Here is a 288358-nt window from a genome sequence, read left to right on the forward strand (position 1 = left end):
ATTTCCTTAGGTTCCTCTCTATTAATAACCTGCTCTAGGTATTCTGTTTTGGCTCAATGGAACTCTCTGTATTCTCCACTTCCAACCACAATTTTTCACTTGCCTTCAAAAATCACACACCATACTTTAAGGTTTGTAGCCCTGGTACTACTAGACTAGTGGTCTGTGATGTTTTCTTTACCATCCCCCTGCCAAAGAAGAAAACTGGACATTTCTCATCATTATGCACAGAACAACATTTCTTGGAGCACTTTCCATACATGATTATCAATGGCTATCCTATCTCAACCCCTAAGCATTCAGATGTCTATACCACCTTCACCCCATCTTGGCTGTTCCCCAGCATGAGACCAACTATGCCAGACATTTTCACAATATCATTAAGCACCATGCCATCATTGTATTAATAATTGCCTACTACTGCATAAGAAATGATCCACTTAGAAGTTTAAATGAAAAACATATCATAGTTACTGAAGTTCAGAAATCAAGGAGTAGCTAAGCTACGTGGATCTGAGTCAGGGTGTCTCTGGAAACTGCAGTTGTAGGCCAAGCGTGCAATTATCTAAGGGTGCCAGAGAAGCTCACATTCTTACCTGATGGAGAAGGCTTCAGTTTCTCACTGTAGGGGCCACTTCACAGGATGATTCACATGACATGGAAGCTGAATTTCCCTAGAGTGAATGTTCTGAGAGGAAGTTCCCAAGATGGAAGCCACAATCTTCTCATAATCTGATCTTGAAAGTGACATTCCATGACTTCCATTCATTAGAAGCAAGTCACTAAGATCAGCCCACATTCAGAAGGAAGAAAATTGGGCTCCCCCTCCTAAAGAGAAGAGTATAAAAGAATTTAGGCACATGTCATTAAAATTACCACAGCCACCAAATACTTCCAAATGGGAAGACAAGCCTTTCTTTACCCTGCATCATCTTATATCTGTCATGACCCCAAGGCACCTACATTCTCCTCAAAGCTTTAGTGGCCAGTTTTGGGGAAAATTCTTAACCAAATCGTAGGTTTTAATTGCCTACTTTACTTGCCATCAGCATCACTCCCTATAGGCTAGCTCTGATTCTGTCCCTCACTGCTTAGTCTGAGAGTCTGCTGGATTTACCTGATCTACAGCTGAGGTTTTGCTACATCAGCACTTCTGTAATAGGAACAGCAACACTCCCAGATCATAGTCTGTGCACCTGCCAGCACTGGCTGGGATTTGCCATGCCTCAGTTTAGACTTCATTTCTAATCACACAACTCCCCTCGGTGCCATTTCTGCTGCCCCTGCATTCCCCATAACCTTCTTGCCAAGATTCCTATTACATTATCTTCTTCATTTCCAGCTAATGATGACAATAATACTGAGCCAAATATTTTCTAAATGAAAGTCTGATATGCAGTTCCTGAATATAGAGCAAAGCAGCAAGCCTCCATGAGAAAATTTAAGAGAGAAGATCACCTTCCAGCCCACCAGAAAATTGCTTTAAAAGACACATTCCTAGGTCTCAAGTACAACAGTGACTATTAGGAAAATGACTCCTTATGCCTGAAAAATATGTTTTCCAAATTTATTACTTTAATACAATTTAAAATTCTCTATCCCAAAAGTTAAAATAACACTAAATTTAGCTACAGATATCAGTCTCGAATATATTCTCATTAGATTCATATGTATTCATATATGATCACAAAATTATGCCAATTTATTCTGACTTTTTCATTTAATATTACTTCAAATAAATTTTTCCTGCAACAGTATAGTCCCCAAGTTGTGGCTTTTAATAGTCATAGGACATTCTACCTCATTGATGTGCCAGTTTTGTTTTGTCACTGACCAGTCAGTCATTATTTAGTTGTTTCCAGCTTTTAGTTGTTAATGCTAGAACACCCATTAGCCTTCGTACACATTACTTTCCTTTGTTTTCAACTTATATATTAATTTATTCTCTTATGATTATTTGAATTTAAATGCTTTGGGCAACATTTCAGGTTTTTTAGCATAACTTACCCCTGCTTGTGTCTAAAGTGATTTAAGATTGTTTACAATAACCATACATATACAAAACAATATTAGACATGGCCAGGCGTGATGATGCATGCCTGTAATGCCAGAAGCTCGGGAGACTGAGGCAGGAGGATTGTGAGTTCAAAACCAGCCTCAGCAACTTAGCAAATTGGTGAGACCCTGAGCAACTTAAAGAGACCATGGGTCAAAATTAAAATAAAATGGTGTAGGAATGTGGCTCAGTGAATGAGTGTCCCTGGGTTCAATCCCTGGTACCAAAAAACAAACAAACTCTTCAAAGACTACTGTGCAGGTGTGCCCTGACCAGGTATTATAATTCACTTGTTAATTCAGGAGATAATTACTTCCTAGATCTGGAGCCATCTCCTTCCTGTGTGCCTCAAGGACAGTTAACTAAGAGAGAGTTATATTCAAAAGGTGAAGTGGACCACTGTTACATTTCCCCACTGCCAATTTCTACAACTTTACATGGGCTTCTTTATGCAGAAGCCATAAAGTCCCCAGACTAGTACATTCAAGTGGAAAAGCTTTCCTCCAATTTCCCCTCTGCATCATGAGGACTTCCATCTTTTTCTCCTGTCATTCAAAATAAATTTTATTTCTTCACTTTTGTCTTCTGCCACCATTTATGGATTTCATTCTTTGAACCCATGAGACAGGAACCCAGAAAGACATCAGTGAGGCCTATAGGCCACTGATTTCAAATCTATAGCCCAGATAGATTTCATTTGCCAGCAGAAGCAAGGAACTGAGTCTTGTTTTCAAACTCCAATTTTATCCCCATGGGCAGAGTGACCAGAAGGCAGAGTAGAGGCCTAGAGCTCAGGTCCTCTTTGCCCATTTCTTTACAGACCAGGTAGCTTTCCTGGGATTTTTTTTCCTTTCCTTTAGCCCAGGACTATTGTCCCTGACCCACAGCAGGATGATCTGAAGTTGCCTGGGACCAGGCTGAGAAGCAGTACTATGACTGTCAGCACTGGATTGAAAGAATTTTGAAAGTATTTTTAAACCCTTTCTTCTGGGATCCTGCCATCCTCCCACATTAGAGGTAGTGCCTTTTTGCACCCTCAACTCAGTTTTTGACTGTTCAGATTCCTTATTATTCAATTGCATACATGCCTGTACATACAAAATTTATTTCACTTACTTTATCTCTGACAAATCAACTCCAAGTGAAAGATTGTACAATAATTCAGAAAATCAATAAAGACCAGAATGTTACAGTAAATCATCTTTTTCTTATACATGTTTATATCTATATGTTTCATGTTTTTAGCATAACTATAGGATCAATAAACTATAGGATCAACACAGTATTACCCATGTCCTAAAGGGCCAACCAAAAAAACATGATGCAAACAAAAAAACATGGAGACAAACAGAGAAGATCCCCAAACCATGGTCAACAGACAAGAACCATTAAAATAGAACAAATGGGGGAAAATATCCCCCTCAAGTTCCCAACTCCCACTTATCCATGACTTCTATGCTAGAGGTGTCATAGATGTCCCCATGAAGAGGGATCAGATCTTCCCTCAAAGGGAAATCAGATATGTAGAAATCAAAGGTCTCAATGTGCACATCAGGAGAGCTTACCATGTGGCCAAGGGGGAAAGCACCCAGAAAACCATTCCAGCCACAGGAACTCACACAAGAGATTTTATTAAGCAGATGAGCAGAGTGTCTGCCCTTAAGGGCAAGAGACAGAAAGAGAGAGAGAGAGAGAGAGAGAGAGAGAGAGAGAGAGAGAGAGGATGACAGGGGAGCTATTCTTAAATAGTGGAAGTTTGTGGGCTAATAACAATCTGACCAGTGACTGATGAGGAAGTTCTGACCAGTGACTGATGAGAAAGTTCGTGGGCTAACAATCTAGGTTGTAAAATGATGGTGGCGGGGGGGTGGGATAATGGCAGGAGCAAAATGGCAGGGGAGAAATGGCTGCAGCCTTGTTAACCCATTGTCCCTTCATTCCCCCGTTTTTGTTTTTATAAGAAGATCCATCTTCAGTAACTTCTTCCTGCTGGGTGTGGGCATAGAACTGATTCAGGGGAGGGGGATGTCATTGCAGTAGGCAGGGGTTGGGGACTGGATAGTTCCCCTCAGGTGTGCACTTGTAGCCAGGCTCCAATTCTTCCTTTATGAAGTCCTGATAGTCCTGTAATACAAGCTGATTAGAAATTTTTTTAATCTGATTTTGTGCAAATTTCAATGTACAGGGGGCAAAGGCCAGTATGATGGCAATCATAAGGAGCGGGGAATATACATGGGAAGATAAGTTGCCATGATTGGCCCAAATTGACCAAAATGGGCCATGAGGAGCCTTGGGTAAGTTTGTTCCTTCTCCTCTCCTGAAGCTGTTTGATCTTGTCCTTAACAACACCTGATTGGTTGACATAGAAGCAGCACTCTTCCTGCAAGCACTTCCCTTTCTCTAGTGAACCACAGGGTGGCTTCCATTGGAAGATAATCACCAAAGGATTTGGCAGGAGAAGTGGGTCCCCCAAAATCCTGCAGCACTGAAAAGGTGGTTCCAGTATATATAAGGAAAGGAAACTGCCTGCCTGCCCCTGTAAGGGTCACCTGGGGCTCCTGAGAAGTGATGGTTGTTGGGTGTAGAAATCCTGAGTCCCTTCAGTCATCCATTTCCAATCCCAGTAAGTCACTGGGGGAAGGGCGTGAGGGTGGCACTTCTCTGAGCACCAGGGCAATCCACTGCCCAATGTCCTGGTTGGTGGCATTTTAGACAAGGACCTAAGGACTGCCAGGGGTTGAAATAGGCTCATGCCCAGTGGCCCTCTTTTCTGCACTTAAGGCATGGACCCTGGAGGTCTTCTGGGAGCTAGGGTACCCCTAGTAGTGCCTGGCTGGGCAGGTATAGCTGGCTAAAAGGTTTTGACTAGTATTTGGTATTTTAGTTTTTGCTTTTGCTTTTTTTCTTCCCTGCCATCATACACCCTGAATGCTACCGCTAGAACCTCTGGCTGTGGGGTAAGGGACCCCCTATCCAAACACTCAATTTAGCCTTTATGTCTGGGTAGCTTTGGGAAAAATTATAAGTCATGAGTAGTTGTGATCCCTCTGGAGTTTCAGGGTCCCAATTAGTATATTTGAGCATGGCCTCTGTGAGGTGACTCAGAAAGGTGGATGGGTTTTCAGTTTTGTCCTGTATTACTTCCTGAAGTTTATCATAATTAAGGGGTTAAATGGCAGCCTTTCAGAAGCCTGCAAAGATGCAGGTTTGGAACTTGTCTCACCATAGACACCCAGTCCCTGTCTTATAGTCCCATTGGGGCTCCCTATCTGGTACTGCTTCAGCCCCAATGGGGTGAATCAAGGTCGATTGGTGAACCTCATCTGCATAATTGTGCACCTGTTCCCAGACTCTCCTGTACTCCTCAGGAAAGATACTGAAATTCTTTAATGAAATTTGTAGAGTTGGAGGTGAAGGAGTCTAGCCGTTTCTCTATCTGGGAAAGATTGCACAGTGAGAAAGGAACATGGACTCTGGTTAATCCCTCCACCCAGCCACCTCGCATAGCGGGGCTAGAACATGTGCTCAGGACCATGTGGCGGGAGGACTAGGTGGGTTGGGGGAGGGCAGAAGCAGAAACAGAATGAAGCAAAGGAGATGGAGCCAGAGGGGCCAGAGGGGTCTCTGCCACAGAGGACCAGTATGGAGGTAGTTTGTTAGCTGGGTCAAAGTCAGAGGAGGAGGAAAGATTGGGAGGGGGAGAAGCAGCGGGGGGATACGAAGGTTCATTGCCAAAAGGAGGTGTTCAGGTTTGCAGGAAGAACAAAGATCAGGCTCAGTGTGCAAGAAAGAGAAAGCTTGAAGGTAAGGAATCTCTTTCTACTTGCCCACTCACTCACAGAAGTGAGTATAAGTCCCATAGAACACTGGGATTCAGGGTGCAATTAATTGGTCATTTGGATTGATTATGTATTTTGTGGCCAAATATCATTACACGAGCGAATAGGTTTTGGTGGCTTTAGGCTGGGGGTCAGGTGAAAGGGCTTAAGATGGTCTAGTAGACAATCCAGAGATTAATCTGCCAGAATGGGGGACCCAGATCCCATGGTAGAGACTGATAAAGAGCCGAGTCAGTGTCCAAGGCATCCTGAGGTCACAGACTAGTTGGCTGGAGAAAAGGAGGCAGCACAATGATGGGAGTCGTCACCCCCATCAGTGTGTGTTGGGCAAAAGCTGAGGGAGTTGAAGACCTGGCACCAGGAATTTTGAGAAGAAAAGTGATTCCCTCTCTGGGTTGAGGCTCCTCGAACCCAGAGAGGGAATCTCCACCAGAAAGTTCGGGGACCCACCTGTCAGATAAGACCAACTAAGGGGGCCAGCCATAACTATAGAAGTCTTGGCTGTGGGTCCCCCACTCCTCAACTGCCTCGAAGGCACCAGATGATCAACAGTGACATCTCAGGTCAGCAAAGGAGTGTTTAAGTCGACCTAGGGGAAAACTCACCAATCTGAAGGCCAGTGGTGGATGTGGAACTGAGCATTCAGGCAAATGGAAGGTGAGACCAGTCTCCAGGGGTCTGGGGCAACAGATGGGATTCCACTCGCCTAAGTGGTGGTAGAAGAGCCCATCCGAGTCACTTCACCAATGAAAGCACCCAGAAAATCGCTCTGGATGTGGGAACTCACTCAAGAGATTTTATTAAGCAGATGAGTAGTTTCTGTCCTTAAGCATGAGAGAGAGAGAGAGAGAGAGAGAGAGGGAGGGGGGGGGGAGAGAGAGAGAGAGAGAGAGAGGGGGGGGGAGGAGGGGGGAGAGGGGAAAAAGGGGGAAAGGAGAAGAGAGGAGAGGAGAGGAGAGGGAGAGAGAAAATGGGCGGGGAGCTATTCTTAAGTGGTGGAAATTCCCTGGCTAGTAACAATCTGACCAGTGAGTGATGAGGAAGTTCACAGGCTAACTATCTAGGTTTTAAAATGATGTGGGGGCGGGGCAGAATACTTGCGGCAGCAAAATGACAGGGGAGAAATGGCTGCAGCTTTGTTAACCCATTGTCCCTTCAAAGGGTGTCACAGCTTTACTGCATTCTATATCCTTTTTCTCAAAGTGGACCATGAGAGTAATCCATACAGCTTAAGGAAGGAAGAGAGTTCCCTGAAGCAAAAGGGGCTTCAGCAGCTGCTGAGATGGTCCCTTAGTCCCTCCCTTTAACTCACAGGAATACTACTCTGGTTCAACCAAATGCAAACTCACCTAACTCTCCTGCAAATTCACCTTACATACTTGGCATAAAAGTGGAGTCGCTTGGAGTGCCAGGCCTGCCCAAGGAAGTCAAAGTGGGGGCTGTTCTTGGGTCCTATCTGGGTCACCAAATTTGTTACCAAAAGCTCGGTCCTTGTCCCCAACGCCAATCCAATAAGGAGGACATAGTTTTGACAAAAAAAGAAAAGAAAATTGTATTGCTTTGTTAGCAAAGGAGAAGCACAGGAGACTCCAGTCCCAGAGGCTGTGCTTATGCCCATCAGGGAGATCTGGGGGCTTTTAAAGAGACTATTCAAAACCACAGCCCAGGTGTGCCCTAACCAGAGATTGTGATTCACTGGTTCATTCGAGAGATAGCCACTTCCCAGATCTGGCACCATCTCCTTCCTGTGGAGAGTGTTTGCTTAAGGACTGAAAACAAGGCCTAAAATGGAGAAGAAAAAATAATCCTATCTCGCTAATCCCATAAGGGAGGGGGCAAGGCAGAAGACAGAAAATAAAATGTCCCTTTTAAAATAAGCCTCCAAAGTACTTTGGATTAGACAGAGGGGAGTGAAGGGAGGGGAGGGGGCATGTGCGTAGGAATAATAGAATGAATTGGACATTATGACCCTATGTACATGTATGATTACATGGCCTGTGTAACTCTACATCATGTATAATCAGAAGAATGAGAAGTTATACTCCATTTATGTATGATGTGTCAAAATGCATTCTAGTGACAAGTATAACTAATTATAACAAATTTAAGAAATAAGCCTCTGAGCAGCAGTGGCTGTAATCAAAAGGTGAAGTGGACCACAGTTCACAAAAGAAATTCATATAAGAAAGACATGCTACGCTCTCCAGGAATCACAGAAGTGAAAATCAAAACAACAATAAAATATAGTTTTTCTTGTTAAAACTGACAAACATATTTAAACATCTCCTCAGAATATAGGAAACTTTCCTTGCTAGAGGGAGTAAACTTTGTAAGTGTAAAAGGACAGGAAGCAGACATCAAGGGATTCAGAGAAGCCTTTATTCCTTTGCGGACTTGGGCGCCATTGGGTTCCATTTTCCAGATGGAAAATGGCCTTCAGTTACAGAGGGGATTTTGGTTTTATAGGGTACAATGAGGATGATGTACTCATTGGAAGCCATGCACCTGCAGTTTTGACTAAAAGGAGACCCAGAGGGATGAGTACTCAAATCTTGCCCATTGTCATTCAGGACTAATTTGACATGGGGAAGGTCAAGGTTTAGGGCCTGGCATTCCCTATCTGCCCCTTTCCTCCAGGGGCCACTATTGTCAGAATACACCTGGAGAGGTAGGTTTAATGTTTCGCCAATTTCCCCTCCCTTTTCCTGAGCCACACATCCCTTCATTTTTCTTGGGGAGCTGTCTTATAGGAATATTATTTTCCATATTTCTTCAAACATCACCTTTAAAGGACTGGAAATAAAAGGAAAACAAAAGCATTTAAAACATATATAGCACTGACACAATAATTCTGAAGCAAGAATTAAAGGCAGGCAATCAGGGTAGATCCTTGAACCTTGATAATGGAGGCTGGTTTGGGTTTGGAAAGCTGACTGCTGGCTGCCTCTAGGGGATTGAAATGTTAATACCTTCAGAGCACTTCCTCCACCCTTACCAAGATAACGGGCTCCTGCTCCAACCTGTTGCTAAGGTAACCTGCCCCAGGAATTGTCCCTCCTTTCAGCAGGTTATAAAAGTTGTTAAGCAATGCCCCCTGGGCTGCTACCTGCCTAGAACACTCCATTTTGCCCTTCCCCCTGCCCATCTGCTTCTCACCTTTTGGCCATCCCACCAGCATCTCCTCATCTCCTGGGCCTAGTCAAGTATATACACAGTAAAGAGAGAGATGAGGGGGAAGAGGGCAGGAGAACAAAGAAACCTAAGATGTATAAAAGGGGCAGGGTGCTCTCACTTCTTGGGATACCAGGACACCAGCTATGGCCCCCTTCTTCCTCCTGGGAGAAGTCTATGTTAGCTATTTTTTAAATAAAACCTGCTTTCTATGCTTGCCTTGGCCACTTCTCTAATGCTAAAACTTCAACATTTGAGGAAGCAAAACAGGCAATATCGATTCCACTTTTAAGAAATTACCAAAAGGGTGAGCTAGGGTTTTGGCTCAGTGGTAGAGTGCAGCAGGTGTTAGGCACTGGGTTTGATCCTCAGCACCACATATAAATAAATTAAAGGTATTATGTCCATCTACAACTAAAAATATTTTTTAAATTACCAAAAGGAATAAGCAAAAATATGCACAAATATGTTCACTGCTAAGTGCATACAGTTTCAAAAGAGTGATAAATGGCAGCCATATGACACATCATAAAGATTATAAAACTTAAGAATGGAAATAAATACAAGATAAACTGCCAAATTTAAAATGGCAAGATTAAAAACCATATGTATGAAGACAGTCATTTTCAGACCTCTGCTTAAACCATTCAGTCCTTTTCTTTTGTTCTTAGAATAAAACCCTTAACAGGTCTGTCTGGTCCTTGTTCACATTCAGCCTCATCATCCCACACATTCCTCCTTTTTTGTCACCTTTCTTCTTTTAGTTCCCAGAACTGTGGTCAGCAAACTTTTTTTTTCTAAAGAGACAGCAAATATTTTAAGTTTTTCAACTGGGTCACATGATCTCTGTGATAACTATTCAATTTTGCAAATTTTCAACTCTGCAGATGTAGCACAAACACACACACACACACACACACACACACGAATAGATGTGGTTGTCTTCAGATAAAACTTTATTTACAAAACCTGGAAATGCTCTCACAGGTCATAGTTTGCCCACTCCTGTCCTAAAACATTCCATACTTCATCTAACCACATGCTATTGTTACCAAAAACTCAATCCTTTTCCCCATGCCTATGCAATATTTAGGATGGGATTTTGAGAAAAAGAAAAAAATGAAGGTTTACTGCCTTGCTCACAAAGGAGCCACACAGGGGACTCCTGTTCCAGAGGCCATGTTCCAGAGGTTCTGACCATAAGGTATGATTCTCCCCATCAGCTAAATAGGGGACTTTTAAAGCTCTTCAAAGGCTGAATTCCAGGTGTGCCTTACAGGGGTCCCAGGTGAACTCTGATAGGGTGTTGAAATTCACTTTTTAATTTGGGAAATAGTCACTTCCTCGATCTTCCTGTGACATCTTCTTGTGGAGGACATATAACTCAAGGTATCTTGTTCCCTGTCCCCAGGTTAGGGAGGGGGAGAGGGAGAAGAGGAAAAGAAAAACATGTCCCTTTTAAAATAAGCAGTGAGGGCTATATTCAAAAGGTAAAGCAGACCACTGTTACATGGTCACTTCTGCTTAAAAGGGCATTCCCTCCATGACCTGCTTTTCCCTTCTCTCACTTTCCTTCCTCACATCTCAAACTTCCTTAACCTTACTCCTTCATAATCATCTTTCAGATTTCAACTTGAATGCCATTTCTAAAGGAAAATCTTCCTTAACATCTGGACCAAGATCAGTCCCCTTCTCATATGCTCTCATGGTACAGTGTGCCTTTTCTTCACAGCATTTAAAACAAGTTGGCACTGCATGTTTAATTTTGCAAGGATGGAAAACTTCTCATTAGACTGAGCTCCAAGGAGACAAGGACAGTGACTGTTTAATTTACTATTATATCTCCAAAGCTTATAAAAGAGCCAATAAATCCTTGCTCAGTATATCCTTGATGAATGACATGTGCCAAACAGTTATCTTTGGGTAGTAGAATTATGGGTGATTTTTTGGTTTTCCTTTTTGTGCTTAAATGTGTTTTCTGTTTCCTGTTACACTCAGATTTGGGGGTGTGATTTTTTTTTAATTAGGAGGAAAAAGAAAAGACATAAACCCAAATTTTAAAAACAGCATAAAAGCAATGCATTGATAAATGTTAAATAATGACAGAGAAATAAGAAAACTTGGCGTAAATGCATGATCAGAATGGGAAGAGTCCTTCTGGAAAGTTTCCTTGGAAGTGGTTTTCAAGTCAGACCTTCAAACTGATGGTTATGTATAAACTGGTAAAGAGGGAAAGAAGGACACAGCAGGTGAGGTGACTAAGATGTGCAAAGATATGACAGTAGAAAATAACAAGTGCTCTTGGACTGTTATATGAAAATGTAAATGGAAAGTCACAAAACCAAAAATTCAGGAGAGACCAGAAACCAATGACACAGAGGAGAGTTAATAATGTGTTTCCATTGAACTTTTCCCCTCTCTTCCCTTCTTTATCTTGCTTTTGAAAGTGTGAAAAATGGAAAAGCCCCCTGAGTGTGCCTGATATACTTTCTAAAGAATCTGATAGTTCATATTTCAAATCGAAACTTGAATGCTCCAGCTTAGCTGGGGCTCTATGGAGACATGTGGTCCCACCTGGGTGACAGATCAAATGAAGTCCCTCACTAGAGAGCACCAGTGATAATTAAGCTACTTTTATAAAAATAATAGAATGGCTGAGATGCTTTTTCTTTGAGATTGTCTGTAAGTTCCTCTCAGTCCCTTGAATTTCAGTTCTTGCTCCTTATCTATCAAAAAGACTCACTCTCCAGCTAGGAATGTGCCAAACATTTTGACCAAGTACTTATCTGCACAACCACAAAACCAATATCATCCATTAGGAGAAAACAATTTCCCCTGGCAAGTAAAGACAGCCTAATTGCTTAATCTGACAGGTTATTAATGGTTCAAGCCAACCAAAAGCATAATGGATATTGATAACCACTGGCAGGTTGGACATTTGATGCATACAGTATTGCTGGAAATTACTTACATCAAGGGTTGCAACTGACCGTTAGACTAAATTGTCCAATCTCCATGGGTTTCATTAAACAGTTCTATCAACTTGATAAAGTGGCAAGACAGAAAGTTAGCCCATTAACTATAGCTCTGGAAAAAAAAAGACTAACAGGGTGGAAGATATTTACAGTATTTATGTTCCAAATCAACGTAAAAATAAATCTCTTCAGTAAAATTGCATTCTGGGTGTTGGGGACAGCCCCCATTCCCCCCGGCACCCCCCCCCCAACACACAATGTGAATGGTTTGAGGAACCAGGCCTGGACTAAGTCATTACCTGGAAATGGCAGTGATTTGAGGGAGTTGGCTTTGGCATTGAGTTTAGTGTTCTGGATGTTCAGGGCCTGATTCATAACTCACTGGGCCCTTCTAGATATAAAGCTGAGCCTCATCCAAGACAGGTGTCATTTCCTCATGCCTGTCTCCCCTTTGCAGAGCAGCTGGGATGAACTAACATGTGGACAGAAAAGGAAACCATGCCAGCCCCCAATGGGGGTGCCTGAATGCAGTCCTGAGCCTCTCATTTAGGTGGAGAGAACTACTAACAGGCATGGAGAATCCAAGAATCACCACTGAGTAACCAAAACCAAAATTATTTATGAATGTTGGGAGTTCCAACCTACACTCTTCTCTCCTAAATGTTAATCAAACTGTTTCCACATGATCAGGAAGAGCAGACAACCTAGTCTTAAATAATAAAGTGACCAGGCATGGTGACAGACACCTATAGTCCCAGTGATTCAGGAGGCTTAGGAAGGAGGATTGTAAATTCAAAGGCAGCCTCAACAACTTAAGTGAAACACTAAACAACTTAGCAAGACCCTATCTCGAAAAGTAAAAATAAAAAGGTCTGGGATTAAGTACCACTGGATTCGATCCCTGGTACCCCCCACCCCACCCCACCAAAAAAAAAAAAAAAAAGATTAAAGTGGACTCACGGTTTAAAGGAATGAGAAATGGCTCTATGGAGTCAATAGAATAACAGAGACTAAGACTCAAAACAGCGAGAACAGTACCAACAAAAGGAAGCCTTCTCTTGTCTTGGGGAAGGGAGGAGGTTGAGAGTAGTACTGGCAAAGTCCAAGAAGGTTGCTCCTACAATCCTGCAGGTGAGAGATGATGTAAGCCTGAACCAAAACTGTGGTGAAGACTGCAAATGGACAGGATGGATGGAAAAGGTATTTAGAAAGTAGAATTGAAAGGACATAGTCATCGATGGGGAAGGGGACACTGAGTGAGAAATCTAGGACCATGATGCCAACACACAATCTTTCTATTAAAATTAAATTAACTAATAATTGTAACTCAATTATAACAGTGCCTGCATAATTAAGAACAACATAAGTACCTGCTTTGGTCATTACTGTCTTCCCAAACTAGGAATATAAAATGCCAGGATGGGGCAGAAGAAATTCCACATTCAATTTCCCCAATGCATTGTTCCACTTTTTCTTCTAGGTAAGCAAGTATTCAAATTTCTAAAACTATTTCCTGGTATAATTATTTAGTATTCCACTCCTAAACCAAAACCCTAATATATTTTAGTGAGTTCTAATACTATCCATATTGAGATGAGGTGATGGCAGTTTGTTCTGCATCCTGTACTCACTAAGGGCAACAAACCTATCCTCACTCAGAACCCATAATGTATCCACAAATCGCTACACACATGTCCATAATTCAAAATATTCAAAACATTTTTAATTGAAAACAAAGACCTCATTTTTATGAAGTTTTGAAATATTAATTTTTATTTTTTAAGCATACAATGTACTTTTCTAAGTATCTATTTCAGGGTTTTTTATTTTTAGTTGTAGATGGACATAATACCCTTATTTAATTTATTTATTTTTATGTGATGCTAAAGATTGAACCAGTGCCTCACACCTGCTAGGCAAGTGCTCTACCACTGAGCCACAACCCCAGCCCAATTTTACTGTTTTAAATTCCAATAAAACAAGATTTTGTCGTATACTGTTTAAGATTGGAAGAAATAAATAATTTAAAAAAAAAGAAATTCCATGTTCAATAAGAGATTCTATAAAAGTCTGTCCTTCTAGACATGCAGGTACCTGGCTCCACAATGGGATGTTACTGGTATAATACTCATAAATAGTAGCCACATTATCACTGAACCTTGAACAATGTGCTATTGCATGTCATTTCATTAGAGCCTTACCAGAACCCCAAAAGAGAAGTAGAAAGAAGATGCTGACTCATTACATCACTGTGTTTAGTGATTTCTCCAACTCCATCCCAGACTCTGTGGGAGCTAGAACTGTCTTTTTGCCCTTGACATCACCCAAAGAACCTAGCACTTGGCAGGCAATCATAGGCGATGACTTTGGTAAAACAGCAAGGTTAAAACTACTGGCTCACTCGGGAACCAAGCAAACTGGACTTGAAGCTCAAGTCCACCACCTTATAACCCCGAGAAGTTAGCTCAGCTGTAAACTTCAAATATCCCTTCTGGGGTCTGGGATTGTGGCTCAGTAGTAGAACGCTTGCCTAGCACGGGTAAAGCACTGGGTTCCATCCTCAGCACATAAAAATAAATAAATAAGGGGCTGGGGGGATAGCTCAGTCGGTAGAGTGCTTGCCTTGCAAGCCGAAAGCCCTGGGTTCGATCCCCAGCACCGCAAAAAAATAAATAAATAAATAAAATTGTTTCCAACTCCGACTAAAATTTTAAAAAAATTCTCATCTATAAAATGGGAGCAATAACAGCACTTTTCTCAGAGGGTAGTCAGGAGAATAAAAAGAGATAGTGCACATGAAGCCCTTACCACAGTGTCTGGCCCCATGCCCAAGAAAGAAGAGCTACAATTAGTGTTATTGTTTGAATATACTAGTGTTGACTGTATGGAGTACAATTAACAGAAAGGAATTTTAAATAGTGAAGTCAAGAGTTAAGGAGTAAAATCATGCAGATTTTTTTCCCTTCAAAGAGATGGTTGGAACAGTGTATGCACAGAAAGAGACTTGCATAGCCATAGGCCCAGTTCCAGAAAAGGAGGAAAGAGCTCTGAGGGTGAAGAGGAAAAGGTAAGAGGGAAGAACATCCCAAAATAGATTCAGGAACCCAATGCTTGGCCTGGAAACCTGAAAACTCCGAAGTCAGTTCCTCTGAATATTATTTTCCAATTCAAAAATGTGAGCTCAATTACATTAGGATCAAAATACTCTGGCATGAGCTGCAAACAGCTGGGCTCTTGCTATAAATTCCCTGCTGTGACCGAAGCATAATGAAGTTGGGGCTTTTTCATGTGCACTTTTTTTTTTTAACCCGCACGAGAAAAATATAGCTCTAGAAAGTGAAGAAATGCAACTGCCCTGTTAGACTCTATTTAAATCTATTCAGATACACTGGCAACCCCTTGCCAGTCAAACCTAATGACTTCCGAGCATCCCAGCCATGTAGAGAAGGGGCACAAAGGCTCAGCAAAAAACCAGACCAAGACTGTGAAAGGCCAGAAATGCCTACTTGTGTCCTCCAAAACCTGGGCCACTTACCACCATTATTCTGCAGTATAGCCCCTCAAATACCCGGCTGGGGTGGCAGCTGGCTTGGCACACGAAGAGAGGCAGCAAGGCAAATGTACCTACCTCTTAGCTCTGAGGCATCTCTTAGTGACTGCCAAGATGGAGTCATTGAGAATTTGCTTGCTTTCACCTGGTGTCTTTCTGGGTCACAAAGGAACTAACAGGACTTAAGGGATTTGAATAGAGATGATCAGATACCCTCTACTTCCAACCATAAATGATACTAATGATGTGGTGGTGTTATTCTCATGTCCTGCCAAACAGCTTCCAGAAAACAAAAGTCCTTCGGTTCTGGGACTGGGGAAGAGAACAGTTGCAAAGTTGAAACTTAATGGCATAAAGTGCTGAGGCATGGCCTGGCATGGGGCTGAGAGGAAAAGGTGAGAAAAGCAATTTGAAATTGACTCAGTACAATACTGCCTTAGGCTTAGGGAAAGGTTTGAGCATAGGGACCATTTAAAACCAACAACCCAAAGTGAAGGGGGCTTTTTCAACTCTTAAAATACTTCACCTAAAGAATGAAATTATGAGACACGCACAGTGGTGCACACCTGTAATCCCAGTGGCTCAGGAAGCTGAAGCAGGAGGATCTTGAGTTCAAAGCCAGCCTCAGCAACAGTGAGGTGCTAAGCAACTCAGTGAGACCCTGTCTCTAAATAAAATATAAAATAGGCCCAGGGATATAGCTCAGTGGTTGAGTGCCCCTGAGTTCAATCCCCAGTACGAAAACAAAAAAGAAATAAAGAATGAAATTATTCTATTTGCTGGTAAATGGATGAAAATGGAGACTATCATGCTAAGTGAAATAAGCCAATACCAAAATATCAAAGGTTGAATGTTCTCTGATATTCAGATGCTAACTCACAATAAGGGGGCGAGGAATAGAAGGTCCTTGGATTAGAAAAAAAGGGGAATGAAGGGAAGGGGGGGATGAAAATGAGAAAGACAGTAGAAAATATTGGACATAACTCTCCTATGTTTGTATATGAATACACGACCAGTGAAACTCCAGATCACGTACAACCACAAGAATGGGAAATTATACTCCATATATGGATAATATGTCAAAATACACTCTACTATCATGCATATCTAAAATGAACAAAAAAAAAAAACCTAATAGTCAAACGTCATATAAATTGAAGCAGAAAGGTGAAATAGCTTGCCCCAAATCACACAGCCAGTAAATGTTAAAGTTTGGGTCTGAACCCAGGTCTGTTGGACTCTTAACCACTGCGGCATGGGTCTCCAAATGTTAACAATACAACTGTATAAGCAAGAAAACTGTCTTTGAACTTCTAGCTGTACTGTGCTTATGTGCACTGCAATGCTATTGCTACATCTTTTTTTTTTAGGTTTAGATGGACAAAATACCTTTATTTTATTTATTTATTTTTATGTACTAAGGATCGAATCCAGTGCCTCACACGTGCTAGGCAAGCACTCTATCACTGAGCTACAACCCCAGTCCTTACTGCTACATCTTGAAGTATAAAGCAATAAAATGAAAATTGGAAGTATGTGAACACGAGTGAAGACTCTCCACTTCTCTCTGCACCCAGTGGGTCGTCTGCCTACTCTGGGTGAATTTGCCCCAGCCTGGGGAGCACTCTGCTAGGCTGTAGTGCCAGAGATGGTCTCAGCCAGGATCACTCAACCCAGTCAAGTCTAAGAGAAAATAATAGCCACATCTATCATTGAAAACTTTCTAGTAGCCACATTTAAAAAACAGTAAAAATAAATCAGTAAAATTAATTTTAAAAGTACTTCACTGAACAAGATAGTGACCACATTTTCCCATCATACCACAGTGATTTGTGAAAACTGAAGGCTGTCTTCCCAGAATAGTTTATGATAACAATTAAAACTATTTTCTTAAATCAGTATTACTGAACTACTTTCATTCATTTAATTATAAATGATCTTGTACTAGTAGTTATCTTTTCGTGTATCATGTTCCATATCTCAATTGTGATAAGCCTGTGGAATTCTGAGGTAATGTTTCTTGCTTCCTAAAGATATCCCAGACCCATATGGCTTGATGAGTTAGAGATAATTTGGAGGATAGGTGAGTTCAAATCTCTTTTTTCTTCTACCAGGGGTTGAACCCAGGGGTGCCTAACCACTAAGTCATATCCCCAGCCCTTTTTTTTAATTTTAAGATGGAATCTCACTAAGTTGCTGAGGCTGGCTTTGAACTTGAAATCCTCTTGCCTCAGCCTCCCAAGCTGTTGAATGCCACTGCACCCGGCCCCTGAGTTCAAATCTTGTCTCTGTGTATAGTAGATTTATGATTTATGATGTTTAGATGTTAACTCAGTTTCAGGACACCCCTGGATTCCAGGTGGTTCATATGGTTAAGAAAGATGCTTTATGAGGACTGGAAACTGCTTCTAGAACTAAAGAAAATGAAGTTGGGGGTGCAAGAAGCCACAAGATGCATATGGAGTTCCCTGGAGCATCCATATTAGTCAAAGGGGGAGAAGGAAGGGGACAAAATTATTTGTATATCAAAACAAAGTGAGAAATATTATGTAGAACATAAAATTCTTATGATTCAACAAAAGGTCAAGTGTGAGACTTCAAAGTAAATTTGTGCTGATTTAAGGTAGCACAGTGTGAAAGCACCTAGTTCCACCAGTTACACAATAAATATTTATTAAATCACAAATTGATTCTCACATATCTTTTGGCTAAAGAAAAACAGAAAAGAATACTATTAATCAAGATCAGTCTCAGTCTTACAATTAAAACTTCCCAGGCAACAAATCTCACATAAACTGCCAGAAGGCAGGTACCACATCTGCCTAAATTTGCATACGACCTACATGCTTTTGATAAGAAAGATGAACATGAATGCCTTTTACAAGTGCCTAAATGATGTAGGCCCTGCTCACCTCTCCAGCTTCATCTCAGTGACTCTGTCAAACCCTAAGTTGCTAATGACAGAATTTTGTACATCCTTTTTTTTTTTTTCTCTTTTTTTGCGGTACTGGGGATCGAACTCAGGGCCTTGTGCTTGCGAGACGAGCACTCTACCTGCTGAGCTATCTCCCCAGCCTGGAATTTTGTATATCCTTTAGCTATCTGAGTTGCACTACAACTCCAGATGAGAAATTTCTATTGGGGGCCTCTGTTTTCTATTTGGTTATGAGATCATGTGCTGAGAACAATGAGAGAGGTAGGTATTTGAGGAAACCACTAAACTTTGAAAATAGTCTCTGTGGGGAAACAATAAGGAAGCCAAATTAAGACTAGCACCTTCAGCAGTCCACAAGAGAAAAACACTCTCAGCTTCCAACTTCAACAGGAAGTTAACAGTCTCTTAAGGAGTCACAGAAAAATTGAGAATCCATGTGCAAAGGAATATGCTAAGGAAGGATCATTTCTGTATGTAAACAGGGAAGGGACCTTGGAGTCACCTACTCTGGAGGACTTCAGAGAGACCCCCTCAACATAGCTTATAAAGCACTTCAGGGCCTGATCATCCCACACCCACTTCCCCAGGAAATATGTTCCAGTCATGGTCTCTATCACCCATTATCTGTTGCCTATTCTGCCTAGAAATATGCCTTACTTGTTCGCATCCTTCTTTGTGTTACCAACTCCATTTTTCCTTCACATCTCTGAGTTTTCATTCCTTCATTCATTCATCAACAAATATTTACTGAATCTGCCAAGTGTTGGATACTGAAGCTATAACACTGAACAACACAAAGAAAGTCCCTGACTGCACAGAGCTTATAGTGTAAGTTAAAAAGGCAATAAATAGGAAAAAATTTTAAAAAGGTACTTTCGGATAATTAATAAAGCAGGCTGATGTAGAAGGAAGTGAAATGACAAGACGTTGACTTAGACTGAAAGACAAATGTAGTAGATTTAATGGTACCATCCCCTCCCACAAAAGATAAGTTTACCTGGAAACTCAGAATGTGATTTCATTTGTAATAAGAGAAATTTCAGATATAATTTATGTAAAGATATCAAGATAAGATCATACTGGATCAGGGTGGGTTCTAAATTCTATGAAAGCATCTTTATAAGACACAGAAAAGTCAGGCACAGTGGTGCATGCCTGTAATCCCAGCAACTTGGGAGGTTGAGGCAGGAGGATCACAAGTTCAAAGCCAGCCTCAGCAATTTAGCAAGACCCTGTCTCTAATAAAATATAAACAAGGGCTGAGGATGTGGCTTAGTGGTTAAGCGCCCCTGAGTTTAATTCCCAGTACAAAAATAGAGAGGGGTGGCTGGGGTTGTGGCTCAGTGGTAGAGCACTAGCCTAGCATGTGCGAGGCACTGGGTTAGATTCTCAGGACCACATATAAATAAATGAAAAAAATAAAAGTCCATCGACGACTAAAAAAAATTTATTAAAAAAAGAGAGAGAGAGAGGCAGAAAAGAAGAAAACAAGAGACACAAAGAAAGGTCTAATCTCTGGAAGCAGAAATTAGATCACAGTCTCAGGGCACCTGGAGCTTCCAGAAGCAAGTGTAAGGCCCCCAAAAAGGAAACCCCAACTCTGTCCCATGGATGGACGGCAACCCCAATCAACCGCAGGAGGCGTCACTTGATGCAAACCGCAAGAGGTGTTTATTCCAGCGCGCTGGGACCCAACTCGAGGAGTCGAGTCCCTAGCAGAAAATCTTGTAGGTTTATAAAGGCAGAGACCACACATCGGGAGGGGTCGCATATGAAAGAGGGAAAAGGGGGGAAAAAAAAAGGAAAAATGGGGAACAAAGCTGCCGGAAAATTCCAAAGGGGGTCTGGGTTTGCTGATAACATACAAAATGTTTCACAATGTTTTACAACAGGGTGTAGATTCTGGTCAATAGTTTCTGGTAATCATTCTGTTTGAGCACTATCTGGCTATCTGGCTCAATTTACTCTTTTACTCTCTGTTTGGGGCTGTTTCCTGGAACAGCTTTAAGGGCTTTGTTCCCATTACTGGGAGGGAGACCTTAGGGAGTTGAGATAAAACAGACAGCTTAAAAAAATGTCCATTCTTTCACAAGGAATAATTCTCCCTCAAAGCCATCAGAGGACACATGGCTCTTTTGACACCCAGATTTTGGACTTTGGACCTCCAAAACTATAATAATAATTTTCTCTTATCTCAAGCCACCCATTTGTGGTGACTTATTAAGGCAGCCTTGGGAAATGAATGAAACCAGATAAGATCTGCCTCAAGAGATTATTTTGAAGCTCAACCTTGAATAATAATAAGTAGTCATCCAGAGGAAGATCCAGGAAAAGTGCACTGCAGACAAAGAATAGCATATACAAAGGTCCTGTGGCAGAAATAGCTTGATGTGTTCAAGGAGAATATATAAAACCTGTATGGCTGGACAAAGAGGGAGAGGGGAAAGAATTTGATGAGGAGAAAGATCATGTGGGCCTCAGTAAAGAATTTGGAGTTTGAGAGGGCTAAGTGTGTAGCTTATTGGTAGAGCACTTGTCTAGCATGTATAAAGTACTAGGTTCAATCCTCAGCATGAAATAAAAATAAATAAAATAAAGAATATGGAACTCATTCTACATGTGATAGGATGGTTTCAGGCTTTCTGTCACATGTAGAACAAAATCCAAATTCCTGACTATGAACTAAAAGACCCTCCAAAATCTTACCTGTGCTTTCTACTCTCATTTTCACTTACTTTGTTCCAAGCTCAGTTGCTATTTTCAATAAGCAAAGCTGTACCCACTTTGAGAGTATTTTTATCTTTTGCTTACTCTCTCCTGGAATGTTCTCCCCCCAGACCTTTGCTTGCCAGTCTCCTCCAGATCATTTAGGTATCATCACACACACCCACTTTTCAGAGAGATATATTCTGACTGTGTAGATAATTGTTCTTTTATTTAACCCTGCTTTATTTTTTCATGTCATTCATTGTATATGAATTATTTTGTTAATTCATTCAATTGTTTGATGTCTGTCTTCTTCACATGAGTATAAGATCCATGAGCACAGAAATATTTGTTAGGATTCAAACAAGTTTGCTTAATAGATGCATGAGAAATATGAGTATTCTAAGAACTGAAAAACTACTGAAGAATTTCTGGAAATACATAGTAAGAAGAGGTGAAGGATATGGGAAGTGGTAGAAGGTGAGGAACTTACTGTTTTCAGAATATCAGTTTGGATCATGCTAAGTGAAATGAGCCGATTCCAAAATATCAAAGGCCAAATGTTGTCTACAATATGCAGATACTGACCTAAAACACGGGGTGTAGACAATAGAAGATCATTGGATTAGACAAAGGGGAATGAAGGGAAGGGAGGGGGAATGTGAATAGGAAAGACAGCGGAATAAATCAGACATAACTTTCCTATGTTCATATATGAATACACGACCAGTGAATCTCACCATCCTGTACATCCCCAAGAATGGGAAGTTATACTCCATGTATATATAATATGTCAAAATACACCCTACTGTCATGTATATCTAAAAATAACAAATAAAAATTTTTAAAGGGGATGGGGGTGTGGCTCAGTGGTAGAGCGTTTGCCTTGCAGGTGTGAGGCACTGGGTTAGATCCGCAGCAATGGGTTCAATCCTCAGCACCACATAAAATAAATAAATAAAAAAATAAACACACAAAATGAGGTTATTCAAAAAGAATTTAAAAAGAATATCAATTTGGGGGCTGTGGTTGTGGCTCAGTGGTATAGTGCTTGCCTAGCATGTGTGAGGCACTGGGTTCTATTCTCAGCACCACATATAAATAAATGAATAAAATAAGGATATATCAACATCTAAAATAAAATTTTTAAAAAAGAATATCAATTTGGACCAAGTGTGGTGGCACACACCTATAATCCCAGCAGCTCAGGAGGTTGAGGCAGGAGGACAGAGAGTTCAAAGCCAGCCTCAGCAACTTAGTAAGGCCCTAAGCAACTCAGCAAGACCCTGTCTCTAAATAAAATATTTTTAAAAAGGGCTGGTGATGTGGCTCAGTGGTTAAGTGTCCCTCAGTTCCATTCCCAGTACAAAAAAAAATCAATTTCGATGTGAAATTGCAGTGAGCCAACTGTGTACTATAGGAGACTATTCATTCAATAATATGTATTAACCACCTGCCATGTGTCAGGCACTGCTGGGGATCTTTCAGTGAGCAAAACAGGCAAAAATTTTTGGAGTTTGCAGTCTAGTAGGGACTAGTCATCTAGCTATTGAGAGGATGATGGAAGTTTTTATGAGAGGAGACAGTGGAGACAGAGAAAAGAGATTAGATTTGAGATGTGCTTTTTTTCTAGGCATGTAGGATAGACAGAACTTGGTGATAGATAGGATACTTTAGACATCATTTCTTCCACAAAGCCTTCTCCCCTCTATTAGATCAGGTATCACAGCACCTCGTTTTTCCCTATTGCTGCATATCCTGTAATGCAAATATTCATTTATTGTCTGTTTTACCTGTAATTTTATTTTTATTTTTAATTAATTAATTAATCAATTAATTAATTAATTTTTTTTTTTTTGGTACTGGGGATCGAACCCAGGGGTGCTTAACCACTGAGCCACATCCCCAGCTCTTTTTTATATTTTATTAGAGACAGGGTCTCGCTGAGTTGCTTAGGGCCTCACTAAATTGCTGAGGCTGGCTTTGAATTTGTGATCCTCCTGGTTCAGCCTCCGGAGCCACTGGGATTACAGGCATACTCTGGGTTTTACCTGTATCTTTGTCATATCATACCAAAACCCGTGGCATAATGCCTGTAACAGAACAGGTACAAAACACTTATTAAGTGGGGCACAGTGGCTTACACCTATAATCCCAGAGGCTTGGGAGGCTGAGACAAGAGGATCACAAGTTTAAATCCAGCCTCAGTAACTTAGCGAGGTCCTAAGGAACTCAGCAAGACCCTATCTCTAAATAAAATATTTTAAAAAGTGCTGAGGATATGGCTCAGTAGTTAAGTGCCCCTGGGTTTAATTCCTGGTACAAATTTTTTTTTTAAAAAACCCACTTAATAAATAAATAAACTAATACATTCATCTCTCAGTATTTCAGAATCCGCTGCAGAAATACAAATCTGCTGATGTTCATGCCCCTTAAATAAAATGGCATTGTATTTGCATATAACCTATATACATTCTCCCATATTCTTTAAATCATCTCTAGATTACTTATAGTACCTAATACATTATAAATGCCATAGAAATAGCTTTTATACTGTATTCTCTTATTGTATTAGAAAATAATGGCAAGAAAAAATGTCTACATATGTTCAGTAGAGATAAAATTTTTTCCAAATTATAAATTCCAATTTCAAATTTGGTTGAATCTATGGATATAGAACATGCAGACATGGAGCATGAATGGTATTATTATTTAATATTAGTAATATTTATCATTGAGTAAATTTACTAAATATATAAGCCAGGTCCTTTATCAAGGTAATTTTCATTGCCCACCCAGCAAAGATCTCTTTTGTTAAATCTGTTGTGGTTTTAATTTGACCTTTCACTGATGCAAAAAAATTCCATTCTACATTAATATGAGCCTCTATTTAAGGTATGAAAATACTTGTGAAAGACTGGAAAATAACATTGCCTCATGTGACAGTTTCACCTGATAAAACACTACAGTGTCGGAAAATTAACTTTGAAGTTATATATGTCATGTCAGAGAGACATTTAAAGAAATCAAACATCCGATCTGGCTGTTATGACATTTAGAAAATCAGTGACCAGAAGCACTCTACATCTTTAGGTAATGATCAATGGAATTTTTTGTTTGTTTGTTTTTTTGGTACCAAGGATTGAACCCAGTGGTGCTTAACCAGTGAGCCACATCCACAGCCTCCTTTTTTGTGGGGGGAATACTGGGAATTGAACTCAGGGGCACTCGACCCCTGAGCCATATCCCCAGGCCTATTTTGTATTTTATTTAGAGACAGGGTCTCACTGAGTTGCTTAGGGTCTCATTAAGTTGCTGAGGCTGGCCTTCAACTTGTGATCCTCCTGCCTCAGCCTCATGAGCCACTGGGATTACAGGCATGTGCCACCACGCCCAGCATCTCTCCACATTTCTATCTAAAATTTCTAGTACTATAGAACTTCTTCACTTACTCAGTGGAAGATCAAAGGTCAGTTATCAGAGGCCAACATTAGGTGATTGGTTTCAAATCTACATTTCTATTATAAACTAATATGCATAAATGGCTTGAGTTCTTCAGTTCATGATCAAAAGAATTATATGCAAACCCAGTAATTCTGGTTTTAGTGGACACGAAGACCCTATAGGAGCAAATTCAGTTAGGTAACAGGATGAATCTGGCTCATGAACATTCAGGTCCTCTTTCCCTTTCTCTAGCCAAAGCTTTCTAAGCACTCCCCTCTCCTATGTGTGACAATGGGCAATCAGAAAAGGAATCACCCAGCTGTTCCCTGGTGCCACACAACAATTATACCCAGAAGCACTTTGTCTGATTCTCAAAGGATAATTAGCAAAAAAAAAAAAAAAAAGGGCTGGGTACTCTATAACCAAGATCACCACATAGCAAAATATCCCCCCAACACAAAATTCCAGTTTGTCTCAGCCCAGATTTCCTGAAATCCTACTGTTATGGAGTTGGGGCCTCCATAAAACTGAGGTACCATGAAGAACCCCCTCTTCCAACCCTGATTCTTGCAATCAAGTCAGAAAGATTCCAGACATATTGCTGAGAGTAATAGGAATGAGGTTATTGAAGGGATAGGAAAGGGGAAAGGGGACACTTAAGGGAGAGAGTGGGTCCTCTCAGAGAGGAGTGAGACAATGTGCCTCTCCTGCACTCCAGTTTTATTGGGGATCCCAGAGAAGTTTCCAGAGGGTCCCACCCAGGTCCACGCCTTGACTTGAAAAAAATATTTTTGTAGTTGTAGATGGACAGAATGCCTTTATTCTATTTGTTATGTGGTACTGAGGTTCAAACAGTGCTTCACGCATGCTAGACAAGCACTCTACCACTGAGCCACGCCCCAGTCCCCACCCCTTGACTTTTAACTGACAGCAGGGTGACTTCAGACCTTCAAGTCCCCACTGTCATGGCAACCCTACATCACCGTGGCCCATGTTGACTGGTTCTAATTGGATTTGTAACCATACATTCCTACAAGTTTTATGGTTAAGAGGAATATCCTTATATCCCAGAGTTTCAGGATCTGGTCACAAAAGTCTCTTTCAGGGTAACTTGGGTTCCTTTTATTAATATTATTTTGGGCTTGTATTTCTCCTGCAGTGAACAGATAGTTTGCTGAAGAATGTGATTTATCTTGTCCACTTAGGCCAGGCAGAGCTGCAAGTGAATTTCTTCTTGGAAAAGAAAGCATGTGGCAGGTCAGCACTGTGGGCCCATTTTATAGAATTATTCTCTTAACCTCAAGTACCCACCATTCACATCTGTCAGTCTCTTAACACTATCCACTTCATAAAGCATTCCTAGATTGGTGAAAGGAGAGTGAATGGTTTCCCTAGCTTCCTTTCTTTTGTCCCACCACACAACCGAAATAGCCATGAGTCCATAGAAAACGACCTAATTTGCATGTTATTTTTAACATTAATTATTCTGGCATCTGTGTGTCAAAAACCTGTGCTCAAAACAAAGAGATATCATGTGCATTGAGAGGAATATAACATCAGTTCCCTGATACTACCTCTCAAAATGCATAACATGAACCCAATCATGAAGAAACATAAGACATTAAAATTCTGGAACATTCTACAAAAAAAATGGCCTGTACCTTTTTAAAAATGTCAAGGTCATGAAAGACAAAGAAAGACTGAGGAACTTTTTCAGACTAAAGAAAGCTTATCGATCCCCAGCACCGCCAAAAAAAAAAAAAAGAAAGAAAGCTCAAAGAGAAACAATATCTAAATGCAATGAAATGAGTGATACTAGGTTGGATCTTGGAATAATTTGCAAATTTGAATAAAGTCTGCAAATTAAAATTCAGTATTGTACCAAAATTAATGCCCTGGTTTCGATAGCATCATTGTGATTTTATAAGCATATGTCCTTGTTTTTAGAAAATATACACTAAAGTATTTAAGGATAAAAGAGCATCACGTCTGTAACATTCCCAAATAGATCAGAAAAATGCACATGCAGTTATAATTAGAGAGAGTGATGAAGTAAATGTGGTAAAATGTTAAATTTGGGAGATTCTGGGTGAACAGTATAATGGGAATTCTTTGTACTATTTTTGCAACTTTTCTATAAATCTGAAATTATTCCCAAATTAAAAAGTTTAAAATATCTGTCATCATCCCTCCTGTACCTCTAGCTTTATAGATGGGAAATCCATACACAAATCATCCTTGATGCCTCTAGAGGTAGTTCCAATTACTTTAAAGCTCAAATGATACTTAAATTAAGGAAATTAGTTTACCATAATTTCAAAAATAGACCTATACCACACTGCATGGTGAGGACCAGAAGGAGATTCAGGAAATCCAAAATAAACCTGACAAGATTATTTTAGGGTCGCTTCCCCAATCAGCTTTAGAACTGATGCCCTAAAGGGAAAAGTGCCATCTCCACACAAATTGTCCTGCCAGGTGCCTAACAACTTGCCAAGTAGCGTTGTCTATTCCGAAATGTTTGTCCAGGATGCCAACTTCCATCAATAGGCATTGCTGCAGTATTCCTTCTGGCCACGTGAGGGCGTGCTAAAATTACTTTTTTTAAACTCCAGGGATTTTTCAGCAACTCAGGAAGGTGTGTGGGAGTTGTGCTGGAGGTATTTTCAAGTCCTATGGCAATTCCTGATGGGGTAGAAAAGAGAAGGAGTGGTAATTCTGACTTTAGCCAAACTAATGTCTTCAAAGTACACTGTCAATGTCTTCTGCATTCATCGCCAGACCCTTTTTGACTTATTGAAGTGCTTTCAACTCCTGGAAGAATGGGTGATGTCATGAGATTAAAGTCTATCAAAGGGAGTGTTCATCTCCTAGAATAATGTACTTTTAAAATGGTGAGTGTCCATCATCCATGTCAAGAGAATCAAGAGCCGGGAATATGGCTCAATGGTAGAGCACATGCAGGAAGTCCTGGGTAAGATCCTCAGTACCCCAAAAATCAAAGAAATTGTTGACTATTCATATGCGTACAAGATCACCAATTTTAAAAATTAGGCTTATCCATTTATTCACTGACTAAATGGAGTTTTGGCACCTTAGAAGAAGTTTAATTTAGGCTGGTCTATTTTACCTCAATTATTTCTTTGAATGAAGTTTAGGAATTGTCCATAAAATTCTGAGCCTCAGGCTGGTCTGTTTTTCCCAAAACTACTACCACCAACCCAGAATGAATTGTCACTTAAACACAATCTGTTGATATTGCCCTCTGGTGAGACAAACCAATGTCTCTGTTCACTAAAGATGGTGACGGTATACAGTGAAATGTTCTGGAAACACCAGGAAGGCAGGGGATGTGCCTCTTTTATTGAGTATATATCTGTTGTCATTTGATTCCCTGAGATTTGTGCTTGTCTGTTACCATGGATTCTGAATGAGTAAATACATAATTATGACTTCTTGGAGGAGGAGTTTAAAGAATTTCTAAAGTACCATAACATCTGATTAGCAAATGTCAATCACACACTCTGGCATTCAATTATTATTTAAATTCCAGTTAAAAATCACTGGGAGACAGGGAGACAAATAGCTAAAACACGTTTGTGTATGTACTTGTTCCTTTATTAAAATTTTCCACATTACACAATCTTATATCTTCCAGTTAACTTGAAACAAGTGTGTCCTTAAGATCCACAGCATACATGTACATATATCAATACACCATAGTGAGTCCCACCATTGTGTACATGCATAAGAATGGGATCCTAATTAGAATAAGATATACTCCATGCTTGTATAATTAAATCAAAATGGAGTCCAGGGTCATGTATAACTAAAAAGAACCAATAAAAAAATCAAAACCATAGGTATTTATTCATGCCAAAAAGCAGTGTGACATAACAAACAAAAACACCTGCATCTTGCTGAAAATCATCACAGAGATGTTTATTGCTATCTCTCCAGCTCTTCTTTCTATTTGCCAAGAAGACACTGTCCTGTCTTTCAGGACTCAGCTCAAGGGTCACCACCCCTGTGAAGCTTTCCCCTTTAGAGACATTCCCCTGCCACCCCAGTACATTCATACAGTATTTTCCTCTGCTCACCCACCTGCAGTGCCATTACAGACTTCAGTCAAGTCCCCAGGATCCTGGATCACTTTTATCTGTTCCCTCATCTGTCTCCTCTGTCAAATATCAGGGTGTATTTGTCTTTGTAGCTCCTCTTCCTAACTCAGCACTTAGTATCCCATAAGCCCTTGGTACATGAATGTATATTTGTATGTTTTTCTGATTATGCATTATATTCTCCCACCTAGCTGCTTCTTTCATTCTAGCCTGGCAACGGATTCCTCTCATTTGAAGCAAATGCACAATGCCAGTTAGAAGACCAAAGCTTGAAGTTTAACTGTCCAGCAGAGGGAGCCTGAGAGCTCCAATCAGTGCTGGGCTGCCAGGCAGAAAACCTCCACCTATTGCAGCCCTCCCTTCCACCTCTCCCAACACCCCCTCCCACTCCTCAGGAAAACCTATTATCAAGCCCAGCACAAGTCACTGTCTGGAAGTAGATAGGTGCTGGAAGTAGAGGGCCAGCTCCAGAATTCTTTCCAATTAAAGATACCTTCAGTTTGTAATCTACGAAACTGAAATGGCAGGTAGATAGTAGCATCTGCAACAAGCACTAAATGAAGTATTAAAATCGCAAGAAGAATAAAAATCCTTATTGCTGTTGTAGTTACAGAAAATTTGATATAAGTGCTATGTGCCAGGCACAATACCGTGCCCTTTACCTATGATTTCATCTTCAACAAAACAAGTCTATGTGGTAGAAGTCATTATTATCCCCACTTCACAGATAAGGAACCTGAGGCTCAAAGAAGTTGACAGAATTTGCCTGTTCATACAGGTAGTGAGTGGTAAGAATCAGGATTCAGAATGCAACTTGGTTGATGCAGAGCTCCATATGTGTCTGGTGTGCCGTATTTGCCTTCCAGAGGGAGACAAAAGAAGCCAATATCCAGGGAAGAAATTAAGATAAGGAAATGCGGTCACACACAAAACAAGACCATGGGTTGATTACTGGACAGTTTTTTTTTTTTTGGGGGGGGGGGTACTGGTGATTGAACCCAGGGGTACTTAAGCACTGAGCCACATCCCCAGCCCTTTTTATTTTTTATTTAGAGACAGGGTCTCACTAAGTTGCTTAGGGCCTCACTAAGTTACTGAGGCTGGTTTTGAACTTGTGATCCTCCTGCCTCAGCCTCCCAAGATGCTGGAATTATAGGCATGCACCATTATGCCTGGTTGGACAATTAATTTTTTAGAAAGCTTTTCAATGTATCATCCAAAATTATCTTTCTCACCACTTTTTGAAACCCTGAGGTCAAAATTTTTCAAAAATTATCTCAAGGGCTTGGTATGTAGTACACTGGCAGAGTATCCACTTAGTATCCATAAGGCCTTAGTTTCAATCCCCAGCACTAAAACAACAGCAGCAACAAATAAAAACAACATTATCCCCAGTAGGCAACTATTAAGGCCCTTAACTATGGTGATGCTATTCATTGATTTAATTTGTTTAAATGAATGAGAGGACAGGACACAGAACAGAAGTTAAAGACCAAGAGAAGCCTTTAAGATGCCACATGGAAAACATAACTTCATGTGAGAGAGACCCTGAATGAAATGAAAAGATTCATTACAAAATTATTGCACTGCTCAGAGCCTAGATTCAGGTTCCCATCTCCTTATACCTGATTCCACCTAGAAGTCCCCAAGTTCAGTTTGCCAGGAGGGAAAAATATTAAAGTCGTGACTTCCCAAGTGGAACTCTTAGGATGAATTCTGGTATTTCACGAATTCCTTAACATACCAGCCATCTGGTTGCTTTCTAAGGGTAGCTATACTGCTCTACGTCTCACCCCAAAGAAGTCTGAATCCCATTCACAATAAAGTCCTTATGGGGAAGAACCAACAAGTAGGACCCCATATGTGCCTAAGCAGAACCCCTGTGGAGGTGACTTGCAAGGCCTGCACACCCACTCTGGCAGACATGTGGCAACCCAGCGGAAGAGAAGTTGCCAACAGAAGCTTTTGCCAACCCAACTGTGGTCACAAATGTTTATGTGGATGGTATAACCTTTGTCTCAAGTGTGACTGGAGAGGTGTTACAGGGACACAAATCCCTGCTAAAAGTTCCTGAGTGGAACTGGAGACAGAGGATCTGCAGCAACAATTGCCTAGAACCACATATTTCAGGGGTCCCTGTGCTTATCACTATTGGTGAAAATGGAGGAAGCCTGACCTTTGAATCCTCAGTGAGATAGCAGGCTAAAGCCACTGCTGCTACTGCTCAGGAGATCATTCCAGAAAGCACAGTTTTAGTAAGAACCAGCACATATGGCAAGAGCAAAACTGGTACATTAAACATGTGATAGCATCGATATGATTAGTAAGTACAAAGGTGCAGATAAAAGGTGATGCTGGGCCTGGGGTTGTAGCTCAGTGGTGAAGTGGTAGCCTAGCACATGTGAGACACTGGGTCCAATCCTCAGCACCACATAAAAATAAATAAAACAAAGGTATTTAAAAGAAGGTGATTCTGGGCCTGGGGTCGTGGTTCAGTGGTAAAGTGCTTGCTCGGCATGTGTGAGGCACTGAGTTCGATCCTCATACCACATAAAAATAAATATGCAGTTCTTTAAAAAGGGTGATTCTATTTGAAATGAAAGGAAAACATTTACTCCATAATGGTATTTGAAATGGCAAAAATCTATGGAAGCCCTCATTCAACTCATATTGGTGAACTCCTCACTCAGTATGGAAATGGTGGAAATCCCAGTCACTTTGGCAGGGGAAGAGGTGCACCCTAGGGGTTGGGAGAGACCACCATTTCAACACCCTTCACTTCCCAGGAATCAATTTAGCCAGCATGTAATAAAGGACAACTGTGCATGCCTAGTTCAAAGACGGCAAAAGGGAAAGATGGCTCATGACAATAAGCCAAATTCCTCCCCCATTCTGTAGAAACCTGAATAGGGCTTCTGGGTTGGGTCTCCCACTCACCCAGAGAGGAAGATGGTGGGTTTCACTAAAGCATTAAAGGAAACATTACTTCTCTCCCCTTTTCCCCATTTTATCCATTCCATAAAATTCTCAGACCTTGTTGAACCAACCAGACAATTTATTTGAAATAATACTAGGTGATTGCTGTATTGCAGAGCACAAATTCTTAAATTTAATGAATTACAGAGTCAGCTTAAGCAAAGTTTTCTTGCCAGGTATGATGGCATGCATCTGTAATCCCAGCAACTTGGGAGGCTGAAGCAGAAGAACCACAAGTTCAAAGCCAGCCTCAACAACTTAGTGAGGCCCTAAGCAACTCAGCAAGACCCTATCTCTAAATAAAATATTTAAAAAAAGGGCTGGAGATGTGGCTCAGTGGTAAAGTACCCCTGGGTTCAATTCTCCAGCACCAAAAAAAAAAAAAAAAGATAAAAGATAAAAGATTTCTTAAATGACATACATAAGACATTGGGGACAGTAACCCATAAAACTACCTTATTTAACAGTCTTGGAGTAGTCAAAGGAGACAGGGAGTAGAGGAATTGCAGACCTGCAATGGAGGCTAACAGTCTCCCAACAGTGCACTTAATAAGATGAACATGCTATGACACAGGAAACCTCCATTTCATCATAGTGTGCCTTAATCTACAACAAGTCCCCTCGGTAACAACAGAAGTCCCCAGAGTCAACAGCACTCTAAAATGCTTCCGGATGAACAAGTGTGGACTTGGAATATACTACAGAACATATTTTTAAGTCCCAAATATGTAATTCACCTTACCTATAACAAATCGTCCATAAGCCTTGGCTCATGGCTCTGACTCCTCCTAAGCAGGACCCTGTATCCAATTCATTGGAATGGGAGAACAATTCCCAGATCATTCTCCTTTGAACACAGGTAAGATGAATTACAGTTATCCCTGGTCTGCCCCTCCCCCAAAAAACTGCCACTGCCAAAAGTATCAATACTGGTTGAGGCCTCTGGCATTTTTTTTTTAAGTACTGGGGACAGAACCAAAGGGGGCTTAACCACTAGGCCATATCCTCAGCCCTTATTTTTATTTTTTTATTTTGAGACAGGGTCTAAGTTGCTCAAGATCTCACTAAATCACTAAGGCTGGCTTTGAACTTGTGATTCTCCTGCCTCAGCCTCCTGAATTGCTGGGATTACACTCATGGGCCACCACACCCAGCTTAGTTCAGAAACTTTTAAATATTCTCAGCAGGAATGAAAACTAGCTCTGTCTACCTAGCACATATGATATAAATACCTTAGCAGTATATTTTAAAAAGAGGTGCACAGACATGGTGAGCTCGTTGTTTTATTCATTTTTCATGTCAATTTGCATTAGCAATCATATAAATACAGCCAAAGCCCCAAGAAACGAGGTTACAAATCATTTTTTAAAAATTCTGGACAATGTCAGATGTAAGATTTTTGAAATTATTTTATTTATTTGTCGTGGTGCTGAGGATCAAGGGTGTCACGAATGCTAGGCGAACACTCTACCACCAAGCCACATCCCCAGCCCACAAATCACTTTCCAATCAAACATACACCTATGCACTAAGTGATGGGGACAGTAAACTTTTGAAAATGACTGTGGTCCTGGGAGTTAAATTTCCACCTCTGAGTGCCAAGGTTATCCAGTTTTAATTCAAATGATACAAGGGGCAAGTGTGTGAGTACAGATATCAGTATCTAGAGCAGTAATTTCACCTGAACTTAGGACTCTATCTCCAACTGCCTATGAGAGATAATAGACATCTGGAAAGCCCATCGGCACCTCAAACTCACAAGATTCACAACTGAACTCATCCTCTTTCCCCAGAAATTGGTCCTTCCCATATTCCTTTCAGTATATGGTATCATCTTCTGGCTCATGATGGAAACCCAGGAATCATTTTTCACACCTTTCCTCAATCCCCACACTAATTACACCAGCAAGCCCAATTATTTCCATATCAAAAATAAACCCCAGCCAGGCACAGTGGCACATGTCTGTAATCCCACTGCTTGGGAGGCTGAGGCAGGAGGATCACAAGTTCCAGGGAAGCCTCAGCAACTTAGCAAGGCCCCAAGCAATTTAGCAAAAACTTGTCTCAAAATTTTAAAAATAAAAATAAAAAAAAAAAGCCTGGTGATGTAACTCACGGGAACAGTTCCTGGGCTCAATCCCTGTATCAAATTAGCAAACACTAAACCAGGAATGTAATCCCACCTATTCAGGAGTCCGAGGCAGGAGGTTCACAAATTCAAAGCTAACCTGGGCAACTTCATAAACCCTGACCAAAAATAAAATTGTTAAAAGGACTGGAGGTGTATTTCAGTTTTAGAGGGCTTGCCTAGTGTATGGGAGGTTCCTGGGTTCAAGCCACAGTACTGCAAAACAAGCAAAAAATCACAACAAAACCCAAAGCCAGTTTATTCTCTCCACCTGGTCCAAGCCATCATCTCTCACCTAACCACAAAAGCTTCCCAATTGATCTCCTTGCCTCCACAGGTTCCAACTTCCAGAATTCTTTCTCCAAACATCAGCCAGTATGATATTCAGAAAACACAAATCAGATTATATACCATCCTGCTTCAGATACTGCAATAAGAGACACACCACATTCACAAATGGGAAGACTCAGCATAGTAAAGATGTCAATTCATCCCAAACCGATGTAGAAGTTTAATGCAATTCTATCAAGATTCTCATTTCCTTATCATGACTGTTTGGAGCCTTTGAGTACCTCTCTTCTATTTCTCCATAAAATATATAATCAGTTGTTGAGAACTACAGTCACCACACTATGCCGTAGAACACTAGAATGTATTAATCCTGTGTGGTTTTTTTGTATGTATGTGTGTGTTTTATTTTGTTTTTGTTTTGTAGTGTTGGGGAATCAAACCTAGGACCTTGCACATGCTAAATAAAAGCTCTACCATTCAGCCACACTCACAACCTCCTCTGTTTTTTGTTTTGGTTTTGTTTATATTTTGCTTTGTTTTGTTTTGTTTTGATTTGATTTTTGTACCAGAGCTAGAACACATGGGTTCTTAACCACTGAGCCACATCACCAGCCCTTTTAATTGTTTGAGATAGGGTCTCACTAGGTTACTAAGAAACTTGATAAATTGCTGAGGCTGGCTTGAATTTTCAATTCTCTTGACTCAGCTTCCTGAGCCACTTGGATTACAGACCTGTGCCACTACACCTGGCCCTCCTTTGTTTTTTGATACCTGTTATCTAACCTCCATCTATCTCCCCACCCTTCCCAGCCTCGAGTAATCACCATTACACATTCCAATCAACTTTTGTGATATCCACATATGACAAGAAATCATGCAGGATTTGTCTTTCTGTGTCTGACTTACTTCACTTAACATAGTCCTCCACTTCCATTCATGTATTGAAATATCATGCTATACTCCATAAATATGCACAATAATTACATGTTAATCAAAGTTTTAAATATTTAATGAAACATAAACTCTCCTGATTTGATCATTACACAATGTATATGTATGTCAAAATATCACACTGTATCCCATAAATTTGTTCAATTATAATAATAACTAAAAAACGAAAATAATAATTAATTGGGGCTGAGGTTGTAGCTGAGTGGTGGAGTGCTTGCCTAGCACGTGTGAGGCGCTGGGTTCAATCCTCAGCACCACACAAAAGTAAATAAATATGCCAGATCTGGTGGTGTACACGTATACTCCCAGCAGCTCTAGAGGCTAAGGCAGGAGGATCTCGAGTTCAAAGCCAGCCTCTGCAACAGTGGTGCTAAGCAACTCAGTGAGACCCTGTCTCTAAATAAAATACAAAATAGGGCTGGGGATGTGGCTCAGTGGTCCAGTGCTCCTGAGTTCAATCCCTTGTACCAAATAAATAAACAAATAAAATAAATGTGTTGTGTCCATCAATAACTAAAATTTTTGATAATAATAATTAATTTAAAAATACCCACAAGATTTTGTTAACATAAATAAGATCATGTTCAAATTTATATGGCAAGGCAAAGGAACCAGAATATCTAAAACTATTTTGCAAAAGAAGAACAAAGTGGTGCTAGGGTTGTAGCTCAGTGGTAGAGCACTTGCCTACACGGTGAGGTCCTGGGTTCCATCCTCATCAGCACATAAAAATAAATAAATTAAATAAAGGTTTTGTGTCCATCTACAACTAAAAAGAAATTTGAAAAAGAAGAACAAAGTGGAAGAAATCAATCTACTTGATCCTAAGGCTTATTACATAACTATAGTAATCAAGAATATGTGGCATTAGTGAACGGACAGACATATAGATAAGACAAACAGAATAGAGAACACAGAATAGACCCATACGGATACAGCCATCCCTCAGTATTTGCACAGAATTAGTTCCACGACTTCCCACAAATACCAAAGTCTCTCATATAAAATAATGTAGAGGGGATATAGCTCAGTTGGTAGAGTGCTTGCCTTATAAGCACAAGGCCCTAAGTTCAATCCCCAGCCACACAAAAAAAAAATAAAAAATAAAAAAAATAAAATAATGTAGGAATTTGCATATAACCCATGCAGATCTTTCTGTATATTTTAACTCATTCCTAGATTATTTAGAACATCTAACACAATGTAAATGCTATGTAAATGCTATGTAAAGAATATACTTTATTCTTTTTATTGGTGCATACAGTGATGTGTTTCATCATACATGCATGTAACATAATTTCAACCTCATTACCTCCCCTTACCATCTCCCCTTCACTCTCACTTATTCCCTTCCTCTATATCAATCATCTTCCTTCCACTTTCATGACATCTCTTTTCTTTTTTCTTTTTCTCTCTAGCTTCCACACATGAAAGAAAATATATGACACTTGTCTTTCTGAACATCTGAACAAGATGTTCTCCAGATCCATCCATTTTCCTGCCAATGACTTAATTTTGTTCCTCTTTATGGCTGAATGAAATTCTATTGTGTACATATATCACGTTTTCTTTATCCATTTATCTGTCCATGGACATCTAGGCTGGTTCCATAGCTTGGCTATTGTGAATTGTGCTGTGGAGAACATGGGTATGCATATATCCCTAAAGTATGCTGACTTTAATTCTTTTGGATAAATATGGAGGAGCAGTATAGCTGGATCATATTGTGGCTGAATATTCAGTTTTTTGAAAAACCTCCATTTGGATACTACAGAGTTATGGTAACAAAAGCAGTGTTGACACTGGCATAAAAACAGACATGTAGGGGCTGGGGTTGTGGCTCAGTTGTAGAGTGCTTGCCTGGCATGTGTGAGGCACTGGGTTCGATTCTTAGCACTGCATATAAATAAATAAATAAAGGTCCATTGACAACTAAAAAATTAAAAAAAAAAGACATGTAGAGTAATAAAAGAAAATAGAAGATGCAGAGACAAGACCACAAAGCTACAGTCATCTCATTCTCCACAAAGGTGCCTGAAATATATGTTGGAGAAAAGACAGCCTCTTTAACAAATGGTGCTAGGGAAACTGGGTATCAATATGTAGAAAAATGAAACTCAATTCCTATCTCACACCTGTACAAAAGTCAAGTCAAAATAGATCAAGGTGGGCTCAGTGGAAGAGCACATTCCGGGAATGTGTGAGGCACTGGGTTCAATCCTCAGTACCACATAAAAATAAATAAATAGGGCTGTGGTTGTGGCTCAGTGGTGGAGCACCTACCTAGCATGTGTGAGGCACTGGGTTTGATCCTCAGCACCATGTATATATAAATAAATAAATAAATAAATAAATAAATAAATAAATAAATAAATAAATAAATAAATAAATAAAATAATTTTGTCTATCTACAACTAAAAATTTTTTTAAACATTAATTAATTAATTAATAGAGTTATTGTGTCCATCTAAAACTAAAAGAAAAAAAAATTGACCGAACACTTAAGACTTAGACCAGAAACTGTGCAACTCCTAGAAGAAAACATAGAGTCAACACTCCAGAATATAGGCACAGAGAATGACTTCCTAAATAGGACTCCTACAGCACAGGAAATAATACCAAGAATCAATAAGTAGGATGTGATCGAATTAAAAAGCTTTTGCATAACAAAGAGACAAGAGAGTGAAGAAACAGCCTAAAAATGGAAGAATATCTTTGCCAGCTACTCTTCTTACAGAGAATTGATTAATATACAGGATATGTGAGGAGATCAAAAAACTCAACACCAAAAAAACAATCATTCAACAAATGGGCAAATGAACCAAAGGGATACTTAAGAGAAATATAAATGGCCAACAATTATATTAAAAAATTGTTCAACATTTGTGGCCATAAAAGAAATGCAAATCAAAACTACATTGAAATTCTATCTCACTGCAGTCAGAATGGCAATCATCAAGAATACAAATAACAGACGGTGTGCCTGGCACATGCCTGTAATCCCAGCAGCTCAGGAGGTTGAGGCAAGAGAATCTTGAGTACAAAGCGCACCTCTGCAAAAACGAGGCGTCAAGCAACTCAGTGAGACCCTGTCTCTATATAAAATACAAAATAGGGTTGGGATGTGGCTCAGTGGTTGAGTGCCCCTGAGTTCAATCCCTGGTACCCACCCCAAAAAAGGAATACAAATAACAATAAACGCTGGTGAGGAAACAGCAGGGAAACAAATTCCTATAGGTTATTGGTGATAACATAAATTAGTACAGCCACTAGGCTTTATTCATTATGCAATAATAACCTAAAACATCTTTACATATTCAGTACAATTTTTGCAATATTTTTTGGTCCAAAAATGGTTTAATCCACAGATGTAGAGCAAATGACTAAGTAGGTCTAAATGTATGCTCAATTGATTTCTGACAAAGGTATAAAAGAATTCAAATAATGCTGGAGCTATTACACAAAATGGCAAAATAATGAACCCCAACTTAAACCTCACACCTTATACAAAAAAAATTTGAAATGAATTAGACTGAAATGTAAAATATAAAACTTTAAATAATACAAATTCTTTCAAAACTAGGGCTAGATACAGGTTTCATACACATGTGATGATACATAAAAGGAGAAATTAATGAACTGGGCCTCATCAAATTTTAAAACATTTTCCAAGTGCAGTGGCACATGCCTGTACTTTCAGCAATTTAGGAGGCTGAGACAGGAAGATAGTGAGTTCAGAGCTAGCCCAGCAATTTAACAAACCCCTGGGCAACTTAGTGAGACCTTGTTTCTAAATAAAATACAAAAAAGGGCTGAGGATGTGCCTCAGAGTTTGAGATCCCCTGGGTTCAATCCCTGGTACAAAAAAAATAATTAAAACTTTTGCTGTTCATGTGATCCTGCTAAAAGGATGGAAGAGACAAAGAGAAAATATTTGCAGACTGTCAAAGAATCTAGAATATATATGAAGAAATCTAAAAGCCAAATAAAAAAATCAAAACTACATCCAGAAAATCTTCAGAAGATATGAACAGAAATTCGAGGATCCGTAGATGACAACTAAATATATGAAAAGATGTTTGACACCATCAGTCATTAGGAGAATGTAAATTTTCTTAATAAGATATCCACAATAAGATATCATTATGCACATATCAGAATGACTTAAAATAAAAATAATGGCAACATCAAATATTGGCAAAGATGCAATGAAACTCTGGCAATGATGTTTAGAGGAATAAAAAATAGTACAGCCACCCAGGAAAACGGTTTGGCAGTTTATTAAAAACCTAAACATGCAATTATCATATAAGCCAGCAACTGCACATTCGTAAATGTATACAAAAGAAATTAAATTGATGTGCCCACAAAAACCTGTACAAATATTCATAGCAACTTTATTTATAATAACCAAAAATTAGAAACAACCCAAATGTCCATAACAGGTGAATGCTTACGCAGTACTACACAGTAATGAAAAGGAATGAATTACTGATACAAGGGAAAACTTGAAATCCATCTCAAGGGAATTATGCTAAGAGAGAAAAAAGCCAGTCAGTCTCAAAGTGACAAAATTAAAGAGCTGGATAATAGATCAGTGGTGCCAAGAGCTAGGGAACTACATGCCAAGCTTAGTGGCGCATGCCTGTAATCCCAGCTGCCTGGGAGGCTGAGACAGGAGGATCAGGAGTTCAAAGCCTGCCTCAGAAACAAGGTGCTAAGTGAGACCCTGTCTCTAAATAAAATACAAAATAGGACTGCAGATGTGGCTCAGTGGTAGAGTGCCCGAGTTCAATCCCCAGTACCAAAAATAAGTAAATAAATAAAAGTTAGGGAACTATGAAGGGGCAGTATCAGTTTCTTTGGGGTGATATAACAATTCTATATCCTGACTTTTTTGATGATAATGAAGATCCTTGCATGTGGTAAAAAGTCCTACAACTACACAAGCACAAACATACACACAATACACACACACACGCACCCACACATACAGAGTAAAATCCAACTAAGCTATGTACTTGAACTAATGCAGTGGTTCTCAACCATGAGCTATACCCTCTTCACCCCCCAGCCCACCAGGAAACATTTAATAAACTCTAGATACTTTTGATTGTTAGAACAGTGGGGGGGAGAGATGCTACTGACATCTAATGAATAAGGGATCCTGCTAAACATCTTACACTGAACAGGACAGCCCCCCCAACAAAGAATTATTTGGTCCCAAGTGACAATAGTGACAGGGTTGAGAAACCCTACTTAATGGTATTGTACCAATATCAGTTGGTTTTTTCATTATTATTTTGACAAAGTAGTGCAGTTATGTAAGTTATTATCATTGGGAAAAGCTGGGTGAAAGTACACAGAAACTCTCTGTACTGCTATTTTTGTAACATCTGGTGGGTATTACAACTATTTCCAAAATGAAGTTGCACTACACTGGATGTGGTGGCACATGTCTGAAGTCCCACTTAGTTGGGAGGCTAAGGTGGGAGCCACCAAGTTGGAAACCAACCTCGTCAACATAGCAAGATCTTGTCTCAAAAAATCAAAACTTAACCCACACACCTGTAATCCCAAGAGCTCAGGAGGCTGAGGCAGGAGGATTGCAAGTTCAAAACCAGCCTCAACAGCTTAGCAAGGTCCTAAGCAACTTAGTGAGACCCTTTCTTGAAAAATTTTTTTAAATTGTTTTTTAAAGGGCTTGGGATGTGGCTCAGTGCCTAAGCGCCCCCTGGGTTCAATCCTTGGTACCAAAAAAAAGTTATTCTAAATACTGTCAAAATACTGCTAATAACAACAAAATCTTCATTGCTCTAAAGACAAAATTCAAACTTCTAAACGTATTTGAAACCTAATTCCATCTCTACCACTTAGTAGTAGTACAACCTCAGGTAACTCACTCTGAGTCTCAGTTTTCTCATTTACAAAGTGTAAATGATAACATTGTAAGAATTATGGAAATTAATGTTAAGGTACTTTTTAAATTAGGAGCTACTATACATAGAAAGAACTATCATCACCTTCCAGCCTAGACTCCCCTGTTTCCCCTAGCTCATCTCATGCCAAACAAAACTATTCGCTGGCCCATAAATAGGTCCTTCTTGTTATTTGTCTAGACTCCCTCCCCCATCCCTGAACTCAAACCATTTAAATTCTTCCCATGAATCATTCATGCATAAGAAATCACTAGTTATAGAAACAGAGGGGGAAAAGAAAATCCTAAATGTTCAACATTGGAGAAAATGTTTAATAAAATTATGTTAAAGATCTAGCACAGTTCCTAGTGTTTATTCATTCATTCACAGATTCAAATAATATTTTTTTTTTAATTTGGCTTAGGGTGTAGCTTGGTGGTAGACTATTGCCTAGCATGATCGCCCCCTGAGTTCCACCCCCAGCACCAAAAAATACATGAGTTGAACATTCATAAGTGCTAGACACTTATGCTAGACACTGAAAAAACAATAATGGGTATGGCTGGCAATACAAATTGCTTTAATGAGTGAATGAGAAAATAGATGAATGAATAAGATTATACACAATAACTTATTCAAAGCTTAACAAACGTTTAAAGTGTGAGAAGTACTTGTGGTATAATGTAAGACAACAAAGATAGCAGCATATCAGATGGTTATAAGGAATACAGTACTTATAAGAATTTAGACAAATGAAATTTGTCACCGTAAGCCTCTAAATGATAAAAAAGGCTATGGGTGAGTTTATTTTATTTTATGCTATTTTTTTTACTTTAAAAATTTATCACAATGACCATTCATTACGTTTGTGATTAGGAAAAAACAAGTACTTTTTTTTTTGTAGTGCTGGGGATTGAACCAAGCCTTGTGCTTGCAAGGCAAGCACTCTACCAACTGAGCTATCTCCCCAGCCCATAAGTACTTAATTTTTAAAAAGTTAAAAAAAGAACTCTCAATCACAATTTAGGAATCATCTTAAATTTTGCCTCTTTCATATATGCTTCCAGATTTTTTTGAATATGACCTCCCCCCCTTTGATTAGATTGTTATGCTCCTCTCCTCTCTTATTAGATTGTTATGCTCCTCTTTTATAGCATTTGCCTTTTATATCTTATATTAATTAACTCTTTTGCCTTTTCTTTCTCCCTACATCATGCCCATCTCTGTGGCCCTGGTACACAGTATGTGGGAACTGAATTGGAATACACATACACACAAACGCACTGTAGGGAGGTAAAGGAGGATAACAGTGAAGAGGAACAAAGAGACAGGATAGAGGTACCTTCTCAATGCAGAGAATTCCACAGGCCTCCTCGGACAGCACTGCAGACAGAGATTGGAAAGTTAACCAATTTCTCAAATCACCAAGCAAATTCCAGATTTTCCTGGGAAGAATTTTGCCACTCCAGGGACTGCTAAAAGAACTGGAATGTCAATGAGAGGGCAAAAACAACACTAAAAAAGCTCAACTAATAAAATTCTGCAAACTTAGGCACAAGGGCACAAGCCAGTAATTCCAGTAACTCAGGAGGCTGAGGCAGGAGAATCCCAAGTTCAAAACCAGCCTCAGCAACTTAGCGAGACCCGAAGCAACTCAGTGAGACCCTGCCTCTAAATAAAATATAGAAAGGGCTGAGCATGTAACTCAGAGTTTAAGTAACCCAGGGTTCAATCCCCAGTACTCAAAAAAAAAAAAAAATTCCACAGGAGACTTGTCCTTGGCTAAGGCCAGCCACTCCTACACAAATTTCCCATGTTTGCCAACCAGTCAACAAATCCTTACTGAATGCCTACTATGTTATCAGCACTGATTTGAGAAATACTAAGAAATGTATGAAGTGTAAGGAATTTACATTCTAACCATGGAGTCAAAACACACATCCATATACATAAATACTAATACATCCATGCATTATTGTCTGCATACATTTAAAAGTAAATCACCCTTGAGGAGATATATAATAAGAAACAAATGAATAAATATCATACTACAAGTGTTGTAGTAGCTCACAAGATAGAAAGAGTACTGGGACTGAGGTAGGCTGGGAAGACTTCCTACAAGAGGTAAGAATTGAGTTATAGGGTTGGGGCTGTAGCTCAGTGGCAGAGTGCTTGCCTAGCATGTGTGAGGCACTGTGTTCAATCCTCAGTACCACATAAAAATAAAATAAAGGCATTCTGCCCATATACAACTATAAAAAAATTTTAAAAACAATTGAGTTTTAACTTGAAATATCTGAAAGCCAATGGTAATTAACACATTGCATTTTCTCTTCCACCATAGACTAAATGCAAATTACTTTCCCAGATTAAAATAATATTTAAACATCATGAAAGGTACCCCTCTGAAGGATTTGCACAGAGTATGCAGCAGGAGCGGGCAGGCCTTTTGAGGCTTGAGTCTAAGACACCCTCGGTAGAGTAAAGGATACTTTGCTGGGCATGGTGGTGCTCACCTATAATCCCAGCAGTTTTGGAGACTGACACAGGAGGATAATAAGTGCGATGCCAGTCTCATTAACTAAATGAGGGCTTAGTGAGTGTAAGTCTCACTAAGTGACTTAGTGAGACCCTGACTCTAAATAAAAAATAAAAAGGGCTGAGGGTGTGGCTTACTGGTAGAGAGCTTCCCTAGCATGTGCAAATGCCCTGGGTTCCAATCCCAGCACCACAGAAAAGTCACAGTTTTGACTTCAGATGAATGAATAATTTATTCATGATACTAAAAAAATGACCTCTTTTTCCCATCAGTTTCTTAAGTTAGGAAATAGGGATGGCCATAGGAGCCTTTTGGTCAAGGACTAAAACATTTTAAATCTCAGAGTCCCCTTGTAAGAATAAGAAGGAACTACAAAGCACACGGTGCTGTGAATGGACTGTCATTGGCCTTAATGAACAGAAAGCCCCTGCACCCCAAGGTGACCTTCACTTATGGCACAAACAAAATCTATGAACCTGAGTCTTCCATTATATTACAGATCTCTTAAAGCAAAAGTCTCTAAAAAAAATTTAGAAATTGCCTTAGTTTGCAATCCTCTGGTCTTTCATTAGTTCTTTTACAAAGAGATTATTGACTGGCAGGACTCTTCCTGGAGCCTGGCTGGTGGCCCACGCCTACAATTCCAGTCATTTGGGAGGATGAGGCAGAAGGATCATGAGTTTAAGGCCAGCCCTGGCTACTTAGTGAGACCCTGTCTCAAAATAAAAAATAAAAAGGGCTGGGGATGTAGCCCAATGATACAGTGCCCCTGGGTTGAATCCAAGGTGAAAAAAAAAAAAAAGAACTATTCACAGGCAGAGTGACTTAACATTAAATTTGATTTTCAAGAGTATCCCTTGGGTAAAGCATACTCAGTCTGCATCTACCAGCCCACCTTCCGCAGAGAGGGGAAAGCAGGAAAGAGTGCCATCTTTGTGTGGTAGTGTTAAAGCCACAACTAAGGCACCCTGAGCCTTTGTATAGGAAAGCAGCTTCATATTTTCCTCGTACTTGGCTCCTGGAGGCTTGTTACCTAACCTCGTCAAGTAAGAGGAATAAGGAATGAAGTATTGATTCTTACTACAACATGGACGAACTTAGTATTATGCTGAGTGAAAGCAGCCAGACACGAAAGGCCACACATTGGTATTCCATTTATATAAAAGGTCCAGAATAGACAAATCTATAGAGACAGAAAGTAGATTCGGGGTTGCTGGGGCTGGGGGAGGAGAGTGGAGGAGGGGAGAATGCTGCATGAGTGTTAACTTGGTCCAAGTTTCCTTTCAGATTGATGAAAATATTCTAGAACTTTAGTACACTGTGAGTGTACTAAATGCCACTAATTTTTATGTTTTAAAATGGTTAAAATAAACCAGGTGTGGTGGTACAGGCCTGTAATCCCAGAAGATATCCGGAGGGTAAGGTAGGAGGATTGTAGTTCAAAGCCAGTCTCAGCAATTTAGCAAGGCCCTAAGCAACTTAGCCCCTGAAAAAATAAAAAATAAATAAAAAGGACTGGGGATATGGTTCAGTGGTTAAACCATCGGTACCAAAAAAAAAAAAAAAAGTTAAGATAGTAAAGCTTACATTACTTACACATTTTTATTGTGTATTTTACTACAATGAAAAGAAAGAAAATGCACTAATCATCTGATTTCATTTCTAGAAATTCTATTCACTTTGTTGATTATTTAGTTGTTTCTTATGTTTTCACATCCTTCCATTCATTTAAACATACTTAACATTATTTAATAGTTTGCATCTGCTATATGTCTTTAATTGTTTGCATCTGCTAATAAGGTCTCCTTATTTGGTTTATTATTTCTGCTGATGGTTACTTTTTTTCTTAAAATTATGTGTATATTTGGGTTTTAACTATGGGAATCTTGTTAACCTTCTACTGTGGGTAGGCTCCCTTATTCAAGATTAGATTTGTTTTTGCTACATCTCTGGATTTGCTACCAAGAATGAACTGGACTATGCTGATAATGTAAATTTAAACTATGAGATAATAAAATAAACTACTTAATAATACAAAGCTATATGGGGAGATACTTGTGATTTCAAGCACCAAATGACACTATCAAGAAAGTCAAAAGAGCTGGGCACGTTGGCACATGCCTGTAATCTCAGTGACTTGGGAGGCTGAGGCATGAAAATCATGAGTTCAAAGCCAGCCTCAGCAACTTAGTGAGTCCCTCAGCAGCTTAGTGAGACCCTGCCTCTAAAAATAATACCAAAAAGGACAGGGGATGTCGCTCAGTGGTTAAGCACCCCTGGGTTCAATCCCCAGTAACAACAACAACAAAAAAGAAAACTTAAAGAATAGGAGAAAATATAAAGGAGTCTAATATTCAGAATATTAAAAAAAAAAAACCTCATACAACTCTAAACTGAACAACAAACCCAATAAATGGGCAAAGGACTTGAACAAACATTCCTCCAAAGAGGACTCATGAATGGCCAAAAAGCAAACTAAAAGGTGCCTAAGCAAAATCAAAACCATAATAAGAAACCAATTCATATCTACTAGTATTGCTTCAATTTTTTTAAAAAACGGAAATTAAAACATGCTGGCAAGAATATGAAGAATCCAGACCCTTCCTATATTGGTCAGAACATCTTCTTTTTGTTTACTTGCTTGTTTTTATTATTGTTTTTTGTTTCAGTCCTGGAGATTAAACCCAGGACTTCTGGCACAGGGGTGGCAAGCACTCTACCACTGGGCTATACCCCCAGCCTTACTGGTAAGAAGGTAAAATACTGTAGCAGCTGTGAAAAACTGTTGGCAGTTTCTCCAAAAGTTATACATGGAATTACCATATGACCTAGCACTTCCACTACTAGTTATAGACCCAAAATAATCGAAAACAAGTATTCAACCAATACTGTATGTGAATGCTCATAGCAGTGCTATTTACAATCATAAAATGAAAGCAATTCAAATGTCCTTCAATTGATGATTGGATAAGCAAAATATAGTATAAATATACAATGAAATGCTCATCATAAAAAGGAATGAATTACTGACACATGCTACAACACAGATGAACCTAAGAAAACATGATGCTCCAGATAATTTTTATGTATAATTGTAATTCATCAATTAAAAAAATAATAGCAGGGAGACCAATAGAGTAGAGGAAGGGGATCAAGGAGAGAGAAGAGGGGGGAAAGTGATAGTATCAGAGATTCAAATGAAGTAAATCAGCTGGATGAAGTGGCACATACCTATAATCCCAAGGCAGGGAGGCTGAGGCAGGAGGATAGCAAGTTCCAAGCCAGTCTCAGCAACTTAGCAAAATCCTGTCTCAAAATAAAAAGTAAAAAGGGCTAGGGATGTGTTTCAGTGGTTAAGAGCCTCCGGGTTCAATCACAAGTACAAAAAATAAAGAAAGAAAGGAAAGAAATGGAGCAAATCATGTTATTATACACACTTATGAATATGTCAAAATGAACCCCACAAGTGTGTGTAATGATAATACACTAAAAAAGGAATGTAAAATACAATGAAAAGACAATGAGTTAATTAAGTTGAATTTGGTCATTGAAGCTCTAGTTTTCTCTTGGCTGTATTTTCAAAATAGAACCAGGGTTTTCAACTTTCCTCTACCTCTCTAGATATATCCCAAGAGCAAGTCACCATCATAAATAAATAAGCAAATAAATAAATACATAAACACATAAATAAATAAAATTTAGAAGCACAATATGAAGTGAAAGATGCCAGATACAAGGGACAAAAGATTCTATTTACAGTAGTCCCCCCTTATTCACAGAAGATATATTCTAAGACTCCTAGTAGATTCCTAGAAACTTAGTATCAGACGTTATATATGGGCTATTTTCCATATTTATATATATCCCTATGGTAAGTTTAATTTATACATTAAGCCCAATTAGGAGAATATCAACAATAAAATAGGAAAATTATAAACAATTTACTTAATAAAAGTTATGTACTCTATCTCAAAATATCTTATTGTACTATACTTGCCAGTTAATCTACCCCTCCATATTTTATGCCCCCATGTCTCCTTTGCACTTTTATGAAGGCTCTTGTAGGCAAATTCTTCCAGCAAAGCCTGATTTCATCATAACTGAAGATGCTCTTTGAGCGTATTCTTTCTCCTTAATCAACATATTCAGTTCTTAGAAAAGTGGCATTAGCTTCTTCATCAGGAGGCAGTCTTTCCAGTAATTCTTACATTTTTTTCTGTCCAAATCTATTCCTGAATCTAGATTAACCAAGCATTACTTGTAGTAAATGACTTGATTTCACTCATTTCAAGGGATGCCATACTGAAGTGTTCTTATAGGCTCAATACTTTCTGGTACAACACATCCTCCACCCACAAACTTAATGCCTTTTCCATCTTAACTCAGTACTTTTAACACACTGTGGGCTGTAACTTTTTCAGTTCAAAGTGCAACAACAAAACTAGTACAAATTTCTTTTTCCTTTTGCACAATTTCATGGACAGAAGATTTATTCTTATTCTATATCTCAGCAATCTCAGCACACAATCTTTATCTTCCCTTATCAGTGGAGAATTTTTACCTTTTCACTTAAAGGAAGCATTTAAAGGAATTAGTTCCTTTTTGGCATATCCAAATTTCCAGCATCACTCCTCTTGTACTTTCAGGCCATTTTTAAGTAAAATAAGGGTTACTTGAAAATAAGCACCGTGATGCTAAGACAGACAGAAGATCTGATAACCAAGACAACTAGTAAATGACTAACAGGCAGAGGACTAGCATAGACATGCTCAACAAAAGGATGATTTACATCCTGGGTGTGAGACAGAGTGGGACAGTGAGATTTCTCCATACTTCTCAGAATGGCACACAATTTTAACACTTACGAACAATTTGTGGAATTTATTATCATTAATATTATTATTATTTGTGTGTGTGTGTGTGTGTGTGTGTGTGTGTGTGTGCATGTGTGGTACTGGAAAGGAACTGAACACAGGGGTATTATACCACTGAGTTACACTCCAAGTCATTTTTTAAAAACTTTTTAAATTTTGAAATTGGGTCTTGCTAACTTGCTGAGGGTCTTGCTAACTGACATCCTGGCCTTGAACTTGCAATCTTCCTGCCTTGGCCTCTGAAGTCACTGGGATTACAGGCATGCACCACTGCTCCCAGTTTTCCATTTTAGTTTCAAGCAACTATAACTGCAGAAAGTAAAACCATGGAGAAGTGGGGACCACTCCATAAGAAATATCCAGAATAGGAAAAGGCATAGAAATAGAAAAGTACATTAGTGGGTAGCAGGGGCTGCACAGAGGTGGGAATGGGGAAGGCTTGCTAATGGGTATGAGTTTTCTTTATAGTGTGATGAACTCTTCTAGAATTAAATAATGGTAATGGTTGCACAACCTTATAAATAAAGTAGTAATCACTGAATAGTGTACTTAATTTTTTAAATTTATTTACTTATTTATTTTTGGTACTGGGGATTGAACTCAGGGACCCTTAACCACAGAGCAACATCCCCAGCCCTTTTTATACTTTATTTAGAGACAGGTCTCTCTGAGTTGCTTAGAACCTCACTAAGTTTGCTGAGGTTGGCTTTGAACTCAAGATCCTCTTGCCTCAGACTCCCAAGCCACTGGAATTACAAGAGCGCACCACCGCGCCCAGAGTATTTATTTTTATGTGGCACTGAGGATCGAACCCAGTGCCTCACATGTGCTAGGTAAGTGCTTTACTACTGAGCTACAACCACAGTCAGTGTACTTGAATTTTTAAAAGTCAAAATAGCTACCATTACACAGCATGTTCTTTCTATAAAGCATCATTTTAAGAAATCAGGTTCAGGGGCTGGGGAGATAGCTCAGTCGGTAGAGTGCTTGCCTTGTAAGCACAAGACCCTGGGTTCAATCCCCAGCACCCAAAAAAACAAAAAAAATCAGGTTCAAATCCAAAGTCCAACTCTTACCAGCTGGATTCCTTTTGGCAAGTTAGTTAACCTCTCTGTGACTCAATAATATCATCTATAAAATTAGAATAATAGCCATTAGGCAGAGTAGTTACAGTGCCTATGGCCCTCCACACTTTTATGGGCCTATGAAAATGTCTTAATTTATTTTTAAATCAGAAGAAAAAAGTTAACATAATCAAGCCTGGATTATATTTGTTTTCATACCAATGCAACTATAAAATATAATTTTAATTATATTTTTCATGAAGGAAGGGGCTCAAGAAGACAAAACTGCCTAGGGCCCAGAAAATTCATAATGTGGCACTGCCACACAAACAGTCCTCATAATTTCTCCTGCCCAATGAGTCTTCCAGAAACCAGTTCAGCAATCATTCATACAGTGTCTGTCCTGTAAATTTCTCCTCTGCACTAAGCAAATATGAGGACGCAGGCTGGGAAACCCATCACTGCTAGACACCAAACCTCTGGTTTAGGAAGGCTCAGCTGAGGCCCTGGTGCAAGGGGAAGAGGAGGAGGATACCTCCACATCCAGGAAATGTAAAGACTCTGTCCAATGGCCTTCCTCCCCAAAATACCTTCCCCCTTCTCCACTTCTTCCTGGAATACCATTATTTATTCATTTGAATTAAGACAGCACTAACTCACTAGTACCACTGGCAAGTTGCCTAACCTCCCTGGGGCTCAGTCTTTTGTGTAAAATGGAAATGATACAAGTAGTAGTTGTGAAGGTAAAATTTGGATAAATCATATACAGTGCCAAGCATTGAACCCATTATTATAAATTATTCTTATAATATTAAGGATAGTAACACGTTCTGTAGCACCTGCAAACATTTTTTGAAGGGCGAATCAAACTACCTTCAATCATATCGTGGCCTCTTTAAATTAGATACATCAGTGGTGAGGAAGAACTCAGAAAGATAGATCTAGAAAAAAGGGGAGTAGAAAGAAAGTGTAGTAGGAAAGGCTGGAAACACCCTGCCCCCAACCCCACCCCAGTCTACTGCACAGTCCCAGAAAACCTTGCGCTCTGGGCAACCAAAGAGCGGGCTTTTGCAAAGTGGGTTGCAATAACAAGGGAAGCAGCCTAGCACGGTAAATGTTCCAAGTGCCATGAATCTAAGGAAGTGGCCCCTGTAGCATGAGCATTCTTGGATGCACCAAGCATTTGGCAGGTTTCTATACTTGCACTCTGACATGCACTCATTACTAAAAATCGGAAGTTCTTGGAGCTTTCTCAAGAGGCACGTGGAGTTTGTTGCAGAATTCATGTGAACTCCCAGAGTACTCTGCAAACTCGACCCCAAACTCCCGCTCTTGAAATGCACGGTGGGCTCTGACTTCAAAAACCCAGGGCAGGAAGCCTCCTAGCCAAACACTGCATCTTAGCACTAGTCCGACACACAGATTTTAGGCACAAACGGTACAGAATTACATAGTCCAAGGAGTCAGCAACTCCTGGGAGGGAAGAGTAGTGCTCAGAGACCAATACACAATAGCCTAACAACTTCACTTTAGCACACTTGGGCTTCTGAGGGTTCCACATTTTCCCCAGCACTCCCTATCCTTTCCCTCTCCTTCAGGTAAGTTAAGGACACTGTGCCAGGCGCAGGCTTCAGAACATCGAGGTTTGGGCGGAGGAACATGCTGCTAACACTTCTCCACCCGTTCATTCCTGGAGCGATGTGCGGTATTGCCCCTCGCCCCAAAATCGATTTAACAATCCAGTATAGCCACTTCCTCCAATCGGGTACTCCACCCGAGTTGAGGCTAGTTAGTTAAGCTGCAAACTGAAGCCATTTCTCAGCACGACATGCCCAGTGCCAGCCCCGCGCTTGCACACGCGCGTCCTATTTTACTTAGTCCTGGCCACAAGTGCGCCACCATCAGGACCCACCCATGCCAAATTGATGCACTGTGAATTCTAACAGAGGGCGTCTAACCGGCGTGAGCGCGTACTCTTTGAACCTGCGGGGCGCACCGCACCACTATATAAGAAGTGCGACTCCCAGAATATACCAGAAGAGCACCAGAGCGCTGCGAGTCCCAACTCTAGCCTCAACCACCAGAGTCGCAGAGCGAAGGACACACAGCCTCCTCGACAGCACTTCAGACATGGAACCTCAACCCAAGCGCACCCACTGGGACACTAGCTACCGCGGCCTCGGAGCCCATGAGAAGGATGAAGAACTAGACGGTCAGTGCCTGTAGGGGGGCAGGTGCTACAGCGAACTCCGAGAGACGAACTTTTTCTGGGAAAGGCGCGTGGACAGGACGCTGTGCGGCCGTCGCCGCTGCTCTTCTATAGCGGTCCCTTGCCTCTTCCTGCCCACGCGCCGTGGACTCCAACACCCTGTCTCTGTTTGTTTTTTGTTTGTTTGTTTTTGTTTTGTTTTGTTTGCTTTCCTCCTTTCCTAGATGGGCAGCTTACCGTGACTTCGGCGATTGTAGCGGGAGGAGATGAGCAAAATGCACGGTCTGAACCTGAGCCTGGAGCAGAAGCAGAAGAAGACGGCCTTGTAGCAGACGCACCCGGCTCCTTTGACGACGACGAAAACCCTGAGGGCGACGGCGACCAAGAGTTCGGGCAACAGCCCGAGGAGGCGGCCCCCCCAGCCGCGGAGGGGCCACAGCTCGCGGAAAGGAAGCAGCGCCGCTACCGCACCACGTTCACCCAGTTGCAGCTGCAGGAGCTGGAGGGATTTTTCCGTCGCATCCAATACCCCGACGTGTTTGCGCGGTAAGTGGCTTGCTCCAGAGGCGGCGCCCATTTCCTTAGGTGGTTCAGAACTCTCCCGGGACGCTTTCGCTCTGCTCGGGAGCCAGAAGCCACCTAGGGGACATAAGGATGGTGGGGGAGGGGGATGATTTTGGTGAAGCCAGGCGGCAGGGTCGGATCCCGCCTTTATTTAAATTTTGGTAATTTGTTAATCAGAGTGTCTTGCATTCCTTTAATAATTTTTGAGTATTGCATTAAAATGTTTATCCATATTACTGAGGTTTTAGAGACTTTTAGAGTTTGAGCCCGCAGGGAACGAGCGCCTCCCTTGCCTCACGCCAGTGCCGGTCCTGCCACAAGGGGCGCTCTTTTCCAACCAGGAGGCGCAGTTTTGAACTTTGCGAAGCGTGGAAGCCCTTGTGGCCCCGACCCGCGTGGATAATGGAGGCGCAGGCTATTCTGACTTGGCTGGAATGAGGGACTTGGACCGGTCGGTGTGGGAAGTGGGGGTGCCCTTTTTGACCCTGTTGTACTCAACTTTCATCTGCCAAACAGAAAATAATTTCCATAAGGCGCCCTTTAGCCAATGTGACTTGGGAGTTCGCTCTTCTAAGAGTTCACCTCTCTCGTTAACAACAAAAGGGAATATTGTGTTTCAGAGTAGAGCTTGAAAGGTGTTTTGGCTTTTGTTTTTCATTAAAAAAAGTTTCTTGTAACCTCTCAAGAAAAAAATATTTATGGTCATTTTCTGCTGTTCCACAAACAGAAAATTGTCATATTCTACTAATATTACCCAGAGTCTTTCACATAAATTCCTTTTTTCTATCTTATTTAATAGATAAGTTGTCCTTGGGAAAACTCTCCCTAAAGCAAGCCTCAAAGTGTATTTACAGAAAACCGGGCTGGGAGGTGGGGATAGAAATAATGTATATTCATGTATTTTAGGTTAACCACAACTACAAACACTGATCTTTTGCAATTTTATCCCCTCAGGGAAGAGCTTGCAGGACGCCTGAATTTGACTGAAGCCAGAGTGCAGGTCAGTAAATCTTGAAAATACAATTTGGCAGGACAGCCGTTCTTAAAACATGCTTTAGGTTAGGTTTTGTCGTGGACATTATCAAATTGGTGGTTTTTGTTGTCTTCTCTGTGTTTGACGAATAAATTTTGGTGGCTTTTTGGTTTTAGGTGCTTGGAAATCTAGGGCTAAGTGCATGCTAGGCACTCTATGCTCTACCACGGAGCCTCGCCTTCAGTCTTCCCCAGGATTCCTTTTGTATGTGTGCTCCTGAGTGATACTGATGTAAGCCAGGGCCTTGCCCTTGTACTAGGCGAGTGCTCTACCACTGAAACCCCACCCCCAACCTGGAAACTTTTGATAGACAATTTTTCCCTTTTGCCAGTATAGTAGACCTCAGTTATGAAACCAGAATTGGAAATACTGACCTAATGTGGACGTACACCAAAATTTGCTGTCTGTTGGCTTTGGTTATATTTAGGGAGATGTGACCACTGGTCAGTTTGGATCCCTCCACTGTTGCCCTGGCCTTCATCAAACAATGAAAGACCCCAAATCCTAGGCTAGGTTTGTAGCTCAGTGGTGGAGAGCTTGCCAAGTATGTGTGAGGCAGTGGGTTTGATCCTTGGCACCACATAAAATAATAAAATAAAGTTATTTTTTAAAAAAGATCCCAAATCTTAAGATGGGAGGGAGAAAAGGTGGCTTCAGGAAGGGAGAAGGGGCCCTTTGTCTCAAACTGCAATTTGGGAGCTTCCAAATGGATTAAATGCAATGTAAATGCTGTAAGGACAACAAAGTCCAATCACGGGCCTGAATCTTCATTCTTTTCTTATTAGTTGGTAAGTACTTGGGGAGCAGCCTTTTTTAAAAAATATTTTTTAGTTGTTGATGGACTTTTGTTTTTATTTCTTTATTTAGATGTAGTGCTGAGAATCCAACCCAGTGTCACACACATGCTAGGCAAGTGCTCTACCACTGAGCCACAACCCCAGCCCTGGGAGCAGCCTCTTTTAACCCCTCTTCATCCACATCATTGTTTAACACCTTCTTAAAATGGAGAGTTGGACCTCCCTGCCTTAGGAATGAGTGACAGGATTGGAGTCTCCTGGTTGAAGAGCAAGACTGGCAGAGCCCTGCCACATTGAGTAGCTAATGATCCAACATTTCTTTACCCTATTTATCAGGCTTGAGCAGTGCCAGCAGGGTCCTGGACCTGGTATAATTCATTACTTAGACCTATATTCAGGTCTAGAAGAAAACCATTAAAGAATCTTAAAAGTGAACTGAGAGAGATACAGCAATGTGCCAAGCTCTGAACAGGGTTAACTGAAGGGAAGAGGGGAGCTTTTACTCTCTTAAGATATTACAGCAATAAGGAAGTAGCTTCACCTGTTGCAGTTTAAAATCTCAATGGCTTATGCAGTTGTATGTTGTGGTTTTATTTTTCTATTATGACTGTGGAATATACTAAACCAATCCCCCTTTTCCCCCTCTGATTGAAGGTTTGGTTTCAGAACAGAAGGGCCAAGTGGAGACGACAGCAGAGGGCACAGATGGTCAGAAACATGGGTCCTGTCGTCCTGGGTCCCCCTATGGGCGTAATCATCAATGGGCCCTATAGCGCTATCCCTGTTCTGGAACCTGCTTGGAGATATTTTCCTGTGATGCCTCTGCCCTATGGGCCCCCTGTCCCACCCTTGGGACCCTGGCCACCTATGCCTCCCAGGCCTCCCATGCCACCTATGCCACCCAGGCCACCTGCGCCACCAAGGCCACCCATGTTGCCTATGCCTCTCAGGCCACCTATGGCTCCCATTGGTCTGGCCCCTGTAGGTGTGGCATGGGCCCCCATCATCGATGGTTATTTCGCAGGTCCCATTTACTAAAGTATGGCCTTCATGACAATTTTTCCAAAGTGTTTTTCTGCTAGATATCAATTGTGCATAGCATAGCACCAAGAGTAGTTCATCAAGATTAGTTTATCAGATACCTGTTAAATGAATTGCACATATGAGCAAAGTTTAGTGCGTTGTTGTTTCTGTAGACTGTGTGATTGTATGTTTAATAAAGATGTGGATTCACAGTATATTGGTTTTGAGTGCCAAATGGGGGTAGTGGGTATAGATGGGGAATTGCTAACAGAATGTGATCTGAACAGAAAGATGAAGAGGCCTCCTTCCATAAGGTAATAGCCCTAAGTCATCATCAGTAGACTGCACATTCATTATTCTCCAAGTGTCCACGGCAAGTTCATACTGACCCACACATTGTCCTTCCACACCTCCTCATCCTCATCCCTCCCATCCTCATCCCCACCTTGCCCCATTGGGAACACATGTGTCACATGTTAAGGATGTGAGTCTAGTGAGAGAACAGTGTTTCCAGGCAGGGTCCTGATCCATTTAATGCAAAGGAGCTCAGTCTAAACCCTGGGCTTTAAGGGAAACTGTACCGGGCTACTCACAGGGAGTGAAGGTGGCAGACAAACACCCACCCCATATTCTAATTCAGAGTTTATTGCCCTCTGTTTTGTGGAGGAGGTAGAGGAACAAGAGGCATTCAGAGCCAAATACAGTGGTGCACACCTGTATTCCCAGCAGCTCAGGAGGCTGAGGCTGGAAAATCATGAGTTCAAAGGCAGCCTCAGCAACTTATTGGCGTACTAAGCAACTCAGTGAGATCCCATATCTAAATAAAGTATTTTTAAAAGGGCTGGAGATGAGGTAGAGTGGTTAAGCGTCCCTGGGTTCAATCCCCAATACCAACAATTAAAAGAAGAGCCATTCAGGTTCCAAGTATCTGCAAATTCTAAGGAGATGAGAAGGAGCTCCATCAAGAGAAGAAAAGGAAAAGAGCTCTTCCTTTCCCTACCTGCAGGCCAGGAGAGCATATTGCTGTAGTTTCCTCAGCCAGAAAGCAGACAATTCCACCTTCAAGTATATTTGGTTGCCTTCAACATCCTGGAGAGAATCCTAGTTTATTCTGATTAAACGTTGAAAGGTAACTGGTTTAGTGCTGTTCAAAGCAAGACAGTCCCCTGAGTAATGTTGCAGAATAATCACTCATTGAAAAGAAGCATTCAGATATTTGCTTTGTTTGTGCTTTGTGCAAATCTGCAGAGTAGAAAACAAAACCAGGGGCTGGGGCTGTAGCTCAGTGGCAGAGCACTTGCCTAGCACATGTGAGGCACTGGGTTCAATCCTCAGCAACTACAAAAAAAATTTAAAAAGTAAAAACTAAAGTAGGGTTTGGGGAAGGAAGGCCAGAGCTGCTGTCTTTCTGTCTTTTTTGGGGTTTTTTTGTTTTGGTACCGGGGATAAAACTAAGGATGTTTTACCACTGAGCTGTTATCTCCAACCCGTTTAGTTTTTTTTTTTTTTTTTTCTTTTGAGACAGGGTCTTGCTAACTTGCTTAGGGCCTCACTAAGTTGCTGAAGCTAGCCTTAAACTAGTGATCCTCCTGTCTCGGCCTCCTGAGTCACTGGGATTACAGGTCCATGCCAGTGCACTCAGCCAGACTCACGTTTTTTAAAATATTTCTTTTTGGTAAAACCTTTGTTTTTGAGCAATTACTAGCAATATATGGTAATTTTATGAGTACAAGTCATACTATGAAATTACTGCAGTGAATTCCGATAATGGTATCATGGTCATGCCAAAATTTCTTCACTGGAGATAGTGGGGGTATCAAGACAAGTTACAATCTGAGTACAGTAGCACACCCCTAGTTCCAGCTACTTGGGAGGCTGAGGCAGCTCAGGAGTTGGAGGCCAGCCTAGGCAATGTATATAGCAAGACCCCTTCTCAACAAAGATTTTAGACAAGTTACATGCAGTTACATGCTCCCAGATTGAATGAAGGAGGCTGTTTTCTCAGCAAAGCATATAAGTTTTGCAGTGTTGTCCAATACCCTTCATTCCTTTCTCTCCCTGACCCTACCCCTCACACCTGTGGATGTCAACCACCAGCAAAGCAATTGTATTTAATGTGAGACTTCTACTGCAAAGAGATCATCACTACCCCAGAGCCCCAGCCCCTGTTGTGAGTGAGAAACATCAAGGAATACACCCATGCATGTCCACAGCCATCTTCATCGGGTGTATTGAAATCAACTATTCTTATTTCCTGTTGCTGACCCCTTTTCATCTTGTTAAACATCAGGTTTCTCAATGTCTTAAATCCTCTTAGAACTATAGGATTGGTATAAATACAAAGTTCCAGGACCCCATCATGGGCCTTGCCACCTCAGATTCAAAGCCAAACACATCCAGCACACAAATCCCACAGTTAACTCTCATGTCCAGTCTTACACACACAAACAGAATAATTTTTTTACTTTTTATTTTTTCATTTCAGGCTACCTGGAAGAAGTAAAAATCTGAATACTCTTTCCCATAAGTGGATGAGGTCTTCAAGAGACATTTATAGCATTTTAAAAATTATAACTACTTCTTCCAGGTTCCAGGTGATTTAAGGAATTGTGGTAGGATGAGGACAGGGGTAATATGCAAAACATTTCTTTTTGGGGAAGTAACAGGGATTGAACTCGGGCACTCGACCACTGAGCCACATCCCCAGTCCTGTTTTGTATTTTATTTAGAGACAGGGTCTCACCGAGTTGTGTAGTGTCTTGCTTTTGCTTAGGCTGGCTTTGAACTCACTGTCCTCCTGTCTCAGCGTCCCCAGCCTCTGGGATTACAGGCATGAGCCATCGCCCCCGGAAATATGTAAAACATTTCTGCAAATAAAATGTCCCCTCAATCTAGGTTTTAAAAGGAAGAGATCTTCTAATATAATCTCATGAGCCAAACATGGTGGTGCATACCTGGAATCCCAGCTAGGCTGGAGGTTGAGGCAGGAGGATTGCAAGTTTGAGGACAACCTAGGTAACTTAGTGAGACCCTGTCTCAAAATAAAAAATAAAAAGGGTAGGGGATATAGCTTGCCTAACATGCATAAAGCCATAGTCTCTATTTCCAATGCCACAAAAAAAAAATAATCCCTAAAGGAGCATTTCTCTTAAAGTACATTCCAAATATTCCTAAGGAATGGATCAGGAACTATTTTAATATATGAAAATTCTTTTGATTTATAGAATATCTTTAGAAACTAACTATCAGCAAATATGTTTACCTGTGATTGGTGGTCTTTGCATGTTAATTTTGGCTAAAAAGTTATAAACACAATCTCAGGAGAAGAATAGGAATGTGAGGAATTTGCAGTAATCTAATAATTTGGGATGTGCTCTTGCTTTCTCAAGTTATTTGAAATTGAACACATGCAGAGGAGCTTTCATAAGGGTAACTTTCATGGTGATATTAAGTAGGGAGAAGTGAACTATTATCAACTATTTTGGGAGGGGAAAAAGCTCTTTTAATTAAAACTAGATTTCTCTAACCTGAATTTTGTTTCACAGAGATGTTATCAGAACCTTGGAGATACAACTTGAAAGTATCTGAAAATCAAAATTCTAAGCCATAATTTGGATTTTAAGTATTTTGAAAAAAGGACAAGAAAGGAAGGGACTAGAAATAAATATTTAGCTGAGAATGCAAGGATCTGCCTTGAGATAAGTGTGAAATGTAATTATTGAACAAAAAGAGGAATCACTGTAAATATACTCAAAATTGTGGAATTGTTTGAGATAAAATTGTTTGATATAAGTCATTTTCAAAACAACAGGCATTTGCCTGAATTCTGACTATGGGGTGTTATACCTAAAATTGGTCATGTTCTGAGCATATATGGATATACTGTTTTCTACCCTATCATTCGGGTCTGATGTGAACCCGACAAAATTTTGAGTACCTGAAGGTAAAATAAGGTACCCAAATGGTCCTTTATTGCATTTCCTCATTGGTAATTCTGCTTTGTCTTATTTGAATTATCATAATCCAGGGCCTCCTTTTGATAGAAATGGAGCAATTAGTACGAAGTGATCCATGGAATTTGGACTGGAGTCCTCAAAACTTGATTGGACACACTCACTGGAGACAATTGATAATCATAGCCCTCATCACATAAACCCTTTTTCTGAGAATGCTGCATGAAATTTTTTGAAAAGGATTCATCAAGACTTTCCTAATGCTCCCTCCCAATTAGTCAAGGCAGTAGGGTGTCCCAAAGAGAATGATCCCTTGCCTCAGCTCTCACCTCCTCTTTCCTAGCAGGAAATTTCTGAGTTTCCTTTGAGATACATTTACACAATATCACATTAATTTGGCAAGTGAGACAAATCTTCATGATCCTACAGTAAAAGGATGACAACGACAGGGACCCAGACCCACTGTTTCATGCCACTCTTCTGAGCAATGTGCCTTTCTTTTAGGGGACACCCAATTTAAAGGGAGAACTGAAGTGTCTTTCAGAGTCACCCAGTGTACTCCTTTCAGTTTACAGATAAGGAAGCACATGTCCACAGCAGGAATGACCTGTCCTAGATGGCAGGCAGATTTATCCCAGAGAAGGCCAGCATCTGCATGGTCATGTTCTCCCCCCTCCCCCAGGGCCCAGGATTGGTCAGCTAGGAGCAGTGCACACCAGACAAGGTACAGCTCCTCAGTGCTTATCACTTTCATCTACCCATAACACTTTCTTTCAAAGGACTATAATCTCAGGGCACCTCCCCAAGCCTGGGCACTGGGCCATTTTACCTCTAGGAAAAGTAAGCAACTTCTCCTGAAGGCATGCAGTATCCTGGTGTCCACTCTCCAACGCTGAACAGCAGGGGCTTGAGAGAGTGATGCAGTTTGTACCCTCCTCACAAAAGGCTGAGTGTGCTTCCACTACAATAACCCTCATTTCCCCCAATCCCCTTGCAAAGCCGTGCCTGCCAACTGGCAGCACAACACATAAGCAACAGCCAGCTCTGGGCTTGTGTTGAATTAACTTTTTTTGTAAAGTAGGCTAATAGTTTGGAAACTGTCATTATGCAATTTGTATTCATTTTGAAATGTGGTTATTTATGCTTTGACTCAATCAACGTCACATTCTCACCCTCTCAGACATTAGTGCAGCACTATGAGGCAAGGACCCAAGGTGCAGTTGGTGTAAATTTAATTTTCAGATGTACCCCAGTGGTCTGTATGCCTCCCCATGCGAAGTGTAGATCTTAAGGAGACTGTCTGGATTCCCAACATTTACATGCAAATATTTTTAGACTCTAGGAATACAAAAGACTCCTTCTGAAAGCACACTCTGTTGTGCTTTACAAACAAGGGGACACAAGTGATTGAAGAGGCGGCATACTGGCATGGGCAGCATAATTGATACACCTGGACCCTATTGAAACACAGCCCCCAGACAAAACTAGGGCCTCTATGAGAAATGCAGATCTGGAACACAATTTTCTATTCCAAGCTCAGGAATCTTGATTTAGGGAATAAAAAAAAGAGGCAGGATGGAGACCAAGGAAGAGTCACTGGCCAGTTCCCCTTGAATAAGGGAGACCAGGATTTGAAGAAGATGATTTGAAGCAGATATTTTGAAGTCAGAAGTGTGAAATTAGGCTGAGGAGACCCAAGGAGAAAGCAGTCCATGTCCAGGACTGGGTCTTGAACTGTTGCTGGGTAGTAAAGGTAGTGAAGGTTAGTGAAGTGGGCACTGGCAGCTGGATAATGTCTTTCAGAGGTAGTGAGTGGGACTCAAGAAGGTTGCTCTGGCCAACTGGGCTTTACAAAAGTGAAGGAAAAACAAATCAGTTCCTCATATCTCTTTCCCCAGTCCCCATCACAGGGTGAAATAATGGGGCTGCTCTTTCTCATTTTTTCTTCTCCATGTCGTCCTATAACTCAACCGATCACTTTAAGGGGTTCTCACCAGCATTAAAATATTTATGAAGATCCCAGAAGCTTGGGAAACTGAGGCAGGAAGATCATGAATTCAAAGCCAGCTTCAGCACCTTAGCGAGGCTCTAAGTGACTTAGTGAGACCCTGCCTCACTATATAAATATAAAATATTTATATATTTTTTATATAAATATAAAAAATGGCTGGGGATGTGGCTCAGTGGTTAAATGCTGGATTCAATCCCAAGTACCAAAAAAAATTATAAAGAAAGAGGGGAAATCAGAACAAAGTGAGGGTGGATCCTAAAGTGTGGTTGTCCCTGGCCAAGGTTTCTGGCAGTGACAATTCACAAAATACTCAGGATGATTCTCTTGCTTTGTTTTAAACAGAAAGAATTTCCAAGCATTTCTGATAAATTCCATGGCCCCATCTAACATATCAAAATCTTAACTCCAACAGGCAGTCAGACAGAAATATCACAAGGTAGTAAATTCATTCTGCTGTTCATTCAACATAAAGGCTCAGACCTTAGTACATATCCAGAGTCAAATCTGTTCTTCCATTAGGTGAACATATTGTATAGTCTCAAAACTCTGAGACTGTTCAGCCAGGAGCAGGGGCACATGCCTGTAATCCCAGTGACTCAGGAGGCTGGGGCAGAAGGATCACAAGTTCAAGGCGACCTCAGCAAATTAGCGAGACCCTAAGCAACTTAGCAGGACCCTGTCTCAAAAGAATAAAGAAAAAGGGATGGGGATGTAGCGTAGCTCAGTGGTAAAGGGTAAAGTGCCCCTGGACTCAATCCTCAGGACCAAAAAAACAAAAAACAAAAAACGAGAGAGAGGGAGAGAGAGAGAGGAGGGGAGAGAGAGAAAAATTCAGTTCAGTATATTAATTCCAAACAATCTCATCTCATCAGTGGGTGAACATCATTAGAGAGTTCTTACACAATTTACACAGTTGAGACAGTTATAGTGTAACTAGGTAATACCTTATAGTACTGCCATTGTATATGTGGTTCATCATTGACCAAACCATTATTGTGAAGAGCATAAGTGTAATATTATTATACATTGATATTTCAATTAAGTTAGAATCACTTTTGCAGGGAACGCTGGTTTATTTGGATTATATATTTATTGCAAGGAAACACAATTCCAGGAAAGTCTCTTTTTTCTTTTTATATTTTTAAAAAAATTCTTGCTGTTGTTTTCATTGTGCTGTGCTTTGTATAATGTTTTCATTGTGCTGTGCTTTGTATAACCACTTATAGGGAGGTTATCACACAATCGAATTGCCTATGTCTTTTTCAGCTATAGTATTAGCAAGGAATTTGATCCGTGGAACGATGACTGCTGCAACACTACAACCTTCCAGACAATTCCCAAAGCATACCATACTCATTTCTGACCCACACCTTTGCTTTGTACTGTCGTATCCCCTTTCTTCTTCTTGCTGAATCATTTGAGGCTTGCCTGCTTCTGTCTTGCCTTTTCTCTTTTCCCATCTCCTCCTTCCTCTCTGCCTTTTCTTAGTCTCACCTGCCCAGCTATTGTCTCCATCCCTGAACCCCAATGAACCTGAAATGTGCATCACTCATTTGATAAGAACTTTCCTAACTTGTAACATAACACTGAAACTTAGCTACTTAGTGGATGTACTTCTTGCATCCTTTAACTGCACAGTAAGCACTTGGAGCTTCTAGTGCATTTCCTACTTTTCTTCTTCTTTCATTGCCCTTAGGATGGTGTTTCATATTTACCAATAATAAACACTGATAATGGTAACAGATAAAATTTTCTGAGAGCTTACAATGTGCCAAATACTGTGCTTAGCAATTTACATGAATTATGAGAAACTCTATTTTGCAGATGAGGAAAATAAGATTCTTGAAGTTAAATAATCTGCCCCAGATCACCCAGCTGACAAGTGGTTGTGATAGAATCCAAACCAGTCTTTGTTCCTGTGCTTCATACGTTATCTTTGAATCAAATATTTCATTCCATTTGCTAAACTCTTTAAATTTGAGAGGAAAATATACTAATGAATATTTTCACAATCCTTTTGACAGAAAAGATGGAAATGAACAAGCATGGGTTTCTTCTTAATTTCCAATTCATCAAAAATCTCCACTAAGCAGAATAACCCCATTTGTTGAATATTCTGATGTATTCATGATTTATTTTAATATGTCATCTTGAAATATTTCTAGATAAAACGTATGGAGATAAAATAGTGGGTCTTAACCTGGGATATTTTTTCTCATTTATTTTTCTACCTGAACAATTTAAGTGGATTCCCTTTTCTCTGTTTTAAACTGATTTTTTTTCCTTTGTGCAATGCTGGGGATTAGGAATTGAACCCAGGGCCTCACACATGCTAGGCAAGTGTTCTACCACTAAGCTACATCCCCTTTAAGAGAAATTCATCTCCCTTTCTCTGGATGAACTAAGGACAGTCTGTGAACATACATTATCATTTGAATTTGGAAGTGTTATTCATTAAAAAACAAGGCAAAATCAGAGCATGAATATGACTAAATCTGCTCATTTAAATCCAATGTGCTCAATGCATGCTAATTTTTATTTTACTTATTTTATTGGCATAGTTTGACAACTTTCATAAACATAAATTTATCTGACAGTAATTATAAAAATAATTCATGAGTCACATATATGGTCAAATGATTTCCTAGAAGGATATCAAGATGATTCCATGTGGAAAAGACAGTCACTTCAATACATAGTGTTGGGAAAACTGGATAGCCACAGAAGAAGGAGGAAGTTGGACCCTTACCTTACACTATATACAAAAATCAACTCAAAATGGATCCAAGACCTAAACATAGATGTAAAACCCTAAAACTTGTAGAAGAAAATATAGGGAAACACTTCATAAAACTGAATTTGACACTGATTTCTTGTATGATACCAACAGTGCAAGCAACAAAAGTAAAAAATAGATTATATTACTAATCATCAGAAAAATGCAAATCAAAACCACAATAAGTGCTACTTTATATCCACTAAAACAGCTACTATTAAAAAATCAAAAAATAAAAAGTATTGGTGAGGATGTGGAGAAATTGAAACCCTCTGCATTGGTAGCAGAAACGTAAAATTGTGCAGCCACTATGGAAAACAGTATCTCAGTTTCACAAAAACTACAACAAAAACCTTAAAAATGAATTGGTAGATGATCCAATCTGGATATTATCCAAAATAAAAGAAAGCAGAGTACTAAAGAAATATTTCTATACCATATTCATGCAAGAATTATTCAGAATAGCCAATGGGCAGAAGCAAGCTGTGTGTTCTTTGGTGAATGAATGGATTAATAAAAATGTGGTATATACATACAATGGAACATTGGTCAACCTAAAAAGGAAGGAAATTCTGACACACAATATTACATGGACAACTTTAAGAATATTATACTAAGTAAAATAAGCCAGTCATAAAATCACAAATACTGTGTGATCTTACTTATATGAGATACTTTGAAAAATCAAAATCAATAGTGGCTGCCAGGGGCTGGTGGAGGAGGGAATAGGAAGTTGTTGTTTAATAGGTAGAAAGTTTCAATTTTGTAAGATGAAAAAGTTCTAAAAATTGGTTGCACAACAATGTGGCTATACTTAACCCTATTGAAATGCATACTTAAAACAGTTAAGATGCTAACTTTTATGTTATGTGTTTTTTAACCACAATTAAAAAAAAATAGTTTATATGGCATTTCTTGCAGTTTTATAGTTCTGTATTCAAAGGAAGTCCTGTTCTTTGATTTTTATAGCAAATGCCACAGTTCCACTTCTAATGTCTGAAATGCCCTTAAATAAATAGCAAATGAGTAGCACATTTATTTTTTAATATCTCCACAATAAAAGTTTTGTACCCTAAACACTATAATAAAAAAATCATAAATAGTAATTAAGCAATGCAGGGACAGGAGGCTGTATCTTACTATGTATCTATTGCTCTTTCCATTTTCTCCCCTTTCACATAGTAGATGTGAACCCATAATTGTTCAATTGTGTTTGGATTCCGTGACACCACTGTCCATTGGCTATGCTCCAGAATCTGGGTTGTTGGCCAAATTTTGGAGCTACCTAAATCTGTGCCCTTTTCCTATAGTGAGGACATGTTTTCTCATACTCAGCAGTGCCTCTCAAACAGGCAATCAACAGCTTAGCTTCTTCCCCTTACTGGTATGAAAGCACAGTAAGCCAACACTCCATCCAACTCATGCTAGCTGTGCATTTTGGACTGTTCTCTCTCCTTCTCTTTTCCACACAAGTACACATGTGCACATACACGTATGCATATACCTGAAATCTTTAGCTTGAAAATATCCTGAAATGGTCATATTAGTTCATTTCATTCTTTCCTTCTTTTGTCATTTAATGCCCGCCAAAAGCTCCAGCCACATTTCAGAGTATTGGCAGATGTAGCTGTTTAGCTGTTCCCAGTGAGGTCAAATGAGAAACAGTTATCTGTTTATGGCAGTGTATTCCTAATACAAATTCCAATTGGCTAATCCAGGAGTTCAAAAAGTATTTTGTCAATCTAGTCCCCCAATATCAAACACTTTCCTACAAAAAGCAAGAACAAGTCATTATCAGAAAAAAAAAAAAGGCAGTTGTTAGAAGTCCCAACAAAGACAGCATCCTGTTTGCATGTCAGAGCTCACAAGTCTGTATTGACTAAGAAATATTCAGGAAGAGTCTGGCACCTGTAATCCCAGTGGTTAGGGAGGCTGAAGCAGGAGAATTGCAAGTTCAAAGCCAGCCTCAGAAACTTAGTGAGACTCTGTCTCTAAATAAAATATAAAAAGGGGACTGGGGATACAGCTTAGTTAGAAGAGTGCTTGCCTCAAATGCACAACACCCTCGGTTCAATCCTCAGCACCACAAAAAAATATAGATAGATAGATAGAGATAGAGATATATAGATATAAGGGCTGGGGATGTGACTCAGTGGTTAAGTACCCCTGGGTTTACTCCCCCATCTCAATAACAATCACTCTTCATTCTCCCCAGCCCTGAAAACCAGTGGTCTACTTCTTATTTCTATAGATTTGCTCTTGTGGATAATCTATACAAATGGAATCATATAATACATGATCTTTTGTGATCCACTTCTTATACTTAGCATAGTGCTTTCAAGTTTCATCCACATTTTAGTGCAAAACACTGCTTCACTCCTCTTTTATTGCTAAATAGTACTTCATTATATGAGTATACCATATTTTATTTTTCCATTTAGCAACTAATGAACATTTGGACTGTTTCCATATTTCCATGATTATCATGAATAATACTGCTATAAACATTTATGTTCAAGTTTTTTTGTGTGGATGTATGTTTTCAAATCTCTTGGGTATGTATCTAGAAATAGAATTTTCAGAATTGTCATATGGTAATTCCATGTTTATCCATTTGAAAAATTGCTGAATGGTTTTCTGAAGTGGTTGCATGGTTTTCATTCCCATAATACTATATGATTGCTCCATATCTTCATTAACATTTGTTATTACCTAACATTTTGATTACAGCCATCCTAGTGTGTGTGAGGTGGTATTTCTTCGTGGTTTTGATTTTCATTTCCCTAATGACTGCTGAAGTTGAGCAATTTTTCATGTCTTTATTGACCATTTGTATATTGTCATTTGAAAAATTTCTCTACAGATCTTCTGACCACTTAACTTTTATGCCTCTGATTCTGGCCAGGATAAAGATGTTCCCTGTGTACCTAGTACATCTTCATCCTGAGCCAGAATGAACACACTTGAAGCAAATCAGCACCAACCAGCAACAATGACCCAACCCCAGTCAATGCATAGCTTGAAACACATAGTCGCCCAACCAAACTGTATTGATCAGATAGTTTCTAACTAATGTATAAAAAATAAGTGTGTCTGGGGTTGTGGCTCAGTGGTTGAGCACTTACCTAGCATGCATGAGGCCCTGGGTTCGATCCTCAGCACCACATAAAAACAAAATAAAGGTATTGTGTCCACCTACAACTAAAACAAAATATTAAAAAAAGAAATAAGTACTTATTATTATATTCCCCTGAATTTTTGGCATGATTGTTAATTACTTACTGACACTGGAAGGAAAGAAAATTAGTGACATTATTAATTATAGATAGCAAAATCTGTATAGAACTACTTATAGCAATCCTCTGCTTCCTGCCTGCACTTCACCAGCAGGTACATACTCTCCATCCTTAGGGTCACAGTTGATAGTTTCCTGGGAATCCTTTGAATGATCTCATCCCACATTTATAACTATATTGCTAGCATTTCCTTTCAAGAAATTTCTGAAGATTAAAATTAATTCTATATTAGAGAATTTTAAGTCACCTGAACATTCAATAGCAAGGTACTTTTTAAATCCTTTCACAATTTAATGATGTACTTAATTAGGTCTTCCTTCTGCCTGTCCACTTATAGGATTTACCATTCCAACCCTGCTGAAAAGAAAAGCAAATCCTAAATGAAAAAAAAAAAAAAAAAGTAACTCCTCCTTTGCTCTTTACCGCTAAGTGTTCTGGCATGTTTCTTCCAATGAAGTAAAATGCAAACAACTGAAGATTTTGTAAGTGATTTTCATGGTCAGATAATTCTGGGTATTTATAGTAAGACATTGCCAAATAAGTCAAGGAAGCCAGGTAATTTAAAAAATAAGTTTACCATTAGATCTTTCAGTGAGAGGAGTTATCAAAAATCTTCTCCATTGCTACTTTTATTTATTAGCCTAAAATTAAGGTCCCATGAACAATAAAAAAGAAGAAATGTTAAATAGAGTGAGCAAACTGGCATCAGATACTGTACAGCAGGATGTTTATGCCATAATCAATGTAAACTTTCCAAGAGCAGTTTAGTGTGTATCCTTTTATCACCTCTTTGGCTAAGAGGAATTGGATGTCACCTGCAAGCACAGAATAAATCAAAGAAATAAATTGCAATGTTATCTCCATAGATACTCAGATGGTAAGTAGGAATGGCACTTAAAATTCAGTAAGGGAGTTAATAGTAATTCACTGAGAAATAATTTCTTTAGGCCCAAAGATCACCTGCCTACTGTAGCACAGAAAAATAAAAGTGTCTGATGGAAAATGGGGAATGATAATATCACTATTAAAACAGAGTTAACAAAACGGAAATACAGTAGACACGTATTACAAGATATATAGCAAAGAGTTCCCCAAAGCCTTTTATGATTTTATATTGCTGCAAATCATATTAACTTTTCAGTCTATTAATACAAGGAATGTTATTCTTTTTGAAAAATCAACAATACCGAAAATCAAATAACCCCACAAATAAATGGGCAAAAGAACTAGAGTCATTTCTCAAAAGAAGAACTACAAAAGACCAAAATTTATATGAAAAATGTTCACCATCTTTAGAAATCAGGAAATGCAAATCAAAACTACACTGAGATTTCATCTCCAATTAGAATAGCAACCATCAAGGATACAAGTAAATGCTGACGGGAATGCAGGAGAAAAGGAACACTTACACATTGTTTGTGGGACTGTAAATCAGTGTAACCGCTATGGGAAACCAGTATGGAGATGCCTCAAAAGACTAGGAATGTAACCACCATATTACCCTGCTATACCACTCCTTGATATTTATTCAATAGATAAATATCACTGTAATCATACATGCATAGCAATGTTTATAAAAGCACAATCCACAATGGCCAAGTTAGTGAGCCAGTATAGGTGTCCATCAACAGATGAATGGATAAAGAAATGTGGTATATGTACAAAATGGAGTTTGACTTAGCCACAAAGAAGAATGAAATTATGGCGTTTGCTGATTAATGGATGGAACTGGAAAATTTTCTTTTTAAAAATAATATTAGTTGTAGATGGACACAATACCTTTATTTTATTTATTTATATGTGGTGCTGAGGATTGAACCCAATGCCTCACATGTGCTAGGCAAACACTGTACCACTGAGCTACAATCCCAGCCTCTGGGAAACTTCTTGCTAAGTGAAATAAGCTAAACTCAGAAAGTCAAGGATCAAATGTTCTTTCATACGCGGAAGCTAAAGAGAAAAAAAAAAGAAGAATAAAATTGGGACCTCACAAAAATAGAAGAAAGAACAGTAGAGTAGAGGGAGGAGGGGAGAGAAAAGGAGATACTGAGGAATTAAATCGATCAAATTATGCTATGTGCATACATGAATATATCACAATGAATCCCACTTGTATGTATAATTATAATGCATCAATTTAAAAAACAGAAGTGAGACTAGTAGAGGAAGAGGCTCATAGGGAGGGAGGGAAAGGGGAAATACTGGAGAATGAAACTGATCAAATTACATTTTTTCATGTATGAATATGTCATAATGAATACCACTATTATGTATAATACACCAATAAAACATTAAAATCAACAAAAAACAAAAACATCTTTTAACTTTTCAGAGGAATCTCAATAAGTAAGGATCAAAGCTAGACTATTATCTCTGTCTGAGAATATCCCATGCAACTTTTGAAATTTTGATGAATTGCTGAAGCACAAAGTTTAATCACTCAAAAACCAGTGTAATTATCTAAAAGAACTAAAACCAGCATGCTGTAGTGATAACAGGCACATCAATGTTTATAGCAGCACAATTCACAATAGCCAAGTTATGGAACCAGTCCAGGTGCCAGTCAATAGATAAAGAGAATGTGGTATGTATACACAATGGAGTTTTACTCAGCCATAAAGAAGAATGAAATTATGTCATTTGCTGGTAAATGGATGGAACTGGAGAATGTCATGCTAAGTGAAATAAGCCAGACTCAGAAAGTCAAAGGTCAAATGTTTTCTCTCATATGCGGAAGCTGTACAGAAAAAAAGAATAAAAGGGGATTCCATGAAAATAGAAGAGAGATCAGTTGAAGTTGGGGGGAGGAAGGATGGGAAAAGGGGGGAACTGCAGAATGAAAATGACCAGATTATCTTATGTACATATGTGAATATACCACAATGAATTCCACCTTTGTGTTTATCTGTGAAGCACCAGTTTTTTTTAAAAAATGTAATAAATAAACAGAAGGAAAACCAGTAGGGTAAAGAAAAGGGCACAGAGGGAGGGAGGAGGGGAGAGAATGTGGAAGTACCAGGAATTAAAATGGAGCAAATTATATTCCATGTCTGTGTGAATATGTCAAAATGAACTCCACTATTAGATATAACTATAATGCACTAATAAAAACATTAAAACATTAAAAATAAAATCTACAAATGAATAAAAGTAAATTTTAAATTCTAAGTGTAATTACCAAATTAAAAAACTAAAAAAGAAAAATCATTGCATGGTGAGAGATGCAGAAAATGCATTTGACAAAATTCAATCTTTGCTTTTTTTAATATATATATTTTTAGTTGTAGGTAGACAAAATACCTTTATTTAATTTTTACATGGTGCTGAGGATTGAACCCATTCTAGTTAAGCATTCTACCAGTGAGGCACAACCCCAGCCCCAACCTTCACTCTTGATTTAAGGATAAATTCTTGGGGCTGGGGTTGTAGTTCAGTGATAGAACACTCATATAGCATGTATGAGGCACTGGGTTCGAGTCTCAGCAACACATAAAAATAAATAAGTAAAATAAAGGTATTGTGTCCACCTACCAAAAAAAAGAAAGAAAGAAAAAGAAAAAAAACTCTTCCCAATCTTGGAATCAATGGGAATTTCCTTCACCTGTTAAGGGATATCTCTGAAATACGTACAGTAGCACCATAATTATAATAGACTGAATTGATTGAGGCCAGCCTTGGCAAATTAGCAAGACCCTGTCCCAAAATAACTTCTTTTTTTTTTTATTGTAAACAAATGGGATACATGTTGTTTCTCTGTACATGGCGTAAAGGCATACCATTTGTGTAATCATAAATTTACATAGAACAATGTTGTTTGATTCATTCTGTTATTTTTTCCCTTCCCCCCACCCCTCCCACCCCTCTTTTCCCTCTATACAGTGCTTCCTTCCTCCATACTTGCCCCCCCCACAACCCTAACTCTAACCCTATCACTAACCCTTCCCTCCCCCCATTATGAGTCATCATCCACTTATTACCGATATCATTCGTCCTTTGGCTTTTTGAGATTGGCTTAACTAACTTAGCATGATATTCTCCAATTTCATCCATTTGCCTGCAAATGCCATAATTTTATTGTTCTTTATGGCTGAGTAATATTCCATTGTATATATATACCACAGTTTCTTTATCCATTCATCAATTGAAGGGCATCTAGGTTGGTTCCACAGTCTGGCTATTGTGAATTGAGCAGCTGTGAACATTGATGTGGCTGTATCTCTGTAGTATGCTGATTTTAAGTCCTTTGGGTATAGGCCAAGGAGTGGGATAGCTGGGTCAAATGGTAGGTCCATTCCAAGTTTTCTAAGGAATCTCCACACTGCTTTCCAGAGTGGCTGCACTAATTTGCAGTCCCACCAGCAATGTATGAGTGTACCTTTCTCCCCACATCCTCGCCAACACCTGTTGTTGCTTGTATTCTTGATAATCGACATTCTAATTGGGGTGAGATGGAATCTTAGGGTGGTTTTGATTTGCATTTCTCTTCTTACTAGAGATGTGGAACATTTTTCCATATGTTTGTTGATTGCTTGTAGATCTTCTGTGAAGTGTCTATTCATTTCCATAGCCCATTTGTCGACTGGATTATTTGTATTCTTGGAGTAGAGTTTTTTGAGTTCTTTATAGATTCTGGAGATTAGTGCTCTATCTGAAGTATGATTGGCAAAGATTTTCTCCCACTCTGTAGGCTCTTTCTTTGCATTGCTGATAGATAGTTTCCTTTGCTGAGAGAAAGCTTTTTAGTTTGATCTATCATAGTTATTGATTCTTGCTTTTATTTCTTGTGCTATGGGAGTCCTGTTAAGGAAGTCTGGTCCTAAGTCGACATGTTGAAGATCTGGACCTACTTTTTCTTCTATAATCTGCAGGGTCTCTGGTCTGATTCCAAGGTCCTTAATCCATTTTGAGTTTAGTTTCGTGCATGGTGAGAGATATGGGTTTAGTTTCATTCTGTTGCATATGGATTTCCAATTCTCCCAGCACCATTTGTTGAAGAGGCTATCTTTTCTCCATTGCATATTTTTGGCACCTTTGTCTAGTATGAGAAATTGTATTTATTTGGGTTTGTGTCCATGTCCTCTATTCTGTACCATTGATCTACCTTTCTATTTTGGTACCAATACCATGCAGTTTTTGTTTCAATTGCTTTGTAATAGAGTTGAAGATATGGTATTGCAATAGCCCCTGTTTCACTCTTCCTGCTAAGGATTGCTTTAGCTGTTCTGGGTTTCTTATTCTTCCAGATGAATTTCATAATTGCTTGTTCTATTTCTGTAAGGTACATCATTGGGATTTTAACTGGAATTGCATTGAATTTGTATAGCACTTTAGGTAGTATGGCCATTTTGACAATATTAATTCTTCCTATCCAAGAACATGGAAGATCTTTCCATCTTCTAAGGTGTTCTTTAATTTTTCTTTAGTGTTCTGTAGTTCTCATGGTAGAGGTCTTTCACCTCTTTTGTGAGGTTGATTCCCAAGTATTTTATTTTTTTCGATGCTATTGTGAATGGGGTAGTTTTCCTAATTTCTCTTTCTGAAGATTCATCACTTATGTATAAAAATGCATTGGATTTATGAGCATTGATCTTGTTACCTGCTACTTTACTGAATTCACTTATGAGTTCTAAGAGTTTTCTGGTGGAATTTCCAGGTTCCTCTAAATATATAATCATGTCATCAGCGAACATGGATAGTTTGAGTTCTTCTTTTCCAATTCGTATCCTTTAATTTCTTTGGTTTGTCTAATTGCTCTGGCTAGAGTCTCAAGAACAATGTTGAATAGAAGTGGTGAAAGAGGGCATCCCTGCCTTGTTCCAGTTTTTAGGGAGAATGCTTTCAGTTTTTCTCCATTTACAATAATATTAGCCATGGGCTTAGCATAAATGGCCTTTACAATGTTAAGGAATGTTCCCACTATCCCTATTTTTTCTAGTGTTTTGAGCATGAAGGGGTGCTGTATTTTATCAAATGCTTTTTCTACATCTATTGAAATAATCCTGTGATTCTTGACTTTAAGTCTATTAATATGGTGAATTACGTTTATTGATTTCCTGATGTTGAACCAACCTTGCATCCCTGGGATGAAACCCACTTGATCATGGTGCACTACCTTTTTAATATGTTTTTGTATGCGATTTGCTAAAATTTTGTTGAGAATTTTTGTGTCGGTGTTCATTAAGGATATTGGTCTGAAATTTTCTTTCCTTGATGAGTCTCTGTCTGGTTTAGGTATCAGGGTGGTATTGGCTTCATAGAATGAGTTTGGGAGGGTTCCCTCCTCTTCTATTTTATGGAATACTTTGAGAAGTATTGGAATGAGCTCTTCTTTAAAGGTTTTGTAGAACTCGGCTGAGAACCCATCTGGTCCCAGACTTTTCTTTGTTGGTAGGCTTTTGATGACTTCTTCTATTTCAGTATTTGAAATTGGTCTATTTAAATTGTGTATGTCCTCCTCGTTCAGTTTAGGCAATTCATATGTCTCTAGAAACCTGTTGATGTCTTCGAAATTTTCTATTTTGTTGGAGTATAGATTTTCAAAATAGCTTCTAATTATGTTTTGTATTTCAATCCTGTCTGTTGTGATATTTCCTTATTCATTCCGAATTTTAGTGATTTGGGTTTTCTCTCGTCTTCTCTTTGTTAGTGTGGCTAAAGGTTTATCAATTTTGTTTATTTTTTCGAAGAATCAGCTATTTATTTTGTCAATTTTTTGTATTGTTTCTTTTGTTTCAATTTCATTGATTTCAGCTCTGAGTTTAACTATTTCCTGTCTTCTACTACTTTTGGTGCTGGTCTGTTCTTTTTCTAGGGCTTTGAGCTGTAGTGTTAGGTCGTTTATTTGTTGAGTTTTACTTCTTTTATTAAATGCGCTCCATGAAATAAATTTCCCTCTAAGTACTGCTTTCATAGTGTCCCAGAGATTTTGATATGATGTTTCTTTGTTCTCATTTACCTCTAGGAATTTTTTAATTTCCTTCCTAATATCTTCTGTTATCCATTCATCATATAATAGCATATTGTTTAATCTCCAGATGTTGGAATAGTTTCTGTGTTTTACTCTTTCATTTATTTCTAACTTCAATCCATTATGATCTGATAGAATACAGGGTAGTGTCTCTATCTTCTTGTATTTGCTAACATTAGCTTTGTGGCATAGTATATGGTCTATTTTAGAGAAGGATCCATGTGCTGCTGAGAAGAAAGTGTATTCACACTTGGTTGGATGGTATATTCTATAAATTTCTGTTAAGTCTAAATTATTGAATGTGTTATTGAGATCTATGGTTTCTTTGTTCAATTTTTGTCTGGAAGATCTGTCCAGTGGTGAGAGAGGTGTGTTAAAATCACCTAGTATTATTGTGTTATGGTCTACTTGGTTTCTGAAATTGAGAAGGATTTGTTTGACATACATGGATGAGCCACTGTTTGGGGCATAGATGTTTATGATTGTTATATCTTGCTGATTTATGCTTCCCTTAAGCAGTATGAAATGACCTTCTTTATCCCTTCTGACTAACTTTGGCTTGAAGTCCACATTATCTGAAATGAAGATGGATACTCCAGCTTTTTTGCTGAGTCCATGTGCATGGTATGTTTTTCCCCATCCTTTCACTTTTAGTCTATGGGTATCTTTTTCTATGAGGTGAGTCTCTTGTAGGCAACATACTGTTGGATCTTTCTTTTTAATCCAATCTCCCAGTCTATGTCTTTTGATTGATGAATTCAGGCCATTAACCTTCAGGGTTATTGTTGAGATATGATTTGGTTTCCCGGTCATTTGGTTCATTTTTTAAATTTTATTTATTTATTTATTTGACACAACTTGGTTCCTCCTTTATTTGACAATTCCTTTAGGATAATTCCTCCCTTTGCTGATTTGCTTCTTTGTTTTTCATCTCTTCCTCATGGAATATTTTGCTGAGAATGTTCTGTAATGCTGGCTTTCTTTTTGTAAATTCTTTTAGCTTTTGTTTATCATGGAAGGATTTTATTTCATCATCAAATTTGAAGGTAAGTTTTGCTGGGTATAAGATTCTTGGATGGCATCCATTTTCTTTCAGGGCTTGAAAAATGTAGTTCCAGGTCCTTCTACCTTTTAGGGTCTTCCTTGAAAAATCTGCTGATATCCGTATTGGTTTCCCCCTGAATGTAATTTGGTTCTTTTCTCTCACAGCCTTTAAAATTCTGTCTTTATTTTGTATGTTAGGTATTTTCATTATAATGTGCCTTGGTGTGGGTCTGTTGTAATTTTGTGTATTTGGAGTCCTATAAGCCTCTTGAACTTGATTTTCCATTTCATTTTTCAGATTTGGGAAATTTTCTGATATTATTTCATTGAATAGATTGTTCATTCCTTTGGTTTGTTTCTCTAGGCCTTCCTCAATCCCAATAATTCTTAAATTTGGCCTTTTCATGATATCCCATAGTTCTTGTAGATTCTGTTCATGATTTCTTACCATCTTCTCTGTTTGTTCAACTTTGTTTTCAAGGTTAAATATTTTGTCTTCAATGTCTGAGGTTCTGTCTTCCAGGTGTTCTATCCTACTGGATATGCTTTCTATGGAGTTCTTAATTTGGTTTATTGTTTCCTTCATGTCAAGGATTTCTGTTTGGTTTTTTTTTCAATATCTCTAACTCTTTATTGAAATGATCTTTTGCTTCCTGTATTTGCTCTTTTAACTGTCGATTGGTGTGATCATTCAATGCCTGCATTTGCTCTTTCATCTCATCATTCAGTGCGTGCATTTGCTCTTTCATCTCATCATTTGCTTACCTAATCATTTTAATTATGCACATTCTGAACTCCTTTTCTGTCATTTCTTCTGCCATGCTGTCAATGGGTTTTATTGATGTAACATCTAGATTTGTTTGCAGCATTTTCTTTCCTTGTTTTCTCATATTGTTCAGGTATCAGTGGACCGCTGAGATATTACAGATTTCCTCTATTGACTTACAATGTCCCTGAAGATTTCTATATATATATCCCCTCTTAGCCTCAGTAGGCTGAAGTCTTGGAGGACGTTGATAATGCGGTGCTCCACAAGGAAGCTGCCTCTCTAGGAGTGGTGGCCTTCAGGTGGGATATATTCCCTGCTAGTGGGCAGAGGTGCCTCCACTTGTTAACCAATGGTCATCCAAAGGGGAACTAGGCTGCAGGCTGAGGCAAGGCCTGTTTGGGCCTGTGTCTCTGGTTTTATCGTCCTTGTGGGGAAACCTCACCCGGCAGGGATGACTCACCCGGTGGGGAGGTCTCGCTGGTCAGTTCCCCTCCTAGAGGTTCCTCTCAATTTACAGCTACCGCCTGGGCTGGGCTGCCTTCCTCTGCACAGTTCCCAGGGCCCGACCCTACCTCCTGGGCCTGGGAGCCTCACCTTTCACAGATGAATCTCCTTAGGCTGCCCCTCCTCAGAGAATCTGCCTGCAGTCCTGGAACCTTCGCTCTGCCCCTAAGCGTGTCTCTATGCGGCTCTTCCACCAAGAAGCCTCCTAGATCCTGGGACCCTGCTGTGCACCTAATCACCTGGCTATGCGGCCCCTCCTCTGAGCAGCCACCTGGGGCCCCGTACAATCGCTCTGAGTCCCAGAGACCCACCACATGCCTCTTCCTCCAGACAGCCGCCCAGTATTCCAGTGCGGTCACTAGGAGTCCAAGCAACTCACTGCGTTCCTCCTCCTCCCACCAACCACCCGTAGCCCTGGGCAATCACTCTGAGTCGAAGTGACCCTACCCGTTCCTCCTCCTCCTCCAGGTAACCCCCCCGGGTGTTCAGGAGCGGTCGCTCTGAGTGGCTCTGAATCCACGTGACCTGCTGCATGCGTCCTCTGGGCAACCGCCCGGAGCTCTGGTGCGGCCACTCGAGACCAAGCGATCCACCACGCTTCTCCTCCAGGCAGCCCCCCTGTGTTCAGGAGCGGTCGCTTTAAGTCCAAACAACTCACCACTCGCCTTCTCCTCTGAGCAGCCGCCTGGACCTCTGATGCAGTCACTCCAAGTCCAAGCGACCCACTGCGCTCCTCCTCCTCCTCCTCAGGGCAGCCCCCCGGTGTTCAGAAGTGGTCGCTCTGAATCCAAACAGCTCTCCGCGCAGCTCCTCCTCTGGCAACCGTCTGTAGCTCTGGGGAAGTCACTCCGAGTCCAAGCGACCCACCGCGCTCCTCCTCCTCCTCGTCCTCAGGGCAGGCCCCGGTGTTCTGAGTCCACACTGCTCTCCTCGCCGCTCCTCCCCTGGGCAGCCACCGGAGCCCCAGTGGTTGCTCCGAGTCCCAGCGCTGTGCTGAGCGGCCTCCTTTACGACGCTCCCAGTTGTCCACGGTCACTGCTCCAGCAGGGGGAGGGGTGTCTCGCCGGGCAGCTCTACTTCACAAAGTTGCCTGTGTTCCGGGACTACCGCCCCATCCGGGATGCCTCCCCAACGGGAGAGACTCACCCGGCTGCTTTGAGTTGGTCCTTAGTCTCTCAATATCTCCTCTTTTGAGTCCTGAGTCCTGGAGCAACATGAAATGCAGCCACCCTCTAGGCTGCCATCTTGAAAAACCCCAAAATAACTTTTTAAAAAGGACTGGGGATATAGCTTAGTGATAAAATACCCCTAGGCTTGATCACCAGTGTCACACACACACAAAAAGTTCAATCATTTATTAGAATTGCTTGAATTGGCCCAACACTGCCAAGCATGACAAATGACGTATACCTCAGGGATTTCTGCTCTTGTGAGGCAGTGTTCTCAAACTTTGGTTTCCATTCAGATTACCTGGAGTTTATTAAAATATATATGCCTAAACTCCACTCCCAAAGATTCTAATTCAAAAAGTCTGGAGTGGAGCCTGGAAGCAGGGAATTCTGTTTAAAAACTGCATCCCTTAATCCCTGATACTGATGCAGGTAGTTCCTAGGCTCTCTGTGGAGTAAGGACTATAAGATATCATGCATACAGCAATCAAACTTTGCTGAAAGGACACTGGATGCCAACTTTGTTTTTCAGTACTCAAGCTGCCAGGTCATCTGTTGGCCACAGAGACATACCCTTGCTATGATTCGAAACCATCCCCCAAATTCTATTTGTAGGAAACTTGATCCCCAATGCAACAATACTGAGAGGTAAGGCCTTTGGGAGGTAATTAACAGAGTCCTCATGAGAAAATTAATGAGTTTTTGCACGAGGGGCTTTGTTCTAAAATGTTATGTTTCTGGCTATCTTGCCCTGCCTCACCTTGTGATGCTCTCTGCCACATAATTCAGCATGAGCCTTTCACCAGATACTAAGCAGATAATTGTGCCATGTTCTTAGACTTCCCAGGTTCCAGAACTGTGGGCCAAATAAATCTCTATTCTTATTAAATTCCACAAATCCAGCTTGTGATTATTCAGTTATAGCAAAAGAAAATGGACTAAGACACCCTATTCCTCACCTTCTCTGCCCCTGCCTCCATGACACAATTTGATTCTAGTCTTCCTCCCTTTTCTCTGACTGCCCATATGACAATTTTGACAGGAATGGGCTGTTTTGTAGCATGTGAAATCACTGGAGGAAGGGCATTTTATGGACTACTCCCTACTAATATTATATTTGCTATTGTTCCAGCACCTCCTTTTCCTGGACCTTCTCTTCTCAATCTCTGGAGGAATCTGATGGAACTGTGTCTGCTATTGTGTCATCTTGCTTCTTCAGCAGGACCATGTATATAGAAAACTGCATATCACATGATACGTATAATTAAAATCATTTAAGACAAAACCAATTGTTTGCAGTGAAAAGATGCACTGGTAAACTGACCTAAATTACAACTGTTTCCATCCACATTAATTTGTTTTGTACATGGAAAGTGCAATTGAAAGACCAGCATGGTGTCTGACAGACCTTGAAAAGCAGCACTTGCTATAAGTAATTTAAATTGAGCACTATTATCATTTACGGATTTATTCTGTTTAGAATCAATAAGAAGAAAAGGCCTGAAAGCTATAAACTGATGCTAATCACTTCTAATTCAGTAATTCCTTTTACTCATGTATTTTTCCTTTTTATCTTAGTTAATGTAATTTCTTAGGCAGCAAGATATTTAAATGATCTTTAAATATTTTACATGTCCTCCTTTCTCCTTCCTCTACCCCTTCACCAAAAGTAGCATCTGTAAATTTGTTGTTATGAAGAACTAGAATTTATCAAAACTCTCAGGAAAGCAGATCTTGAGAACAAACTGCGGTTGGTATCTAATTTCAGAAGGTAAAATTATTATGCCTTATTGACATCCACTACACATGACTTAAGAGTATTTATCTTGGAAGGACACATAAGAATCATTTAGTTTCATCTCCCCCTTTTAGATGGTCATATTGAGACCAAAGAAGGAATCAACTTTCCCAGCTCCTACTGAGTCAAACCTCACCTTCCTTTTCCCCTCCTCCCTCTTCCTCTCTCCAGCCTTCACTTGCCTCAGGCCTGCCAGGACTCAGGTTAACCATTGAAGTCATGCTACATCTAAAACTTAGGAACCCGGACCCTGATGACCTGCTTTGTCAGTCCCCAAATCTGGGGAAACCCCACTATTTGAATTGTACTTGACTTACCATGTCCTGCTCCAACCTATTGTCAAATTCTCCTTTGGCAGTATTTTGCAAGTCAATCCATACCTTCCTAATTCCTACTGTCAACAAGCTCAGGTGTTCATTGCTTCTCCCCCGAATCATTGGCACAGCCTTATAATTCTTCCCTACCACCAATTCCTCTATTCCCAACCCCACCTCCACTGCCACTCTCCATGGAACTGGAAGACTCATATTCCCAAACTCAAGTCATTTTGTTACTGTCCTGCTTCAAACCTGTCAAAAGCTCCCTATAATGGACAACATAAAGTCCCAACTCTTTGACTTGGCATTCAAAGCATGCTATTAATTAATCCTCAGTTATTTGGCCTCATCTTCTACTCTCTTTGCTGTATCCTATACCCCAAACTAGACTGCCAGCCTATTTCAAAGTATACCCATGTCTTCTCTTTTTGTAATATTTTTAAATTGTTGATGGACCTTTTATTTTATTTATTTATTTTTATGCCATGCTGAGGATCAAACCCAGTGCCTCACACATGCTAGGCAAGCACTCTACCACTGAGCCACAACCCCAGCCCATCCCATTTCTTCTCTTATCCTTACCAGCACCATTCATCTCTGTAGAGATCAGCTTAAATATTTTTCCCATCACAACACTAGAGATTCTCTCTCCTTACTCTTTCATAGCACTTAACTATAATACAATTTTAGAAAGAAGTGTTTGACTCTTATAATCTCCTTATTCAAACCATAAACTACTTGACAGTGTGACCCATTGGCTTAATCACTAATTCAAGCAGAAGTCATGGTTTAGCATGCAGCTATTGGAGCAGAGCCGTGCAATGGAAAAATAATGTGAACCATATACATAATTGAACATTCTCTAGTAGCCACATTAAAAAAAGATACAGGCAAAATTAAATATAATCTTATATTTTAACTTATATCAAAACAATCATTTCAATATGTGATAATATTAAAATATTGAGATATTTTATAGTCTTTGAAATGAGGTGTGTTTTTTAAGTTTAGAGCACATATAAATTTGGACTAGCCATGTTTCAATTATTCAATCACTGAAATTAGCCAGTGGCTACCACATTAGACAGCCTTTTCGGGGGGAGGGGTACTTGGGATTGAACTCAGGAACACTCGACCACTGAGTCACATCTCCAGCCCTATTTTGTATTCTATTTAGAGACTGGGTCTCACTGAGTTGCTTTGACCCTTGGTTTTGCAGAGGCTGACTTTGAACTCACAATCTTCCTGCCTCAGCCTCTGGAGCCACTGGGATTACAAGCATGCACCACCATGCCCGGCACATTAGAGAGTCTTGCTGTCATGGTTGAAATCTCTAACTTAAAGCTGTGTGATCTGGACTAATTGCTTCACCTCTGTGTCTCAGTTATATGTGTAAATATAGGAAATTCATAGTGTTACAGTGAAGGTGAGAAAACTTGAGAACTTTTACATGCAGTTTAGCACACAAGAAATGATAATCATTTTTTTTTATTCTCATCACCTTTGTAGCTACTGAAAGATCTAGAGAATATCCATGTCTGGCAACTAATACAAGTCTCTTGAATTGGACTGAATTATGCTCGGAGTTCCTCAAAGAGTGGAGGTATTGAAAGTAACGTTTACAGCTGGGTGCCTGTGATCCCAGCTACTCAACTAAGGTAGGATTGCTTGAACCCAGGAATCTGAGACAAGGCTTGGCAACATAGTGAGACCCAATCTCTTTTAAAGAGAGAGAGAGACAGGGAGAGAGAGAGAGAGAGAGAGAGAGAGAGAGAGAGAGAGAGTTGGGCACAGTGGTGCACACCTGTAATCCCACGTAAAGATATTTGGGACGCTGAAGCAGGAAGATCACAGGTTGGAGGCCCATCTTCAGAACATAATAAAATCCCCTGTCAGAGAGGGCTAGGAATGTTTTGGTGGTAGAGGGCCCATGGGTTCAATCCCCAGTACTAGAAAAAAATTAATGTTTACAAAAATTAGAATGAAAATATGAGAGATATTAAAGTACAAAATCACAATGAAATATACTTGTCATTTCAATGTACTTACTTTGCAGCCTCTCTGATTCTCTCCATGTGTGGAGAAAGACCTGCTAGCACTCTCTGGTTCTCAACCTTGGCTGAATATTGTAATCGCCTGAGAAATTTTTAAAATACCACTGCATGAGTCCACTCACCAAGGAGATTCTGATTTAATTGGTGTTGGATAGGGCTTGGCCATTGTTGGCTGTAAAAGGACCATAGGTGACACTAATATGCAGCCAGTGCTGAAAATAATTGAACCAGACATTATGGTTTACATATGACGTGTCCCCCAAAAGCTCATGTGTGAGACAATGGAAGAAATTTTAGAGGTGAAATGATTGGATTATGAGAGCCTTGACATAATCAGTGCATTAATCCCCTGATAGGGATTTACTGGGTGGTAACTATAGGCAGGTAGGGTGTGGCTGCAGGAGGTAGGTCATTGGGATCATGCTTTGGGGTTTATATTTTGTCCCTGGTGAGCACAGTTCTCTCTCAGTTTCCTGGGGCCATGTTCTGAGCTGCTTTCCTCCTCCACACCTTTCTACCCTGAAGTTCTGCCTCACTTTGGGCCCTGAGAAATGGAATTAGTCATCTATGTACTGAGACCTCTGAAACCCTGAGCATCAAATAAACTTTTCCTACTCTAAAATTGTTCTTTTCAGGTCTTTCAGTCACAGCAGTGAAAAAACTGACTAAAACACTAGATTTTGGTACTTTGAGTTGTGTTTCTTGGAATGCTCTACCAACTACCCACATCAGAATTATCTGAGGCACTTTTTTTAAAGGCAGATTCTTGGGTTCTCTAGCAATTATCAGTCAAAAGGATTGCAGAATGTGAACCACAAGGAGTCTACCTTTGTAACAAATTTCTTATTTGTAACAAATTTTGCCAGTCTAATATTCTCAATACCCCTCCTGTACACTACTTCCCACCTACTGTGTCAAGAAATGTTCTTTGCATTGCGCATGCTCAGAGGGTAGTCTACTGTTCTTGGTCTTTGTACAAAAAAACCCTTTCCTGCTCAGTGGGTGTTACCACTTCCAATCAACATGCTTCTTCCAAATATGGCTGCTTTGTGGTTGAAATTTCCTGTTGAGTGCTCTGACCCATCAGCGCTTCCCTGGAAACAACACTCTTAAAGCATCACTGGGTGCTGCTGGGCAGCTTTCCTTGTTTAGCCTTAAACTCCTAGCCTAAAGAGCACCTTGTCCCTGGGAAGTAGGTGTCCTTGTAAAGTGCTCTGTGGCTATGACAGTGCTTCCAGGAGTCCAGCTGGACTTTGGCAAGCCATGAGGCTTGGTTAGAAAATCCAACGAAAGTGGCTGGTGGCTGGCCAAATACATTTGGTGGCCTTAGCATTTCTCCTTTCTCTTGTCTCTGTGGGTATTAAGTTAAATCTAGCGTGATCAATGACAGTGTTAGGATGAGAAGGATTTGTTGCTTTCTACATCATGAATGGTTTTGCCCAAAGGAAGAATAATCACATTTTAACTTGAAAAGCAATGATAATAGGCAGCCATCATTATGTGTTTAACAAGAATCTGCAAAGCACCTATTTTGTATGCAGTACTGTGCTCTGAGCTGTCTCTTTGCCCTAGCAGGCCCCTTTCTGCCAGGAATGGATGGCTGCCTCCTAATCTTGTCTTTCAAGTCAAAGCTTAAATTTCCCCTCCTCAGTATTGCCCGCTCTTAAGTGACCCATTCCACAATCACTTTCCATTACGTTACCTGATTTTTATCTTCTTCTTATAGTGTTTTCAAGTACCTAAAATAAATCTATTTCTTTTCTCTCCTTCATTCCTTCTCTCCTGCCTTTTCTCTCCTTCCCCCTAGAATGTAAGGTCTGGCGAAGAAAGCTGGTCTTGTCTGTCTTGCTGTTATAGTTTGGATCATGAGGGCTCTAACCTCATCAATATATCAATCCATTGTTAGATTCATAGCAAAATGAGAGGTGGTGAAAACTGTAGCTGGTGGGAGCTAGTTGAAATTAGTGGGTACCTGAGGGCATGCTCTTAGGTTCTATACCCTCCCCCTTTCCCCTCTCCCTGGTTCCTGGCTACAATGAGGTGAGCAACTTTGCTTTGCCACATCCTTCTCACCACAGGCCCAAAGCAGTGAAGCCAGCTGTCCATGGACTAAAACCTCTGAAAATGTAAGCCAGAACAAATCTTTCCTCCTTTAGGTTGATTTTCTCAGGTATTTTGTCACAGCATCAAAAAGCTGACAGCCAGGCATGGTGACCCTGTAATCCCAGCAACTCGGGAGGCTGAGGCAGGAGGATCGTGAATTCAAAGCCAGCCTCAATAAACTGGAGAAGCACCAAGCAACTTGGTGAGGTCCTAAGCAACTTAGCAAGACCCTATCTCAGAATAAAAAAAAATAATAAAGGGCTGAGGTTTTAACACAATAGTAGAGTGCTTGCCTAACATGCATGAGGCACTGGGTTCAATCCTTAGTATCACATAAAAAGTAAATAAAAGTAGGCCCAAATCTCCGTCACATTTGCTTAGGACCAGATTTCCTTAACATGACCCTCAAAGTGCAAGAAATAAATGCAAGAATCAATAAATGGGATAGATTCAAACTAAAAAGTTTTTTCTCAGCAAAGGAAATAATAATGTGAAAAGAGAGCCTACGGATTGGGAGAAAATCTTTCCATATACACTTCAGACAGAGCACTAATCTCCAAAGTTTATAAAGAACTTAAAAAATTTTACACCCAAAATACAAAGAACCCAATCAATAAATGGGCTAAGGAACTGGGCAGACACTTCACAGAAGAAGATATACAGGTGATCAACAAATATATATAAAAGTGCTCATCATCCCTAGTAATTAGAGAAATGCAAATTAAAATCACCCTAAGATTTCATCTAACTCCAAATTGAATGGCTATTATCAAGAACACAAGCAATAATAAGTGTTGCCATGGATGTGGGGAAAAACGCACACTCGTACATTGCTGGTGGAGTTGCAAATTGTTGCAGACACTCTGGAAAACAATATGGAGATTCCTCAGAAAACTTGGCATGGACCCACCATTTGACCCAGCTATCCCACGCCTTGTTCTATACACAAAGGACTTAAAATCAGCATACGACAGTGATGCCGCCACATCAATGCTCATAGCAGCTCAATTCATAATAGCTAGATTGTGGAACCAAATGAGATGCCCTTCAATTGATGAATGGATAAAGAAACTGTGGTATATATACACAATGGAATATTACTTGGCCATAAAGAAGAATAAAATTATGTCATTTGCTGGTAAATGGATGAAGTTGGAAAACATCATGCTAGGTGAAATAGGCCAAGCCCAAAAAACCGAAAGTCAAATGTTTTCTCTTATAAGTGGATGATGATATATAACAAGTGGGTTGGTGGGGGAAGAGAAGAATGAAGGAACTTTGGATGGTGTAGAGGAAAATGGGGTGGGAGAGGGTGGGGGACGGAAAGACAGTAGAATGAAACAGACAGTATTACTCTATGTATATTTATGATTTCATGAATGGTGTGAATCTACATTCTGTTCAACCATAGAAATGAAAAGTTGTATCCCATTTGTGTACAATTAATCAAAATGCAGTCTGTAAAAATAAAAATATTAAAAAATTTAGATATCTGGTCTATTTAAAACTTATCTTGGTATGAGCTATGAGATAGATTTAACTTTTTACCCTCCACAGCTATAGTGATCCCACATGATTTCATGAATGATCCATCTTTAACTTGTTAATTTGTCCCATTTAATTTGAAAAGCTACCTTTATCATACAGTGAGATTTCATTATGTATTGGGTCTGTTTCTGGGTTTCCAATTTGATTCCATTGAAGTATCTATTCATTCTGCAGTAGTACCACTCAGTTCTTATTACTATTACTTATTAAAATGTTATAAGTTGCCAGGTAGTCACTCATATCTGTAGTCCCAATGGCTCAGGAGGCTGAGACAGGAGCATGACAAGTTCAGGGCCAGCTTCAGCAATTTAGCAAGGCTCTTTTCAACTTAGTGAGACCCCGTCTCAAAAAATTTTTAAAAATGATGGGAGATGTGGCTCAGTAGTTAAGTGCCCCAGGGTTCAATTCCCAGAAAAAAAAAAAGTAAAAAAATAAATAAAGTTATTTTGTCCATCTACAACTAAAATTTTTTTTTTTAAAAAAAGGGCTGGAGGGGCTGGGGAGATAGCTCAGTTGGTAGAGTGCTTGCCTTGTCAGCACAAGGCCCTGGGTTTGATCCCCAGCACCAAAAAAAAAAAAAAAAAGGGCTGGGGATATAGCTCAGTGGTTAAGAACTACTGGGTTCTGTCCCTGGTACTGAAAAAGATAAAAGTTGATTAACACACTTGCTTTTTTCTATATCCCTAGTGAATATTCACTCAATAAATATTTGTTGAACAAATGATTGAGACACTAGGAAGATACGAATCTTCAGCCAGTTCTTAAATGACATGGCAATGGGTCAGAAGAGGAAACAGCTGTACAGATAAGGAGTGGAATCGAAGAGTTAATGGCTGAAACTTGCTAGGGGCCTGAGGGAAACAGCCAGATCATACTACACTGACCAGGTTAGGGAACAATAAGTGCTACCATTAGATGGATAACAAAAGCATGGAGGGAACAAGATAGAGCAGATAGGATAGAAAACCACAGATGCTGAGATGAGGATACACATGATTTGGAAAACGGTGAGAAAAAAACATTTGGTTATTGACTAGGAAGAAAAATGAAAACAGTGTTTAAAAAAGTTTATCCTAAAAGAACAGGTAAGAGTAAAATAAAGAACTGATAAGAGTAAAATCTGGCTAGGTGCAGTGGCACACACCTGTAATCCCAGCAATTGGAGTGACTGAGGCAGGAGGATCTCAAGTTTGAGGCGAGCCTAGGAAACTTAGTGAGGCCCTATCTCAAAATAAGAAAAACTAAATAAGCAGGACTGGGGAGGTAGCTCAATAGTAAAGTGTCCCTGGGTTCAATTTTCAGTACCGAAAAAAAAAAAAAAGGAAAATCTGGTTGTGTTATTCAAGGACACTTGTTCCTCAAGTAAGACCTTGCTTAGAATATAACCAAAAACAGAAAAATACCTTACCCCTATCATGTCCTTTCCCATCTATAAAACAAATAATTAAGTATCATCACCAAAAATGGCACCATAAGAATATTTTTTTGTACTTGGGATTGAATTCATAAGTACTTAACTACTGAGTCACATCCCCAGCCTTTTTTATGTATTTTATTTAGAGACAGGGTCTTTCTAAGTTTCCTAGGGCCTCAATAAGTTGCTGAGACTGGCTTTGAACTCAAGATCCTCCTTCCTCAGCCTCCCAAGCTGCTGGTATTGTAGAACCATAAGAATTCTATCATCAGGCACCAATCCATATGACAACCTGATAAGGTAGGTCCTGTAATGAGCCACATTTTACAGATCAAGAAACTGCGGCTCAGAGAGGAAGTTATAAAATTCGCACCCAGATCTGTTTCAGAGTTCTATTAACCAACATCTGTAACATGAAAGTTTCAAACATAGAATCCCATTTGCAAACTTACTGGGAGAAGTTGCCATCTCAAAAGGCAAAATTCTGTTAGAATGGAAGAGTTTTGGACACCACAGTCTAAAATGAAAATGTCGTAATCGTACTCTTCTCTGAGAGCAGGGAATCTAAATGTTGTATGAGGCACTGTGATCAAGAGTTAATAACAAAGATTTTAAGAATGAGGAAATCTAGCCAGGCATGGCGGTGCATGCCTGTAATCCCAGCAATTCCAGAGGCTGAGGCAGGAGGATTGGGAGTTCCTGGCCAGCCTCAGCAGCTTAGTGAGGACTTAAACAACTTAGCAAGACACTATCTCAAAATGAAAATGTTAAAAAAGAGCTGGGGATGTGACTCACTGTTTAAGGCCCTCCGGGTTCAATCCCTCATACGAAAACTAGAACGGAACAACTACTTTCTGAAAGTTTGATGTCGAACAGGTTACTTATCTCTCTGAGCCTCAGCTCCCTCCTCTATAAAATGGAGATAACTGATACTACTACTGACGTCATGAACCTACAGTGAAGATTAAGTGAGCTGCCATAGGCAACCTGCCACTATTGGAGAACAAGAGCATCAGCTTTAGAATGGGATGGATATGGACCCAAATGAAGCTCAACAATGTAGTCACTGTGTGACCTTGGGCAGGACACTTTACCTTTCTGAGAACTGTTTCATGTGCAAAATGAAAAAAATTATAAAATTATTCATTCTTCCAACAACTGTTAAATGCCTGTGATGAAATGTACTCAGCTTTGACACAAAAAGATGAATATCTTTGCCCTTAAAAGTTTTATAATTTTCTAGTAAGAGACAACAGAAAGGAAACCTTTTTTTTTTTCTGCAAAGACTATGGTACAATGGGGGTCCAAATAGAGGAGTCAACAATTCTGCATTCTGCATGGGGGAATTATAAAAGTCTGCATAGAGGAGACATGAGGTGACAACCAAATTAGAAATATTCTAGTGTGTCAAATGAATAGTAAGTGCAAGTAGGTTAGAAGTGGAAAATCATGTACAGAGATTTAATATTATTTTGTAATGGGGTCTCATTGTGTTTCCTGGGCTGATCTCTTATCGCCCAGACTCAAGGGATCCTCCTGCCTCAGCCTTCCAAGTAGTTAGAATTACAGGTATTTACCACCATGTCCTGCTTAAGAATGAACTTACCTTACTCTGCAAGTCTTCCTGCAAATGAATAGAGTACCCAACAATCTGGCAATTTTAATCCAATTTCAATGATTGAGATTGTTGGAAACTGGGCTTCAACTCCTGCAAAGACTGATCTATTTCTGTTTATTCCTAGGCATAGCTTTTTTTCTGGGAGGGGGTGTGCCAGGGATTGAACCCAGGGGTGCTTAACCACTAAGCCACATCCCCAGTCCTTTTTATTTTTATTTTGAGACAGGATCTCACTAAGTTGCTAAGGGCCTCGCTAAATTGCTAAAGCTGTTCTCGAAATTGAGATCCTCCTGCCTCAGTCTCCCAAGCCATTAGGATTACAGGCATGCACCACCACGCCTGGCCTAGGGCATAGGTTTTTGAAGTCCCATCCAAGAATTTGTATGAAGGTATTGCCAGGCTGTTCTTTTCTTGGTGATCCCTGGACTTGTACCCCTTGTGCCTTGAAGCTATCAAAGCACTGCTTGACTTTTCAGTCGTTCAACTGTTTTTATGGACTCCTGAGAGTTTCTAGAGCAAAAGTTGCCCCAAATGCCAGACTTACTTCTGAGATTCTTCTTTTTCTTGGCCCTTTTGATCTTGGTTCCCAAAATTCTGCATTACCTTGGCACACACAAACACACACACACATTTCCTGGTTGCCCTCAATGAGAAGGTTGTTCAAATTTCTAGTCCACCATTACCCAAGTGGAAATGCTACCAGAATCATTTAAAAAATACTACCACATGCTGGGTACAGTGGTGCATGCCTGCAATCCCAGTGACTTGGGAGGCTGAGGCAGGAGGATTGCAAGTTTTAGGCCAGTCTTAGTAAGTTAGTGAGACCCTCAGCAACTTAACAAGACCGTATCTCAAAATAAAAAATAAAAGGGCTGGCTCCTGTGGCTCAGTGTTTAAATAGCCCTGGGTTCAATCCCCAGTACCAAAAAAACAAGAAAAATATAAATAGAAAGGTTTGGGATGTGGCTTAGTGGTTAAGCATCTCTGGGTTCAACTGCCAGTACCAAAATAAACAAACAAACACAAGCAAATAAAACACTACCTCATGTAATCCTCATAGCAAGCTGAGCGATTTGCTCAGCATTACTCAGGTAAAAAGTGAAAAATAGGAATGTTAGCCTAGTCTCTCTGATTCCAAAATATAAGTAATGAGATGAAAAAAGGCAATGGAACGCCCTGAATGTTGCATTTCAAGAGCTGGCTAGTTTTTATTCCTTTCATTGCATATTTAACATTTAATGCTAATTCAGAGTATTATAGAAAATGGAAAAAACCTCTTTAAAAGTGAACTAACACATGTAAGTTTCAGAAACAATAAGTTGAGGTAACTGGTTTCTACACAGTGAAGAATGCACTCTTCCCCGCTATCCATCCATATTTCCATTACCTTAATTGAGACCCTAATTATCTCTTATCCAGATCTCTCCCTTTAAATTCTATTCACAGAAGCAGCTAAGGATGATCAGTTTTTTGTTTCTTGTGGGGTTTTTTTGGGGGGGGCAGAGACTTTGTCACTGAGCTACCCATTTTATTTTTTATTTTGAGACAGGGTCTTGCTAAATTGCTGAGGCTGGCCTTGAGCTTGTGATCCTCATGTATCAGCCTCCCAAGTCACTGGGTTTACAGATACATACCTCCATGCTTGGCTATTTTTTTGGGGGGGTGTTGGGGATCGAACCCAGGGCCTTGTGCTTACAAGGCAAGCACTCTACCGACTGAGCTATCTCCCCAGCCCCTTGGCTATTTTCTTAAAGCCGTAAGAATGTTTTCTTTAAGCAATAATAAGCATGCCACCCCACTTAGAAGTCTTCAGAAATGGTTCTGACCTTTCCTTTTACCACACCTCTCCCTCCAACTACCACACAATTTCTCTGATCCCCTTCAAAAGAATTGTCTCTACAATGACTATCTGCATTTCCTCACTTCTCATTCTCTCTTAGGTCCATTTCTTTCTGGCTTCTAACCCTCAGCATTCCACAAAAACTTAGATGTGGAATGACCTCCATGTTGTCAAGTACAATGGAATATTTTCCTATCTCATCTGAGTAGCATTCCACATAATTCTCCATTCCTTCATTCTAGAAACACTCGTCTCCTCTTCTGACTTTCCCCCTTTCCTAAACATCAAATGTTGGTGCCTCAAGTTTTGGTTCTAATAAAAACTATTCTATCTATATTCGCTCCCTGTGTGATTGCATCCAGTCCCAGCTTGAAATAGTACCTATATGTTGTCTTGCAAATTTACATCTTCAACCAGACCATTTCTGAGTTTCAGTCTCCTAATCTAATGATCTATTTGATATGGCCACTTCAAATTCCTACCTCATTCAACATGTCAAAAACAAACTTTGATTTTCACATTATACAACTTCTCTCCCAGTTTTTAGTATCTCAGAAAATGTCATCTTTCCATTTCTACTACTATCATTCTAGTCCAAACTCCCATCATTTCTTTTAGACTGTATCAATGACTTCCTAACAGGTCTCTCTGCTTTTATCTTTTCTTTCTTCTCCTACTTAATTTTGGAACTGGGGATTGAACCCAGGGCCACTTATGACTGAATTAATTCCATAGCCCTTTTTAAATTTTTTTACATTTTGAGATAAAATCTCACTGAGTTGTTTAGGCTCTAAGTTGCTGAGGCTGGCCTCAAACTTGCGATCCTCTTGCCTCAGTATTCCAAAACACTGGGATTACAGGCACATGCTACTGTACCAGCTTATTTTTGCTTTCCTATAATATGTTCTCTAAAGATCCACTAAAATTGTCCTTTAAAAGTCTAAATCTGAATATGTAACTATCATTTTTAAATCCTTTCTTCTATCTACCCAAATGATTCACACATTGTAGGAGGCATAATTTTAATCCATAACATTGTCCTGGCATTAATAAGGATTTTTGCAAATGTTTTACTTTTCTTGTACAACTGGTTAGCTTGTACAACTTCCTAGATCCTATAGTGCTCTGCACATTGGAAGTACTCAAGCTTTTTTTTTCTTCAAAGGACAATATTTTATGTTTTATGGGTCATATCATCTCTGTCATAACTACTTAACTTTGTCATCATAGCATGAAAGCAGCCATAGATAATAGATGAATGGGCATGGTTGTATCTTGACAAAATTTTATTTATGAAAAAAAAGTGCAGCTGGTTGGATTTAGCTCACAGGTCATAGTTTGTCAAGCCCTATATCAAGTGTCCTGTGTCTCACCTTGAGTATATCAAAGAAAAATGGTTACTATGTCAGACATGAAGGTGCACCGATAACCCTTCAAGAAAGAACCTGACTCAAGAAGTGCAATTATCTGACAGCCTCCAGTTGCAAGTTCCTTCAGGATCTGCTCAGTTTTTGAGCAGAGGCCTTTTGTTTCCTCGGCAGTTAACCTGTGACTGAAGATTGCAGTAGCTCAAAACCTCAAAATTTCTGGACACCATAGGACTGTCTTGCCCCAGAGCTCCCTATTTTGCTGACCAAAATTGGATCAGAGCTGCAGTGTAATGTGAGCCTGATCCTCACCCTCAATACTCCTTCCTATCCTGCTCTCACAGTTTTCAGACCTATATCACAATTTGCAGAGAAGGAATATGGTGACCTGGACCTCAGTAATGATAATGTTAACAGTAAGAAGTGGTCAGATTCTGCAGTAGAAGCAATAGGATTTGCTGACAGATTGAATGTCAAATATAAATTAAAGATAGGAGTTAGGGATGCTGTTAAAGATATTTCTATCTAGTGTTTTCTAGTTTATTCATTTATGCTCTATTTTTATTAACCGCCTTCTGTTTTTTTTTAGTTTTGTTCCTTCTCTGAATTCTTAACTTATACACTTAATGAATTAATATTTAAGTCTTTCTTCTTTTTTTAACATAAGCATTTAGGACTACATGTTTCCTATGGTTAATGGTTGGCTACATACCGTGATTTTTGATGCAGAGTATTTTCATTTCCATTTGGATGCATTTTTTAATTTCAGCTACTTCTTCATGGAACTGAGTTGTTTAGAAATCCATTTTCAAACTTCCAATTTTTTCCTAATTATTACCTTTTATTAATTTCTAATTTATCTGCATTGTGGGCAGAGGATGTGCTCTGAAGAAGATACCTTTTTAAAAAAATTTTAGTTGTAGATGGACACAATACTTTGATTTTATTCACATATTTATTGTTATGTAGTGCCAAGGCTCTAACCCAGTGCCTCACATGTGCTAGGCAAGGACTCTACCACTGAGCCACAACCCCAGCCCTGAAGAAATTTTAAAAAATTTGTTTAGACATACTTTAAGGCCTAGTATATGGTCAGATTTCATAAAAACACTGAACTCGCTGAGAATTCTGTCATTATTACACATAGTGTTCCAATTATTCCACTAGGTTAAGCTTGGTAATTACATTTTTCTTTGTCTTTACTGAATTTTCTTTTCAGTGGGAGGCACTGGGGATCCAACTCTGAAGCACTCAAACACTGAGCCACATCCCCAACCCTACTTTGTATTTTATTTAGAGACAGGGACTCACTTTTCCTGAGGCTGTCTTTGAACTAGTGATCCTCATGCCTTAGCCTCCTGAGCCACTGGGATTACAGGCATGCGTCCCTGCACTTGGCTTGTCTTTACTGAATTTTTATCTACTTGATCTAAAAAATAGAAGAAAGTATTTTAAAGTCCCATTATAATGTGAATTTGTCAATTTCTCCTTGTGGTTTTGTAAATTTGCCCTATATGCTTTGATGCTCCTTTGTTAAGCATATTCAAGTTTGGAATTATTGTATTCTTCTGGTGATTTGAACCTTTTACCTTACATAATGGCAATCTCCTTTATTTCCAGAATGTTTTTTGTCCTCAGGACTATTACATTTGGTATTGATACAACTACACTACCCTTCTTTTGGTTAGTATGTGCCTGATGTATCTTTCCCCATTCTTTCACCCTTAGTTGTTTTTTCTTTAAAAATTTTTGTGGTTGTAGATGGACAGCATGCCTTTATTTCATTTTTTTTTTTAGGTGCTGGGGATCGAACCCAGGGCCTTGTGCTTACAAGGCAAGCACTCTACTGACTGAGTTATCTCCCCAGCCCCTCATTTATTTTTATGTGGTACTAATTCTCGAACCCAATGACTCACACATGCTAGGTGAGTACTCTGTCACTGAGCTACAACCCCAGTCCTCCTTTTATAGAATTTGTTCTTTTCAGACATACATGACAGAAGAGTGCATTTTGACATATTGTGCATTCATGAAGTGTCACTTATTCTAATTAGGATCCCATTCTTGTGGTTGAACATGATATGGAGTTTCACTGCTCTGTGTATTCATATATGAACATAGGAAAGTGATGTCCGATTCATTCTACTGTCTTTCCCATTCCCATGCCCTCTCCCTTCCCTTCATTCCTCTTTGTCTAATCCACTGAACTTCTATTCTTCCCTCCTATGCTCACCTTTTTTTTTTTTTTTTTTTTTTTGGGTGCTGGGGATCGAACCCAGGGCCTTGTGCTTACAAGGCAAGCACTCTACCGACTGAGCTATCTCCCCAGCCCCACTCCTATGCTCACCTTGCACTCACCTTTAACTTTTATGGGTCCTTGTGTTTTATATATGCCTTTTATAAATAATTAACCTAGTCATATATCTTTTGTTGTTTAACAGTTGTTTTCTATTATTGTGGTATTTTAAATATATTTGAATTTTTTCAGCAATTTTATGGATTCTATTTGGCCCACTTTATGTTTCCTTTTTATTTTCTTTCCCACTTTTGAATTAAAATTTTTCTTTCTCCACTTTTTTCCTTTTACTGATTTGGAAATTATAACCTCTGTTTTTATTAGTAATAGTCATCCCTGAGATTCAAGTTTAATTTAAAATTATTTTACTAAAACAAAATTTAAATTTAAATAAGGACTGTGTATAGGTCCTTAGGTCTAATTTCCTGCCAGCTTAAATTATATATGTGTGTGTACATAAACATATACATGTATATATATATATATATATATATATATATATACACACACACACACATATACATATATATATTTGGGGGGGTTTACTGGGATTGAACCCAAGGGCATTTAATGACTTAACCACAGCCCTTTTTTTCCTTTCTTTCTTTTTTTCCCTCCCTCCCTCCCTCCCTCCCTCCCTCCCTCCCTCCCTCCCTTCCTTCCTTCCTTCCTTCCTTCCTTCCTTCCTTCCTTTCTTTTTGATAATGTCTTGCTAAGTTGTTTAGGGCCTCAATAAGTTGCTGAGGCTGGCCTTGAACTTGTGATTCTGTTACCTCAGATTCTGGGTTTCTGGGTTTACAGACATACTCCATCATGCCCAGCCTTAAGTGCTAATTTAAAAGCATTTTATTGAAATATAACATAGGTACAGAACATTGCACATTAGTGTACAGCCCACTGACTTCCTACAAACTGACCACATTATTTAATTAACAGTTACTTCAGGAAGCTAAAAATTACCAGTATCCTAGAAGGTCTCCTCACATACCTTTCTAGTCATTATGGATGTCCTAGGTGCCTAAGGGTAACCACTTCCTAGCTAGTTCTAGCAACATACGTCATCTATTCTTTTGTTTTGTTTATATCATATAGTAGGTATTCTTTTGTATTTAGTTTATTTTGCTCAACATTATGTTTGTGATATATATTCTCCTTGTTAGATGTAGTGGTATATCATTCATGATCAAAGTTTCACAGTATTTTTGTGTGAATATACATACTTATTAATTTACCCATTCACATTTTGGTCATTTTGGTAGTTTCCAATTTGGGGATATTATAATTGTTGTATTCTAGTAAATGTCTTTTTGCAAACATACACATTTATATTGCACATATATCTAAGAATAGAATAGCTGGATATTAATGTATGTATATGTTCGACTATAGTAAATATTGATAAACAATTTTAGAAAGTTCTGGTTCCTCCATTCCCTAAGTCCAACTTGGGTATATGTTACTTTTATTTTATTTTATTCGGTGCTGGGAATTGAACCCAGGGCTTCATATCACTAAGATACATTCCCAGTCCTATGCTATTTTTAAACCACTGGCTTTATTTAACCCCGCAAAGTAGATATTTTTTTTCTGTGTGGTGCTGGGGATTGAACCCAGGGCCTTGTGCTTGCGAGGCAGGCACTCTACCAACTGAGCTATATCCCTAGCCCCTAGATATTATTTTATACTGCTTATGTTTTAGATCCACCTATGTTTTTCTTTTGGGACCTTACCATTTCTTTTTTTCCACTTTTTAAAAATTGGAGTATAAAATTGACATACAGTGAAGAACACAGATTTTAAATGCAATTGTCCTTCCTTCTCAAATATCAGATATTCTTTTGGGATTACTTTTCTTCCTCCTGAAGTATATCATTTAGAAATTTATTTAATAAGAGTCTGATGATAGTAATCTCTGCTTTTTATTCTGAAAATGCTTTAATTTGCCCTCCTATTTTAAACTTTAAATTACAAAAATATTAAGTCTACTTAAATCAAGAAAATATCATTAACTCCCATGTAACTGCCACCCAACTTCAAAAATTATCCATTCATGCTAATCTTTCATCTTTATCATTATGAAGGAAATTCCAGACATTATGATTCCACCCATAAATATATTAATGTGCATCTCCAAATTATAAACTCTTTTAAAAATTAAAGGCAACAGCAATCTATAATCACTCTAGGAAAAATAGATGATTCCTTAATATATAAGATCATTGAATATTCAGTGTTCACATTTTCCCTGATTCTTTCTCTTTAACAATTGTTTCAATCGGGACTCAACAGGTTCATATGCTGAAATTAATGTTTGTTTCTCATGTGTCTTTTTATGGATAAGATTCCACCTCCATCTTCTTGTTTCCTTTGCAATGCTTTTGTTAAGGAACTTGATTCTCCTGTTGTTTCCTGGAGTATGTGCCTTGCAAATTACATACCTTTGATTTCATTTGAATTCATTCAAAGTCAAATCACCTAGCTATGCACAATACTTGAACAAAAAACACACATATAAACAGGCTTTTTAAATTTACACTTTCCTTTTTTCAAAGCTATGTAGACAAAGACACTATCATCTCCATCCTACCTCCACTAGGTAATGAGGAGATCTCCATTCTTACTTAATACTTATCTATTTTATATATATATATCAAATATTGACCTAATGAACAATTTGAAAGACCAGATATCAGATGTATTTAGAGATAATTTGAACTAGAAAGTGAGGATAATATTAAATATTTCATGAATATATCTGTTGACATGGGGAAGAGATGAAATATTTGAAATATTTTTAATTAAAAGTATCTCCAGTAGAGTATATTTTGACATATTTACACAAACATGGAGTATGTCTTATTCTAATTAGGATCCCAGTATAACTAAAAAGAACAAAAATATTTCCTTCAGAAATAAAGAAAAGGGGGCTGGGTTGTATCTCAGTGGTGGAGCACTTGCCTAGCATGTGTGAGGCATTGAGTTCAATCCTCAGCATCACATAAAAATAAATAAATAAAATAAAATATAGGTATTGTGTCCATCTACAACTAAAAATAATTTTAAAAAGAAATCAAGGAAATGTGTCAAATTCCTTTGCTACAAAAGGCAGCATATTAAATATGTTATAAAGTTCTCAATCTGAATTCTCTTAGGAGTTTTTTAAATGATTGTACTCCCAGTGGGGGGGAAAAACCTTTAATAGCTGTCATATTTAGACGTAGTATACTGATGACAAGGCAATTTTCTGAATGCACATAAGATAAATGTAGTTAATACCACTGAGCAAACATGACATTTCTGTTGTACTATGATCAAGAATGAATCACCAAGTGAAATGATTAATCAGAAATCAATTCTAACTCTCACTGAGAGACTATTCCTTCCTTGTATGGCAGTTAACGGCTCTAAATTTATAAGCTAATTAGTTTGTTCTAACTATAAGCAGGTATTAATTGCAGGAAATTCGTGTGCAATTATGTAAAAGTGATGACCTTTTTATATATATTTTGGTATATTTTTATCACATAGGATATTCTGCAAATACATGAGATGACGGCATATATTACAAATAAATTTTGGATATGTAATGTTACAAAAACCAGTATAGAATTTGAATATATGTCCAAAAGATATTTAGGAATCATGAATTATCTTAATTTCATTAGCCTTTGGATAGCAGTTTGTTGTTTTGTTTTTTTTTTTTTGCAATGACTAGAATTTGTAACCTTAATAAGTATGATCATGATCTAAATCATTTTGAAAGGAATGGGGAGTTACAAAGAAGCAACACTATTGATGCTTTCAATAAATATGAAGAATGATAGCACTAGGATTTTTAAAATAACTCTATTTGAATTGAAATCTCCAATTAACTCAGATTTTTAAAACTATTATTAATATCAAATTAACAAAGCTCTTTGCACATGTGCAAGAAACCAGAGATGTGAAAATGAAAATGAGGATTCATGGGGAAGACAAATAAACCTAATTGTAAAGCAGAATGACATACATGCTTAATAAAAGTACAATAAATGTTCTAGTAGTGACTAGAAAAACCACATTCTGAGAGGAATTAGGGTTACCCTCAAACGCATGAAAACCAGGACTTCAGAAATGCCTATATGAGGCCTGTGGCCAGACCAGAATGAAGTCTTCACTGGTTTGTAGTGAAATAACCAAAATGATAATGTGGAAAAGTTTTCATACATTTTCTTTAGATGTATGCCTTCCTGCTTTCTTGTTTTGAAAATTAGCTTTCCTTTGATGAAATGCATCTTGGTTGTCTCTGATCTGAAACTCTGAAAACCAATGCAAGAGAATGTAAGGTGCCTGGATACAGTGGCACATGTCTGTCATCCTAGCCTCTCAGGAAGCTTAGGTAGGAGGATCACAAGTTCAAATCTAGCCTCAGCAACTTAATGAGACCCTGTCTCTAAAAAAAATTATAAGCTGGGAATGGTGGTGCACACCTGTAGCCCCAATGGCTTAGGAGCCTGAGACAGAAGGATCGTGAGTTCAAAGCCAGCCTCAGCAACTTAGTGAGGCCCTAAGTAACTCGGTGAGACCCTGACTCTAAATAAAATATAAAAAAGGGCTGGGGATGTGGTTGAGTACTCAGTGGTTGAGTACTCCTGGGTTCGATCCCTGATACAAAAATAAATAAATAAAAAGGTGAGAATAGGTCAAAGATACACAGGAGCAAAGCCTTAAAAGTTTCTAATGTCCAAAGCTGGAAAAACTTGAGTAACAAAATAAATAACACAGTATTGGGTTCTAACCCAAAGTATAAAATATCCATTTGCCTATACTGAGATAAATAACAGAATAAATAAATGGGGAAAAGAGAAAATCCTCTATAGAAAAGAATTCCAAATAATATGTGTAGATATTCTAGTCTTTAGGAAATGGTGTCGTGTTTCCTCTTTGGATGTGGGCTGGATGGAGTAACTTTCTTCTGAAGAAAAGGGTCCAGAAAGGGAAAATCAAACTGGGCACAGTGGTGCATGCCTGTAATCTCAGCAGCTCAGGAGGCTGAGGCAGGAGAATCATGAGTTCAAAGTCAGCCTCAGCAACATAGTGAGGCCTAAGCAACTCAGCAAGACCCTTTCTCTAAATATAAAATATATTAAAAAAAAAGGAAAACCAGTACAATGAAGACAGGCAAACAGCACCTTACCCAGTTAGCATGATCAGTTAGCATGAATAATGTTAAGCCATGTTAATAGGATGTACTCTTTGAGATAATGCAATGAAAATGGCACCACACTCTTGTGGTACTCCTCTCCAAACCTCCAAATTCCAGTCTGACCATGAGAAACACATCAGGCAAACCCAAGCTGAGGGATAACATTCCACAGAAACCTAATTCTCCTATTTGAAAAATAAGGAAAAGTATGGCACTATCACAGACCAGAGGAGTCTAAGGAGACATGAAGATTAAATGCAATGAGGGATCCTGGATTAGATTCCAGGATCTACAAAGGCTATTAGTGAGAAAACTAGTGAAATTGAAAGGTAATCGATAGTTCAGTGAATAGTAATGAACTGATGTTCATATCAGAGTTAATTTCAAAATGCACCATAGTTATGCAAGATGTTAACATTAGGGGAAATTAAATGGGAGGAACTCTCTGTACTATCTTTACAACTTTCTTATAAGCTTAAAATTATTCCAAAATAAAATGTTTGTTATGAACGAATAATGCACAGGCCTTACTTCTAAGATTCTAATTTAATTTGTCTGGGTGAGGGGTGGGAAAAGTTAGGAATCTGTATTTTCCAAAAGTCCCCTTGATGATTTTGATGATTAGTCAGAGTACAGAAAGACTATGTCAATGGTTTTTTAACTTAAATGTGCATCAGAATTCTCTGGCAAGCTTGCTAAACAGATTGCTGGGCTGGAAATGGAACTCAGTGGGAGAGTATGTGAGGCCCTGGGTTCAAATCACAAAAACAAAAACAAGAAGAAGAAAAATAATCCACACAGATTGCTAGCCCCCCACCCTCAGAATTTATTACTTAGTAGGTCTGGGATGGGGCCTGAGAATTTGCATCTCTTGAAAGTTCTCAGGTGGTGCTGATTTTACTGCTCCACATGATGGGACCATACCTTGAGAACTATTGTTTTGCAGCCAATCTTAAGGTAGTTAGTTCCAATATTTTAATGTGAGTTGCGTAAATGTGCAAACCACTATGAAATGTAGCATAATAGCTGTGTGATCCAGTGGAAAGATAGTCTACAGGTTCACAAATTTAGATTCTGGTCCTTAATATGTCATCATCAAACCATATGACCTAGATGAAATGCTTAACCTCCCTTCACCTCAAAATATCTCATCTACAGAGTAAAGAGACTGATTTAATAACCATTAAATCAAAAAGCCTAAACCTCTTTGAAGTTCTCCAATTACCAAATTATTCCTTCTTTATCTTCCTCCCCCTCCCCCTTCTTTCCTCTTCTCCTTCTCTTCTTTCTTGTCTTCTCTTCTTTTTCCTTCTCCTTCTCTCCTTCTCCTTTTCTCCTTCTCCTGCTTCTCTTCTCCTTCTCCTTCTCTCCTCCTTCTCCTCCTCCTTCTTCTTCTCCACATCTCTAATTCTTTTTTATATTTTATTTATGGACTCGGTCTTGCTGAGTTGCTTAGGGCCTTGCAAAGTTGCTGAGGTTGGCTTTGTATTCGAGATGCTCCTACCTCTTCCTTCCAAGCCACTGGCATTACAAGTGTGCACCACCACGCCTGGCACCAACTAGTTCTGTTATCTCAGAATTCAAAATCAATTCTGTGAATTTAATCCAATAGTTATAAAACATTAGTGGAAAATATTTCTCTAGAGTACATGTTATTATGAAGCAATAAAAGATTATTTTTAAACAATAAGCCAGAACAAGTCCAAATTAATATTATCTCCATTCCATGTCATCATGATACACCTTGTTCAATCATGTTGTCATTGCCCAAAATATTCCTGAAAATTTACCATACAATCAAAGCCAGGTTTTAGGCCGCACATTAAAGAAACAGTCTCAGATTGTGGCTCAGTGGTAGAGTACTTGCCTAGCATGTGTGAGGTACTGGGTTCAATCCTCAACACCACATAAAAATAAATGAATAAATGAATAAAAGTTATTCATTAAAAGTTTCCATCTACAACTATTTTTTGAAAGTCTCACTAAAAATCAAAATGCAGTCTGTAAAAATAAAAGTTTAAATTAAAAAAAAAAGAAAAAAACATCTCACTAAAAAAAGTCACACCTCATTGGCTAAAATCCATTAATTTCCAGCTTTCTCACCCACTTTACCGAAAAGCCTCCAAATGATGCTTGCTTATTTCCAAAAACCATATTGTCCTAGATAGAGTTTTAGTCATTAGGGAAAAGGAAACCCATTTGAGACCTTGATAAAAGACATAGAAGCTAGGCACAAGGTGCACACGTATAATCCTAGGCTGAGAGGAGGATCACAAATTCAAGGTTAGCCTGAGCAACTTAATGAGACCATCTCAAAATTAAAAACAAAAAAATTCAAGGACTGGGGTTGTAAGTCCCTTTAAGCTCCCAAATTTTACAGTTAACTGGAAAGTATAAACTTTAGTAAGAAAATACAAAACAAAAACCAAGTCTCAGTTATATCTGTTAAAAGTAGCTTTCTTAATTTCTAAGGCATACAAATCTTAAATTTTCCTTATATTGGGCTGGGGATATAGCTCAGTTGGTAGAGTGCTTGCATCACATGCACAAGGCTGGGTTCAATCCCCAGCACCATGCACAAAATTTTTTTTCCCTTATATCCTCCACAGTATCTTCACAAAATGTTATACTTATATACAAATCTACCACATGGGCCAATTTTGGTTAAAAAGAAAGTTCTTGGGCTAAGAGGTAGGTGAGATAGTAAATACATGCTTCAACTTGTCTTGAAGTTATTTCCCTTCCTCCTGCCTCTTACCCAAATTATCCCAAGGCTTTAATAACTAAGTACTGAGGAACAAGTGGAATTATTTTTATCTAAAATCAATAGGATATATCAACTTTCAATGAAAAGTGTTCAATACACCATGAGGGCTTATCAAGCAAGAGTAAAAATTCTTTTATAGTAGTGCTAACAAAATAATGATTTTGAAATTAATTACACTAGTGCTTATGATTTTGATTGCAAATTAAAACAAATATTTGGTATTAAGGAACTATTTTATAGTTACATATAAAACAGGAATATGTTTATCTTTTAAAAATCAGGTACTGAAATATTTAAAACTGAAATTCTGCCCCCTGAGATTAACTTCAGTCTCATTGGAAGTTTAAGGAAAAGTGAGTGGGTGGATGACTAAGATAAAAGAAACAAGGCTAGCTGTGAGAGTCATAGTAGAGTGTGGGAAGCCATCCTTACTTAGCAGAATCAGACTAGGTTGAGCCATGGGACGCAGAGGCCTGACTTCTAGGAACTGCGGGGAAGTATATGGCACTGCATGGGAGTGGTTCCCTGTCATCTTCTGGAATTTTCCCCCTAAGAGGATGGCTACCCTAACTCCACCCTATCCTGTCCATCACTGAAGATGCTCCTCCTGGTCCTTGTCCCCTTTACCTGCATATTATAAATAAATAAGAGTTAGGCAACTAGGTTGTTTTAAAGAGGCCAGAGCTGGTATGATAGGACCCGTCACACCCTCTCTCATAAAAAGAGTATTGGCTCTTGTGTGTTCACTGAGTAGATAAGTTTTTTGAGTAATAGTCAGAAAAAACTGCCAACATTCTCCTCTGGAAGTTAACTCTTTCCTCCTCCACGCAGGGCGTGGCAGAGAGGACCCTGATAGTAGAGATACATATGTGGGGGTTCACTTTATTCTTGTCTACTTGAAATATTTTATAAGGTGAAATCGAAAATACACAAATTCAATTATCTGCCATTTTTATGAAAAATGAAACTAAAACATATAACATGTATAACAGGATCCTGATGACCAAAGAAGTACTCATTACAAAGGGAAGTGATAGGGCTGGGGAGATAGCTCAGCTGGTAGAGTGCTTGCCTCACAAGCACAAGGCCACAAGGCCCTCAGTTCGATCCCCAGTACTGCAAAAAAAAAAAAAAAAAAAAACAAAACAAAACAAAGGGAAGTGATATTGTACCTAAATGTAGTATCAATCTATTACTAAGAAACATGGATATCATAAACATCCCGCTTGCCATGAGATCCAAGCTAATGGTGAGGGTGAAGGATTGTGTGACCCAAGAAACAGTGAATCTATTAAGGCTCTCGTATCCTAAGAATTAATGAAGAAACACTTTGGGGGGATGATTCTGAAATTCACACTTCTACTTTTTATAAGCATATTTTTAAAAACTGGAGTTTAAAAAATGTATGTATTCAGTTCTGAGTACTAGTATTGTCATTTACAACTATTTTTGCATCAATGGACAAAACCCATAGAGAAACCTGCATAGCAATACTCATTGCAAAGATAAAAACTGAGAAACTGTATGGTGGGGGGTTGGGGGGTATAGCTCAATTTCAGGGCACACACATGCTAGGTAGGCCCTGGGTTCAATCCCCAGCACTAAAATATACAAACCTGGGAAAATCCACCAAATTTCCCACAGGATTCAAATGTATTTTTTCAATAGTCAAATGAAATGGTCAATATTTGAGTAATTCCTCCTTGAAACCACCAAGTTCTCAACTTTGGTAATTGCTATAATGAAGCTGAAGATGAAACACATTTTGCTTTTCTTCTCACGCCAATCACAACAATTAGCTGTGAACAGTAGTTTTTAGTCACTCATTATCATTCACTGGTAAAATAATGATTAATGGCCCACTACATAAGCCATCAAATCTCTATTGCAGTTTTGTCAAGAACTCTCTGTGGGAATGTTCTAGAGCCTGTGCTTTCCAATAGAGAAAGAGAACTATTTCACGTGTGGCTACTGGGCACTTGAAGCACTGCTATCGGACTAAGCTATTAACTTTCAACTTTTATTTAGTTTTATTTCATTTAAATAGCCACATGTGGGGTTGGGGTTGTGGCTCAGCAATACAACACTTGCCTAGCATATGTGAGGCACTGGGTTCAATCCTTAGCACCACATAAAAATAAATAAATAAAATAAAGGTATTGTGTCCACCTACAACTAAAAACTATATTTAAAATAAATAAATAAATAAATAGCCACATGCAGCTAGTGGCTACAGTAGAGACAGTATGCTCTCAAGTACATAAAAGAAACACACATACTCAAATTTCACTTAATACCTAACTCACATTTATTAAAATTTGAAAAATACAGAAAAGCATGAATAAGACTGGCTTCATTAAACAAGCTTAATTAACTTACCTTTGACTAATAAATGAAAGTACTTAATACCACAAAAGGAATTTTGAGAATAAGGTCTATGCCAACCTCTGAAATTAAAAACAAAGGAAAAGCAGCTAGGACGTTTTCCAAAGGAGAGAGCAATCATAGAACTCCCTCTAGTGGCAAGAGATAAAGTTGCTGCTGAAAAGCTGAACTGCTCCTGTTTGTATACATAAAACTGTTCACAGGGATTTCTTTTATAAAATCATAACGTAAAAAGATTTAGAGTGACATATAAGGAAAACAGATGATTTTTGTAGACAAAATAAGGCCTAATTTTCACTTATTAACAATGCTAATTTCTCTCTTGAAATCTAGTATCTTCAGAAAAAAAAATATTTTGCCAATGACATTTGGGAAACTGGGCTCTAACCAGAGAGCTAAAAGAAAGAGCAATTTTTTTCTGCTGGTCAGTGTTCTAGGATTGAACATAAAAGGAACTGATTCAGAAGTATAAAGTGGTAACCAGCAGTGGGGTTTGTAAAAACTCAGACATCAAAAGAAACAATAAAATGATATTATTACAAGAGTTCTTAATAAATGAAACATTTTTCATTCTGATATTCAGTTCAAAGGACAGCTCTGCCACATAGCCAGTTTTAATTACAACCACACATACTCATTTAGACTTAACTACTGAATTACTTTCAAGTACAAGAAGGAACTCAAAATAGAAATGACTTGTTAGAACTATTGTTATTTTTTCACACAGCTTCAGGAAAAACAGGCTTTATATACACTGTAGTAAGTACAGAATGTACAGAAGACAGTTATATATACAAAAGTGCATTAATACATTTAGCAGGAATACAGGAAAAATAAATCCTGGTTAACAACTGATACATTACAGTATTTAAGACTACTTGAAGATTCTCCAAACCAGTCAACTTCCTACTTGCTTTGGTTATGATATTGATGCTACATAACTAATCTTTGAAACTAAAAACAAACACCAAAAAAACTCCTCAAACAATCTGAAATACTTAACCATTTGTGAAATGTCTTACATAGTGTTGATTGTTAGTATCTTTTGACAAGAATTCTATTAATTCCCAACACAAAGATTTAGAATGTCTAATATTTCTATCTAAATTAGGAAATATCAAATAGGAAATTAAATGAATTCACTACAGGAACAGAGATTATCTGCTCCATTTTTAAAAGTCTCAGCTAGATAAACTAACTCCAAAGTTTCATTTTACAATAGGTTGCCTACTGTAAGAGCAAGTAGCTCCACAAAACAAGTCATGGCTTCAGGCCACTGTTCCTTAGAACAATCCAGAAGAGTAAGTATTAACTTGTCATTTATACATATTACTTGTACAACTACCTTTACATAGTCAAAATGTATATGCGTAATTAAGCAATTCAACCTTTTTTCACCTCCATCCCTCACCACAAAAAAGAACACAGATTTCCACAGGTTCCATTGACCACAAAAATGTAACAGAATAAACTTGACAACAAAGAAGTACTACAAATTCAGCAAAGACCAAACCAGACCAATCCAGTTTTTCTGAGTTCCTCATGAATGTCAAATTAAAATTTAATTTACCATTATTTGATCTAGGTTAAGACACTAATAACCTTAATTAAAAATAATTGGAAGAGGAGCTGAAAATAATTTTAATATTTTAAAAATGAGAATACAATTTTAGTGAGTCAACGCAGGTCTTTGAATATACCATGCAAATTCCTTACTCTTAATACCCAATTACAAGAATTTTCAGAGTTCTTTCTAAGCCTTTTGGAATAAGTTATTTACTTTTCAAAGAAATAATGACAGGTAGCAGATAGACATGAGCAGTAGGAACATTAAGCTAAGGGGATAATTCTATAGACTGGGCATACTGTGTTGGCCTACCCACATGCTTTCTTTTAAAAAGCAATTTACCTAAGGCCACTCAGGCCCTACCCTGGCTTAAGGCAATAGGATGTGTTGCAATCTATTATCTGTAGTTATTCTCAGGCATGAGCAAATTAAGACTCCTCCCTGCCTAAAAGAACACAAATTACCCTGAAGTGGAGCCTTTGTAACCCTATACACACCAAAATTCCCATGAATGAGGAAGATAGAATAATTAAAAGCAAAGCCCATCCACTCTGAAATCTGTTTAAATTTTTTTAAAAATCAAGTTCCAACTAGAACTGGTTAGGTGGACCAAAGTGACCAGAGTTGCCTTCAGACCTTTAGCATATGATTTTAATTTCATTACAATAGTAAAGGTACCTGAGGGTAAGATCCTGTGAAGTAGGGACTTAAAATCTGATGCAATCCTACTATCAGTCAAAAAGTTGAGACCCCCCTCTCTTCCTCCCTCTTGAGAGTGTTTTTGTTTTTTTGTTTTTTTGTTTTTTTCTAAAAAACTCTGCTATACTTTTACGACTTTTCATGCCTTGCCTGGAATTTTCTCCTGCAAGAACACAAAAGCCAAGAAACACAACATGACCCCAGAACATGGCTGGTAACATTAAGACTTAAATATTCTAAGGAGTATGTTCTAGATACTATGCTTGGAGGTGCTTAGCTCAAAAGTATCTCTGATTGTACTTACCCACTTAACCTAATTTCAGTTTTAAGAAAAAAATTTATCAGACTTAAAACTAATCTGAAGTTTCCACAGTACATATGTATACAAATCTATTTCCTAATAAATAAATTTAATCTTTTCATGATTAAATTTAGTTGTAATTTAGACATGTTGAATATCATTGTACTCAATGTCAACATAATTATTTAATGTAACTAGGAATTTTACTATCAACTGTTCCAAAATAAGAATGGACAGAAGTATTCCCCCATCAATGCCAAATAAGATAGAAGTGCTAAAAAGGTTAATTTGTTAAAGTATTATGTTGTTTGGATATGAGTTATTCCCCAATAAGCTCATGGGATAGACAATGAAGAAACACTAAGAGGTAAAATGAGATTAGTTTGAGAGCTATAACCTCATCAGTGGATTAATCATTTTGATGATTTGATAATTTGAATGGATTACTAGGTGGTAACTGGCATGGCTGGAGGAAGTAGATCACTGAAGAGCATGCCCTTAGGGAATTATATTTTGTCCCTGGCTCTACTTCTGCTTTCCAGCTATCATGAGTTGAGCAGTTTTCCTTCACCATGTCCTTCTGCCATGATGTTCTGCCTCACCTCAGGCTCAGTAATGTAGCCAGCTGTCCATGGACTATGGACTGAGTCTCTGAAACTGTGGGCCCAAATTAAACTTTTCCTCCTTTAAGATGTCCTTGTCAGGTATTTTGGTCACAGAGATGAAAGGCAGGGCAGTATTCCAACTATGACACAAATGAATTCAAAGAATCCCTCAAGTTAAAAAGAGAATCAGCTTGCTATATACTATTGGCTCTTGAAATGCTTTTTTTCCTATATCTTGAATATTTTCTTTCCAGATAACTGCAAGTTACCTGGTTTAAAAAAGTATCCTGGCCTATGACTTTTCTCAGGGGAAAAAAAACAGAATACATTAAGTCATACCTCAGATAACCTTTAAAGTTTTCAATGATCTAACTGGGTAGAAAATCAAGTTACACAAATGAAATTTAAGATCTGAAGGATTTTGTTTTGTTTTATACTCTATCACTATATATTGGTTCAACTCAAAGGTTTTACTTACTGATATCCGAATACCATGGGCATTATATAAAATGAATTATCACATGATAATTTTTGGAGTTTGAAGAAGCCTGATAGTGACAAAAAGTACAGAGTTCACCACATTTTAAGGCACATGAGGCTAAAAGACTAAGCCATGAACAAAAAGTCTACAGAAGAACCCAAAACAAACAAGACTTCTATATTGTTTATATACTAACATTTTTGGCTTAAATATGAAGATATTTGACAAATTTTTACAATTTTTAAAGCTCATCAGAATCTGGATAACTTTATATAATAATTTCTTGTAATTTCAGTTTTCTGGGGATTTAGCATTTTCAAAAGCTAAATAAAATGAGACATCTACCCAATCTATCAAGAGATATAACTTTATTAAATCAGTTTCTGGGATTAATTCTGCAGTATCTTTTACCCAATGGTCAGAGAAACTGAACTAAACTGTCACCATTCAACAAAATATGAGACAAGTCTCATGAAAAAGAAGTATTACTTTAAGTTTTTGTTGAGAAAGAATGAATTAGCCCTTTGCACCCCACTACACATTATAGCACACTGTCTTTCTTTAATTGGTTGCAAAACTGTAGAAAAATACATGCTGTTTTATTTAACTCAAGCTTCACACTTTTAAAAAGTTGCAGTAGGGACTGAAATACCATTACAAGATCTCTAATCAAAGGTCTCTGGAAAGTCTGTGGGAACTTTATCATGTATTCTGTTAGCAAGCTTTATTTTTAAAAAGGAAAATTATTTGCAGCAATGTCAGTTCTGTACAAATGAGAACCAACACTGGGACAAACAAGTCTTACATTTGTACTAATTGGTTACTAAGGGTTTATATTTAAGAAGGATAAATACTGAGTTGTATTTCTTTTAAATTGAACTCAGAGAGATAACAGATTGAATAAATATTTACTTATTCCAAGAAAGAGATCATTCAAACGTTAATTAGCCACATGCGGCATTAAAACAGATAAAAAGCATATCTTTTTGTGCTGGCTTCTTTTTTAGAGGGATAGAGAAAGACCCGGCAATCTTCCTCTTAGATTACAGGCAAGTTCAAGTTGTTTACTTTTTTTTCTTTTAACTGAAAGAAATATTTTCATTCTCTTCCAAATCAACTTTATGGGCTGGCTCTAATTTATAGTACTGTAAAGATAGTGCATCCAGATTTACACAAAATTTTATGACACATTTCTACAAACAATCAAAACTTTACAAACTTTAAAAATTCGCTTTGTGGCACTTTGGTAAATTTTTTTAATAGTGACTTAAGTTAAATCTAAGCTAATAAAACTATGTGATTGTTGGGAGAATAGAGGAATGGGTCTTAAAACTACATCATGACCCCGTTCAGGAATTTCTTTTAGTGACCACTGGGATTTTCTTTTACAGGTTACCACATGAAGTAAACAGTTTCCAAGTATGTGGCAGCTAAATGCTGCTCTACAGTCTCACAATGTGGCCTCTTTTCCTTAAACAATAGGTAAAGAGCAGGCAATAATTTTGTGGGATTTTGTTTTTGCTAAGAGCAGGTAGAGAATTCAGATGTATTTGCTCTTCTCTCCCTTTACTCTTCCTATACTTGGAAGGGAAAATAATGAGGTTGACCCTTTCCATCTTCTTCCAAGTAGTCTGGGGTCTTTCTCCAGCTCTCTGAGTCCTCTAAGCTGGGTAGGGGCACCAAAGAGGGAGTAAGAGGAAAGTCAGAAAGACACACATATGCTTTTATTGTAGTAAACTTTTACATTCTGACTTTAGCTGTGGTCTTCAAAAGGTCACTACTACTAAATTACAGACCTTGAAAAACTGCAATGTATTAATTTTTTCCTCAGTTTCAATTCTTTAACTTACAAGGAATCAAAATAAATCAAAATTTCAAAATAAGTGATTACAGCAAAGTTTAAGCCTTGTAACAACTGAGAATTAAGAATTTAATTTGATCTTTTTAAATGAGCTAATGTTAAAAAGAAGTAGAAATTCTATTAACCTCTGGACTCTGGAGTTTAAAAAAATATTGGTTATGATTCTTCCTACAGAATCAGGATTACCTCCTAAATGTTATTCACTATAAAAAGAAAATTATGAAAGTTGAAAAGCAGCTTGATTGTCAGTAGTATTAATTTCCATCTTCTTTAACCCATGTGCACACTCAAAGACATGTGTTAGAAGAAAAGGAATCACTCTATTTCTAAATTCACAATAAATTCTCTGTGAAAACATTTAAAGAATCTCCATGATTTCACATTTAAATTTAGAGTTCTATTAATAACCAACAAGCTAGGTGTTTTCTGTAACTCACTGATCTGTATACTTAAAGCAATTTATAGAGAAATTTAGCAGAACTCTAAAGCCTGTCATCAGTTAATTTTGAACATTAACCTGTTCACATGCCTGAAGCTTTTATACCAAATATTTAAAAATTAGAGCTGTGCTGGATGAACAATGATCTACAAAAAGAACTTGAGAAACAGAGAATGAGAAGGGGAAAGAGAGTGAGAGGAGAGAGATTTTCTATCTTTGAAACAATTTTGCAGCCCAAAATTTCAGAAAGCAATGGGAAAACAGAATCAGTTGCTTTGTTTAATTGCTTTCTCTATTTGCATACGAATCAACATAGCATTGAGTCTAAAATTTGGCTACTACTAACAATATATCCTCAGTAGTTATCATTTGCAGAAAGATTTCAATTTTATGTAAAGGGAAAAACAAAAACAAAAAATCTAACTGGAAAAAGATTAGGGCCTGTTTACACCTTTGAGTTAACAATGAGTGAAAACAAATAGAACTAAATCTAATGAAGGCACTATAGTAAACAGCAATCCACACTCTACACACACCCCTACCCTACCCCACTCCCACCTCAAGAAAGATTCCCACAAGAAATTGAGAATTATGCTATGGCCCTTTAGAAAAAGTAAACTAAGAAATCTTAACATTAAGAAGGGAACTGAGGGGCTAGGGATATGGCTCAGTGGTAGAGCACTTGCCTGGCATGCGTGAGGCCCTGGGTTCAATCCCAAGCACCACAAAAAGGGGAGGGGGACTGAATTATGATCTATACACAAGTACATAACAAACTACTTTTCAGCAGTACCGTGAAGTAAAATATCCTAAAAAGTACTAGTCTTGGAAAAAACCCACGTAACTACCATAAAGTTTAAATAGTCAAAACATTTGCTTAAACCAGTGGTTCTTAAATTAGAATGTGCATCAGAGTAGCCCTAGCACTGGTTGAAACACAATGCGGGACTACTCTCCGAGGGTTTTTGACTCACTGGGTCTGGAGTGGGACTCAGTATTAAGCAATCTTAACAATTCCTCAGGTGATGCTAAAGCAGGTCCTGGGACCACCCTCTGAGAATCACTGGCCTAAGTTACTAATGGTATATCAGCACAGCCCTAACCAAAATTTTGGTCAAGATGCATGTAAACCAATAAGGACAGAATAATGCTTAGAAAGAATGCTGATAAATTCATCCTTATTACATCAAAACATCAACATCTGCTTCATGGTCTTCCTCAGTCACTTTCAAGGACAACACTTCTTCATTAAGGAAGAGCCCACTGAGCCTCTCCTTCCGGGCCTGCCTCTGCTCCTTCAGCTGCCTCTTGCGGAAGGCCTTCTGCTGTAACTTCCGCTGCTTAGATCGTTTCTGTCAAAGTAAAAAGCTCTAGATCAGTAAGGTTTCATCTTGGCATATCCACCCCAAAGTGTTTTTTATTGACTAATATTCACTTTTCCAAATTTTAAGAGATGTTCAAATTCCTCTGTAGTATGATTCCTATGTTAATCAGTGAGCCACTGGCCTAGATTTGAAAATGATTCTTTAAGATTCTATTTTTATGGCATTTGAGCAGCAACTCTTCTAACTAGGAAGGGCTGATACTTCATCACTTGGGCTAGCTATGGATAACCAGACACTTACTTTTTTTAATCAAATTAAGATAACTGGTGTCAATGCATAATGAAAACAAAATTAATACTAGGGAACAATAATGAGTCCAGAATGTAGAAAACATTGTACAAATCTCTACTACTTATGCTTTTAAGGAGCCTTTCACCCAAAAGCACTAGCAATTTTTATAATGGCTGGGAAAGAATCATGCCTTTTTATATTAGGCAAATATCATCTTAAAAGCCCATTAGAACCCCAGTGAATTCTCCAATCTTCAATAATGGGGAACTAATGCCAAAAAGGAATGGCCACATATCAAGAGAAATCCCCTGGCAACCAACAAAGCTGGCTATGTTTCTGCTACTTTGTTAAGAACCAGGAAAGAAATCAGTGTGCATCTTTAAGTCACCACTGAGTTCCCAAAGAGTTAAAGAGATTCTCTTTTCATCTTTAAATTGGTTCTAGACTGTACCACTGCAAGAAACCAAACACTCCTGTTAAGTCACAGAACCATTCCACAAACACTTATACCTTCTGTTTTTTTAAAGTACCCAACAATATTATACAGAATTTTTTTCACTGGGAAAAGAGTAGACAGAAATTACAGAAGGCATCATTATGTTTTTAAATTAGCTAAGAAAGAACATTCAAGGTTAAAACATCAAGAAAACACTTTACATACACAAAAGACACACAACATTTTTAGGAGCTAATAGACAGCAACATCAGCAACATAGTGAGATTCGCTCAGTAGTGAGTTGCAGTCAATATTGCAATCTTGAGAATTACTCAGTATTTTCCATTAATATCTTACTTAAGACAGACACAAAAATCAGATAAAATTGAATGCAAATGATTGTGGGTCAAAAGAGTACTTCAAAGCACTCAGCCTCAAGTGCTCTGTTTGACAGCAGAGCATCCTGCGAACAAGCTTAAAACCAAAACCCACAGGCATCTAGATAGACAAATTTCACTGTTCAAGAAGTTTAAATGAAGAAGGACTATTGTTAATATTGAAAGGTAAAGTTTTGTATTGATTAGACATTTTACTTTTGAATCCCGAATCCGCTCTGCTGCACTTGCAGACAGGTTGCTGTCACTGTGTGCTCGACTCATGTTGGCACTGGAGTTTGAAGCAGAGTTTCCAACACTGGACCCACTGCTGCTTGCAGAACTGACCATGCTGGCACTGCTGCTGCTGGCGCTGGCACTGGCACCGCTCACTCCACTAGTGCTTGCACAACTAAAGTTGCTTCTCTTCCAGGCCTCTCTTGCAGGCCGCTGGCGAGGGCTATGCTCCTTGATATAGTTTCTGACCTTGAGACATTAGGGTGAAAACTTGGTTAGTGTTATACCATGATGGTTGACTGTCAACATGCTGGAGGAAAAAAACCACATTGTCCTTAATCCAAAAAACTGTCAAAAGTGTTACAAATGTATAAATAAGGTAGAACAGAAGAGCAATGGCAATCTCTAAATTTAAAACAATTACCAAAAAAATTTACCATGTTCGAAACTCTACAAAACGTATTATGGGGGCTGGGGAGGTAGCTCAGCTGGTAGAGTGCTTGCCTCAAAAGCACAAGGCCCTGAGTTCGATCCCCAGTACCGTTAAAAAAAAAAAAAAAAAAAAAAAAAAAAAAGAAAACGTATTATGGACATAGACTTTCAGAACATAAATATATAATCAGTGACTGGAAGGCTAAAAGAAATCAAAACAAAGCACACTATATGTGATTAATCATTTGTAAAAGTCTCCACTTAAGATGACTTAATGATTGTATCCATGATTACGGTATTTATTCCTATACTTCAGCAATGGGCCAATGGTATCTGTCTTCAAATGCAAGGCATAAATTTAGCATAATAAAGAAAAATGGACTGGAATGTAGAAAATCATATTCTATGTTTATTGAGAGAAAAACTGAAATGACATAAAATTTTCAGAGATGATAAATGCAAAACAAACCAAAAGTAGAACATAAAAATACTAAGTATTCATTTACCCATATACTAGAGAAAAAGGGAGCAACAAATACTATAGTTAGAAGATACCAGAAATGTACATTTCAGAACAGCAGAGGGAATATTCATCAGATTTCACCCTAGTCAATTACTCCATGAGTCTACTCAAAGCCCTCACTCAGCTAATGTAAAGTATAGAGCTTCTTAATTAGTACTTTGATTCTGTCAATTCATCTTTTGTAAACTGAGTTTGAATAAATCTATACTTTAGCTCAACTACCTCTTATATGGTAAAATTGTTTCAAATCCTCTACAACTGAACTGCAGGTTCTAGATCCACATTGACCAGAAAAGCACATAAAACCTTTAAAAAGCATATGTTCTTCAATATTACCATAATTTCTTCTTTTATTTTCTTCTTCTTTTCTCTGTGGTGCTAGGAATGAACCCAAGTCCTTCATATGCTAGGCAAGCAAGTGCTCTACCACTGAGCTATATCCCTAGTCCCATCATCATTTTTTTAAGACCTTTGTTTTTTTATTTACTTTTATGTGGTGCTGAGGATTGAACTCAGTGCCTCACAGGCACTAGGCAAGTGATCTACCACTGAGCTACAACCCTAGTCCCCCCATCATCATTTTTTTTAATACAACAAATCACAACAGTAATTTCTCTATGTATATATGCATGATTATTCGATTCTATATTTTATAAGATGGTGGCATTTTGAATAGGCATATAATCTGTATTTACATACCTGCTTCAGCTTTTCATCTGTGAGACAGTTAAGTTCAATGATAAACTCACTGTCTGTAGGGGAGATTTGAGCAGAAGGATCAATGATTTTAATAATATCAAGTTGCTCCCGAAGGCCCATCTCAGTACTGACTTTACGGCTGAGATACTCAATATATTCCACCTATATGATGAAAAATTACAATAAACAATATCAATGCTAAAACCTCTGGTCCTTCATTATACCAATTATAATGTATCTTATGCATTATATTTGTATCCTATGTATTATACTATATCTTATGTATTACATTTGGTGCCCAAAAAACAGTCAAATCTCAAATTCAGATTCACTAAGCAATCCATATTTACCAAGTGGCTTTAAATAGGTAAGAAAATGGGCTTCACATATTCTCCACACATAGGCTTTCAATTAAGCAAGTCAACATTTTTACCTGTTCATCATTTGTCATTGCACTCCAAGGAAGTTCATCCAAATTCCGGTGCTTGTTTTTCTTTTTAGGAAGCAGGCAAGGTGAACTTGGAATACTGGGTATGACATCTGAAAGTACATCACTTCCACTGGCAATGTCACTCCCTGGTAACTTTATAAAAACAAAGAAGGCAGGAGATAGGGAAAGCAAGATTTTTAAAAACATATTTTGAATATCACAAATTTCATACATTGATTAAAATGTACTTTAACATACAAATACACCAATCAGAGAACATAAATTCAGATGTACACCTATTTTATACAGGGCAGCATAATCAGTATTCTCTTTACATATATTCACTTACTCAATAAAAGATGTTTTCCAAAAGGTTAAAATCATAGTCAAAACTTGTTAAAGTGCTACCTTAAGAGTTAATCATCACTAAGGAGCCAGGGGTGGTAGTGCAACCTGTAATCCCAGCGACTTGGGAGGCTGAGGCAGGAGGATCTCAAGTTCAAAGCCAACCTCAGCAATTTGGCAAGGCCCTAAACAACTTAAGTGAGAACCTGTCACAAAATAAAAAAAAAAATAATAAAAAGGGCTGGGGATATAGTTCAATATTTAAATGCCCCGGGTTCAATCCCTGGTACCCGCCCCCCCAATCACTAAAGGTTTTTAATTTAGAGGGCCATTGTTGCTGGGGCCCACACAGCAATAAATAAGAAGTACTGATCTTCACTATTGGGAGACCTGAGTGTTCTGTCACTAATTGGCATTTTGCCAGACACTGCTAGACATATTGTCAACAAAAAGACAAATAAATCATGGTTCTTGTCCTCAAGTCCATATTAACAACCTCAAGAAAATTTTAAAAATTCAAAATATGCTATTGGCATGAAGCAAGACACTTTAAAGACCAGAAGTACTAAAGAAAGAAAAATAGAAGACAAAGTGTAGACAAAGGAGAAATAAAAACAAGCCTAACACACAGAAAATCAAACCAGCCTAAAGTGAGACAAACAGCAAAAATACATACCATAATTTTATACTGCCTGTTAAAAGAAAGAGGGGATTTAATCTTTATATCTTTATTGATGTACATTTAAAAACAAAACTATGCATATTTAATGTATACAATTCCATGCATTTGGACACCACAATCTAGGTGATAAGCATATCCCTCACCTCTAAAGGTTAGAATGGATTTAAATAAATGTATTTAACATACACATCAAAGAAGAAATCATCTTCTGCTGAAGTAGCACATAACAATTTTCAAAGATGTTGCTGTCATGTTTACAAGGTACAAAACAGCACATATTTGTTGTTCTATAGCGTTTGCAACTATACCTGAATTCTGGGTGATTTCTCGGTTTTTGAAGTTACCCAGAGAAGAGCTACTTTAGTCACAAAAACTGTCACAATCATGTATTTGAACTCCCATTATACACACAACAATATAACAAGTACAGGAGATTCAAAGGAGTGTTAAGTCTTGGTCCTTAAACTAAAATGTTATACTCTACTTGGGAAGGTAATCCAATAACATCCACATATAATTATACAATTTAGCACAGGATGAATGCTAGGTCTGAGATGATACATCATTGATAGAAATACCTAGCAGTGGGTTGAGACTTAAGGATTGAAGTTTGGGAGAGTTGTGAGGGTTTTAAAGGCAGGCATTGCGGAGTAAATTATATAGAAGAGTGAGGCCACAAAAATGGGATCAATCACTATAATCATGATATTTAGAATGAAATTATCCCCATAAGTAGCTACTAGTCTTTTTTTTTTTTTTTTTTTTTTTGGTACAAGGGATTGAACTCAGGGGCACTGGACCACTGAGCCACATCCCCAGTCCTATTTTGTATTTTATTTAGAGACAGGGTCTCACTGAGTTGCTTAGTGCCTCGCTTTTTCTGAGGCTGGCTTTGAACTCGAGATCTTCCTGCCTTAGCCTCCCAAGCTGCTGGGATTACAAGTGTGTACCACCATGCCTGGCAGTAGCTACTAAGCTTAAAAACCATATTTTCACTATGACAATCATTTATTAATCCAAAAGTAGTATATAAGTAACTTCCAACAATTTGTATGACTTCTTGTAAAATCTCATTAACTAACACCGCTTGAATTGTTGACTCTCATCCCTAATGTTATCAAGTCAGTGCTATCAAAGGATGATTGCTGAATGCACACATGAAGATCATCTCTTTTCCCAACTTTACTGGCAAAAAAGAAAATACTCTGCTATTTTTTCATTGATTTCAAACTTCAAACCACAACATTAGGGCTGGGGTTGTGTCTCAGAGGTAGAGTGCTCACTTAGCAGGTGTTGAGGCACTGGGTTCGATCCTCAGCACCATGCAAATATAAATAAAGGTGACTGTGCCCATCTACAACTAAAAATAATTTTTTAAAATCACATTACATTAGAGATCTCTTTGAAGTCTTCAAAAAAATGGGCCCCTCCTTATCAAAATTAAAGGTCTCCCATATTTCAAGTTCCTTTGACAAAGAAAACAGAAAAAAAATCTCAAAATACCTATCCTTTCAAAATTTAAAAAATTTCTGATCTAAATCTTCAGAGAATATCTGCTAGGTGCCAGACTATATGCTAAGCACTTAAATTTGTATCTTTAGTTCTGTTTATGTGTTTGTTGGGGAGGAAGGTGATGAGGCATAAAAAGGTAATTAAATGTGCTTTATCCATTTTTTCCCTGAGAAAAGTAAAAAGATTCCAGAGTTGAAATCCTAACTCCACTGCTCATGAGAGGTATTGTCTTATGTAACTTAGTACACTTCTCCGAGTTGTAATCCTCAGTAAAATGTGGTTAATGCCATTGATCTTAATGGATAATTGAGAGTTTTAAATTAGATAACATGCCTTAGATACATAGATGATATTCAATAAAGAGATATAGTTTTAAAAACTTCTTCCATCTCTTATTGTAGTTTAAGGTAGCACCAATACTCAGGGAATACTATATGTTGTTAAAGTGACTAGGTTGAGTTTCACAAGGTGGTGTTTCAGAATGACAGAAGGGGAAAAGGAAATGGCATTTCAGGTTAAGAGACTAATTTAGTGAAATCACAGATGAAAATATAAAAGATGAGATGAAAAACAATATAATTAAAATCAATGTCAGGGATTTGAAAGCTGAAAATAAGAATCAGAAGATGTCAAATGACATGTAGAAGTCATGTGATGAAACTGGTCATTAGGTAAGATTAGTTAATAAGTACTATGTGGACAAAACAGTGAGAAAAGTTTGGAAATAGGATGCTCTTCTTATGATCAAGGCCTGGACTAAAGCAAAAACAAAGAAAAATGGGAACAAATAGGAAACATTTTTAATGAAAAACAAAACTGCTTGATAACTGAGCCATGAATAAGAAGTCAGATGTTCAGACTAGAAGAAAACCGGTAACATTTCAAGATCATCCAACCTACCCACAGTGAAATACTTAAAGGTTTCAATAGTTACAGGAAGAGAAGTAAAGCAATCTTACAGATCTTCTAGTCCAACACCCTCTTAAAAATAAGGAAAAATAATGTCCAGGAAGGAGCATACAACTAGTGGCAGAATTCAAAGTTGACACAAGTCCAGTGCTTTCAACTATGCCAGGCAGTCTTGCCTTGGATGCAGTTTGAAATGAGAGAAGAACTAAATTTGGGATATTGAGAGTCTGTGGTAATAATGGGAAAAGCACAAATATCCTTTGAACTGATAATAGTCATTTTTTACTATGTTCTAAGACATATCACAAAACAGAATTTATTTTTTTCCATGGAAACACTATAATTGGAAGTGGTATCATTGACCAAGGATTCAGCATCAAATAACAGGTTAGAATTAAATAATAAGGTCATCCAAGTGGAAATGTCATGTGCTCAGCTGTACATATGGGATTAGAGTAGCAGTTGTACAGCAGAATTAATTGCATGGGCTCCTGTATATTTATTAGACCAGCAATGTTTCATTTCATATCTGATAATATATTTCAGAATAAAAATGTTTAATGAGTCCTATCCTATATTTTTCAGGGATAATATTTGGTATATATATATATTATAATCAGTAATTGTGACACATAAGGAGAATTAAATCAAAGTTCTGCCATATTTTCTGAAGGATGCAGCAGAATTTTATGAGTAAGCTCATTTCTGTAACAGCTGATATGCAATTTCAGGTTGTACCTCTAGGTTTCAAGTGTGACAGCTGAATTACTCTTCAAATTTTCTAAACTCTCCTGCCCAACAATAGAAATAATTTTTCAAACTCTAAGACTAGTCAAATATATCTTTAATAAAGAAAGGACTGCAAGCAAAGCAAACAATCAGCAAAGCAAAATGCACTGATGCTACCGCAAATGTTAAGATCTGCTTCATTCTAAGGTTCAAATCTTGCTTTATCAAGAAGTTAGTATTTCTCTTCCTAGAGAATCTATGAAACATTTATATTTATTTTAGAAGCAACTGAAATAACTAATGTTAAAAGAAAGATTTAAACATGCAATTTTTATTCACAATGGAGGTAATATGAATTTTTAAACTATAGTAAATGGTTTTCACTTTACATTAATCTTAACATATAATTTGTAATTATCCTGTTTGACAATTTACTACTTATCATTATGAGGTCCCACAAAAATAAGACAGCATTTTAAACCTTTCAGCACATTTAAATAGTAAATATCCATGGTAACAGAGTACCCATACTCCAATTTCAGAAGTGGGAAAACACATTACTAAGGCAGTCCTGATTTTTGTTCCAATGTCGTAGCCACTAATGTGCATTAACTGTGAGTGGTTGTGGATGGATTTCCACTCTAATCACTCATGAAATGAGCAAAGAAATCAGCAATTAAAAATTTTAAAAGCCTGCCACATTGTATCATTATAGATGATAAGAACTCTAAATAAATCACATGAACTAAGCAGAAAAAATATTTCCCAGAATCATCAGGACTCTATCTGATTATACTTTATTAAAGAATACTTGCAGTACAGTTTTAAATGCAACATACACACTTAAAAATGAGACACTAAAGAGTAAAAAGGTACACACACAAATGATCACTGTTGTATTATTTGTAACAAAAAAATTGAAACAGAAGTCAACAAAACATTTTCACAAGTTCTGGCACATCTAAACAGCAGCAATATCAGACAGTCATTACAAAATGTATTATGAAGATCATGGAAAAGTTCATATGTTAAATAAGAAAATATTAAAAATTTTATCAAGAAGGAACACTTCCTAACTCCTTCTATGAAGCCAGTGTTACCTGGTACCAAAGACAAAGTTTGAAGAAAACTAGAGACCAATATCACTTATAAGCACAGAAGCAAAATTCCTTAACAAAATATTATAAAACTGTATCCAGGGGCTAGGGTTGCGGCTTAGCAGTAAAGAGCTTGCCTAGCATGTATGAGGCACTGGGTTTGATCTTTAGCACCATATAAAAATAAATAAATAAAATAAAGGTATTGTGTCTATTAACAACTAAAACAAAACAAAACTGTATCCAGAAGCACATTAAAAGGAGTATATACCTCAACCAATTAGGATTTATTTCAGGAATATAAGGGTGGTTAAGCATGAAAAATCAGCCATTGTAACACTATCAATTCTATTGATAGAACTGATTGGAATTCTATTAATAGAATGAAGAAGGAGAGCACATATCATCTGAACTGATGTAGAAACAGCATTTGATAAAATCCTATACTCTTTCATGAAAAAAAAAATTGTACAAATTGGAACAAAAGAGAAATTCCATGGTATGATAAAGGGCGTTTATTGAAAAGCATGCAGCTAGATACTCAATGTTAAAAAAAAAAAAGTTCTCCCCTGAGATGAGAAAAAATACAAGATCCTCCCACTCTCATCAATTCTATTCAACACTGTATGATCCAACCAGGGCAATTAAACAAGAAATTAAAAGACATCCAGATTGAACAAAAAGAAGGAAAAACTATTCACAGATAACATGATAATAAAAGCAGAAAGACCTGAAGAAGAAATCTATACAGGGAAAAAAACTATTAATGCTAATAAGCAAGTTCAACAAAGTGGCAGGATATGGAATCAGTATATAGAAAACAACTATATATCTATATACATATGTACACTTGCAATTAACAATCTGAACACAAACTTAAGAAAACAATAACATTTACAACAGCAGCACAAAGAATGAAGCATTTAGGAATAAACTCAACCAAATAAGTACAAGAGTTGGAACTGAAAACTCTAAAACATCACTGAAAGAAATTAAAGAAGATGGCCCAGCCCAGCCCAGGCCCACCACCCACATGTAACTCCAGCAATGCAGCCCATCCCAGGCCCACCTCATAGTGACTCCAGCAACGGTCTAGTGCCCGTACTGTGGTTGGACGTCTACCAACATGTGGGATCGTCTCTTCCCACTATCATAGATTATTACTGACCTGGAAGCCACCATCCTTAGTGGGGCAGCTCCCTTCTTGGGATACTGCATTATCAAGTACCACTCAAGCATCAGGCTACTCAGGACTAGGAGGTTTGAACAGTACAGTATAGTTGTATTGTAGAATATTTTATTAGTAGTATAATTACTACTATTCCTACTTTTCTTTTTTTATTATTTTTCACTATTTTCTCTTACCTATCTGTTTCCTTGGAGACTTTTCCTCCCTTTTCTCATGCTAAAAACCAATTTCTTTTGATTTCACTTTCACTATTCCAATGACGTAGTACCTCCATAGACTCACTTCTCATCTCATTAACATTACATCTTCACCCTTCCCCATCCTCTTTGTCCACCATTAGAAATAGTGGACCTTATTATAAACCTATAGTTTATGCTGTAGATAGTAACAGAACTCATCATCTCTGTTTATGAAGAAAATACTGTTAATATCTTAATAGGGACTATTTGGGTTAAGGATGCATATTGTTTGTATTGTATGCTGCTAATATTGATCTCCCACTTTAAGGTGAGGTGTTGGAAACCTGCAGGGACACTATAAGCCTATGGGGGGAACATGCAATAACTTGGATTTGCATTGCTAGAAGGGAAGATACACGAACAACATGAAAAAACAAGGAAAGAAAGTGTCCCAAACAAACCTAGATGCTGTATCAATAAAATCCAATGACAGCATAGTAGAAGAAATGTCAGAAAAGGAGTTCAGAAGGTACATAATTAAAATGATCCAAGAAGCGAAGGATGAGATAAGAGAGAAAATGCAGGTAATGAATGATGACACCAATAAACAGTTGAAAGAGCAAATGCAGGAAGCAAAAGATCATTTCAATAAAGAGATTCTGAAAAAAAAACCAGAAATCCTTGAAATGAAGGAAACAATAATCCAAATTAAAAACTCAATAGAAAACATCACCAACTGACTAGATCACTTGGAAGACAGAACCTTACACAATGAAGACAAGATATTTAAATCTTGAAAACAAAGTTGACCAAACAGAAAAGATGGTAAAAAATCATGACCAGAACCTCCAAGAATTATGCGATATCATAAAAAGATCAAATTGAAGAATTATTGGAATTGAAGAAGGCACAGAGATACAAATCAAAGGAATGAATAAACTATTCAATGAAATAATATCAGACTACTTCCCAAATCAAAAGAATGAAATGGAAAATCAAATACAAGAGATTTACAGGACATGACATGTACAAAATTACAATAGATCCACATGAAAGCACATTATAATGAAAATACCTAACATACAAAATAAAGATAGAATTTTAAAGGCTGTGAGAGAAAAGCATCACATTACATACAGAGGGAAACCAACAGGGATATCAACAGAGTTCTCAGCCCAGACCCTTCCTAAAAGCTAGAAGGGCCTGGAACAACATATTTCAAGTTCTCAAAGAAAATGGATGCCAACCAAGAATCTTTCACCCAGCAAAACTTACCTTCAGATTTGACAATGAAATAAAATCCTTCCATGATAAAAAAAAGTTAAAAGAATTTACAAATAGAAAGCCTGCACTACAGAACATCCTGAGCAAAATATTCCATGAGGAAGAAATGAAAAACAACAATGTAAATCAGCAAAGGGAGGAACTACCCTAAAGGAAAAGCCAACTAAAGGAGAAACCAAGTCAAGTTAAAAACCAAACTTAAGCCAAAATGACCAGGAATACAAGTCATATCTCAATAATAACCCTGAATGTTATTGGCCTAAACTCATCAATCAAAAGACATAGACTGGCAGACTAAATTAAAAATAAAGACCCAACAACATGCTGCCTTCAAGAGACTCATCTCATAGAAAGAGATACCCAGAGACTAAAGGTAAAAGGATGGGAAAAAACATACCATGCACATGGACACAGCAAAAAAGCTGGAGTATCCATCCTCATTTCAGATAATGTGGACTTCAAGCCAAAGTTAGTCAGAAGGGATAAAGAAGGACATTTCATATTGCTTAAGGGAACCATAAATCAGGAAGACAATGATCGCAAATATTTATGCCCCAAACAATGGCATATCCGTGTATGTCAAACAAACCCTTCTCAATTCCAGGAAACAAATAGACCACAACACAATAACACTAGGTGATTTTAACACACATCTCTCACCATTAGACAGATCTTCCAAACAAAAACTGAACAAAGAAACCATAGATCTCAATAACACAATCAATAACTTAGACTTAACAGACATATATAGAATATTTCATCCATCAACGAACAAATACACTTTCTTCTAAGCAGCACATGGATCCTTCTAATAAACAGGCCATATGGTATGCTGCAAAGTAGCCCTCAGCAAATACAAAAAAATAGAGACCCTACCTTGTATTCTATCAGATCACAATGCAATGAAATTAGAAATCAATGTTAAAATAAAAAACAGACTACTCCAACACCTAGAGACTAATATGCTACTGAGTGAAGCATGGTTAACAGAAGACATCATGGGGGAGATAAAAAAAATTCTTAGAGGTAAACAAGAACAAGGATACAACATATGACAATCCCTGGGATGCTATGAAAGCAGTAAGAGGAAAATTCATTGCATGGAGCACATTCAAGAAAAGAAGAAAAAGTCAACAAATAAACGACCTAACAGTACAGCTCAAAGCCCTAGAAAAGGAACAGATCAACACCGAAAGTAGTTAGGAGAGAGGAAATAATTAAAATCAGAGCTGAAAGCAATGATATTGAAATAAAAGAAATAATTCACAAAATTGACAAAACAAAAAGTTGGTTCTTTGAAAATACAAAATTGATAAATCCTTAGCCACACTAACAAAGAGAGAGAAAACTCAAATTACTAAAATTCAGGATGAAAAATGAAATATCATGACAGATACAACTGAAATAAAAAACATAATTAGAAGCTATTTTGAAAATCTATACTCCAAAAAAACAGAAAATCTCAAAGACATCAACAGGTTTCTAGAGACATATGATCCACCCAAACTGAATCTGGAGGACATACACATTTTAAATAGATCAGTTTCAAGCAATGAAATACAAGAAGCCATTAAAAGCCTACCAACCAAGAACAGTCCGGGACCAGATGGATTCTCAGCTGAATTGTACAAGACCTTCAAAGAAGAACTCATTCCAACACTCCTCAAAGTATTCCATGAAATAGAAAAGGAGGGAACCCTTCCAAACTCATGCTATGAACCTAGTATCACCCGGATACCAAAACCAGACAAAGACTCTTCAAGGAAAGAAAACTTCAGACCAATATCCCTGATGAACATAGACACAAAAATTCTTAATAAAATTTTAGCAAATCGCATACAAAAACATATTAAAAAGATAGTGCACCATGATCAAATGGGTTTCTTCCCAGAGATGCAAGGTTGGTTCACCATCCGGAAAACAATAAAAGTAATTCACCATATTAACAGACTTAAAGTTAAGAATCACATGATTATTTCAATAGATGCAGAAAAGCATTTGATAAAATATAGCACCACTTCATTCTCAAAATACTAGAAAAAATAGGGATAGTAGGAACATGCATCAACATTGTAAAAGCCATCTATGCTAAGTCGATGGTCAACATCATTCTAAATGAAGAAAAACTGAAAGTATTCCCTCTAAAAATTGGAACAAGGCCGGGATACCCTCTTTCACCACTTCTATACAACTTTATCCTTGAAATTCTAGCCAGAGCAATTATACAGACCAAAGAAATTAAAGGGATATGCATAGGAAAAGAAGAACTCAAACTATCACTATTTGCTGATGACATGATTCTATATTTAGAGCCAAAAAATTCCACCAGAAAACTTCTAGAATCCATAAATGAATTCAGCAAAGTAGCAGGATATAAAGTCAATACTCAAAAATCTAATGCATTTCTATTCATAAGTGATGAATCCTCTGAAAGAGAATTTAGGAAAACTACCCCATTCACAATAACCTCAAAAAATAAAATACTTGGAAATCAAACAAAAGAGGTGAAAGACCTCTAAAATGAGAACTACAGAACACTAAAGAAAGAAATTAAGGAAAACTTTAGAAGATGGAAAGATCTCCCATGTTCTTGGATAGGCAGAATTAATATTGTCAAAATGGCCATACTACCAAAAGTGCTATATAGATTCAATGCAATTCCAATTAAAATCCCAATGACGTACCTTACAGAAATAGAGAAAGCAATCATGAAATTCATTTGGAAGAATAAGAGACTCAGAATAGTCAAAGAAATCCTTAGCAGGAAGAGTGAAGGAAGAGGTATCACAATACCAGACCTCCAACTATACTACAGAGCAATAGTAACAAAAATTGCATGGTATTGGCACCAAAATAGACAGGTAGACCAATAGTACAGAATAGAGGACACAGAGACAAACCCACATACATATAGTTATCTCATACTAGACAAAGGTTCCAAAAACACACAATGGAGAAAAGATAGCCTGTTCAACAAATGGTGCTGGGAAAACTGGAAATCCATATGCAGCAAAATGAAACTAAACCCTTATCTCTCACCTTGCATAAAAACTAAAAATGGATGAAGGAACTAGGAATTAGACCAGAGACTCTGCACCTTATAGAAGAAAAAGTAGGTCCAAATCTTCATCATGTCAGCTTAGGACCAGACTTCCTTAACATGACTCTCAAAGCACAAGAAATAAAAGCAGGAATCCATAAATTGATAGATTCAAACTAAACAGCTTTTTCTAAGCAAAGGAAACAACAACATGAAAAGAGAGCCTACAGAGTAGGAGAAAATCTTTACCACACATACTTCAGATAGAGTACTAATCTGCAAAATTTGTAAAGAACTCAAAAAAACTACACCAAGGGGGCTGGGGAGATAGCTCAGTCGGTAGAGTGCTTGCCTTATAAGCACAAGGTCCTGGGTTCGATCCCCAGCACCCCCCCAAAAAAAAACTACACCAAGAATACAAATAATCCAATCAATAAATGGGCTAAGGAAATGAGCAGAAAATTCATAGAAGATCTACAAGCAATCAACAGATATGAGAAAATGTTCAACATCATTAGTAATAAGAGAAATGCAAATCAAAACTATCCTAAGATTTCATCTCACCCCAATTAGAATGTCTAATTTCAAGAATATAAGTAATAATAGGTGTTGGCAAGGATGTTGGGGAAAAAGGTACACTCATACATTGCTGGTGGGGTTAGAAATTGGTGCAGCCACTCTGGAAAGCAGTATGGAGATTCCTTAGAAAACATGGAATGAAACCACCATTTGACCCAGCTATTCCACTCCTTGGCCTATACCCAAAGAACTTAAAATCATCCTACTACAGTGACTCAGCCACATCAATGTTTATAGCAGCCTAATTCACAATAGCTACATTGTGGAACCAACCTAGATGCCCTTCAATAGATGAATGGATAAAGAAACTGTGGTATATATATACAATGGAATATTATTCAGCCATAAAGAAGAATAAATTTTAGCATTTGCAGGTAAATGAATGGAGTTGCAGAATACCATGCTAAGTGAAATAAGCCAATCCCACAAAACCAAAGACCCAATGATTTCTCTGATAAATGGATGATACATAACGAGGGTGGCAAGAATGGAGGAAGGATGGATTGTATAGAGGAAAATGATGGGTGGGAAGAGGACAGGGGGAAAGAAAGATAATAGTATGAGATAAACATCAGTATCCTATGCACATGTATGATTACGCAAACAGTGTGACTCTACTTCATGTACAACCATAGAAATGAAAGTTGTACCCCATTCGTATACAATGAATCAAAATAATAATAATAAATGAAATTAAAGAAGATATAAATAAAGATATTTCATCTCATTTCATGGATTGGAACATTTAATGCTGTTAAGATGGCAATACTCTCCAAAGTGATGTGTGGATTCAATGCAATCTCTATCAAAATTCCAACTGCTCTTTTGTAGAAATGGACCTCATCCTAAAATTTATATGGAATTTGGAAGGTCCTCCAAAAGCCAAAACAATCTCTGTAATGAAAAATAAAGTGAGAGAAATCCCACTTCCCAATTTGAAAACTTAAAAGAAAACTACAATTAAAGCAGTGCTGTACTGGCATATGGACAGACACACATATTAAGAGAAAAGAACTGAGAGGCTAAAAGTAACCCTATTTTGGACAGGGTGCCAAGACTGTTTAATGAGGAAAAAAATAGTCTTTTCAACAAATGGTTCTGGAACTACTGAAAACCCACGTGCAAAGGAATGAATTTGAACCCTCAGCTCACACTGTAAAGAAAAAGTAACTCAAGATGCATCAAAGACCTAACTTAACCTAAGAACTAAATTCTGAGAGGAAAACAGGTGAAAATCTTCATGATATTGGATTAGTTTAGGGTTTTTAAATTATGACATCAGAGGCATGACAAAGAAAAAAGCAGATAAATTCGACTTCATCAAAATTCAAAATGTTTGCATGTTTTAAGACACTATGAAGTGAAAAAATAACGCACAGGATGGGAAAACATTTTGTTAATTATATATCTGATAAGGTTTAGTAGCCAGAAACAAGAAAGAACTCTTAGAACTAAAAGAGAACACAATTTAAAAATAGGAAAGGACTTCAAAGATGGTGTACAAATAGCCAATAAGCACAGGAAAAGATGCTCAACACACTTAGTTGTGAGAAATACAAATCAAAATCACAAGGATATAACACTTCACACCCAGTAAGATACAATAACCAAAATAAAGAATACCAAGTGTAGGCAAGAATGTGGAGAAACTGAAACTTTCACACATTGCTGGTAGAAATGTAAACTGAGGCAGCCACTCTGGAAAACATGTTGGCAGTTTCCCAAAAAGTTAAAAAGAGTTATATGAACCAGCAATTCCACTTCTGGAGTATATCCAAGAATTAAAAATATACATCCATATAAAAAATTTGTACCTGAATGGTCACAACAGTATTGTTCATAATAGTCAAAAAGTGGACACCATATAGCTGTGGATAAGCTGATATATGGATAAACAAAATGTGGTATTATCCACACAATGGAATAAGATTCAGCCATAGAAAGGAATTAAGTACTATTATATTATATGGTACAATATGGATGAACCTCAAAAATATTATGCTAAGTGAAAGAAGCCAGACAGTTGGGCACAGTGAGACCAATCTGTAATTCCAGCCACTCAGGAGGGGGAGGCAGGAGAATTGCAAAATTCAAGGTAACTTAGCAAGACCTTGTCTCAAAATAAAAAAGTGGGGGATGGGGGTGTATTTCAGTGGTGGAGCACTTGCCTAGCATGTGAAAGGCTCTGAGTTCGATCCCCAGTTATCACAAAGCCACACATAAGAATCCATGTATGGGGCTGGGGAGATAGCTCAGTTGGTAGAGTGCTCGCCTCGCAAGCACAAGGCCCTGGCTTAGATCCCCAGCACCGCAAAAAAAAAAAAAAAGGTAGACTGTCCATTGCCAAGTGATGAGGGAAAAGTGGGATGGTATGCTCATAGGTATGGGATTTCTGAGATTTCTTTTTGGGAAATATCCTGGAATTTAGTGGGAATGGTTACACAACACTGAATATATTAATAATATATATGAATAACCAAAGAACTGTATATTTAAAAATGATTAATAAATTAACCTCAATTTTTCAAAGTTTAAAAATTATAAATTTTTGTCCAAATCATATTTAAAACTACATACAACACAGAAGTTGAAATAATACAAAAAAAATGTATTTTGATTTTCAGTGCACCACTGTTTATAAGAGAAAACAAAAACCAACCTAAAAAAACATTATTATGGCTGGGCATGGGTGGCTCATGTCTATAATCCCAGCAGCTTGGGAGGCTGAAGCACAAGAATCACAAGTTCAAAGCCAGCCTCAGCAACTTAGAGAGACCCTGTTTCAAGTTAAAAAATAAAATGGACTGGGAATGTAGCTCAGTGGTTAAGTGCCCCTGGGTTAAATTCCTAGTATCAAAAAAATTACTATGTAACTAATTAAATAAACTATGATGCAGTTATGAGAAGAATGAGATATCTGTTGAAATATAGCACAGAATTAAATAGTACATGAAGTATGATCCCATTTGTATATACAAATATACTTGCATCTCTACAAAGTCTTAATAGTGGTAACCCCTGTGGAAGGGAACTGAGACTTTAACTTCATGTCATTCTGTATTGTTTGATATTTTAATAAGAATTTTTTGAAAAAATATTTGATTCCTGTTTTGGAATATAACTTCAAGTATTCAGTTTTCAAATATAGTAAGCATTTAAGCTTATTTGTTGAACAAAACATTTGCTGTATGCAAGAAAAGCTCTTTAAATGTTATTGTCTTTTACAATCAGAAAACAGATGTAGTGAAAACATTATGTACATTTTCTGATAGATTGTACTCATTATTAGGCAGCATTTTCAAACAATTTGCCATGAAGCCATTTTACATGGTATATATGCCATGAGGAAAGTGTCAGGGGAAAAATATGTCCACAAACAAAGAATACAAAATGAGAAATTGTATTCCATTTCTGGTAATGGAACCCAAAATTTTGTATTTATGGTAATAATGTTTTCTGGCATTAGAAAACATAAGGTGACCCTGCTGTATGTCCTATGAGGACATAAAGCTATTTATTACAAACTAGGGAGAAAAAAACGTGCTTAGATTCATGTACATAAAAGTACTGATTATTTTGTACATAAAAACCTACAAAAGAATTAACTGTAGCGTCATAAGCCAAAAAATATATTTGCAAAAATAAAAAAATACTATTTCATTAAATTCTTTATCTTAAAACATGTTGTCAAAGGATCTCCCAATTTGGAGATGGTAGAGACACTTACTTTGAGGTAGAGATTAAAATATCAAAAGAGAATTTATACTTGTACTTATATAGTAATAATGTCAATTAAAAGAAAAACAAAGCCAGGTGTGGTGGCACACGCCTGTAATTCCAGTGGCTCAGGAGGCTAAGCAGGAGGATTGTGAATTCAGTCAGCCTCAGCAACTTAGCAAGGCCCCAAGCAATTTAGTGAGACACTGTCTCAAAAAAATATATATAAATAAAAGGGCTAGAGATGTTGCTCAGTGGTTAAGCACCCCTGGGTTCAATCCCCAGTTCTAAAAGAAAAAAAAAAAGGAAAAACAAAACACCTACCTGCCATTCAAATTCGCTATCTGACCAATCCCAATAAGTACTAATAGAAGAAGACACATCACTGCAGACACTCCCCTCAGGGAACAAATCAAAAGAAGTGAAGTCTTGATCATCTAACAGGGAATAGCAATCATCTTGATCTCCAACAGAAACTGATGAAAACAGCTCTTCACTGCATTCTGAGCTGGCAACACTTGTCCCACATGAAGTCAGGTTCCACCTTCAAAAACACAACACAAAAGAAATCATGACAGGGACTGGAGTTCACTCACTTTGCAGATATTAATAGGAAACATTTATGAAGAATATGAGTATTTTTAGGTAAGACAATAGTGATTATTTTTAAAAAGTCTTTACATTTTAGGAAAATATACTCAAATATTTATGAGTAAAATATGTCTTGGATTTGCCTCTAAATAATAAGAAAGGGGTTGGGGAATGGGTTAGGGGTACATGGGTTAGAATGATGCCATATGTGAATAATTGAAGCTGGGTGACAGGCACAAAGGGTTCAGTACATTATTTTATAGCTGTCTGGAAAAACTTTATAATAAAACATTTTAAAACAAAAAATATATTTAAATTAGGAATGAAGTAGAACCTTATTTCAAAACAAAATATGTAACACAGTGGGTATGACTAAGCTCTGGAGTGAGAATGAATACAAATTCTTGCTCTGTCATCATATGCTAGCTCTTTGATCTTAAGTAAATCACAACCTTTCCAAGCCTATGCCCTCATCTTTAAAATGGAGTTATTGAGAGGAGTATATGAGAATGCATATAGAGAATTTAGCTCACATAAAAAGTGCTCAATACATGACAGCTATTATTACTAAATTAAAGGACGAGAAGAGCCAGTTCAAGGCAGAGAAAATCACCAACAAAGTACACAGGTAGAAGTTTAAGAAGTGGTTATTATATTTAAATAACTTTTATATTTTAATGTTACATAGGATCATTGTAGAGATGCTGGAATAAGAAAGGAGTGAATACGTTTAAAGTAACCAATCTTCCACTATCTAGCAATAGCTAACCTATAATATTTTTAAACATTTTTCGATATGCATTAGTATTTTTTCCAGAATTGACAATCATCCTGTGTGTACATATATGTATGTTAGTATCTTGTTTTTTTCACTGAATATTATATACTGAAAATTTTTCTAAGTACAAGTTGATTATCCCTTATCTAAAATGCTTAGGGACAAGAATTGTTTCAGATTTCATTTTTTAAATTTTGAATTATTTGCATATACATAATGATACATATTGGGGATGAGCCCAGAGTGTAAACATGAAATTCATATGCACCTTAAACCCATATTCTGAAAGTATTTTTACACAATATTTTTAGTGCACTTTTTTTTTCTTGAGGGATGAAATCAAGGGGCACTCTACCACTGGGATATATCCAAGGCCCCTTTTACTTTTTATTTTGAGACAGGGTCTCACTAAATTGCTTAGGTTGGCCTCAAACTTGCAATCTTCCTGCCTTAGCCACCAGAGTATGTGGGATTACAGGTATGTGCTACCACATGCAGCCAGTGTACCTGTATTTTGACTGCAATCCATCTCATGAGGTCGTGGTGGAATTTTCCACTTGTTTTGTTGAGTTGCCATTCAGGAAGTTCAAATATTGAATTTTTACATTAGGTATACTGAACCTGCATATTACCTAAAACTATTTTAATATCAATATATTATACTGATTGAATGAATCATAACTTATTTACCTTATTTACCCAATAACAGATAAGTAGGCTGCTCTCTATTTTTTGTATTACACATAAAACTGAGATGAGCTTTTTGTTTATAATTATTTAGCCAAACATCAATACTCCCAGGATAGATTGCTTGAAAAGTAAGTGTTGAGTCAAAGAATATGAACAATTCTAAGGATCATGGTATATTTAGTCAAATACCTTTTTGAAAGGCTGCATCAATTCATATTCCTGAAGGCAAAGTATAAATATGTTCATTTAGGTCATAAAGTATAGGGGGTAAAGCACTTGTCTAGCAAGTGGAAGGCCCTAGGTTCAATACCCAGCACCACAAAAAAAAAGACTATTAACTTTTTTCCACAGTATTTGTTAAAGGGATTTGTTAAAGGGATTTGCTATTTTTTCTTGTTTTTTCTTTTTTTTTTTTTGCATTTTGGTCTTAAAAATCTATGAAATTTGCAGAGTGTAGTGATGTATGCCTATAATCCAAGCAGCTTGGAAGGCTGAGACAGGAGGATCATGGGTTCAAAGCCAGCCTTGGCAACTTAGCAATGTCCTAAGCAAGCAAGACCCTCTCTAAATAAAATACAAAAAAGGGCTGGGGATGTGGTTCAGTGGTTAAGTGCCCCTGGGTTCAATTCAGGTACCAAATAAAAAAAAAAAAAAAGCCAAAAACTATGACATATGTTTTCTTTTGTAAATTTCCACTAGTTTCATGTCATTAATGAGATAATTTTCATTGCTTTGCTAGTAGCATAGGGAATTAATCCTTAAGATAATGATGTAGTATTTCCGATACTAATGAGCTACTGATATAATGGCTTCCTGAAGAAAAGCCTATTATTTACTCATCCTTCATTAAATCCATATTTTTAATTATAAAATCAATTTTAATTTCCTTCACACATCCCCCCCTTTTTTTTGTAGTGGGGATTGAACCCAGGGGTACTTTATCACTAAGCTATATCCCCAACCCTTTTATTTTTAGTTTTGAGACAGGGTCTTGCTAAGTTGCTGAGGCTGGCCTCAAATTTGAGAACCCACTGCCTCAGCCTCTGGAGTCTCTGGGATGACAGGCATATGCCACTACATGCAGCCCTTCCTTATTTTTTTATAGCTAACATTTAAATCAGAAGTTCAGGACTTAGGAAATTTGGAAAACTCAAAAAATGTATGGTATCTATTTCTGCTGAGCTGATGGCAGAGTTGAAACACATGCATGGGTATGCATAGACACACATTAAACTATTACAGTTCAATAAATAAAAAGCACATGTTGATAATTAGTTATAACTTTAACATTCATCTAAGAATTGTAGAATACTATGTAATATTAGTTATTTTCATTGTATCCTTGCTGTGTGGATAGTATCTTCACTTTAAAAAAATTAACGAACTAGAACTAACCAAATTGCTCAGGTCTTGCAATAAAAGCTCTAAACATAAATTATAAGTTCTCTTCTGGACATAGTAAGCCATAGTTATACTATGTTCTGAGCAAACTATTTTCTCTCTTAAAACTTCATGTCTTCAAATTGTACATGACTTTTCCCCCTTTATCCATTCACCCGTTCAACAAACATTTAGTCAGTATCTTCTAAGTGCCAAAAGCAATGTTCAGTGCTAGGAAAAAAGATAGTTGATTTTTAATTAGAATTTCTTTTCAGTTTGCAAAATTCTGCTGAAATGTATTTCCCTCAATGAGTAATAGCATTCCTTTTTTAAAAACTATGTCACATTTAATAATCTAACCATTAGTTTACTGACAAGTTAGGGATATACTTGGTTTTAAGCCCTTACCATAGGGCAAAATTAGAATGTCTCTCAGTTTTTCAGATTTATGACTATGTAGCAAGGTTCTAGATATTCTCAGAAGCCTTTGCCTTTTTTATTATCAGTGGCAAGTAAACTGGCTTGCAGTTGAAACAATTCATTTACAAAATAGGAAAAAAGCATTTTTATTACTAATGATTTTTGGAAATTCTTTAGCTTCTATTTTAGAATAGTGTTTTTTTATTAATTCAATAATAAGGAAATATTTTTATCTATTTCTGGTGTGAGTATAAATTGATATTATCTCTTTGAAAAGCAATTGGTAGTATATGCATACCAAAAGCATTAAAAAGGTTCATTCCTAGAAGGGTGCGGTGTTATATCCTGGAGTCCCAACTACTTGGGAGACTGAGGCAGGATGATTGCAAGTTCAAGACCAGTCCCAGCAACTTAAGGAGACTTTGTCTTGAAATAAAAATAAAAAGGACTGGGGATATAGTTCAATTGTAGAGTGCCCCTGGGTTCAATCTCTAGTCCCCCCTGCCACTCCCCCCACACAAAGGTTCATTCCTTTGGACTCAGTTAATTTATATTCTAGGAAATCTATTCCTTTCCCCAAATGGAAATTTATGAAAAAATATATGTATAAATATATCAAAAATATCATTTATAATAGCAAAAGTGGGAAAATAAATGACCCTAAAACATGGGGAATAATTAAGTGCCATATCTCAATAAAAGTATTTTTGTAATCATTAAGAAAATCACATTTTCAGACAATTTTTTGGAAAAGGAAAACATTCAACGATGAAAGTGCAAATCAGCAAATCACAAATAGTATATGTGGCCTGACACTGATTTTGAAAAATTAACATAGGTTAAGCATCACTAATCTGAAAATCCAAAATTTGAACCTTTCCAAAGTCCATTCAACTTTTTGAATGTTGACTGGACACCACAAGTGGAAAATTCCACTCTGGCCTTGTGATGGGCTGCAGTCAAAATACAGGCACACTAAAAAGAGTGTATAAAATTACCTTCAGGCTATGTATATAAGACGCATATGAAACAAATTCTGTGTTTACACTTGAGTCTTGTCCCTGAAATACCTCATTATGCACATGCAAATATTCCAAAAAAAAAAAATACACCCTGAAATCTGAAACACTTCTAGTCCCAAGCATTTCAGATAAGGGATACATGAACCTGTATTTGTATAGAGAAGGAACATTAAAAATAACAATGTGTTGACAATTGTTAACTCTGGGAAAAGGGATCATGAGTGGTCTTCATAGTTTCTAATATAGCTTCAATTTTCTATGATGAGCTTTTATAATAAAAATTTAACTGTGATTCACTTAGACTGTTCAGACAGTTTCAAGCTTTCAATGAATGTCCAGTGTAGGTTTAGCACTGAATCATTCATATTTATAAGCTCTTCCATCTTATTCCACTAAGGGAAAGCTGCCTAATACCAAGTTTCTAGCTATAACTAACATTACTCTCAAAGGAGACTTTTTCCAAAAGTGTAAAAGAAAAACGTTGACAAGAATTTCAATGAAATGGTGTTTAACTCAATAACTAGGCTTGCTGCCCAATTTTAATTTTAAAACAAGCCAAGAACACTTCTTTGCAAGGGCTTTCAGCAAGCATATACAGACTAAGGATTTTCAGTGGTATTTTGATAAGTAGCCATTTAAATGTGGAAATTAAGGGAAGAATGTCCACAGTGTATTCATTCCTCTACAGTTCTTTCCTTTCTGTAGTTACCACCTTGTTCATTCAAATTAGGATGCTCTGATTAGGTTATAGCTGTCACAATTCAATCATTTCACCTCTGAATATTCCTGCATTAATATTGGAATATTAATATTATTAATGAGAGAGGGGGGGTCTCTCAGGATGAGAATCCAATCAACAGGCACTGTTAAAGTCAAAACTGTTAAGCAGATCAAGGTCACTCCAAATCTATGCTACACATTCTTTCTTAGAGGACAGTCCCCCGTTATCACAAGTATTCCTCTTTGAATCCCTAACAGAATCACCACATAGTCACCCTGACCTCTGTTACTCCTTTGGATTCCAACAGATCATCAGAATTCCAATCGTGAGCAGATAGTACAACCCACTTCTCTACTTACCGTAAGTTTCCTACTGTCCTCCCAGCTACCTTAATTGTCTTGAGATGATTACCCATCTTTCTTACCACCTCTACTGTCTTGAAAGTAAAAAAAAAAAAAAAAAACAAAAAAACATTCTGTGTCTTTTTTTTTTTGGTGCTGGGGATCAAACCCAGGGCCTTGTGCTTATTCTGTGTCATTTTTAAGGCCAATTCTTCATTTGAGTTTCTGAGTTCACTAGATCCATCTCCACTCATCCCACCCTCTCTTCCATTTTCAAGTTATCACTTCCTATGGCCTGCTCCTAAGGAGCTAAAATATCTATTCCTGGAAAAGAAAAACTAAACAAGGCCAAAAAATTTTATCAACCATTCCCTGCTAAATTTATTGAAAAGCTTCCACTCTTTCAACCATTAGAAGTTGTGCTTTTACTACTAGAATTTCTGTTGGTTACTCTGTTATGCTTTGGATATAAGGTATCCCCGCAAAGTTCTTATATTAATGCAGGAATATTCAGAGGTGAAATGATTGAATTGTGACAGCTATAACCTAATCAGAGCATCCTAATTTGAATGAACTAGGTGGTAACTACAGGCAGGTGGGGGCATGGCTACAGGAAGTAGGTCACTGGGGGCATGCTCTGGAAGGGTTCATATTCCCTGTGACCCCTTCCTCTTCCTCTGCTTCCTGGCTACCATGAATGGAGCAGTGCTCCTCTATCATTTCCTTCCATCATGAGGTTCTGTCTTGCTTGGGCCCAGAGCAATAGAGTTGGCCCACAATGGACTGAATCTCTGAAACCATGAGCCAAAATAAACTTTCCTTCCTCTAAGTTATCCTTGTCAGGTATTTTGGTCACAGTGACAAAAAGATGACTAATACATATCCCCAAGTCTATTATTTCTAGCCTGGAAATTTCTCCGAAGCCTAAACCCCATTCTCATCTTGTCTCAACAAGACCCTAAACCAAATTATTCCAATTTGTTTCTCCCACCTATAACCCACAACTCTTCTGCACCTCCAATTCTATACCTAGATAGGAAAACTGTGTGTGGTACAAAGATACACAACAGGGCCTAAGGATGTAGCTCAGTGGTAAAGCGCTTCTTTTAGGTTCAATTCCCAGCACTGCCAAACAACAACAAAAAAGGGAGCACGATAAGATTGGAATTTTTCTGCTTAATTGTGATTGAATACGGGGCTCTAAAATCTCATCACTGAGTGTTTGATTTATTCAATAGTTCATTTCATATCCTGCAGATAGGGTGTACAAAAAGTAAGGCACTGTCCTCCCACACACTTTTCACAATTGTTCAATGTCATGGTGCTGATGCAGTCCTGAAAGATGAAGAGAATAACACGCTTGGTAGTTAATATTAACTTCTGTTACTTCACAATTTAATCATAAGACCTATCAATATCATGAAAAATTTTCCAATCTGCTAAATGACATCCATTTTTAGTGCTGGTAGTGGTTGCAGCAAACATAGCTAGTACACACAAAAAAAAGTTCTGATGGAAGGTCCAAGAGAAAAACTCAATTGACATCAGAAAAACCCTGTCCCCAAACCCAAAGAGAACATCTTGAAAACACACCCACAAAATATATATATACATTTAACACTGGCATTTCAAGTTTAAATCTTAATTTTTGGCTAATTGAAATGTATTCTATTTTTCTAAAATTCTGGACAAATTCAACGAAGTCTTAAAATTCTAAAACATACTTATAAGAAAATGTGATTTCCCCTTGTCTTTTTTTTTTTTTTTTTTTTTTGAGACAGGGTCTCCTATGTTGCCCAGACTGATCTTCTGGTCTAAGTTCTTGTTAGGGGACAGACAGATGAGGATTGTGGGAACATGGGTTAAGAGAATAATTCTATAAAATGGGCCCACTGTGCTGACCCCTCCCCCATGCTTTATTTGCCAAAAAGCAATTTACCCGCAGTCCTGCCTGGCCTAAGTGGACAGGATATGTCACATTCTTCAACAAACTACCTGTTATCTGCAAAGAAATGCAAGTAGGAAATAATGTTGATAAAAGGAACCCAAGTTATTTTGAAGGGAGACTTTTGTGTCCCTTTTCACAGACCAGATCCTATAAGGTAAGGATAATTCCTCCTGACCATAAAATCTGTAAAAATGATTAAGAGTCAATTAAAACTGCTTATCAGGGGCCCAGGTATCACAGAGTTGTCACACAATAGGCACTTGAAAGTCTGATGTCACACTGCTTCAGTCAAAAGTCAAGAAGTGGAACTGGACAGGACTCTGTAGAAACTTTTCTGTGATCCCCAATAAAACTGGAGTGCAGGAGAGGCACATTGTTCCTCTCCTTTCTGTGAGGACTCACTCTCTCACTTGAGAGTGTGCCCTTTCCCTTTTCCTATCCTTCAATAAACTCATTCCTGTTACTCTCAGTGGCATGTCTGAAGTCTTCTGACTTGATTGAAGAATTGGGCTTGAAGGGTGGGTCTTCATGCTGCCTCAGTTTTTTGGAAGACCCCAGCTCCATAACATTTAAAGTTCAAGTGATTCTTTGCCTCAGCCTCCACAGTAGCTGGGACTACAGGTGTGCATCACCATATCTGGCTAGAAAATGCAAATTCTTAAAAAAAACTGGTTCTATTCATGTAATTTATTTTTTACTGAACCTAGATCAGTGACACACCAACCTATATCAAACATGACTCTAATGTGTACACTGCATGAATTCAACCTTAGGGACCAGTACTAGTGCCATGACTCTCTTGGTTAATGAAGATTGAAAATAGAGCCCAGAATCGAGTAAATGAGCAGGCACAATATTGTCATAATCACAAGGTCCTTATCAAGGGCATTAATTAAACAATCTCCTCATTTTCTTATGCAGAAAGAAGCAAAATAAAAGTAAATCAAATATCTATTCACTGACAAACTTTCTATTTTCAATAAAACTTGTTTTACAGTGACTAAACCCAAAGCAGAATTTTAGTACTCAACAATTCACATCTGATTTTTGGAGTGTTGCTTGAATTGGCAAATGAGGTGATATGAAGGAAAAAAGTGACGCATATATCTCCAAAATAAAAGAACTCCCTATATTAAACTTTGCCCACATAGATGATTTAGCTCTTTGCTTCTCCCTGAAAAGAAATGGCTGGAAGCATATGGTTCTCTCAAACACCATCTTGAGGAGGGGTAAGAAGGCAGAACATTCCAGAAGGAGAAAAGATTTAAAAAGAAAGGTAGCCTAGGGCAGAAACATCATCTGCTATAAATATTGCTAATTCTGTTCCTTCTACTTTCTGCTGAAAAGAATGCAGAGCATTGGATCCCATGCTTGTGAAAAATGGTAGGAAAGGGACATCTTTTAAAAAGCAGGCAGTGCTAGGTGTGGCAATCCCATAATCCCAGCTACTATGGAGGCTGAGGCAAGAGGAGTGAAAGTTCAAGACCAGGCTAAGCAATTCAGGGAGACCCTGTCTAGGGCTAAAGATGGAACCTAGTGGTCCTGCACCTCTGGGTTCAATCCCCAGTACTGAAAACAAAAGGCAGGAAGAAGAAAAATAGAAATCATGCTTGACTTGGACAAACTTGGCCTTGACAGGAACCTCCTTCCACCCTCACTGCCCCATTCTGGAAAACAGCCCTGACCTTTTCAGTTTTTTAAGGGGAAAAAAAGCACAAGGAAATAATGGGAAGGAGGAAGAACAGAACAAGCTGTAAGAAACATATTAACTCACTGCTTCACTCCCCATAACCTCCACCAGTTTTGGCAACATTGACACTCAAATTCTGCCCCCACTTCCTTGTGCTCATCATCAGAGCCAGATAATTCTGAATTTCCTGGGTATGTGACTTATTCCAGTACTGCAAAACTTGAAAACCATATATAGGCAGAGGTATCCTATTATTTTTTAAATGAAATAACCTTAATACTGATTTTATCAATTTTACATTCATGTCAGTTACATATGGATAAACAGACTTCTGTGAGTCAGTCACAGAAACTACAACGATCATTGATAACCCTAAATCCATTAGTTCTGATCCAAGTTCCATCACTGGCTCTGAAGGACTACTCTAGGTCTGACTAGGCCTTTAACTGATTAGGTTTTATGACCTTCAACTCAATCTTTTCTGCATGAGCCTGTTTCTTCATTTTTTGCAATAAAGATTTGGAATAGTTATAAAAAAATTTACTGCCATTTTGTGCTATGCTGATGTTCTGAAAGAGTATTAAAGCATCTTTGTTTCCACAGACTATAACTTTCTTTTAGATAAGAATCATGTTTTATGCATTCCTTGTACTTAGTAGAAACTGTGTAGATCTAGATTGATTTAAGCAGGTAGGGGGTAAAATATGCAAGACACTAAAATGTGGATGAATTTGATCAAACTCACATAGTAAACTTGGACCAGAAATAAGAACTAGATTACTTACTTCCAGTATTTTCTACAGCTGAACTCTCTCAACAGTCCCTTGTACACATTCTCCCAGTCCTTTGTATGCCTATCTCAAATATCCACATTTATTAAAAGTTGAGGCTTAGATCTAAAATATCTTCAAATCCCCCACAACGTTTGATGTAACACTTAAGTGCTTTTCGTGGGAGAATTCTCCAGAACACTGCCTTCCAATAAAACCAGTTAGAAGATGCATCCTCTGAATAAAATTTGTATAAACAAGTTCATTTTAAGCCTTGCTGTGACCCCACACTGAGGGAGCAAATGAAGGTTATGTTACAAGAAAGAATCTTCCAGATTTTAAGTTTTATACATTTTGGCAAAGCCTAGAGCACTCAGGCAAAGAGTTCATAAAGGAAGCGGAGGGAGAAAAGACTAGTTTTTACAGGGCTACACTAAAAAACGGGGTTGGCGTGGAAGGGAAAATAACCATTAAAACAGGTTAAAAATTGGGAAAGAGAAGGCTCAAGCTTCAAAAGTGCAACCTCTCAAAAGATCCATAGATTGATTTTTTGAGCCACCCGAAATTCACTCTATAGCATACCGGAAATGGAATGGGTTAAACTTTTCCAGATGGATGGAAACAGGGGAGCATCTAAAAATCAAGAGTGGGGGTTTGGGATTCGCAGGGTACAGATGGGGAGCTATAAGGGGAAAAGCAGAGGGTAGAGAAACAAGGTATGGTTGTAGTCACAAGATGAATGGGGGAAAGAAAGCTAGTAACGCCAGTGAAAAGGAAAATCGGAGGGCAGGGGTGAAAATAGGGAGGAGGAGGAGGAGCAGGGAAAATGCCCGGGAATGAGCACTGGTCGAAGAAGGTGGGGGAGGGGGGCGATTGGAAGCTCAGACCCAGGAGAAGGACCAGGAACGTGGCTGGGGCGCGACCCCGCGTTCTCCTGCAATAGGCAGCGGTGTGGGAAGTCCACCCCTGCCTTCGGAAGCAGCTCATACCTGTTGGTATGGAAGCGGTGGAGCGGGTCGGTGCGATGGCAGGAGGACAGCTGGCAGCCAAAGTCGCTGATGTCCAGGCAGCCCGGCTCCTCGCTGGGGCAGGTGCCCACCCCGCGATGGGGTCCCAGGAGCGGGAACGGCTCCTCCGGGGTTAGGAACTTCTCGTAGGAAGTGGTGGCCGACGCCTCGTCGGACATGGCTGCAGACTGTCTGGCTCGGGCTCCTTCTGTGGCCCTAGGCTGCTCCCGCGCCCTCCCCTGCCCCCACTCTAACCTGTCCGCTGTCACTGCCGCTCCAGGGTGTGCCCACCGCAGCTCACTGGCAAGGTGAGCACTGAGGTCCCCGTTGCCCGGGGAGTGCGGATCGGTGTGAAGAGGCTGCACAAGGGCAGAGAGGGTCGCCGGCCAACCAGTCGGCGCCTCAGTGGCCTCTGCAGCCGCAGCCTCTGCCGCTGCCGCTGCCACTGCCACTGCCCCGCCCAGCCCGTCAGCGCAGCGCCACCGCCCCGCCCGGGCGGCCCCGCCCACTGCGCTCACAGCTCTCGACTGCTGCAGTTGGCCAGACGCCGTCCAGTATAGGAAGAGCGGCGGGAAGCCGCTCCCTTTGCCCCCTGCTGGAGCGGAGGAGGAACTGAACCTCTGCGGAGCATAACCCCGGGTGGCCCGCCCCGCCCGACGCGCCGAATCTGGGATTCAGGGCTTTGGAAGGGCTGGCTCACACCCACCTTCTCCTTTCAGTTTCCCACTCGCACCTAAGCAGCAACCTCAGCCCTGAGAAAAGGGACTTGGCCAAGGTCACACTGCGGGTGCGTGAGAAAGGATTCATAGGTCCTTGTTCCCATACTCGATCATCCAATCTCAACTCAACAAGTATTTGAGCCCCTGGAGCCTGTGTGCCCAGCACTGTGCAACGAGCTGTAGGAGAAAAAGGCCAAGTAGATAAAATAGTCCCTGCCTCACCCTTAATCACCTCTCTTCAAGAACCCTACGCTCCAGCACCAGGCTACTCAGAACTGCTGGACACGTAGTGTTCTTTTGTGCTCTGTGCTTTGGCTCGCATTATGCACTCTACTTGAAATGCCCTGCCGTTTATTCCCTGCTGATCCTTAAAGCCCAGCTCAAAAGCTACCTCCTCGGTGAAACCTTCCCAACTCTCAAAGGAGACACACACTCCTGCTATTCCCGCAGCCCCCTCCCCCCGCGTTGAAAGTATGTTATGGAACTGATTCAACTTAATCAATTTACTAAATGTCACTGTTCTTTCCTCCTTCTCTTTGCTCTGTTTTTTAGACAAGTGGTTTCAGATGTTGTATGCACAAAATATTCAGAAGAAAACCCAACTTTGGCAATTTCTTATTTTGTCAAATGAAGACACTTTTAAAAACAACTCATTACTATTTATAAAAGGAAACATTTCTGCTCCTCCTCTTCCTCCTCCTCCTCCTCCTCTTCCTCCTTCTTTTGGCACAGGAGATTGAATCCAGAGGTGCTTTACCACTGAGCTACATCCCCAATCCTATTTTTTTTTGAGACAGTATTGCTAAGTTTTTGAGGGTCTCACTAAATTGCTGAGCCTAGCCTCAAACTTCTGATTCTCCTGACTCTGTTTCCTAGTTGCTGGAATTACAGGTGTGCTCTGCTACACCCGGCTAGCATTTATTTCCATATAAAATTTTAAGGCATAATATTTCAATAAAACAATTATTTACATTAAATGTATTTAGCTTTATGGAAAAATTCATTACATTGTCCTTAGAGGGAAGTACAGAACTAAAAAGGAGAAATGATCAAGGCACACAAGGGCAAGAGGACAAGAGAAAAGTTGTCATACAAATAGGCGACACTCAGTGTTACACTCTGTGCTGTTCCCTACCAATGCACTATAATGAAAACAACTCCCCAAACACTCCTTAAAATTTATATATAGTCGTCCTTGGCTATATGCAGAGTATTGGTCCAGGACCCCCAAAGACCAGAAAATCCATGGATGCTCAAGTCCCTTATATAAAATGGCAGCATGTTTACATATGATTTATGCACATCATCCCATATACTTTTTTTTTTCTTTTGGTACAGAGGATTGAAATCAGGGGTACTCAACCACTGAGACACATCCCCAGCCCTATTTTGAATTTTATTTAGAGACAGGGTCTCACCGAGTTGCTTAGTGCTTTGCTTTTGCTAAGGATGGCTTTGATCATGGGATCCTTCTGCCTCAGCCTCCCCAGCCACTGGGATTACAGGCATGAGACACCACACCTGGCCATCCCATACACTTTAAACAATCTCCAGATTACCTATCATACCTAATACAATGTAAATGCTATGAAAATAGTTATTATACTGTATTGTTTGGGGTATAGTGACAAGAAAAATTTGTATATGTTTGTACAGACACATTTTTTTTTTTAATAGCTTCTACTCACAATGGTTGACTCCCAGGTATTGCCAAGTTGCCCTGTCTTGCTTCAGTTATTTGGTTACCTGAATGTGGAGCATGACCATTTTCTTTCATTTAGATTGCAGGTATGTTGTATTGGGAATCTGACTTTCAAAAATCAATCATTCATTAACACCTCATGCAGCTGACTAATTCAAAATTTATGGAAGGGAGGGTGGTGATGGTTTAACCTATGATCCCCAATGTACCAATCCCCAGTGGTCTGGGGCTAGTGAGGTCAAATGGGTCATGGCTTATTCCCCACAAACAAGATATTCGATTGTTCAAATGAAACAAGAGCCAAGTACTTCATGATAGGTACATTAGGTACTCAGGTAATAAAAACTTAGATGCTAATAAAATAGTCTAATTTAAATGTATATGTACACACACACACACACACACACACACTTTTTTTTGCAGTATTGGGGACTGAACTCAGGGGGCTCCACCCCTGAGGTTCATCCCCAGCCATTTTTATTATTTTGAGATAAGGTCTTTCCAAGTTGCCTCCTCTGGCCCGGAACTTGCAATCCTCCTGCCTCAGCCTCCTGAGTTGCTGGGATTACAGGAGTGCAACACCACGCCCAGCAAACATATGTACTTTTTATACATACTATAAGAGATGTGTGTATTTTAGGCTGGAGTTTAATGATAGTCTGCACATTTTCTACAAGCATGTTTTACTTTTGCATTTAATTTTAAGCATATCCAGGAGTACCTGGATGAGCACCTGATAACTAATTGCTATCACATAATTAGGATGTATTTGAGTCCGCTTTCTCAATCAAGTTGACACAAGGTAATACTATTTTAATTGCCATGAGCTAGTGAGAAAATAAATGAGGTGAACCTTATACCTCATGGATTGCTACACAAATGAATGCAGTAATTTGAAAAGAGAAAGTGTGTTGGGGAAGTGGAGTCCTCACAAACTTCCTCACAAGCATGCTGAAGCACAAGATATCACATACTTCACTAGTATGTTAACCCCCCCACACTCTGGTACTGGGGATCGAACCCAGAGGTGCCTTACCACTGAACTACAACCCCAGCCCCTTTTATTCTTTACTTGTGACAAGGTCTCTCTAAGTTGCTGAGGTTGGCCTCAAACTTGTGATGCTCCTCCCTCAGCCTCCTGAGTAGGCAGGACTAAGGCATGCACCCCCATGCCTAGTTTGTGCTCACATTTCTAAGTGTAGTTTTGTTCTAAAAAATATCATGTATCACAATATTACCTTTTCTTAAAAAAAGTTGTGTGCACAATTTTAAAATTTACTTTGATATTAAATTTGTAAAAGAGGCTGAGTGTTAAGCTACACAGTTTGGTTCTCAATTCCTCCTTCAGCCTAGGCTGAGGGAGAGTCTATTAATATCTGAAGGTGTGATCACCCTTGTTTGAGGTGTCAAAATGGTATGTCAAGTTCCCATCTATAGTTATTTCAACTTCAAGTTTAAACTAATTTAAGATTAGTTCAAGTCTAATTATTAGTGTCAGGTTTTCCTGCTCTTTCTGCTGTATGATCATTTGCTGGGTCATTTGACAGTTCAATGGGTGTAATGGGAGAGCACACATTTAAAACTGCAAAACAGACAGAAACTAAACAAACAAAAAACCCATTATGGTCAGAATTTGTAGTCCACTCTTCTCAGCTTTGAGCCAAAAGTACCCCTATTAAACCAAGGGAATAGATCCCATTCCCAATCTGAAATCTGTACAACCAGCTATGAGGTCATTCTCCAAATCACCCAAGGTAAGCGGAGGTGTTCAGGAATGGAAGTACTACATTTTTCTATAAAACATCACACATTATCCCTCAGGAAGTTAATCCCCTATCCTCATGTAGCTCTATTTTGAACCACCACTTGTTCAATTTCATGAACTTTTGGGGCAGGAAGTATTATGGTCTTAGTAGCTGTATTAATTTTCTGAGGATACAGTAAATAATTACCATAAACTTGGTAGTTTAAGAAAATTGAAATTTATTCTCGCACAGTTCTGGAGGCCGGAAGTCTGAAATTTAGTCAGGCCAACTGTTTTTCTAGAGGAGAAATGATTCCTTGTCTCTTTCAGTTTCTGGTGGCTGCCTTGGCATTCTTGGACTTATGACCTCATAATTTTACTGTGCCTTTATCATCCCTTCATCTTCTTCCTTGTGTACCTGTCAAACCTCCTTCTGCCTCATTTCTCTAAAGACAATTGCCATTGGATTTAAGCCTGTCCCAAATAATTCAGGATAAAGTCCTCCTCTGCAAAATTCTTAACTTAATCTAATATTTTGCCATCTAAAATAATATTTGCAGATTCTAGGGAACAGGCAGTAGAAATATCATTTGAGAGAGCCACAATTCAGCTTATTACACAGACATTGTCAAAATTTTTGCTAGTCTCTGAACCATAGCACATAGGATTTGTTCTACTTTCCAATTCCCTTGTAAAGCATGGAATTAAGAGGACTGAGGAGAGAGGAGATAAATTCAGAATTCCTCTAAAGTAATGAGGATTTCAGTTCTCAAATCCTTCTTTTTTTCCTGTCTTGAATTAAGTTATCTACCAATTATTTCCCAAGAGGACAATCCAATGGGCCAAAATATGTGATGTTAGAGAATTCCAATAATAAAGCTAACTCACGCTGTCTTTTACAAAATATCTATAAGGATAATAATTGAGCTTATTTCCAATGAAGACAATAAACATTACATCTGATTTACAAACATGGATGGACATAACTTGTGAATGAAAACACTCAAGATATATCACATAATAACAGAGATAATGTATACATTATGCCACAAATATACCAAACATACAGGAAAAACAGATATTGAAAGAATACCATAAATATCAACTAAAGAAATTTGCAAGTCTGGAGCAGTTCCAAAAAGTCTGTAGTTTAAGAAAACTTGGCAGGTAAATCTAATGTACATTCTTAACTTGAAAACTACTGGCCTAAAACTTAGATTCAAGCAGGCATGGCGGTGCACACCTATAATCCCAGGGACTCTGAAGACTGAGGCAGGGGAATGGTATGTTTGAGGCCAACCTCAACAATTTAGTGAGATCCTTGGATCAAAATAAAATATAAAAAGAGCTGGGGTGTAGCTCAGTGGTAAAGTACCCCTGGGTTCAATTCTTAGCACCCAAAAGAAAAAAAAAAGGTGCTAGATTCAAATAAACAGGAAGGTTGTGGCCAAGTAAACACTTAAATAGTAATTGAAATGAGGACTAATAACATTTTGCTGACTCTAATATCCTCAGGCAAAGCACTACCAGGACTCAGATAAACAGAAATATCATGGAGAACAAAGACACTGAGAAATCTCAATTTACCTCCCACATAGCATACAATTTCTGAAATGTTTATGTTAATAGAATTTTGCCCAAACAAATTTGACCTAGGCAGAGCTGACCATCTCTTCTGACTTAGTAACTTTTCCCATGCAGTCATCATTGGCAACATCAAATAAACAATTATTTCCAGCACCTCTCTTTTGATAAAGCGAAATAATAAATCTTTGACTTCCAAGGGCTTTTGAAAATCTCAAAGATAGTTTTAGTTGCAAAAGTTATCTTGAAATTTATTTTGTTTCATTTTACATTTAGGATTCAATCTTAGGAAGAAAAAGCTTGTGAGAAGATTTGAAAAAGTAAGAGGATAGTTGGCGATGAGAAACAATAGTTGGCTACTCATTTGAAAGTACATAAAACATTTAAAAAATAAATATAGGTCACATGATTATCAAGAACCTTAGCTCATATGAAAAATGGTGGAATGAGACAGACATCATTACCCTATGTACATGTATGATTACACGAAATATATGAAACTACATCGTGCACAACCATAGAAACGAAGATATACCCCATTTGTATACAATTAATCAAAATGCAGAGTGTAAAAATTAAAAAAAACTTTTTAAAAAGATTAACTGTTCACAATGGAAAAAAAAAGAACCACAGTTCTTTCATAAGTGAGAAAACTCTTTTCTTAAGTAATCAAGAACATAATAAATACAGCACAGAAAATTATACTGTAAAACAGTAATTTCTATCCAGATTACAAGGAATAGCCCCTCACAATATAGGTGAAGGAAATAAACAGTAAACAACTATGTGTCTATTACTATGTTGAATTGTGGAGATATCAAGTGAGTATGATATAAGCTAAACCTCCCAGGATATTACAATTTAGGTGGGAAAATGTGTCAGTTATCTATTATATACCCTTTTCCCTGCTGTATATAACAAAATCCTGATTTTTGTGGGGATGCCTAGGTACCTGGATTGAAAAACAAACCTTAATTTCCAGCCTTCTTTTCACACAGGGGTGCACATTTGAATAGATATAGGCCAATGATTTGTGGGTAGAACTTGTTAGGTGAGGCTTCTAGAAAATATCAAATGTATATGAATATATGTGTGTGTGCATGGGCATGCATGCTGAAGGAGGCTGGAGTGGTAGTGTTTAAGAGGCTATTAAGTTGAAAGGACATTTTGCATAAGCTTCTTACTCATTCTTGCCTAGGGCTGGATCTACACCAACCACATTGTTACATTGAGGAAAACTTGAACTAAGAGAGCAGAGTTTGAACTTGGAACACATAGCAGAAAAATGAAAGCCACAACCACAACAATATTAAATTGTCTTCCTTTGAACTTCTTTTATGTGCTAGAAAACACATAGGTTTTATCACAGCAGTCAAATTGTTGCTAACTGATACAAAATATAATTACAATGCAGTGAGATATAAGGTCCAAAAGAAAGATGTATAATGACATATAGTGCATATTTAAGGAAAAATGAGTTCAGCTTGGGAAAAAGGATATTAGTGAGGTCTTCATGGGGAATAACATCTGGTCTGGGCTTTTAGAATAGTCACTGTTAAGTAGGCCAGGAAAGATGTGCATTTTATTTTTTCTCTTTTTTTTTTTTTTTTTTTTTTTGCGGTACTGGGGATGGAACCTAGGGCCTTGTGCTTGCGAGGCAAGCACTCTATCAACTGAGCTATCTCCCCAGCCCAAGATGTGCATTTTAGATGAAACAATGTCATACCAAAATTCTGTATCATTTCTGTGATGAAACTGGCAGATTCTGAATTTAGAAAATGTTTTTGAAAAGAAATGGATGATGTGATATTAATCATACACAATCAAGGAAACCCTTATGGGCCGATAGCAAGCAAAATTTTGAGAAATACCAACCAATAAAGATATTATAATAATATTTATATATTTGTCCTCATATAATTTACTTCTTATTTTTGAAAAGGAAATAAGATATATTATTACCCTCTATAGTTCTATCCATTCTAGTGCTGAAGTACATTACAAATTTTAATGAATTGATTAATTCACCATTCTTCAATTGCTCTTACCAAACCTTTGTTACAAATAAGTTAGGAAAGGTCAGGCATGGTGGTGCAAGCTTGTAATCCCAGTGACTCCGTCGGCTGAGGCAGAAGGATCACAAGTTAAATGCCAGCCTCAGTAACTAAGCAAAAACCTCAGCAACTTGGTGAGACACAGTCTGAAAATAAAACATAAAAAGGCCTGTGGATGTAGCTCAATAGTAGCGCACCCTTGAGTTCAATCCCTAATACCAAAAAAAAAAAGGAAAGTTATATCTCCTCTTCAGTACACGTGTGTTAAGCAATTAAGTACAGCATTTTTTCTTATGCCATATGAAAATCTTGTATGAAACTGAAACACTGCACAATACTTATGAAATTTATTTGAATAATTTAGAAAGCGCTTTTGAGAAACATCAACATTTCTTTAATCAGTAGGACTTTTTAATGATATTTTATTCATGAAAATGTTTATTTCAGTTACCAAATCAAAAACAATCAATTCAAAGATGCTCCATAATCTGATTTTTGGAGGGGTGAGATGATCAACACATTTTGCTATATAACAAGTTCAAAGGAATTAAAATAAAATATATAAATAAATATAAATAAGTAAAAATAATAAATAAGAGGGAACTAATTACAAGAGCATACCAAAAGGAATGTTTCCAGATATAGTTAGAAATGATTTTCAGATATGACAGGATCCTTATTTAGGTGGAATTTACTTGATAAGATAATCACATTGGAAATTATTGTCTTGGCTTTTTACTGTGAGCCAGAAGAATATATTTAGTTAACTAAAATTAATGTGGGTGGCTATACAAGGGCCTATGTGATAGGATATATGTGTTGGGGGAATAAATTGAATAAATGCCATGTTATGAAATTTTTATTCTTGCAAATGTATGTTTTAAAAATCTGGTTGTTTTCAACCTGAATTTTTTTCAATCTTAACATTGCTCTTAACCACTATCTGTACACTTCTACAATATTTTGACTGATGTTTATAATGATGATCTGCTATATCTTCTGAATTATAGCATAATCATTAAATTACTTTTTTATTATTTGCAAGCTGATAATATGGTCTATTTTTTAATATTTCTAGATTAACTAGGGCATTCTTATCAAGTAACCCACCTCAGGCACATTCTTTGACTATCTTCAATAATAGAGTTTACAGTTAACAAAAATAAACATCCAACAGCTGATAAATTTATGATTCTTATTATTACAGCTAGAAGATACATCACAAATAATCTTAATCCAACCAAATTTTTAACAAATCCCACATAGCTCTTTGTAGTAATTACAAGAATTGCTCATATTCTGTAGTTAAAAACTACAAAGAAGCATGAATACATATATATTAATTTCTAATTTGATAGAATGTGGTATGTTGGTATCAGCAAAACAGGAGATGTTAAGATAGACTGAGCCTTATTTATTTTTATTTTTATTTATTAAACAATTTTTTGTTCCAGGTATTGGACCCAGTGGGGGTTACCCACTGAGCCACATTCCCAGCTCTTTTTATTTTTTATTTTGAGACAGGGTCTCACTAAGTTGCTTCGGGCCTCACTAAGTTGCTGAGACTAACTTTGAATTTGCAATTCTTCTGCCTCAGCCTACCCAGTCACTGAGATTACAGGTGTGTGCCACTGTGCTGGTTGAGCCTCATTTTAATTTGAGTTAGGACTTATTATAACAGTGGTCCACTTTACCTTTTGAGTATAGTCCTCACTGAACTATGGCTTATTTTAAAATTGACATTTTTTTTTCTTCTCCTCCCTCTCTCCTTTCTTTACCTAGGAGCAGGAAACAGCATTACCTTTTTTCCCATCCTAGACCTAGTTATCTGTATTTGAGCACACACCCACCACAGGAACCATGTAATTCAGACTTGGGTGTGGTGGTGGCAGAGGACCTAAGGAATGTCTATCTCCCAAATTAACAAGTGATTCACATTCCCCCTACCGGGAACACCTGTTAGGGAATCTTTGAATAGCTTCTTTAAAAGCCCTCTATTCCCCAGGAGGGGCAGAATCATGGCTTCTGGACAAGAGTTCCCTGTGCTTCTCCTTTCCCAACAAAGCAATAAACCTTCTTTTCCCCTTTTCTCAAAACTGTGTCCTACTTATTAAATTGGCATTGGAGACAAGGACAGAGCTTTCCGTAACATCATGTTCAACTTTGATTTGAGAGACCCTGTCCAGCTATACCTTAACTCACTCCTGACTTCCCCAGAGATGAGTATAGCCTGCTTCAGTTACACAAGGGGCCCCAAAAAGGATCCTCTTTACATAGTCCTCTGACAAACATGAGATAAGCATGGGTCTTAGACAGGATTCCCTAGTAGCAGAGTCTGAAGGGGTCATGTTCTTAGGTAAGTGACTTATTGAGGAAGTGCTCTCAGGTGCAAGAGAGTGAGAGAAGAAGGATAGAGAAGGGGAGAAAAACTAAACCAGCTGGAAATCAACTTTAGCATGATCCCAGGGGGTGCTCTGGAGTAGGATTTGTACCACAAAATTGATCCATCTTGAGGTATGGTGCCCTTGCACCCCAATCATCAGTCAGTAATTGGCTGCAGTATTGCAGTTGTACATGGAGTATGGGTGTTACGTTGCAATCTTGCAGGCATGGAAGCTCCTTTATGGAGTGAGATTTTCCACAAAAGGAAGAAGCTAAAATTCAGAGTTAGCATCCACAGCTGCTGGAGAATGGGTCTATTTGTCTTGTAAAGGGACCCGAACTGGTAACCAGCAGTGTACATACACTATAGTATAGAAATTCTGTCATAGGTGTTAAGACTCTAGAGCAGCCTGTAAGAAACATGTAACTGAAACATATTGTAGAAATCACTGCAGACCCTGAAACTTAAACCACACATGACATTGGTTCTAGAGAGGTGTTATGAGTAAAACTAAAGATGTTAAGGACATATTTTTTTCCAACATTGTGTTTGTCAACATCCTCTCTCCTCACCTATTCCTTATGCTAAGATGGTGATAAATTCTGTGATGAGGGCAAAATGTGCAGTGGTGAAATAATTGGGTTGGTTAGGGTAAAAGGAGCTGTAAGGGCACAATCTCTTGTTTGTGTCCAAGACCCACTTACAGATCTCCCTACTGGCCCAAAGACATCTTTGTCTGCTTGTCATTACTTTGCTAACATTTTTCTTTTGCATCAGGATTTTTATTTTCTTGGCTTCTGAAACTAGATTTCTCCCCAAGCTGACATTTTTCAATAGTCAGACAGTTGGAAATAATAGAAAAAATTAAGCAAAAAGTCTCCCCATGCCATCTCTGTCCTTTTCCTTTCTAAACTTAGCCACTTTTAAGTAGAAGGCCAAGCTCAGACATGTGTGCTATTGTTTGGTGCTGGGGGAAGAAAGACAAGATTATTCACTTGCAATTTAAAACCAGAGGCTTTCATGAATGCACAGGCAAGGGACTCTGAAATGCCAAGAGGGAGTGAAGAATATCAGGAAATTTTAAAAGTGGTACAGAGGTGGGAATAAGGCAGTGTGCTTCATTTTCCTCATGCAACTTGGAAATTTATTTTCTCCCTCCCCAGTTCAATGACCATTACCAGTCCTTCCCTTAAAAAGAATAAGAACCAGGCTGGGGAGATAGCTCAGTCAGTAGAGTGCTTGCCTTGCAAGCCCAAAGCCCTGGGTTCGATCCCCAGCACAAAAAACAAACAAACAACAACAACAAAAAAAACCACGAACTGCCTGCGGATAAATTGGGAAGTGAGAGTAGGTGGGTGCAAAGCAAGAATAAAAAGATCCTGGGTACTACAGACTAGGAGAATGAGGGAATTCCTGTTTTGTTTTGATCTGGGAAAGAGGGGATTTCCCTGTTCTCTCAGGGCTCAGGCAGTAATATCTGACTCTAGAGACTAATATGGAAATTACTACCATTTGGCTAGAGTCAGAAGTGTATATTAAAGAGTCTCTTGGTACTCTCCTCAAATAATCAAAATATTTTATAATATTCAAGCTTTGCAGAATGGTGGGGTGAAGTGAGGTCTTGTACTTTTCTCCCCAGTGGCCTTAAAATAGGTAATACTGGGGCCTGTGTGGCATAATGAGAGGCAGTAAGTGAGCTGGTTATGACCACTGCTATTTTATTCATCTCTCTTGCTGCCATCCTTCAAGTAAGAGATGGTTGCTTTATTAGCAGCTGCCTTCATGCTTCTTAAAAGAACCCAGTTTTCCTGACTTGAAAGGATATTAAGGCAACTTGTAGGAGAAAGAAAAAGATCACTTGCAAAGTATTTATGTCCTTTTTCTCAGTGATATTTGACAGATACCAAGACACATTTAAGTCTTGGCTCTGTACATTACTAGCTCTGTGACCATAGGCAAGTTATTAGTTATCTGCTACCACACTTAACTGAATTTTCTTATGTGATTTTTTTAAAGATAAAGGGAGGAAAGGATAATAATTTAACTACCACCAAAGGGTTATAGTGAGGGTTAAACAACAACAAATGGGGTTAAAGCACTTAAAGTGCTTGATCCAATAGGTCCTCTAATGTTAGTCATTGTTATAATTTATTTTTTATCAGACAGAAGGTCATAGGTGAAAAAATATTTCCATCGAAGTCAATAATTATGATTTCTATTTCAATATTCTGCTTAACTCCGTGCTAGGCAATGTTCTAGGTGCTTCTCACATGTGAAATTTTCATATTCTTACTACCACCCTAAGGACAGATACTGTTACACCAGTCCTACAGATAAGGAAACCAAGGAATATCATGCTTAAATTATCTGCCCATGATCCCATGGTTACAAAGTCTGTGCTCTTTATCTATGCAGTCAGGGATGAACCAAAAGGAGATGGGAAACAAGGGTGGAAAGAGTTACAGGCTCAAGGTGAATAGGTCAGAAACTAAAATTGAATTTGGCTTGGTGCATCAGTTAAAGGTATTATCACAAACTGTTCACCTAACACGTAAATTAAATCGTAGTTTAGAATGACTGATAAGCTTGTAAGTCAACCTATAAGCAAAATGGGAAAATGTTCAATAGATGAATAAGTGGACAGGACTGGTCTTTCACCAGTTAAGTCACCTGGATCTCCCAACCAAGCATTCCGTGTGCTAGGAGGAGTCCAACGGCTAACAAGTGTGAACGCGAAAGGGTTAATACCACGGCTCCGGGTGGGGAGAGCCGAGGCGAAGAGGATTGTGGGGGCTCTGTTGTACGTCACCCGCGGACGCGTGGACAATGCGGTGCGCTTCTTTATCATGGCGGACCCGAAATGAGGGGTACGAGCGGGCGAAAGTCTGGCCTCTGCCACCGCTGTTGCTCTCTGAGGCCGAAGGGCAGGGGCCGTCGGCCAAAGGAGAGCAGATGAGGTAGAGGTCTGTAGCACCTCTTACCGGCCAAGGGCTAGGCATGTCCGACGTACTAGCTACACAGAGATAAGGGAACGGAAGTGAGAGGACAGGAGGAGTAGGGGGAACTAACCCACAGACGGACTCGGTGGTGAGAATTGATGGCATAGTTGTAGGGTTAAGGGGACGTATAACTCGTGTGTGTGTGTGTGTTGACCTTCATATGTGTAAATATATGAAGTGTGTGTTATTTGCAATTGGGGACGGGCGGTATTTCTGGGGGAAGTGTCAAAACGTTGAATGGAGGATAAATCAGGGCGAAAATGTGTTGGTGGCCGGGCACCAACGCCCGAGTCGAACCTCTAGGTGATAATTTTATTGGAGTGATCTGAGTGCTTAGTTTTAGGTCTTTACTAGTGGAATGATAGTTTTCTTTTACAAATTATCTCTTGTATTCTGAGTACCGCACTAAACGGTGTAGAGAAGGAATTGAATTAGGCTGTTTTTCTCAACTTTTACAGCCTACCAGTTGCTATTTGCATTTGGACACAGGCAGTTAACATACAAGAAGGCAGGTTTCACCTGCTGGGGCCCACCATACTCCCCTGGGGACGGCCTCTGGGACAGCTCTTTGATGTGATGGTTTAACATACATTTTTAAGATGAAATGAGGGCAAAACTGTGTGCAGTTTTCTTCCTGGCACGTTTCCTCCCTTTTTAGCATAGGTGCCGCCACTTGGAGAGCTGAGTAGCACCTCAGACCAAAACTAGTTTATTCTTCTTGAGAACTCTTGCACATCACAATCCCAGCACCTCCCCGGGAAAATCAATGTGACTTAACAGGGTCTGTCTTTGCATGTGGAGCCTACTAGCTCTGAGTAAGGACTGCAATATAGGATTTGCAGGCTTGCTGGTTTCAGCATTTAAAACACTTCTGTGCCAGTTCTTTGGTATTCCAGCAAACTCAGTTCATAGCAGGGAATCGTGCACCCACTGGAAATCCTAAGCAATCTTTTAATGCTGGGAAATCAAACCTGCTGCTTTGTTAACCAGAGAAACAGCAGTATAGCAGACAATCCAAGTCAGAGGTTCTCAAATGTTCCTGTGCATCAGAATCACCTGGAGAGCTTATTAAAACAGAATTGCTGGGTTCCCTGTAGAGTTGCTTTTTCAGCTGGCCTAGGGTGGGCCCCCGAATTTACATTTCTAGCAAGTCCCAGTAGATGCTAATACTTCTGGCCTTGGGGCACATTTGCAGACTGCTGTTCTAAACACAGCTGATCTAAGTAAATCTGAAAGGGTATCTCCTGTAGAGATGGCCAGGCACACTCCCAGTGCACAGATTTGAACTAAATCACAATGGATATGAAAGTAAGTGAATTTTGTTTAGACACTGCATAGGACATGTTTTATTTATTTATATTTTATATTTGTATTTTAGTGTATGTTGACAAAATATCATTATATATATTTATGGGATGTGAAGTGATATATATGTATAAAATGTCAGTTGATTATGTCAAGCTAAGTAACATCCATCACCTGAAACACTCAATTTTTCTGTGGTGTAAGTATTTGGTATTTGAAACTTACTCTTAGTGATTGTGAAATGGACAACACACCTTTTGTGTGTGTGTGTGTGTGTGTGTGTGTGTGGTACTGGGAATTCAAACCAGGGACGCTTCACCACTTAGTTACATCCCCAGCCCCATTTTTATTTTTTGGAGACACAGTCTCAAAACTTGGAATCTTCCTGCGTCAGCCTTCTGAGTTGCTGGGATTGCAGGCAATGTGCCACTACATCTAGCAAGAGAACTTAGTTTTCTATTTCTATCATTAACTGGTCATTGTGCTGTGTAGTAGATCTCAAAAAAACATTCCTCCTATCTACCTGAATTTTTGTACACCTTGACCAACGTCTTCACAGTCTCTTCAACCTCCAGCCTCTGGTATCCACCACTGTACTCTCTACTATGAGTGTGATTGTGTTAGATTCCACCTATATATGGGAACATGCAGTATTAGTCATTTTGTGCTTGGCTTATTTCACTTCATCCAGGTTTGTCAATGCTATTGCAAGGAATAGACTTTCCTTCTTTTTTAAGATTGAAGAGTATTCTGTGAATATTTACCACATTTTTTTTACCATTCATCCATTGATGGACGCTTTTGTTAATTCCATAACTTAGCCATTGTGAATAATGCTGCAGTGAATATAAGAATGCAGATCTACATACTCCAAAGTGGGATTGCTGGTAATTCTAAGTTTTTTGAGGAACTACCATACAATTATCCATGATGGCTTACTAATTTACATTTCCACCAACAGTGTACGTGAGTCTTCTTTTCTCTACACCTACCCTAACACTTTTATTTCACTCTGTGTGTGTGTGTGTGTGTGTGTGTATGTGTGAAACAGAGAGAGAGAGAAAGAGAGAGAATAAGAATGGATGGATGCATGCTGTTGAATCAAACCCAGGACCTTGTGCTTGCTAGGCAAGCACTCTTTACACTGAGCTATATCTCCAGGCCCTCATCCTTTTTTTTTGGGGGGGGGGGGGCTACTGGGGATTGAACTCAGGGGCACTCAACCACTGAGCCACATCCCCAGTCCTATTTTGTATTTTATTTAGAGACAGAGTCTCACTGAGTTGCTTAGCACCTTGCTTTTGCTGAGGCTGGTTTTGAACTCACGACCCTCCTGAGTCCCTGGGATTAGAGGCATGCACACTGAACCTGGTCCCTCATCCTTTTTAAAATAGCCATTCCAACAGTTATGAGGTGATAGTATTATTGGGATTTTAATTTGCATTTCTCTAGTGTTTAGTAATGTTGAGCATTTTTACACTTTTTTCTTGCCCATTTATAACTCTTCTTTCAAGAAATATTTATTCAGGTTCTTTGATCATTTTTTAACTGTGTTATTTTCTTCCTATTGAGTTGAGTTCCTTATATATTTCAGATATTAAACTCTTATCAGATGTATGGCCTGCAGATATATATTTTCTCCCAAGGTGTAGGTTGTTACTTTTTTAAATTTGTTTTTGTAGTTGTAGATGGACAGAATGCCTCCATTTTATTTATTTATTTTTTTTATGTGATGCTTAGAATTGAACCCAGGGCCTTACATGTGTTACACAAGCTCTCTGTCACTGAGCTACAGTTCCAGCCCCTGTAGGTTGTTTCTTTACTGTTGAATGTTTTCTTTGCTGTGCAGAAGTATTTTAGTTTGATATAGTCCCATTTGTCTTTTTCTTTCTTTTTTTTTTAATTGGGGATTAACCCAGGAAAACTTGACCACTGAGCTGCATTCCCTGTGCTATTTACTTATTTGTTTATTTTTGGTATTGCAGATCGAACCCAGGGGTGCTCAACCACTGAGCCACGTCCCCAGCACCCCCTTTTTTATTTTGACACAAGGTCTTACTAAGTTGCTCAGGGTCTCACTAAGTTGCTGAGGCTGGTTTTGATGGAATTGCAGATGTGGGCCACCACATACCCTTTCTTTTTTTTTTTTTTTTTTTTTTTTTTTTTTGGGGTGCTGGGGATCGAACCCAGGGCCTTGTGCTTACAAGGCAAGCACTCTACCGACTGAGCTATCTCCGGAGCCCCACCCTTCTGTTTTTGAGACAGGGTCTCACTAAATAGTTTAGGGCTGGTCTTGAATTTACAATTCTCCTATCTCAGTCTCCTGAGTTACCTGGACCATTTGTCTGTTTTTGTTTTTGTTGCCTGAGCTTTTGGAATCAAATCCAAATGATCATTGCCCAGATAAATATCATCTAGTTTTTCTCCTGCGTTAGTCTAGTAGTTTTACATTTTAGATCTTATGTTTGTCTTTAATACAATGTATTTGTTTTGGTTATTCATTTGTATGTTTTGGATGGTGAAGTAAAGATTAACCAAACAAAACTGTTTTTCTTCAATTTTAGGTTTCATAGTGCTTTGTACCATGAAAGTTAAAAAACACTAAGGAGATATTTTAAAAGCCCTTGCTGAGTTTTATTCAGGTAAGTAGTTATTTATAGTGGAATTCACACCACTTGCGTCAACAACAATAAAATATGGGTTCCTAATTTCTGGTAATAAATTATGTTTGAAGTTAAAAAACTGTTGTGACAATCTAACTATCAGAGAAAAATTAGTATAAGAAGTCAGAATTAAGGAGGTATGATAGGCAGTTTTTTCCCAACACTCAATAAAATCTCTCCTTCCTCAGAAGAAATAATCATTTTATTAATGTAGAACACAGAATCAGAAGTCCTTTTGTGCCACAACTTAATTTGAAGCTTTCCTTTAGAGGTTGACCCTAAACAGTTTCCTGGAGGGTGACAGTTCACAGTTATACATGCCCTCCAATCCCTCCTAGGAGTCTGAAAATGATATCCTTTCAGAAATTTCACTAATCATTCTAGATTCCTGTCAATGTTGCATCCCAAATCTCTCCCCAGGCCAGTTACAAAACAAACCTCAAACTAAACAACTGGACACATGTAAAATAACAACAAAAAAAAGTCCAAACAAACTGACTTAGATCCATTTGGAGTCTTTGTAGAGGGCCAGCTGCTGGGGTGGCCAGTTCCCTGAATGTTTCAGAAATATCTTATCTGCTGTACCCACATCCTGAGGGAGTCAGCCGGACACACACACACAAACAACCAAACTTTTGAAAATTATCAAATTCATAATTATTGTCAAATGTTATCCTTTTGTTGCTGCACTGATTTCTCCCCTCCACACTAGTCCTTGTATCTAATCTGCACATAGTCCTACAGAGAGTATAATTTTCTTTTTTTGTGTTTTTTAAAAAAGTTTTTATTCTTTTTAGTTATATATGACAGTAGAATGTATTTTGACATATCATATATACATGGAGTTTAACTTTCCATTCTTCTTGTTGTATATGATGTGGAGTAACACTGGTTGTGTATTCATATATGAACATAGGAAAGTTATGTCTGATTCATTCTGAGAGAATATCTATGAAATAGGAGAAGTTAAACTTATATGAGATTGGGCTCTGCACCCTGATGTCCTAGGTGATTCCTAAGTAGCAATGATTTAATTTTGTTGCATGAATATTCAGTGTCTCAGGGTTCCTGTGAGTAGGCAGATGCTAAGGAGAATTTGGAGCCCTGTGTGTCAAAATAACAAACACATGATGACTCCAGAATTGAGATTCACATGTGTTTGTTTCCAATACAAATTTTTTAACTGCTACAGCTGGTTCTTTAAACATCTTTAAATTAACTGTATATGTTTACCCCTAAAGTGGGATGGGGTTTCTGATCTGTCACTTAACTACCAGGTTATGTAAGGCAGCGTTTTTTTGAACAAAAATTTTTCATTTTTGCAGTGCTGGAGACTGAACCCAGGCTATTCAGCATACGAGGAAGAACTCTCAACACTGAGCAACACCCCTCAGGCCGCATGGTTTTTCTCTCTTTTTTTAATATTTAGTTGTCAGTGTACCTTTATTTGTATGTGGTGCTGAGAATTGAACCCAGTACCTCACACGTAAGTGCTCTACCACTGAGCCACAACCCCAGTCCTACACATGGTTGTTCTGAGTATACAAGTTCTTCTATTGAGTGAATGAGAATTGTAAAGGATATGGAAAAAAGGGTAATTTTTAAGTAATGTCACATTTTTCCTTCATGAAATGATTATGAGGAAAATCAAGAACTCATTAGTGGGAGGAGGAGGTGGCAGCAACAGAAATATGTTCTGGAATCTGGTACCTGCAGCTGATGAGCCAGATGTCCTGTATATACTTATTTCTTTTCCCATAGCAGAGACTTAAACATCCTGGTTTTTTGAAGCCAGGTTGCCCTTAGATTCTGTAGCCATGCTGGGGATAGAATAGCTCTTGCCACTGTTATCAGGATAATCTTTCTGTACTTGATAAAAAGGAAATCTGGAGGTCCAGATTTTGTATATATACAAACATATGAACGTGTGTATATATATATATATATATATATATATACACATATACACACACATACATACATGCATGCATGGGTACTTACTACTGAGCTACATCCTCAGACCTTTTAACTTTTTCTTTTGCTTTTTCTTTTTTTTTGGTGCTGGGGATTGAACCCAGGGCCTTGTGCTTGCAAGGCAAGCACTCTACCAACTGAGCTATCTCCCCAGCCCCTAACTTTTTATTTTGAGACAGGGTATCACTAAGTTGCTGAGGCTGGCCTTGAACTTGTGATCCTCCTTCCTCTGCCTCCTGAATCACTGTGATTATATGTATGTACCACCACGTCTGGCATAAATATATATTTATAAACTATAATGGCACTTTAATTATTTCTGGTGGTCTAAGGAATTTATATAGTTGTCTTCCAAAACTGCAGTGTAAAAGAGTCAAATCTGATGTCTCACTGACTATATGTTAGAGTTCAGATCGGAAATAACCTTGGCCATAAATATATTCTGAACTCCAGGATCTTTAGAGGAGTTGTCAGTGAGTTCTAACCAAAGACAACTAAGACATGGTGGTTGAACAAATTGAGTTGATCACTCAGTGTATTGCATCAAGACAGAATGCACACAATGGGGAACTGTAGGGCATTTGTTAATGGGGGTCAAAAAGGATTTATAGGATTTGAACCTGTCAGATGATTTGGGGGAGGATATAAAGAAGTAAGACTTTGCTCTGGATTGGATTCCATTAAGAAGTGGACATAATTCTGGGGGTATCTTAATGAGTCTTATCTAGAATGAGGATGGACTAGAAGTAGACTAATGAGTAGCCATGGGCACTGTTTTAGCCAGGACAGTAGTATGTTTGGTCATTTTTGAGATTTGGTCAGATTTTCTTTTGTCTCTTCAGACATGATTATGCAGCGGTTTTCCTTTTTTTTTTTTTTTTTTTGGTCACCCTGATCACATAGTAACCTTGTATAATGTTGGTGGTCTAAGAAATTGTTTATGCTCATTTTAGAAAGCCCTAGTTGTGTGGGTGAGGCCAGCTCATGTCAGTGGCTGTTTTTCTCCTTAGAATGAGTACTGCTCACAGCCTATAGGCGACCAAATCCTTTGTTGAGAGTCATTGAGAACAGAGAAATGGTCAGATGTGCTGAACAGAAAAGCTTAATATGGATAAAAGCATCTGGTTACTCTCTAACAAAGTTTTTTTTTTTTTTTGGGTGCTGGGGATCGAACCCAGGGCCTTGTGCTTACAAGGCAAGCACTCTACTGACTGAGCTATCTCCCCAGCCCCTCTAACAAAGTTTAAGAGCTTCATTTACAATAATAGTCTCCTGAGTGGTTTGTCCTTGGGGAAAAAATGAGATCAGCCTATACTTAAGCAAGAGAAGTACTTGGGAGGATGTGGTAGAGTTATTTTCAAAGATGTCCATACCACTTACCTTCCATCTCATACTCTTCTGTAATGTTACCTTGCCACCTTTCCATTGAGATGTAGGGTCAAGTAACCCCTCAACTTTGAATCCTGTCAGACTTTGATTGTGTTAACCAATAGAATGAGGGGGAGGGTGGCAGGGCATGGTGGCACACATCTGTAATCCCAGTGTCTGGGGAGGCTGAGGCAGGAGAATGGAGAGTTCAAAGGCTCAGAAACTTAGTAATTCATATCTGAACAAGAATGTATTAGTGTTGTAATTGTTTAGTCAGTACTCAAAAGAACTGGTGATAAATGTTGAGTACAACCATCAACTGACCTCATGGTTATAGGCCAGAGTAAAAATATCTTGTTCCATTCATTGTAAAAAATTCGTGTGAATTTCTAAGGTTATGAAGATTTACACCTGTTTTTTCTTCTAAGAGTTTAAATTTTTATCTCTTACATTAATGTATTATTCCATTTTGAGGTAATAATTTTGTCCTATGATGTGAAATAGGAGTCCAACTTTCTTTTCTGGTGGATATCTAATTGTCCTAGCAACCAGTTTTCACAACTTACTGTGATTGCAAGGCTTCTGGTTTTTCAGACTGAGTAGGGCAAAGGGGTATGAGAATAGGGCAAAATCAGTGTTCTTAGTGTGATTTAATTGTTTTCTTGAATAAATGCTCCTCAGATAGTTGCACATTTTGGATAGTTTCCCAATTATTGAAAAAGTTCATTTTAACCTTAGTTTTGACCAGTATTCTCATTGCTGTTTTTGAGGAGATTTGGGGAACTTCTTACTCTGCAATTATGAAAGTCTACTTGTAGATTTTTTTCTTCTATTTAGGATGTGACAAATCTATGTATGAAATAATAATCTTGTGTGTGTATTATTTGAAACAGAACATCTTAGCAATGGGCAGGATTTGGACTGACAAAATGCCTAAGGTGGCCTCCTGCAGTGTCTTTAGGATTCTAAAAGACTTTCCATGGCTGAGGTTGGACTGTGTGCTTGAACAGGCCAATAGGTGAAAACTATGATATCCAGGAAGACCATGTTGTTTTTGTTGCTACCATATGGTTTTTGTCCGCAGACATCTGAAAACATCCAGGTATATATTTGAAATAACTTTTTCCCCAGAGATGTGCCACCAACTACCTTTATGGTTTCTTTTTTTTTTGTTTTTTTTTTGTACCCTGGATTAAACCCAGGGGAGCTTAACCACTGAGCCACATCCCCAGCCCTTTTAATTTTTTATTTTGAGACAGGGTCTTGCTAAGTTGCTGAGACTGGTTTTGAACTTGCAATCCTTCTGCCTCAACGTTGTGAGCCACTGGGATTACAGGTATGTGCCACCAAGCACAGCTCCCCTTATTGTTGACTGAATTCCCCAGAAAGGTTATTGGACTTTGACTCCAATTTGGAATGAATTTAGCAGAGACTAGTGTTAAAAAGGGGAAACTGCTTAAGGGAAGCATAAATCAGCAAGACATAACAATCATAAACATCTATGCCCCAAACAGTGGCTCATCCATGTATGTCAAACAAATCCTTCTCAATTTCAGAAACCAAATAGACCATAACACAATAATACTAGGTGATTTTAACACGCCTCTCTCACCACTGGACAGATCTTCCAGACAAAAATTGAACAAAGAAACCATAGATCTCAATAACACAATCAATAATTTAGACTTAACGGACATTTATAGAATATACCATCCAACCAAGAGCGAATACACATTCTTCTCAGCAGCACATGGATCCTTCTCTAAAATAGACCATATATTATGCCACAAAGCTAATGTTAGCAAATACAAGAAGATAGAGACACTACCATGTATTCTATCAGATCATAATGGATTGAAGTTAGAAATAAATGAAAGAGTAAAACACAGAAACTATTCCAACATCTGGAGATTAAACAATATGCTATTATATGATGAATGGATAACAGAAGATATTAGGAAGGAAATTAAAAAATTCTTAGAGGTAAATGAGAACAAAGAAACATCATATCAAAATCTCTGGGACACTATGAAAGCAGTACTTAGAGGGAAATTTATTTCATGGAGCGCATTTAATAAAAGAAGTAAAACTCAACAAATTAACGACCTAACACTACAGCTCAAAGCCATAGAAAAAGAAGAAGAGAACAGCACCAAAAGTAGTAGAAGACAGGAAATAGTTAAACTCAGAGCTGAAATCAATGAAACTGAAACAAAAGAAACAATACAAAAAATTGACAAAATAAATAGTTGGTTCTTCGAAAAAATAAGCAAAATTGATAAACCTTTAGCCACACTAACAAAGAGAAGACGAGAGAAAACCCAAATCACTAAAATTCGGAATGAACAAGGAAATATCACAACAGACACGATTGAAATACAAAACATAATTAGAAGCTATTTTGAAAATCTATACTCCAACAAAATAGAAAATTTCGAAGACATCAACAGGTTTCTAGAGACATATGAATTGCCTAAACTGAACGAGGAGGACATAAACAATTTAAATAGAACAATTTCAAGTACTGAAATAGAAGAAGTCATCAAAAGCCTACCAACAAAGAAAAGTCCGGGACCAGATGGGTTCTCAGCCGAGTTCTACAAAACCTTTAAAGAAGAGCTCATTCCAATACTTCTCAAAGTATTCCATAAAATAGAAGAGGAGGGAACCCTCCCAAACTCATTCTATGAAGCCAATATCACACTGATACCTAAACCAGACAGAGACTCATCAAGGAAAGAAAATTTCAGACCAATATCCTTAATGAACATCGACGCAAAAATTCTCAACAAAATTTTAGCAAATCGCATACAAAAACATATTAAAAAGATAGTGCACCATGATCAAGTGGGCTTCATCCCAGGTATGCAAGGTTGGTTCAACATCAGGAAATCAATAAACGTAATTCACCATATTAATAGACTTAAAGTCAAGAATCACAGGATTATTTCAATAGATGCAGAAAAAGCATTTGATAAAATACAGCACCCCTTCATGCTGAAAACACTAGAGAAAATAGGGATAGTGGGAACATTCCTTAACATTGTAAAGGCCATTTATGCTAAGCCCATGGCTAATATCATTCTAAATGGTGAAAAACTGAAAACATTCCCCCTAAAAACTGGAACAAGGCAGGGATGCCCTCTTTCACCACTTCTATTCAACATCGTTCTTGAGACTCTGGCCAGAGCAATTAGACAAACCAAAGAAATTAAAGGGATACGAATTGGAAAAGAAGAACTCAAACTATCCCTGTTCGCTGATGAGATGATTATATATTTAGAGGAACCTGGAAATTCCACCAGAAAACTCTTAGAACTCATAAGTGAATTCAGTAAAGTAGCAGGTTACAAGATCAATGCCCATAAATCCAACGCATTTTTATACATAAGTGATGAATCTTCAGAAAGAGAAATTAGGAAAACTACCCCATTCAAAATAGCCTCGAAAAAAATAAAATACTTGGGAATCAATCTCACAAAAGAGGTGAAAGACCTCTACAATGAGAACTATACAACACTAAAGAAAGAAATTAAAGAACACCTTAGAAGATGAAAAGATCTTCCATGTTCTTGGATAGGAAGAATTAATATTGTCAAAATGGCCATACTACCTAAAGTGCTATACAAATTCAATGCAATTCCAATTAAAATCCCAATGACGTACCTTACAGAAATAGAGCAAGCAATTATGAAATTCATCTGGAAGAATAAGAAACCCAGAATAGCTAAAGCAATCCTTAGCAGGAAGAGTGAAACAGGGGGTATTGCAATACCAGATCTTCAACTCTACTACAAAGCAATAGTAACAAAAACGGCATGGTATTGGTACCAAAATAGAAAGGTAGATCAATGGTACAGAATAGAGGACATGGACACAAACCCAAATAAATACAATTTTCTCATACTAGACAAAGGTGCCAAAAATATGCAATGGAGAAAAGATAGCCTCTTCAACAAATGGTGCTGGGAGAATTGGAAATCCATATGCAACAGAATGAAACTAAACCCATATCTCTCACCATGCACGAAACTAAACTCAAAATGGATTAAGGACCTCGGAATCCGACCAGAGACCCTGCAGATTATAGAAGAAAAAGTAGGTCCAAATCTTCACCTTGTTGGTCTAGGATCAGACTTCCTTAACAGGACTCCCATAGCACAAGAAATAAAAGCTAGAATCAACCACTGGGATAGATTCAAACTAAAAAGCTTTTTCTCAGCAAAGGAAACTATCAGCAATGTGAAGAAAGAGCCTACAGAGTGGGAGAATATCTTTGCCAATCATACTTCAGATAGAGCACTAATCTCCAGAATATATAAAGAACTCAAAAAACTCTACTCCAAGAATTCAGATAATCCAGTGGACAAATGGGCTAAGGAAATGAATAGACACTTCACAGAAGAAGATCTACAAGCAATCAACAAACATAAGGAAAAATGTTCAACATCTCTAGTAATAAGAGAAATGCAAATCAAAACCACCCTAAGATTCCATCTCACCCCAATTAGAATGGCGATTATCAAGAATCCGAGCAACAACAGGTGTTGGCGAGGATGTGGGGAGAAAGGTACACTCATACATTGCTGGTGGGGCTGCAAATTAGTGCAGCCACTCTGGAAAGCAGTGTGAAGATTCCTTAGAAAACTCGGAATGGACCCTCCATTTGACCCAGCTATCCCACTCCTTGGCCTATACCCAAAGGACTTAAAATCAGCATACTACAGAGATACAGCCACATCAATGTTCATAGCTGCTCAATTCACAATAGCCAGACTGTGGAACCAACCTAGATGCCCTTCAATTGATGAGTAGATAAAGAAACTGTGGTATATATATACAATGGAATATTACTCAGCCATAAAGAATGATAAAATTATGGCATTTGCAGGCAAATGGATGAAATTGGAGAATATCATGCTAAGTGAGATAAGCCAATCTCAAAAAGCCAAAGGACGAATGATATCGCTAATAAGTGGAGGATGACACATAATGGGGGGTGGGAGGGGTTAGTGTTAGGGGTAGAGTTAGGGTTAGGGAGGGGGGCAAGTATGGAGGAAGGAAGCACTGTATAGAGGGTAAAGAGGGGTGGGAGGGGTGGGGGGAAGGGAAAAAATAACAGAATGAATCAAACAACATTACTCTATGTAAATTTATGATTACACAAATGGTATGCCTTTGCGCCATGTACAAACAGAGAAACAACATGTATCCCATTTGTTTACAATAAAAAAAAAAATTACCGAAAAAAAAAAAAAAAAAAAGGGAAACGGGAGATATTAGGGAAGGCTTCCTGCAGGAAGCATGAGTTTTGACTTGGTCTTACAAGACTGGTAACGGTTATTTAGTTGAAACAAAAATGGGTGGTAAGTGGAAAGCATTTAAATTTAACAGATGCTATTGAGTTGTCTGTTACTGATTCCCTTCACTGAGCCACTGCAAGAATAAATCCTAAGGTTATCCCGGGGGAAAGTCAGAGGCTGTGCAATGATGGAAAAATAAAGAGGAGAAGCAGTGCATAATAGAGGTCAAAACCCCAAGATCTTGAAGTATGACAGAAGGGGCAGGACACCTGAGGAATTTTCAGGAAGCAGGTTTATTGACTGCAGGGTTCATAGGTGGCTCATGCCTAAGAATTCTTCCTCTGAACAATGAGTATAGAAAGTCTTTGAACTGTATATCCGGTCTGGGGGAGAGGGCTAGGAGGTTCATATGACAAGCAAGTTTTGTTCCATCCTCTAGATAAACAGTGGTTTCACAAGTTTCTTCTGCAAATCTGCATTTGTGAACAAAGAGGAAGCTATAAGCCACAATGCCTTCTGCAGATTTTTGCTGATAGCTGATGTCCTATGCAAAAAACTTTGATAAGAGAAATTTACATGCCACACATATAGTAAGGGTTTCTGCTTAATTATGGTAAGCATCTTTTGGGTGGGGGTCTCTGGCCTGCTTCAATCTGATGTCAAATAACTTTAGATACCATATCTGCTTATTAGCTGTATGACCCTGAGTAAATTACTGTACTGGTGTGGCCCTATTATTTTTATCTATGAAATGGGAATACTTTCTTCCTTTACAGGTGTGGTGAAATTAAATGAGATAATGCGTCAATAATGTGAAGTACAATGACTTGCACAGTGTATTCACCAGATGGTACCCACATTTTTACCTATTAGCCTAGCCACAAACCTAGATACCAAATATACAAAGCCTGAAAATCATTTGTTTAACTGTGGTCAGAATAGAATTTTTTAAAAAGAGAGGTTCTTGCTGTAGTGTTCAGGCTTTCCAATTCCTGGACTCTAGCAATCTTCCTTCCTAAGCCTCCCAAGTAGTTTGGACTATCAGCACACACCACTGCTCCCAGATGGAACTCTTTTTAAATACTTCTGTAACTGATTTGTTTATGTCTCTTGTTTCACCTGTAGAATTTACTGATATCTTGTTGAAAATGCCAGCATGTCTCCAATCATGTAAAGAATCATATAGGAAGCCAGGTGTGGTGGCATATGCCTGTAATCCCAGTCACTTGGGAGACTGAGGCAAAAGAATCGCAAGTTCAAGATCAGTTTCAGCAACTTAGTGAGACCCTGTGTCAAAATTTTATAAAGATGGAAAGAGTTGGGGATGTTGCTCAGTGGTTAAGGACCCTTAGTTCAATTCCCTCAAAAGAAAAGAATCACATAGTAGTATTTTTGTCTATATTTGAGACAGAACATTAAAGGGAGAGTACTCACTTCCAGGAGCAGAGGGTGCAGGACTGCGGTAAAGCCGACATTGAGCAGAGAGAAGCCCCAGAGGTTAGGTGAGATTCATGGGGCTGGAGTCAAGTTATTGTTCATCTTAATCTCCTACTCCCTGACCTTTTCCTCAGGTTTGGGAGGTCTAAGGTTTTAATTTATTTATATAGTAGTGTTAACTATACTATTATTATGCAACAGAGCTCTAGAAATTTTTCATCATTAAAAACTTAGGGGCTGGGGAGATAGCTCAGTCGGTAGAGTGCTTGCCTTGTAAGCACAAGGCCCTGGGTTCGATCCCCAGCACCCAAAAAAAAAAAAAAAAAAAAAAACTTAGACTCTGTACCCATTTGTTATGGACCAAATATTTTGTGACCCTCAGATTTCCCAAATTTGAAACCTAATCCCCAATGCAATGGCATTTGTAGGTGGGGATTTGAGGAGGTAATTTGTTCATAAGCATTGAAACTTTATCAATGGGATTTGTGTTTTTACAAGAAGAGACAGGACAGAACTTGCTTTCTCTCTCTTTCTCTCTGCCTCATAAAAACAGAGATGATTTTTCTCTTGGAAATGTGAGGATCCAATAAGAATATTGCTGTCTGCAAACCATGGCGGGTGCCCTCATTTTGCACTATATTTGTTGTTGCCTTGATTTTGGAATTCCAAACCTCAAGAGCTGTGAAAAGTATTCCTTACTTAAAATACCCATCCCCTTGCAATTTGTTGCAGAAGCCCAAACTGTCAAGAACAATTCTAATGATATGGTTTGGGAGGTCTAAGGTTTTAATTTATTCAGTCATCAGATTGGAGGTGAAGTAGCCCCCCCCCCCCCCCCGCTTTATTTTTAATCCAGAGAGAGAGCATGGGTTGAAACCAGGCCAGGCTTGAATCTGAGCTCCAACATTTCCTAGCTGTGTGACTGTGAGCAATTTACCTAGTCTTTCAATGCCTATCTTGTCTCATTAATAACATGATAGTATTCTCTACCTTATATTGTTGTAAGCATTAAAGAAGTACTACAAGTATATGTAGAAGATTTAGATAAATTCCTGGCATATAATAACAAATATTAACTGACTTTGGCAGAAGGATGAAACTTAATTGTTTAAAAAGTCCCACCTCTGAAATCCCAGACAATTAGCAGGACTTTTAAAGAAAAGGAGGCAGGAGAATAACATAAGGGCAGGAAATGTACCTGCTGTAGGACAGGCCCGAATGGGCAATCTGGCTTGCATTTTCTTGTGCCTCTGGGGGGAGGGATGTCACAGCCCCTTTAGCATCTGCTCTTGGTATGAGAATTATGTTCCCAGTATAGGGGTGGGGTGGCCCCCAAATTCAGTTTGTTTCAGCCCTACCTCCTTTTAGTTTATATCCTCAGTCTTGAGGGATTTGTGGCTGTAATATCATCTGACAGGCAACCCATTGTTGGACATTGTACAGAACTTTGAACATAGAACATTTTTGTGGAGGCAGATTTTGAAACATTTAATAGTTCTGCATAGGAAAGGAGTTAGTTTACATAGGAACTCTCATTTTGTTACTAGAGTCATATGTGATGGAAGTTGCATTTCTACAAAAACACCAACAGGCAACAGTTATAAAGTACAAAATGAAATTATACAAGTGTGAAAAACATTCAGTTTTTATAATAACTCTAAGCCAGGAAACATAAATTTTATAGTAACACTAATGTATCTTTCGTATCTGTTTAGCTTCTACAAAAGCCCATAATTTGTCAACTCAATCACATCTAAAATCTCTTACAAATTTTATTTCTTTTAAAAATCCTTCAAAGCCTATAAGTACATATTATAGTTTACCCAAATCCTTATTTAGTTTTACATTTTGGGATCACAGTAATCTTTACAACAAAAAGTTATCCTTAACCTTAAATGAGCTTAATTTGAGCCTAGTTTGGGGCCATTTTAACATGGAGTTGGGCAAGGGGCAGAGCCTTATCCCAGGTATGGCTGGCCTTTTGACAAATCTTAATTACAGTGTTTTACATTTGAAGCTCATTTTTTCCCTCCTTTCTAAATACTCTGTTTAGGAGTATAAGAAAACAAAGTTTTGATAAAGAGTTTTCATATTCTGCATTGCCAACCTTTAAACAAACCAGACTTTCTTAATATCTTTCCAAAAATATATTAAAATTCCCATTCCAATGTAGAGTAACATAATTCTTCATATATAACTTATTGATCACAAGTCCCTCTTATCCACTAAATGACAAAAATCCCCATTTAAATTTTATGTTTTTATATAAGCCTGAAAAAGGATATTGCTACTAACAAATTTTAGTCTGGAGGATACCAGTTTAATGAAGTGCTCTCCTAAGCTTTACATTTTAGAAAACTTTTACACTTGGAGAACATGAATACATTTATGATACAAAGAAGCCAGTAATAATTAGCACCACCAGTTACACAGATACCATTATATTAATTTCGTTTTAATTTTTAAAGTTCTGTATTCATGCCTCCATAGAACAACTGTATGTGGGTCTGCCTGTAACAGGTTTACATATGTTAAGAGCAATAATGAAAATTCATAGCTTTAGACCTCTTGTGAACTTAGGAAATGGTGTTAATGACCACAAAGGCTTAGTATCTGATGTACAAGTGCATCTCATATATACAGTAACACGATACTTAGAACAGATACAGATCAAATATAAATGGCAGAAATACCAAGTTTTATTGACAATATTATTGGCTTAAGGTCCAGATATAATGTATATTGTACAGAAGAGAGCACTCGTTGCTTACCTTGCTTGTATTAAACTTACATAGCTTTCATTCTACAGACCTACATAACATTTAGACAAAGCAAGCTCAGACAAACATATTTAGCCCTCAGATGTATATGTATCTCTAGTCACATATTTAGGGTATCAAATATACTCTAATAAACTAAAATAACAGCTTTTGTAACCAGTTATGAATAAATCATTTAAAAAACTTTAAAATAGATACTTAAACCCTAATTCTTTAGGGATGTAGTTTTCCTAAATATTGAAAACCTAATAGACACGAGAAATTTTCTTGATAAATTAGAGCAGACCAAGTTCTAAGAAACCCTTGTTTTAAACAAGGAGAATTAGTTTCTGGTTCATATCAGTACCTGATATAAACCCTTACGTAACTCTGTTAACCACACATATATATTTCCATATAAGATTTATGTCTTGTCTCACTTTTTCCCATCTTGAACTTTAGGACAAAAATATTACTTTATCATACAAAATACTTTCCCTTCACCAAACATTATCTTTTCCTTTTAATTTTCCTTAAAATATATATACCCATAACTATAACTTTCTTATATTTCTTCCTTTCTACTTGCTGATTCTTTTTATCCCTTCCTATGTTTACAATTTGAAACAACCCTTATGAAATTTCTGACTTTGGCAAATCACTCCTTTTTATCCAATAAGATGACATTCCTTTTTTTTTAAAGCATTCTTTTTTTAATATTTTTTAGTTGTCAATGGAATTAATTTATTTATTTGTGGTGCTGAAAATTGAATCCAGTGCCTCACACATGCTAGGCAAGTGCTCTACCACTGAGCCACAACCTGAGCCCTCTTTTTTTTATATAACATTTATTTCATTTATTTATTTATTTTTATGTGGTACTGAGGCTCGAATCTAGTGCCTATCATGTGCTAGGCAAGCACTCTACTACTGAGCCACAGCCACAGCCCCTGAAATACCCTTTTTAAAAATAGATTTCAAAAAAAAAAAAAAACAGATTTCCCCCAACAAAGCACAGCTTAAATTCTTTGTAATTTTTGCATATGGAATTACAGCAGTTGGAATTTAACTCTAATTAACCTTTTAGTGAAGGCTTAGAAACAAAGCAATCATGGATAATTTTTCCCATATACCAACAAATTACAAAAGCACATTCATTGATAGACCCTAATATACAAACAAGTCTATGTGTATATATGTCTATACATATATATATAATATGTGTGTGTGTGTGTGTGTGTGTGTGTATAGAATTTAAGAAGACAAGAGTACATGAATTTATATGTGGCAATAGATGTTTTAGTATTTTAACTGGAAAATGAATTGGATTTTTGGCTGGGAACATGGTTTAGTGGTAGAGCACCTTGCTGGGCATGCATGAATCGCTGGGTTTGATACCTAGTACCCCTCCAAATCAGATGTTTTCTCAAATAAATACATTTATAAATATTTATCCCACATATATCAAATCTAATTTAACCATTTAATAGCTCTTTTTAGATTACCCACGAAAACCAAGATATCAGACAAGAATATTTAATATTTTATGGGACAATTATTTAGTGATACAAGAAAATAATGTTATGAAATAAGCTGGTTACAAGTATTGAGTAGAGGATGACTTCATTTTTTGTTATTGTTATTAGTTTTTAATGCCAAATATTTTGAAATTATTTTATTTTTTTGTTATTTTTAGATATACATGACAGTAGAGTGAATTTGACATATCATACATACATGGAGTATAACTTGCCTTTCTTGTGATTGTACGTGATGTGGAGTTACACTGGTCATGTATTCATATATGAACATGTGAAAGTTATGTCTGATTCATTCTACTGTCTTTCCTATTCACATCCTCCCTCCCTTCCCTCTGTTCTCCTTTGTTTACTCCTATGAACTTCTATTCTCTCCCCAACCCCTTGTTGTATATTAGCATCCCCATGTCAGAGAGAACATTCAACCTTTGCTTTTTTGAGACTGGCTCATTTCACTTAGCATGATATTTTCCAGATCCATCCATTTACTGGCAAATGCCATAATTTCATTCTTCTTTATAGTTCAGTAATATTCCAGTATGTGTGTGTGTGTGTGTGTGTGTGTGTGTGTGTGTGTGTATGTGTATCACATTTCCTTTATCCATTCATCAATTGAAGGGCATCTCAGTTGGTTCCACAATCTAGCTATTGGGAAATGAGTAGCTATGAACATTGATGTGGCTGCATCACCGTAGTATGCTGATTTTAAATCCTTTGGGTATATACAGAGGAGTGGGATAACTGGGTTAAATGGTGGTTCCATTCCAAGTTTTCTGAGGAATCTCCATACTGCTTTCCTGAGCACCAATTTGCAGTTCCACAAGCAATCTATGAGTATACCTTTCCCCGCACATCCTCACCAACATGTATTGTTATTTGTATTCTTTTTTTTTTTTTTGTGGTGCTGGGGATTGAACCCAGGGCCTTGTGCATGCAAGGCAAGCACTCTACCAACTTAACTATATATCCAGCCCCTGTTATTTGTATTCTTGATAGCAGTTTTAATTTGCATTTCTCTAACTGCTCAAGATGTTGAACGTTTTTTTTTCATTTATCTGTTGACCATATTTCTTCTTCTGTGAAGTGCCTGTTCAGTTCCTTTGCCCATTTATTAATTGGGTTATTCAGTTTTTTGGTGTTAAATTTTTTTGGGTTATTTATATATCCAGGAGATTAATGCTCTATCTGATGTACAGGTGGCAAAGATTTTATTCCATTCTGTAGGCTCGCTTTTCATGTTCTTGATTGTTTCCTTTGCTGTGAAGAAGCTTTTTAGTTTGACTCCATTCCATTTGTTGATTCTTCATTTTACTTCTTATACTTTAGGAGTCTTGTTAAGGAATTTGGTTCCTAAGCTGACATGATGGTAGAGTTGGGTCTACATTTTCTTTTAGTTGGCACAGGGTCTCTGGTCTAATGCCTAAATCCATGATGCACTTCAAGTTGAGTTTTGTGCAGAGTGAGAGATAGGGGTTTAATTTCATTTTGCTACATAGGGATTTCCAATTTTCCCAGCACCATTGTTGAAGAGGCTATCTTTTCTCCAATGTGTGTTTATGGTACCTTTGGGATGACTTCATTTATTTTTTTGGGTACCAGGGATTGAACTCAGAGGCACTCAACTACTGAACCACATCCCCAGCCCTATTTTATATTTTATTTAGAGACAGGGTCTCACTGAGTTGCTTAGTGCCTCACTGTTGCTGAGGCTGGCTTTGAACTTGTGATCCTCCTACCTTAGCCTCCCAGGCTGCTGGGATTACAGGCATGTGGCACCATGCCTGACTGGGATGACTTCATTTTTGATTAAAAAAAAAAAGCATAAACATGATCATAAAAATCTAACATTTTAAATTTTTTTTTGGTGCTGATGCTGGGGGTTGAACCCAGGTCCTTGTGCATGTGAGGCAAGCACTCTACCAACTGAGCTATATCCCCAGCCCATGATCCTACAATGTTATATGCCAAAATATCAGTACAGTTACTTTTGTTGAGTGACTAAGTAGTCTTCCCTTTGCTTTTGTATATTTTTGAAACACAATAATTTCTGAAACTAACAAGTGATACCTAGGAGAGAAACAGTTATTAAATGCCAGGAGTTAGGAAACCAAGAAGTCAAGTCAGGAATCCCACAGTCAAGGTCTGAAACCCAGTGGTTTAATCAGGATGAGAGTAGCCAAGCCTAGAAATGGAACATTATTCTCTCCTTTTCCTATTTTAATGGCCTTTGTCCAACTGTTTCCTTTACCTTTTATATTCTCTGCGTAATTATATGTAATAAGACTATTTGAATATTAATTGGCATGACAGCAAAATAATGCTAGTGAAAACAGTATTTTGCTATTATAATCACGGTGGGCAGGGCTGTTTTTGTTATAGATCGTTTAGCTCCACAACAAGCAACACCTGCTGGTGTCGTCTGCTGGTGTTATCATTCAGCAGCAGACCTCTAGTGATTCCTTTTAGGGTTCTTGTCTAAACTCAAGAATGAAATCCATGGACAATGGAGAGCGAGCATGAAAGATTAAAGATTTATTTGAGTGAGTAGAAAAGAAGCACAGCTCAAGTTGGTAATGATGGCACATGCCTGTAATCCTAATGGCTTGGAATGCTGAAGCAGGAGGATCTTGAGTTCAGTGCCAGCCTTAGCAACTAAGTGAGGCTGTAAGCAACTTATCAAGACCCTGTGTCTAAATAAAATATGAAAAGGGCTGGGGATGTGGCTTGGTGGTTAAGCACCCCTGGGTTCAATCCCTGGAACAAAAAAAAAAAAAAAGAAAAAGAAAGAAAAAGATAAAAGAAACACAGCTCTTGCAGAGTGAGAGGGGTTCAGATAGAGGCTTGCTGCTGAAGTGTACTAATCTAGGGGCTTTTATAACTACTTGTTAGAGGTATTGCTCACTGTTTATGCTAATCAGATATCAAGAGAATGCTAAGGCTATTGGTCCTAACTGGTCTGATGATTAGGTATCTGAAAGGTGACATGTATTGGTGGGGCCAACAACATTCTTTATGATTTTGCTCTTTTAGCCTTTGAGTTTGAAATTCTCTGTAGTTTCCACTCAGGTCTATGTGCCCTCCTTTTTCCTGCCCCTCTGGATCAAAGGGATTTGATGGTTGGATGTTTGGAATGTTTTTACAGAGCAGCTCATTACTATGCAGTAGTCTGCACTTTACACCTACTTAGAGAAGTCTTTTTGGGGTCCACTGCCCTAACTGTTGGCCTAGATCTTACTATCAGAATATTCTACCTATTCACTAGCAAGATTGGTTTTGAATAAATGTGGTTAATACAGTTAATATTTTAAATCATTTTTTCCCTACCAAAAAAAAACCCTAAAATCAGTGGTCACTGTACTTTAAACATCTTGGCAGAGACAAATACAATCCCAGTTGTCTAGTAACCAAGGCAAAAATGTGTTAATTTTAATTAGTTTTACTTTTGTCCTACCTACAAATTTAAATTAACTAATTTCTCAAATATTTAAGTCATGTGAACTGAGACATTTGGATTTATGTCCTTTAACAATTTATTAACTGGACTGGAGTTGTGGCTCAGTGGTAGAGCACTTGCCTAGCATGTGTGAGCCCTGGGTTTGATCCTCAGCACCACATGTAAATAAATAAAATAAAGTTAAATCAACAACTAAAAAATATTTTTAAAAAATATATGAGCACTTGGGTGTGGTGGTGCACACCTGTAATCTCAGTGATTTGGGAGGCTGAGGCAGGAGGATTACAAGTTCAAAGCCAGCCTAGGCAATTTAGCAAGGCCCTAAACAACTTAGTGAGACCCTATCTCAAAATAAAGTATGAAAAAGTACTGGGGATGTAGCTCAGTGATGGAGTGCTCCTGTATTCAATTCCCAATACTAAAAATAAATACATAAATAAAATTTATGAGCACTTATTTATTAGTTAATTTGGTACCATAAACATACAACACAATACACCCATATACACAAACATACATAAATATGGAAAACAGATTTCATAGCTTTCATTTAGATGTATCATATGCCAGTTTCTTAAACTAATCTGTTGATATAATTACTATAGTCCTAAGAAATCCTTAATCTAAATCTGCACTTTTAAAGGTATAACTTTGTTGAAACAAAGCAGAAAATTTAAGTCTCAGAGACACAAAACAGTGTCTCTGAAAGGGGTAAAGCCAAAGGCCTGGTAAAAGATAAAGGTTTAAAAATGAGGCTTGTTTTGCAGGCGGTTAATATCTCTACCAATAATTTAAGAGCTAATCAGTAGAGGGAGAAATCCTTACAAATGGAAATTTCTTTTGTAAAGGGTTAGAAAATCATATTTTGAACCACTATCTAGTTGATAAGTCATTCTGTCACAGGAGAGTGGGGAACCAAAGCTCTAAACCTTGGTTCTTGTGTTCTGACAAAAGAAAATTTAAAGTCAGACAGTGAAAGTCATGCAAGAGCATATTATAAGTGAAGGTTAAGTGGAAGCAAAGTTAGAGTAGGGTGAAAACTTCAAGCAGAGAGCACTCTTAAGAGAGAGTAGGCTGTTTCTGAGCAGAGAACAACAAAGGAGACAATGTTGTCTCCAAGTTTATACTGTTTGGTGTTTAAAGAAGAACTGATGTCCTCCTTCAGCAACCTTCACCAATCAGGTGTTCAACTTCTCCTTCATGTTGGGTGGTGGGGTTTTTGACCTTAGTTGGTTCTCTCCAGAACTCTCGTGGTGACCATCCCATTCAGGGGGTGCTTCATCTACAAGTCAGTCAGTGGCCAAACAGATGTTACCTTAGTGCTCAGGAGTTGTTAAAGAAACCTAACTTCTAAGATATGTGGAGGCTCCCGTGGCCATAGCTCCTAGCTTTACCCTGACCTCAGTGGTCCCTGTCAAGAGTTAGTTCCATTTATCTTTCCTTCTTGATGCATTCCCCAATTAGCTTTTGTTTCTATTTGCTTATTTTCAAGGTCTGTGTACCAGTGCTTTGCTACATGTTACCTGCTACAAGTTTTTACTCAAAGTAACATAAAACTTTAAAAGGAACTTAAAGGACACCTGTGACCTTGCTATGCACTAAACTGCTCGTTACTTACTACTACCTAACAATTCTGGCCTAAGTGGGTTTTTAGTCAAGTTTAGCCCTTCAAAGAGCGGGGCAAAAGGCACTTTCTATGCCCACCCAACCTGGTAAAATCTCTTTTGAGTTTCCAAAGCTTTTTCTTCCTGCTTTAGTTTATCACAGGTTTTAGTCATTTTAGAAAGCGCTTGCTCTAAATTTTAAAACATTTCCCATGGTGTCAGAATTCAAAACAGCTGGTCAGAAATTTACATATAATTTTTCCATTTGTTTTGTTGCCTGAGGACTACAGATCAGCACACAAGAGAAACCTATTTGGGAATATTAAGTGGTCCACATTAATTACTTGGAAGTAGAGACCATAATCATCAAATATAAAACTAGTTGGAATGCTAGATGGGGTTTTTCTCCAAACACTATCTGCCCCTTTGAATTTGTTTCCCATTTTAGTGGAGGTGCCCCTTCTTGTGTTTTGGACTAAAAGACAAGGTTACAATGATTAGCAGAAAGAGGCAAAAAGGCAGCTTTACAAAATGGGGTTGCAGAAGAAAAAGACCAAATGCTAACAAACAGTGTTCTAACAAAGATTCTGAAACACAGGATATCCAAATTAACCTGCTCAGAATAAAGAAGAACCATCAAACAAACAATAAGTTTCTAGTAGGTATAGTCAACCAGCTATCAGATTTTATTTTTTGCCTTGTCAGTCACCATGAATACAGACTAACAGCAGAGTAACAAAAGAACACATGACACAATTAATTGCATTAAACTGGAATTCACTTTCAGATACATAGACCATGCTATTGTAATAAACCATCTATTTCTTAGTTATAAATTTATCTTAGTTATAGTTTTCTTAGTTATAAGTTTATAACTATAAATAGACAAGAAAGCCAAAATTCTTCCTAGGGTGCACCTATACAGAATTAGTGCTTTCCATTTTTATGCAAATCACAAAATATATTTCCCCAAACCGCCCTGTTTTCTCTGTGTATCTTATGTCCCTTCTTTGCTAATTGGCAGCACAGAGTTACAGAATCTAAATGTCCTTTTCACACAAATGGCAGAAGCCCAGATTGGTTCAAAAGAACCCAACTTGAATCAGAAGAGTCCCAAACAACAAGGAAAAGGAAGGGCAAGGCCTGACATGCACTGCCAGGGAGAACTTGCTGTGGGTCAGACTCTGGGTCCATAAGAGTCCAAAAAGCTCATTTCTCTCTTTCACTAAATGGTGGTAAAAAGCAGCTGATGCTGTCCCAAAGTGAAAATAGAGAGACCCTGAAATGAATTTAAGTTTGACAACTGTGTTGGTCCCTCTTTTTCTGCCCTCTTCATTCCAGGATTGGCCAGCTGTGAGTGGTGAAGGCCCAAACAGCATGCCTTCTCCTAGCACAGCTTGCCAAAACTGTTATTGCAATCCTCAGACCCAGGCCTGATTTTGGGGATCAACAAATCAGGTCTGATCACTTGACCTAAAAGCCAGACACGAAAAAGATGAAAAATCTGAAAGAAAATTTAATTGGCATAGATATACGAGATTTTCACCATTACCTTTTCTGTTTGGGTTTTGTGGTGAATGGCCCAACCTGCTTTGTTGAATTCCCAGAGTTAGGCCCTGGGCCTTAGACTCTGGTAACATTTTTTGACCTCCCAGCTGTCCATGATTTTGGTGGGATTTAACAAGTGACTTTGTATTATTTTTCTCTCTGTCTCTGATTTTTCTTTGAAGATTTGATCTTTGTCAAGCATTTGGCTTTCATGTTCTAGGAACATTTTCCATTCTTTTATCTGGAGGAGATGTGACAGGATAGTTTGAGTCAGTGTTAAGAAAACCCCTTTGTGAGCCAGGTGTGGTGGTGCATGCCTGTAATTCCAGTAACTTGGGAGGCTGAGGCAGAAAGACCACAAGTTCAAGGCTTAGGCCCTATGTAACCTAGTGAAACCTCGTCTCAAAATAAATCAAAAGATTTGGGGATGTAGTTTAGTGGTTAAATGCCCCTTAGTTCAGTCCCCAATACCAAAAAAAAAAAAAAGTTCCCTTTTGAGCCAATTTTAAGTAACAGGTTTTTTTGAAAGATTAGCTCAGACCAGAAAAGTACAAATTACTAATGAGAGCAAAGCAATCCAGCCGGTATGATAGATTTGGACTAATAAAATCAATATTTTTCATTCTGAAAAGAAAAGCAACAGTCTGTAAAAAGTAATCCTGTCAGATCTGCACTAGAGAGTTGAGATAGGAATGAGGGGATAAAGGCAGAGATGAGGAATCTCAAAGGAAGCACCCATGAAATACTGAAATGCAGGAAGTGCCCATAAACAGTTTTAACTCCTGAGTAACTCAGCCTATACCCTTGTCCCATACCCTTGATCCATGCCCTCAATGTGCAAGCATGGGGAACTGCTTAACCCTACCCTGACTATACTTCTAGTCCAGCCCCTAACAACCATCCCTTTATAAATGTTAACACTCCACAAAAACAGGTTGCTATTTCTCCTTCTGGAGATGACCCACATTCTCCCTTGAATGTGTATTTTTTGCTTTACCCCCAAAGCTTTTCATTCTCAAAATAGCCCACATTCTCCCTTGAATGTGCCTCTGCTTTCCTAAATAAACCTCTGTCTAGGTTTCTGACTGGCACATGCTGCAATTCTTTTCCATCACATATGCCAAGAGTCTTGCTGGTCCTGAATTCGGTTCCTCCTCTCTGGGAACTCCTAGTGTTAGGAAACAGACAGATCTGAACGGTGGTTGGAACATGAGGTTAAGAGACTAACTATATAAAACGGGCCCACTTTGCTTACCCTCACATACTTTCTTTGCCAAAAAGCAATTTACCTGTAGCCCTACCTAGCCTAAGTGGAAAGGGTATGTCACCTTCTTCAACAAACTGTTATCTGTAGGGAAATGCAGGCAGGAAATAACATTAATAAGAGGAACCCAAGTTACTTTGAAGGGAGAGACAATTGTGACCCTTTTCACAGAAGATTTAAGAAGATAAGGATAATTCCTCCTGACTGTAAAACCTGTAAAAATGATTAAGGTACTAGTTAGAACTACTTAGCATGGGCCAAGGGTATCTACAGTTGTCATAGCCATAGATGCTTGAAAGTCTGATGTCACCCTGCTGTCATTCAAGAGGTGGTCCTGTGTGGGACTCTCTGGAAACTTCTTTGGGATCCCCAATAAAACTGGAATGCAGGAGAGGCACATTGTCCCTTTTTTCTCTGAGAGGACCCACTCTCTCCCTTGTGAGTATCCCCTTCCCCTTTTCCTATCCCTTCAATCAACTCATTCCTGTTACTCTGAGCAACACATGATCACAAGAATCAGGGTTTGAAGGATGGCTTTTTATACTGCCTCAATTTCTTGGAAGTCCCCAGCTCTGTAACAATAAGAAAACAATCATGATTAATATCATTATATTTAGATTGTCAGATTTTAAAGCTTTAGAGTTACAGACTAAAAAATTATAGAACAAATGAAGATTTGAATAAATCTTAACTCTTGCAGGACTTAATCAGCAGAAAATGAATTGTCTCACTCTCTCTCAGGTACTAGGGATTGAACCCTGGGGCCCTTAACAACTAAGCCACATCCACAACCCTTTTTATATTTTATTTAGAGACAGGGTCTTGCTGAGTTGCTGAGGCTTTGAACTTGCAGTCCTCCTGCCTCAGCCTCTTGAGCCACTGGGATTATAGGTATGCCCCACCATGTCCAGCTTCCAGATTCTCTTGATAAGACAAAAATCTTTTTTTTTTTTTTTTTTTTTTTTTTTTTTTTTTTTTTGCGGTGCTGGAGATTGAACCCAGGGCCTTGTGCTTGCAAGGCAAACACTACCAACTGAGCTATCTCCCCAGCCCAAAGTCTGTTTGTTAAGCCAGTTTTTTTGTAAACTTTAGTAAGAGCAATTATTGTCAGACTGTTGCACCCTACTAATAAATATATTTTCATAATTATTTTTAGTTTCTATAGAATTTAAGAATTACTAGATTTGACATTAGATATAGTACAAAAATCCATTTAACATTTTTAAGAACACAGTGAAGCACCTTGCTGATTATATAGCAATAAAACTCAGGCAGTTCGTGCAGAAAATATAAAACCATGAATGGAAATTACTTGAGTTGTTTTATAAGCAACACTGAATAGATAGATAGTAAAGAGAGGTGGGCAGTTAGGACATTGGGCCCCATAATGAATGCTTCTCTAAATGTACAGGCTACTCCATGAAATTAACCTGTAGAAACATTGCAAACATTCCAGTTGACCCAATTGTCCTAGAGTGGTGGGAAAAGAGAAGTGGGATGGACCTGAGTGAAGGCTACAGACTCAAGGGCTAAAAAGACACAACTAATCAAAAGGTCACAGACTAAACCAGGAGGCTTGGCACCTCTCCAATACCTGATAAGTATAGCTATTGACCAATAACCTTGGCATTTTTCTAATACCCAATTAACATAGATAATTATCAGCACCCTTACCCAGCGGCTACATAAGCCCCTTGACTAGTACACTTAAGTGGCAACCTGCTTTCCAGTCCCCTGGAAAGAGGAGCTCTGTTTCTTTTCTTTATACTTGAATAAGTCCTACTAGTTCTGTTTCTTCTCTTTCCATTTGAACAAATCCTACTCTGACTCTTCATTCTCTGTTGTCCCTGGGTTTCATTCTTTAAATTCTCAGGACAAGAACCTGGAAAGAAGTCACCGGCAGGTGGCTAGGTTCTGCTGCAGCACTAAGTGGGCATTTGCCTGTTATGGAGATATACAACATAGGTCCCACTTGCTTCCAAAGAACCCAGTCCTGCTGACTGAGACCAGCTGCTAATGCCGAAGGGCATTCCCAGTTGTGAAGAGCTGCTGCTGTGGCAGGGAGCTGTAACTTCACCAGCCACTACAGCAGCAGAGGAGGGGAATCCGGTTTCAACATCATATCCTGTATATCATGTTTTTTTTTTTTTTAACAAGGCCAGTTGTGAAAATAAACTTAAAAAGAGGCACACAAGTTATATAACAAGTTTAGGTTTCTGAATGAATATATGGACAGACTAATAGTTAATTTCTGAAAGTACTGTTAGGAGTTATATATTTAAAAACAAAATCTTCATAATTTTATCTCATAAAATTCAGAAATCAGAAATAGAAACTGTACATAGGTCATTAGCATTTTAAGTCGTGTTATTTTCTTTGACTTATTTCTGGTTTGGAACAAGGAAAGTACAGACTCTTGAGTATTTATTTATTTATTTATTTTTACTGAGGATTGAACCCAGGGGCACTACCACTGAGTTACATTCCCAGTCATTTTAACTTTTTCTTTTTAGTTGCTTAGGGTCTTGCTAAGTTGCTGAGGCTGGCCTTGAACTTGCAGCTCTCCCTAGTCATTAGGATTACCGGTGTGTACAACCATACCTGGCAGGTCACTTGTGAATTTTTAAATCTATTGAACAATTAATATTTTAGACAAACCATGAATGTCATATGTAGAAATAAACATTATCCACTTATTAAAAGAAAGTGGAATATTTTTCAGGTATGAAAAGCTTAAGAATTTTCAACTCTGGATCACGGTTTCCTTGTAAAAACATTTTGAAATGTCACATTTTAAAAAATTTAAATGTATTTATTTTTTTGGTTCTGGGGATTGAACTCAGGGGTACTTAACCACTGAGCAACATCCCCAGCCCTGTTATATTTTATTTAGAGACAGGGTCTCACCAAGTTGTTTGTGGCCTTGCTGAGTTGCTAAGACTAGCTTTGAACTTGTGATATTCCTAGGTCAGCCTCCTGAGCCACTGGGATGACAGGTGTGTGCCACCACTCCCAGCTTAATTTATTGATTTTTTTTGTGTGTGTGTGTGCGGTGCTGGGGATCGAACCCAGGACCTTGTGCTTGTAAGGGAAGCACTCTACTGACTGAGCTATCTTCCTAGCCCTTAGTTTATTGATTTTAATAGCTAGGTTTACTTATGGAAATCAAGCATAGGTAACATTTAAGTTATTCTTTGCCAAAAATGCCCTCAGAGGTTGTTGTATATAGAAAAAAATGAACACTATATCTTAGTATCTAGAGACCAATATCTTAAATGGTTAGCAGGTCAGAAAAATGAGTTACTACATTTTAAAGATTTTTTTATTATGAACAAATTTAATTTATTATAGATTTAAAGTCATGTGAATCAAAGGCATTTGGGCTAATTTTTTAATAAGTCAATTTAGTACCATGTAAACAGACCATATATAAGCATATAAATATATAGTGTATATAAGAAGAAATTAAAACCTAGAATTAACATTTGCTAGTTTTATAAGTCAGACATTCCACCTGTTAAGTCTGTTAAGTCTTAAATTTACATTTCCAAAATTGAAGCCAGAAATAAAATTTGCATCTTAAAGAATGAGGTTAGCAAACTTGAATGGGGAATTTGTTTTCCAAGGGTAGAAAATATTTCAGAGAAAATTAAAAGCCTGAATCAAATAAAACAAAAAAATATATAATTTAGCCAGATACCCAACTGTAATTCCAGTTACTGGGTTAAGGCAGGAGGAGGATCACACGTTCAAGGCCAGTATGGGAAAATTAATGATACACTGTTTCAAAGTTAAAAAATAAAGAAGGATGGACTGTGGATGTAACTTAGTGGTAGAACACTCTGGGTTTAACCCCCAGTATTCCACCCCCCAAAAATTGCCAAATAGTTTTTATATTCAAATCTGTCTTTGAAGAAAAATGGAAGAAACTTTATCTCTGAAATCCCTGACAATTAGCAGAACTTTCAAAGTGTAAGGCCCCCCAAAAAGGAAACCCCCCAACTCTGTCCCATGGATGGACGGCAACCCCAATCAACCGCAGGAGGCGTCACTTGATGCAAACCGCAAGAGGTGTTTATTCCAGCGCGCTGGGACCCAACTCCAGGAGTCGAGTCCCTAGCAGAAAATCTTGTAGGTTTATAAAGGCAGAAACCACACATCGGGAGGGGTCACACATGAAAGGGGGAAAAGGGGGAACAAAGCTGCCAGGAAATTTCAAAGGGGGTCTGGGTTTGCTGACAAAATGTTTCACAATGTTTTACAACAGGCTGTAGATTCTGGTCAATAGTTTCTGGTAATCCTACTGTTTGAGCACTATCTGGCTATCAGGCTCAATTTACTCTTTTACTCTCTGTTTGGGAACAGAGAACAGCTTTAAGGGCTTTGTTCCCATTACTGGGAGGGAAACCTTAGGGAGTTGAGATAAAACAGACAGCTTAAAAAAAATGTCCATTCTTTCATTTCCCCATTTTCTTTTCTGGTAAGTTCTAATCATGGAACTTCTGTCTCTATATACTCTTCTCCAAAGCTATTTCCTTGGCGGAGGGACTGGTATTGTTGCCTGAGCATTAGTACCTGTACAGCACTTACTTTTTCCCTGATGAAGGTGACTAGGTGATTTCAGGCAGGCAAGAGCCCAGGGGGCGGGCCACCAATTAGCAGCCCCTTGTTTGCAGTCCTTGGTAAACAGTCCTTGATAAAGGCAGGTAAATTTGGTAATCAATGGGCTCCGGAGATCCTTGACATTCCATTCTTCCAGGGGCAGTCTCCAACTTCCAGAGGCAGATGATTTTATGGCCATTTCCTCGATTTGACCCGATCCCCTATTTCTACACTAACTACCTGTTCCCAATTCTGGCTTCATTCCCCCCTCTAATCTCAGGAACTCCATGCTGCTGGGGAAGGAGGTCGATGACCGCTCTAGCTTCTTCGAGCTGGAAGTGGGTGGCGTGGGGCAAGCAGCTTGAAGTTCCTTTTCCAAAAATCGGGTCAATCAAGGGGTCCCAGGAAGAAGCCTGGTTGGGGAAGAGCAGGTTGTAAAGTCATCTGGGGGCGGCTGCTTCTATGATAGAAGAACAAAAAGACATGAGTACTGAAATGAGATTAGCACAAAGTAAATGTTGCAGCATCTGAAACATGCCACTGAGTATCATGAAAATGGCAGAAGTTAATCTCTCACCAGGAGGTGGAAGAACTGAGAAATTGTTCCCATAAGTAGGCCTAGCAAAGACTGGAGAGAACAAGGCCTTTATTTGGGGACTTTAACATTGTCATAGATGTCCCCAGAAAATATAGTTAAGCTACTTAATGTCATCTGATTTTGTAAAATATCCCTTTATTGGTATAACCTGTGTTTACTAGAGATCTCTATACTTCTGTTACTTAGGAATAGATAATCATACTAGCAAACATAGATTAAGTCTACCTGTGTAGCTTAGGAAGGTCTTAAACTGACTAAAAACTTCTGACTCTGGCAGTTTCTCTTGATAGTTATCAGGCACATTTGCTGAAGAATCTTTCTTTCATTTGTAGCTTCCAGCCTTTATTCTAGTGGGCTAATATAAGTGTACATCTTAAGTTACATTTAATTATTATTTCCTTTAAATGCCCAAGAATGGCTATATTTTGGTTTTAACTGTTTTGCTGGGTATCTAAGATCAAGCTGGTCAAATTGACCTGGTTCCTGTCTTGTTAAAGAGTCAGCTGAGTTCCCACAGGGGTCACTCGTACAGAACTTAAGAGCGGCTCCTTAGCTCCACCAGTGACTTTGATTAGGCAGGGTCTCTTGATGAGGTGACTTCCTTTAGAAACATCAAGGGATGTTTCCCCTTTTCCATGACCCTCCTCTGCAGCAGATGCACTGGATAATTTTTCATCCTCTAGTCTCAACAATCTCCTTGATCAGGAGGTTGTGTGACCCAGAGTTGCAACACTCCTTAGAGAAGTTCTCTTACTCCCTGGGTTCAGGCTAACATTGAGGGCAAGACCCAAATATGGACTTTTCTTGACCTCTGTATTTAACTCCAATTTCTAAGTTTGATCTTAATTATCCAGCAAGCCAGTCTCACCAGTCATAAATTAAGAGTAATGGGCTTTAACTTTAATGTCCATAACTTTACAGTTATTTACCCTTTTATCTAACTGGAGTCTGCATTAGTACTGGAAGTTACCACTATCCATTCTATAAGTGATGGCTTATTATCACAAGTTACCTAGGTTGTTTGTTCTTGGAGCAGCTACTTCTGCAAAACATTAACAGGTAACAGTTTTACAAAATGAAATTAGCAAGAGTAAAAATATATTCAGCTTGTATAATAGCTATCTTGAATTTTGATTGAGAACTACATTCTATCCCCTATTTGAGATCACAGTACTTTTACAACAAGAACCAATCTTTTGACTATAACTTTAAATAAGCTGAAGTTTGGCTTATTTTGGAGCTATTCTACACACAGTGAGGTGGGAGGCAGAGCCTTATCTCAGGTAAGGCGTGGCTCTTTACAGATCTTAAGTGTTCTAATTCTGATGTTGATCTTTGCTTCTTTTCCTTAAATACCATTAAGTAGTTTACATATACTGTTTCCTGAGTCTATATAAACTTTATAATTAACACAATTTAACATAGTATCTAAAACATGAATCAAAGAAAGGCTGAGAGAGCTTTTAACTTTCCTTTTGTGATTAAGTGGCAAAATGTTTTCATGTTTCTTTCATATTTCACAATATTAACCTTTAAACAAATCAGACTCTAATGTTTAGAAATACATTTACACTTGAAATTCTTTATCTCAGTGTAAAAAGTAACAAATTTTACACATACCCTATTGATAGCAGGTCCTATAATAGAACATTAAATGATAGAAATAAATCCCCAATAAAATTTACTCTTTATAAGTTTAAGATTACCATTACAGACAAGTTTAATCTGGAGAATAGCAGAGCTTAATAAATTCCTTGCTTTAAAAACTTGTGGTCCTGAAAAATATGAACACATTTAATATACAAATAGTGACCATTTCACAAATACCTTGACACTTGTATCTTACCAAATTGAGTTTTTAAAGAGAAATGTATACTCTGTAACAAAGTACAATACTCTATAATAGTTGTTTAACCATAATTGTATACACCCCAATTTTTAAGACTAATTGTTCTAAAGAATAAACTTAATAGACACAAAGTTAAGAGTAAATTAGTGTTTCAAATCCTTGTCATTTTACCATGTCATTCTACCATATAGATTAAACTTTGGTTTATATCAGAACGTTAGTATTTCACCTTAGGAAAAACCTTCAATAGTTTTAGCTGTCTCACATACATATAACCAACTTAGTTACACACAAACTTGTTGAAACTTGCCCTTTACTTACACAGACTTTCTTAGCACTTACTTAGACCCTCATGTATTTCATCACACAAGCACTTTCTTACCCAGAAACATTTCCTTTTTTCTTTTACTAAATGTATTTCCATACCCAGAACCTTTTATTTTCTCTTTCCTATTCATTGTCCCCTTTTTGTTCACATTCTGAAACAACTCTTATGAAATTTCTGAATTTAGATAAATTACTCTATTTTAATAAGATTAAATATTCTGTTGTTTATAGTACTCTAATTGAAACACAGTTGAAACTTTTGGGACCCTTTGTATATAGAATTGCACTTGTTAGGACATAACTCTTAGTAACCTTGTTTTTAGTTTAGTGATGACACAAAGCAAGTTTAAACCCTTTTATTTACCAACCTATGAAAACACCAATAATGTTTAAGTATGATACACCATGGAATTTAAGGAGTTAAAAGTACTCGATGTTATTTAACAATTAGCATTTTAACTTTGTAAATTAATCAGATGTCTCTACAAACACATTAGAGTAATCCCATACATGTTAACTCTAATTCACTTATTCTATAAAAAACCAAGATATCAGACAAGTGTCCTGAACAGTATTTGCTGTCTCTTCCCTGTTGAAGAAAAGTCCTAGAAACAATTGATATTAGACACTTTATTAACATCAATATTTTATTAGCTTGACCACCTAGAGACTTGCAAGTTATTTTCAAAGACATTTTACTCTTATTAGTTTACCCAATTTGAACCTTTTTAAATCACGTGAATTAAAAGTATCTGGATCCATTTTTAAATTTTAATTTTAGGAGCGCTCAGTTTTGATACAGACAAAACATGACATCAGACAGCACAACATACAAATAACACAAAATCAAGCCCTTGTAACTTTATAGGTGAATCTCCCTTGCAATGTAACAGATGTTCAAAAACTCTAGTTGAATAAAAAATAGAACTGATCAAAAAATCATGAGCTCAAAAAAACATATAATTAAAAATATAGCATTTACTTTGCTGGAGTTTTAAAGACTCTTTTTACCTTTTCTTTCCCTGGGTTTGAGACCAGTCTCCTACTGAGCCTTTAGGCTTCTTTTATTTATATTTCAATGTAAGCCTGGACTGAGATCTGGAAGGATCTAACAGGTTTTAACAGAAACTCTGTGTCTAAGGCATTTTAGCCATCTCATCCAGACAGGTTGGATGTTAAAATTATGAGAACTTATTTTTCATTACTTTTGAGACTGAAGCTACTTTGCTAAGTTACCCTTCAGGGCTGTCGGGAGGGGGAGTCCAGAGAAGGAACCTTTGGGGTCCACCCGAGAGTAGCCCGGTCCGAGAACCCCCCAGTTGTTCCAACCCTTCCTCCACCTTGTCCACCACAAACACACAACAGAACCAGATACAGACGGGCACCATCTCTGATCCACCAATTGAACCCCATCAGCGCCCTTACCGACGGAGACTACCAGGCGTCCCTGGCTCTCCTTCCACCCTTAGGGCGTCCCCCAGGGCTGCAACCTGTGGCCCCCCAGGCACGTCTACCGGCCACTGTTCGGTCACTCTCACGAGTCACCGAACGGCTGCCACCGAAACCGAAAGCGCGCTCATAGAACCAGACCAACTAACAAAACACAAGACAAAGACAGACAACTTCGGGGTACCCCTTCTTACCTCCAAGGTCGACTCCGCGGATGAGGGGGGGCCATCTTATCCCGGACGAGCCCCCAAATGTAAGGCCCCCCAAAAAGGAAACCCCCCAACTCTGTCCCATGGATGGACGGCAACCCCAATCAACCGCAGGAGGCGTCACTTGATGCAAACCGCAAGAGGTGTTTATTCCAGCGCGCTGGGACCCAACTCCAGGAGTCGAGTCCCTAGCAGAAAATCTTGTAGGTTTATAAAGGCAGAAACCACACATCGGGAGGGGTCACACATGAAAGGGGGAAAAGGGGGAACAAAGCTGCCAGGAAATTTCAAAGGGGGTCTGGGTTTGCTGACAAAATGTTTCACAATGTTTTACAACAGGCTGTAGATTCTGGTCAATAGTTTCTGGTAATCCTACTGTTTGAGCACTATCTGGCTATCAGGCTCAATTTACTCTTTTACTCTCTGTTTGGGAACAGAGAACAGCTTTAAGGGCTTTGTTCCCATTACTGGGAGGGAAACCTTAGGGAGTTGAGATAAAACAGACAGCTTAAAAAAATGTCCATTCTTTCAAAAGGAGAGGAGTCAAGGGAACAGTGACAAAAGGACTGGAATTGTACATATGTAGATGCAGTTCCGCCTGAATGGGTAATCTTCCTCCCATCTTTGGGCCTGTTAGGTTGGGGGCGGTGGTCACAGTCCATCCAACCTCCCTTCTTAGCTTGAGGAATGTGGTCCCAATTTGGGGGAGGGGTGGTATCCAAATTTAATCTATTGGAAAATTAGAATTGAAGGTGTAGCTCAGTGGTAGAGTGTATAGCATGCATGGGGCCTTGGGTTCAATCCCCAGTATCAAATGTTTTTCAAAAACTATTTTAGAAGGAACGATTGTAGAGTGAAACAGACGTCATTACCTCATGTACATGTGTGACTGCATGACTGATGTGATCCTGCAATACATATAATCAGAAAAATGAGAGATTACACTCTATGATCTATCTCAATGTATAAATGCATTCTACTGTCATGTACAACTAATCAGAATAAATACAATTTAAAAAAATTAATAAAATATTCTCAAGAAGTTGATTACAAGAAAACAAACAACCCTGTTTTATAGTGGGTATAAAGGTGGCTATTTTAATTCTATTTGCATGTTTAATGTTTTTGTTTATATGCTCAATTTGTTTTGTTTACCATTGTGTCTCCTGTGCCATAGTGTCTGTCCTAGGTGTAGCACTTAGAGAATAAATTTGTTAGGTGAGTAAATGAATGAATGCTGACAGGTAAAAAATTCTAATAGAGAGGTGCTTTAATGGTGTTTGAGCATAAAGGACTTTGTAGGACAGGGAGGATATGATTAACTTTGAGCAGTTCAGGGAACATTTTACTGAATGAAGCTATTCCCTTCCAGAACTTTTGAAGTACATTCAGAGCCATCAGAGGGAACTGCATCTGGGAACAAAATAAAGTGATGCTACATAGCCACCAGATGGCGATATTGCAGAGGAATTTGAGCAGCAGAGGAAATGGCCAGCCCTATTCCAGCTAAGAGCCCGTCATTACTTCAAAATCAGTTTTTGTGTCCTGTCGACAAAAGTTTAAACTGTGATTTCTTTTCCTTTTTTTGTTGGTTTTGAAATACTTCCATTCTTGCCCTAGGCTTCTTTGGGAGACATCTTGTGCTCTAATTGGTGCTCATTACCAGGCAGAAGAGAGAAATGATGCTGAGTATTTTTCCAGTCCTTCAGATACTGGGATTCTAATTCCCATACTATGGATCTGGGATTCTAATTCCCATACTATTGATCGGCTGTCTCCCCTGTTATACCCTGATGTGGATGAATTTAAAGAGGTAAGGAGAGATGCAAAGCTTATAAACGTGTGTGTGTGTGTCTCTGTTACGGATGATTGAACCCGGGGGTGCTCTACCACTGAGTTACATCCCCAGTGATTTTTATTATTTTATTTTGACAGTCTCTGTAAATTGCTGAGGCTGGCCTCTAACTTGGAATCCTTCTGCCTCAGACTCCTGAGTTGCCAGGATTTCAGGTATATGCCACTGTACCTAGATAAAACTAATATTTGTTGAGACATCAGGTGCTATAGTCAGACATTTTATTTAATTATTTAATTGGCACAAAACCCTGAGTTTTTAATTTTGTCTTTCATTTTATATGTCAACCTGCTTCAGCAATTAATAACAGGCATTGTCAGTCTTTCAGTTATACCCTCATGTGACAACACCATATTTTCAGGCAACTCCCAGACAATCTCATCATATTGTTTCATTTTAAAGTATTTTTTTGCTCGGCACAGTGGCACACACCTGTATGCTCAGCAACACAGGAGTCTGAGGAAGGAAGGTCACAAGTTTGAGGCCAGCCTCAGCAACTTAGTGAGGCCCTGAGCAACTTGGTGAGACCCTGTCTCAAATAAAAAAATAAAAAGGACTGGGAATGTAGCTCAGCGATAAACCACCTCTGTGTTCAATACCCAGTGCAAAACAAACAAAAACCCAAAAACCTTAATAGCTCTAAAAGATAAAGACTCTTTAACACACTGGCAATAACATTATAAAACTAAAAACCTTACAATAATTCCTTAACATCATCAACTATCTAGCCCTATTAAATTTATTTGATGTCTCATCTTTTAATATTGCACTTGTTTTATTCAATTCAGGATTCAGACAAGGTTTATAGATTACATTCATTTGATAGATGAGTTGCAAGTCTTTTTATATAGGAGAGTGAGGATAAGAGAAGAGTATCTATTTAGTATTCAGATAAAATTATCTTGTGAATCAAACCTAGTACTAGATGTTGGGGGTTACAAAGATTAGGAAGATATAGCCCCTAAGGAACTCAGTCATTTGCTCCTATTAATGTTCTGTATTTATCACAGAACTTATCACAGTGTGATTAGTATGTGTTTGTGTAACTTTCTTCCCAGATAGTAAATTCATTAATAGGTAGAGACCATTTCATGTTCAACATTGCAGTTTTTATATTTAGCCTAGATCCTGACACATAACAGAGGATGGAGTAATTTCGTCTAACTGGGAACCAGTAAAGAGTTTACAGCAGGGCAGTGACAATGCAAGGTTTTCATGGAGGTAGATAAAAGGTTTCCAGTTGGTCAAAGCATAAGGACTAGAGGCAGAGAAACTATTGCAATCTGTGCTAGAAAGGATAAGGGCCAGAACTAGGGTGATGATGGTAAGCATGGAGAGAAGACCTATTGGAGTTACTAAGGATGTAAATGGGCAGGATTGGGTGATTTCTTATATGCAGAGAATGAAGAGTTTCAGGCTTGGATGATGGTGGTGTCACCAACAAATTCAGAATGAAGAGGAAAAGCAGGTTTGAGGTAGGGAAGATGAGTTCAGTTTGGGACACACAGAGGTTCAGGAGATGTGATTTATAACGATGTTTGAAACCAGCTGGATGTGGTGGCAAACACCTGTAATTCCAGCAGTTTGGGAGGCTGAGGCAGGAGGATCGCCAATTTCAAAGCCAGCCTCAGCAATTTAGTGAGACCCTAGTCGATTCACTGAGACCCTGTCTCAAAAAATTTTTTTTAAAATGTTTGAAACCAGAACTCAGGAATGAAGATCTGGGAGTCATGAGCATATAGTAGAGTGTAAAAATGAATGCCATCAGTCAGGGACAGGACATGTGGAAAAACAGAAATTGAGTTAAGGATGGAACTCTGGGGACCCTTACAGAGAAACTGAAGAATGAGAAAGAAAGGGAATAGCAAGGGAGATTGGAAGAAGACCAGGAAAGTGTAGTACCATGGCAACCAAAGGAGAAAAGAGTTCAGGAGGAAGGGAATGGGACTAGTTGACACTTGAGAGGCAGGGAGGTGATAGTAGAGAATAGTTGAGTGTGAAGGATTGTGGATGAGTGGCAGGATGTAAGCCCAGAAATGTCAGTTAAGCCTTTATCCAAAAGGGCCTTGGCTACCAGGTGAAGGGGTTAAGACTTTCTTTTGTAGGTAAATGGGAGTCACTGAGGAGATTTAAGTAGGAGTGACCTGATTAAATCGAGGTATTTTTAAAAAGTCAGGCTGAGTCAGCATGGAGGATCCTGTAGAGGAATGGGACTAGGGGCAGGCCTCATTAAGGCAAAGTAAAGTGGAATGTGAACTGTGGAGGAAGGAACAGTTTCCATGATTTTTGGTAGATAAAATTTGCAACCCCCCCCCCCACCCCAAATAGCTAATACTCACTGAGCCATGCGCTAGGCAGTATTCTAAGTACATACATAAATTATCTTACTAACTCCTCACAACCAGCCTATGAGATAGATAAGTATCATTTACATCATTTTATGCACAATGAAACAGGAACATAGAGATAAAGAAATTTACTGAACAGAGCTAGTAGTTAGCAGAACATAGATTCAAACTCAAGTGATTTAACTCTTAACCCACACTCATTTTTAAAAATTTTTTTAGTTGTCAGTGTACTTTTATTTTTTTACTTATTTATATGTGGTGCTAACAATTGAACCCAGTGCCTCACACATGTTAGGCAAGCATTCTGCCACTGAGCTACAACCCCAGTCCCTTAACCCATACTCTTAATGTCATTGTTGTGCCATGACTGGATGTGGGCTTGTCAGTTAGGATTAGGTTGAGCTAAAAGTTATCAGTCCAGAATAAGGATTGGTTATGTATAATTGTAACGTACCCAATAAAAATATGGAAATAAATATCTAAAGGCAAAATAAAATAAAACTGAAATAAAGAGTATAGTATAATGCATTTTTTAAAACCCAACAAAATAACCACTGGTTAAACAAGATAGAAATTCATTTCTCTTTTCCAAAGGGGTTAATGTCCAACCATCTCCACATTTGTCTTCAGGGCACAAGATACAACTCCAGTGAGCACACTCATATTCCAAACAGCAAAATTCTGGGTTGCAGGGGGAAGGAGAGGACGGATAGGCGACAGCTAGCAGTCTGCTGTAAGGGAAGTTCCAGGACTCTTGACATTTGCATAGAGGATTGTATGGAGGGAGGATGGTATCACTCCCAATTGAAGTGGAGAATACAGGAAACCTATTAAACCTTTATGTTTGTTTTCCTAGTCTTTGCCTTCACCTGGAAGCAAAAGCCTGTTTTGTTTTTATTGTCGTTCATTTGTATTATTATTATTTTTTTGGTACTGCCCCTTTCCTTTCTAGCCATGCAGTTCTAGTGTGGTCTTCTAATCGGTACTCTGTCTTTCTGGCCATAATCAATTTGGTTGAGATGTGGCCATGTGATCCAGACTAGAACAATCAGGATCCTTCACTGTAATTACTTTTTCTGACTTAATTGAGGGAAAATATTGTATCCCTCTCTTGTGGCATGACTGGAAGATGTATGGCAGGAAACTCTTGGTGGCCCTTTTTATGGTCAGAGGGAGAAAGCTTGTCTAAAAGAATTCCAAAGGCCAAATATTTTCTCCAATATTTTCTGATTCATAATGCGGGGGTAGGGAAGAATGGAGGAAGTTTGGACAGAGTGGAGGGGGTGTGGGGGTGGGAAGGATGGTGAAATAAGGTGGACATTATTACCCTATATACATGTATGGTGGCACGAACTGTGTGACTGCACCATGTACAGCCAGAGCAATGAGAAGTTGTGCTTCATTTGTGTACCATGTGTCAAAATGCATTCTACTGTCATGTATAACTAATTTGAAAAATTAAAAAATAAAAGAATGCAGTTTGTAAGATTAGCAAATGAAAGCTACCTAGTGATGTTCAAGTCCCTAGTCTTGTCTTTGATGCCTGTCTACCTATGATTATGTGAGGCTTCCACTAGATTCCCTCTTTTGCCCAAATTTAAGTTGCATTTCTGTTACTTGCAGTCATTGAAGCCTTGATTAAAACTGTGTTGTAAAAGGTAGTTCTGGAATCAACCTAGATGTGTTTTGGATCTGTGTGTGTGTTGGGGGGCATAGTAAATAGTAAGTAGAAGCAGGCAAACAATTTGACACTGTATCAGTCATGTACCTGAAGGCAATGACAATCTGAACAAAGGTACATCAGAGGGGCAGGCTTGCCATGACCCGTTTCTTCTAGGCCTTCAACCACCTGCCCACATCTATGAGCTGCTCATCTTTACATGGTTGCAGGGTAACTAGTCACTATTCATTATGAGCATTTTTCCCCATGTCCTTGGGCATAGTTATAATAGTGCTTAAAAATTCTTTTTTGTTGGCGTCGTGATTGTAGATCAGTGGTACGGCACTTGCTTCGCATGTGTGAGGCACTGGGTTTGATCCTTGGCACCACATAAAAATGAATAAAATAAAGATATCGTCTCCATCTACAACTAAAAAATATTCTTTTAAAACATTCTTGTTTGTTAATTCTGAATATGTTGATCATCTTAGGGTCACTTTTTATTGATTGCCTTTCTACTTCAGTATGGGTAACATTTTCCTGTTTCCTATATATCCAGTCATTTTGACTTGTCTCTTGAACATTGTAGAAGACATGAATCTGGATTTCATTTTATCTCTATGAAAATAACTGCTTTTTTGTTTTTATTTTAGCAGATAATTAATATAACTCAAAACTACTTACTCATTCTCTTGTGGTAGGCACCAACTGAAATACCTATTCAGTTCTTTGAGCTTCATGTGGACTCTTTGATGATGGCCCCACACACTTATAATTCAGAGGTTTGTTAGACTTTGGGGTTTTTTATATGCAGAATTTAGGGCTCTACCTATCAGACTTGGTTCATTCCAGGATTTTACTCCCACTCTTTACAGCTGCTGTGGAAACCCTGAGCTCTGTCCTCTGATCTTCAAGTCAGTAAGATTCAGTTTCAGCCACCTATCAGGGCACTGATTGGGGCCTACCCTGTGGCTTAAAGCCTTAAAAATTGGAATCTCATCTAGATCTGATCCCATCTTTTAAGTGTTGATACTCTTCCTGGTTTTGCCTACTTGTCAATATTTGCAGGTGGTTGTTTTTAATATTTTGCCCAGAATATATAATTGCTATATTTGAAGGAAATTGAACTTGATAGAAGCTACTTGGTAATTTATTGGAAGCCAAAACCCTTCAAGTTACTATTATTATTTAACCTGTGGCATGTGTAGCAGGAAACACTCTGATGGTGTGGTAGGAATTTATATGCAGGCTTTGGATGTTTAATCCAGATGATGTGATTGATAAATGCAGTTTTTACAATCAAGTAAGCTAAAGGTGAAGACATTTTAGGATAGCATGTTTGGAGGTATGAGTTGCTTGGTAATCTCCCCCTTGGTCTCCCAAGAAATGGGATAACCTCACCCTACCCAGGTAGAATTCTACTGCCACTCACCTGAGTGCCTTTCCCATAAGGATTTTCATTCATCAAACACCCCCTATCCTAGTATCTCTGGATCACCTCTGCTTTAAAAAAGCAGTATTTGAACTTATTGTAGTAAACTGTACTTTGCAGTTTATAGGTCAGAATAACAGGCCAAGACCTTTACCTATGCACAGGAGTATATAAATTGACAACCATTTTACTGGGTTGGGTGATCAGGAATTAGCGACAAAGTGTATGTAGGGAAATAAAAGAGAGGCATTAAGGACTCCTTTCAAATTTCTGCTTTTAGCATCTAGATGGGTGGTAAATAGAGGATAGAAAAGAAAGCAAGTTTAAGGGAGAAGGTGAATTCAGTTTTGACCATGTTGAAAGTATCTGTGAGACATTTAGGCTGAATACATATGAGTCTGGAAGGCTGGAGAGAAGTCTGGGAGGGTGATATATATTGAAGAATGACTGGCAGATAAACGATAGATGAAGCTATATGTGTAAGTGATATAACTGGATAACATGCAGAATGAGAACTGGTAACAAAGATAGGGGTAGTATAAGAAATGAGTCAATTTGAGAGTCTGAGAAACAGTCAGAAAAGGAAAGGCAAACCAGGAAAGGAGGTATATAGAAGCCAGGGGAGAAGAGTTTCAAGAAGGAGTTAGTGGTCAATAGAGTCCAATTCAGAAAAAGCAAGGAAACAAAGCACTGAAAAGCATCCATTAGATTTAGCATCTAAAAGATCTTTACCTCGGAGTACACGGTTTCAGTGGAGTGGCAGGGAGTGTGACCACATTGTAGTGGTTTGAGGAGTGCATGCGGGTGGTAGACTGCAGCATGTGGTTCTTATTAACCATGCTTCCCAGAAACCATTCCCCTGGGTAGACCTCTGCTCTTACATCTGATGGGCTCTGTAAAAATGTTAGGAAGTGATGCTGCTTAAATTCCAAACGCAGGTTGTAAGAAGCCTTGACACTTTTGCCTTGGCCTTTTGGAAACCTCAGCAACCACATAAGACTGAGCACCTTCTAAGGACACCAAGTAAAGAAGCCCTGAGATGACATGGAGTGAGAGAGCAGCCCAGCTAAGCCAAATTTCCAGATATCACCACCAGGTGGCAGGCATATGAATGAGGGAAGCTATTTTGGTCCCTCCAGACCAACCTGCCAGCCAGCTGGATACCACTGAATCCATTAGCTACCTCATGGGGTAGTGGAACTGTACAGTGAGACTTGCCCACATTCCTTCCCCATACGGTCTTGAATATAATTAAATTATTATTATTAAAGCCCCCAGTTTTAGGATGATTTTTTACATACAATATAAAACCGGAAGATTGGGTGTTGAAGTAGTGAGACTGTTAGTGCATGTCATACCTTCAATAAGCTTGGAAAGAGAATGATCTAATGGCAACTGGAGGGTCACAAGACTGAGGGAGGAGTTTTATAAAAATAGTAGAGACTTGGGAATGTGCACAGGCTGATGGGGAAGAGCTACGAGAAAGAAAATTGAAGATGTAGAAGAGGGAGGAGGCAGCTGATGCATGTAGTTCTCAGGAGGAAAAGAATGTGATGCAAACTCTGGTGGAGGGTCTGTTCTTGGAAACTAGGGTAGTAGGATGCTTCTAAATTAGAAGGTGTCTTCCCTCCTTTGGATATTTAAAAATGTCAAGCTTTCCCACATATAAAATATATAAATGTTACACACTCACATGTGGGTGTGGGTGTGTATTACATATATGTATAGGCTATATATGAAATATAAAAATTTGTTGGAAAATTGTGGATCTCCCAAGGATTTACTGACTTAACCCAGGCCAGAAACTGACTGAAATGTACACACTTGGACTAAAATTCATGTTATCTTGTACTAAAGCCATATTAAAACCATATTTCCACAGAGTGAGCTGGTCTGGGCTCAGTGGGCTCTCAAAACTATATAGGGTTTAAATTCCATTGCCTTGGGCTGGGGTTGTGGCTCACTGGTAGAGCATTTGCCTAGCATGTGTGAGGCATTGGGTTCGATTCTCAGCACCACATTTAAATAAAGGTCCATAAACAGCTAAAAAAATATTTTTAAAAATTCCATTGCCTCTTGGATAATTACCTAGAATTTTTCTTCCAAGAAAAAAACCTGTTAACCTTATAATTCTGCCTGTTGCTGTCCCACTTTCAGGAGGGACTAAGTATTGGATTAATACCTCCAAGGAGGACATGTGGTAGGTTGAGTGGTCATGGTTGACCCCCTGTACCATAAAGTCACTTTGGTGTCACCTTTCACAGCAGCAGACTTCCCTATGCTGGCAAGGAAAAGCCCCATCAAAGAAAAGTGGAATAGTAATCTAATGCAAACATAAAACACTTTTTAAAAACTTTCTTATTTTGGAAAAATGCAAACATACACAAAATTAGACTAGTATAATGAATCCCCATATACTCCTCATCCAGCATCAACAATTGATGATTTCTGCTCATCAATAAAATGTCATATATGCACACACATGTGTGGGTATATGTAGTTGTATGTTGTTGCATATGTAGTTGGTCCTCTTTATTTGCAGATTTCATATTTGTAAGTTTACCTACTTGCTTAAACTTTATCTTCAACCCCACAAACGGTACTTGAAGTGCTTTCATGGTCATTCATGTACCTGCACAGAGTGGCAAAATAAAATTAAGCTGCCAAGCACTCAATGTTCTCAATTGAGTTCGGATAAAAGTGTGGCACTGTCTTCTTGGTTCAGCTCTTATTCTGTGTCTTTTTCATAGTCTATTTAATGCCACATTTTTGTGCCTTTTGTTGATGATTTCACTGTTTAAAATGGCCCCTAATCACTGCTCTGAAGTGTTGTCTAGTGTTCCTGAATGCCAGAAATGATATGCTTTACAGAGAAAATATATGCATTAGATAAGCTTCATTGAGGTATTAGTTATATTACTGTCGGCTGTGAGTTCAATGTTAATGAGTAAACACAATAGTACATCCAGAAAAAGGAAGAAGAAATTTGACAATTAATATGTGAGTCTTCTCGGGAGAGAGATAAAATAAAATCTTTAGTGTGATATATGAAGCTGTGGAATAGATGGAAAAACAACTAAATTAATAAATTTATGAGATGACTGATTGTAAAAAAGCAGAGTGGAGAGCATGGTTGTGTGACAGAAAACTAATTTATGGTCATGGTACCCAAGATCAGGAAAATTTTAAACCCTTCTTGCCTCATGTTTTGTTGTGAAGAAATACCATATATCATTCATTCTTTAAAATATAGATATTAAATAAGCTGTCTTTAAACAGAAACGTCTGTAAAACTAATTTATGTTATTGGTCATTTGAAAGGAGTGAGACCAGAGATTCACAGGAACTGAACCTTTTAGTTCAACTATGAGCAGTGGCTCACTATTTGCTAATTAATTTTTACAAATTGACTTTATAGAACCTAACTACCACAGATAATAAGAATCATTTGTGTACACCCTGACATAGATTGTATGTGTGTTTGGGAATAGTTTAATCCAAATTGCAGACATGCTAATATTTTATTTGTAAATATTTTAATGTGTCTCCATCCACAGTGGTTCTCAAAGTGTGGTATGAGTAACCCTGTGGATACCTGGAACCTTTTCAGGGTGTTTGGGAATTCCTCCTTTTTCTAACTAAGTATCTCCATGAGTTTGAATATTTTTTTCATAAAATTCAACCAAAACAATATATTACAATCTTAAATGCAGGAGCAGATATGAGAATCTACCTGTCTTGTGTTAATGCAGATATTAAAGCTATTTGCAAAAGATGTAAAGCACTTCTTTTAATAAAATTTTATTTATACAAGTTTGTAGTGGGCTCGTTATTTTTTTATATTTTACTTTTTTTCTTTGTGGTTCTGGGATCAAATGCAAGACCATACATATCCTAAGGAAGTGCTCTATCACTGAGCCACACCCTCAGTCACTATTGTTATTTTAAACAATGTAGTAAATTTTTTTGAATTTCAGTTTTCATTTCTAAAATATTAAATTTTGGTATGTAACTTTTGTGGAAAAAAAACTATGTAGGGTCAAAAATATATTTTTGCCATAAGCATGTAATTTTATTTTAAAAATATAAATAGATCAGTATTTTAAAAAGAAACATTAGCGTACTTTCCTTCAGCACACCTGTTTGCAAAACCTGTCAAAAGGAGGAGGACTTTTTAAACTGCTTCACTTATGCATGGAAAGCAACTAACAGAGTAAGAACAACTCTGGTTATGAAATGTACCAAGGTGAATTTCTGCAACTCTGGAATTTGAACTAGTTTTCTTTTAAAAATATTTTAAAATAATTATGGGTTCATAGCAAGTTGTAAAAGTAGTACTTAGAGACTCATGTACCTATGACCAAGCTCCCACTCTTGATGGTATGTTATATAAATAGCATAATCTTAAATTTAAGAAATTGGTATTAGTACAATAGGGTTAACTAGACTATGGGCTTTGTTCAGTTTTCATTATTTTTACATGTGTTCATGTGTGAGTGGTTCATTGTGGTTTTGTCCCATGTACACACTTGTGAGCTGTGTGATTATCAGCACTGTTGAGATATAAAACTCTTCCATCACCTCCTTTGTATTTTCCATATATATTCACACCCATCCTGCTGTACTTTTATGCCTTGTCAGTGATTAATCTGTTCTCAATCTCTAAATTTTTATAATTTTGACAATGTTATACAAATAGAATCCTGTACTTTGGAGATTAACTTTTTTTCACTAAGTATAATGTTCTTGAGGTCCATCTGGGTTGTTGTATATATTGATAGTTTGCCCTTTTTGTTGCTGAGTAGTATTCCATTGGATGAATGTACCAGGTTTGTTTATCCAATCACTGATTCAAAGACGTTTGGATTGTTTTCTGGTCTTGCTATTGTAAAGTTACCATGAATATTTACATATAGGTTTTTGTGTGAACATAAATTATCATTTCTATTGAATAAATGCCCAAGAGTGACTTGTGGAGTTCTATGATAAGTACATGTTTAGTTAAGCACATATCAGAATGATTTCCAGAACCTTGCCATTGTATATTCTGAAAAGCATTGTATGAAAGATTTAATTTCCATTGCTAGGCTGAGTGTCGTGGTACACACCTATAATCCCTGTGACTTGGGAGGCTGAGGCAAGGAGGATAGCAGGATCAAGACTGGACTCAGCAACTTAGTGATACACTGTCTCAAAAATAAAAAAGGCTGGACTGGGGAGATAGCTCAGTTGGTAGAGTGCTTGCCTCACAAGCACAAGGCCCTGGGTTCAATCCCCGGCACCACAAAAAAAAAAAAAATAAATAAATAAATAAATAAAAAAGGCTGGGAGCAGTGGCACATGCCTGTAATCTCAGTAGCTCATGAGGCTGAGGCAAGAGGATCACAAGCTCAAAGCCAGCCTCAGTAACTTAGTGAAGCCCTAAGCAACTCTGAGACCCTGTTTCTAAATAAAAATATAATAAAGGGCTGGGGGTGTAACTCAGTGGTTAAGCATCTCTGGATTCAATCCCTGGTATCAAGAAAAAGATTCCATTGCTAACGTTTGTTATTACTTACTTTTATTTTAGCCATTCTCACTGGTGTGGTTTTAATTTGCATTTCCCTAATGGCTAATGATGATGTACATATTTTCATGTTCTTTGTCATCTGTATATTGTCTTTCCTATTCATGCCTTTTGCTTATTTTCCAGCTGGATCTTTATTTTTAACTGTAGGATTCTGAGTGTTCTTTATATATTCTAGATATCAATCCTTTGTTGTATATATGGTTTGCAAATATATTCACCCAATCTAGATATTTTTTTTTTGGCGGTGGGGGTACTGGGGATTGAACTCAGGGGCACTCTACCACTGAGCCACATCCCCAGCCCTATTTTGTATTTTATTTACAGACAGGGTCTCACTGAGTTGCTTAGTGCCTCACTTTCGCTCAGGCTGGCTTTGAACTCGCGAGCCACAGGGATTACAGGCATGTGCCACCACCTGGGCCAATCTATAGTTTGTATTTTCATTCTCTTAACAGGGTCTTTTATAGCATAAGAATTTTTATTTCTGTTAGTGTAATATGTCATTTTTCATGTTTTTATTGTTTCATTATTTTTATATTCAAGTGCACAATCCACTTTGAGTTTATTTTTGTAGATTGTGTGAGGTTCAGATGGAAGTTCAAATTTTTCCCTACCAATGAACATTTGTTCCAATACCATTTTTTAAAAAAACTCCATCCTTCTTCCATTGAAGTTTGTTACACCATTTGTAAAGTCAGTTGAGTGTACTGGTGCTGCTCTGTTATTCATTCCCCCTGATCTGTGTCTATCACTCCCCCAGGATCCTACTGTCTCAATTTACTGTAATTATATAATATTTTATCTTGCAATACAGTTATCCCTTCCAGTTTATTCTTCTCTTTAAAAAATGTTTTAACTGTTCTAGTTCCTTGGCCTTTCCCTGTTTTTTTTAATTTTATTTTTTATTTGTTCTAATTAGTTATACATGACAGTAGAATGCATGTATGCATTTCAATAAATTGTACATAAATGGAGTATAATTTCTCATTTTTCTGATTCTACATATTGTAGTTTTATAAACTTGCCTCTATCTGTGATAAATCTTGGCAATATCTGGATAATAATTATGTTAAATATATAGATCACCTTGGGGAAAATTGACATCTTTACTATATTGAGTGTTCTAATCAATGAACACTATATTTTTCTTTTTCTTTTTTTTTTTTTTTTTGTACTGAGGATTAAACCCTGGAGCATGTAACTACTGAGCCACATCCTCAGTCCTTCTCCCCAACCCCCCTTTTTGGAGATAGTCTTGCTAATTTGCCGAAGCTGGCTTTGAACTTGTGATCCTCCTGCCTCATCCTCCTGAGCTGCTGGGATTACAGGCATGCACCACCAGGCCTGGCTATTTCTCCATTTTAAAGAAATATTTGCTTTCTTTTCATCAACATTTTATAGAAAGGAATGTACTTATGAAATGAGAGGACTGGTGAAATCTCAATGCTTCATCCCAGTAAAGAGCAGGCATGCTGCTTGTTGCGTGAATTCTGTAGCCTCAATTTCCTCATTTGTGGTCACAGCTCCTTCATAACGTCATTGTAAAGATTTAAAGAGACAATGGAGGTCTGAGTCCTGTCTCTGTCTTGTTTAATTTCCTCCTTTTCACCCTTTGCCTTTTGAGTCTTTTGAGCCCTCATCTGTGACCCCCATAGGCACTAATATTGGAAATGACTTCCAAGGGATGTCATGAGGAATGGAGGTCAGAATTTGAGTAAAGCAGCTAGGAGGCTGCCTGACAGAGTAGGGACATCATAAGCAGTGATTGTTATTAGTATTACCATATGAATGTAGTGAGGTGAGAATACTTTCTGCCTTTCTCTGAGAGAAACTTGATAGAAACCAAGGAGGTATCCCAAAGAGTCACTAGCACAGGGCTGGTAGCAAGATCTTGCTGTGGGTTTGGGACAATGGAGAAAGTTCCTCATAGCACAGGGGACAATAGGAAAGAAAATCTTAGAACCATGTGACGGAGATAACCCAACTTTTACAGAAAAAGAATAAAACTGTCTATATATAAAAGGAATCACACTAAACTGGACTGCAAGGAGCTGGGGGACTTTGACGTTTACTTTTGCCCCTTTTGTGCTTGAAAGCAGTTTCTTTTTAACTGAGCTTGTGTTGTACCAAACAATATTAAAATAAATTATTTTTCAAAGGCCAATCAGTAAACAAAACAAAACACAACAACAACAAAAACCTAGTCAGCCAACTGTGCACACACAAATATAGCGGGACAATGTCCCTTAAATTTCTCTTCTATTTAGCCCCCTGCCTGGACCTTGTGTTTCTTCACCTCCTTGGCTCGCCAGCTACCACCCTTCAAAGTTTCTGAGTTATCTTTTACCTGAGTTACTCTTTACCCTTAGACATGGGCCATCTCAGCTTGTTTATGGAGCCTTAATACCCACCCCCAACTAAGCAAGCATCCCACAGGTGTCTTTGTGATTGAAGACAGTTCCCGCTCTGAGAGGAATTACTTGGTTAGCTCACAAAGAGAATTTTTTCTCCCTCCATTGTTTTTGGGGAGAGTAAAAGTGGTGACTTTAATGAATTCTGTGTGAAGAGGTTGGGAGGGAGGGTTTCGGTAATCCATCTACGCAGATATTCAGAGTGTTTGGAGAGAAGTATTTGGTACAGTTTTGATGACATTCCACAGCACAGCACTTGCAATTCACTAGCCACCCTTTCAAAGACTGCATATGTTCCTTCATTTAATCATAACCTCAAACCTATGAGGAACTTCCTGTTATTTCCTTTTTACTGATGAGGAAGCTGAAACAAAGAGGTTAACTACTGTACTCAAGGTGACACAACTAGTAGAGGCAGGATCCAGAGGCTGAGGAATGCCCAAGTCATGTTCCTCTTCTCTTTGTTCAATCATCCAGTCCTTTCACAGACAACCTAACTGGCCACCATTATACCAAGTGCAATATTTAGATTGGAATCAACATATTAATTTGAAGTTTTGAGCCAGTGCCAGGCTTCCAAAAGCTGCACTGAGGAACATAGCTTAGTTGTACAGTATAGCAAAACGTCCTACTTGTTGAAACTAAATTCGTGGTTATCTTCTTTTTCATCAATAGGTCATTGAACGTTGTATCCCAGCAAAATAGGATGTAAGGTCTCCAAACAAAAAGTGGACTATTGAGATTCATTAAAAAGAGAGTTGGCTTAATCTTTTCATAGTTCAGTACCTGAAGATTCAGCCAGAGTAAACACAAAGTGGTTTGGGCTCTGGATGTGCAGGTTTGCAGAAGTTGAAATTCTGTCATTGGTTTACAGCCAGAGAAGTATCTGCATTTGCTGAGAGGAGAAAGCATTGCCGTGATCGGTGATTGCTCCTGTTCTCAATGGTGTGCCAGGTCTAGAGGGCTCATTTCTGGTTTGGGGCAAGCTTTTCCCAGATCATTTGTTTCTCTGCAGTTAGAACTTCCCCTATTTCTACACTTCACAAACGATACCTGAAAATTTTAGGAAAGTGCTCAATTATCTGTGATTGGGAGAATCAGTCATACCTCAAGTCAGGGATGCAGGAGGGTGAATCCTGCTATGCCATTTATTGCTAGTCCATACAAGAGGTTATTCTGACTGGTACCAGTATGGTGGAAGAGGAGATGGAAAGCAGAGGATTGATGCAAGGAATAATGTGGAGGTAGAACAAAGGGACTTTCTGACATGGAAGGTTAAGGAGAGTTCAAATGTGATACCCATCTTAAGATTTGATTGAGGATGGGGGTATAGCTCAGCAGTAGAGCACATAGTTACTATTCTGAGTTTGATCCCCAGCACCAAGATTTGATTGAACAATTGGTGAATGATGGAGCCATTCCATGAAAGAGGAAATTGAAGGAGGAACAGGTTTTCCAGAATTCTGTTTTTGACCATGTTTGGTTTGAGTTGCTGATTATTTTAATTCTAAGTGAAGGTGTGAAGTAGACAAAGGGCTGTACAAGTATGGAGTTCATAGAAGAGGTCAGGGTTGGACATGTAAATTTGAGAAATGGTATGAATTACCCTGGGAATGGATAATAAAACATGAAAAACTGAATGACAATGAAAATTTCATCTTTGAGCCAGGCTTGTTGAATGTAACCAACTCAAGCAGTACTCAAAGGCTAATTTTTTTTTTCGGTGCTGGGGATCGAACTCAGGGCCTTGTGCTTGAGAGGCAAGCACTCTACCAACTGAGCTGTCTCCCCAGACCCTCAAAGGCTAATTTAAAGCCAAAGTGCATATACTTTATATAATATGAAGAAAGACTGAAAATAAATGCAGTGAATGTGTAACATAATAGTTCATGTAAGGTGGAAGGGATGATATAATGAAGGGTATAAACAAAAGTAGAAATCAAAGAAGCAAGAGAACAATTAGTTAAACCAAAAGTAAATTCATGCAGAAGACTAATAACCCTCTAGAAAAACTGGACTAGAATAGAGACAAATGCACAAATTAAAATTATTTGAGCCAGGTGCACACCTGTAATCCCAGTGGCTCGGGAGGCTGAGGCAGAAGAATCACTTAGCAATTTAGTGAGACCCTATCTCAAAATAAAAAATTTAAAAGGGCTTGGATATAGCTCAGTGGTTAAGTGTCCCTGAGTTAAATTGCCAGTACTAAAAAATTAAAACTAAAAAATTGGAATGGGTACTCAATGCCACTCAATGGTTCTCTTAAAATATTCAAAATGGTGAATTTTATCCCAATTAAAAAATGTGTAGCTGGGGATGTAGCTCAGTGGCAGAGCACTTGCCTAGCATGTGTGAGGCATTGGTTTCAATCCTTAGCACCACATAAAAATAAACAAAAGCATGCTGTTTATCTACAACTACAAAAGATTTAAAAACGTGGAATGAAAGGAGCTGTAACTATGGATAGACTATAGAAGTCATATATTTGCTATGATGTTTCATAATGTCTTTAGAATATTCCATCAGTGTGGAGGTTAATAGAGTAAACAAGTTATACAAAATGTGAATAATTACTGAAGCTGGTTGATGGGTACATGGGGGATTGTTATACTGTTTTCTATATTTTTTCTATGTGTTTAAAATTTTCCATTAAAATTATTTAAAAACAGCCCTTCTAAATCATTTGAAAACTTAAGTAATGTCAGGAATTTCTTAGAGATGAATCAACCTTTAAATATTAAGATCTTCAGTAGCTCAGATTTAGAGTATTATAGGCAATTTAAGAAATGAGAAAGGGCCCTGAAAATGAGCCAGTGCTAGCAAAGTAGGTCCTCCTGAGTGAGGCCCATATTCCCTTTCACTCTGGTTTGTACTCTCGATCCAGTAACTCCACTTCTATTTCTCTCAGGAAATAATTGGTCACATGTGCACACCTATATATGAATTAGGATGTCCTTCTCAGTGGATTTATAAGAGTGAATGGAAACAAGGCAATGACTAACTCTAAGGAGGCTGGCTTAAGAAGTCATGGTGCTGTGATTTGAATGTATCCCCCCAAATTTTTGTGTTGTAAATTTAGCCTTCAAATTCCTATGTCAGTTGTATTTGGAGGTGGAGTCTTTGGGAGCTGTGATATTATGATATTTTTTTTGTTTTCATCCATAATTCCTGGTTCATAAACTCCCTCCTCAAAGCAGACCTAGAAAACTAGAATTTCTTTTCCTCAAGGTTGTGTCATAAGAACTCTAATCTTCCTTCACTTTTCTGTCTTAGAGATGGCCATAAAGAAATTATTTGATCTACCCTTGTCCAATAGTAGATCCTAAGAATCTCCTCATTCTGGAGGGGTCCCTGTCCATACCCTAGAGGAAGGAATGTTGCACAGATTGGACGAGAACAATTCGGAAGCAGACAAGCCTTGTTTTCCCCACACAACCTGGTAGCATTAGATTTGTTCAATCCCATTTCAACACAGTTGCCCATGCTTCAGTCATGCCTGTGTAATGAAGTATCTATAAAATCCGAAAGGAGAGAACTTGGAAAACTTCCAGATAACTGAACACTTGGAGTTTCCTGGAGGCTGGAATGCTTGGATGCTTCATACTCCTTCCCTCATACATTGCCCTGTGCTTCTCCCAGTTGTATCCTTTGTAATATTTTTTTTACAAAAAAACTGGAAAACGTGTTTCCCTGAGCTCTATGAGCTGCTCAATCAAAATAATTAAACTAGAGGAGGGAGTCATGGGAACCCCACTTTATACCAAATTGTTCAAAAACACAGATAAAAACATCTGGGCATCTAAATTTTGTGGGTAGTCCTGTGGGATCTCACACTATCTCCAGGTAGATAGTGTCAGAACTGAATTAAAGGACACAGCTGGTATTCATTGCAGAATTGCTTGTTGCTGTTGGGGAGAAGCCCCCATGCATTTTGAGGTCACCAGAGTCTTCTGTGTTGATTGTGGTAGAATGAGAACAGAGGAAAAATGCAATTTGTATTTTCCAACATAGGAGGTAATTAGTATTAGAAGAGGTCATGTTGGTGGGGCCACCATGATGGCATTAGTGAGTTTATAAGAAGAGGAAGAGACACTAAAGCTAGCACCCTTACTCTGTTTTACCATGTGATATCCTTGGCCGTGTTTTGATGCAGCAAGAGGCCCTCACTAGATGCCAAGCAGATGCTGGTATCATGTACTTGTATTTCCCAGCTTCCAGAACCATAGGCAAATAAACTTCTATTTTTTATAAATTGTCTGGTCTCAGGTACTTTGATTTAGCAACAGAAAACAGACTGACACGTGGTAATAAGCAAATAATTGGATAAAATGCACTTATGAAAAATTTATATACCTCAGACATCAGTTTCCTCGTTTTTAAATGATAAAGCCAAAGGAGAAAAAAAGATATTGTACTTTTTAGTTAGTTTTACAAGACTAGCAAATACTTGATACCCAAATCAGACAAGAACATTACAAGAAAGGAAAGATTCAGGTTAATTTTCTTATAGATATAAAAGTTCTAAACAATATTAGCAGCTTGAATCCAGCAATCTATAATAATTATAAGAAATCAGGCCAAACTGGGTTTATTCCAGTAATGCCTGGTTGGTTTATTATTAGAAAGTGAAACAATGTAATTTAACATATTAACAGATAAAAGGAAAAATATGATTGTCTTAATAACAATAAATTTACAATAAGAATGGAGAAGACATCTTCAATCTGACAACTTGTATCTACCAGGAATCTGCAGCAAATGTGATACTTAATATGATTGTTGAAAGTATTTCCCTTGAACTCAGGAAGAAGATAAGATGTCCCCTCTTACCACTTCCACTTCTTGGTCTGAGCCAGGGTAATAAGGCAAAAGAAGAAGAGGAATTTTAAATGGTTTGGAGAAGAGGAAATAAAATTTATCATTTGCAGATGATGTGCTTGTGTACTCAGAAAATCCTAAGAAATTTATAAATAAAAATTCAGAATTACTAAGAGATCTTAGCAAAATCAATGACATTGATATCAAAAGACCAATTATGTTTCTGTATACAATCAAAAGCACTTCAAAATAAACAAGAATTTACAGTCGCATACAAAATCAAGTACCTTGAACTAAATAAAAGATATCTAAAACCTCAAGTGAAAGTTATAAAGTTATAAACACTTGACAATGCCAAGTGTTTGTGATGACGTGGACCAAAAGAAACTAAAACAATAATGTATAGAAGTGGGAATTGGTACAACTTTGCTATATATCTTGGTAATATCTTCTGAAATTGAAAATACATATACTCTATAAGCCAGTAAACCGTAGATATATACTTTATATAAGTACATGTGTACCAAGAGACATAAAAAACATGCTCATAGGAACATTTTTCATAATTGTGCCAAACTAGAAACAACTGAAATGTTCATCAAAAGTACAATGATAAATTCTTATAAATTCACTGAATGTAATGCAACACCAAAATTGGTGAATCAATACCATATACAAAAGTTGAATTTCAGAAACATGAGTGGAACACCATTTTAACAGTATTAATTCTATCTATCCAAGAAATGGCAGAATTAATATTGTCAAAATTGCCATGCTACCAAAAGTGTTATATACAGTTTTATTGCAAATCCTAATAAGTTTCCAGTGAGAGTCTTCATAGAAATAGAAAAAGCAGTTGTGAAATTCATTTGGAAAAAAGAGGCCCAGAATAGCCAAAGCAGTCCTTGGCGAGGAAAGCAAAGCACAAGGCATCACAATACCAAACCTTAAATTATACTACAGAGTTATAGTAACAGCATGGTATTAGCAGTAAAACAGGAATGAAGAACCAATAGAATAGAGTAGAAGATACAGAGACAAAGCCACATAAATACAGTGATCTCATACTAGATAAAGGTGCCAAAAATATACACTGGAGAAAAGAGTCTCTTCAACAAATGGTGCTGGGAAAAATAAAAATCCATATGTTGCATAATGAAATTTAACCCCTATCTCTCAACCCTGCATAAAAGCCAACTCAAAGTGAATCAAAGACCTAGGTGTCAGATCAGAATCCCTATACCTACTAGATGAAAATGTCCAACACTTCAATATGTTGGCTTGGGAACTGACTTCCTCAAGAAGACTCCCAAAGTTTAAAAAGTAAAGTTAAAAAAAAAATCAATAAATGGGATGGTATCACATCAAAGGAAAATATTCTTCACAGCAAAGAAAACAAGAGGGTGAAGAGAAATCCAACAGAATGGGATAAAGTCTTTGCCAGCTGCATCCCAGATAAGATGTTAATATCCAGGATATACAAATAGCTCAAAAAGCTTAACACCATAAAAACAAATAATCCAATCAATAAATGGGCAAAGGAACTAAAAACTCCTCAAAAGAAGAAATCCAAATGGTCAACAAATATATGGAAAAATGTTCAACATCACTAGCAATTAGAGAAATGCAAATTAAAAGTACATTGAGATTCCATCTTACCGCAGCCATAATGGCAATTATCAAGAATACAAGTAACAATAAATGCTGGTGAGGATGTGGGGAAAAGGGTACATTAATACATTGCTGGTGGGACTGCAAATTGGTGCAACCACTCTGGAAAGCAGTATGGAGATTCCTCAAAAATCTAGGAATGGAACCATCATTTGACCCAGTTATCCCACTCCTCAGTTTATACCCAAAGTACTTAAAATCAGCATACTCTAATGATGTGGCCACATCAATGTTCATAGCACAATTCACAATAGCTAAACAATGGAGCCAACCTAGGTGTCCTTCAACAGATGAATGGACAAAAGAAATGTGGTTTATATACATAATAGAATATTACTCAGCCATAAAGAGAAGTGACTTTATGAAATTTGCCAGTAAATGGATGGGTCTGGAGACTATCATACTAAGTGAAATAAGCCAATCCCCCCAAATCAAAGGTCAAATGGTCTCTCTGATATGTGGATGCTAACACACAACAAGCGAAGGTGGTTGGGGAGAATAGAAGTTCAGTGGATTAGGCAAAGGGGAATGAAGGGAAGGGAGGAGGAATAGGAAAGGAAAGAGTAGAGTGAATTTGACCTAACTTTCCTATGTACACAAGAATACAACACAGTGACTCTCAATATTGTGTACATCCACAAGACTGGGATTCTAATAAGATATAAGATGTTTGTATAAAAATGTCAAAATAGACTGTTGTCATGTATAACAAAAAGAACAAAAATTTTCAACCCCTTTTAAAGGAAAAAAAAAGTAAAAATATCTTTAAAAAACATAATTGGCAGGTAAATAAACCAGATACAGAAAGGCACAATCATTGTCATCCTATTTATATTAAGTTCAAAAGTATAATGTTTGGAGATCCATATTTAAAGTTATGAAGAAAAGCAGGAAATTAGCAGCCAAAGCTGTCAAAAGTGTGGTTTCCTTTAGAGGAGAGGAAAGAGATTGTTATTGGGCAGGAGCCCACAGGGGTTTCTGAAAGCATTCTATTTCTTGATCTTTGTGATGGTTTGCATTATAATAACTTGTTAAGCTCTATGTTTGCATTTAATGCACTTTCTCTCCCCCTTATAATATTATTTATATTTTATGCACTTTTTTGTTTTTGTTTTCCTCTGGGCTGTTTTAGGACATGGTACTACTAGGATCAATCTCAGGGTTTATTGTGAGAATGAAATGAAGTATAGAACCATGTAGAACTGTCAGAATATGCTTGGGAATTTATAAGACCTTAATAAATGTTATCTATCTAAACACAAATTTGATGTTATTTTTTTCTTATTTGTTGCCAACCCCACCCCCCTTTTATCATATCTGTTGCCAACATTTCTCAGTTTGCTATTTGTATTTCATTTTTGGTAATACTGTCTTCTGAATTATCAGTTTTTTTTCCCTTGAACTCTTTAAAAAAAAAAAAAAAAAAACTATTGCCAAAGTCATTTTCTTTTCTACACCTTTATTTTTTTTAATTTTATGTAGTGCTGAGGATCACACCCAGTGCCTCATACAAGCTAGGCAAGCGCTCTACCACTGAGCTACAACCCCAGCCCTCCTTTTGTACTCTTTTTAATTTAAAAAAAATTTTTTTAGTTGTCGATGAACCTTTATTTTATTTATTTTCACGTGGTGCTGAGAATCGAACCCAGTGCCTCACACATGTTAGGCAAGTGCGCTACCACTGAGCTATAATCCCAGCCCCCCTTGTACTCTTTATCACTACTTTTAACCACAGAACGTGCTCTCCAATCCAGAGATTTAATACAAATATATTTTGTTGAAGTTTTTAAAAGGGTAGCTTTTGAGCATTTGATTCTTTTTATTCCTTTCATAAAAAGCTAAATTTTATTTTCAGAATTTATTTTAACTGCACATATTTATGGGGTACATCATGATACTTTGATACATGTTTAATAATATGTAATAATGTGTAATAATCAAATCAGGATTATTTGGCATTTCCACCTCCTTTAACATTTTTTAAAATTTCAATTGATACATAATGTACATATTTTTAAGGTACAGTGTGATATTTCATTACATGTATATATTGTGCACTGACCAAATCAGACTAATTAACATTCCCTTTTCCTTATCAATACTTTGTGTTTGGAGTCATGTAGCTTCTCTCTTCTAGATCTTCATTAACTATATAATAGGCTATTGTGAACTGTAGTCATGTACTATGTTGCAGAACACTAGAATTTATTACTTCAGTGTTTTGGTAACAAAATATTATAGAAGAACTAGTACACAATGATATGGAGTCTACATTATTTCTCAGATTTATCTGGAGTTCATATATAGTGTCATGGGATAAATAAACTGATCTTTTTTTTTCCAATCTGGTAATGAAGTCTCCCATCTCTCCCACCGCTACATGAACTATTCATTTCTCCCTCACTGACTTCTGTTGTCTCCTTGCATATGTTAAATTCACAACCATTTGCACTAAAAGCATAGACCTGAAACTTGGTGCTCTTAACTGAATGTAGTAATGCAACTCAGACGTGGGCAGAGGATGGTTGCCAGGCGACAAGATGGATAGCTGCATCAAGGTGAGAAAGAGAAAGTAGAAAAAGCCTCTATCAAGAAATGTTCTTTAAAGACTCCATCCTTGTTTGTGGCACACAAACCACTTGCTGCTATGACATTTGGTTCATTATGTCTGCAGACCTTTGGTTTCCTCATGCAACATATGCATATAATAACAGATGGTGCTGTGCACATGAAAACTAACCCAAGTAGCAAACATAGGCTTTGGGGTCAGTCAGTCCTATGTCTCATCCCTGGTTCTGGCACTAAATATCTACATGACCTAAGTAAGTTTCCTGACTTTCCATCTCATTTCCTTATCTGAAATATGTGTCAATTAATAGTAATTTAATAATAAATAGAAATTGTGTCACCTTTTCATTGCTATGACAAAATGCCTCAGGAAAACAAAAGGAAATGTTTATTTTGGCTCACAGTTTCAGAGGTTTCAGTCCATGGTCACTTGTCCCCATTGCTTTTGGGCCTATGGTGAGGCAGTACATCATGGTGAAAACAAGTGGTGGTAAAAAATTTACTCACCCCATTGTGGCCAGAAACCAAAGAGAGAGAGTGGAGAGGTCTGGGATCCCAATATCCCTCTAAGGGTCATGCTCTCAATGACCTAAGTTCTAACCACTATGGCCCACATCCTAAAGATTCTGCCACCTCCCTATAGTTCCATAGGCTAGAGACCAAACATTTAGCATACAGGCCTTTGGGGGACATTTAAGATTAAAACCATAACAGAACTGAAAAATAATACTAATTCATGTATTAATACATTTAAAGGGCTTGACCTGGTGTACCTGGCACATAATAAACTTCCAGTAAATCACAGTTATAATGATTTAAATTTTGATTGCCCTTGTGTTAGGATCAGGGAAATAAAGAAGATTCAACAAAGGAACTGAGAAGTAGGCACCAAACGTATTTGGGAGAGGGAAGCCATGAGAATGGTGTCATGGAAACAAGGGAAAATAATATCAAGAAGAAGGGAGATAATGCAAAATGAGGTCACTCACAGGTTGGTTTCTCCTGACCAGATGAAAGAGCAATTTTCATCTTTTAGTGAGTAATGTGAATGAACTGAGAAGGGAGGGGAAAAATTGATGATTTTTAATGAATGATATCACACAAAATTCTCTAAAAGTCTTCCTTGACTTAGCCCCATTATTCAGCCCAAGTCTTCCATGTCCTATTAGAGAACGTACATATTTCCCGAATTAAGGAAAAGTCAATGTCACACAAACTGAAATGGAAAGTATCAGCTTTGCATCATAATGGCTTCTGACAGAAATTGTGGCAACATAAATGGTAAATCTGGGTAAATCATGCAATGATGTTCCTAAAGTGAAATTAAGAATTGGTGAGCAAGGAAAGCAGGTAATGAAATGTTTCTAATGATTTGGGATAAACTATTGGTGGGTAGATATGGGTGGGGCAGGGGGAAAAATAAAGGGCTATAAAACTATAAGAGAATTGGAACATCTGAGGTTTTGGGCGCCTAAGTGGAGCTGCCTCCCACCTGCATGTGGGGCAGGGGTCCCCTTTGACTCTAGAGAGATGGAGGTGGCTTCCAGAGGCCCAGAGGTGCCCCAGAGGGATCCAAGGAGTGGGCCTCTTGAGCCATTACCCCTGGTAAGGTCTCAGCTAAGGGGCTAGAGGCAGAAAGGCCCAGCCAGTCTCCCTCTGGCCTTGAGGGTCAAGGAAGCTGAGGCTTAAGGCCAGGATGAAATGCTGGGGGCAGGAGAGGGGTGATGGGCAGGGCACAGGAGGTGGAGCCTCCACCCCCTCCACTAAGAAATGGGGGAGAGTCCTTCAGAGGAGGGGGCAGTTGTAAGGTGAGATTGTGGGGGCAGAGATGGAACAGGACAAGAGGCCAGGGAGAAGCAGAGCTGATGGGGGTGATTCTGGAAGGACAAGCAGTGCAAGGCAAGTTGTGTGTGTGGCAGCTCATGGAAGGCTGCATGGGTCTCTTGTAGCCCCTGGCATCTCCTCCCTGGAACCTCAGCCTGTACCTGCTTTGTCCCTACGGAATGGGCCATAGCCTGCTAACTTATTTAATGTCCCAGTGCCTCCCCCCGCCAGGCCTCCCCCACCATAGTGCAGGATCCTGCCCTGCTTCCTGTTCCTGTCAATCTGGAGGTGAGTACTGCTGCCTGGTCCTCATGCCCTCCCCCTCTGCTCCCCACCCAGATAGCTGTGTGCTTCCTCTCTGCAGCAGGCCAGCTCCCAGTGCTGGCCACCCTTCTCAGCCCTGTGGAGCCCTGATTGCCTTCCAGATGAACTGCTTCAGGTTCTTAGGTCAACATTCATTTCCCTCAGCTCCCTGCCTTAAATGAAGCCATCCTCCCATCAGTCTTGCCTTGCTCAGGATGGGAACTGATGTACCTACAAGGATTATGGGATCCTCTTGGACAGAGGTCAGATGTCATCTTTCATCACTCTCCAATCGCAGGTCAAGATACAGGGCAGAGGCATGTGCTTTTTTTCCCAATATGAACAGGAATGGAGCCTTGGGAACACCTGGTTTTTGTTCCTCCCCCACATAGTGTATCTCAGGATACATTAGAGGACATTGGGGCATTATTAACTAGTAGGTGCAGATGTTGTCTATATGACCTAGGAGAAAGGTCAGTTGGGATAAGATGCTGTTGTTGAGATATTTAGTCAATTTCACTTTCCCTTCTTATCTGTAAATGAAATTGATAAAAGCCCCATCTCACTGTATAATACCCCATGTATAGCTTCTATAATTAGTTTTATTTTTCCTTTATCTTACCAAAAGTAATATCACAGAGACATTAAATGAGATGCTTATATAATCTATATATATATATGTTCGATTACATAGAAGTCCACAAGATATATTTTTGGTGAAAAAATACACAGTATAGAACAGCACTTATATTTGATCACTTTCATCTATACATATATCTATTTGGGCACACGGGTACAGCAAATATCTTGAAAGACATTCATCAAAGGGCTGATAATGGTTATAACAGGGGTGAGATTTCCAGGTAAATTATACTTTAGTTTTTATATTTTCCTTCATTTTTGTAAGGTTTAAGATACTCTTCATCAACAGCATAAAATCTTCAAAGAAAGACACACAGAGAGAATAGACCCTTAAGCAGGCTGAGGAAGGAGCAAGGACAGATGTCAGGGCATCCCTCTTCACTGTGCTGGTATTCAAGATCTCATTTGCTTCCCAAAGGAAAACTGCGTTGTGCATTAATTCATGCAGCTAGAAGCACCCCCCCCATTACCCCACCCGCGATTTCCCAAGCATCAGACTCTGAATGCAGTGAAGGGTTCATTTAGGGCTGGGTCTAGCACCGTACTGTGGCTCAGAAGGATCCTTGTGTTCTCGAAAGACCTCTCTTGCCCTCTCCTCTGTATGTGTTAGCTCCTGCAGAGTGATGATCAGATTCTCAAAAACCTGGGCCTTGTTGCTTTCATTGACACAGGTTTCTTTCGAATGGCCCTCCTTACCACAAAAGGAACAGCGAATTATGAACTTTCGCTTCCTGATTCTACGAATATCCCCAGGACCATCATTCTTATTCCCAGAACGACCACTGGTAGAAGGAGATTGAGGCCCATAATTATTGGGAGGATCAATGATCACAACTTGATCCTGAGATCTGGCACTGCCTCTGAGGGGAGGGGCACCTGAGGATGACTGTGGAGGGTCCCCAGACTCCACCAGGATCACATCCTCATCTGAGTCATCAAGGGTATCATCTATCTCGATCACGTTGCCATTGTAGTCAGCATTACTGATCTCTATTGGCTGAGGACCCTGAAATGCCACAGGGCTAGCTGCCCTCTCCATTACTGGCTCAGATCTTTTGGGCCGCTTCCGTTTAATAAAAGCATCATCCCAATCCTCTTCCTCCCTTATCATCCTGATTAACTCCAGGAAATTGGGAAGACGCTCCTGCTCATTTGCATACATCCTGAGAAGACCCTTAAGCCTGAAGCGCAGGTCTCTATTCAGCTCAGCCCCTGCCAGAAGCTGGCGCAGTCGAGTCTGGTTTGCATCTTTCTCAGCTAATATGCCTGCCTGAATAGCATTCTGGAGCTGCACCTCCAAACGGATCATATAAAGGGAGGCTTTCTCTCCTTCCGCCTGCAGGGTGTTAAAAAAATTTCCATGGGCAGTCACATTGCTCTGAGACTCCCCAAACACCAGTTTCATTGCCCTCAAAAAATCTGATACATTCAAGTTGGGGTTGGCAGCCTGGAGCAAACGCATGACCTCCCGGGCAGGGCCCCTAAGGGTTTTCATCAAGCGCTTGAGCTTTTGTTCTTCTGACATATTCCAATCTGGCAGGACCCCATTGACTTGAGTCAGCCAGTTTTCAAAGGTTTCTTCCCCCTGGGCTGGCACCACCCTCCCTGAGAACAACTTCATGTTTCTTTCTGCCATGTTGACCATTAAAGGACCAAGACTCTGCCCCAGAGACCTCAACATGGAATGGGCCCAAGGAGGCAAGGGTGCATTCTGCCGCCGGCTGTTACCCACGCGTGTGATGATGTTAGCCATGGCTGAAGACGACGGGGGTATATGAATGCAAGATGCTCAGGCTTTACAAAAAGCCTAATTTGCAGGAATACCCAAAGCAAGTTTTCTGGACTGTGCCTTGTAGGGACTGTAAGAGGGAGAAGGGGAAAAAAAATTCAATAAAGCTTCAGGGAACCAGTCTGCTCTAGCATTATTTAAGTTTTTGAACACCCCCCAATAGGTATTTTATCTGCCCATTTCCCTGAAACTATCCTGCAGGAGACTGGCAGTTACAACCGCCAAAGTAACAGGGTGTCCCTGTGCTAGGAAGGTGTTTTACTCAGTCGTATCCATCGCTTCCCGCCTGTCCAACAGGAGGGGCAGGAACTGTTGCTTAGAATTCTAGGTGAAAACCTTTGAAGCCAATATTGGGTTCTCAAAATAGAGCACAATGGTGTAAGTCTCACAGATTTATGGTAATAAGTAAAATCTCCATTGATCTGATGGAGATCAGATCACTCAGATTGAGATTAGATCTCAATCACACCCCTTTCTCAAAGTCTACGCTGTTTCGGATTCTTAGCCGGGATGGGAAATTAGCGCTTGCCTTTTTTTCACATCCAGCCTCTGCAACAGGTGTCTTCAGTGAGAGAGCTTGCCTCTGGGGTATGGTCGATCTCTGTCCACAGGGGGTCGCAGATCCGGGTGCTCAGAGCCTGGAGACTGCGCCACTGCGAAGGGATTGGAGGGTCAAAGACGTCAGAAGCAACCTCACCCGTCATGCTACCCGCCCCCACCTCCACTATCACCAGGCAGAAAATTCCTTTTCCCATGTTTTGAATACCCCCACCCCTATTGTATTTCCCCCCAGGATACCATATGCCTACCAGCTCTGCAACCGGCTACACAGAATTCAAGTTCATAATCCGCTTTGATGGACTGCTACAGAGAAAGGGAATAGGAATTAGATACCCCCATACCTCCGTGATTTTTTTTTTCCAGGAAGAGATAAGATGCAAAGGGGATTCAAAGCAGACAGCTTGAGAATCCTCTTTCACGCCCCTTGACACCTCCCTGAAAATGCCTCCTCCCCAGTCCAGGCAAATCCTACCCATTCGCATCCAGGTGAACCTCACCTCCTTCCTCAGTGCAGCCACGTCACGCGGGTGCTCCTTCCCTTGCCTTGCAGATACCGATTCTCCAAAGCAGGGAGCCGCCCGGCCCAGAACTGGTGGGCCTTCGCTCTCCACTCTGCGTCACGCGATTGCTCCCCCTTCCTTTACCTGGGCTCCGCAGGTGGGCAACAGATGCCCCGGCGTCGCCCACAGTTCGGTTTCGCCTTCCAGTCTCTGTGGCCCTGCAGGGGAAAAGGATGGCGCCTCCTCGGCTGCTAAACGAACCCGGCTGCCAGACCCTGCCAGCGGCTCAGCAAGGCTGCCCAGTGAAGGGTAGCTGAGTCTAGGCAGAGCGGTTTCCAAGGCAGCCGCGGCTGCCCCCACCCTCCAGCTCGGCCCGCCTGCCCAGCAGCGGCGGCTGCTTTTAGCCTCTGCCCATTGAGACAAAAGAGAGTGACGAGCAGTGGCGTGGCCAATCAGCGGGGCGCGGGGGCGGCCTCCCCGCGCAGCCTAGGGCCCCGATGCTCAAGCTAGCGAGAGGGGGGAGCGGGCTGGCGGGGGCTGCGGCAGACAGGCGCGGGAGCCGGCGCGGCGTCAAGTGCAGCTCGGACCCACGGACCGGGCCCATTTACATTTTACTCGTGAGTTCGCTGCTTCCCCTCGCTTCCCTTCTTCCTATCCCCTTCCGCCTCGGCTCTCTTCTGCTCTTTGAGACCGGATGCTTTAAACACGAGGTGGGACAGAAAGCAAGTGAACAATGAGAGTTCCTCACCTTTGTATAGGGGGACGGGGGGAAAAGCTTTTTCGGCTCTCCTCCAAGTGTGCTTACATGGACATCTCATTTAGTCTTCACAGTTACCTTGGGAAGGAGGTAGCAGTGTGCCCATTTAACAGAGAGAGGGACGTAAACACCCAGGCAGGATGATTAGAAGTGCAGAGCTAAAAGCTGACACTCAAGTCGTCATGTCTGACTTCAAAGGCTGTCCCTTGTAAACACTCATTTCTCTCTACTGTCATATTAAGGGTTAGTTGTGAAAAGCCAAAGTGAGGATGAGGGGACCAATTTGGGAGTGTATAGAATTAGTGAGCAAAGACTGTTATCTCCATTTTACAGATGAGGAAATTGAGCCAAAAGAAGCTTAAGCGTCTTGCCCTGTATCGTGCAGTAAATAAGTAGCAGCATCTGATTTTGCACCCCAGTCCGTTGTTCTGTTGATGCCAGGTTTTTGCCCTGCTGTGCTGCCTGGAGAGCATTTTATGTAAGTAGTATCAGATCATTTGGACTGCAACCTTGGTGTGATGGTAGTGCTGAGGGAGGGGGTGAGGTGGGAATGGAAGGAACTGAAGAAGAGGAAGACAATATTTATGGTACCCATTGTACAGAAGAGGAAACCGATAAACATTTCTTTTCCTTTCTTTTACACTAGATTTTACCCTACAACAAGCTGCCAGTTTATACAAATAACATTATTTCTATAGCCCATTATGACCCCCAAAAGAGACAAGACTAAGAGAGGTGAAATAACTTACCTAAAATTACCAGGTGAAGTCAAAATTTGGGAATAGTTTCTGAATACAGAATTCATGCTATTAACCAAGATGTGGGAACCAGGCTGGCTACCTCAGAGTCGCCTTGGAGAGCTTTGCAAAATGTAGATTCCTGGGCCCTGTCTGGGGGTTTTGATTGTTGTGGACTAGAAGGGAGCAGTGTGATTTGTATTTTTAACCATTGCTATAGGTGATTCTGAGGTGTAGACCACTGTTGTAAGTGCCACACTATAACTGAAAGTTATAAGTAAATGGGCCTGTCATCAATATATCTGCCCATAGCATACCTGTCATGAAATGTTACTCCAGAGCAAAGGTTCCTTCCTAGGGTCCTTCCTGAAATTGCATGCAAAGAATTTGAACTCTGTGCATTTTTCTGAATCCACAGCTTTACCAATTTTTGAATGGGTCTGCACCCCCAAAACAGTTAAGAACCACTCTGCTACAGTCTTTCTTCATAACATCTTCCTTCAACTCCTACATGAGGAAGAAGTGTGAGAAGTGAAACACCATTTGACCTAACCCCCACACCACAGCTCTGTACTGCTGATATAGCTCTTTCATTTCCTGGCTCAAGGATAGGTTGCTAGGTTGCCCTTCTGTGAGCTCTTCAGGAGACTTCTCCTTTGCTGGATTTGGCATCACTGACCCAAGAGAAGGAGCAGCTCCATGGAAACAGCATGCAGGGCTGTCCAGAGTGAATGGGCCATGAAGCCAGTGGGTAGAAAACCTGCTCCATTTTCTATGACTTCTGGTTCTTAGAGAGCAGGTATTACTTCCCTTATGTAGCCTGTGACCAGGAGACCTTGATGGGATTTGTTCTTGACTCTTGATGCTTGGAAACAAATGAACAATCTGATGCTCTTCAACTCTGTTGGGTTCAACTTCAACCTACTAAGGTACTCCACCTGTTTCTTTCTGCCCTCTTATTTACAACCTTGTTATCTGGAATTTCTTGGAATAAACAATCCAGATTTGGAAGGGAAGCACCTTCTATCCCCAAATTGTGGCCTTCTTCTTGAGGATGGAACAGCAGGGTAGTGGTGGTGGAAGATGGAAAGTGCTGGAGGCACAAAGAAGACAGGTTGCTCATCTTGCACAGGCAGGGGTGAGGCTGGCAGTAGCTTTTGGCTATCCTTCAGACTCTTGCTTCTGCTTCCCAGTACTATGACATCTGACCCTGGCCTCTCAGCTGACTCATATTTTGTGTTTTTATTGTCCTCATTTCCAAATTGGGTATCTGCAATTGGACCTGGTGGGCATGGAATGAGATAGGACCAAGAATAGATCTCAGAGTTCTGACAAAAATACTAAAAGGAAATGAATTGTGTAAAGGTACAGGGGTTGGGCCATTGGAACAAAGTAAGGGTCTCTTTGAGCAGCCTTGGGAGCAACATTGCAAATTTGCAAGCCTGCTCCAATTGGATATATAGATCCCTTATCTCTGGGCTCATATGTGGGAGTGTGTTCCAAATGATGGTTCTAATGAGACCATATTTTCCAGTTTCAACAAATAAACCTTTTAAAAGCTTGAAGGTTAGGAGATAAAGCTCTCAGATGAGACAATAATAGCAACTTTTGGCTGCTTGCCTTCTCCTTGCCAGGAACTTTCCATCTGTTATCTCATTTAAGCTTCTCAGCAACATTTTTGAGACAGGTATTGCAATCCCATTTTGTAGAGAGGGAGACTGAGTTTCAGGGACGTTAAGTAACTTGTATTAGGCCACACAACTTGAAAGTAGAGCTACTGGACTGTAGCCCAGGGCTGGCAAGGTTCAAAGCCCATGAAAACTCTACTGTCTTCCAAACAAGCAATTTAAATTGCATTCTGCAGAGCTGGTAGAGTACTTGCCTAGCATGTGTAAGGCCCTGGGTTGATCCCCAGTATTTCGGGGGGGGGGGCGGTATTCTGCAGATGACCCATGCATTACACCAGTGGTAGCCTTTGGAATCATATAGTTGTCATCTTGCCTTTTTGATATTATCCCATTTTAAAAATGAAACTACTAATATCAGTTATAGAACAGTTTATGCCCCCAGGTTTTTGCTTATTTTGTTTTTTGTTTTGGAACTGAAGAGTGAAGCCAGGAGCGCTTGACCACTGAACCACATCCTCAGCCATTTTTTGTATTTTATTTAGAGACAGGGTCTTGCTGAGTTGCTGAGGCTTGCTTTAAACTTGAAATCATTCTGCCTCAGCCCCCTGAGCCACTGGGATTTCAGGCATGCACCACCATGTTTTATATGATTCATCTCATGCAACCTTTTATTTATTTATTTATTTTTGGTACTAGGGATTGAACACAGGGGTGCTTACCCAATCCTTATCCACAGCCCTTTTTATGTTTTAAGACAGGGTCTCACTAAGTTGATTAGGGTCTTGCTAAATTGCTGAGGCTGGCTTTGAACTTGCAATCCTCCTGTCCCAGCCTCCCAAGCCACTGGGCTTACAGGCATGTACCGCCACACCTGGCTCATGCAACCTTTTTTTTTAATTACTTTTTTTTTTTTTTAGTTGTTGATGGACCTTTATTTTATTTATTTATAGGCAGTGCTGAGAATTGAACCCAGTGCTTCACCCATGTGAGGCAAGTGCTCTACCACTGAGTTACAACCCAGCCCCTCATGCACCTTCTTAACAGTAATTTTATAAATAATGTTACTGGGAAGGTGAAGAGGCTTGGCCAATGTTAGGAATTTAGGAAGTGGCAGAGTGAAACTCCAACCTAGGGCCACCTGACTGCAAAGTCCATGTATGTTCCCTGCAACACGCTGCAGTGGGGAAAACAAATATGGCTGTTGTTCCATATTGACTCCCCTCTGTCAGCCACAGTTCTATCTCCTTTCACTGTCTGCTGCCAGCCCCCTGTGCCACTCACATTTTAAAGGCTCTGTGGCTAAGGCCTCTTCCTCAGCCTAGACACTTGCCCTCACTCTTGTACTTTGTAAAAGCCTATTCACCGTTTAAGGGTTGAATCAGATGCCTTTCCTCAGAGAAATATTTTGTTAACACATATTAATTGTACATATTCATGGAGTTCAGTGTGATGTTTCCATTTATGCATACAGCATGCATTGATCATATCCACCCACCCTTCTTCCACCCTCCTTTCACCCTCCCCAATCACTGGTAATCACAATTCTACTTTCAGGTCGACTTTTTTTAGTTTCTACATATGAGAGAGAACATGCAGTACTTGTCTTTCTGTATCTGGCCAATTTCACATAATGTCCTCCAGTTTCATCCATTTTGCTGAAAATGACAGGATTTCATTTTTCTTTATGACTGAATAATATTTCATTGTGTATGTACCACATTTCTTTATCCATTCATCTGTTGATGGGCAGTTAGGGTAATTCCATGTTGTGGCTACTGTGAATAGTGCTGCAATAAACATGGGCATGAGGTACTTCATTGGTATGCTGATTTCATTTGCTTTGGATATATACCCAGGAGTAGGATAGCTGGATCATATGGTAGTGTTATTTTTAGTTTTCTGAGGAACCTCCATATTATCCATATTAGCTGTATTCATTTATGTTCTCACCAGCAGTGTCCTTTTTTCTCCACTTCCTTGCCAGCATCGAGTGTCCCCTATCTTGAGTGGAACACATTGTTCTTGTCTTTCTGTTTTGACCTTGATTAGTGACTTATTTTGTCTTCCAGTAAAGTGGAGCTCATTGTTGAACTGTCTCACCCACTAAGTTCTCAAGGCCTTGACGCAGGCACCGAATTCAATTCATCTCTAGCTGCAGTGATTTAATGACTCATTAATTGATCAATACATGTTTGTGAGCTATTCAAAGGATTGGACAAGGATGTCCCAAATGAATGGACAAATGTTGAGCTGGATCTGGGGATGGTCACACAGGGTACCCTATCCATTTGCACTAGACTGGTCAGAAAAGTCTGGAGTCCCCTGGGGTCATCTAACTAGTTTGTAAACATAGAAGGCAGTTCATAGGGTTCAGGTGATAACTGCTCAAGCCCAGCTCTAGGCCCATTCTCTACTCTAGAACTCAGGTTAAAGGGACAGACTCCTGGATTATTTATGTTGCATGTTTGTATTTATGGAAGAAAGGTCTTTCTTGGCTCCCATATGAACACAAGGTTTATTCTGGCATGCCACTTCATCTGGTTATAGCTGCCCTGACAGTGTCCTGCAGGAGCAAATGATCTGTGAGACAGATGGTAAGGTTGGGAAGCATTTTTATATACATTTTGTTGAAGCTACCAAGTCATAGACACTCAGTCACTTGATCTCTTATATTTTTGACCTTTGCAGCAAACTTTGTGGTAAGTCTTATGTTCCCCATTTTGTAGCTGAAGAATCTGAGACTGAATGGAGCTAGTTTCTTGCCCAAGGTTACACAGCTAAGTAAGTAATGAAGGCAGGATTCAGTCTCAGATCTGTCCATCACCAAAGCATCTTAACAGAAAAATATACAGGAGAAATGTGGACTTCCTTTCCTCTATAAAATAGAATTGTATTTATAAAATGATGAATTAGATATTTAAGGTCAGGTGTTTCTAAATTATTTTTTATCTTTAATTCCTCAAAAATATTTGCATAAATGGCAGAAGGAAGGGGTAGAAAAGTATATTTCCTCTACTAACTATTGGACTGAATTTCCCCATATTCACCCCCCTTATGAATTATGCAGTTATAGGGATACCTACAGAGCATTCTGCCCTGTCTCCTCATTGTATAACCAAAGTGAATGTAGACTGCAAGGTGTCAATAAATTTCTAAAGATCATATTAAAAATTTGAAAATGGAACAGGTTCTTAGAATGCTGGTTTACCACATCCTAGCCATTTTATTTCTGCTAAATTAGCCTGCCTCATGGAGTCAGTAAACCCACATTTATAAAATGGTGGGGAGAAAGTAAAACATTACTATACTCTGAGCTAGCAGAGGTGATAAACATTTTACTCACCACCTGTCCTTATTTAGGTACAGAAAAGACTGGGGAAAGAAGACCTTTGATAAAAGAGTTGAGTGTTGGGACCCCTGTGGCTTTGGGCACCTGAGTGGAGCTGCCTCCTACCTGCATGTGGGGCAAGGGTCCCCTTTGACTCTAGAGAGATGGAGGTGGTGGCTTCCAGAGGCCCAGAGGTGCCCCAGAGGGATCCAAGGAGTGGGCCTCTTGAGCCATTACCCCTGGTAAGGTCTCAGCTAAGGGGCTAGAGGCAGAAAGGCCCAGCCAGTCTCCCTCTGGCCTTGAGGGTCAAGGAAGCTGAGGCTTAAGGCCAGGATGAAATGCTGGGGGCAGGAGAGGGGTGATGGGCAGGGCACAGGAGGTGGAGCCTCCACCCCCTCCACTAAGAAATGGGGGAGAGTCCTTCAGAGGAGGGGGCAGTTGTAAGGTGAGATTGTGGGGGCAGAGATGGAACAGGACAAGAGGCCAGGGAGAAGCAGAGCTGATGGGGGTGATTCTGGAAGGACAAGCAGTGCAAGGCAAGTTGTGTGTGTGGCAGCTCATGGAAGGCTGCATGGGTCTCTTGTAGCCCCTGGCATCTCCTCCCTGGAACCTCAGCCTGTACCTGCTTTGTCCCTACAGAATGGGCCATAGCCTGCTAACTTATTTAATGTCCCAGTGCCTCCCCCCGCCAGGCCTCCCCCACCATAGTGCAGGATCCTGCCCTGCTTCCTGTTCCTGTCAATCTGGAGGTGAGTACTGCTGCCTGGTCCTCATGCCCTCCCCCTCTGCTCCCCACCCAGATAGCTGTGTGCTTCCTCTCTGCAGCAGGCCAGCTCCCAGTGCTGGCCACCCTTCTCAGCCCTGTGGAGCCCTGATTGCCTTCCAGATGAACTGCCTTAGGTATGCACTGAGCATTCATTTCTTCTTTTTTTTTGGGGTGCTGGGGATTGAACCCAGGGCCTTGTGCTTACAAGGCAAGCACTCTACCGACTGAGCTACCTCCCCAGCCCCGCATTCATTTCTTTTTGCTTGCTTTATTTATTTCCTTCCTCCCCTCCTTTTTTCTTCCTCCCTCCCTTCTTACCCCCCCCCCCCCGCCTCTTTTTTTTGAAACAGGTTCTCAGTACACCAGTCTGGTTTTCAACTCCTGGGCTCAAAGGTATTCTCCTGCCTCAGCTTCCTAAATTAGCTGGGATCATAGTCTTAAGCCGCTATGGCTGGTTCTCATTTCCACTTTTTTAAAAAAATATTTTTTAGTTTTAGGTGGACACAATACCTTTATTTTATTTATTTATCTTTATGTGGTGATGAGGATCGAACCCAGTGCCTGACATGTGCTTGGTACTCTACCACTGAGTCACAACCCCTGCCTCTCTCATTTTCTTTTGATCCCAAAGTTCTATCATGTGTCCTGGTTCCCACGTTGGTTCTCATGCTACTCCACCTGCTTCCAGACCTTTCAATAGTTTAATATTTTAGTAGTTTGCACTACCACTACCTTTTCCCTCTAGTAATGTGATTCTGAAACCCAGGGCTGTTTTGTATCCCAGGGGACTAAGGGTCATGTCTAGAGAAAATTTCAATTGTCACATTGGGTAGGTCTTAACTGGTATGCAGTGAGGCATGCCACTAAACTTCCTACCTTGCACAGGACTAGCACTGATAATAAATCATCCTGCTCAAAATGTCAATAGTGTTGAGGTTATGAAATCCTGCTTTATTATATAGGTACTCCTCTTAAAGTTTAAACTTGGAAATTGCCAGGGGCTAAACTTCTTGGCATTGTAATAGTGCCCCTTGAAAGGGGCAGCTGCTTTTTCCTTCCCTCATTTGGGAGAGGGGACAGGGCATTGATCTAAGACAGCTACAATTTAGGCAGGAATCTACAGGGGGTGGGGAAATTCTCCCCTCCCCATATTTACTACCAACTTTTACTTATTTATTTTTTTAGGTATTGGGGATTGAACCCAGGGGCACTTAACCATTGAGCAATATCCTCAGCCCCTTTTTATGTTTTATTTTGAGACAGGGTCTTGCCAAGTTGCTTAGGGCCTTGCTAAGTTATTGAGGCTGGCTTTGAAATCTCAATCCTGCCTCATCCTCCTGAGTCACTGGGGTTACAGGCATGCCCCATGTACCTGGAACTACCAACTTTTAGAAGAAGTGTTGCACCACAACTTTTGAACACTTTTTTTTTCTTTTTTGGTACTGGGAATTGAACTCAGGGGTACTTAATCACCAAGACACATTCCCTAGCCCCCTTTTTAAAAGATTTTACTTAGAGACAGGGTCTCACTGAGTTGCTTAGGGCCTAAGTTGAGATTGGCTTCAAACTCCCAATCCTCCTGCCTAAGTCTCCTGAGCCACTGGGATTACAGGCGTGCGCCACCACACCTGGCTTTGAACACCTTTCGAAAGAAAATTTGAGGGTGCCTGATGAGTGTAGCTAAGTGCTAGAGTACTTTGCCTAGCATGCAGGAGGCCCTGGGTTCAATCCCTAGTGACACACGTACACACACAATTTTTTGGGAAAGAGAATAGTAATTTAACAGTCTAGTAGATCATAAAATGCAAAGTCTTATGCAGTGAAAGTTGAATGTGATAGTTTTTAGAGACATCCCTCCTCAGTTTTCCTGATTTTAATTTATGATCCTTGGAATATTGGAATATTTGCTGTGTTACAAAAATACTCTAGAGGTGACTATCAACAACTATCTTTATTTTAAGGTTGATAAATTCTTAATTTCTTAAGGGTGTGCCTGTTTCTCAGAAACTGGCCCAAGTGTTGCTTGTTTCCTTAGACTTGAGTTTCTCGGGGCTCCATTTCTAACCAAGCAATGAGAATGCTTGTCAACAGATTGAAATTGTCAATCTAACTCCCTCCACCTTGCCAGTTTCTTCCAGCTGCACCCAGTTGTCTTCACCATGGGGGAGCCGAACCACTCCGCCTCCGGGAAAGAGCTTCAGCACAGGACACGAACAGAGGCTCCAGCAAAGAAAAACTGGCACTCCCAGGCTTACACTCTTGGGGCCATTTCCAACTTTATGTCCACTTTTCTGACTTTTCCTATCTATAAGGTGGTATTCCGGCAGCAGATCCATGCTATGGCAGTGTCAGAGGCTGTGAGACAGCTTTGGCATGAAGGTCCTCAGTACTTTTACCGGGGAATCTACCCTCCTCTTCTCTCCAAGACGTTGCAAGGGACTCTCCTATTTGGGACTTATGATAGCTTGCTGTGCTCTCTCTCCCCTGTTGGGCCACATTCCCTGGGACACCGCTGGGCTGCAGGGCTCATGTCTGGGGTGGTAGAGGCTGTGGCACTCAGCCCTTTTGAAAGAGTTCAAAATGTGCTCCAGGATGGTCGAAAGCAAGCTCGCTTCCCCAGCACCTTCAGCATTCTCAAGGAATTCAACTCTTATGGGCTGTGGGGGCGGCTGTCACTGGGCTATTATCGTGGTTTCTGGCCTGTCCTTGTCAGGAACAGCCTGGGGAGTGCTCTCTATTTCTCTTTCAAGGATCCCATCCAGGATGGCTTGGCAGAGCAAGGCCTGCCCCATTGGGTTCCTCCATTGGTGTCTGGTAGTGTCAATGGAACAATCACCTGTCTAGTTCTGTATCCTCTGATTGTGCTGGTTGCCAATATGCAGTCCCATATTGGTTGGCAGAGAATGCCAAGCCTGTGGGCCTCTGCCCAGGATGTGTGGGACACTCGGGGCCGAAAGGTACACCTGATCTACCGAGGAGGTTCCCTGGTTATCCTACGGTCCAGTGTGACATGGGGTCTCACTACTGCTATCCATGACTTCCTGCAGAGGAAATCTTACTCCAGGAAGGAGCTGAAAGACTGACTAGCTGCAGGAAGTGTGGCCATGGCATCTTTGTTCTTCTCAATCTTCCACAGTTGGTCCTATCTAGCTTACTTTTTGATTTGATTACCTAATGCAGCCATTCTTTACCATCTGTCATTGAACAGGAGAAGTTCCCAACTACCAGCCTGTTGGGAATGGACAAAGCCCAACAGGACCCCTTCATCAGAAAGAGAGAGTCACCCCAGTCTATCCACAGCTTCAATAGCCTCAGAGCCAGGAGGCCTTTATGTAACTAGTAACCTAGATTAAATGTCATTCCTTTAAGGAATTCCTTAATAAAAAGACAGTTCAACAGATGAGTTTACTCAGTTTCTCTGAGTTCTGGGACCACTCCAGGTGTCCTCCAGACCAAACTGAGAAGAACTCCAATTTCAAAGAACTATTCTGGACACTGAGGATGGGGATTCCATAGAACTTCTCAGATTGTCACTTTGTTCACTGCCTCTATCCCAATCACTCTCCCTTCTTCAGGCTATAGGGCCTTGTTTCAGGGTAGTAGTTGTGGCTGGAAATCTTAAATTTGGGTTGCTTCATCTCATCAGGTGCCAAAAGATCTGGTGGGGCCAAAAATGGAAGTGTGAAGAAATTTGGTCCCTGAATGGAATGAATATAGACTTTGAACAATGAGATTTAATTACATGCAAAATAGAAAAATTTGCTATAGGTCACTTGATATTATCTGCTGGGACATTTGTGATAGCAAAAATTATGTGGCCTAGAAGCCACTCAAGTTTCCCTAAGAAATCTGGAAGTGAAATGACCATATCCCTTTACTAATAATTATGTAGATAGAGTTACTATGACATAAAGATCAGAAATTTTAGCTCTGTCCTTCAAAGCCATTCAGTGTATTAACATACCACTCCCACTTAAATGGACCCCTATGCCAGCCAAAATGAATTATTGTTTCCTTCCCAAACATGCCATGAACTTAACCCATAGTCATACTTTGGCTCAAGCTATTCTCTCTGCCTGCAGTTCTCCTTTTTTTGGCCAGCCTGCCAAAAATCCTAGTTTCTTCAAAGCCCAGCTCAGATACCAACTTCTGTACGGAGCCTCTTCTCAATTTCCCCTAAGTGAATGTGATATTACTCTTATGATGCCCCTTTCCAACAGTACATCAATGTGGCACTATTTCCATTATGTCACTGATCAAATGTGGCCCTGTGTTCTTGATGTTCTCCAATACCTCCTACTAGACTGTAAAACTTCTTGAAAGCAGGGATTCTTGTATGCATTTTTAAATTCTCCATTGTGCCTAGGTGCTCAATAATATTGGTGAATTATTGAATTGATTATCAAGCTGTGATATGGTCTATATCCTCAGGGTGCTGTCCCTTGTATATGAAGATAATGTTACTGACTCATTGTCAGCAAGACATATCCTTTTGGGGTGTGTTTTGTTTTCTTTTAATATTGGATTTAGTTTTGTGCTAATGATAATGATTTCAATGATGATGATAATAACAATAATAATAAATCACTTTCAATGAGAACATTTGATGAGTTTGTGTTTTTGATAGCATATTTTTTGTTAGGACCAGTTTAGGGACTGAAATTTTAGAAACAGAATCACATTGATATCTATCCCATTCATTTCAACTGTGGAATTTTGAGTATTTCCAAGATAATATGTGTTGTAATTCTCCCTTTATAGATAATATCATGATAATGCCCTCTACTCACACCTCCTTACTGACCCAAATGTGTCCTTTATAATGACCAAATTATAGATCTAGCAATGGTAATTCTTCACTGAATGTGATAAAAATTAAAGACAGTTATTGGCCATATGGTATCAGCATTTGTCACTGAGACTAATAGAACATGGATGTCCAGAAGAACTGCAGATGAGTTTCCACATCTGGAGAACTGAATGGGTTGGGGCAATGCTATTGGTCCTCTGTCTGCAGGTTCCACATTCTTCATTCAACCCATTATGGATAGAAAATATTTGGAAAGAAATTACATCTGTACCGAACATGAACATGTATGGCCTTTTTTCTTATCACTTCCCTAAATACAATATGAGCACCATTTACATAGCATTTACTTTGTATTAGGGATTACAAATAATCTCGAGATGATTTAAAGTATATAGGATGGGAAGTTATAAGCAACTGTGCCATTTTTTTATAAGGGACTTTGGTGTCCATGGATTTTGATATCCATGGGGAGTCCTGGAACCAATCCCCTCTGACCATGGACGGATGACTGTACTTGTAGCTTAAAGGATGTAGAACACATAGTTGGCACAAGGTAAGGAAATACAGAACAGCAGCTAGTTATGTTTAAGGCTCTCGGAAGAAAAATAATGCTTAAAAAATGTGTAGAAACTTAGGGCTTTAGTTTTTAAGGTAAGAAGAGGGATAAACTGCCACTACTCCCCATTTTTATATAAGAGATGCATTAATCTCCAAGTACATTGATTATTTCCATTTATGTCACTGTCAGTTCATGTCCCTTTCTTCATTTTAGCTTCTCATTTACAAATAATTTTGAACATATAAAAACATTGCAAACATAAAGCATAAGGAACCTCCATATACCTTTTACTCACATTCACCTATTATTAATATTTTTACCAAATTTTCTATATTATTTAAGTGTGCATTCTCTGTACAGGCAAAAAGTATTTTTTCCTGAACTGGGCACTGCATATATTAATTTTCAATATCTCTATATCTAGTATTTATAGATTTTAAATTCTTTTAAAAAGACTGTTTTATATCTGTGGTAATGGTATAGAGCTGGGGATGTAGCTCAGTAGTAGAGCACTTGCCTAGCATGCACAAGGATCTGGCTTCAATCCTCAACACTGCAAAAAAAAAAAAAAGCAAATAAAGGTATTACAAAATATAAATTGAAAACTTAACATGACATTTAAAGCTAAATTGGTGGTCTTAATTGAATTTACAATCTTTGCTTTTATAATTACAAAACATTTACATTATGTTTGTTGGAACAAAGTAAATGCAATTATTAAACATGGATTTGCAACTAAAGCATGTTATAATTTAAATTATTTTTACAAATTGATTCATATAAACACTTAGGTAATACTGTAAAATTATAGGGACCTATCAACTTTTCCCATTTCAGTCTTCCAAGTAAAGTTTAAGAGTATAATGGCTTTTTAGTAATTACATATGACATTAATATTTGGTTTTGCTATGTTAATGTAATCATGTTTTCTGATATTTAAAAAGTTACCATTAAAATGAGATTGATAAAATAAGGAGATAGTAAACACCTATATCTGTGTAAAGACTTATAAAATGTAGAGTTTACCATTAAAGGTACTTGACATAAAAACTTGAAAGATAAAAAGCAATTGTACAATTCCTGTATGAGCTCTCTATATTTTTGTCTAAATATAAAGTTCATCAGCTTTACTGAGCTAAACATAAAATAATATATAAGTAATCTATTATGAAAATTATCATAATTATATCATTTACTTAGAATTAATTTTGCTGTTGAAATATTTGTAAACATTAAGTAGCATTATAATTTAAGTATTTGGGACAACTACATAAAATGTAGTATATTAGAGTTGATAAAATGAAGTTATATGACAGAAAAAGTATAATAAATGTAAAAAACTTTCATAAAAAATAAGATTAGAATACTTCATTTCCCTATTCTATTTACTTTCCAATGTCTCTGTGTCTTTTATACCATCTTCTTTTCTTCAAAAAAAATTTTTTGAGGGAGGTATCAGGGATTGAACTCAGGGGCACTCAACCACTAAGCCACATCCCCAGCCCTATTTCTGTATTTATTTTAGAGACAGGGTCTCACTGAGTTGCTTAGTACCTCAGTAAATTGCGGAGGCTGTCTTTGAACTCTTGAACCTTCTGCCTCAGCCTCCCAAGCCGCTGAGATTACAGGCATGCGCTGACGCGCCAGGCTTCTTCAAATCTCTTAAAGCTTCCTCCCGCAATGTCAAACTTGGTGGCCTTGCTTTCTATTTCATTAAGAGAAGCATTAAACCGGTGGTTCACGCCCACAATCCCAGCAGCTTGGGAGGTTGAAGCAGGAGGATCCTGAGTTCAAAGGCAGCCTCAGCAAAAGCGAGGTGCTAAGCAAGTTAGCAAGAACTTGTCTCAAAATAAAAAAAGGGCTGGGGATGTGGCTCAGTGGTTAAGTGTCCCTTGGATTCAACCCCGGGTGAGGGTTGGGGGGTAAGGAAGAGAGAGGGGCAGGGGAAGCATTCAGAAGAGAACTGCTATTTAAAAGAACATTCATAAAGCTCTCACGCATGTACTAACATCCAGGACAAGAAATAGAACACCTTAATCTCCCTCTACACCATCTTAGTGGTAACCCCCATTCTCACTTTTATGACAATTGTTTCTGTGCTTTTGTCATAGTTTACCTTCCTTGTTAGCATCCCTTAACAACAAATTTGTATTACTCATGTTTAAATTTTCTGTACTTTGTAAAAGTGGAATTGTGACTATCTTATTTCATTCCACATTTTTGTGAGACTCATTCACGTTGCAGATAACAGTTGTTGGTTCATTTTTAATGTTGGGCAGTATACCATTGCATGAATATGCTTTGAACCAGAAGGTTGTTTCCAGTTTTTTGTTTGTCCGTTTGTTTTTGTGGTGCTGGGGATCAAACTCAGGGCCTTGTGCTTGAAAGGCAAGCACTCTACCATCTGAGCTATCTCCCCAGCCGTTTCCAGTTTTTGACTGCTAGAAAACAGAGCTACAATGAATATTCTTGGAAGTGTGCATAAACTCCGGTGTTTGTAGGGCATTTTCCTAAGAATGGAATTATTGGTTTATGGAACATGTACACTTTCAATTTTCTAATGGTATGTCCTAATTTACACTCTTATCATCCGTATTTCGAATTCCTACTGCTCCACCTGCTGGCCACAACTTGGTATTACCAGACTTAATTTTTGCCTATCCGCTGGGTGTACAATGGCATCTCATAATTAGATTCTCCTGATACTAATAACCTTGAGCATCTATTCGTATGCCTATTGAACATTAAGATTTCCTCTTTCCGGCTGGACTTGTGGCTCAGTGGCAGGGTGCTTCCCTAGCATGTGTGAGGCACTGGGTTTGATTCTCAGCACCACATAAAAGTAAATAAATAAATAAAATAAAGGTTCATCAACAACTTATATATATGTGTATGTTGAATTTTATATATATACATATATAATTTCTCTTCCTTAGAAGAAATTATTAAATTATTTATTCAAGACATTTCAATACTTTTTTTATGTTGGGTTCTGTGAGTTTTTCAAATTAATTTGTGGGTGTTACTTATTCTAACTTCAGTCCTGTTTCCTTTGTATGAGTGGCATATATCTTTCCCAACTTAGTCACTTATTTTCTCATTTCCTTAATGGCTTCCTTGGATAATCAGAAGTTCTAATTATAATATAGCCAAAGTTATCAATTTTTTTGTTTATGGTAAGCACTTTTTTGTGTTTTTTTTTCAAATAAATTATTTTCTACCCCAGTATCATGTATTCTCTTATATTAACATTTAAGTTTTCATAGTTTTGCCTTTTGCATTTAGGTCTTCAGTAAACTTGGAATTAATTTTGTGTGGAATGTAAGAATAGAGGTCCAGTTTCATTTTTTCCCCTTTATATCCGATTGTCCCAATATCATCTGTTAAAAAGTCTTTCTTTCCCCATTCATTTATAATGTGAGGTATGAAGCCTGTGAAGTATGAAGTACTCATATATTTTGGGGATTATTTCTGGCCCGTTTGTTCTATTCCACTGGCTTATTTGCTTAACCTTGTGCTAATATGGCATTGCCTCATTACTGTAGCTTTAAAATAAGTTTTGATATCTAATAGGGAAAGTCTTCCCACCTCATTTTTTTCAACAGTATCATAACATTATAAATAGCTACAGAAATAGAGTTCATTCTCTATAAAACTTAATGTTAAGATTTTAATCTCGCAAGAGTAACTATTGAATTTTAATGTAAACAAAATAATGAATGTACTCTAATTTTAATGTTTCTCAAAGTTTTATAATATTCCTTCATTGGGCTTACCATATTCTCTTTTGGATTTTTTTGTGGTGCTGAGAATTGGCCTCAGGGCCTTCAGCATGCAAGGCAAGCACTCTACCACTGAGCTGTATTTTCAGTCCCTGTTGGATTTTCATGAACTGCTTAATTTTTTACAAATTACCGACAATAAGAGGATTCTCAAGAATAGGATTATAATGGGTTTCTTGTAGGTAATGCTATTGTGCTTTGTTCTAAGAAAAAATATTTATCTGTTAAGACATCAGTTTATACACAGTGATTCCTAAATTTTTCATATTCAATATTATATATTGATTAATATGCTACTATGTTATAAAGATACCAGTAATTCATTAGATTTTTCAAAAAGTAAATAGCAAACCTTAAGTAAATTATAATGATAATGGAGAGGAACTGTGAGATAGTGCGCAAAGAAGTACAAGATATTTGTTTCCAACTGACTGCGTGACATTTTCACTGAAATATGGACATTCCAAGCCTGCTATGTCAAAGATTGAACTTTTTATTCCCTCTACCAACCTTTCCCCAGTTTTTCCACTTCCCATGGCATCAGCATTTTCTTGTACTTTCAACACAAAGAATCCTAACTTTGGGCTGGGGTTGTGGCTCAGTGGTAGAGCACTTGCCTAGCATGTGTGAGGCCCTGGGTTCCATCCTCAGCACCACATATGAATAAATAAAGTAAAGGCATTTTATCCATACACGACTAAAAATTTTTTAAAAAATCTCTTTAAAGAAATAAAAGAATCCTAACATATAAGGGAATACACTCTCATTCACTTATTTCCAGCACCCAGAATGTCTCATATATAAATGCTTAATAAATATTTGTAGAATGAATGGACCCAGTCTTCCAAATATGTTCAATTAAAAAACTTTTAAGCCTGGGGTTGTGGCTCAGTGGTAGAGTGCTTGCCTAGCACTGTGAAGCACTGAGTTCCATCCTCAGTACCACATAATAAATAAATAAATAAATAAATAAATAAATAAATAAATAAAATAAAGGTATTGTGTTCATCTACAACTAAAAATATATTTTTAAAAATTTTAAAAATTCAACAATATACACAAAGCAATATATTGAAAAAGCCAAAATACTTCTGGCATTTCATTTCTATTATTAGACCTACAACTTTTGTTCAGTTCTTCATTTTATACCTGAACAATTGCCTCAACGCTATTTAGTGTATCTGCTTGCCCTCTTCAAATGTGAATAGCTTACAGGATAAGATTCAAACCACTCAGCATGTCATTCAAGGTTCTTTATAATCTGACACCAGTCTACCTTTTCCACCTCAGTTTTCTTCACTTAAACATCACGAGTCCCAATGTTTTGACCATGTTAGACCAATGGGCATTTTCCTAGTGTGCCCTGCACTTCCCTTTGTTCTTATTTCCCCCCACTTCTTGGAATTTCTTTCCTAACCGAATGCTACCCATTCTTTATGACACAATTCAAATGTTATTTTACGTATACAGGTTTCTCCACCTTACCCCAGTACTTATTAATCTTGATAGAGCACTTGCAATCATAGAAATCAGAGAATGAGATTTTAGACTCAGAAATGGTTTAGTGATCAGGGCTGGGGAGATAGCTCAGTAGAGTGCTTGCCTTGCAAGCAGAAGGCCCTGGGTTCAATCCCCAGCACTGCAAAAAAAAAAAAAAAAAAAAAAAAAAAAAAAAAGAAATGGTTTGGTGATTATGAAGTCTTACTTCCTCATGGAGGGCCAAAGCAAGAATCCAAATTTTAAAATCTGCCTTGCTTCATAATTTTGTGTGTGTGTGTGCTGCTGTGCAGGGCATTGAGCCCAGGGCTTTGTGCATGCTAGACAACTGCTCTGCTACTAAGCTGCTTTCCCAATCCTTAAATACTTTTTATCTTCTTCCTGATATGTTATTAGGTAGAAATAGGATCTTATTCATCTTTTTGCGCTCCATGATACCTAATGCAGTCTATTACACACAGTGGAAATACAATAAATGTGTTTTAGTTGACCCAAGAATCAGGAACAAATGAAGTAAAACTGCTATTTATAATAATTAATGTTTACTGACTTCATACTCTGTACCAGGTACTATACCAAAACTTTACAAGAATTATCTAACTGATTACACGATCCTATTAGAAAAGTACCATTTCTAGTTTTCATTTGCCCCATATTTCATACCAGTAAGTTGTGGACCATGATCTAAATTTGTGGGGCTCCAGATCCTTTACTGTTAATCATTGTGCTACAATACAGAGCATTAAGGTAGTCACTTAAACATTATGAGTTTGGAAGATGGTTGATGAATGAATTTGGCATGAAAGGCTAAATATTATTTCCTGGAAGACATTGTAGCTAGGTTTGGGAAGGTATTATGAGGTTAAATTATGGATGGCCTTGAATGCCAAGAATAGTATGAGAAATCACCTCCCTTATCAGTTCTCCATCTGCACCAGTCTAGATCACCTTCTGAGATCCAAATCAAATGATACTTATTGCATGAGGTCTTCTAGAATCCTCCCAGTCACAATAATTTGCCCCAACTCACATAGTATTTTATTCATATATCTGTTATACTGCATTTTATTGCTTTCTTAATATTTTGGGGATGTCTGTCTTCTTCACGATTTTTAAAACCCTTAAGGGTAGGCACCCTATTTTATTTGTGGTTGTACACCTCTCATCGAAGTACATGTTTCACTGGAAAAAATGCAGACATGAATAAGGCATGGTTTCTACTCTTGAGAGAAGTCAATAGCATATTGAGGGAAAAATGCAGTACACTATATGAGAAGCTATACTAGTGACACAGAAAAATCCTGTGGAATTCAATAACCAACTAGAAAATACAACAGAAAAAGCCCATTCATGATAGTACAAAATATATAGGACATCTATGAATAAAACTAACAATGATGAACAAGCATTATGCAGAAAATCATAAAATTATGCTAAAGGAAAAATAATGTATGTAAAAGAAAAATATATGCTTGTTCAGAACTGTACAGGGTCTGGGATTTTACCACCTATACAAGCTAACATATTTGCTGCCATAGTTTCATGGATTCTATCAGAAGACATAGGAATTTTAGGCAAAAGACTTTATTACTCACAGAAACAGTAGTTGCTAGATATTCATGTTGGTTTTTATTTGTTCCCTATGCCTCCCAAGCCACAAAAGGGCAATGCAAAAGAATGATGAGAGGTGACTGCACACACAGTGCGTTGCATTAAAGGAAAGGAACAGTAATTTGAAGGATCCAGTGCTTTCATAGAAAATAGAAATAAGTCTGCTCTTTGTCTGTGAGGTGATGTTTCCTCATCCCTCAGAGTTGGCCACTGCAAACATGACCTTGAGAAAAGGCCAAATTATTAGAGTCCTACATTTTTGGCATACTCATCAAGCACATGAAATGATACTCAGGGCCCATGAAGGGTTGTCTTTCCCAACAATATTCCATTATGAATTGAATATATGATATGGAAAGACTTCTTGTCAGTAAGATGGCAATCATCAAATTAATGCTCAACACTAATCCAACCAACACATTAACAGGTCCATATTTTTGTGGAATTTGAGAAGTGATTACAAAATTGAAAAAGGTATATGTGGGAAATTGGTATATGAAAGGTGACATTGCAAAGGAGTAGAGAAAGGATAAGTAATTTGATACATGTGATTGGTCCAGTTGGTTTTCCCTATGGGCAGAATCTAGAGTCATGCCTTATACAATGAAGTCCAGATGTACAAAAGACCCAAGTAACAACCAAAATGTTAAAACAAATAAAAAAATCATAATGTACTTAGAGAATAATTTTCTGAATAAACACCCCAAATACAAGTTTTTAAATGAAAAGCTACACTTCATTCCAGAAACATTGTATAATAAAATACATGAGAAATAAAAGACAATTAACAATTGGTATAAGCTTTATAGCAAACAAGTTACCATATCTATTAGAGCTGAACATATGATTCCTTATGACCAGCAACTCTAATGCATACAACCAAGAAAAAAAATGTATACATATGTTTACTAACATACATATTTATGCTCATAACAAAACTATAGGTAAACTACAGTCCCTAAAATGGAAATAAATAGGGCTGGAGAGGTATCTCAGTAGTGGTGAGGGGACGAGAAAGAAAGACAAAATATCCATCAACAGTAGAATGAATAAATAAACGGTGATATATTCGTACATATGTTGAAATACAGTACACAAAGGAGAACAAACTAATGACAAGTACACATGAAAACATGGATGAATCTCACAAACCTCAAGTTGAATGTTGAGCAAAAGAAGACACACACACACACACACGCACACACACACACACACACACACACAGTGTTTATTTAAAACATGAAGGAGGTAAAACGAATTGTCAGGGGAGTATCTATCATCTTTGCACATAGTGGTGACTGGAAGGTTGCACAAGAGAGACTTCTGGAAGGCTGATCATGTTTCATGTCCTGATCTGGGGACTGGTTAAGTGGGCTTCACCACCTTGTGAACATTCATCAAGATGCACACCTAAGTCCAGTACAGTGGTGCCTTACTGTAATCCCAGCGACTTGGGAGGCTGAGGCAGGAGAATCACAAGTTCAATGCCAACCTCAGCAACTTAGTGGGGCCCTAAGTAATTTAGTGAGACCCTATCTAAAAATACAAAATAAAAAAGGGCTGGGAATGTGGCTCAATCCCCAGGACAAAAGAAGATGCATACATAAGATATGTCCATTCTTTGTGTATGTATACTGCACATAAATAAAATATTTGAAAACCTAATAGAACACTTCCTGACATATGGCTGTCAAAGTGAAGTTGTGTGCATATCAAAAGTTATTTTTCCTCAGACAAGTTTATTTCAGTTATACTAGTTGTAAAACAATAGAGTATGAATGCAAAAAAGGACCAGCAACAGATTCAGAGAATTTTTTTGTTAAATATACTACAAATGAATGATTAGAATACAGAATATATAGAGTCCACAAGAAGCAATATTAAAAAGACAAACAACTTTAAAAAAAATGGGTAAAGAATATTTAAAAAGGTACTTCACAGAAGAAGAAATACATATGACCAGGAAACTTATAAAAAGTTGCTCACCCTTATAAAATAGATCTGGGAAATGCAGGTTCAAACACTAGAGAAATGCACTGGAAGGCTATACATCACATTCAGGATAGGACTACCTCTAAAAGGGGGAAGGTTGAATGGAAATGGGACAAAAGTCAAGAAAACCTTGATTTTTCATTACTTAGAAAAAAGAAAGTAAAATGAAATATACCTAAATATTAATAACATTGAAATCTGAGTGGTGGAAACATTGCTATTTATCATTTTTAATGCCTGGAACATTGTAGGTATTCAATGGAGTATTATCTGTTGAACAAATGTGCCTTTCAATTTTAAACAATTATCTAAAGACATACAAATCTCTGAAATTAACACAAAGTGACTCAAAAGCATAGAAAACAGAATGGAGTGAGGTGGGAAAGTTTTGAGAAATCCCTGTAAATAGTGATTTCTGACCTTTGTACCTTTATATTATCATCTATGAACCCTGTAGAAAACATAGGGTCCAAGCTATATATAGTTCTACTTCCATTTTACCTTAACACTCTTAAGGTTTTGGGTGAGTACCCAGAAAATGACCTTGAACTTGAAGTCCTTTCGAGAAAATCTCGGATTCTCACTTTTCTCCCCTAATAGACACTGGGTGGTGCTGCTGTTCAAGAATTGTGTTGTTTCATGAATCTATTACTTCAAGTTACAGACATGTCTTTATCCAGTGTCTCCTATGGGCCAAGCAAAGTGCTAGGGACTGGGGATATAAAGATGGACAGTCCAAGCAGAGTCTTCTGTGATTATTCAAATACTGACTGCTATCATGTTCAGTGGTAGAGAAAGTGAAAAAAAAAAAATGTGGCTTTTACATAGGAGGGCACCACTGTCACTGAAATGTCTAGCCGTGGGAGTGAATGACCCTGAACCATCCATCCTTACCCTGAGCAGTAGCCCTACTACAGGCTAAGGATTAGAATAAACATCACTGAGCACCTCTTCCAAATTACTGTTGGGTCATCACAGCAAACTTCGGCTCCATGGATTATAAAATGCCAAGAGAGCCTAAGCACTGCTCATTCAGCTTGAATCTTGGAGTTCCAGACATTCAAATCTAAGTGGGTTTGATGTTTGCTTGTTGCAGAGGCACCTGCTATTGCGGAGGAGTGAGGGTATTTGGGATGAAAAGAATGTGGACCCTCAGGACTAAAGCAGTGGAAGTGGGGAGTCGAGCCCTCCCTGGAGCAGGGTCCCCTATGACGTCATCAAGTATTGTGGTGAGGGATGAAGTATATTGTACAACAGTGGACGCAGGCCTGCTGGGCTAACGCAGAGGCAGGCAGGGAGGCGAGCCCAGACCCCTCATCCAATCAGAGTGCTGGGGAGGGATATGGGGGCGGGACCTGCTATAGACGTATAAGTGCCTGGTTCTGCGCGGGAACGCCAACCTGGTCCAGAGTGAACGCGGCGGCAGTTAACAGACAGCGGTACGCTAGACTCAAGCCTTCAGGTGAGGACATGTGGCCTCATCCGAATCAGAGGACCATGGGTACGGGAGGGCGCAGGGCGTCTGTCGCGCCCTCAGGAACCGAGGAGGCGGGGGTTGGGCCGGCGTTTAGCGTCTGTGCCGCAGGAGGGTCCGCGCCTTTGTCTCCCGGCGGCACCACCTTCTGTGTGAGATGTCCAGCCCTCCTGGGAGTCGGTCTCTGGAAGGCCCAGGGGGCTGGACTACCAGAACCGCCTGACCGTGGTATATGCAGATCCCGAGACTGCGAAGACGGGGAGTTAGGGGATCAACCAGAATGGGTCTTCTCGGGCTGGCCCCTTGTACCCTTGCCTCTCCGTGACCATTCAGCTGGGCGCCAGATAGTGATAGTATTTTTTAAAAATGTATGCAAACTGTTCCTGACAAATCATTCCTGACAAACTCGTCAATGAGCCCCGCCCTGCCTTTATTATTATTAATATTATTATTATTTTGTTAATTTCAGTTTTCCAAGCTTTCAGAATGGTGTCCGATGGCTTGGCAAGAGGGCCTTAACTGGAGGCATATTTGGGACTTCTGGCTGTTTTTGTGTGCGTGATGTGGGGCTCTTCATTCTGTTCTGGGCACTAGACGAGTCTTTCCCCACAAGGGTGGGGCCAGCCACGCACAGGAAAGCTCCCTTCCGGTTTGTGGAGTCTCCCATTGTCTCTCCTGGACAAATAAATGCAGGATATTCAGAGGGTACCTCTGAGCCTCATCTCTTTGCTTCTCCTTTTGCAAAGAAAATAGGGTGAAATAAGAATCAATTCTGTTTGGTTTACCCCAAACAGAGTCTGATTCTAATTAGCTATTCCTTACAGTGTTTACCAAACTTGTGCCACAAGAAGCTACTACCAGACCTGTGATTAGTTTTGACCAGATTAAATCCCTCCCTTTTCTTATTGAAGTGCTTTAATATACTGTCTTTGGACATTTAAAATGGAAAGAAATTAGTGCAATTTTGCATATTACCTTTTTTTTTTTTTAATGATACCCCTCATCGCTCAGGGAAAATGCCAGAAAAAAAAAAAAAAAAAGAGAGAACTTGAATAGAAGGCAAAAATGCTCAAATAGTGCTATCTCCTGTTACAAAATCATTAACTCGTCAAAACTAACCATTCTTCTTATTTTCTTTGTCTTCTCAACCTACCTGCTTGTGTGCTTCTCTCATCTCCATTTTACCTGTGCTGTGATTTGAAAAGGGTCAGACATATTGGCTCTGGGTAGCTAGAGCATCTTGGTTTCTACTGCATTCTTCCACTATCATTTACTGTCTACCAGAAATGGGCTAATGATGCAGAATTGAAAGTATTCTAATAAAAGTGTAACCTTTCTAAGCTCTGTCACTCCTTCTGTTGAAAATCAGCAGGTAAAATACACATTGGTATTAAATGAGAACTGTTTTTACTGTTACCCATTACTCTGATGATAGTTCTGCCAGGCAACTTAATTTTTTTTTAGTCTTTCTTTTAGTCAAGATGAGTGATAAACCAGACTTGTCCGAAGTGGAAAAGTTTGACAAATCAAAACTGAAGAAAACTAATACTGAAGAAAAAAATACCCTTCCCTCAAAGGAAAGTAAGTAATGGGGGATTTCTAATTGATACCAACAAGGGTGGAAGTTATTGGGTTCAGTAAATAAACCCATCTTCTAATATATTTTGCCACCAAATGGGCAGTAATTAGAGTATCATTGTATTTAATGCAACAGTTAAAAATATCAAATAGTTGACTTTGTTATTGGGGTTACAAAAATGGTTCTCACCTGATAGGCCCCTTGCAAAATGTGGGAATAAAAAACTATTTTTTTGAATATTACTAATAACCACATTAAATCCAATCTTGAAATATTGGACTAAACACTAGAAGAGCTTTGGTTTTATCCACTTTCATTTATCTGGTATTTTTTCTGCATTTAGAAATTTGAGTCTGTGATCTCACCCTTAAAGAACCATGTAGACTCTGCAGTTTTGACCTTCTCTACCTAATGATAAGAGGGAAGAACAAGTTTAGATCTTGAATATACTTAAGATTCCCAGACTTCAGGGGTCAGTTTTACTCTTTAGAGTTATGGCCTTCTGGAGAAATTCCAAGTGTATTCACAAATGCTCTGGGACATTTTTGTCATGTCAACATTATTTGGGAATTTCAAAAAATATCTTAAAGTATAATTTCCTTATTGTATAGTAATTGAAAATGTGGAAGAAAATGCTATGCTTTCTCTTCAGTCTCAAATAATTTATGGAAAATTGACAATAGAATAAATCACCCTCTCAAGTGAGGAAAAAAAAGCCCACAGTTGATGTAGATTCTAATGTATGTTCAGGTGGTTAAAAAGCATGCAATACTCACACTGTGAGGATTTGTGCTTAGCACCTTGGCATCCTAAATTTAAAGCATATATGGCAGACTTAAGTGACTTAGCAATGATTTCATGAGTGTGTGTGTGTGTGTGTTTGTGTGTGTTGCTGGGGATTGAACCTAGGGACTCCTGCATATTGGGTGAGCACTCTGCCACTGATCTGTACCCCCTGCCCAGTAGCAAAGTGTATTTTTGGAAGGAACTGAAGTTAATCTTAGGAAAATACTCTCTTAATGGGTTTTTATTGTCTTGTTTTCCTCCTTAGCTATCCAGCAGGAGAAAGAATGTGTCCAAACATCATAAAATGGGGATCTCCTTCCAAGAGCAAATTTCAATGTTGCTGGAGAGTCTTGGTTTTAGGCTTGTTTTTTTGTAAACCTGTGTGTTTGTAGAAGTTTTCAGCACCTATGGCTTCTCACCTGTACTCCCTGGATAAAAGATCGACACTAGTTAATGTTCCCTTAAATTTATTTTTAAACTTCTCATTGGTATATAAATAAATTACAGATGACAGATGCTATGAATAATCTCACCATTGATTATCTTTGTGTGTGTAATCTTTGCAACCCCTATAAGGCAAACCAATTTTAACTTAGAATGGGCACCACCATTGCTTCTTAATCTTCATGAAGTTACATGCCTTTGTAGCTTCTTATAGTTTATTTTCATTTCTAATGTATCAATAAAATAATAAATACAATCACTGTTTTCCTGTGGTTCATTCTTAATGTTCTTCTAAGGAATGAAATTAAATGAGGGTACTCTTTTCAACTAAGCAAAGTAGTTGAAAGGAAATCTCTTTAGCATCTTATGTGTGAAAAAAATGCTTGTCCTGTCCAGGTCTGGTGGGTCCTGACTTGGGGATGCTAGATGCTTTCCCCTTAGAGTTGGAATCATAGATAACCTTGGAAGAGGAGGTCATGTGGACTAACCTTCTTAACTCAGAATGAAGAAATGGAAACATGAGGTCTGAAGAAGTCTGTTTAAGATGAGTAATGGCTAGGATTCATGCTAACCCTCTTGTTTTCTGGAAATTATTTTTCAATTTAATGAGAGGGAACACTCAAGGCTGAGGTTGAATGGGAAGGGAGAAGGAGATGCTTGCTAATGTGCATCATACTAAGAATATCAGGATGTTCCATTGAGTGTAAACTCAGATATTCAATATCATTAATGACCTGTAGCACTGAACCTCTGGTCTGGTCCTTTTTATTTTTTTTTGGTACCAGGGATTGAACCCAGGGGCACTTGACCATGGAGTCACATCCCCAGCACTTTTTATATTTTATTTTTAGACAGGGTCTCTGCTAAGTTGCTTAGGGCCTTGCTAAATTGCTGGGGCTGACTTTGAACTTGTGATTCTCCCGCCTTAGCCTCCAAAGTACTGGGATTACAAGTGTGCTCCATCATGCTTGACCTCTGGTTTGGTTCTTTTGTACTGAACATAATTTACTGTCTTATGAACCAAGCATTTTTGGTCATTGTGGTGAATATAAGTACTACTGACTGTATCGTGTGTGTTGCAAATTTATATGTTGAAGTCCTAACACCCATGACTTTATATCTATCTGGTGGTGGAGGTTTTTTGTTTGCTTTTTGTTTTTTTGTTTTTGTTTTTTTAGTGGTGGAGTTTTTAAGTAATTATAGTTAAATCAGTCCATAAGGGTTGGGTCCTAGTCTAATAGGACTGTGGCCTTATAATAAGAGGAAGGGAGAAAGAAATACTTCCTTTCTACTGTAAGAAGACATGATGAGAAAATGGCCATCTACAAACAAGGAGGAGTACCTTCACCAGAACCTGTCCATGCTGGACCTTGACCTGGGACTTCTAATATCCAGAACTGTGAGCAAATAAATTTCTGGTGTTTAAACCACCCAGACCATGGTATTTTGTTATGGCAGCCTGAGGTGATTAATATAATAAGGAATACATATAAGTGCATGTCTCAATCCCTGCCTTTAAACAATACTTTTATCACTTTATATTTATAAGACCAATCACCTATAGTCCCACCAATTAGAAGTATTAGCCATTCAGTATAACCATCCAATGTTATCTATTAATATACATATCATCCCTTAAAAAGGAATTACACTCTGAATACCTATTTGTGACCTGAAGTATTATTTCTTACACCCTTAAATAATCATTGTAATTAAGTGGAACCCATTTTCTCTGCTATGGCATGAACTTCCATATGAAAAACAGTAGGTGGGTCAACTTTGATCAAGTGCCAATGAGGTAACACAATCACAAGGCTTTTTAGCGAGAGGATCTGAACCTTGTAAGTAAACATGTTAGTCACTAATATATTTTTCCAATAGAGACACTTAGCCCCTTGTAGTGACATTCTGCTTACACTGTGCCCAAAGCTGCCTTCTTGTAACTTCTATTCAACAGTCGTAAGTTATGCACAGGAGGCTCACACAGCAGAGTTAATCTGAAATCAGCTGTTGTGTGACTGCCCCTGAACCTCCAAGTCTTCTCCATCTGACACTTCTCAGATACTTTGGCCCAAGTTACATGGATAGGGGACATCCTGGTTCCCCATAGACTTGAACTTGTTCATCATTGGATCTCTGGATCCTGATTCTGATATCCAACATGTTTGTTCTCCTTTCAGTGGTGCCATTTACAGAGACATTATTCATCCATGATAGATTCAGCAACCTCTGTATTTGCACACTAATATAGCTGAAAGGAAGGTGAGCTGGGATTAGCCAATAACTCCCAGTGTTAAGTTGCTTCTGGTAGCCATCTTCTTCATTCAAGTATTGGTTCCACCCTGGGTAGGGTAAGTGCTACAGAGTGGGAATAGATGAGAGGTACAAGGCAGGAGTTGAAACACACGTAGTTGCTAAGTAAATGTTAATAAAGAATGGCGGTGGGGAAAACAATTACTTAAATACATACTGTGGGGCCACTCTTCTAGTCACTAGGTTCACTTGCCTTACCAACAGTGGGAGAATTTTTTCCCCAATATGCAGGGATTGAGATTTAGGGCCAAAAATTATTTTTTGCAAAACTGACAGCACTAAGGCCTGTTGTAACAGAAAAGGGAAAAGGAAAAGGGCTGAGTTTAAATAATTATCTTCTCATACACATGCATATCCTTTAAAAAATACTGGTCTGTGTCTTAAAACATTTATCCTGTCCTTGCACATAATTAGATGTGACCTTAATTACTAAAAGCAAAAGGGGCGAAATGTCAAACATAATAAAATATGCCCTATTAATTTATTTGTCCATTCAATAAATATCTGAGAATGATTATGCCCACAACTTTCTACATGATCTAGTTACCCTGGGAAGTGTGGAATAGTAAATTGGAGCACATCACAGATTTTAAGGGATGCTATTTAGAAATACACAAGAAGAGCAGGTAAAATCAGGGCAGAAGGAAAATGCCTGGGAATACAAAAAAAAGAGTAAATGGCCACTTGTTCAAGATTCTGCCCCCAATTTCATACATTTATTCTTCCCTTATGAAATGATAAAAGAGGAAGACTATTATATTGGGTGATGAATCAGGGTCAATCATATTTGCAGAGAGCATTGATTTGAAGGAGGTGTTTTCATCATCCCAAATTACTACAGTGGGTTATTTTTGTCAGACACATGATTAAAAGTGGAGAATAAAATAACATAATAATCAAACAACTTGGTAAAAAGAATGGAAGATTAACCCTAGTTCTCTGAATTGATCATCATCATTTTCTTAATATGATGCTAGAGAGAGAAGACATGTACACTCATAGCTTTGGATTCATATCCTTAAATTGCCATGATTAAAAGCAAAACAACAACAACAAAAAAATAACTGACCAAAGAACAAACACAAAAACAAAATATCAATATCCTCCAAAATCTGCAAATCTCAACACTCAGGAAAGCACTTATTGGTTCAGCCTAGATTACCTGCTCACACTTTGAGCCAGTGGAAAATACATTTTGAGCAGCTCTCCTTGAATGCTTCCATTATTCCAGTAATGCATAGTTATAGATAATAAAGCTTTAAATTAGAAAAAAAGGATTTTAGAATGGTGATATAATTTGGATAGAAGACTTGGACCCCAGTGCAGAAATGTTCGGAGGTGGAGCTGTTGGGAAGTAGTTGGATTGTGAAAGCTCTGATCTCAACAATGATTAACCCATTGATGGATTCACAATTGAACAAACTGTTGAGAGGTAGTGGGTCACATTGTAGGAAGTAGGTCACATGGGGCATCCCCCTGAATAGTATATCTTGTTCCCAAATCCCCTTTTTCTCTCTCTGCTTCCCATTCACCTAAGGTATGAAGATCTATTCTGCTATACCTTTCTACCATGATGTTCTGATTCACCTCAGGCCCAAAGAAATGGAGCCAGAGATTATGGACAGAACCCTCTGAAACAATGAGCCAAAATAAATCTTTCCTCCTTTAAATTGATTTTAACAGGTATTTTGTCACAGCACCAGAAAGCTGACTAATACAACCTTCCAAGGTCCCATGTGTTAAAGCCTTAACCATCAGCCTGTGGAATTATTTGGAGGTAGCAGATCCTTTAGGAAGTGTGGCCTAGTGAAAGACAGATCATTTAGGGCATGCACTTGAAGGAGATACTGTAAGCTGGCCCCTCTTTCTCCTTTACCTTTTCTCCTCCTTCTCCTCCTCCTCCTCCTCCTCCTCCTCCCTCTCCTCCACCTCCTCCTTCTCCTTCTCCTACTCCTCCCTCTCTCTTTGTTTCCATTACTGGCATTTAGGAGATAAGCAACTTCATTTACCATGTTCTCCTGACACTGCAGAGCCTCCTCATCACAGGCTCAAAGACAGTACGGACAAGTGACCATGGACTGAACCCTTAGAAACTTTGAGCCAAAATAAATGTTTCCTACTTGTAAGTTGTTTATCTGAGGAATTTTGTTATAGTGATGGATAATTAACAGAATATGAAAAAAAGAGAATCAGATCTAAGTCTGAATGAGGTAGAACTGTTACCTCAGTTTGAGAGAGGTTGAAACGAGAAGTCACTATTTTTTCTTTTTTCATTTCCATTATATTCTCTTTCATTTTCTTTTCTTTCTTATTTCTTTTTCAGTGTTCTGGGACTCAAATCCAGGGCCTGATGCAGGCTAGGAAGGTGCTTTATCACTGAACCATATTGTTGTATAATTTAAGTTATTCATGTAACTATTTCTCCACTGGATTTGGTCTTTGGTAATATATTTAAATAAAATTTTTGGCAGGTACCAGATATTAGACTCAGGGGTACTTGTCCACTGAACACATCCCCATCTCTATTTGAATCTTATTTAGACATAGGGTCTCACTGAATTGCTTATCCCTCACTTTTTCTGAGGCTGCTTTGAACTTGTAATTCTCCTGCCACAGTATCAAGAGCTACTGCGATTACAGGCATGCACTACAGCATGCAGCTATTTGAATGAACTTTATAGTAGGGATTATGTTGAAAAAAAGGTGCGATGAGCCACTTTGGTATCATTAATAATGTTTTCCCTGATTTCTATTGTTATACATGACAGCAAACTATTCCTTTAAATTGATTTGTTCAATGATACATGGTTTATTTGATTGCTGATATTTCAAGAAACATTTTTATATCTTTGCTTAAAATGAAATGCTCAGAATTTCTTAGCATGCTTCTTTCAACAGGTTTTCTCATCACAGCATGTTTTGGGGAAAGAAACGGTTTTCATCCCTTCATTTTCTAGATTTATTGCTTGATTCTTACAGGCCTGACAGGAAACACTGTGGGAACTCTGGCCATTTGGTGTGACATCTCATGGCAGATCTACGTTTCTTGAAGTCTTTTTAATCCTTCAATCCTTCTTTGGCTCAGTTTCTGCAATTTATGTTGTACTTCTGCCTATTTAAGAAATGGTGTTGAATGTGCTATCATAGATTCTTGAAGGATATCCTTCCATTGAAAACCGTGTTCCACTCACTTTATTTCCTTTGTGTCCCTAAGGAGGTTTCTTAGAGAAAATAGGTTAACAGTAGTTGCCTGGAACAGCTCTCGTTCTCACATCCTAGCATTTAGAATACTTTCAGAATCCAGATATTGTTGAGAAAACAGTTTCACACTTGGTAGAAGTTTCAGAAAAATTAACACTTATGTGTGTGTACCCATTTCTCTTTGTGGTTCTGGGATTGGAGACTGTGGATTTGCTATTTCTACTCTTCTGATTCTCTGAGGGTTTGGTCAAATCTGAAGACCGAGGGTATGCAGCCAAGACTCCACTTCCAGGAGCCCTGTGCTGCCCATGTCAGGGAATTCCTGCTCAAAGCAGCGTGGGTGATTCCAGGAAAGCAAAAAAAAAGTTCTGATTTGAAGGAATACTGGACCAAACTGGCTTAAAGTCGCTTCACAGGGGAAAGGGATTTGGATTGCAGAGGTCAGGCGGTGGTCTAGGTAATGGTGAGGCCCATGTGGACGTGCTTCAGCACTGGAGCAGGTAGGTAGCAAAAACTGTAGTGATGAACACTAGACTCGAATTACTGAGACTAGACTAGCTCTCCCTCCCTCTGGTGGTTTATTACAGAATCAGTGTCATATGGAATTCAGTCGGGACCCTTTATCTTCATTCACCTATGCTAGTATGTGGAAGCATTTTATTTTAAGGATTAAGTATTGTTAAATATACGATTTGGATCAGGCATGCCTGTAATTCCAGCTGCTGGGAGGCTGAGGCGGGAGGCTCACAAGTTCAGGGTCAGCTCAGCAGTTGAGCAAGGCTCTACACAACTTAGTGAAACCCTGCCTCAAAAAAAAAAAAAAAAAAAAAAAAAAAAAAATTAAAGCCTGAGAGTGTGGTTCAATGGCTAAGTGCCCCTGAGTTCAATCCACCGTAACCCCCAGTCCCCCAAAATTAGAATACAATTTGGACTTGGAAAATGCTGAAGGAATTTGTACATTTGTAAATAGCCAGCTTCCCTGTGTTCACCGTTTGGGAACTGGGGTTTTGTCATTTCTCCCTTTCCCGGTTCACTGAGGGACTGATGGGAACTGGAGGCATGAGAGGGACGGCCAGGCCCCTTGGCTTCCAGGAACTCTCAGCTGGCCCGGTCAGGGTACTCCCGCTCAAGCCAGCCTGGCTCACCTCGGGACAAAGATATTGTCCGCTTTGACAGAGTGATAGGCCAAACGTGCCTATTGGCACAGCTCTGAGACCGTGGGCTAGGGATACTGAGGATAGACTCTGTCAAAGAGCCAGAGCTCTAATTCCTACTCTCGAGGACATTTTGGTAACACGTTTTCAAAATGCTCATGGTGTGCCTTGAGTCACTGGAAGTGGTCCGATGACCGTTTGCCCTCTGTGGCCTCATCCTAAGTCTCTGGCAGAGGCGACGGTTGGGTTCTGGAATGACACACATTCTCTATGATTGGTCAGGCTGGAGGACCATCCCACCACAAAGGGCACCCACTCTGATTGGTGGGCAGGACGACAAGGAACAGGTCCATCCAATCACATTGGGCCACTGGCAGTGTCCCCGCGAGGCAGGCCATCCAATGGGGCGTCGAGTTGTGCCATGACGTGACACAACTCGGCCTATATAAAGGACTGCTGGGCCTAGCAACTCCCATTGTCCGTTGGCCCCAAGTGTCGGGCGGTGCCAAGGCGATGGCTGAGGAAGCTTGTGGCTTGTGTGCTCCCCCACCGTCAGAAGGTGCAGAGGCGATGGCCGAACAAGCTTGTGACACGTCTTCTGAGGAGTCCCTGAAGTGCCAAGAACTGGAGAAGGCCGGCCCAACCGCCCCACCGGAAGAGAAGAAGCAGAGGCGCGGCAGACGCTCCAGGTGCGCCAAGCGCGGTAGCCACTCCAAGTGCGGGGACGGTTTTGCCACCTATTTCCCCAAGATGCTGAAGCACATCCATTCGGACCTCAGCCTGTCCCGGTCCACCGTGAGCGTCCTGGACTCCTTCGTCAAGGACATGTTGGACCGCATCGCCAGCGAGGCCAGCCGCCTGGCCCGCCAGAACAATCGTGTGACCATCACCTCCAGAGAGATCCAGACGGCCGTGCGCCTCCTGCTGCCCGGGGAGATCGGCAAGCACGCCGTGTACGAGGCCACCAGGGCCGTCGGCAGGTCACACCACCGCCAGTGAGTCGCCTCTGGGCGCCCTAAGCAGCCAACCCCAAAGGCTCTTTTCAGAGCCACCACTGGGCCCCAAAGACCCTTAGTGCTGCCACGTTGCACAGCTCGGTTCTGGGGGTCCCACGGGGGTGCCTGCTCATCCTCAAAGCATTCAATAATAAACGACACGTTGTCACCTCTAATACATCTGTGGTTTCATTTTCGCCAGCGAACATAGTGGATTTCGTTTAAGCATCCTACACTTAATCATTCTGAATGATGGCAAATTTTGATAGGTATATTTCTAGGTCTCTCTTCCTAAGGTCAAATCGGGTCGCCTCGGTTGTGCAATAATGGAATTTACATTTTTCACTCTTATTCTCCAAGAAGTGTGTGGCAGAATTATCCAGAGTTACTTTTTGTGGGATAGGGCAGAAAGTAACCAGACATCCCTCAGTCAAAGATATGAACGTATCGCATGGCCAGAATTCATTCCGTATGGCAAGGAAGGTACAGGGCACAATGAGTGAAGCCAAAATGTCAAGAAATGATTCACTTTCCAGTCTCCCCAGAGCCCGAAATTAATAGTCTGATTCATTGAGATTTTTCTTATGTTTAAGCCAAATCCCTTCATGCTGTGCAGTTATGCATGGATGATGGGACCACAGCCCAAGCCCCAGTCAGAGACCTGCAGCATCTAAATCACAGCCATAGACCCACAGTGTGGGTAGGTTGCTGGGCTAAGGCAGTAAGACCCTCCCTGAGAAATTCTTCTGGGGGTTTGAGGAGAGAGGTTGTGATTCCTTTTGTTGCCACGGACTGATGGCCTACTTGTTTTTAAAAGCAGTGATTTGAAAATACAAATCCAGAGCTGTGAAAGGAACATGTTGCTTGTCCCTTTCATCAAATTAGGAGGAGGAAGGCGAGTAATTAAGAAAGCTAGGATTACTCCCTTTTTCTCACACGATCTCAATGTTACTATTCATGTTAATATCTTCTAATGTGTTATAAATAAGTCCTCTCATGAGGATTAGTACCTATTATTGCTCTGGAAATTGGAACAAACTCATGAAAACTTCTGAAAAAAGCGCTTGCTGCACAAAGCGACCAAAGAAAACTACTGTGAAATCCACTGCTAGTGAATCCTGGATGGTGACTCGAAATAGTTGTACACAGCTGGGATGAAACTCTGGGTGCCAAAGGGGCATATGCCCTTTTGTGTGGGCCAGTGGGAACATACCCATTTCCCTAAGCCACTACATTCATCATGGTAGATGGTACTGCTTCAAAATGCCAGTGTTTTCATTTGAAACATTATTCCAAGTTATTTCATGCATACCATCCTCATAATTATCTTTGTAAAAGAAGTAAGGTTCAGAAATAACATCCGTTTGATTATCTCTATTTTGCTCTGGGCTGGGTGTTTTACCTTTGGAAATGCAGAAATCCAGTAGCATTCGTAAAACCACCGGAAACGGGTCTGTGGATTGAAGACAGGGAGCGTAATGGGACTGACACAGGTAAATTGTTGGGAAGAGAGGGGACCATGGAGATGAGGACTGGAATTGAATATGAATTCGTGTGATTATTCACTTCAGGGGTTGATAGAGTAGAAGGGGCAACCAGTGAGCAATCGTGACCTCATGGTATGTTTTACTGAAAAGACAAACTACGGGAAAGAGTTAACGTTCAAATAACAAATCGTGGAGTGCGTGTGGTGATTACACGCTGGGCTGCGAAGAAGGTGCCTGAACACTGAGCAGGGGCCCGACGGGTAGGGTTGTGTTGAGGATGGAGTCATCGGGTCTCGAGTCGTGATTTCTTCATGGTTAGTCAAAGGATCACCGGCATGGCCCAAGGAGCATCCAGACAGCAGAATTTCCAGAGGATTTCCAGGGAAGGTGGCAGGTGTGTCACTGACGTGCTCTGACAAATGGTGAAGACTAGGGCTGCTGAGAGAAGACCATGAGAGGTCCCACTCATTACCCAAATAGGTTGGTTCTCAGAGGTGGTGGATCTAGGGCACTTCCAGGTCCACAGTAATGGACCCCGGGGCTGCAGCAGTCTGGGGGGAGGCAGGTCAAGGGGCAGCTCAGGTGATTGCTCACTAGGTTCCCCCTTTACTCGATCAACCACTGAAGTGGTTAATCACATGCATTCACATTCACCACTGGTCCTCAACCTTATTGTTCCACTCTCAGTCCAACTGCTGATCCGTGTCGGTCCCACCATACTCCCTGTCTTCAATCCACAGACCCGATCAGGGTTGTTTTACTAATGCCCCTACTGTGATTTCTGAATTCACAAAGGCAAAACACCTATAGAAAAATAGATCCAATGTAATGAATGTGGCGTCTTAAAATTACCTCTCATAAAGAGATTTGTGTGAAGTCAGTATGCGTGAAACCCTCTGGAACAATAGTTCTCATTAAAAATAGCTGCGAATTGGTGCAACCACTCTGGCAAGCAGTACGGAGATCCCTCAGAAAACTCGAAATGGACCCACCATTTGATCCAGCTATCCCACTCCTTAGTTTAAAATCAACATACTACAGTGACAAAGCCACATTCATGTATGTTCAGCTCAATTCACAATAGCTGAACTGTGCAACCAACCTAGAGGCCCGTCAGCAGACGAATGGATAAAGAAAGAGTGGTGCAGATACACAATGGGATATTACTCAGCCTTAAAGAAGAATGAAATTATGGCATTTGCAGGTAAATGGATGGAGCTGGAGAATATCATGCTGATTGAAATAAGCCATTCCCAAACAACCAAAGGCTGAATGCTTTCTCTGATAAGTGGATGCTGATCCATAATGGGGCGGGTATGGAAACATTAAGGAACTTTGGGTTGTGCAGAGGGGAGTGAGGGGAGGGGAGGGGAGGGGGTGTGGGGCTGGGAAGGACGGTGGAATGAGGTGGATATTATTACCCTATATACATGGGTGATTACACTACTGTCGTGACCCTGCACCATGTACAACCAGAGGAATGAGAAATTGTGCTCCATTCATGTACCATGTGTCAAAATGCAGTCTACTGTCATGTATAAATAATTAGGACAGATTTAAAAATAAAAGATGAAATAAAATAGTGGCATTTTGAAGCAGCACCAACCACCATGACTAATTCAGCAGATTAGTGAAATCTTTCTTTCTTCCTCCCTCCATCCTCTCTCCCTCCCCCCTCCCCCCTTCTTTCAACAGTCTGTAGAAAAAAGCACATGTCTCCTTCAGCATCCACAGTTGTATTGTGGGATGTGTACAACAATTCGAGTCACCACCCGGGATCTACTTGAGTTTGATTGCAGGGTAGCTTTCCTTGGGCTTCTTGTGCATCAAGCACCTTTATTCATATCTTTTTTATGAGGTTGTTCTAATTTTCCTGAACCATAAGTACTAGTCCCAATGACAGGACTCATTTGTAATATATCCTGTCACTACTGACCCCAGGTGGGACTCTGGAGGTGAAATTGCACACCCCATACCACTGCGTGTCTCAGGGAAGCCTCTCTTGGTATTTTCCCCTCGAGCCTGCAGGGTCCTGTCAAACAGAAGAATCCATGTCAGGGGATCTCTCCTGGGAGGGTCTTATTCCTCCCCCGATCGGCTCAAGCAATGTTTTGATATTTGCAATTTACCCAGATTTTGTCTCATTGTTTGGCTAAGACTGGCATCTTTAAAGTTGTGTGCATACTTTTAATAAGGTCGTTTACAACATTTAAGAAATGTGCAAATGAAGCCCTTCACAAAAATGATCAAATATCGGGCATTAAAGAAAACTATAATAAGTGTCTTAGGACTGAAATCCCAGAGTATGCTCTTTCTCTGCAAATAATGTCAGCTAGGAAACAAGTTTTAAAAGAAAAGTAATTAGAAGATTGCCAACTGCTTTGAAATTCAGCAGTACATTTATAGAAAAATGATCCAAATGAAGTTGTTGGGACCAAGAAGAAAACACAATGGAAATTAAAATACAAGAACATTAAATTGAATATTAACATTCAGATCACTTAAGGAAAAGGCATCATCGTAGTTCTTCTGTCAATGGGCAGACCTTACTCCTCCTATTTGATGCAAGGGGTAGAGAAATATCCCACTCCCAGGTCCATATTCCTATTTTTAAAATGCCGGGAAAACCACAAAGTCAGAGAACAAAAACAATAACAAATTTCAGTCCCATTCCCCTTAATCTATAAGCTGCACATCGCAGGAAGGCTGTGTCTGGCATAATGCGGGTCACTTTCCCACACATCGGGCCAATGATTGTGTCTCAGTGGCTGCAGGTCCCTTCTTGGCATCACCATTCTTACCGGAAGCTCCCTTCACCCAAGAGATGCATAATTGCATGTAATAAAGTTTTTGTTTTGTTTTGTTTTGTTTTTTGCCGTGCTTGGCATCATACCCAGGGCCTTGTGCTTGACAGGCAAGCACTCTACAAACTGAGCTATATCCCCAGCCCGAGGTTTGTGTTTTTAAAGTTGGAAGATTATCATTAGTAAACAGTAGAATCGGATAAATCCCAATGATTCTAAACACCAATTACAGCATCCAGGGAGCTGGAAAAGAGAACTGCTTCTTGAGATTTTTATTCAGCTGTTTCCCTACCATCTTTTGGCACTACTTTACATAGTTACGAGAATTCCGTATGAGGGGTATTTGGAAAAACTGAATTGGACAGGTGTGGTTTTTATGTCAAATTCTTCATTTTATATGTGACCTTATCACACATACTGACCTTCTGGATTATCCCACTGAATCCTTTACGGTGAATGAGAATGAAAATGATGAAAGACACTATTACAAAAATAATCTTGACCTGACTGGTTGTAATAAAAAGTGACCTAAGACTATAACCTACAGAAATGGCTATATGATAAAGTGGTTAAATGCAGAATCATTTCAAAACCAACTACCTTCTTTTGAACTATTTGCACAAAGCTAGAAATGAACTTTAAAGCAAACAAACAGAAAATCCCCAGTTGTTTGAAAACTGATCTGTGCCATGTGCATAACAGCAAACCAACAAAAAACATTCAGACCACGAGGAGAAAAAAATGCAATGGAAATCGGAAAATGTTAAGACGAATGCCAGCCGGGACACGGTCGTACAGGCCGGTAATCCCAGCGACCCTGGAGGCTGAGGCAGGATTGCAAGTTGAAAGTCAGCCTCAGCAACGTAGTGAGGCCCTAAGCAACTTAGCAAGACCCCATCTCAATAAATTGTTTAAAAAAGGCCTGGGGACGTAGCTCAGTGTTTAAGTGCTCATGCGTTCTTGCTGATCATCCTCTTAATTTGATGCAAGGGGCAAGGGACATGCCCCACTCCCAGCTCTGGATTCATATTTTTAAATCGCCATGCTTAAAGCCAAACGAGTCACCGAGCCAACGGCTGCACTCGAGGACTCACGCCCTGTTTCTCCTCCACCTCCACGCTGAATTTCCGCGCGGCCACTCTCGCTGCTTTAACAAAATAGCAACCCACACTGCCCACACTGTGGGTGGGCCAAGGCTGTGGCTCAGAGGCTGCAGGTCTGTGATTGGCTGGTCCTGCCCAGACTGGTACTTGGACTGGTCACAATGAATGCTCCCATCCCTCACGTATAATCGCACATCATGAAGGTTTTTGGTTTAAAAAAATAAGAATCCCAGGGCGGGAGGCATAGATCAGTGGTAGTGCATTTGCCTAGCTATGCCTGGCCCTGGGTTCGATCCCCCACACCACCAAAATAGAACATGAATAAACAAATAAAATAAGAATAGAAAGAATCAGAATGTAATAGAACAGTCATTCTAGAATTTAGAGAGCATGAATTACTTTTAGTAAATTTGATCTAGCTATTTCAATACTAGGTGCCTTCATTTCTGCATTTAAACAATTCCAAGCATGGGAAATGTTTTTCTTTTTTTAAGTTTGAATGAAGTATGCTTATTTAAATCTGCTTTTGCCCCCCACCCCTACCGCATACACACACATTGTGTGTGACAGAGTGTGTCTGTGTGTGCGAGTGCACGCGCACTCACAGTAGGGCATAGGCCCACGGTGCTGCGTGGGCACAGCCACACCAGCACACGCACTCACGCTAGCAAGTGCAGTGCTAGAAATTGAACCCAGGGCCTCACAGGTGCTAGGAAAGTGCTCTAGTGCTGAGCTACAACCTCCAGTCCTTAAAAACAAACAAATTGATTAAAAAGGATTTTTTTGAGGCATTACCTCGCTGAATTGCCCAGTTTGGCCTCACACTTGGCCATCTACCTGCCCCAGTCTCCCGCATAGCTGGGATTACCACAGGTGTGCACCACCACGCCCAGCTGCTTCTGACGTTTATCTGGTGCCACATCATACATAAAGTACCTCTGGATAATAATAACCCACACCCCTGGGAGAATCAGATTTAAACACCACTATTACAAAAATAAATGTGACCTGACTCATCTTTGCAACGGGTGACCTAGGAGTATAAGCGACAAAAATAAGCACATAGTAAATCGATTAATGCAGAACCATTCAATGAAATTCACTATTTTCCTTGAAACACATTTCACCACAGACATATAGTAAAGCAGAGGAGACAACGTTTAATTTAGCAAATAATGCTTTAAGAATCAGCAGGACGCCCTCCGCCCCCAGACTGGAGCTGCCCAGCTTTGGCAGTGCTATAGGTCTTTTAGGCCAAGTAGTGGCTCTGAAAAGAGCCTTTGGGGTTGACTGCTCAGGGCGTCCAGAGGTGGCTCACTTGTGGCTGATGTGCCTGAGGAGGGCCATGGTGCCCTCAGACACCGCGTGTTTGTTGATCTCCCCGGGCAGCAGGAGGCGCACAGCTGTCTGGATCTCTCTGGAGGTGATGGTCGTGCGATTGTTCTGGCGGGCCAGGCGGCCGGCCTCACTGGCGATGCGCTCGAACATATCCTTGATGAACGAATCCATCACGTTCACCGCCATCTGGGAAAGGCTGAGACCCACGTGGACTTGCTTCAGCACCCTGGGGAAATAGGTAGCGAAACTGACTTCGCGTCCGCGTCCGGAGTTACGGCGGCGACGGCTGCTGCGGCACCTTGGCTTCTTCAGCTTCTGGGTCGTCCGATCGACACTCTCAGGCTCCTGGGGACTGAGGCACTCCTCAGGAGATTTGTCACAGGCTGGCTCAGCCATTGCTCAAGCAATTGCCAATAGCTGGTTAGGACAGGTAATGGCGCTTGCTGAGCAGGCTGTCCCACTTATATTTGCTCTGTTGCCCCACGTGATACGTCAACTCATTTCTAACTGGATGACAAGACTTGAAGGGAGCCTGTCACATGGGGGTGCTCCATGTAATCATACCGTCCGCCTCTCAGCATAGCATCCACCAATCACAGTAGATGCTCAATGCGATTGGACGGTTCTGCTTGACCATCCAGTAGGGTCGACCAATCACAGCGGGTACTCAATGCAATTGGACGGCCCTCCTCTTGGCATAATATTGGCCAATCACTGGGGGTGTTCCATGGGATTGGTGAGTCTTCCTGCTTGTCATAGCATAGGCTCATCGCAGTGGGCATTCATTGGGCTCGGAGAGTCCTTCCACTTGGCAACACGTAGACAGACCAATCGCAGTGGATGTCTGGCGTCGCAGAAGCTTTCTGTTGCCTCTACCGGAGAAAAGTTGGAAGACATCGCAGAGAACAAAAGATCATCAGCCCACACCAGCTGGCTAATGCCACATTGTGAGTTATCTGAGAAGACTTTACCTCAACACCCTACAGTGTACAAATTTCAGCCTCCCTGACTTGAGTATACCCCAGAATGCATGTCAACGGACCTGGATTTCCAGCCTGTGACTGCAGTCCCCATTAAACTCTTACCTTGGGAATATAGTATTTTCAGAATCAGAGTTTCCAAAAGCAAACACAAACAGAAAGGAATTATTTTTTCAAAAATATATGACGTTCAATGCTTCCCTACTTTGAATCTGTATTTTCTAAAATGCCTAGATGCTAAGATGATTTCACGTCTCTCAGCCAGATCAGGGATCTGTTACTCAAGTCAGGGTGGCTCATTCCAGGATAACAATAAAAATGTGACCTGAAATAGAAATTCTCTAAGTAATGCCTGGTGTCACTTCTCTGGTGTCTGAACTTGTGTTCCTTGACATCAAAAATTTCCCAGGGAACCAGAGCTGAACAGTAGAGGCAACAGAAAGCTTCTGCGACGCCAGACATCCACTGCGATTGGTCTGTCTACGTGTTGCCAAGTGGAAGGACTCTCCGAGCCCAATGAATGCCCACTGCGATGAGCCTATGCTATGACAAGCAGGAAGACTCACCAATCCCATGGAACACCCCCAGTGATTGGCCAATATTATGCCAAGAGGAGGGCCGTCCAATTGCATTGAGTACCCGCTGTGATTGGTCGACCCTACTGGATGGTCAAGCAGAACCGTCCAATCGCATTGAGCATCTACTGTGATTGGTGGATGCTATGCTGAGAGGCGGACGGTATGATTACATGGAGCACCCCCATGTGACAGGCTCCCTTCAAGTCTTGTCATCCAGTTAGAAATGAGTTGACGTATCACGTGGGGCAACAGAGCAAATATAAGTGGGACAGCCTGCTCAGCAAGCGCCATTACCTGTCCTAACCAGCTATTGGCAATTGCTTGAGCAATGGCTGAGCCAGCCTGTGACAAATCTCCTGAGGAGTGCCTCAGTCCCCAGGAGCCTGAGAGTGTCGATCGGACGACCCAGAAGCTGAAGAAGCCAAGGTGCCGCAGCAGCCGTCGCCGCCGTAACTCCGGACGCGGACGCGAAGTCAGTTTCGCTACCTATTTCCCCAGGGTGCTGAAGCAAGTCCACGTGGGTCTCAGCCTTTCCCAGATGGCGGTGAACGTGATGGATTCGTTCATCAAGGATATGTTCGAGCGCATCGCCAGTGAGGCCGGCCGCCTGGCCCGCCAGAACAATCGCACGACCATCACCTCCAGAGAGATCCAGACAGCTGTGCGCCTCCTGCTGCCCGGGGAGATCAACAAACACGCGGTGTCTGAGGGCACCATGGCCCTCCTCAGGCACATCAGCCACAAGTGAGCCACCTCTGGACGCCCTGAGCAGTCAACCCCAAAGGCTCTTTTCAGAGCCACTACTTGGCCTAAAAGACCTATAGCACTGCCAAAGCTGGGCAGCTCCAGTCTGGGGGCGGAGGGCGTCCTGCTGATTCTTAAAGCATTATTTGCTAAATTAAACGTTGTCTCCTCTGCTTTACTATATGTCTGTGGTGAAATGTGTTTCAAGGAAAATAGTGAATTTCATTGAATGGTTCTGCATTAATCGATTTACTATGTGCTTATTTTTGTCGCTTATACTCCTAGGTCACCCGTTGCAAAGATGAGTCAGGTCACATTTATTTTTGTAATAGTGGTGTTTAAATCTGATTCTCCCAGGGGTGTGGGTTATTATTATCCAGAGGTACTTTATGTATGATGTGGCACCAGATAAACGTCAGAAGCAGCTGGGCGTGGTGGTGCACACCTGTGGTAATCCCAGCTATGCGGGAGACTGGGGCAGGTAGATGGCCAAGTGTGAGGCCAAACTGGGCAATTCAGCGAGGTAATGCCTCAAAAAAATCCTTTTTAATCAATTTGTTTGTTTTTAAGGACTGGAGGTTGTAGCTCAGCACTAGAGCACTTTCCTAGCACCTGTGAGGCCCTGGGTTCAATTTCTAGCACTGCACTTGCTAGCGTGAGTGCGTGTGCTGGTGTGGCTGTGCCCACGCAGCACCGTGGGCCTATGCCCTACTGTGAGTGCGCGTGCACTCGCACACACAGACACACTCTGTCACACACAATGTGTGTGTATGCGGTAGGGGTGGGGGGCAAAAGCAGATTTAAATAAGCATACTTCATTCAAACTTAAAAAAAGAAAAACATTTCCCATGCTTGGAATTGTTTAAATGCAGAAATGAAGGCACCTAGTATTGAAATAGCTAGATCAAATTTACTAAAAGTAATTCATGCTCTCTAAATTCTAGAATGACTGTTCTATTACATTCTGATTCTTTCTATTCTTATTTTATTTGTTTATTCATGTTCTATTTTGGTGGTGTGGGGGATCGAACCCAGGGCCAGGCATAGCTAGGCAAATGCACTACCACTGATCTATGCCTCCCGCCCTGGGATTCTTATTTTTTTAAACCAAAAACCTTCATGATGTGCGATTATACGTGAGGGATGGGAGCATTCATTGTGACCAGTCCAAGTACCAGTCTGGGCAGGACCAGCCAATCACAGACCTGCAGCCTCTGAGCCACAGCCTTGGCCCACCCACAGTGTGGGCAGTGTGGGTTGCTATTTTGTTAAAGCAGCGAGAGTGGCCGCGCGGAAATTCAGCGTGGAGGTGGAGGAGAAACAGGGCGTGAGTCCTCGAGTGCAGCCGTTGGCTCGGTGACTCGTTTGGCTTTAAGCATGGCGATTTAAAAATATGAATCCAGAGCTGGGAGTGGGGCATGTCCCTTGCCCCTTGCATCAAATTAAGAGGATGATCAGCAAGAACGCATGAGCACTTAAACACTGAGCTATGTCCCCAGGCCTTTTTTAAACAATTTATTGAGATGGGGTCTTGCTAAGTTGCTTAGGGCCTCACTACGTTGCTGAGGCTGACTTTCAACTTGCAATCCTGCCTCAGCCTCCAGGGTCGCTGGGATTACCGGCCTGTACGACCGTGTCCCGGCTGGCATTCGTCTTAACATTTTCCGATTTCCATTGCATTTTTTTCTCCTCGTGGTCTGAATGTTTTTTGTTGGTTTGCTGTTATGCACATGGCACAGATCAGTTTTCAAACAACTGGGGATTTTCTGTTTGTTTGCTTTAAAGTTCATTTCTAGCTTTGTGCAAATAGTTCAAAAGAAGGTAGTTGGTTTTGAAATGATTCTGCATTTAACCACTTTATCATATAGCCATTTCTGTAGGTTATAGTCTTAGGTCACTTTTTATTACAACCAGTCAGGTCAAGATTATTTTTGTAATAGTGTCTTTCATCATTTTCATTCTCATTCACCGTAAAGGATTCAGTGGGATAATCCAGAAGGTCAGTATGTGTGATAAGGTCACATATAAAATGAAGAATTTGACATAAAAACCACACCTGTCCAATTCAGTTTTTCCAAATACCCCTCATACGGAATTCTCGTAACTATGTAAAGTAGTGCCAAAAGATGGTAGGGAAACAGCTGAATAAAAATCTCAAGAAGCAGTTCTCTTTTCCAGCTCCCTGGATGCTGTAATTGGTGTTTAGAATCATTGGGATTTATCCGATTCTACTGTTTACTAATGATAATCTTCCAACTTTAAAAACACAAACCTCGGGCTGGGGATATAGCTCAGTTTGTAGAGTGCTTGCCTGTCAAGCACAAGGCCCTGGGTATGATGCCAAGCACGGCAAAAAACAAAACAAAACAAAACAAAAACTTTATTACATGCAATTATGCATCTCTTGGGTGAAGGGAGCTTCCGGTAAGAATGGTGATGCCAAGAAGGGACCTGCAGCCACTGAGACACAATCATTGGCCCGATGTGTGGGAAAGTGACCCGCATTATGCCAGACACAGCCTTCCTGCGATGTGCAGCTTATAGATTAAGGGGAATGGGACTGAAATTTGTTATTGTTTTTGTTCTCTGACTTTGTGGTTTTCCCGGCATTTTAAAAATAGGAATATGGACCTGGGAGTGGGATATTTCTCTACCCCTTGCATCAAATAGGAGGAGTAAGGTCTGCCCATTGACAGAAGAACTACGATGATGCCTTTTCCTTAAGTGATCTGAATGTTAATATTCAATTTAATGTTCTTGTATTTTAATTTCCATTGTGTTTTCTTCTTGGTCCCAACAACTTCATTTGGATCATTTTTCTATAAATGTACTGCTGAATTTCAAAGCAGTTGGCAATCTTCTAATTACTTTTCTTTTAAAACTTGTTTCCTAGCTGACATTATTTGCAGAGAAAGAGCATACTCTGGGATTTCAGTCCTAAGACACTTATTATAGTTTTCTTTAATGCCCGATATTTGATCATTTTTGTGAAGGGCTTCATTTGCACATTTCTTAAATGTTGTAAACGACCTTATTAAAAGTATGCACACAACTTTAAAGATGCCAGTCTTAGCCAAACAATGAGACAAAATCTGGGTAAATTGCAAATATCAAAACATTGCTTGAGCCGATCGGGGGAGGAATAAGACCCTCCCAGGAGAGATCCCCTGACATGGATTCTTCTGTTTGACAGGACCCTGCAGGCTCGAGGGGAAAATACCAAGAGAGGCTTCCCTGAGACACGCAGTGGTATGGGGTGTGCAATTTCACCTCCAGAGTCCCACCTGGGGTCAGTAGTGACAGGATATATTACAAATGAGTCCTGTCATTGGGACTAGTACTTATGGTTCAGGAAAATTAGAACAACCTCATAAAAAAGATATGAATAAAGGTGCTTGATGCACAAGAAGCCCAAGGAAAGCTACCCTGCAATCAAACTCAAGTAGATCCCGGGTGGTGACTCGAATTGTTGTACACATCCCACAATACAACTGTGGATGCTGAAGGAGACATGTGCTTTTTTCTACAGACTGTTGAAAGAAGGGGGGAGGGGGGAGGGAGAGAGGATGGAGGGAGGAAGAAAGAAAGATTTCACTAATCTGCTGAATTAGTCATGGTGGTTGGTGCTGCTTCAAAATGCCACTATTTTATTTCATCTTTTATTTTTAAATCTGTCCTAATTATTTATACATGACAGTAGACTGCATTTTGACACATGGTACATGAATGGAGCACAATTTCTCATTCCTCTGGTTGTACATGGTGCAGGGTCACGACAGTAGTGTAATCACCCATGTATATAGGGTAATAATATCCACCTCATTCCACCGTCCTTCCCAGCCCCACACCCCCTCCCCTCCCCTCCCCTCACTCCCCTCTGCACAACCCAAAGTTCCTTAATGTTTCCATACCCGCCCCATTATGGATCAGCATCCACTTATCAGAGAAAGCATTCAGCCTTTGGTTGTTTGGGAATGGCTTATTTCAATCAGCATGATATTCTCCAGCTCCATCCATTTACCTGCAAATGCCATAATTTCATTCTTCTTTAAGGCTGAGTAATATCCCATTGTGTATCTGCACCACTCTTTCTTTATCCATTCGTCTGCTGACGGGCCTCTAGGTTGGTTGCACAGTTCAGCTATTGTGAATTGAGCTGAACATACATGAATGTGGCTTTGTCACTGTAGTATGTTGATTTTAAACTAAGGAGTGGGATAGCTGGATCAAATGGTGGGTCCATTTCGAGTTTTCTGAGGGATCTCCGTACTGCTTGCCAGAGTGGTTGCACCAATTCGCAGCTATTTTTAATGAGAACTATTGTTCCAGAGGGTTTCACGCATACTGACTTCACACAAATCTCTTTATGAGAGGTAATTTTAAGACGCCACATTCATTACATTGGATCTATTTTTCTATAGGTGTTTTGCCTTTGTGAATTCAGAAATCACAGTAGGGGCATTAGTAAAACAACCCTGATCGGGTCTGTGGATTGAAGACAGGGAGTATGGTGGGACCGACACGGATCAGCAGTTGGACTGAGAGTGGAACAATAAGGTTGAGGACCAGTGGTGAATGTGAATGCATGTGATTAACCACTTCAGTGGTTGATCGAGTAAAGGGGGAACCTAGTGAGCAATCACCTGAGCTGCCCCTTGACCTGCCTCCCCCCAGACTGCTGCAGCCCCGGGGTCCATTACTGTGGACCTGGAAGTGCCCTAGATCCACCACCTCTGAGAACCAACCTATTTGGGTAATGAGTGGGACCTCTCATGGTCTTCTCTCAGCAGCCCTAGTCTTCACCATTTGTCAGAGCACGTCAGTGACACACCTGCCACCTTCCCTGGAAATCCTCTGGAAATTCTGCTGTCTGGATGCTCCTTGGGCCATGCCGGTGATCCTTTGACTAACCATGAAGAAATCACGACTCGAGACCCGATGACTCCATCCTCAACACAACCCTACCCGTCGGGCCCCTGCTCAGTGTTCAGGCACCTTCTTCGCAGCCCAGCGTGTAATCACCACACGCACTCCACGATTTGTTATTTGAACGTTAACTCTTTCCCGTAGTTTGTCTTTTCAGTAAAACATACCATGAGGTCACGATTGCTCACTGGTTGCCCCTTCTACTCTATCAACCCCTGAAGTGAATAATCACACGAATTCATATTCAATTCCAGTCCTCATCTCCATGGTCCCCTCTCTTCCCAACAATTTACCTGTGTCAGTCCCATTACGCTCCCTGTCTTCAATCCACAGACCCGTTTCCGGTGGTTTTACGAATGCTACTGGATTTCTGCATTTCCAAAGGTAAAACACCCAGCCCAGAGCAAAATAGAGATAATCAAACGGATGTTATTTCTGAACCTTACTTCTTTTACAAAGATAATTATGAGGATGGTATGCATGAAATAACTTGGAATAATGTTTCAAATGAAAACACTGGCATTTTGAAGCAGTACCATCTACCATGATGAATGTAGTGGCTTAGGGAAATGGGTATGTTCCCACTGGCCCACACAAAAGGGCATATGCCCCTTTGGCACCCAGAGTTTCATCCCAGCTGTGTACAACTATTTCGAGTCACCATCCAGGATTCACTAGCAGTGGATTTCACAGTAGTTTTCTTTGGTCGCTTTGTGCAGCAAGCGCTTTTTTCAGAAGTTTTCATGAGTTTGTTCCAATTTCCAGAGCAATAATAGGTACTAATCCTCATGAGAGGACTTATTTATAACACATTAGAAGATATTAACATGAATAGTAACATTGAGATCGTGTGAGAAAAAGGGAGTAATCCTAGCTTTCTTAATTACTCGCCTTCCTCCTCCTAATTTGATGAAAGGGACAAGCAACATGTTCCTTTCACAGCTCTGGATTTGTATTTTCAAATCACTGCTTTTAAAAACAAGTAGGCCATCAGTCCGTGGCAACAAAAGGAATCACAACCTCTCTCCTCAAACCCCCAGAAGAATTTCTCAGGGAGGGTCTTACTGCCTTAGCCCAGCAACCTACCCACACTGTGGGTCTATGGCTGTGATTTAGATGCTGCAGGTCTCTGACTGGGGCTTGGGCTGTGGTCCCATCATCCATGCATAACTGCACAGCATGAAGGGATTTGGCTTAAACATAAGAAAAATCTCAATGAATCAGACTATTAATTTCGGGCTCTGGGGAGACTGGAAAGTGAATCATTTCTTGACATTTTGGCTTCACTCATTGTGCCCTGTACCTTCCTTGCCATACGGAATGAATTCTGGCCATGCGATACGTTCATATCTTTGACTGAGGGATGTCTGGTTACTTTCTGCCCTATCCCACAAAAAGTAACTCTGGATAATTCTGCCACACACTTCTTGGAGAATAAGAGTGAAAAATGTAAATTCCATTATTGCACAACCGAGGCGACCCGATTTGACCTTAGGAAGAGAGACCTAGAAATATACCTATCAAAATTTGCCATCATTCGGAATGATTAAGTGTAGGATGCTTAAACGAAATCCACTATGTTCGCTGGCGAAAATGAAACCACAGATGTATTAGAGGTGACAACGTGTCGTTTATTATTGAATGCTTTGAGGATGAGCAGGCACCCCCGTGGGACCCCCAGAACCGAGCTGTGCAACGTGGCAGCACTAAGGGTCTTTGGGGCCCAGTGGTGGCTCTGAAAAGAGCCTTTGGGGTTGGCTGCTTAGGGCGCCCAGAGGCGACTCACTGGCGGTGGTGTGACCTGCCGACGGCCCTGGTGGCCTCGTACACGGCGTGCTTGCCGATCTCCCCGGGCAGCAGGAGGCGCACGGCCGTCTGGATCTCTCTGGAGGTGATGGTCACACGATTGTTCTGGCGGGCCAGGCGGCTGGCCTCGCTGGCGATGCGGTCCAACATGTCCTTGACGAAGGAGTCCAGGACGCTCACGGTGGACCGGGACAGGCTGAGGTCCGAATGGATGTGCTTCAGCATCTTGGGGAAATAGGTGGCAAAACCGTCCCCGCACTTGGAGTGGCTACCGCGCTTGGCGCACCTGGAGCGTCTGCCGCGCCTCTGCTTCTTCTCTTCCGGTGGGGCGGTTGGGCCGGCCTTCTCCAGTTCTTGGCACTTCAGGGACTCCTCAGAAGACGTGTCACAAGCTTGTTCGGCCATCGCCTCTGCACCTTCTGACGGTGGGGGAGCACACAAGCCACAAGCTTCCTCAGCCATCGCCTTGGCACCGCCCGACACTTGGGGCCAACGGACAATGGGAGTTGCTAGGCCCAGCAGTCCTTTATATAGGCCGAGTTGTGTCACGTCATGGCACAACTCGACGCCCCATTGGATGGCCTGCCTCGCGGGGACACTGCCAGTGGCCCAATGTGATTGGATGGACCTGTTCCTTGTCGTCCTGCCCACCAATCAGAGTGGGTGCCCTTTGTGGTGGGATGGTCCTCCAGCCTGACCAATCATAGAGAATGTGTGTCATTCCAGAACCCAACCGTCGCCTCTGCCAGAGACTTAGGATGAGGCCACAGAGGGCAAACGGTCATCGGACCACTTCCAGTGACTCAAGGCACACCATGAGCATTTTGAAAACGTGTTACCAAAATGTCCTCGAGAGTAGGAATTAGAGCTCTGGCTCTTTGACAGAGTCTATCCTCAGTATCCCTAGCCCACGGTCTCAGAGCTGTGCCAATAGGCACGTTTGGCCTATCACTCTGTCAAAGTGGACAATATCTTTGTCCCGAGGTGAGCCAGGCTGGCTTGAGCGGGAGTACCCTGACCGGGCCAGCTGAGAGTTCCTGGAAGCCAAGGGGCCTGGCCGTCCCTCTCATGCCTCCAGTTCCCATCAGTCCCTTAGTGAACCCGGAAAGGGAGAAATGACAAAACCCCAGTTTCCAAACGGTGAACACAAAGAGAAGAAGGCTATTTTTACATAGGTACAAATTCCTTCAGCAATTTCCAAGTCCAAATTGTATTCTAATTTTGGGGGACTGGGGGTTACGGTGGATTGAACTCAGGGGCACTTAGCCATTGAACCACACTCTCAGGCTTTAATTTTTTTTTTTTTTTTTTTTTTTTTTTTTTGAGGCAGGGTTTCACTAAGTTGTGTAGAGCCTTGCTCAACTGCTGAGCTGACCCTGAACTTGTGAGCCTCCCGCCTCAGCCTCCCAGCAGCTGGAATTACAGGCATGCCTGATCCAAATCGTATATTTAACAATACTTAATCCTTAAAATAAAATGCTTCCACATACTAGCATAGGTGAATGAAGATAAAGGGTCCCGACTGAATTCCATATGACACTGATTCTGTAATAAACCACCAGAGGGAGGGAGAGCTAGTCTAGTCTCAGTAATTCGAGTCTAGTGTTCATCACTACAGTTTTTGCTACCTACCTGCTCCAGTGCTGAAGCACGTCCACATGGGCCTCACCATTACCTAGACCACCGCCTGACCTCTGCAATCCAAATCCCTTTCCCCTGTGAAGCGACTTTAAGCCAGTTTGGTCCAGTATTCCTTCAAATCAGAACTTTTTTTTTGCTTTCCTGGAATCACCCACGCTGCTTTGAGCAGGAATTCCCTGACATGGGCAGCACAGGGCTCCTGGAAGTGGAGTCTTGGCTGCATACCCTCGGTCTTCAGATTTGACCAAACCCTCAGAGAATCAGAAGAGTAGAAATAGCAAATCCACAGTCTCCAATCCCAGAACCACAAAGAGAAATGGGTACACACACATAAGTGTTAATTTTTCTGAAACTTCTACCAAGTGTGAAACTGTTTTCTCAACAATATCTGGATTCTGAAAGTATTCTAAATGCTAGGATGTGAGAACGAGAGCTGTTCCAGGCAACTACTGTTAACCTATTTTCTCTAAGAAACCTCCTTAGGGACACAAAGGAAATAAAGTGAGTGGAACACGGTTTTCAATGGAAGGATATCCTTCAAGAATCTATGATAGCACATTCAACACCATTTCTTAAATAGGCAGAAGTACAACATAAATTGCAGAAACTGAGCCAAAGAAGGATTGAAGGATTAAAAAGACTTCAAGAAACGTAGATCTGCCATGAGATGTCACACCAAATGGCCAGAGTTCCCACAGTGTTTCCTGTCAGGCCTGTAAGAATCAAGCAATAAATCTAGAAAATGAAGGGATGAAAACCGTTTCTTTCCCCAAAACATGCTGTGATGAGAAAACCTGTTGAAAGAAGCATGCTAAGAAATTCTGTGCAGTTCTTTTTTTCAAATTTTATTTTATTTTATTTGTTCTCTTTAGTTATATGAGCAGAATTTATTTTAATTCATTGTACACAAATGGAGTAAAACTTCTCATTTATCTGATTGTGCACACTGCAGAGGCAAACCATTCATGGAATCTTGCATGTACATAGGGTGAGGATGCTCATCTCATTCCACCATCTTTCTCATCCTCCTTCCCCCTCCCCTTCCCTCATTCCTCTCTGCACAAACCAAACTTCCTCCATTCTTCTCTTTCACCTCTCTTTATGTTCGGCATTCACTTATGAGAGAAAACTTTTCTCCTTTGTTTTTTGGGATTGACGCTTTATGCTTAGTGTGATATTCTCCAACTCCATCCATTTATTTGCAAATGACATAATTGTCTTCTTCTCTAAGGCTGAGTGATATTCCAGTGTGTATGTATGCACCACAGTTTCTTTATCCATTCATCTATTGAAGGACAACTAGATTGGTTCCACAATTTTTTCTATTGTGAATTGTGGTGTTATAAATATTGATGTGTGGCGGCATCACTGGAGTATTCTGATTTTCAGTCCTTTGGGTATAGACCGAGGAGTGGTGTAGTTTGTCTATTGTGCCAGCCTAGCTCAGGTAAGGACATGGAGTCACGACCCCCAGACTCTGGGAGTTGGGTGGAAGCAGGCTTGTGGTGAGCAGCCAGCAAACTCCTTTATTGCAGAAACAGCTATACATTTTATAGGTTTCTTGCCTAATCACAATGTGCCACGGGGGATCAGACCACCAGGTTCCTAGACGGATTCCCTAGGTAACACTGAGTCAACCCGAAGGAGTTGTTTACTTTCCTAGGTAGGAGAAGTGGAACGCTCCTCCCTGCAAGTTTACACACTTGGGACATTCGCTGCTGCCAGCCAAAACTAGGATTTCTCCCAACAGAGTGGGATACCTGGGTCAATGGTGGTTCCATTCCAGGTTTTCTAAGGAATCTCCTCACTGCTTTGCAGAGTGGCTGCACAAAGTTGCAATCCCAACGGCAATGTGTGAGTGCACCTTTTCCCCCACATCCTCGTCAACTTTTATCATTGCTTGTATTCTTGATAATTGCCATTCTAACTGGAGTAAGATGAAATCTTAGAGTAGTTTTGTTTTGCATTTCTGTAATTGCTAGAGATGTTGAACATTGTTTCATATGTTTGTTGACTAATTGTGAAATGCCTTACTGTACCCATTTTTTGATCTGACTATTTTTGTATGTGTGTTAAGATTTTTGAGTTCTTTATATATCCCAGAGATTAATGTATATCTGAAGTGCAGGTGACAGAGGTGTTTTTCCCTTTCTCTAGGATCTGTCTTCTTGTTCCTAATTGTTTCAAATGCTGTGAAGGAGCAATTTAGTTTGATACCATCCCATTCGTTTGTTAATGTTTTACTCCTTGCACTTTAGGAGTCTCGTTGAAGAATTCGGTTCCTAAGTCAACATGATAAAGCTGTGGGACTACTTTTTCTTCTAGGGGGCACAGGGTCTCTGGTCAAATGCATAGGTCCTTGAGAAGGAATTCCCTGACTTTGAATTGAGTTTTGTGCAGGGTGAGAGATAGGTTTTTATAATTTCATTTTGCTACATATGGATTTCCAGTTCTCCCAGCACCATTTGTTGAAGAGGCTATCTTTTCTCCAATGTGTGTTTAGGTGCTTTTGTCTACTATGAGATAACTGTATTGATGTGGGTCTGTCTCTGTGTCCTCTATTCTGTACCATTGGTCTTCATGTCTTTTTTGGTGCTAACACCATGCCATTTGTTTGCTACCACTCTGCAGTATAGTTTAATGTCTGGTATTTTGATGCCTCCTGCTTCACGTTTCTCACTAAGGATTGCTTTGCCTACTCTGGGCTTATTTTTCCAAATGAACTTAATGACTGCTTTTTCTATTTCTATGAAGAATGTCATTGGAATTTTGATAGGAATTGCATTAAATCTGTATAGCACTTTTGGTAGTATGGCCATTTTGACAATATTAATTCTGCCTCTCCAAGAACAAGGGAGAACTTTCCATCTTCTTAGGTCTTTCTCAATTTCTTCCTTTAGTGTTCTGTAGTTCCCATTGTAGAGGTCTTTCACCTCTTTAGTTAGAGTTATTCCCAAATATTTTATTTTTTTTATGGCTATTGCAAATAGGATAGTTTTCCTAATTTCTCTGCCAGTTGCTTCTTCAGGTATGTATAGGAATGAAAATGATTTATGGGTGGTAATTTTGCATCCTGCTACTTTGCCGAATTCATTTATGAGTTCTAGAATTTTTCTGCTGGAGTTTTGTGCTTCTTCTGAACGTAGAATCTTGTCATCATCATCTACTTCTTCTTTTCCTGTTTGTATCCCTTTAATTTCTTTCTTCTTGTTTCTCTGGCTAGAGTTTTCATGTCTGTGTTGAATAGAGGTTGTGAAAGCGGGCATTCCTGACTTGTTTTTGTTCTTAGAGGGAATGCTTTCAATTTTTCTCCATGTAGAATGATGTTGGCCTTGGGATTAGCATAGATAGCTTTTACAATGTTGAGGTATATTCCTACTATCCCTAGTTTTTGTGTTGTTTGAAACATGAATGAATGTTGTATTTTTTCAAATGCTTTTTTTGCATCTATTGAGATAATCATGTCATTCCTGTCTTTAAATCTATTGTTGCGATGAATTATGTTTATTGATTTCTGTCTGTTGAACCAAGCTTGTCTCCCTAGGATAAACCCCACTTGATGATGGTACGCTTGGTATTTTTAGTACATTTTTGTAAGTGACTTTAAAAGAATTTTTGCATGTGTATTCATCAGGAATATTGGACTGACATTTTCTTTCCTTGATGTGTCTTTTTCTGCTTTTGGTATCAGGGTGATACTAGCTTCATAGCATGAGTTTGGAAGGGTTCCCTACTTTTCTATGTCATAGAGTAATTTGAGGAGGATTGGTGATATTTTTTCTTTGACAATCGGGTAGAACTCAGTTGAGAATCCATCTGGTCTTGGATTTTTCTTTGTTGATAGGCCGTTGATGGTGTCTTTAATTCCACTGCCTGAAATTGATGTGTTTAAATTTTTATGTCCTCCAGATTTAAAAGGGTTAGGTCATATATCTGTAGAAGTTTGTCAATGTCTTCAAGATTTTTCTTTTATTAGAGTATAAATTTTCAAGTGAGTTTCTGATTATCATCTGTATATCCATAGTGCCATTGTGATATTTCATTTTTCACATTAATTTTAGGGGTTTGTGTTTTCTTTCTCTTTCCCTTTGCTGGCTTGGCTAAGGGTTTATCAATATTATTTATTTTTTCGAGGTATCAACTTTTTTTATTTTTAGAATCAACTGTTAGTTTTGTTGATTTTTAATTTTTTTGTTTCAATTTCATTGATTTCAGCTCTCATTTTAATTATTTCCTACCTTCTGCTTTTGGTGTTGATCAGTTGTTCTTTTTCTAGGGATTGGAGATGTAATTGTCGATTCTTATTTTTTAATCCAATCTGCCCGTCAATGTCTATTTGTAAAAAATATTTGTATGTGGACACATACAATTATTTTACTTATTTATTTTTATGTGGTGCTTAGCATCAAGCCCAGTACCTTACACATGCTAGGTGAGTGCTCTACCACTGAGACACAACCATATCCCCAGGCTATGTCTGTTGATTGATGAGTTTAGGCTATTTACATTCAATGTAATTGAGAAATGATTTTCATCCCTTGGCATTCTGATTTATTTCTGTTTTTTAATTTGAATGAGTTTCTCTTTTGATTGCCTATTCTTCTTTCCTGATTTTCACATTTATTTTACACTTCCTCTTTAGGAAATATTTTATTGAGTATATTTTTCAGTATAGACTTTCCTGTTGTGAATTCTTTTAACTGTTTTATCTTGGAAGGTTTTAATTTCATCATCAATTCTGAAGCTTCATTTTACTGGGTATAATATTCTTGGCTGGCATCCATTTTTGTTCATATCTTGGCATACATTATTCCAAGATTTGTATTCTTGCGGGTCTGAGTTGGGAAATCAGCTGAGATCTGGATTGGTTTCCCCCTAAGGATGACCTGTTGTTTTTCTCTGTCAGATTTTAATATTCTATCCTTATTCTGTATGTTAGGAATTTTCATAATAATGTACCTTGGTGTGGGTCTGTTGTAATTTTGTTTACTTGGGGTGCTGTAAGCCTCTTGATTTGATTTTCCACTTCATTCTTTAGGATTAGGCAATTTTCTGATATTATTTCATTGAAAATATTGTGCATTCCTTTGGTTTGTATCTCTGAGCTTTCATCTATTGTGATGAATCCTAAGTTTGGTCTTTGCAGATTTTCCCATATTTCTTGGAAGTTCTAATCATTTTCTCTTAACTTCTTTTCCCATGGTCAGCTTCATCTTCAAGATTTATATTTTGTCTTCATTGCATGAAACTCTGTATTCCAAGTGGTCTAGCCTGTTGTTGATGCTTTCTATTGAAATTTTAATTTGGTTTACTCATTTTTTTTCATTTTTAGAATTTCCCTTTAATTTTATTATTCAGAATCTCTATCTCTTTATTTAAGTCATTTTTTACTTCTTGTATTTAATCTCTGATTTCACTCCTTACATTGTCCAGTTCGACCATGTACATTCTAAACTCCTTCTCTGACATTTCTTCCACTGAGTTGTCTATGGATTCTGTTACTGAGGTATCTTAGTTTGTTTGGGGCTATTCGTTCACTTACTTTTTCATGTTGTCTGTGTGTCTACTGATATAACAGTATGGATCTGAGGCAGTGGAGTTTCTATCCTATGGACTTATAGTGTTCCTGAAGGTTTCCAGAATCTCACTGTTTAGTGGGAGACAAATAATAACAACAACCAATGCGAACAATAGGAAGCATTAAAACCGATAGATCCTGCTGTGAGGTCTACAATGTGAATTGTGCCAAGAACAGAAATGATATGATCAGGTTTTGCCTACAGCAAATACAGTAAGTTTGCAAAATGATTTACAATTTTGAAGGGTGGCCAGGGCGAGAACATAAGTGACAGAGAATGTGATGATTATGAGGTAGGAGGAGAGAAGACAGAAGTAAAAGATTAAAGGAAGAGTGAAAGAGACAACAATAGAGTTTGGCCATTAGCAGAAAAAAAAAAGGGAAATCGAAGAAAAGAGGTAGGAGAAAAAAATACATATAAAGCAAAAATTATTTAAAAACTTACAAATAAAAATAAAAATAAAACAATACAAAACAAAAGTGAAATATGCTAGTCAAATATTCTAGTCTCAAAATACTGATCCATGAAAAGCAACTGTCTTCAAAAATGCTAGAATTGAGAAAAAAACGAATATGAATACGTATAAATGCTCATGAGCCACTAGGGTCACAATTAAACAGAGAAAAGAAAAAAGGAAAAGAAAGATCTTGATGAAAAGTTAAAGAGTCATTTCTGTTGGCATTCAAAGTATTCTCAGGTTCCTTTCTCAGCAGTGTTAGGTGGGATCATCTGGAATGTGATGTTTACTCCACCCTCAGGGTGGGGTTGCTGGAATAAGAAAGGTAATCCTGTAGGTGAAACTCCTGGATGTGGGGTTTAGGTTTAGGTAAACTCCACGTTCTTTGCTGAACGCCAGTTGGTCTGGAGATTATAAATCACGGCACCTCCATGACCCAGGAATTGCTGGTCCTCACTGGAAGACTGCACCCCACGGATCTGTCCTGGGTCCCAATCATGTGGTGGAGGAGCCAATTCGTAGTCCACTCCATCACCTGAAGGCCCCATGCTTCCTGGTCTTGGGTTCAGTCTCCAAACTCAACCCCTCTCTCCCCTGCCTTTTGAAATTCCCCACCAGGAGCTGCCTCTCCCAGCTGGTTTTGCAAGTAGCTGGATTGCAGGGCATGGGGGAGAGCTGGGTGGGTTTCCACAACCAGTGGTCCCTGTGTAAACCTCTCTCCATGTTTGATTTTCTCCTGATCACTTAGTCACACTCTATGTCATGCAGTGTGTGTTAGCCAGGCGTGAATGTGGGGCCAAACTCGGGTTTGCCAGGAATCGGCTTCTCCAGTTGCCGGCCCCCATGCTGGAGCTGGCAAAATTGTTCCTTCCTCTCTCCTCCTCATACAGCAGAGAGAGATGTGGCATCTTGCCCACACAAGTATGTTGTGCAGCATGCCTTTCAGTTTAGTCAGGCAGTGTCTTTGTTCTCTAATCTCTCTGTTCCCAGACAAACCTCAATGCTCCTAAAAACGTGGGTTCCTTTGATTCCCTTTTCCCTCCATTTTGCTCATGGAGGCACCACTCTGGCTGGTGCCACTAGCTACAGCAGCAGCTATGGTGCTAGGGATTTCATCCTTATTATACCCAACTTCCTTTTAGTCCCTGATCTCCTTTGAATGTCTAGTATGAAATTCCCATAAAGTCCCCCTATTTTTTGGGTTCACCGACCTTGCTGAGGAGCTGCCTATCTGCTTTCTTGGTTTCGTGCCACAGAGAAACCAGGGAAGCAACCTTCTCTATTCTGCCATCTTGGTTCCCTCTGGGATAATCATTCTTGGTTTAGAAGGGGAAGCTTGTGCTTTAATTCATATGATTCCTTGCCTGCCAGTTGTGTGTGTGTGTGTGTGTGTGTGTGTGTGTGTGTGTGTGTGTGTGTATGTGATGGGGTGCCATTTTTTAAAGTCATTTATGTCAGATATATCCCTGGCCTTCCTTTATTTGGACTACTCAGATAAAATTTATTTTTTGTAATGTCCTTTAGCCTTTTTATTCTCCTTCTCCTTACAGAATGTTGTGGAACAATATATAAATTCATTATGTGTCACCATAAAAATATTCCTAACGAAAGCAATTTTTCTATCACATCCCTAGTATGGAATTCTTTTAAGTACATAAATTAGGACCCAGAGCCAGTAGAGATATAGCTCAATAAAAGAAATATTTCACTTTTCTAGCTCACTGGGCTCTGAAATTAATTTTCCATTTCAGTACGATTTATCTAAGTTGATCCCTTTCTTCTGTATAATCTCTTCTTTTTAAAATACAAAACTTCATTAGTTAGAATTGTGCATCATTGGGTGATGGGACCATCCGATGAGAACAAAACAAGTCACAGTCTCCACTGAGTTGGCCAATAGGGGACCTGTCACTCCTGAAGCACAGTTGTTGTCCCAAACTGTGATCAGGTGAAACTGAACCGAATGATACTTCCTAGCCCTAGTGGTGTCCTTGCAGGCTGAGGGGCCAGTGCATGATTTTTGTATTTCTTGTTCTTTGACTTTGGGCTCACTTGTTTTCAAATTTGGGGATTCAGTGATATGAACATAGAGCAGGTCCTAGGATATTTCTCTTTCCCTTCACATAATATAAGAGAAAGTTTCCGAGCAACTAGGAGACCTAAGATCACTTTTGCTTTCTCTTTACATAATGTGAATGTTAATGTCAATATGATCTAATTTTATTATGTTTCCTTCCTGGCTCAGTAGATTTTTGTCTGCTTGTTTTTCTTTATGCATACTGCTGAATTTTGAAGCAGTGATAGTCTAGTTGCTTTAAAAATATTATTGATATGTAGCTCTCTTTACTGTGAAAAGAGGGCGTGCTCTATGATTTCAATCCTTTGAAATTTATTATAACTTGCTTCAAAGCACAGTTTTTGCATATTGTACTGTTTCCATTTTTATTTAAAAAACAAGTTGTAAATTCCTTTTTGGATTAGGATGTAAAGACCTATAAAGGATGTCACTCTCAGACAAACATTGGGACAAACCTTTGGTAATCTTTTCAAAGTCATACTTATTTGGGTCCATAATGACGTGGTAAGACCCTCTCAGGAGAGACAAAACATGCAGGAGATCGTACCTTTGCCAGAGCCCCATGTTCTCAAGAGATTAATGCATCCAGGAATGGATACTACATAGGAAATCCCTGAATAGTGCAGGCAGAAAGGGAGGCAATGGCTGCTCACGGAGGTCACATAAAGGCTTGGTTCTCTCCAGCTCTACTACAAAATAAGTCTGGTGGGCCATGATAGTCTGATGGGATATCATACCTCCAGAGCTCTCCTTGGAAAAAAAAGTCTGAGGATTTAGGATGAATGATCTACCTTATCAGGATTTTTACTTATTATTCTGCTATACTAAAAACATCTCATAAAAAGATTTTTAGAAAAAGGTTTGCTTCCAAGGGATACTGAGAAAATCGACCTGTCAATGAACTGAAATTGAATCCCCCAGGGGATGATAACACCACATTGCCTTACATGTCCATGTAGCAAAATTTAGGGAGCCAAAGGTCCTTTACAAAGCCATGAGACTTTTCAGAGAAAAAATTGTGGACAAGGTCAAAAAGGCTGCTCTTCACAAAGTCACTTAATTTCTGCTATGCTCATTGTTGCTACATCAGAATACCAGTGTTCTTTTTTTTTTTCCATATGGAACACAAAGGTTTTCTCATAGAATGTCAAGCCCCGTATGCTGTTCCTCAAACATATCGTATTGTGAGTAGCCCCTTTAGGAAATTGAACCATTAGGGTATTTTCTTTGCGTTTTCCCTGTGTACATCCAGGAAGTGTATGGGATCTATGCTCCTCAGCTTTCCATTGCTGTCACCAAAATACCTGACAAGCATAATTTAGAGAAAGGAAAGTTTATTTGAGGCTCACAGTTTCAGAGGTCTGTCTTAATCTATGGATGACTGAGTCTATTGCTCTGGGCCCAAGCGGAGGCAGCACATCATGGCAGAAGGGTGTGGTGGAGGAGCACTGCACCATTCCTGGCAGCCAGGAAGCAGAGAGAGTCCTAGAGGGGTAAAGCATCTACAGAGAAGATGACCCCTTCAAGGGCAAGCCCTTAGTGACCCACTCCCTCCACCATGTCCCACCAGCCTATAGTTACCACCCAATCAATCCACACAAATTAAGATGGACTCATTCATTTACAGTTCCCACAATCCAATCATTTCACTTCTGAACATTCCTGTATTAACACAGGAGCTTTGGGTAGATACCTCATATCCAAACCATAAGAGAAGCATTTGTAACATAATGTTTAAAATGCACCACAATTGGACTGTGGAATGCAGACTGGAAGTGTGAGGGAGAGTGGGGAAATGGGTCTTGAGTTTGAAGTCTGGAATGGGAAAGGAATATATCTCTGATTATTTACCTCAGTGGCCGAATGTGACAAAATCACACAGAGCAATTGTGATCTATTTAATTGTGTATCTTACTGAAAAAGAGAACTAAAGGAGACGTGTGCTAATTATGTAAATAATCAATAATCAGCATCATACCAAGGAAAATAGCATTAATAGGAAAAGTCAAACTCTTCTCAATGTGATTTAAGGAATTCATTTAAGCACATGACCAAGGATCCAAACCTGTTATAGGAACACCTGAATCTAAAATTTCCATAGAGATACCCATTTCAAGCTTCCAGGAAACTGAAACTCCTGTTGCAACTTTCAGATTTCTCTGGTTCTATTGTTTTACAGATTATATTATTTTAAAAAATACCATAAATATTCATGCCTTTAACAGTACTTTTCCGAGGTGATCAGAGCATCCAGGAAAAGCAGCTGAAGTCACACTGACTGATCCATCAGTGAAGCTCCTGAAACCCCTGAGTCACAGACAAAGCTTGGAAGTGGGCAGAGGTAACAGGAACTGGGCAAATATGGGTTCGTCCTCGAAAATTAAGGAAGATGGTGTTATTTATATTCCTGTCCTGAATTTTCCCCCAATAGTTGGTTGTCTTCTGCCTGCCGCATCATTAAGAGAGCAACCAGAATCAATGCAGGGAACAAAAATGGTTTGTTCTCCTTTTCCCCATCTCTGATTTCTTCCTCAAGCTGTGTGAATATTCAGTTTAATTTTTCACCTCAAAGCATGTGTGGCTATAAAAATGCAATCCACCAAGTTGATTTTGGAGGATAAGAACCTCTCCCTAGTGCAGATGCCAATACCATGGGGTTGGTCCCCATTCTTGACCCATCATTGACCTCGTCCTCTCTGATCATGGCCCTCATTCCTGCATAACAGGGAAGGAATTGCATTAAGTCAGTATAACACGTGTGGTAGTATGGCCATTTTGACAATATTAATTCTGCCTATCTAGGAGCGTGGGAGTTCTTTCCATCTTCTAAAGTCTTTTTCTCTTTCTTTCTTTACGGTTCTGTAGTTTTCATTGCAGAGATCTTTCATCTCTTTTGCTAGATTCATTCCCATTTATTTTATTTTCTTGAAGGTTATTGTGAATGGGGTAGTTTTCCTAATTTCTCATTTAGTAGATTCTTCACTGATGTATAGGAATGTGTTTGATTTACAGGTATTGATTTTATATCCTGCTACTTGCTGGATTCATTTATTAGTCATAGACGTTTTCTGGTAGAATTTTTTGGATCTTCTAAATATGGAATCATGTCATTGGCAAATAGTGATAGTTTAAGTTCTTATTTTCCTGTTTACATCCCTTTAATTTCTTTCTCCTGTCTAATTGGTTTGGCTAGAGTTTCAAGGACAATGCTGAATAAAAGTCATGAAAGAGGACATCCTTGTCTTATTCCAGTTTTTAGAAGGAATGCTTTAAATTTTTCTCCATAGCTTTTACAATGTTGAGGTATGTTCCTTCTATCCCTAGTTCAAAATGGCCATTCTACCAAAAGCATCATACAGATTTAATGCAATTCCTATTAAAATCCCCATGACATTCTTCATAGAACTAGAAAAAGCAATCATAAAATTCACTTGGAAAAAATGGAGACACAGAATAGCCAAAATAATCCATAGCAAGAAGAAAGGAGGCATCACAGTACCAGATCTTAAACTATAGTACAGAGCCATAATAACAAAAGTGGCATGGTATTGGCACCAGAACAGACATGTAGAACAACGGTATAAAATAGAAGACATGGAGATAAACCCTCATAAATGCAGATATCTCATACTAAACAAAGGTGCCAAAAACATTCACTGGAGTAAAGATAGCCTATTCAGTAAATGGTGCTGGGAATATTGGAAAACCATATGTAACCAAATGAAATTAAACGCCTATCTCTCATCATGCACAAAAATCTACCCAAGGGCTGGAGATATAGGTCAGTTGGTAGAGTGCTTGCCTTGCAAGCACAAAGCCCTGGGTTCAGTCCCCAGCACTGCAAAAAAAAAAAAAAAAAATCATCTCAAAGTGCATTAAAGATTTAGGTACCAGAACAAAGACCCTGAACCTAATAGAAGAAAAAGTAGGCCCAAATCTTCACCATGTTGGTGCAGGATCTGACTTCCTTAACAAGACCCCTAAAGGGTAAGATGTAAAATCGAGAATCAATAAATGGGATGGTATCAAACTGAAAAGCTTCTTCTCAGCAAAGGGAACAATCAATAACGTGAAGAGAGAGCCTACAGAATGGGAGAGAATCTTTACCACCTGCAACTCAGATAGAGCACTAATCTCCACGATATATAAAGAACTCAAAAACCTTAACACCAAAAAAGCAAATAACCCAGTCAATAAATGTGCTAAGGAACTGAACAGACACTTCCAAGAAGAAGAAATACAGTCCATCATCTTCAGCAGTCAGAGAATGCAGATCTAAACTACTCTAAGTTTTCATTTCTTTTGCGCCAGTGGCAAGTATCAAGAATACAAGCAACATGCACAAGGCCCTGGGTTCAATGCCTAGCACCACCACCAATAAAATAAAAGAATATAAGCAAAAATAAATGTTGGCAAGGATGTGTGGGAAAAGGTACACTCATACATTGCTGGTGGGACAGCAAATTGGTGCAGTCACTATAGAAAGTGGTATGGAGATTCCTCTGAACACTTGGAATGGAACCACCATTTGACCCAGCTATCCCACTCTTCAGTTTACACCCAAGGATATTAAAATCAGCATACTACAGTGAAACAGCCACATCCCCTTTAGAGTAGCTCAATTCACAATAGCTAAACTATGGAACCAACCTATGTACCCTTCAACCTTCAAATGGATAAAGAAACTGTGGTACATGTACATAATGGAATATTACTCATCCTTAAAGAAGAATGAAATGATGGCATTTGCCAGTAAATGGATGGAGCTGAAGAACACCATGCTAAATGAAATAAACCAATCCCCAAAACCAAAGGTTGAATTTTTTCCTCTGCTCTGTGGATGCTAATTCACATTAAAGGGAGGAGCTAGGAAAGATTAGAGTTACTTTGGATTAGGCAGAAGGGAGTGAAGGGAGGTGAGGGGGTACTAGGGTCTGAAGAATAGTAGAATGAATTGGACTTTATTACCCTAGTGTATATATGACTAGACAACCAGTGTGATTCTACATCATTAACAACGGGAAGAAAGAGAAAGTCATACTGCATTTTTGTATGATGTGTCAAAGTGCATTCTACTGTCATGTATAACTCATTAGATCATATTTTTAAAAATAGAAAAGAAGGAAGGTGTGTGTGGTGAGGAAGTGGAAGCTTGAAACAGAGCCATTTACTTATCTTTCCTATTACGAGGGACATTAAATACACATTTAGGACCACAGGTTAATGTGGCCAATCCCTGAAGAGAATATGAGTAGGGAACGAGAGTACCAGGACTGCTCTCCCTTGGGTCATTGACCCAGTCCTTGAGGTGTTGCTCTATGTCCATGTGAGAATTTTGACAAGCCAGTCCTTCCCTGCAGGGCCTCTCTCTTACCCTGCGATTCTTCATTCTTGAAATATCTCCATAATTTGACAAACTCTGCTTCCAAGATATTCCTTCAGAGAGATATGGGTGAATATCAGTCCTTGGGGTTTAAGTTAAACATACTTCCCTCTTGGTCTTCAGGTGGTTCTGATAATTCTTGAGTTAATTTGTCATGCACCATGGGGAATTTTGGTTCAAGGAGGAGTAATATATTGCCTTACTGCGCTTGGTATACTACTTGAACTGGATAATGAGTTCTACCCCTTTTAGAAATCCAGAATTCTTCCACAGATGGGATCTTTCCAGAGAGGTAAAAGGACTCACCAAATGTCATACTACATAGCTACCTTGTTAAATCTGACGCCAGGATCCATGATGATCTCTCAAATCTCACTCCACTGAGATGCTGGTACATCAGAAGTAGAATTAGCCTACAAATATTTGAATCTGAGAGGGTTTCATAGAAATCATGCATCTCCCGATGTAGCTACCTGACAGGAAATATGGGAGAAATAGAAGGAAAGCATCATTGATGTGCTTCACCTTACTCAATCTTCATTTGAGTGTTGATTCAAATGAAATCATACCAGTAGTTAACAGAACTTCAACAGTGTGGGATGTGAGATGCGAAGGGTTGCGTCTTCTTTTTACCATCACTAAATTCTTTTTTATAGTTTCATTTTATGTTTATATGCCTTAGATTCTCATAAATAAATAAATATTCATGTTTGGGATTGCTGGGTCACATGGTAGGTGTACATTTAACTTTAAAAGAAACTGACAAATAGTTTCCAAACTACTGTTCCATTTGCATTTAGCACTATTAATTCAAAGGCATCCCAGTATTCAACATCTTTATGAACCCTTGGGATCATCTGTCTTCTTACATTTTTTGGTACTATTTTTGGTGAACAAGTCACAATTGTATATGTTTATGGAGTGCAATGTGATTTTCTCACGTATGTGTACAATGTGGAATAAGCAAATCAAGGTAATATACTGTTAGTCATATTTATGTTATGGTAACATGATACCTGAAAAAATCAACTTAAAAACAGGAAAGATTAATTCGTGTTCATAGTTGTGGAACTTTCCATCCATGGTCATTTGGCCTTATTTCTTTGGAAACCGTGGCAAAGTAGCACATCATGATAGAACCATGTGGCAGAGGCAGCCCATTCACCTCATGGCAGCCATAAGAAAAGGAAAGAGAGTAAGTAACTGGTATCTCACAATGCCATTTGAGGGACCAACGACCTAAAACCTCCCACTAGACCACCTCAGATAGGTTTTCGCCACTTCTCAAGAGTGCCAAATTAGGAACTAAGTCTTTTAACACCAGGGCCTTTTGGGGACAAACAAGACAAACTATAACATCGACACATCCATTGCCTCAGTTTCCTATCCTTTTTGTAGTAAGACATTTGGAATGTACTCTCAATTATTTCGGAGTATACACTACAATATTATTGGCTATAGTCACTTTGCTGTGCAGTAAATCTCAAAACTTCATCCATTTTACTTATTAATTTCCCATTTCCTCCCTCTCACCTGTCACTCCCCTGCCCTGTCTCTGCAAACCATCATCCTACTCTATACTTCGTGAGTTCACCCTCTTTAGATTCCACATATAAGTGAGGTCTTGTGGTAATTTGTATTACTGCTCGGATTTTTATCACTAAGCATAATGTTTTCCAGGTCCATCAGCATTGTCACAAATGACACAATTTCCTCTTCTTTTTAAGACAGGATAGTATTCCATTGTGAATGCATACCACATTTTCTTTATCCATTCATTCCTTGATGGGCATTTATGTTGATTTCACATCTTGGCTCTAGTGAATAGTGCTGCAGTGAACACAAGACTTCAGGCATCTCTTTGACTTACTACCTTCATTTCCTTTCATATATATCCATAAGTGGGATTGCTGGGTCAGAGGGGAGCTGTATTTTTAGTTTTTTGAGGAACTTTCTACTGTTTTCCATAAGAACTCTACTAATTTGCTTTTTTTTTTTTTACAAATGTTCAATTTTTTATTAGTGTGCATATCATTACAGTTGGCTTAGATGGTTAACACAAAAATAAATAAAATAACTACAGTTAATTCAAACAAAGCACATTAAAATGAGATTAAAGAGCCCTGATCAAAAGAAATACAACTTTCAGTTCAAACTGTAAAAGTTACATACATACATACATACATACATACATACATATATAACTAACAGCACTAGGAATGTACAATATCAATTATTGGAAAAATAAATGAGTGATTCACAGTCATAAGAAATTATTTTAATATTAGTACGTAGTTTTCCTTTTATAGACGCACAAAACACAGACGTGGTTCCTACCTTCTAGAAAACAAAGTAGAAAATTAAACATTACCGTATTTACCCCAAACACAGCAGGACTGTGCGATAGGTAATCTGGTCCAAAATATTCAACTCTATAGATAGGCCATGGTATTAAATGCATGGTTAACAATTTTAAGAAAGGCATATATTTCCAGAAGTATGTTAAATACACAAATATCAGTTCTATAAATAACGAAAATCACCAGCAAAAATGTTTGGTTATGACATTCCCAAATTTTCTAACTTTTTAAGTGTTTTAGATATATGCTGCTTAACCAGTTAGTTTGGTTACAGTTTTAAACTAGCAAAGCATTATCCTATAAGAGAAGCCTAAGCTAAACTATAACACTGCACAAACTTCCCAAGGAAGGTAACTTGAAAAATCTTTAAAAAGTGATTCCAATTATTCTAATTAACATTTGAGATGCTAAAGAATCAATGACTCAAGAAACACTTTGAAATTATTCAACTTTCCTTATCATTTCCTCCAAAACTATTAACAGAAATTTAAAAATCCAAATTGCTTAAGAATATGCCTTCACAATAGGTTTATCACTGAAGTGTTTTGATCCAAAGATATAGTCTTAAAGCTTCTCATATGTACTTCTAATCTAAACTCACAATCCTTGGTTTGAAAACATCAAATTCAATTTCTAAAAAATTCATTGGTAAAGCTACAAAACAAAACAAAACAAACAAATCAGGGTGAAAACATGTAGCAATCTCAGCTATGAGTGGAAAATAAATTCTATTTTTCCATAAAGACTCTATGAAAATATAAAGCCCAAGGTGAATGACAACAGAAGTCCATATATAAACACTGTTTAAAAATAGAATGTTTTCCAAAGCTTCTCATGAGATGTCAATGAAGAGTCACAGCCTAAGACCTTATGAATAAAGGTTAAGTTATACATAGCTTCTGCTTACATACCTTCAACAATGTCCAATTGATATACATAATTTACAAACATCCACAGGAATTCTAAATGCCCCATCATATCACCTCTCAATACCAGATGTTTACTGTTTTACAGTTTCACTACTTTAAGTACCAAGAAGCCTTTTTAGAGGAAGAGTTCTGTCTCTTCCCTTGATCCCCTAAAGTATAGGTAACAAAATATAAAATTAAACAAGATTTATGTCTGATAAACTAACATATAAAATTACCATTGCAATATTCATAGTGACTGCTTATAAACATAACAGTCATTATAAAGCCTATAAAGTATATTATTAGTATTATAAAAGAAATGCAGATTGTCTCAAGGTAAAAAATACAGTGCTGGCTGCTAAAAAGCACTTTGTTGCAATAAAATGTGCAATAATGAACAACATGTCAGAAAACATGAACATGTTCCCCAGTTTTAATATCAGTTAAGCAAGAATTGCACTGTAGCAGCAGGATGCTTTTTAGTGGCTGACACTATAAAGCTAACAGTAAGAAAGAAAAAAGGCAGGAAGTGTGGGCAACAAATAGTGTAATCAAATTACTGCAAATGAAGATTAGCAATAAGAAGTGAGGAAGGTGACCGTCCACTCCATTCTGATAAGATGCCATCTTTAAATATTAAGTTTTTTGCAGGCAGTGGAACTCCCATATCCACATAGGATGACTGTGAAAGCAGACTTGAAAAACTGGGCTCTGTGTGG

General features: G+C 39.0%; 11 protein-coding genes across 32 annotated transcripts in view; 6 read left to right on the plus strand and 5 right to left on the minus strand.

Moving 5' to 3' along the window:
* The first annotated feature begins 51579 nt into the window (after nt 1-51579).
* ESX1 (ESX homeobox 1) lies at nt 51580-55318 on the plus strand. Its single transcript, XM_079123846.1, has 4 exons — nt 51580-51750; nt 51972-52293; nt 53266-53311; nt 54796-55318. The coding sequence occupies exons 1-4, from the start codon at nt 51669-51671 to the stop codon at nt 55177-55179; spliced, it is 834 nt and encodes a 277-aa protein (XP_078979972.1). The 5' UTR covers nt 51580-51668; the 3' UTR covers nt 55180-55318.
* Nucleotides 55319-104244: 48926 nt separating this feature from the next.
* Nucleotides 104245-142085, minus strand: FAM199X (family with sequence similarity 199, X-linked). Its single transcript, XM_079124968.1, has 6 exons — nt 141648-142085; nt 130632-130851; nt 115049-115198; nt 114616-114777; nt 112944-113210; nt 104245-111650 (listed from the first exon to the last, which is right to left on the minus strand). Exons 1-6 carry the CDS (start codon nt 141842-141844, stop codon nt 111480-111482), a joined length of 1167 nt encoding a protein of 388 aa, XP_078981094.1. The 5' UTR covers nt 141845-142085; the 3' UTR covers nt 104245-111479.
* A 12547-nt stretch (nt 142086-154632) lies between these two features.
* Nucleotides 154633-211170, plus strand: LOC306651961 (uncharacterized protein). Of its 14 annotated transcripts, XM_079124976.1 has the most exons (7): nt 154641-154938; nt 156229-156352; nt 158720-158797; nt 191474-191617; nt 191722-191914; nt 196666-196746; nt 198335-201201. In XM_079124976.1, the coding sequence occupies exons 4-7, from the start codon at nt 191589-191591 to the stop codon at nt 198437-198439; spliced, it is 408 nt and encodes a 135-aa protein (XP_078981102.1). In that variant the 5' UTR covers nt 154641-154938; nt 156229-156352; nt 158720-158797; nt 191474-191588; the 3' UTR covers nt 198440-201201. The 14 variants fall into 14 exon arrangements, 1 of the variants encoding a protein (XP_078981102.1); XR_013761251.1 differs by lacking the exons at nt 196666-196746; nt 198335-201201 and adding an exon at nt 203290-211170 and having other exon boundaries at nt 191474-191914; XR_013761252.1 differs by having other exon boundaries at nt 191474-191914; nt 194935-201201.
* Nucleotides 211171-215686: 4516 nt separating this feature from the next.
* Nucleotides 215687-220413, minus strand: ZCCHC18 (zinc finger CCHC-type containing 18). 2 transcript variants are annotated; one of them, XM_079124959.1, is made up of 4 exons: nt 220050-220187; nt 219801-219855; nt 219521-219644; nt 215687-219061 (listed from the first exon to the last, which is right to left on the minus strand). In XM_079124959.1, exon 4 carries the CDS (start codon nt 218953-218955, stop codon nt 217720-217722), a length of 1236 nt encoding a protein of 411 aa, XP_078981085.1. In that variant the 5' UTR covers nt 218956-219061; nt 219521-219644; nt 219801-219855; nt 220050-220187; the 3' UTR covers nt 215687-217719. The 2 variants fall into 2 exon arrangements, with proteins under 2 accessions (XP_078981085.1, XP_078981084.1); XM_079124958.1 differs by lacking the exon at nt 220050-220187 and adding an exon at nt 220197-220413 and having other exon boundaries at nt 217211-219061.
* A 120-nt stretch (nt 220414-220533) lies between these two features.
* SLC25A53 (solute carrier family 25 member 53) lies at nt 220534-231870 on the plus strand. 8 transcript variants are annotated; one of them, XM_079124962.1, is made up of 3 exons: nt 220534-220669; nt 221143-221287; nt 229397-231870. In XM_079124962.1, exons 2-3 carry the CDS (start codon nt 221244-221246, stop codon nt 230349-230351), a joined length of 999 nt encoding a protein of 332 aa, XP_078981088.1. In that variant the 5' UTR covers nt 220534-220669; nt 221143-221243; the 3' UTR covers nt 230352-231870. The 8 variants fall into 8 exon arrangements, with proteins under 8 accessions (XP_078981088.1, XP_078981093.1, XP_078981089.1 ...); XM_079124967.1 differs by lacking the exon at nt 221143-221287 and adding an exon at nt 227303-227402 and having other exon boundaries at nt 220584-220669; XM_079124963.1 differs by lacking the exon at nt 220534-220669 and adding an exon at nt 227303-227402 and having other exon boundaries at nt 221152-221287.
* A 10999-nt stretch (nt 231871-242869) lies between these two features.
* On the plus strand, nt 242870-246058 carry TMSB15B (thymosin beta 15B). The gene is made up of 3 exons (XM_079124681.1): nt 242870-242981; nt 244458-244574; nt 245624-246058. The coding sequence occupies exons 2-3, from the start codon at nt 244475-244477 to the stop codon at nt 245659-245661; spliced, it is 138 nt and encodes a 45-aa protein (XP_078980807.1). The 5' UTR covers nt 242870-242981; nt 244458-244474; the 3' UTR covers nt 245662-246058.
* Nucleotides 246059-252983: 6925 nt separating this feature from the next.
* On the plus strand, nt 252984-253469 carry LOC306651554 (histone H2B-like; the record flags this gene model as incomplete). The annotated part of the gene is made up of 1 exon (XM_079124230.1): nt 252984-253469. The coding sequence occupies one exon, from the start codon at nt 252984-252986 to the stop codon at nt 253467-253469; it is 486 nt and encodes a 161-aa protein (XP_078980356.1).
* A 5348-nt stretch (nt 253470-258817) lies between these two features.
* On the minus strand, nt 258818-260593 carry H2BW2 (H2B.W histone 2; the record flags this gene model as incomplete). Its single annotated transcript, XM_079124231.1, has 2 exons — nt 258818-258935; nt 260178-260593. 2 exons carry the CDS (start codon nt 260591-260593, stop codon nt 258818-258820), a joined length of 534 nt encoding a protein of 177 aa, XP_078980357.1.
* Nucleotides 260594-262083: 1490 nt separating this feature from the next.
* LOC306651556 (histone H2B-like) lies at nt 262084-263859 on the plus strand (the record flags this gene model as incomplete). The annotated part of the gene is made up of 2 exons (XM_079124232.1): nt 262084-262499; nt 263742-263859. The coding sequence occupies 2 exons, from the start codon at nt 262084-262086 to the stop codon at nt 263857-263859; spliced, it is 534 nt and encodes a 177-aa protein (XP_078980358.1).
* A 5348-nt stretch (nt 263860-269207) lies between these two features.
* On the minus strand, nt 269208-269693 carry LOC306651557 (histone H2B-like; the record flags this gene model as incomplete). Its single annotated transcript, XM_079124233.1, has 1 exon — nt 269208-269693. The coding sequence occupies one exon, from the start codon at nt 269691-269693 to the stop codon at nt 269208-269210; it is 486 nt and encodes a 161-aa protein (XP_078980359.1).
* Nucleotides 269694-286370: 16677 nt separating this feature from the next.
* LOC306651664 (protein FAM91A1-like) overlaps nt 286371-288358 on the minus strand; it is a 4579-nt gene continuing 2591 nt past the window's right edge. The window contains 1 exon segment of the mRNA XM_079124349.1: nt 286371-288358. This exon segment is cut by the window's right edge and continues 280 nt beyond it. Coding sequence (XP_078980475.1) covers nt 288196-288358 — 163 coding nt within the window. The 3' untranslated portion in view covers nt 286371-288195.

Source organism: Sciurus vulgaris (assembly GCF_902686455.1).
Source record: "Sciurus vulgaris genome assembly, chromosome: X".
NCBI classification, from domain to species: Eukaryota; Metazoa; Chordata; class Mammalia; order Rodentia; family Sciuridae; genus Sciurus; species Sciurus vulgaris.

Bases quoted from the DNA above. Each gene is read 5' to 3' on its own strand.
- ESX1 (XM_079123846.1), top strand. From the start codon at position 51,669: ATGGAACCTCAACCCAAGCGCACCCACTGGGACACTAGCTACCGCGGC. The intron at 51,751-51,971 runs GTCAGTGCCTGT...CTCCTTTCCTAG, and splicing joins GAAGGATGAAGAACTAGACG to ATGGGCAGCTTACCGTGACT. The intron at 52,294-53,265 runs GTAAGTGGCTTG...TTATCCCCTCAG, and splicing joins TACCCCGACGTGTTTGCGCG to GGAAGAGCTTGCAGGACGCC.
- FAM199X (XM_079124968.1), bottom strand. From the start codon at position 141,844: ATGTCCGACGAGGCGTCGGCCACCACTTCCTACGAGAAGTTCCTAACC. The intron at 114,778-115,048 runs GTAAAAATGTTG...TTCATCATATAG, and splicing joins CAATGACAAATGATGAACAG to GTGGAATATATTGAGTATCT. The intron at 111,651-112,943 runs GTAAAATGTCTA...TTACTTTGACAG, and splicing joins AGCGGATTCGGGATTCAAAA to AAACGATCTAAGCAGCGGAA.
- LOC306651961 (XM_079124976.1), top strand. From the start codon at position 191,589: ATGGCCAGCCCTATTCCAGCTAAGAGCCC. The intron at 191,618-191,721 runs GTCATTACTTCA...TTCTTGCCCTAG, and splicing joins CCTATTCCAGCTAAGAGCCC to GCTTCTTTGGGAGACATCTT. The intron at 196,747-198,334 runs GTTTGTTAGACT...TTCCAAACGCAG, and splicing joins CACACACTTATAATTCAGAG to GTTGTAAGAAGCCTTGACAC.
- ZCCHC18 (XM_079124959.1), bottom strand. From the start codon at position 218,955: ATGGCTAACATCATCACACGCGTGGGTAACAGCCGGCGGCAGAATGCA.
- SLC25A53 (XM_079124960.1), top strand. From the start codon at position 227,143: ATGGGCCATAGCCTGCTAACTTATTTAATGTCCCAGTGCCTCCCCCCG. The intron at 227,403-229,396 runs GTATGCACTGAG...CCACCTTGCCAG, and splicing joins TTCCAGATGAACTGCCTTAG to TTTCTTCCAGCTGCACCCAG.
- TMSB15B (XM_079124681.1), top strand. From the start codon at position 244,475: ATGAGTGATAAACCAGACTTGTCCGAAGTGGAAAAGTTTGACAAATCA. The intron at 244,575-245,623 runs GTAAGTAATGGG...TTTCCTCCTTAG, and splicing joins TACCCTTCCCTCAAAGGAAA to CTATCCAGCAGGAGAAAGAA.